The sequence below is a fragment of the Neofelis nebulosa genome, chromosome 7 (genome assembly GCF_028018385.1).
Source record: "Neofelis nebulosa isolate mNeoNeb1 chromosome 7, mNeoNeb1.pri, whole genome shotgun sequence".
Lineage (NCBI taxonomy): Eukaryota > Metazoa > Chordata > Mammalia > Carnivora > Felidae > Neofelis > Neofelis nebulosa.
In genome coordinates this window covers 53303088-53560671 of record NC_080788.1, presented here as the reverse complement: position 1 = coordinate 53560671, position 257584 = coordinate 53303088, and the positions used below count along the sequence as shown (strand labels likewise).

Sequence of the window (257584 nt, the reverse complement as noted above, 5' to 3'; positions counted from 1 at the left end):
GACTGGCATGCAGGGTGGGAAAGAGGAGGATCTAAGTTGTGGACAAAATCAGAAGACCTAAAGACCGTGCTTTTTTTTTTTTTTTTAAATCTGCACAACAACGTGTCCCTCCTGACACTATTCACAGCATCTCTCAGACCCCTTGAAGACTGGGCAACACAATGATAGGCTTGGTGCTATTTTAAAATCAGGCAGCACATGGAATGGGGCTATCCTTACATACTCCTCTCAGTGAGAGGACAGTCCACCAGCCCCTAACAGAGTGGATACTCTCCTTTATTTAAATGTAGACGTTTCTCATTTCCAAAGATTAATATTTATAAAGTCATAACTTGTTGGGAATTATTCTGGCTATTCCTAATTACCATTAGGCTCATATGATAACAATGTATTCCCAAGTAAGTTTGGGAATTGGTCAAAATATGCTAACATAGAAATAAGTGAGTAAAAACAATGTTTATTAAGACCTAGTACGATCAAATCAAGTAATACATGCTGGAAGACAAGGTCACACACTGATCAGAGCTGGGTTAGAACACAGTTCTTTTTTTTTATTTGAGAGAGAGAGAGCCCAAGCTCTCTCTCAAGCTGACTCCACACTCACCTCAGAGCCCGATGTGGGGCTTGATCCCACAATTATGAGATAATGACCCAAGCCAAAATCAAGAGTTGGTCACTCAGCAGACTGAGCCACTCAGGCACCCCTAGAGCACAGTTCTAATCCAGTTCATGGATGGTTGAGAAACAGGAAAATAATATAAACTAAAAGATAATTATGAGCCAAAAAATAAAAATAAAAAGACAAATTCAAAGCTGGTTCAAAACCAAACACCAATCTAAATTCAACTAACAAATAGATGTAAATTAAATGAAAAAAAGCATAAATAGTAATGCAAATTTCAGACAGGCAGAGTAAATGTTAACAGGAAATCCATTTAAGTGGTCCACTGATCTGGAGTTGTTACTGTCAACAGTAGGGATCCTAGTGGGTCATAATTCTGAAGAGAAAGTGGTTACATATTGGGAAAATAGAGTTAGAGACAAAACAATAACAGAATGCTGCAGCTTGTGTTTGACACAAATTGAAGTCAGAAGTAGAGCTATAACCATTTTTTTATGAAAATCAAGAAGAGTAAACAGAAAAGAGTTCTTGATCCCCTTTCCACAAAAAAAGTAATAAAATGCCAGTAACAAGAAAAATGAAGTAATTAAGAGAATTCCTGAGCCCAGATAAACTCTCAGTTTGATTGGGGTGAGTGCCCAAACCAGGTTGTTCTAGGACAAGGCCCTTATAGTGGCTGTGGAAAGCAGTTGAGGACAGATACCCCGTGGTGCCTATTGTTGGGAGGGCAAGAAGTTGTGAAGACTCAGAAGACTGTGAAGAAAGGTTTCATTGTAAGGACTTTCAGCCTGAAGATATTCATCTCCTCCACCATCAGCCTTCTCTGTTCTCTCCTCTTGGGCTAGCAGTATGACACTAAACCTTGGGGCTTGTGCCTCATACTTACCTGGCAAATAATGAAGAGACTTCCTAAGAACCCCCCCCAAATTTCCCAGTTCCATTACTGTAGGTGCCTAAATCAGGTTGCTACACAGTAAAGACCTGTTTTACTGAACACTGTCAGCTCAATTCATGGTTTCCCCAGCACCTCCCAGCCATGGCTTCCAAGAGGCCAAAACTCCTCTAGGAAAACGAAGGAAGTGCCTCTGCAATATTTAAGTCAAATGTTGGGACTCTGGAACAACAAGAAATGGAACCTGAGCAAAACTAATTGGAACATGACATGGACCTTACAGTAAAAGAATTTTTCTGGTAGAATTCTCAGCTACAAGAAAACATAGAATGTGGCTCAAGTTTAAACATTGTACTGGTAAATCTCACAGATCTAGACTTTCACTTAGTTTTTTTCTTTATCAGAATGGTCCAAAATTGTACTAAGTATCTAGGAGCAATGTACCTAGACACAGCATTGGCCTTGAAAATTCAAAAACAGTAAGTTATAAAACTGGGTAAGTCGTATAGTAGAAAATGCCCCTCTTCAAGGCCATTCGCCAGAAACAGAATTTTGAACCTGGAAGGAACCTTAACAGGAGACCCAGGTTTAGGGTAATAATACCATCTGATAAAAGGAGGCACAGGGCCTTGGAAAGAGGCCAGTGCAATGAAGGGCCTTAAATTTTGAGGTTCTTTAGCTTCATGGTACATCACAGTGTTATTCATTTAAATAGTTGTTTACTGCATTGTGTTGATTCAGAGACTTTTCTACCTGGAAATATCAACTGGCTTGTGCATTGCCATACAGCTAATTGGTGGAAAATGTCAGGAATCAAGCCCAGTGTTTTGAACTGTGTTACCTATACCTGCTATATCGGCAACTATTTTGTATATACCCCTAATCATCCAAAGGACCTCATGCTTTTGGTTTCAGACAGCCAATAAAAAGGTCTTAATCATCTGGAACCTAGAAAGAAAATAAGCACTTCTAACATTTAGAAGTAGAGTTACCTAGGACTTAGTCCAGACCTAAATGAAAGCCAGTGGATGATACATGGCACCATATGTCAGGCTGGTAACAATCTAGTTCTCTCCTACTTGTGCTCATTGTTGTTCTCCATTTCTTCCAGAATCAAGTGCCAGGGCTAATTAAATTCCTGATTAAAGCCCAAGGCATCACTAGGAGTTCAGCTAGTGAGCTGGCTGGGTATAAAGCACAAAATAGTCCCCCCTATTTGATTTCCAAAGATATTGGTATTAAATTGGTAGCACCATCTCTTATACTCCCCCAAATTACGCATTCATTTATTCATTCATCATTTACTTATTTGTTCATTCAACATTTTTAAAAATTTTTTAAATGTTTATTTTTGACAGAGACAGAGCATGAGTGTGGGAGGGACAGAGAGAGAGGGAAACACAGAATCTGAAGCAGGCTCCAGGCTCTGAGCTAGGCTCTGAGCTGTCAGCACAGAGCCCTATGCGGGGCTCAAATTCATGGACCATGAGATCATGACCTGAGCCAAAGTTGGACACCCAACCGAGCCATCCAGGTGCCCCCATTCATTCAACATTCTTAATGAGCGCCTTGGGAGGTGGGACATCAATTTCTCTTCTCAAGGAATTTATAATCCATTTGAGGAGATAAGAAATGATTTCATTAAAAAGAATTTAAGGTGGAGCAAGTATAGGCAGAGCAGAGAAGGGGAGAGAGAGCTTTCTCAAGGTACACTTGATCCAGGCAGCTTTCATGGAGGAGGCAGAATCTGTAAGTCCTTAGAAGGAAATAGACACAAATCCCTCTTGATCTTGCCAGCCTGTGATTGAACAAAGAAATATCTCAGTGACACTGATGAGTAGGCATATTAGCCAGTTACTTAGAGACTTGTTAATTTTTTTAAAGATTTTTTAAACTAATCTCTACACCCAAGGTGGGGTTCGAACTCACAACCCTGACATCAAGAGTCACATGCTCCACTGACTGAGACAGCCAAGTGCCCTGGGACTTGTGAATTTCTGAAGTTTCCCAAAATGGAAGATAAATTATTGGGGACCTACCTAGCCTCCTCACAGCATGAGACCTGTTGGAGCCAGGCTTGGGCATGACAGATAGATGAGCATTTCTTCGGAGGCAATGGTTCACTTAGAATAGTGGCTCTCAGCCACATTAGACCCAAATGCCTCTTTTTATAACAAATAATTTATAACTCTCCCTTTGTTATGCTCAAATGAAAACCATAAATAATGTAATCTGCCTACATACAGAATTTCCCCTTCAAAATCCATAATTTCAAAAAAAAATTATAAATAAGTACTCACTGTGTTATAATCAAAGAGCAAGAAAAGCAATTTTATAGTAAAATATTAAGTATTTAAATACCTGGAAAATTGTGTACATAGCTACAGTGGAAGACCTAATGAGTAGTTAGATGTCTGCACCTATGTGTAGACTCAAATACTGTGATTGGCATTGCTAGGAACAATTCTCAGTAAAGTCCTGAACAAAATGTACCACCTTCATTCAATTTTGCATTCCTAGAGAAATTCAGTTTATGTTAAAACTGAAAAAAAAATCCTTCATGTTTATATGTAAGATGGAGTTGCATGCTAGACCCAGATAATTACGAACAGGGTTTTCATGGACATAAATATCTAGTGGGACATTTGAATGTCATGTTGACAGTACCTTGCGGTATAGAGTATCCCGACCATGGCAGAACATCTGACACCCCCATCCAATGGCACTCCCACTCCCATCATTGTGACAAATTGTGATAGTGACAAATGCCTCCATAAATTCCCAAAATTACCTATTAGGAAGTCAAACTACCCTTTTTGGGAAGCCTAGTTACAGGGCAGGTGTGTGTGTGTGCATGCGCGTGTGTGCACGCATGTGTTTGGGTGTGTGTAGGTTATATGTTTCTTCCAACAGCTCGAGGTAGGGACCACCTTCTCACTCTATTGCCTTCTGAAATGGTTAATTTTATGTGCCAGCTTGTGTGCCATGGGGTGCCCAGATATTTGGTCAAACATTCTGAGTATTTCTGTGAGTGTGTTTTGGGATGGGATTAGCATTTAAATTCATAGACTGAGTAAGGCAAATTGCCCCTTCCAATGTGGGTGGTTCTCATCCAATTAGCTGAAGGCCTGAGTAGAACAAAAAGGCTAACTCTCCCTAGAGTAAGAGAGAATTCCTCCTGCCTGATTGCCTTAGACTGGGACATCAACTTTTTCCTGCCTTAGGACGCAGACTGAAACACTGGCTCTTTCTGAGTCTCAAGACTACTAGCTACTTCACTGGAACCACATCATCAGATCTCCTGAGTCTCCACCTTGCCAACTCATGCTGCACATCTTGTCAGCCTCCATAATCACCTTAACCCAATTCCTTATAGTATATATATAAACTATATATATATATATATATATATATATATATATATATATATATACACACACATATGTATAATATAAATAGCATATATATTATGTAGTATATATAATTCTTTATAATATATACAATATTTATATATATAATATATAATTTACATATATAAGTGCATATAAAACCTGTCTATATATACATCATATATATATATATATATATATATATATATATATATATATATGTATATGTATACATACATATGTATGTATGTATACAGCCAATAGTATGGGATACTTCTGTTTCTCTGAAGAGTTCTGACTAATAAATTCCTGTTCAAGTCTGACCAATGTCCTTGCCTTGTACTGCCTTCTGCCCTCTGGTCCCCCACTCCAGGAGGGTCCACCATAAAACAGTCTAAAGCACTATATCAGGAGGCCCCAGCTGCAGCTCATAGGACCCCACCTGAAACTCAGCATGAATCAAGCAATGGCAAACAGAAAGGGGAGAGGACTCCAACAAGGCACCCTTTAGAGCTGACTGTCCAGTGTCTGCTTGGACATTCAGGCTTGGGTCCTTTTATGAAACAGGGAGGGAGGGCTTTTAGGGGAAGACATGGTATTAACAGTGCTCCCAAAGAAGTGTAACAGGAAGGTCAACAAGGCCAGGGCCCAAAGATGGAAATTTTACAAAGTAAGCAGATATAGGGAACCTTCTTCAAACACTACCCGGGGTGGAGAAAGTTTCTCAAGGAGGCACCCTCTCTCACTGAGCAGAGGGGATGGAGGTATTTCGATTACTTTGATTACTCCCCCTTCTAAATAAATGAATGAATTCTATGGTCAGGAAAGGAGTCTCAGAAAGAAAGTATAGCAAGAGTGCTTCATTTTATCACAACTTCAATCATTCAAAAATATATTGAATGTTTACTGTATGTTAGGTTTGCTTTAAGTTCTGAGACTATAATGATGAGGAAGATGTAGACCTATACTCAAGGAGCTCACAGACTGGCAAGAAGACAGACAGATGAAAAGGCAATTATAAAACAATGGGCTGTACCACCAGGATGTGTAAACACAATTGCAGTGGGGGCTCCTAGTTGGGGCAGCTAACCCTTCCAGAGAGGTGGGGTCAGGAGTGAGGAAGGCTCACCAGAGGGAACACCAGAGGTAGGTTTTGAAGAATGAATGAAAGTTAACCAGAGGGAGAAGGGGGAAAGGGCACAAAAGGCAGAGATGAGTACTGTAATAGCATGAAACAGAGGAGAGGCGCCTCCCAGAAGCTAGAAGAAAGGATATAAGGTAGAAGTGTGGAGTGGCAAGAACTAGGCTAGAAAGAGAAGGCAGGAGTTGGATCATGGAGGCGCTGTGTGGGCCATGCTAGCATGCCTGGTTTTCATTCCAAAGGCAACAGGAAGCCATTGAAATATTTTAAGCAGGAGAGTGGCACAGTCAGAGTTGTCTAATAAATATATCACTCAGACTGAAGAATTTAGTCTGGTTGCATAAACTAGCAGACTAGGAGCAGGAGGAACACTCAGGAAAGTGTTGCAGTAATTTGATTGAGGTGTTTATCAGGACCCAAGTTAAGGCACAAGTCAGAGAGGAAGGAAGGGGTATAAAGAATATCAAGCAAAGATTTGCGCGCGCGCACACACACACACACACACACACACACAACTGATCGACAAAACATGAAAACATCTTGCTATAGCTAATAAAGCAATAAAAAGTAAATTGATATGGGGTGTCTAGGTGACTCAGATGGTTAAGCATCTGACTTTGGCTCAGGTCATGATCTCATGGTTTGTGGGTTCGAGTCCTGCATTGGGCTCTATGCTGACAGCAGAGTCTGCTTGGGATTCTCTCTCTTCTTCTCTCTCTGCTTCTATTTCTCTCAAAGTAAATATACATTAAAAAAAACTAAGTGATATGGCACTTTCTTCCACTGACTTCATAAAGGTTTTTGTTTTGTTTTGTTTTTAAGGAATACAAGAACAGGAGACTTGGGGAAAGTTTGGATGTGCCAAGTTTGAGGTCCCTGTGGGTCTCCAAATGGAACCACACCACTGGTAGTTGGCCCTGTGGGTCTAGCACTCAGAAGAGAGGCCCTGTCTGCCGAGAAATTTTGGAAGTCATCTATGTTAGGTGATGGTCAGAAGCTTTGGAAGTAGGTTAAGTCACCAAGGGAGAGTCTGTACAGAGGAAGTAGGGCAAAACCCTGGAAACACTAGCAATCAAGGTGAATAGAGATTAAAGAACAGTTGAAGGAGCCTAAGAAGGAATGGTCAAAAAAAATAGGAGAGAACATAGGAGAAAATAATGTCAAGGAAGCCAGGATGGGAAGGAATGGCAAGAAGGAGGGAGTGGTGAAGACCACCAAAGGTTGCAGAGAGGTCAAGTAAGATTAACCTTCACACTGAAAAGTATGCACTGTATTTAGCAAACAAGTCCTCAGTGACTTGTTTCTTCTATTTTGTTTATTACTTATTTCACCCCCCACTCCCTTTGTATTAATTAGTTAGAGTTGCTATTCAATTCTTTTATTTTCCTTGTTAATCTGGGATCTCTACATAGGGTGACAAAATGGATATCTTCCGTTATATGAAGATAAGAGTCCAACTGTTTCCCCCCCAAAATGCTGTTCTTTTTCCTCTGAAGGATGAATCCTTTAGAATGCTTTCACTTCCCACTCTCACACCAAAATGAGACCTGTGGTAAAGTTTTCCTTCCCCTCTTTCTTCTTTAATACTTTTAGTTCCAGGCTATTATTAACATTTCCCTTCAAATATGTCTTTTCTATTTTGAGTGCTTCTATTACACATCCCCATATACTCTATTATTATCCATATGAGTGTAACTAGTTATATATTGTAAGGATTCTTGCTCATCACAGTTTGTTTCCTTTTTATCCTCCCTCCATCTTGAAGCCTTTAAACTGATTCATTTATTATTTGGTTAGATCTTTTATTAAAATCTTTTTTACTGATGGAAGATGTGGGTGACACATCCTTTGAATCTTTGCATATCTTCAAATGTATTTCTTTAACTCTGACAGGGGAACAATGTCTTGCTACAGGATTTTTGGTATGAACTATTTTTTTCCTTAGTAATCTTCACATGATTCACCTCAATCTTCTCTGCTTCAAGTGTTACAAAAGAGAAAGTTGATGCCCCCATGATCCTTCTTCCTCTGTAAGTAACTTGTACTTTCTTTCTGGAAAATTGTAAGATTTTCTTTTTATCCTTAGACTTCAGGCATTTATCAAGCTATGACTCATTTGTCTTGCCCAGAACTTGCCAAAATCTTCCAATCAGCAGACTTGGGTCTTTTTTTAGCTTGGGGAATTTATTTTCTACTACTTAAGTATTATCTCTCTCTTTTCTATCTACTTAATTTGCAGATCTTGTCTTTTGGCTTCAGAAAGTTTTGTGGTTTTTTTTTTTTTTTTTTGGTGTTCTACTGAAATCTTTACATCCTAATGTTATTATTATTTTTTAAAGTTATTGTTCTCTAGTGGCTTGGTTGTATGCAAGCCTCTTTTCTAAGAGTATTGCTGGGCTCCTTAGGTATCATAGTAATGTTTTCTGCTCTCTGGGATCAATGCCAATCACTGGGGTGCTTTAAGAGGGGCAGACCCACAAGTGGTGGGTAGTTTTACCCCAGCCATGGCCCCAGGAGGAAGACTCTCATTTCCCAGTTTTCTTATATTGCCCAGTCTTGGGAATGGAGGTAGAGCACAGGGAACCTGTACAATCCCTCTCCCTCAAAGACATCCAGCTGGGTCTCTTTGCCAGGATACCTACTGGTGCCCAGATACTGGGGTCTTCTTCTGATCACAGAAGAAGGGGAAGTTTGAAGACTATGTGCTTACATGCACAGCTTTAAGAAAGCAACACACATTCCATTCAAGAACATATCCCAGAGTGACATGAGCAAGATGGCAGAGTGGGAAGACCTTCTTTATCCACAAACACATTTGTTCAGCAACAATTCACAGACAAGTTCCTTTTGTGAGAAGTTCAGAAACTAATTGAAAGGTTTTGCACCCCAGGCAAACATGAAGCCAGGGTCACTGTAGCCAGGAGGGAAATTCAGGACATAATTTTTGCCAGAATTCCTACCCCCAGCACAGTACCATATGATCAGCAAGAGACTCCCTAGGTCCTAGGTTTTCACAGGGAGGGAAAGAGTTAGTTCATTCATCCAATGGTCCAACTTTTCCAAAAAGGGCTCCCCAGAGAATTGGCTTCTGTCTTGCCAGTCTTGGGGCTCTTATGAGCCCAACACAGTCTAGCCACTCAGAGGGGAACAGAGACAATGACTTGGACTGGGAAATCCCATGGCATCTCCCCCTCTGCTCAGCACAGAGAAAGCAAGCTAAGCCATAGCTGCCTGCCTCTCCCTGGCAAGGGAAAGAGCTGGTTCAGGCTTCCAACACCACAACTTTTCTGGGAGCTTCCCAAAGGACTGGTTCTAACTTGCCTGTCTTGGAGTTCTGATATGACCTGACATAATCTGACTGCCTGGGGGCTAGTGAGAACAGCTACAGAGATTTGGGTTGACAGTCACCATAGTATACCTTCCTGGTTCAGCACAGAACAAGCAGAGATAGGTAGATAGATAGATAGATAGATAGATAGATAGATAGATAGATAGACAGACAGTTCCAAGATTCTCCCTGAGGAAGGAAAAATTGGACAGATGGTCCCAAGTTTGGCTTTGATGGCTTCAATCTCACTTGTTCCAGTGCACTGATAGGACCCAGCATACTCTAGACATCTAGGAGCTGCAAAGAACATAGAAAGTGGGTTAGATTAGCACAAAAGATTGGGAGGTCCCTAGAATCTCTGGCAAGGCTGATTGGTGTGGGTCTTCTCCTGTACACAGCCAGTCTGGGAGAGGTGGCTATTTTGTCTACTGCAGACCAACCCAGCATCAAGGAAAATGAAGGATCAGGCACAGATGTCACAAAGGAACACAATAAATCTTCACAAAACAATCCTAATGAAATAGAGTTATATGCTATGCCTGACAGAGAATTCAAAATAACTTGTCATAAAAATGCACACTGAGGCCATGAGAATATGAATAAAGTGATAATTTCAATAAAGAAATAGAAAATATAAAAAAGGACAAATAGAAATTATGGAGCTGAAGAACACAATAGCTAAACTTAAAAATTCACTAGAGCTGGTTCAAAAACAGACTAGATCAAATAGAAGAAAGGGTCAGTGAATCTTAAGATAAGTCATAGGAAATAATTCAGTCAGAAGAGAAAAAGGGGGAGGGGGGAAGAATTAAAGAGTGTAGAAAGCTTAAGGGACTTATGAGACATCACCAAACAAGCTGACATACACATTGGGGGAATTCCAGAAGGAGAAAAGAGACAAAGGACCAAGAAGCTTATTCAAAGAAATAACAGCTGAACATTTCTCCCCAGGTCTGGGTAAGGAAATGGATATCCAAGTCCAAGAAGCCCAAAAAAGATCAAAAAAGAAGAAGCAAAAAAAAAAAAAATCACACTGAGACACATTATAGTCAAATTGTCAAAATTCCAAGACTATCATATTCATAAGATAGTCATAAGACTATCAGTGATTTCTTAGCAGAAACCTTGCAGGTTAGAAAGAAGTGGTATGATAAATTTTAAGTACTCAAGGGAAAAAAAAAATACCAACCAAGAATACTGTACCCAACAAAACTATCCTGCAAAATGAAGCTGAGATAAAGACTTTCAGACAAAAGGTAAAGGGAGTTCATCACCATTAGACCTCCTTACAAGAAATACTAAAGGAAATTCTTCAAGTTGAAATGAAAAGGCACCAGACATCAGCACAATAGCATAAGAAAGTATAAAATGTGTTAGTAAAGGTAAATATATATGCAAATACAGAATACTGTGTTACTGTAATGGTAGTAGGTAAATTAGTTCTAATCCTAGTATAAAAAAGACAAACGTATTAACTATAACTAACAATTCATTAAAAAAGAAACAGTATGAATAGATATAATTGTGACAACAACAAAGAATGTGAAAAGATGCTTGAAGATTGGAGAGGTCCAACTCCTGAATTCCAGGGTACTCTCAGACCCCCACAAGGAGATAGAAAATTATGAATAGGACTGAGTTTAAGTTTCCTACTACTTCTGTGGGAAACATGGGTGTTCAAATAAAAATTGAGTTTTATAAAGTAAAAAAAAATAATAAAATTAAAATTAAAATTAAAAAAAAGAATGTGAAGAGAGAAGTTATAGCGTAAAGTTTTTATATGTGATTGAACACCTTAAAATAGACTGTTTTTATGAGCTTAAAATAGATTGTTATAATTATGAGATATTTTACGTAAGCCCAAAGTAACCACCAACACCAAAAATACCTATAGAAATTACACAAAAGAAAAAAAGAATTTTAAAAATATCAATACTATGGGGTGCCTGGGTGGCTCAGTCTGTTAGGCATCCAACTTCAGCTCAGGTCATGATCTTGCAGTGTATGAGTTTGAGCCCGATGTCAGACTCTGTGCTGACAGCTCAGCGCCTGGAGCCTGCTTCAGATTGTGTCTCCTTCTCTCTGCCCCTCCCCTGCTCACACTTCTGTCTCTCTGTCTCTCTTTCAAAAGTAAATAAACGTTAAAAAAAATTTTTTAAATATCAATACCAAAAAATCAACAAAATACAAAATAAGACAGCAAGAGAAGGAAAGACACAAAAAGAATTACAAGACTAACAGAAAACAAAATGGCAATATTAAATCCTTGCCTACAAGTAATTTAAATGTGAATGGATTAAACTCCCCAATCAAAAGACATAAAGTGGCTGGATAGATAAGAAAAAAAGACCCAACAATATGCTATCTATAAGAAACTCAATTTAAATTTAAGTACATACATAGGCTGAAAGTGAAGAGATGGGAAAAGAGAGTCCATACATATGGTAACCAAGAGAGAACAGAGGTGGCTATAGGTATACCACACAAAATAAACTTTGAGTCAAAAACTATTAGAAGAAACAAAGAAGAGCATTATATGAGGATAAAAGGGTCAATTTACTAGGAAGATATGACAATTATAAATATATAATTGCACCCAATATTAGAACACTTCAATATATAAGGCAAACATTGACAGAACTGTAGGGAGAAATAAATAGCAACACAATAATAGCAGGAGACTTCAATACTTCACTTTTAATAATGAATAGAACATTCAGACAGAAGACCAATAAGGAAACACAGGATTTGAACAACACTGTGGACCAAATGAACCTAAGAGGCATATCTAACCAACAGCAGGAGAACATACATTCTTCTCAAGTACACATGGAATTTTCTCCAGGATAGATCACATGTTAGGTTACAAAACCAGGCTTAACAAGTTTAAGAAGACTGAAATCATACCAAGTATCTTTTATGAAATGAATCTAGAAATCAATACCAAAAGGAATCTGTGAAATTCACAGATATGTGGAAATTAAATAACATACTCTTTTGTTAATGTTTATTTATTATTTTTGAGAGAGAGAGCAGAGTGTGAGCAGGGGAGGGGCAGAGAGAGGGAGACACAGGATCTGAAGCAGCCTCCAGGATCTGAGCTGTCAGAAGAGAACCTGATGTGGAGCCCAAACCCGTGAACCAGGAAATCATGATCTGAGCTAAGTTGGATACTCCAAAGTGCTTCAAAGTTGAACACCACTCAGACACCCCTAAGCAACATATTCTTGAACAAAAATTGGTTCAAAGAAGAAATCAAAAGGAAATTAGAAAATACATCAGGTCAAACCAACAACAACAACAACAAAAAACCTATGACTCACCAAGATTTATGATATGTAGCAAAAGCAGTACTAAAAGGGAAATTTGTTGAGAGTAAAAAGAAGAAGGGATAGAGAGAATAAAGATCTCAAATAAACAACCTAACTTTACACCTCAAGGAGCTAGAAAAAGAACAAACTCAGCCAAAAATTAGCAAGGAAATAACAAAGATTGGCGCAAAAATCAATGAAACAGAGAATAAGAAATTAATTTAAAAAACAAAAACAAAACAGGTTCTCCTGGGTGGCTCATTCAGTTAAGCATCTGATTTTTGGTTTTGGCTCATGTCGTGGTCTCACAGTTTCATGAGTCTGAGCCCTGGATCAGGCTCTGTGCTGACAATGCAGAGCCTGCTTGGGATTCTCTCTCTCTCTTGTTCTCTCTCTCTCTCTCTCTCTCTCTCTCTCTCTCTCTCTCCCCTTCTCCCTCTCTCTCTCGCTGTATCCCTCACTCACACTGTCTCTGTCTCTCTCAAATTAAATAGGTTAAAAAATTAAATTATATTAAATTAAAAACAAAAACAAAAACTGGGGTGCCTGGCTGGCTCAGTTGGTTACACTCCAACTCTTGATTTGGACTCACATCATGATCTCACAGTTGTGGGTTCAGTCCCATGTTGGGCTCTGTGCTTGGCATGGAGCCTGCTTGGGGTTCTGTCTTTCCTTATCCCTCTGCCCCCCCACATCAAAACAAAAACAACAACAATAACAACAACAAAATGAAACCAAGAAATGGTTCTTTCAAGAACCAAAGATAAACGAAATTGAATAATCCTTAGATAGACTAAGGAAAAAAGAAGGCTAAAATAAATAAAATCAGTAATGAAAGAGGAGACATTACCTCTGATGCCACAGAAATAAAAGAGGATCATAACAGGCTACTATGAACAATCATGCAACAACAAATTGAATAACCTAAAAGAAATGGATAAATTCCTAGAAACATACAACCTACCAAGACTGAATCATAAAGATATAGAAAATCTAATGCCAATCCTCAAACTTTTAGAAAAGATTGAAAAGAAAGGAACACCTTCACACTCATTTTATGGGCAGCATAACCCTGATACCAAAAGCAAAGACACCATATATGAAAAAATAAAATTGTAGGGCAATATCCCTGATGAATAAAGATGCAAAAATGTTCAGTGAAATACTTACAAATTGAATCCAGCAGCACATTAAAAGGATCATACACCAAAGCCAAGTGGAATTTATCCCTGGGATACAAGGATGTTTCAACATATAAAATTCAATTAATGAGATACCTCATATTAACAGAATAAAGGATAAAAATCACATGATTGTCTCCAGATGAAAAAATGTTTTTGACAGAATTCAACATCATTCCATGATAAAAACTCTCACCAACTAGGAATAGAAGGAAATTACCTCAATATAATAAAGGACATATATGAAAACCCACAGCTAATATCAGACTCAATGGTGAAGAACTAAAAGCTTTTCCTCTATCATCAGGAGCAAGGCAAGGATGCCCACTTTCACCACTTCTGTTCAACATGTTACTGAAAGTACTAGCTAGAGCAAATGGGCAAGAAAAATAAATGTCATCTAAATCAGAAAAGAGGAAGTCCCTATTTGCAGACAACATGATCTTATATGTAGAAAACACTAAAGACTCCATGAAAAACCGTTAGAACTAATAAACTAATTCAGTAAAATTGCCAGATACAAAATCAACATACACCACCAAAAAACTGCTAGAACTGATTCATGAATTCAGCAAAGTTGCAGGATATAAAATCAATGCACAGAAATCGATTGCATTCCAATACACCAACAATGAAGCAATAGAAAGAGAAATCAAGGAATCAATCCCATTTGCAATTGCACCAAAAATCATAAAATACCTAGGAATAAATCTAACCAAAGAGGTGAAACATCTATACACTGAAAACTATAGAAAGCTTATGAAAGAAATTGAAGAAGACACAAAAAAATGGAAAAATATTCCATGCTCCTGGATAGGAAGAACAAATATTGTTAAAATGTCAATACTACCCAAAGCAATCTACATATTCAATGCAATACCTACCAAAATAATACCAGCATTCTTCACAGAGCTAGAACAAACAAAATTCCTAAAATATGGAACCAGAAAAAAACCTGAATAGCCAAAGCAATCTTGAAAGAGAAAACCAAAGCAGGAGGCATCACAATCCCGGACTTCAAGATGTATTACAAAGCTGTAATCATCAAGACAGTATGGTACTGGCACAAAAACAGACACACAGAATAGAGAACCCAGAAATGGACCCAAAACTATATGGCCAACTAATCTTTGACAAAGCAGGAAAGAATATCCAGCGGAATAAAGACAGTCTCTTCAGCATGTGGTGCTGGGAAAACTGGACAGAAACATGCAGAAAAATGAACCTGGACCACTTTCTTACACCATACACAAAAATAAACTCAAAATGGATGAAAGACCTAAATGTAAGACAGGAAGCTATCAAAATCCTCGAGGAGAAAGCAGACAAAAACTTTTTTACTTTTACCACAGCAACTTCTTACTCAACACGTCTCCAGAGGCAAGGGAAACAAAAGCAAACATGAACTATTGGGGACCTCATCAAAATAAAAAGCTTCTGCACAGTGAAGAAAACAATCAACAAAACTAAAAGGCAACCGATGGAATGGGAGAAGGTATTTGCAAACGACATATCAGATAAAGGGTTAGTATCCAAAATCTGTAAAGAACTTACCAAGCCAACACCCAAAAAACAAATCATCCAGTGAAGAAATGGGCAAAAGACATGAATAGACACTTCTCCAAAGAAGACAACCAGATGGCCAACCGACACATGAAAAAATGCTCCACATCACTCATCATCAGGGAAATACAAATCAAAACCACAATGAGATACCACCTCACACCTGTCAGAATGGCTAACATTCACAACTCAGTCAACAACAGATGTTGGTGAGGATGCAGAGAAAGAGGATCTCTTTTGCACTGCTGGTGGGAATGCAGACTGTTGCAGCCACCCTGGAAAACAGTATGGAGGTTCCTTAAAAAATTAAAAATAGAACTACCCTACAACCCAGCAATTGCACTACTAGGTATTTATCCAAGGGATAGAGGTATGCTGTTTTGAAGGGGCACATGCACCCCAATGTTTATAGCAGCACTATCAACAATAGCCAGAGTATGGAAAGAGCCCAAATGTCCACTGATGAATGAATGGATAAGAAGATGTGGTGTGTGTGTGTGTGTGTGTGTGTGTGTGTGTATGTATATATATATATATATATATATATATATATATAGTCACTGGGATTTTAATAGAGGTATATATGATATATATAATATATACATACATATATACACACACACAATGGAGTATTACTCAGCAATCAAAAAGAATGAAATCTTGCCATTTACAACTATGTGGATGGAACTAGAGGGTATTAGGCTAAGAGAAATTAGTCAGAGAAAGACAAATATCATATGACTTCATTCATATGAGGACTTTAAGATAAAAAACAGATGAACATAAGGAAAGGGAAGCAAAAATAATATAAAAACAGGGAGGGGGACAAAACATAAAAGACTCTTAAATATGGAGAACAAACAGAGGGTTACTGGAGGGGTTGTGGGAGGGGGGATGAGCTAAATGGGTAAGGGACTTTAAGGAATCTACTCCTGAAATCATTGTTGCACTATATGCTAACTAACTTGGATGTACACTAAAAAAATAAATTAAATAAAAAATAAGCAAAATAAACATACAAAAAATTAGTTGTATTTCTATACACTAACAACAAACTTTCTGAAAAAGAAACTAGTAAAACAATCCCATTTACAATAGCGCCAAAAAGAATAAAACACTTGGGAATAAATCTAACTAAGGAGGTAAAAGACTTCTTTACTGAAAACTACAAAACACTAATGAAAGAAATAAAATACAACATAGAAACACATTTCAAGGTCATGGATTTGAAGACTTAATATTCTTGAAAATGTCCATACTATCCAAAGTTCTCTACAGATTCAAAGCAATCTCTATTAAAATCCCAATGACATTTTTTACAGAAATAGAAAAAACAATTCTAAAATTCATACAGAACAACAAAAGACTATGAACAGCCAAATCAACCTTGAGAAAGAAGAATAAAGCTGGAGTCATCACACTTTCTGATTTCAACATAGTGTATATAAAGGTACAATAATCAAAACAGCATAGTACTGGCATAAGGAAAGACATATAGACAAATGGAACAAAATAGAGAACACAGAAATAAATCCATACATATGTAATTAACAAGTGTGACAAGAATATGCAATGGGAAAAGAATAATCTCTTCAACAAACAGTGTTGAGAAAACTCGATGTAAATATACAGAGGAATGAAACTGGATTCTTATCTTACACCATACACAAAAATCAACTCAAAATGGATTAAAGACTTAAATTTAAGACCTGAAACTGTAGAACTCCTAGAAGAAATAGTGAAAAAGCTTCATGACAGTGGTCTTGGTAATAATTTCATGATGTGACACAAAAGCAGGCAGCAAAAGCAAAAATAGACATGTGGGACTACATCAAACTAAAAAGCTTCCTCACAGCAAAAACAAACAAACAAACAAAAACAATCAACAGACTGAAAAGGCAACATATGAAATGGGAAAAAATATTTTCAAACCATATATCTGATAAAGGGTTGGCCTCCAAAATATATAAAGAACCCATATAACTCAGTTGCAAAAACAAAAATCCTAATAACCCAATTAAAAATGGGCTAAGTACTTGAGTAGATATTTCCCCCAAAGAAGCCACACAAATGGCCAATAGGCATATAAAAAAATGCTCAACATCACTAATCATCAGGGAAAGGCAAACCAAAACAACGAGATATTACCCTCACACCTATCAGAATGGCTATTACCAAAACAAAACAAAAGACAACAAGTGTCATAGAGAAATTGGACACTGTCGGTGGAACTGTCAGATGGTGCAGCTGCTATGGAAAACAGTATGGAGTTTCCTCAAAAAATTAAAAATAGAACTATCACATGACCCAGCAATCCCACTCTGGGTATTTATGCAAAAGAATTGAAATCAGGATCTTGAAGAGATATCTGCATTCCAGCGTTCATCGCAGCACTATTCACAATAGCCAAGATGTGGAAACAACTTAAATATCCATTGACAGATGGGAAAAGAAAATGTGGCATATACATACCTGAAATATTACTTATCCTTAAAAAAGAAATTCTGCAATATGAGACAACATGGATGAGCCTTGAAGACATTATGCTAAGAAAGCCCATCATAGAAAGACAAATACCACATGATTTTACTAATATGAGGTATCTAAAACATTCAAATTCATAGAATCAAAGACTGGAATTAATAGTTGTTGGGGAGTGGGGTAAGGAGGAAATGGGAAGTCACTAATGAAAGGACATAATGTTTTATTTAAGCAAGATAAGTTTTAGAGATCTGCCATACAACATTGTACCTATATGCAACAATACTGTATCATACAACTAAAAATTTGCTAAGAGGGGCGCCTGGGTGGCGCAGTCGGTTAAGCGTCCGACTTCAGCCAGGTCACGATCTCGTGGTCCGTGAGTTCGAGCCCCGCGTCAGGCTCCGGGCTGATGGCTCGGAGCCTGGAGCCTGTTTCCGATTCTGTGTCTCCCTCTCTCTCTGCCCCTCCCCCGTTCATGCTCTGTCTCTCTCTGTCCCAAAAATAAATAAAAAATGTTGAAAAAAAAAATTTGCTAAGAGAGGAGATCTTGTGTAAGTGTTCTTACCACAATAACATAATTTTTTTTAAAAAGAAACAGGGTAAAATGACATGTGAGAATAATTCATTCCTAATAACTTGGTCAGACTTTAAAACGAAAGAAGGAAGAAGGGAAGGAAAGAAGGAAGGAAGGGAGGGAGGGGTGGGTGAAGGAGAGGGGAAGGGAGGGGAGGAGAGGGGAGGGAGAGAGGAAGTAAAGAGTAGGAGAGATATAGCCTAATATCTCACAGTTATGCACATCTCTTAAAAAAGAAGTCATCTCAGTTCAGAGTCTGTAGTCTGACCTGCGTTCCCCCTGGCTGGGGACAGTCCTCCAGTCCCTGGTTCTGCAGATGGAGTGCCATCTCTCCAGACTTGGCATTGCAGGAATCCCTTTTAGTCTCTTTCACTTAGACTTTGGAGAGGTGAGGCACATCTAATCTTGCTTGTCATTCTGGCTTCTGACCTCAAGGAGGAAAAGCTTTGGTCTCTCAATCCCCAAATTCACCTTTTGTTCAGGTTCCATATTCATCTCTGAGATGTAGGGATGACAGTTCCCCTACCTGGTCTCCAGGAAATTGTTCTGACATCATTGCTCTCCCTGAACCCTCCATAAAATGCTAGGCTGGGGACTGGCTTTCTCTCTCTTGCGTAGTTTACATATTCTAGCAATCAGTGCTTGCCCCGCCTTTGTTTTTAAGTCTTGGAGCCAGGCCGCTCTAAGCCCTTTTCCATTTCATCAGTTTGAATCCTTTCCCTGCCCTGTTTTTCCACTTCCTGTCCATCATCTTGAGCATTCCTGACTGGCCCTAGATTTGGGTCAAGAAGGTTCCCACTTTCAATGAAGAGAGTGTGGATGAATGCTGGTGTGGTTTCAACAGTGTGATCTTGAGCAAGTCACTTAAACTTCGTGAGCCTCACTTTCTCATCTGTGAAATGGTTATAAGATCTCCCCTGCTCACTTCACAAGCTTATTATAGGGCTCAAATGACATGAGATAGTACTTTGAAAACTGAAGTGCCCTACACTGTGTAAAGCTTTATTTTGTCCTTTCAAAAACAGTGGTTCAAGTTTCTTAAGTGGGGCTTTGCAGTATTAAGTTATTTCCATGGATTTAGCCATTTCGAAGCTACCGGTAGAGCTTTTCTTTATAAGTTCATTCTGTCTCTGAAAACAATTGCTTTTTTATTTACTGAAAGGCCATAACTCTGGGTGAAAAAGAAGGCTTCTCTCCACTGTCTGATATGATTACAATTTAAAGTTCACTACTATTAGACTTGCAGACCTGTCTTTGACACTAATCAGGATTCTTACACCATACACATCAGGTGGCTGATGTGGTAGACATGGAGATGTGCCCCACTTCTCCTTTCAAGAAAGGACTTGCTGTCCAGCTGCAGGGAGTGAGGTCAGGATATGCCTCAGCTTTGAGAATCACCTGGCCCAAGGTCACACCCTTCCTGGGGCAGCCAACATCTGCCCTGTGATTGGGTGAGATTGGGGTGAAATCTAAGCCTATTCTGGCCTGACAAGTGACACTGTGTTGGGCAACACTGGATTCAGAGCTCCCCATGCAGTTGGCTGAGGCTTTGCAAGACTGCATTGAGTTGGACTTCATCCTCTACCCAATCCTACTTCCTCTCTTTCCTTCACAGATGCTGATCCCTAATAAACATCTTGCACACCGGATTCCATCTCAGCATCTGTTCCAGAGAACCCAACCTATAATAATCGGCTATGATGTACCAGTAAGGCAGAATGGGTGGGGTGGGGAGGGGCATGTATATTGAAAACCAAGAAAATAAGGAAAATACAGGAAGGGTAGAGGGACAATTTGAAAGAGCCCTGCTGTACAACCTCAGACAGATCCATGTCTGACAATGATTGGGTGACTCAGATACTGTACTTATGATAGGTGGAAATCTGTTGTTATTTGCCTAACTTAGAACAGGATTTCATAAGGGAAGGAATATCTTGTATTCTTATTCCCAGTGCTAGAGATGACCTGATTTGATGATCTCACCTTGAAGTACCAAAGGCTGACTTCTCAAAAAATGCAAATATCTGCTGGGTATCATAAAATAACCCCACCTAGTATCAAGATTAGCCAAATCACCTAAATGTTAGTCATGGTTCTATGTTTCAACTATCTTTAAATGTGCAATGAAAGAGAAAAATAGCATTTTCTAGAACTCATTGTCTTCTTATTTCATTTGGAAAGATGGGTTTGAAGGTTGAGATTTAGCCTGGTAGAGGTCAGAGATAGTTTCTGTAGTGACAGAAGCCACTGCAAATCCTGGCAATAAAAGGTAATCCTTGAAAATGAAAATATGTCATCTGTCAACCCAACCCTCCACCCCTGCACACACTTAAAACCCCTAACTAACTTCCCATTGTTCTTACAATAAAAACCTCAGTCCTACGTGGTCCCACCCAGAGTCTGGCCCCTAACTTAGTCTCCAGCCTTATTTCATTCCCTTTTCCTCCTTGCCCCTTATGTTCTTTATGCTACAGCCACATTGGCCTTCTTGTGGTTCCTCAAATAAACCATGTTGCCTCCTGTCATAGGATCTCACACATGCTATCCCCTCTGCCTATGACTCTCCCACCCACACCAACACCTAGTTAACTAGGTGACCCAACACCCTACATCTAGGATAGGTTCCTCAGTGGTATGATCTCACAGAATCACACTCCTTTCTTTAGGACATCTATCTCTTTATCTCATTTAGAATTATATCCTCATGCAATTACTTGGCTAATTCCATCTCCCCACTTAGACCACAGGCTTCAGGAAGGCAGGACTGATGTCTGGTTTTGCTCTCCATCCTATTCTTATCTCCTAGCACAATTCCTGGCAGATAGGAAGCACCCAATTTGTTGAATAAATGAATAAATGAATGAGTGAATGAACAAAGAAATTTCTGGAGTTTTTTTTTGTTTGTTTGTTTGTTTTTGGTTGGGAGGCTTGAAGTTTCGTGCAGTTAAAATGTAGAAATGGAGAGTTAAAAACCAGACATGGCTGGGTGGAAGATGTGTTTGGTAGCAACTATCATGGAGATTTTCTCCCTAACCCCTGGCCAGAGGGCAGGATGGGGGTGGGGAGGCAGCACAGCACCATCAGGAGTCACAGCATACCTGCCAACCTCATCACAGAGGATCAAAATACCCAACTTCCAGGCCTTAGAGTAAGTGAAAATTATTCACTTTACAGGAGGAAATGCTGTGGAATTAAAGTTGGAGTATATTCTTGAATTGGATATTTTTCTCCAGGGCCCTAAAGTTTACTAGCTGGAATCATTTTTTAAGGACCATTCTATTTAACTTTTGAAAATGAAAGCATCTGCCTTCTAATGGAAAAGGTACTTCTCATTGTAAAGATAGCACACAATGTTCTTGGCCTCTTTGGTCTCCAGAAAAGGAAAGTCAGATATCTCCCTGTGTCCTCACTATATCTTGAACCCCTATGTCAACAAAATAAGCCAGATTAATAGCTAACTCTTTTTTTTAGAATTACTTATTACTAAAACTACCAGCCCATCCTGAGAAACACTAGGTAGGACAGTCTACATAGATGTATCTGCCCCTCAAGGAGCCATAGGAGGCTTAGGAAGCTAGAGATGGAAAAGCCCTAAATAATCTCAAGGCTACTGTGTTCAGAAAAGAAGCCAAGTTTATCATGAATTGAAAAGTTTTATTCCTCAAAAAGCATCAGAAAAACTGTAATTAGCTAATCAAATTATTTATCAAATATTCCTACTTGGCATAAGCCCTATTGTGTCATAGTGAAAAGGTGTCCCTTTCTTAAGGATATTATAACCCAACAAAAGAAGTAAGATTTGGAAGAACTATGATGTTGGTCAACAACACAAGGCACAGCATAAGTGTTAGCAAAGTTCAGACAGCCCACAGCCAACAGCACTAATGACCACTGAGCTAGCTATGAGATAGATATGATTACACTCTCCTTTGAAAAGCTGTGTAACATACCCAAGGCTGTAAATTTAAAAAGCAGTTTCAAGGGGCACTTGGGTGGCTCAGTCAGTTGAGCATCTGACTTTGGCTCAGGTCATGATCTCATGGTCCAAGAGTTCGAGCCCCTCATCAGGCTCTGTGCTGATGGCTCAGAGTCTGGAGCCTGCTTTGGATTCTGTGTGTCCCTCTCTCTCTGCCCCTCCCCTGCTCATGCTCTCTCTCTCTCTCTCAAAAATAAACAAACATTAAGAAAAAATTTTTAAAGAGTTTCAAACTTAGTTCTATCTGATTCCAAAGCCCATGCTCATAGCCTCTGAGTTCCTGGGGCTTGTAGAGTTCAGGGAGAGGGAGAATTGAGGCTGGCATGGAAGGCAAGGCTTGATGAGGAACATGGTTCTGGACTAGGCCTTAACCAGGCACAATGCTCACTGAGATAAGAGAGAGAAAGAGGAAGGTCAATTCATGTTGCTGTCGTGGAATGAGGATGTAGAGAGATGACAGAGAAGAAAGGGGAAGGAGTACAGAGTGAAGCCAGCTGCTTGGATACAGTCATCTTGGGAGGAGTGGTGAATGAGGACACCTGCCCTGTATGCTGTAACGACTTGATGCACCCTTCTTCTTTCTTATAAAATATTATATTCCTACACAGAAAGACCTGGAGAAGACTGGAAGAACAGTTGGGTGGAAGAGGAATCTCCTCTTTCCTTTCCTTTCCTCTCTATCACTCTTTGCTCTGAGTGCATTATCTCAGATACTCCAGCCAGCCGGCCTAAAGTCCATGTCACAAACTTTTGGAGTCCTACATCCCAAGAAGGGTAGCATCTTGGCCTGAGGTTGCCTGATAAAGCCTGGCTGGTCCCAAATGGAACCAGAACTACATTCCTTCTACTGACTATGGTCTCTGAACCAGAGGGTTTGGGGGCATGTGTATCAGACTACAGTCACTCTCCCTACCACTGGACAGACAGCATTCCAAGGAAGGTAGGTCTAATTCAGTGGCACAAGCAGAGTTTTGTGCTTAAGCTCTACCACCACTAGGCATACATCGTTTTACACAGACATGTGATCACTCTACAGCCTTTTATTCATTTGCTCGTTCACTCATTCAACAGGTAATTAATGAATGGCCATTTCAAGCCAAGGACTGTGCTAGGTGTTGGGGGAGATAAGCTCAAACAATATGTGGCCCCTAATCTCAGGAGCTGTATACTGTTATTGATGATGGGCATTGACAACAGATTGTCAGGCAATAGTAACTAACTATAATGAATGTTAGGATAAAGAGAAGCTCAGGAGGCTCCATGGGACTCACTGCAAGCTGCTTGCCTTGTTCATTTCTATACCTCTAATACCCATCACTATGCCTGACACACAGTAGGTGCTCATTAAATTTTTAGTGAATTAAATGAAGATCTTACTGGGGTGCCTGGTGGCTCAGTTGGTTGAGTGTCTGACTTTTGATTTCAGCTCAGGTCATGATCCCAGGGTTGTGGGATCAAGCCCCATATCTGGCTCTGTGCTAAGTATAGAGACTGCTTAAGATTTTTTTTTTCTCTCTCTCTCTCCCTTTGTGCCTTTCCCTGCCTGCACACACTCAGGAAGGGAAGGGAAGGGGAGGGGAGGGGAGGGGAGGGGAGGGGAGGGGAGGGGAGGGGAGGGGAGGGGAAGGGAAGGGAAGGGAAGGGAAGGGAAGGGAAGGGAAGGGAAGGGAAGGGAAGGGAAGGGAAGGGAAGGGAAGGGGAAAAGAAAAAAGGAAAGAAGAAATGAGATGCCTGGAAATGGACCATTTATTTAAATGAAGATCTTACTAGGCCCGACTCTGAGCTCTGTCTCTCTGTGGCTTCTCTCCATTGGTCTTAAGCCTGACAGTTGGCATCCTAAGCCTGGATGAGATAAGGATACGTGACATTCTTCAAATACAGTATGCTAGAGTTGGGAGAAACTGGACAAATTAGTCTGTATCACCTCCATCCCCTCCTGGATATCATGTCCCCATAGTTGAGGTCTTTCATGAACCACTTGGAACTTCATGCTTTCCTAATTCCTCCTCATCCTGGATGCCCTCCTTAGAATATGCAAGTTGGTCAATGTCCCAGTTCAATCCAGAGCTTGACACAGAACCTTGAGCGCTCTAGCTGGCTCAATGGTAGGGGCCACCTCCTCCCCTGAAATAATGGGCTGTGGAAACAGCAATCCTGGCTTTTGATTGGGGTCTTCCAACACCACCAAGGCCTCCAGGAGGCAAATTTGTCCAGGGAAGCAGAGCCATTCTGGGGAAAGCTGAGAAAGGGAGTGAAGAGGTCCTCTGAGGAGACTGAGAAGTGATTCTATTTGGAGGATAGTGATACATCCTCTATCACTTGTACCTTGAGGTACATTGGGCAACTGAGCTGATAGGAAAGGGAGGGTCCTGTGAAGGGGTAACTAGGAGGCATGAGGCAACTGCCCCTTCAAGCAAGGCAGGCTGAGTAAGGTCCAGAAAGGCTCTGGCCAGAGCCCAACTCTTCAGCCAGAAAGCCCCTCAAAATCAATTGCAGAGTGGTCTTGGGGCATGCTCAAAGCCCCTCAGCTGAGCAGTAGCAGAATGGAGTTAGAACCAGGTCTCCTGATGTCCATTCTTGAGTTTTTTTCTCATCACCCTGCTGCCTCCTGGGTATAGGTCTCACAGCAGTTCTTGGCCTGTCATATCCAAGAAGTCTCCCTTCACAGAAGGCTCCTTCATCTCAGGCAGGCAGGGCTTTTCTGGTTCTGATGGGTGGCTTTTTTAATCCTCCAGTACCAACTGTCTCCCTGTTTCTATCCATCCCTTTCCTTGGAAAGATCTCCTGGGGTCTTCAGTGGCCACATGATGGGTAGCCTGGGTTTGCTGCCCAGCAGCAAACCTAGGGACAATGGTCACATGCCTTGGCTTCTGGGCATGCTGATCCTTTTCTCCAGAGAGGTCGGGGGGGGGGGGGGGGGGGGAGGGGGTGGAATCCAGTGACTTCTCCAGCCTTAAGAATTCCTGTCCTCCTCCTCAGTCTGACCCTCGCTCTTCCCGCCTGGGCCACAGCAGTGCCCACGGGCAGGGCAGTGAGAAAAGGAGGGAGACCTGGGTTTGCTGGTTTTCTTGGCCAGGCACCAGGAGCATGAGTCCTGCCCACCCTTTTTCTGCCAGCCTGCAGTCTCCACTAGCTCCTCTCCCTCTCTCACCCGCCTGTCCCTCCGGGCTGCTCAGGCGCCACCACTACTGTCCCCAACCCGCCCCGCCAGCCTGAGCAAAGGGCAGCGTGACTCACGGCGGCGGCGGCGCTGCCACCAGCCCACGGCTTGCCCGAGGCGTATAAAGGCCGCCCGGCGGGCCGCGGCGATTCCTGCCCGGCCCGAGGAGCGCAGAGCATGGCCAGGGGCGCGGAGCGAGGTCGCGGGGACGCCGGCTGGGGCCTGCGGGGCGTTCTGGCGGCGGTGGCGCTGCTCTCGGCGCTCAATGCCGCTGGCACGGTGTTCGCGCTGTGCCAGTGGCGCGGGCTGAGCGCGGCGGTGCGGGCGCTGGAGGCTCAGCAGGGCCCGGAGCAGCGCGAGGACAGCGCCCTGCGCTCCTTCTTGGCCGAGTTGAGTCGCGCGCGGCGCAAGGCGCCGGCTCCTCCCCCGGACCCCGCAAGCGCCGCGCGCAATAAGCGCAGCCACGGCGGGGAGCCCGCGCCGCACATCCGCGCAGAGAGCCACGACATGCTGATGATGATGACCTACTCCATGGTGCCGGTAGGCGGGGGCTTGGCTCCCAGTGGCGCCTCCGCCGGGGTGGGCGGCGGGCAGCGCGGGGAGAGAGGCCCAGAGGTCCTGTGCTCCCTTGGATGGATGGCGAGGAGCCGAGAGAGGGCCCTGGGCTTGAGCACGGCTGGGAATGTCACCTGGGCCAGCACCTTAGCCCTCTGAGGTCAGTTTCCTCATCCTTCTTTGAGTCGGCAGATAAATGAGGGGCGCAGGCAGTGTTTTTAAGAGCCTACTTTCCTTCGTTACTTCGAACAAAACACGAACAGCACGGGGAAGACTTTTCTGAGGGCGCAGGCTTCTTCAATAAAAGGATTCTTTCCCTGGCTTCATCTAGTGGTCTGGCTTTTCACCTGGCCTGGGACCATCGTCAAGAGATCGGTTGAAGCGAACACAGTCCACTCTAATTTTATCAATCACCTGGGACCTTGATGCATAAAAAGTTGCTCTTAGGTAAAGCGATTCCAAATGGGAAGATTGATATAGAGAAATTTACTTAAAATTCACCGTGAATGCTGAGGTTCTAATGTGGGCTCCAGCGGGTCTATGGAACTCCAGAAATTACCAGTGTGCATTCAAGGGGCCGTGCATCTAGGAAGAGTGCATTAGATTATTTTCACTAGCTTTTCATTCGATTTGCACTCCCCCAAAAAGATTTAAGAAACTCTGCTCTTTAAAAAAAAAAAAAAAAAGGACTTAAAGCAAAGCCTCAAAAATCTTTTTTTTCCAGTTTCAAGTTTTTTTGCTTTTGCTGTTTTCAACTCAATAATTATCTAACAATTACATTCAGATCACATTGCAGTTCCCCATTCCATTTCATTATCCTTTACAACCACAGGAGTCTTGTTTCATTTTATAATTACAAAGATTTCAGTTCTGTCGTCCCAAGAGTGAGCCATACTTCGGAATCCTAGGTATTTGAAGATAAACTCACTTAAAGCTTCTGTTATCATAGAAACTTTTAAATATCTTATATGAGCAGACATGCTTTTACAACTACAACATGGAAGTATTACACACTGCAATACATCTTTTGAGAGAGACCAAATTTTTCCATTCCTGACTTCTTTTTCCTCTTCTTCTTTTTTTTAAACCTATGTCATCATTTAACTATCTGCGTCCAAGCAAATTTTTTAAAAGACCTCTCTAAAATGAAGAAAACATAGACACACTTTGGGGAATTTACTCTTTCCCTTGGTTCCCTACCATGTATTTTGAGGGTTTTTTGAAACCCTTCAAGAAGGATGCATCTGAGCATCAACATTTTATATTTTTAATCTAGAAGCTTCTGTATTGCAGCCTGTTCAGTCACTAACCCAACGGGATGGAGAGATCCATTTCTGTGTTAGCCTGAAAGCCAGATTTAGCTACTACCACCTTCTCTGTTATAGGTCAGAGGGCAGAAACATCACATTTGTCAGGCTGAGAAGCATTCATAGATTATCACCAACTCGTCCACCACATGTAATGGGTATGCTTTGACCTTATAGAGTCATTGAGGGAATTTCCATGCAGGTCAGGAGGAAGCAACTGTCATATTGCTGACTTTCTGGTTGGGAGTAGTTCTCAAGCAGTAGTCTAGGGGTCAACCTGGAAGCACACGAAAATGCAGATTCCAGGGTCCCACCCTCATACTTATAAAATGATCATCCCCAGAATTGTCTTCCTTAAGAAGTCCTCTGATTCCCATTCCCCCACCTTCCCACCCCCTTGTGAGTTTGATACAGGGGTCCAGGGGCCACTTTGAGAAAGCTGCTTTAGATCACTGCTTCTCTACTTTACTTATTTATTTTTTTAGTGTTTACTTATTTATTTTGAGAGAGAGAGAGAGAGAGAGAGAGAGAGAGAGAGAGAGAAAATGCTTGTACATGCACAAATAAGTGAGCAGGAGAGGGGCAGAGAAAGAGGGAGAGAGAGAATCATAAGCAGGCTGTGTGCTCTCAGCACTGAGCCCAGGGGCCAGGGCTCCATCTCACTACCAAACCTTGAGATCAAGACCTGAGCTGAAATCAAGAGCCACTCAGATGCCCACACCACTTCTCTACTTTAATATGCACATGAATATCCTGATGATCTTTTTCAAATGCAGATTCTGACTCAGAAGGTCTAATTTCAGGCTTGAGATTCTGCACTTCTCATAAGCTTCCGCTGATATCAAAGCTGCTGGTTTGAGGACCACACTTTGAATAGCATGGTTCTAGAGTGATGGTTGCACATTGAAATCACATAGGGAGCTTTAAGCATGACTGATGCCTGGATCCCATGACCAGAGATTCTGAATTAATTGTTAGAGGTGCAGCCTGGGGTGCCCGGATATTGGCATACCTTCCTGATGACAGTGAGCAGCATTAAGCATCTCACTTCCACCAGGTCTCTTTTGAGGTCTCTGCTTCAAGCAGAGGAACCAATTTTATTGCCGAAAGCCCTTTAGTTTATTCTAGCAATATTCTTATCATTCATCTTTGCAAATTTTTCTCATTTTTACTCTCTGCCTTTCTCAGAGCAGAGAATTATTTACATGAGGAAATGGTGTTTTAAAAAGCACTTTCACAAGCACCTCTAGTAGAAAAGTTGCTAAGAAAGGCACCTGGGTGGCTCAGTTGGTAAGCGTCTGACTTCAGCTCAGGTCACGATCTCACGGTTCATAAGTTCAAGCCCCATGTCAGGCTCTGTACTGACAGCTCAAAGCCCTGGAACCTGCTTAGGAATCTGTGTCTCCTTCTCTCTCTGCCCTTCACCTGCTCGTGCTCTGTCTCTCTCTCTCAAAAATAAACATTAAAAACTATTAAAAAAAAAGTTAAGTTGCTAAGAGAACTGTTTATACGTCATGGAGGTCACTGTGCACAGTGTTATGGTTGAAATCTATACCTTCCCCCACCCTTTTATACAGCACCAGGAGGTTTTGAATGAGGATGAGATCAGAGGTTCCCCTCCGCCCTGCCACCCCACTCCACTGAGGTTCCATGTCCTTAGAGATCTAGGAACAAAAAATAAGTGGTAGGCAGATTAATGTCAGCATTTCAAAAAGGCTCATTTATCCAAGATGAGCCTCCTCAAGCTAACTGGCACTTCAAATTCTGTGCTTTTGGCTGAGAGTATATATCAGCTCAGCATGGTAATCCTGCTTAGCACATTCTGCCCAGAAACTGGTTGTTGGAAGGGCAACATAACTAATCATTACTTAAGAACAGTTAGTTTGGTACAGCCAAACGCATTAAATCCTTAAAAACAACTGGGTACTTTGGAGAAAAGTCATAAGGGCCTGGGTACCACTGAGCTAGACCAGCATTGGGAACCCATCTGCCAGGAACTCATGCAGGAAATGCGGCCTCTGTTTAGTCCCCGCCCCACTTCACACTGCCCCCCATCTCACTTTCCCCATCGGCTGCTCTCTCATCCCATTCTCTAGGTCTTACACTTACTGGTGTTCTGGTAGCTTCATCATCCTGTCCAAAATCTAGGGTCATGCCCCCGGTAGGAAAAGGGTTTTATTTCTCACAATGAACACCCTAAGAAGCTCTAAATGGTTGAAGATTTACATTTTTAAAAAATGAAACTCTAAAACTACTAGAGGAAAAGAAGGGTAAATTCATTTTTAATGTTGGAATGGAGAAAATCTTTCTTTTAAACAACTAGAAAGCCAGAAGCAAATAGTAAACAAATATAACTGCATTTAAAAAGCACACACAACAACAAAAACAAGCAGATGTACCCCGTAAACAAATGTAAAAGATAAATGACAAACTGGAAAAAAAATTGCAGCTCATACCATAGATATAAGGCTAATCTTCTGAATATATATAGCACTCCTATAAGTTAATAAGGAAAAAAAAAACCACAAGAATTTAATAGGAAAATCAGCAAACATAGGAATCCAATAGGAAAATGGAACACAGTTCTCAGAAAAAGAAATACAAATGTTTCTAAGTAAACATGTTAGAAAAGATGTTTAAGCTTAAAAATGCAAATTACACCTGTCCTGAAACATAATTTTCACCTGTCAGAATGACAAAACTACAAACATCTGACCACACATTCTCTTGGGGAAGCTAAAGAGAAATAGACATGCTTTTGCATTGCTGTTTGGACTGCAAATTAGTATGACCCATATGGAAGGCAATTTGGCAATACCTAAAAACATTACAAATACATTTACCCTGTGACCCAGAAATATCACTTGTGGGAATTTATCCTGAATATATAAAAATATATATATTTTTATATATTCAGGATATATTCATATTCTATGAAATGATATATGCACATATGCAGTGTGGAATATTTGTAAAAGCAAAATATTTTTGTTAACAACCTGTGCCCATCAGTACGGCACTAGTTAAATAAACTAACCTATGCACCCACTGGAATAGGTAGCTATAAAACGAGAATGAGGAAATTCTCTATGTGCCATTATTGGAATAGTCCTTGGGATATATTTTAAGTGAAGAAAGCAAGGCAGAAAAAAATATATATTGTATTACCTTGTATAAGGAAGAAGCAGAAAAATAAGTGAAGATACTAACAAAGGTACTTACTTAGGGAGAGTGGGGATAAAATGGGAATGAGACTTTCACTGTATAGCTTTGTGTATTATTTTGACATTTGAACCGTATTATTGTGTTACTCTATTGTGAGTAAAAAGACCATAACCACAAGGCTACATGGCCACTGACCCCGGACTGGGGGACAATAGGGTGTGGCAGAGATTTTGCCAGCCTGAAGTTCATGCATTGTGTCTAAAGGGAGGCTCTCAATGATTGTTGCTGTACAAGAGCAAGATTGTTGATTTTTTTTTGAAGAGAAGTTTAAAAATCTGACTCTTTATTTGAAATCTCTTGGCTTTGAAATATTGACAAAAATTCCAAAAAAATATTTTTAACTGGCTGAGTGCGTTGGCCAAACAACACTCACATTGTTAAGGGCCGTGCTGGGACTACCGAGCTTAGTTCTGAGCAGTCTCTTCTTATAATCATGAGTGGTTTTAAACAAAAATGGCTTTATTTCGCTCCACCACATCCCCTCCCCCACTCATTTCCTACCCTGGTTCTGCAAGGATAGCGGTAACTCTGCCACTGTTATTGTTGGTTGAGTGGAGATGGGTTTCTTTGTGTGTTTGGTTTGGTTTGGGTTTTGTTTTGTTTTTTGGCTGTTTTCTAAAAATCAACTCCACCTTCAGTGGATGGAGATTTCCCGTCACTGTGGCTTTTCAAAAGCATGTGCTCCAGTTTGGAGGATAGTTCTCAAGGAGGAGATGCCAGCGGTGTTAAGCTATGTAATGCATTATTATGACAATCAGAGCTTTTTGTGATGACTGTAATGAGGTACGCTTTTATGGGTCTATACATTATCTTGTTTATAGGGGGACATCACATTACCTACAGTCAGAGCTCCTGTTTGATTGGATGCTATATTTCCTTGAAGGCCCTAACTTGGCTGTGCCAGGGTTTACCTCCCTTTCCTATTTCTTGGAGAGAATCACTTCCAGGTGATATAAAAGCTGAGGATTTAGGGGCGCCTGGGTGGCTCAGTCGGTTAAGCTTCTAACTCTTGACTTGGGCTCAGGTCATGATCTCACAGTTCATGAGTTCACAAGTCCCCTCATGGAGCTCTGTGCTGACAGTGCAGACCCTGCTTCAGATTCTCTCTCTCTCTCCCTCTTTGCCCCTCCTCTACTCGTACTCTCTCTCTCTCTGAAAATAAATAAATAAACTTCAAAACAAAAACAAACTGAGGATTTAGACTAGGGATCAACAAACTATGCCCTGTAACCAAATCAAGTTTGTCACTTGATTTTGTACAGCCCACAAAGTAAGATTTTTACATGTATAAATGGTTGGGGAAAAAATCAAAAGAATAATGATATTACATGACACAAACACTATGTAAAATTCAAATTTCATTAATCATAAATAATGTTTTGTTGGAATACAACTATGCTCATAGTTGATACTGCAAACACACCCGTAAACTTGACTCATGATGCCATGTTGAGGAAGACAAGTGAGAGCTAGCTCCTTAGTTACATCCTTCAGACACTTTCTTTGTCAAAACACATTTTGCACACATGCAAATAAAACACTCAATGCAGATACATAATTGTCGCGATTCTCTAAGGACATATGTAAAAACCAAGTGGGCCAAGACTGAGCATCTAGACCCACCGAGAACAGGGCAGTTGTGTTGACCATGTGAATGGCATTAAGCCATTTGGAACCACTCCCAGATCCTGGAGCTATTCAAAAGCTCTTAGTCTCTTACTAGCCAACGTGTTAGAGGGGAGGGCAGCAGTTACAAGCCTGCTAAGCTATAGCAGGCTATAGCCTGAACAGGATGGAACTTCTGGGGCCTAATATATTGCCCACTCTCTCTGTTTCCTGCCTTTCCTTCAACCTTTATTGCCTCTATGCCAGAGATAAAATGAATTGTTTTCCTTTGGAACTCAAAGGCACATGCCCCCCTGGAACAGTACCACTCCACTCTGGAGAGACAGCAGAGCCCCCAAACCAGCCCATCATTTAGTGACCCAATAGACCACAGGCTGAGAGATCCTTGAGAAGAAGGACCTTTCTGGGTAAGTTCCAGAACAACTTCTTAGAGTAGGAGTCTTCCATTGCTAAGAGATTATTTATCTTTGCCATTGCTCTCGTCCCAGGATCTCTCTATGGCTAGTCCAGGCTCACCATCACATGGTAGTCCTTACACCTTTGGCCACTGTGTGCCCACCCTAACTTGAGTAACCTAGGATTCTTTCCTCACTTTCAGGTTCCCAGCCAAATTCTCTCTCCCTCATGCTTCCCTGAGTATGTTGTAGTGGTGAGCAGTGTGGCCCCGGGAGTCAGACAGATTCACATTCTGGGCCCACAGCCTTGTAGCTGGGCCGCCTTGGGCAAGTCTTTTAATGTGAGAAGTAAAGGAGATGATTCATTTTCGGAAATACCAAATAAAAGCTGTGCTGTCTAGTTAACAGTAGGTTTACAACCTATTGGAAAAAATGTATGAACCCTCTTTCCCCCCCATTACCCCACCCCCACCCCCGGCCGATGCTGCAACAATGGCGTCCCAAACCTTTAGACACCTTACTTCCTGGTTCTTCTTCCCCTCTCTGTTTTGTGGGCTTATTTTTATGGGCTTATTTGCAGGGACTTTGCAATGAGCATGAGCCAAAGAACAAAGGGAGGAGAGAATGAAAGTGTCACCTGAGGGAATGTACATTTGTTCCAATCAGACTACTTTTTGCCTTACATGGGCATAGGTGACTTCTAGGTAAGGCTCTAACCTCTGTAGTACTCAGCCAATGAGGAACCAGGGGAGGGACTTGCATGCTAGGAGATAAATTGTCTGCTGTAACTGCCCCAAGTGTGCCTGTCCATCAGGCACCTGCTCTTACAAGAACGTTGATTAAAGCCTCACTTCACTGTGCTCCGAGTCTCTGTGTCCCTCCTTTGATCAGGTCAGTGGGCCTATTCCTCACATTAACTTCTCCAAACTTCAGTTTGCTCATCTGTAAGACTGCGATAATAGCATGCACCTTATCTTGTTCTTAGGAGATTTAAGGGAAATGATGTAGATAAAGTGTAGCGCCTGGTATAGCCAGGTTCCCAATAGCTATTCATTGTTACTGTTATGAAGATTTTTCATTATTACTTTATCATTAGCCCTTCTTGCCCCATGCTCTCAGCATCTTATTTCTGGGTTTATTCTTTATCACCAATTCCTTCAGAATGCCAAGTTGCCTATCCGTAGGTACTTCTGTCAGCTGCTGCTTTGGGATAATATTTGGCCTCTTGACACCTAGATTGACATCATACCAACCTAAATCATCTTGTAAAAATAAAACAGAGTGAGCTTAATACGCTGACAGGGCTTCTTGAGCAGGTCAGGATTTACTGGGCCCTCACCCCTTCTGCATGGCCACTGATGACAAGGTTTGACAACCATGAAGAGGAAGTCATCTTGACCCCCTTTCTAATTGGCTTAGCTGATTTTAACTTCTACTGGTTACTGTTGGTCACAGTCCTAAAAAGTGCTTTGGATGCTTTCATTTGGAAAATTGAGAAAATGACAGTAAAAGGTAGAGCAAAACAACTTCTAAGAAAGAAGAACAGTTTACTTCTTAGGGGTCTCATGTTCTCCAGGATATGACTAACTATGTAGGAACTATCAGAACAGGTTTTATATCTGATAAAACATACTTATCTGAGAAAAAAAATTTTTTTTCTCTGCATTCCTCAAACTTACCCCCTTGCCCCTGAAAAAGAAATCCTTGGCCAAATCTAGTTGACATTCAAGCTTAATTTACATGCATTTTATCTACAGACTAAAGGTCACGTTGTGTGAAATAAGCTGAAGCTTTTAGGTTGTGATTCTGCTACAAAGGGAGCATTTTTCAGCCCATCAGTTGCTTTTATGTAGCTCTTTGGGTTTTAACAGCTCTATATTTTAAGTAGATATAATTTACTTCTAGTTTAACTGAAGTTCAAGACACAATTTTCTTCACTTAAGGGTAGAGTTAAAACAACAAGGCCAACTAAATATCATTCAAGATGCAATTTGTGGAGTTTGTTCTGAGTGCAATAGAGTAACCCTTTCATCTGCCATTCAGAAAGTTTCCTGTACTTAGCAAAGTGCTGGAAACTTTGGAGACCCTGCCTGAGCTGTATGTATAAAAACTGTGAAGTACTTGGGAAAAAATTGTGGACAACTATATCCAAGTTAAATGATGAACTCCTACTCCAAATTATTCCCTGGTTTTTCAGTAACCTAATGTGTGAGTATTGGAGTCTGGAATCATTTTTACTTGAGGGTGGAATATGCCTCTAGGCAAAACTTGAGGACCTTAGAATTAATCCCTCTGAACAGGGAGACCTTTAGACAAAAATCCTTTACAGTGAGCTAGCTGTGTGATTAGCATTGGGGCAGTCAAGAAGAGAGAAATCAATTCTCACTAAGGTGATGAAGGAAGTTATCATGGAGGAAACAGAATGTGAAGTGAGCAATATAGGGCTGGTAAGATTTGGGCAGGCAAGGAGGTCAAATCACTCCAAGGGCAGATAATAACTTAAGCCAAGCTCAAGGGACTGGAATGAAAATGGTACCAGGCTGGAAGAGCAAGGAACCAAGGAGGTCTTGCTGCACTGGGGAGTTTGGGCTGGGGGGATGGGGTGGAATTGCTTGAATTTACACTTTTGAGAAGTTGAGTCTGAATCTGATGGGCAATTGGGAGCATTGTAGACCCTTTATCAGGAAGGAGTCATGAAGAAAGTCATTCTGTAGCACTGGTCTGGTAGTGCAATGCAGGAAAGGCAGGAAAGAGACCAGAGGCAAGAAGAAAATTAGGAAGTTATTGCCTTAGTCCAGGCAAGAAATGATTCATGTCTGGCTAAGGTGGTGGCATCAGAAATGGAGAAGAAGATATATGTCCTACAAATACCAAGACAGAAGAATGAATTGAACTGGTAACTAATTGGATATAATAAAGAGAAAGGAACCATTTAGTCTAGATCCATCCAATACTGAGAAGGATGGTGTCATCACTGGCAGGATTGAGGAAACACTGAAGCAGGTTAATTTAGAAGTGAGGATGCTGAATGTGTTTTGAGACTGAATATGAGATGAAAAGGTTGGGGTGGGGGGAAGGGAAGGAAAACTGAGGAAGAAAAGAGTATTCAGAGAAAGGAGAACATCCTGCTTCGAAGAACTCTTGTCTTCTCTGTGAGAGAGAGGTCTTCACAAGTCTGAAAAGTAATAGGCAGACCCAAAACCTTTAGATTGAGTGCTAGAATCATACTGTGTTTACTCCTGACTCCCTTTGAGGTGTGTGACCTTTGACAGCTCACTCAACCTCTCTGTGCCTCAGTTCTCTCATCCTTAAGAAGGCAATGATAGCAGTGTGTATCTTAGGTGTCACATTCAATTCAATAATTCATGTAAACTCTTTAGCATGGTGTATACAAGTTAATAAACCTGTTAGCTTATTATTACTGATATTTCAGTATTTCTCAAATACTTCCTTTCCGTGCTTCAGGGAATTTTGACACCTTGTAATAAAAACAATACAGATTGAATCAACAGAATTTGCCAGAGAAAGGGCAGATTCTAGGATGACTCTAAAGTTTGGAATCTCAGGTGATTAGGGGAACACACAGATCTCTAGAAAGAATGCTGTTTCCCAGATAGTTGTTTTGCTGGTTACTGGATCCAAAAGGAAAATATATATGTGTGTGTGTGTGTGTGTGTGTGTGTGTGTGTGTGTGTGTGTGTGTGTATTTAGGGAATTTCATTATATGAAGCATAATTTACAAATATCTTTATTCATGTCCAATGTGAACTCATTCATTCCTTCATTGACCAAATCTTTTTGAACCCCATAAGAACAGCATGTTTTTCAAGAAAAATTTTTTTAATGTTTTATTTATTATTGAGAGAGTATGAACTGGAGGAGGCAGAGAGAGAGGGGGACATGGAATCCAAAGCAGGCTCCAGGCTCTGAGCTGTCAGCACAGCCCAATGCAGGGCTCAAACTTGTGAAATGCAAGATCATGACCTGAGCCGAAGTCAGACGCTCACTCGACTGAGCCACCCAGGTGCCCCAGAACAGCATGTTTTTCAGACCAGTGGTCCCAATCAGCAAGTGTTCTTATGCTAAATGCATCAATAATTATTTTTTGGGTGAGCATCTCACCCTTAAGGACCTTCTCCAAATGTTTTCTGGAGTAACCACTTACAGCTATTCCCTGAAACAAGGAGGAGGGAGGAGGGGGCTGAGCAAAGAGCTGGTTGACAAAACATCTTCACAAATGTTTTTGCTATGTACAAAGAATGCCACAGGGCAGAGTTTTGAGATAATGGTTTAATTCTTTGTCCATTTCCCAACACTGGACAAGTTACTTGCTATGGTTTATGTATACTTTTCTGACTATAAGGTAAGGATAAGAATGCTTAGATAAAAATCAGAAATTACCTGAAGATGCTTGTTGAAGGGAACAATGTGAGCACAAAATATTGTTATTAACAGTTGGTGAAAGATTATTCTAGCAACATTCATGCTTCAGAAAACTCCATTAGAGACCAGGAGGAGACAAGTGATTCTCAGCTCACTTCAAAACACTCATCTCTTTCTTTCCTAACTCCTTCTGCACTTATTTGTCTGTATCACACAAACTAAAACTCTGTGTACAGTTTTGGTCTCCAATTTGTCACCTTTGGGCACCTTGTCTCCTTAAATACATCTCACCATTCTTCGCTGTGCCTCTAGTGAGGTAGTTGATGAATACCTCTTTACTGAAGAATTCATCCACAACTCAACAAGTACAAATCTAAAGTGAAGTATCTGTCAGTTTCTGAATCTGGTTTCTTGTCCTGCTAAGAGTTTTGAAGGTGGGTCCTAGAGCATTTTTTAAATTCTTTCCTCAGAATTCATGCTAGCCACCAAATAGGAGATGGTATTGGTAAGACTTAGAGGCCTGCTCCACCTGTCAGAGATTCATTCATTCGATATGTGGTTACTGAGCAACTACTATGTCCCAGGCACTATTGTGGGTGCATGAGAGACAGTATGAATGAAGCATACAAATCCCTGTCCTCTTGGACTTTATGTTCTGGAAGGGAAGGGCAGGCAAAAACCAAAGTACAAAATACATACAGTATTAGAAGGTGATAAGTGCTATGGAAAATGATAAAGTAGGGGTGGGGATTAAAGAGGGGGAACAGGAAGATTCAATTACCAGTCATGTGAGTAGGGAAGGCCTCACTGGGAAGGTGATGTTTGAGCAAACACTTGAAGACGGGGGAAATGAGCCATGTAAATATCTGGGGAAGGGCCATTCAGGCAGAGGGAACAGCAAGTGCAAAGGCCACAAAAAAGGAAACTGGAGCGGAGTGAGTGGGAGGGAGAAGCCGGTCAGAAAGGAGGTCAGAAAGATAATTGAGGGGGCCAGATAACAGTTCGCATATTGCTTTGCAAGCTGATGTAAGGACACTGACGTTTATCGGGAGTCTTTGGAGGTTTTCAGGCAGAGGAGTGACATGATCTGACCTGCCTTTTCAGTGAATCCCTGTGATGACACTAGATTCTGTATGGGGCAGGGTTGGCAGTGGAAGCAGGAAGGCCTTTTAGATACCTATTGTGATAATCTAGATGAAATAAGATAGTGGCTTAGACCAGGGTGCTGGCAGCAGAAATGATAAGAAGTGGACAGTACCTAGATAAATCTGATGGTCGAGTTGATGGCATTTGCTCACAATCTGAATATAGGTATGAGGAGGAAAATAGATATTAAATGACTTCAAGGTTAGTGGCCAAGCCAATGGAATTGCCTTTAACTGAGATGGCAGAACTGTAACTGTTTAAGAGGAATATCAGGAGTTCAGTATGGGGCATGTTAACACTGAGATTTCCTTGAGATGTTCAAGTGAAGAGGTCCAAGAGGGAGATGCATACCAGAGTCTGGGAAGGGGTCCCAGTTGGAAGTGTCCCCAGAAAATAGCAGAAGTGCTGAGTATGATCATATTTATTACCTGGACACTGGCAGGCTCTAACCAAGAATCTATCCACTCCTTATTAAACTCAGACTGTTGGGAAAAAAAATAACAACTCGGGGCGCCTGGGTGGCTCAGTTGGTTGAGTGTCCTACTTCGGCTCAGGTCATGATCTCACAATTAATGAGTTTAAGCCCCATACCGGGCTCTGTGCTGACAGCTCAGAGCCTGGAGCCTCTTTCAGATTCTCTGTCCTCCTCTCACTCTGCTCCTACACCACTTATGCTCTGTCTCTCAAAAATAAATAAAAACATTAAAAAAAAAAACTCTTTTACAAATAACTAGATTAAACCAATTAACTGTATTGCGAGCCTTTTGTGCCCAAAGATTTTGTCTTACTTTTATAAGCACAGAGCCCAGCTTATCAAGTGTTTGCTGATAAATAAATAGGTACTTCTAATCATTCAGAAATATTTTAGAAATAAATTCAAAAGAAATCTTTTAGCAACTAAGTAATATGTAAGTCAATATAACAAATGCTAACTGCCTGTTCTGGGCAGTGTGGGTGCACACTGTGGATGATGAGGAAGAATAGGAAAGGAATCCCCAACAAATTTATTGGCTAGTGGGAAGAAAAAGACAAATCCTCAAAAACTTGTGACACAAAGCAAAGGATAATAGGATTCTGAGAGAAATAAGATGAAAATCCAGTGGGCGATCAAAAAAGGTGTCAAGAAAGAGGCAGCATTTGAGCCAAGTCTAGAAGGATGGACAGGACTTCACAAGGCAAGTACTGGGTGGAGGCAAGAAGGGACTTGAACAGCAGGTGCTTTGTTTTAGCTCAAGCATGATATGGGTTGACATAAAAATATCTGAAAGTCTTTGCCTTTGTTGTTGAAAATTATTTTGAATACAGAAACTGTGAATACAGAATTTAAAGATGTTATCCCACCATCTTCTTACTTGCTTTGTTTCCAAGAAGAAGACTGTTGTTATCCTTGTCTTTGTTCCCCTGTATGGATTGTGTCTCCCCCCACCCCCGGCTACCCCTAAGATTTTCCCTTTAATACATGTTTAAGCAGTTTTATTATGATATGCCCTAGTGTCATTTTCTTCATGGTTCCTGTGCTTGGGTTTTGTTGAGCTTGTTGGAGATACAGATTTATAGTTTTCTTGAAATCTTGGAAAGTTTTCTGCTATTATTTCTTCAACTATTTTTCTGACCCCTTCTCTAGGCCTGCCAGTCAGGGACTCTAATTACATATGTGTTGGGCTACTTGGAGCTGTCCCACAGCTCACTGATGATCTCTTCACTTTTTATGTCTTTTGTCTCTGTGTGTTCCATTTTGGCTAGTTGCTATTGCTGTGTCTTCACATTCACTAATCTTTCTTCAGCAATGTCTAATCTGATTTTAGTCCCATTCAGTGTACTTTCCATCTAGACATTGTAATTTTCATTGCTAAAAGTTTGAATTAGGTGTTTTTTTATATTTTTTATGTTTCTATTTAACATGTTCAATCTTGCTTTAGTTTCTTGAACATTTGGAATACAGTTAAAATAAATGTTTCATTGTCTTTGCCTACTAATGTGTTCATTTGTATCATTTCTGCGTGAGTTTCACTTGATTGATTTTTTTCCTCATTATGGGTTGTGTTTTCCTGCTTCTTTGCAGGTCTGGTAATTTGCTATTGGATGCTAGACATTGTGATTTTACCTTATTTGGGGGGCTTATAGCTCAATTAGGCACTCTTTATATCAAGGAGTAGAAAACACACAGCCTTGGGTAACTTCCACATGGCTGACAGGTCACTGAGGTTTACAGAGGTTAAACATCGTGCTTAAGATCACAAAGCTGGTGAGTGAAAAAAATGGAATTCAGATCAGATGGAGTTGGATCTGACTCTAAAGCCTGTGTTCTTTACACCACACCTTTTGGGAGTTGAACATTTTTCATTTCAGGTAGTAAAATCTGTAAAGCCTTTCATTTATGGGTTCTTCTTTTTCTTTTATGCTTAGAATGTTCTTCCCTATCTTAAGATCTTAAGATCAAATCATCACCTCTATTTACTCATAGTTACATATAATTTCATTTGAAAGCTGTTCCAACACATTTGCATGTGTTTTAACTATACAGAGATAAAAGGAACCTTTCTTTCCCCTTTAAGAAACAATTGGCCAGAATTAGTTAATAGATTGCTGGATTTGAAAATAGGCAATTCACTACAAAACAACTTCTTAAAGTAAGGGCAAGGATTTGAGATTAGTAACTTGACTTAAAATGCTACTTTTTCTTTCTTTCTTTTGAATTTTGGGGTTGGGGGGAGAATTGTCTCAGATAGATTCAATGTCACATTGACTGCGTTTGCACCTGATGGAAGAAAGATGTGAGCACAGGAGATACTGGCAGAATGTGTTTCTGAGAGAGTGGCCCAAGTTTCTGGTTCTGCAGTTGGGTAAGCCCATTCATGAGAGGAGGGCTCCTTACTGCCAAAAACTCTGACCCAGCCTATCAACATAAGGAAAACCAAAAGGTCTGGCCATTCCTGAGATGCAGCTGCTTGAACTGCCCACAGGACAAGACTGAGAACCTGGGGCTTGTTGGTGCCTGAGAGGCACCTGGTGGGAGAAGGGAAAGGCTTAAGAAGGGGGTCATAATGACCAATAGCAACTTCTGTTTAATGGGTTAGGGAGCTTATCAATTTATGTCTGGCTATTTCTATAAATCCTACTCTGTTTTCCATTTTAAAGATAGCAATTAGACTTTAGTCAAATACTTTTATTAAATAGTATGAATTAATGATTTTTCAGAAATCAGAACCAGCTCATTTATGTTCAAATCATGAAATGATATCTTTATAAAACACCAATACAAACATATAAAGTTGTTTTTATCATGACTTTATTACTCTTCCCAGATGCTTCCTAGGGTAAGTATTGTCATGAGTCCTATTTTGTCAAGGGTCTGGGGCACTTGTACTAAGTCCTGTGCAGTCAACAAGAAACAACAGATATCTGCCACCACTGTTTGACCTGAGGTCAGAGCCTTGAAGAAGGCCTTGAAGCACACTTGGGGGAGGAATTGCTCCTTCAGGGACTTGCACTGCACATTTTCATATGTTCTCAGTGTTAATAAATGTCCTGAGGCCCTGATCCCAGCTGAAAGCAATTTTGCTGGAGACACTGGGTGAAGATGTTTGCTGGAACCACCTCTTCCAACTGGGACTGTCAATGAATCCTGAGCCCAACCCCAGCTGCTTCTGTGACTGCGTGCCAGAGGGCTGGCCAAGGCTTGTGGGTGGACTCTGAACCAACACTCTTTAATTATTTGTTTAGCATTTTGTTAGAATCCGGGCAGTGACTAAGGCAGGGTAAGAAGGAAAGTGGCAGGAGGCTGTACTGTCTCCAGCAGTTCTATAGCTCTGCAAAATAAATGCCTGAGGGAGAAGTAGTCCAACCACTGCTCCTTGGAGGGCAGACTGGCCTCCATACCCATCCTAATCCACTTGGTAAAGCAAGAGTTGTTGGTGAATGGCATGGTTCCCCATGACATTGGATTTTCATTGATGCTTGAGACTCCTTTTCACGTCAGCATCCCCATCTTGGCCTAGCTGACCCAGCCCTAACCAGCTGGGTGCAGAGCTCATGCAGGTGCCTCTACTCAAGACAGCATTAAAGGTCTAGGTTATTCCCCTGCATACCAGGGGGAATATCTATTATTTCTGGTTTTGTAGTGATGTTGATCCGGACAGGAAGGGGATAGTGATGTCTCAGGGATTATGTCTAGGATAATCCTGGCAGCTCCATGCTCCTGTTTCTAGGCATTAGTGGCATGTCTTCCAAAATAAAGTTATCTTAAACAAGCAGTCACAAAGAGAGATAGGTAACCACATGCTAGATGTTCATTTCTCATAAAACAATGTTACTGCTGGTTGGAAAGGAATAATATAATTGTTTGAGGAGTATATTCTCCTCCTAATTGAGTAACCAATTATGAAGTGTTTATTGAGTACTTACTTTGTGCCTAATGCCATTCTAATGCTGGGAAAGAGAACTAAGGAGTGAATGGGGCATACAGAAAAAGGATGAAACAGTCCCTACCAATAAGAACCATCTGGTTGAGAAGCCAGAGCAACACATGAAAAAGTGTGCCAACAACCACCCATATGGTAATGCTGCTGGGCTCAAACCGGGAACAGTCAGTGGGAACAGAGGTCTTTGGGGTAAGACCTGGGCAGGGTTTAGTTGGACCCTCAGGATTCCAGTCAGGATAAACTGACAGGATCACTCATCTGAGTGATCATCTGAGCTGACAAATGCCTGGACCTTTGGCTGATCCTCCTGCGGGCCTGCAGGAACAAGGTCATACTCAAGAATTTCACCCCCATAAAAGGCAAAGTCCATCTTCCCATTGGGAATTGCAAGATTGTCATACCATGTCTTGGCCCCAGTGTGAATTCTCGTCTTTCACAGGGCTGAGTCCAGGGTGACTTACCCCAGCTTTGGCCTGCATGAGGGATTCCTCCAACACCTGTGGTCTAACTCTCCAGCAGCTGGACCACTACATTTACAGCCCTATCTCTACAGTCAATGGTAGGCTGATTATCAGCTCTCAGGAGCTGTTTCTGAAGGATCATTTGTATGTGCATAATAACAGCAATTTGCATAATTGCAGAGAGTCATAACGAGTATTCATTTGTCTAAGAAAAATGGAATTTAAGTTACAGAATAGGTCAGATCTGAAAGGTAACTTGGAATTTAAACAGTGTTTTAGCTAGCAAACTAGAGCCTGTACTGGGGGAGCTACAGAGAAGCCTCAGCAGCACACATTGTTTAAGCAGTGCTCAAACCAGAACAAACTGGTGTGGATGGGCAGGTTTGCTCTCTTTTTCATGAATCAGTCCTGAGAGTAGAAGGTGTGAGGAAGGTAGGTCAAGAGGGTAGCCAGGCAACCACCACACAGTTTTGTGTTCAGATGAACAGTGGGGACTTGCTGCATTTAGCAATCCTTGTGCTGACAAGACATACTTTTCATTAAACCTTTCACTTTTGCACAGAAAAGATTTCTTAAGATTGATGTATCTTCAACTAGTGAAAATCTAATGCCCTATTCATATTAAAACTAAACAAAAGCAAAAATTTGCATTTTGAGTGGAATTGAGACAGTTCCTTTTGCAAAGGCTCAGCAGTATGAAAAGGTAGTTGTGGGAGAAAATAGCACTCAGCTCTGGAAGCCAGCTGAGTGAAACTGGGCCAGATACTCCACTTGTTCTCTCTGGTCCTCAGCTTTCTCTTCCCTCTCTTCCCGCTGACTCTAGGTCTCTGGGTGTCCCTCCCTACCTCCTCTCCCCCATCCTCTGGTTGGAGCAGAGTTTAAAATCATGTCTAGTCCAAACCTCTCATTTTACAGATAAATAAGGCCAACATCACCCTAGTTCACCCAGAGTAGCTCCATTTTTGTTTGTTTTATATTTTGGGGTTTGGCAATTTATGTGGGAAAAAGAAAAATCTTATGACTAATGAACACTCTGAAAATCACTGGACTAGACAACTGTTCTAGTTCATTCTATGGTCATTTGTCTAGAAGCAACAGGGGTCTGTCTGAGTTATTCCAAGTGATGGGAGTAATTGTGAAGGCATGATATTTGGGTTCCAGGGAAAGCTGGGCCATTAGATCCATCTTTTGAGTTCACATAATGTTTGCATGCTCACATCTCTCCCTCTAAATTACTAAAAACCTAACAAAGTGACAATCTTTTAAAGAAATATCTTTTAAAACTGTATATACTATGAAGTGAAAATCTTTCTTATTGCCTTGATCTCAGTCACCAGGGGAAAAAAGAATCTCATGACACTCCCAACTTTTTTTTGTGCTTATCCAGACATGTCTAAGATATCCTTTTTAAAAAAATGTTTATTTATTTACTTTGAGAGAGGGAGAAAGCATGAGCAGGGAAGAAGCAGAGAGAGAAGGGGAACAGACGATCTGAAGCAGGCTCCACGCTGATGGCAGTAAGCCTGGTGTGGGGCTTGAACTCTTACAAACCATGAGATCCTGACCTGAGCCAAAGTCAAATGCTTAACCAGCTGAGCCATCCAGGTACCCCTAAATATCCCTTTTTAACCAGAAAGTTGTATTGTCTGTTGTGGCTGCAAATGCACCTTGCTTAGCAGTACGCTAAGGCCCTCTATCAGATGAGTGTATATCATTTTACCTCATTTGTTTTCATCTGTTTAACAACTGCCTTACTGATGAACATTTAGATTGTTCCAATGCTTTTGCCATCACAATGTTGCCATGAACATTCTTGTCCAGGATACCCTTCTGTTAAAAAGAAAACTGCAGGCCCCAAAATGGCATCACTTAGGCCACGTCAGCAAACCGAGACTGAACACTTAACCTAACAGCACTTTCAACCCACCACCCCCTCCAAGGAATGTAACCTTTAGCCAGTCAACATGGAATTTCTTGGCCAATACTAGGAAATTTACTGATAGACCCCTTCTGCTCCCCTTAGGAGGGCAACCTTGCCTACACATTGCATTCCATGCTAATAAATTCTTCTTTTTTTAAATGCCCTCTCTCTGAATTTATTTCTTTTGTTTAGCTCAAATGAGCTCCCCTCTGCTTGCTAGATGGGATGCTCCTGATTCATGAATCATTTACTAAAGCCAATTAGATCTTCAAATTTACTCAGTTGAATTTTGTTTTTTAACAGATTTGGTGGCAGCAGTAGGATATAAAGCTGACTTCTGATGGCATTTTGGGGACAACCAGAAACACAGTCCTGGTACCCTGCAAGCCCTTTGAGTTCACTTTCTTTCTTGCCATTTCTGAGGGCCGCTGGTGAGTCCCTCCTGGTTTGAGCTCTGCTTTTTTTTGCGTTAGAGCTCCTGATCTATTGGCTTTATAGTCTAGGGTTATCCGGTCAGGGTAGATCTAACAGATCTAACAGATCACCAGTCCTTAGGTCTTGGTTCAGTCCACAGTGCCAATTTGGAGTCCCTTCCCAGTTCTGGTCCAGTCCACAGTCCCCATTTACTGGAGTTTGCTGGTTTAGTCCACAATGGGAATTGCTGGTGGCATACACGGTCTTCTCTTGGCCAATCGATGGAGAAATGTTTTGGTTCCTGCTGCTGCATTCAGGTGCTCATGTTTGTTTTGTCCTGTTTTGTGTAAATAAAGACTTAGTAATGGGATCCTTAAATTCTAAAGAGTTAAGTATTCTACCTTCTAGCATAGTTGCTTATTTTGTATCTTACAATTTGGTCCTGGAAGTCATAAAAGTATGCAAGCTTATTTTATGTCCTAAAGAACTTGGTTTGGTCACCATCAGGTGGCAGACCCCAAAATAAGGCCAAACAGAAATGTGAGTTGTACCCCAATTGTGACTACACATGGCCAGACAGAAATGTAGGTTAACTCCACTTGATAGGGTCCTACGAAACTGCTACCAGCTCTCAGAGGAATTGCAGCCTAGAAATATAATGGCCATGGTAGGGAATGTTCCAATTAGATAAGATCATTTAAGAGGTACACTTGAAAGTGAGGTCTCCCAAATTAAACAGAATGGGATACCAGTTTTAATTATCAAGTGGAAGTCTTAGTTATTGATGGAGACTCTGACTGCTCCCATTTCCTCTAAGTACTCATTCTACTAATCCTGTCTGAATTGTTTTTCCACCGTGAAAAAACTATGCAACTGTAAACAAAAGGCTGCCAAATTAATGGCCTTAGAGACACCCTCATATCTACCTTCAAAGGAGGGCCCCCAAATCGACCCCTTCCAAAGATGACAAAACTGAGGAGTTTTCTTGCAAACTGCTCATTATTCCTTTAAACAGCCAAGGGCAGACACCTGGGTGGCTTAGTCCATTAAGCGTCTGACTCTTGATTTTGGCTCAGATCATGATCCCAGTGTTGTGACATCAAGCCCTGCATCAGGCTCCGCACTGAGCATGGAGCCTGCTTAAGATTCTCTCTCTCTCTCTCTCTCTCTCTCTCTCTCTCTCTCTCTCTCTCTCTCTCTCTCTTTGCCCCTCTCCCCTACTTGAGTGCTCTCTTTCTAAAAACAAACAAACAAAAAAAACAGCAACAGCCAAGGGGATACTCTGGTAGATACCAGAGCCTGCAGAGGGAACCTGAGAAGCATTGGCATAAGTCAGTGAGAGGTGAAAATTCTTACCAGAAACAGCTCTTCTGAATCTCTGTCTGTAGTACCCTCCTCAAGAGAGGAAAATAAAATATGCCGTGCCTTCCTTTCCAAATCCAAAACCATTGTTTGTTGATTCCTTCTTTCCCAAGGATATTTATTGCCTCCTGGCTTGTCTTGTTTTACATAAATGGGTTTTGGTTTCTTCCTGACTGGGACAAGCAGATTGCTGGTTCTTTCTTTGGGCTGTGTTTGAGAGAGGCTCTGGATTTGGGGAAGACAATACTCTTTGCACCCCCTTGTCTTATACCCAGGAGAGTTATGCAGTACTGCCAGAGATATTCAAAATTGGAACTATGTCCCCAAAAGGAAAGAAACCAATTAAGAATAATGTAGTTGCATAGGTGAATCAATCTGTGATGTCATTTAAGTTATAGCTTAACTCGGAGGAATTGAGAGCCATTATCCAAATGTTATATATTTTTTACAAAACCAAAGTTAGCTCTAGAGGCAATTAAAAATTCACCTATTCCTTTACCAAATCCAAAACTTTTCTTGTTTGTCTTGTAGATTATTGGCTTTAGGAAATCCAAGCCCTTCCTGGAGAACTTATATTCTTTCTCTGTTCCTTGATGTATACATTTTATCGTGTCTTTGAAATATAAACAAAGTCCACAATTACCTGAGACTGAAGGATACTTAATCTCATCCCAGAAAAGGGATTTAAAATCCAGTGGTCTTTGAAATTTTCAAGAAGCAAAATTTTTTTTCATGTTTATTCTTATTTTTGAGAGAGAGAGTGAGGGAGCACTCTCTCTCCCCCACCCTCCACATGAGCAGGGGAGGGGCAGAGAGAGGGAGACAGAGGATCCAGAGCAGGCTCTGTGCTGACAGCAGTGAGCCTGATTCAAGGCTCAAACTCATGAACCATGATGAGATCATGACCTGAGCTGAAATCAGATGCTTAACTGTCTGAGCCACCCAGGTGCCCCGAGCAAAGCCTTTTTAAAATACAAATGGTTAAAATACAAATGGTTAAATGCACAAACTCTAGCACAGCCTATTTAATTCCAGGGACAAATATGAATCTGAAAAATCTTCTCCACAAATATTTATAACTATAAGCCCTTTACATCTGTCTGCATGTGCATCCAATATATATGTTGTAAATGTGGGATATTTTTCTATCTTTAGTTGGAATTGCTAAAGTTAATTTGTAAAAGAGCTCTATTTAGTTATCTCAGAAAGATAGAAACTAACCAAAATGTTTTTATTTATTTTTTTAATGTTTATTTATTATGAGAGAGAGAGAGAGAGAGAGAGAGAGAGAGAGAGCATGACTGGTGGAAGGGCAAAGAGAGAGGGAGAGAGAGAGAATCCTAAGCAGGCTCTGCACTGAGAGCGCAGAAATCAAGAGTCAGATGATTAACTGACTGAGCCACCCAGGCTCCCCCAAATGTTTTTTAAGTTCACATGATCTGGGAAAATATTCTCTTTAAAAGCTAGCTTAAGGTTGATGATTTAATTAAAACAAACATGTCTATAGAGTTATCAACATTAAATATAAATATAAAACTTTTACTCTATCTGACTTCACTGGACAAGTTAAGTTCATATTATCTCTTGCAGGATCTGTCAACAAAAAAAACAATAGCTTAGTAGGAGAGTGGCTGACTTTGATGTCTCCTAAAGTTTTCGTAGGTAATCTAAATGTAATTATTGGGAGCAAATAATTTAGATGTAAGTGAAATAAGAGTTTATAGATACATATTTTTTAATTTTTTAAATTAAAGAAAAATTTTAATGTTTATTTCTTTTTGAGAGAAAGAGAGACAGAGCATGAGTGGGGGAGGGTTACAGAGAGAAGGAGACATAGAATCTGAGGCAGGCTCCAGGCTCTGAGCTGGAGAGCCTGACATGGGGCTCAAACCCATGAACCATGAGATCATGAACTGAGCTGAAGTTGGATACTTAACCGACTGAGCCACCCAGGTGCCCCATAGATACATATTTTTTTTACAACAATTATATTTTATGGTGTGTGTGCTTAAAAATAGTTTCCCCAAATCTTTTTGGTAACCTGAAGGCTTTGGTAACCTGAAACTAAGTAATGAGTTAAGTTAAATCCATTGAATATCTAGATCATTTCCAAATAAGATAAAACAATGAAACATTAAATACTGAACATAGGTTTATCTACTTTTGTTTTATTACAGAGAAACTAAAGATAAGTTTGGGTCTGTTAGTAAACACGTTTGGTGCTTTATTGAAAAACTGCACCATAAAGGGGCACCTTTATGTAACAAAAAATACATTTTTTTGTTGAGGGAAAGGAATTTCCTAAAGCAGGGCTGATTATTTAAAGAGAAAAACTGTAAGACAAAATCTAAATGTAAAAAATAAACTTGTAGAGAGTTTGTGGGGAAGGAGATCTTTAGAAAGAAATGTTAATATATGATCAGGGTGGCTTTCATGCAAAGGCACTGGCAACAGGCTATAAAGATCATAGTACATGTGGATAAAGTCTCTTCTGCTTCGGCAAAAATGTCCCCTCATTGCCAGACTTTTGCCATCTTGATGTCCTTATAATATGGCAACAGTCTGCTCCTAAATCAGAGAAACTAAGATGGGTAAGCAATGGCTGTAAATGAAATGAACAGTTGGGGCTATGGGAAACCCCAGATGGCTTGGTTCCTCTCAGCAACTTAAAAAAATTAAAATTTTTTTTTCATTCCTTCCCCCACCAAGTGCATTTAAGATGACTCAAATTATGAATAGACATTGATAGGGAGACTTATATCAAATTGCACAGTCTAGCCCTCTCTGACTTGTCAGGTCCATAATCCTGAAAAAAAACTGTTTTTATTCCCAGAGACCTCAGACCTCCCTCTGAACCCTTTTAATACCTGCAGCTGGACTTCATTCAACTACCACTTACTATGGGTTATAATATGTTCTTGTGACTATATGTGTGTTTTCCAGAGGAGCTAAAGCTTTCCCCTGTTGCAAGACTGATGCCCTCACTATAGCGAAGAAACAGTTAAAAAGTACATTTCCCACTTGGGTTATACCTTCCGTGATCTCCAGTGATTGAGGCACCCACTTCACTGGAAAAATCATATGAGCCTTAGCAAAAACTTTACAGACTTCTTAAAATTTGATCAGTAACAAACCTTCTGCTTTCCCCTGTCATCCCATGCTAGTATGACCAGCTACTGTAAGTCTACTGTCTAAACTCAAGAAGCCTTCCCAGGGGTGCCTGGGTGGCTCAGTTGGTTAAATGTCTGACTCTTGGTTTTGGCTTAGGTCTTGATCTCACCGTCCAGTTCCTAGGATTGAGCCACGCTCTCCGTGTAGAGCCTGCTTAGGATTCTCTCTCTCCCTCTCTCTCTGCCCCTCCCCAACTTGTGCTGTTTTCCTCTCTCTCAAAATAAATAAATAAACTTAAAAAAAAAATTCTTCTGACATCCAGTTCAGAGAATCTAAACTGGCCGCAAGTTAGAGCTTGGTGATTGGGTGTTCTGAAAACATCATCAGAAAAAGACAGCCCTCAAGCCCCACTGGAAAGGGGATCTCACCTAGCGCTCCTGACCACTGACACTGCTACAAAACTAGAAGCAATACACATCATGGGCACACACCACACAGCTCACGAAGGCTTCACTTGTACAGAATCTTGAGACTTTTAAATCAAATTGACAAGGAAGAGAAGTATCTGAAATCCAGATAGACTGCTTCTACCCAAGAGAACAGATCAAGACTTCTTACTTTAACTAAACATGAAACCCTTTCTCCTTATTTTCCCTTCCTTTATTCTGGTATTGGCCTGAAAGATAATGGCCTCATCTTCATTTCCAAGGCTGTTGTTAAGGGGGGCAACCTCTGGAATTTAGAATAGGCTAGGAGATCTTCTGACTGCCCTACTCCCTTGGTTAGGGATAAATGTAAAGGCTAACTTCTGAATTCTAGAAATTATTGCAGAATCTGCTGCTAAAGCAATACTGCCCAGCAAAGATCCTTAGATTCTCTGGCCAAAGTTGTTTTTGATAATGGGATATCCCTTGGCTCTCTTTTAGCTGAGCAGGGAGGTGTCTGTGCTATGGCCAATACCATGTGCTGTACATTTGAGGCAGGAGGAAAGGGAGATGCAGGCGACAAGTTGACTAAAGTAAAGCCATTTTGGTTTTAGGCTGAACGTTAACTTAAAAGACAGCAAGTCTTAAAAAAAAGTCACAAGATCTGATTCATGGAAGACCACAAGACCCTCCTCCCTCCAGCAGTAAAAGCCACAAAGTCTAGACATTCTTAAAATTGCTCCCTGTAGGTAATTTCACAACCCTAGGACAATGGAAAAACTAACTTCCCCATGTAAATGATAAGCCCAAAGTTAAAGAGTAAGCCCCTCCCTATACGGTTAGTTAATTTTAAAAACTTACAAAGTTCTTCATTACAGGAAAAGGAGGATCCTCTTCCCCCTCTGGGAGGAGAGACTGCTACTTTGTGACGTAGTTCCTTTCTTACTTCTCTACTTAATAAATCTTTGTCTCCTCTTCCAAATGGCTTGCTGTTGAATTCTTTCTTGAGCAAAACTAAGAAACCTCATGATGAGGGACCCAAGGACTTGGCCCAAGGTCCCTCTTGGGGCCTCAGCCCATTCTGAAACAACTTAGCTTACTAGGGTACTCCTTCAGTGGGGTCTTTTTTTTTTCTTTTATTTGATTCTGATTGGTTTGGGTATTGGGGACCATGGCTTCAAAATGCACTCCAAAAATTAGGAATTATCCTGCTTCTAGTAATCATAATAATCTCCCTGGTATTCTTTCAAAAACTCTAAATGTATGTTCACAGCCACTAGCCATCAAGTAAATGATCTCCTTAAGACTGGATTGTCAAAAAAGGAGCCAAAAGTTTGACCAAGTTAAAGAATGTAAGCCTTAAGCTATCACCTGTGAATGTGACAGAGATAAAGCCAAAACATCATGACCTATGGGGACCATAGAAAGGAACAACAGAAACTGCAAGAATTTCAGAGCAGTAGCTGAGAGTGATGCTAATGCCTTAACTTTTGATCACATCTCTCAGTTGAGCTGAGAGTCCAAGCAAAGGGGGGGGATTTGTTAAAAAGACAACTGCAGGCCCCCAAATAGCATCACTTAGGCCAAGTCAGCAAACCAAGGTTAATACCTAACCTAACAGCAGTTTCACCTCCCACCCCAGAACTCCACCCCCCCCACCCCAAAAATGTAACCTTTAGCCAGTCAACATGGAATTCCCTGATCAGTACTAGGACATTTACTGATAGACCCCTTCTGCTCCCCTTAGGAGGGCAACCTTGCCTACACAATGCATTCTGTGCTGATAAATTCCTTTCTTCTTTTTTCTAATGCCCTTCCTCTGCCTTTAAAATCCTTTGTTTGTTTGTTTATTTGTTTGTTTGTTTAGCAAAGCTTCCCTCTACTTGCTTGAAGAGATGCTGCCCAATTCATGAATTGTTTAATAAAGCCAATCAGATCTTCAAATTTACTTGGTAGAGTTTTGTTTTTTTAACACTTGTATACTCTTCCTACAAGTGAGATTCCCAATTCACAGCATTTTCTTTCTAATGGATACTGCCAAATTATGTCCCATCTCTTTTCAGTTGAATTTAAAGCCAGCATTTGCTGTCTGATGCCAAGTTAGCAGGAAATTCATTATTTTTCTCCTGGGGCCTCTTCTTTGCCTATAGATTGTTCAAGATCCCATGAGATCTTTTAATCCAGCAACACCAGTTCTGTGTCCAGAGAGAAAACTGGAAGGTCTAGTTAAGCCAGTAGTAGGATCCATTTTGACTGTCTTTTCTCTCATCAGTACCACATGTTGTCACCGCTAAGAATAAGTCCCCATACAATGTGATATGTCCCTGTCCATTACTGTATTGATCTTCTCACTGGGGAGATGACCTGACGAGCCATGGTGTTTCTTCTGGGGAGATGATTCCACCTCGGTGACCTGTTGACCAAGGGTGCACTAAGCCTGAGCTCTCAGAGGTACCATTCTTTGTGACTCAGGGTGACAGCCATTTTTTCCCATACAGTGTGTCCCCCAAATGGCATCTGTGGGTTGGGAGGAACTTCCCACCACTGCTGTGGATCTGTTTCTGCACCTCACCCACCCTCTTCCTAACACCATCAGATTCTCACATCATAAACCCAGGTTAACAATTTATTGTCACCTTCTGTCAAGGTAAGCTCTCCCTTGGAGACCACAGACATACTTTCCTTCTTGAACTCTATCTCCCCAGAGGAGAAGTTCTAGGTCTGGGAACAGACACTGTTTTGTGCATAGGGGATAGAAACAAAACAGCAAATTCTCTCAAAATGCTTCCACTCAGGAGCAAGTAGTAAATAAATGCAGATATAGGTAAGATAATATTAGATAACAATGAGCATTACAGAGACAAAGAGCCAGGTGAGGTGATGGAGAGTGGCCACTGGGGCTATTTTCAGCTGGGGAGTCAGAGAAAGTGTTCCTGAAGGGGTGACATTTGAGCTGAGGTTTCAGTGAAGATGTGAGCACAGCCTAGAGGCACAGACAAGACGAGTGATGATGGCCAATGTGACTGGAGCAGAGTGACAGGGGGAAATTGGTAGAAGATGGACTTGGGGAGGGAGCAGGGCCACCTCATAGATGGATTGTGCCTGACACCCCTCAGGACAATGAGCTGTAAGGCCTCTTCCAGCTTTGCCATTGTCAAGTCCTAAATTAAGATTTAGAAAGCTCTCTATGCCAAATGTGATTCCTTAATTTGACAATCTAGATTATGTGACAACCAATTTTGAATTCTCTTATTTTGTTCCAAATTCTTAATCATTATCATCAGGAAAAAATGTTTTTGACTTTCTTATGGCCATACCTTTTCATACCATATGTTTCACCATGATACAATCTTAAATAGCCCAAGTCTGTTAAAAGAATATTCTTGTGTGAAGATTAACACAATTTACTGGTAAATATCTAAATTGACATTTAGCATATAAATGGAGCCAAAAGGTCAGGAAATGAAAACTCTTTCTTCACTGTCTTTGACTGACAGTGAGTATATGAAAGATAAAGGCTAATTTTCCCTATTGATGCTTCTGTTGTTTCAAATGACTCCTTCAGCCGTGATCCCCCAGGCAACAAATGAAACATTTTGTTCTCTCAATGGGCAATTATACATTTTTTAAGATAATAAATTTTGTCCATAGTGCAGCTGATTACATTCATTTATGAAAATGACTAAAATGGTAAGTCAAAATTTCTTCTGTCTGGTTGGGTTGAGATAGTCATCAGAGCCATAATAGAAAGCACAGCAGACCTGGAAACAGGAAGGCTGGAGTTGAGTCCAGCTCTTCCACTACAAGTGATGGAACCTTGAGTAAATGATGTCACCTCTCTAAGCTTCTATGTTCTTACTTGTATAAGAGGGAGAGGCATATTGCACAATATACCTTGTGTCAGAGAGTTGGTGGGGCTGGAGCATTATGGGGAGAAGCACCTCCAATTCTTTACCTGGGGGGTCAGATATATATGTTTGTTTTATTATTCATCTTGAAATTGTACACATTGGTGTATTTGTGATATGTACATTTCACAATAAATTTCTAAAGCTGTCAGTAGATACCTGTTGACATACTTGACAAGAAGTAAATACAGCATGAGTTTTAGTCTGGATCTCCTAGCAAATGGAATAAACCTAGGTAGAAGTCAAAACAGTTTTTCCCCTCCAATCAAAACATGTTTTTCTAGACACATCTGGCTGGCTCAGTCAGTAGAACATGCAACTCTTGATCTTGGGGTTGTAGGTTCAAGCCCCACATTGGGTGTAAAGATTACTTAAAAATAAAAATCTTTAAAAATAGTTCTTTTTAACAAGAGTTTAATTGAAAGCATAATCAGTGAAAATTTCCAGTGAAGCAAAAGGGCGTATCATGCTTAGTACAGCTTCCTCCTGCCCTAGCCCTCCATTCATCTTCACTTGAGGCTTTTTAGGTTTCTTTCCATAAATATTCAAGAAAGCCAAAAACAGAGAGTCTTGAAAGCAGCAAGAGAGAAGCATATGGAAACATTTGCATGCACAAAAATTTTTTACATAAATTAAAGTATGTTACACATGCTGCTCTATACTTTGCATTTTTTCATTTATCTTGGAGATGTTTCAATATCATTCTTACAGATTTAAATTCATTCTTTTTCACAGTATTTCATTTTGTGGGTATGCTACACTTTATTTAACCAGACCCCTCTGATAAATATTTGGGTTGTTTTTGTTCTTGCTCACATTTCTGCAGCAACCATATTTGTACTTCTATCTCCTTGTGTGTATATATCTGAAGAATAAATCCCAAAGTGCAGAAGGTAGACCCATTTAAATTTTAGTAGTTACTGTCAAAATGCCCTCCAAAGAGATACCATGCCTTTACACTTGATCAACAGAGTAAGAGAGTGCTGCTTTCATGCATATCAACAATAGCCAAACTATAGAAAGAGCCCAAATGTCCATCGACTGATGAATGGATAAAGAAGATGTGGTGTATGTGTATATATACTCAGCCATCAAAAAGGATGAAATATTTCCACTTACAATGATGTGGACAGAACTAGAATGTATTATGCTAAGCAAAATAAGTCAGTCAGAGGAAGACAAATACCATATGATTTCACTCATATGTGGAATTTAAGAAACAAAACAGATGAACGTATGGGAAGGAGGGCAAAAAGAGAAGAGATGGAAACAAACCGAGACTCAGTGATAGAGAACAAACTGAGGGTTGATGGAAGGAGGTGGGTGAGTGATGGGCTACATGGGTGATGTGTAGTAAGGAGGTCACTTGTTGTGATGAGCATTAGGTGTTGTATGTAAGTGATGAATCACTGAATTCTATTCCTGAAGCCAATATTGCAATGTATGTTAACAAACTAGAATTTAAATAAAATTTTGGGGAAAAAAGGGAGTTCTGCTTTCCTGACACTCCCATGATAATGTGCTCTGCTAGTCTTTTTATTAACAAATTTAAGAGGTGGAAAATAGCATTTCATCGTTTGAATTTATTTCTTTAACTATAAATGAAAATGCGCACTGTTGGTTTTTTTCTCTGAACTTCCTGTTTGGGTCCATTGCCCATTTTCCTTTTAGTTTCTTGTTCTGTATTGCTTTGTAACAGCTCTTTATATACTAGCCCTTCGTAATTATTGTTCAAGGTCTATGTTTCTCATTTGTTATCACTTGTAGTATTTTACCTCTTGCAGAAATTTTAAATTACTAGACAGTCCAATTTATATATCCTTCCTATATATATAGTATGGGGGTCATTTCTTTCTTGGAAAAATCTTTCCTACTCCAATGCCATTATAAATTTTTCTCCCAAGTTTTCTTCCAGTACTTTTATGAATTTGTTTTTCACTTCTAAATGTTTTATCAATATCGTTTAATGAACTTATTTAGTGTAATGAGTGAAGTAAGGATTAAACTTTTTGTTTATCCCCCATATATCTATCCCAGATGTCTATCCAGCTGTCTCAAATTCACTTCTTAAGTAATAAGTTTTCTCTCCACGGTTTTGAAATGTCACATTAATTTGGGTCTAAAAATTACTGAGTCTGTAAATTGAAAACAATTGGATGGTAAATTAATAAACTATGTCATTCTTGGCATATTTAAGGAACCATTAAAACAGTAGCATAAGTAGAGTGTGATTACCATGTGTCAGGCCCTGTTCTAAATGTGTTGCATGTATTTGCTTATTTAATCCATATAACCATGCTATAAGGTAGGTGCTATTAGCTCCATTTACAGATAAGAACACTGAAGCACGGAGAGGTTAAATAACTTCCTCAAGATCACAATGCTTGTGAGTGGCAAAGCCATGATTCAAATATAGGCAGGGTGACTTCAGAATCCTTGCTCCTATCTATAGTCTATGCTGCCTCCACCAAATGGAAAACATGTTTGTGTGTGCTTCCTACATGCTAGGCATTGCTCCAAGAACTTCACATATAATGATTTCACTTACTCTTCACAACAGTCCTAAGAAATAAGCACTATTTCTATCTCCATGTTATAGATGAGCAAACTGAGGCAAAGTATAGCTGGGAGACAGACAGGGAAAGGGGAGTGGTATGAGATGAATTCAGAGAAGGGGGAGCTTTTTTCTATCTTTAGAGCAGCAAAGAATCACAACAGTATGTGAATCAGGGCTGACCCAGTCAGATTTGTTTTTTTGTGACACTCACTGGGCACAGCATGGAGAGTCGATTGGGGAAGGGACCGCAAAGCTGGTGTGGGGAAATCAGATACCAGGCTAATACCACGCTGCAGTGACCACCTATCACAGATGGGCCATCCAGTGACGAGTGGACAGTATCCATGTGACATGAAAATTACTATCATCTGGGCAGCATCCATGTGCCAGGGGCAGAACTCAAGACAAGTGCTCAGAGTAGTTACATTTCCAGAGAAAACCCAAGTGTCCAGAGGTTAAGTACCATGTCTGTGCTCACCCAGCTAGTAAGTGCACACTCCCAACCACAAAGCCTGCCCTCTTTACTCAACCCACACACAGATTGGGCCCTTCAGATGCTGGAGGGCTGGCTCAATACAACCTTGAAAATTGGATTGAGCAATTCCTTCGCCATCCTTTGTCTTCTCAGAGGATAGAAGTCAAAGAGATCAGTTGACAATATTGACAGATGAGCTTCTGTCATCACATATCTTGAGATCATTTAAGAGTTTCCTTTTCAGTTCTACATTAACTTTTCCTCAGACTTTTGAATATCCTCCTGAGGTTACTTTGTGAATCTTTCTCATTGCTTGCTTCTTGCCTGGATAAAGGGCAAGTTTGGGGTCCACTGTCTTCTGTGCTGCTATTAATCATCCTCTCTCTTTGCAGATCCGAGTGATGGTGGATCTATGTAACAGCACCAAGGGCATCTGCCTGACAGGTAGGCCAGCCTCGAACTGAGCAGGAGTGGCTCACACCACAAACACGTGTGGTAGCCAAAGGGCCAGAGCAGAATGAACACCTGGGAAAACTGCGGGTGATAAAAACACATGTTGGTTTACTTTTACCAGATGTTTTTAATGAACTGAAAATCAATTGTAATATAATTATGAAAAAGAACATTTTTTAGTACTGCCATAGAAATATAGCCATGGAAAATAACTGGGTCTTGGGTAATTAGAAACGTGTGGTACCTTGAACTGGGGCCATAGATGTTTTCCTTATTCACATTAATTTTTAAAAGAGAAAAGAAAGGAAGGAAAGAGACCTTAGCAGAAGTAATTCTTTCCTTACATCATATGTATGGCATAATACATACATAATACCATACATAATACATAATACATACATAATACATATACATACATAATACATAATACATACATAATACATATACATACATAATACATAATACATACATAATACCATATGTATGGTATAAATGTATGGTTCTAGAAGCAAACTACTGATAAATCAGAACACTTTTGATGAAGAGTGCTCTGTGTGTGGGGCCTACTGTGTGCTACGTGAGATGGGAAGTTATATCATGCACAGCTCCCCTCCACTTGATGAATCAAGGACAAAGAAACAGGAGGGAGGGAAATCAACCCTGAGGCACATCAAGCCAAGGGACACAGAGTGGCTGATGGGTTGGGCAGGGGAGGAGGAGAGTGCTATGGATATGTTCGTGTACACCTGAGTCTAACAGAGTCCTGCCTCTTGCCTGAGGGGAGGGGTGCCTGCCTTCTGTGTTTAGAAGCTTGGGAAAAGGAAGAACACAGACCCCAGAACATTCACCCAATGTGTTGCACCCCAGGCAGAGGGAGGCTCTGTCCAGGCCCAAGAATGGGCCTACAGAGCCTGATTTCAGACACAGCATTGACTACCTCTCCTCCATTCTGAGGAAATGGGGAGATTATTTTTGCATTAAAAATCTAATATGAAGTAAATGCAGAGCTCTCGTGAGCCATATACATTTTTTCTTTTTTTTTTAATTCAAGTTAGTTGACATACCGTGTAGTCTTGGCTTCAGGAGTAGAACCCAGTGATTTATCTCTTACATATGACACCCATGTCATATCTCTTACATATGACGTCCTCCTTAATGCCCATCACCCCTTTAATGCCTGTCACTCCCCTCCAGCAACCCTCAGTTTGTTCTCTGTATTTAAGAGTATTTTATGGTCATGAACTTTGAAACATAACCACAAGACTTTGAGGCCACGTGAAGCTTTTGTTGAGCCTTTGCCTATGGCCTCAGGCTCTGGGGAGGTCCCTGTTGACCAGGCAGCACTGCTGGAGGTTAAGAAACCCTGCAGTTTCCTTGTGCCTGGGTGGCTAAGTGGGTTAAGCATCTGACTCTTGATTTCAGCTCAGGTCATGATCCCACAGTTTGTGAGATTGAGCCCACCTACCCCTCCCCCCACCCCTGTCGCTATCCTGTGCACTCTCTCTCTTTCTAAATAAATAAATAAACTTTAAAAAAAAAAAAAAGAACCCCTGCAGTGTGCATCCAGTTCTAAGAAACCTTGTCCAGTACTGTAGTATTCTCCCCAGAACTGCTTGGTACCTACCATGCATTAGGAGCGCAATGGGAGTTTGTTGAATGACTAAACCTATCATTTCTGTAAATGACTAAATCAGGGTTGGTGGGCTGGTAAGAAAGACACTTACCCTGCATTCAAATCTGACTCTTGTTTGCTTAGTTTGATGTTAAAGAGAAAAGCTGTAATCCTGTGGCTTCTTGGGAAATGCTAATTGAATTACTCAAGTCACATTTCAGCCCTCACAGAAAATTAAATATCTTCAGAACAGCTTGGTCCTTCATTCTGAAACTCTTGTGTCTTAAGCACCTTTCTCCCATCTTTGGAAGTCCTTTTCAGAGTTCCCCCGTGTGACAGTAATGAGCGCTAGAAAAATGCTCAGATGGATGGAATTACAGGCACAAAAGCCCTGTTGAGAGGTACAGGAAAAGCCTCTTCCTTTTTGTTATTTATTATAGACGTGATAGAAGGAGAGCCAGGCTGTTCAGTGAATGCAGGTGGAGCTGTTGAGACCACTTAGAGAAGACTGGGGGAGGGGATCAAATATGTGCTGGAAATGGGTGGAGGAGGTTATTCTTCGGTACCTCAAAATCTTTTCAGAAGCCAGCACCTTCTCCTATCATGCCAGCTGGAAATTGGGTCCCCCTTTACATAGAAAGCTCTTCAATTAAAACTTAGGTGTGAAAAGTACAAGTTGCAGAGTGAGGTGGTACCTTGGGAGAGACCAAGCTTTCTGGACTCGAGGCAGGAAGGTGACAGGACCCAGAACCGAATTGGCAACTACAGGGGGAAGGGCAGAGAGCCTTGGTCCAGAGCCCCAAGAAGATGCTGGCAGGAGGGGCTCCCAGAGCAGACTCCAGGCTTGGGGCCTGAGGCCTGAGAACAAGGTCTAGCTTTACACTGGACTCATCTTTGAAAAAGCAGGAGCTATGACTTGAGGCTATTCCAGTTGTGACTGTGAAACCCCATCCCTGCTCCTTTTTCTGGATGCAGCTGCCGTTGCTATGGGGACAAGGACAGATGTGTACCATCTGTAACCTCTCAGGCAAAGTGAGGGCAATTCACTAGGTAAAGTAGCTAGGCATTTTTACTAGTGCCAAGTTTGTGCTTTTTGAGTAAATAGCATGCTTTTCTTGGTGCATCCTGACCATAAGCCCAGAGTTCCTTAGGACCTCAGAAGCATATCTGCTGGAATAGCAGGTGTCCTGAAGAAGGCAGATTCTTGGGTTATTCTTCACTTCCAGTGGACTCTGCATATGGGCTTGCTGGAAAATCTCTGAACTATCACATTACTGAACTGCTTATTAGGGCTGAGGTGCTTCACATCCACAGTGCCTGTTCTCCTTATAGCCAAGTGACTCCAAACCCAGTGATAGCACTAGTCACTACTAATCCTGCACCCAGGCAGACATTAATAATGGATCACAGTCGCCACTGAGCATGGCCTCATGTAATTCTTTCCTGGTGTTCCAGAGAGCTGTACTAATTGATTAGAATTAGCACTTGAAATCAAACCCATTTTCCATCCCTACTCTAATTTTTTAAGGTTGCCATGCCATAGTTCAAAGTTGAAATGCACCAAATAAATGGGACTAGACCAAGCTGCTGTTTAGTGGGAACACGTGAAGAAAGATGCCTTTCCAAGTTAAGTATCCTGGGACTGGCCCAATAATCGGTGGCAGGGGCAGCTGCAGAGGCTGTACACATAGGGAGGGTACTGAGGCCTCAAAGCTGTGGCCAGTGCAACATTTGGTAAACTGATCGACAGGCTGTTCTCAGAAACAGCTAGTGTAGCTGGTCAGGTTCTCACTCAGCTGGCCTCACTGAGCAACTAGCTTATTGTCTATTATAGTTGGTAGATCCCAGCTCCACATGTGAGAGCTTAGGCCCTCTCAGGCCATTGCTAAAGGATAGCCAAGTATTCCTAGCTCCCAAGGAAAAGGGGAGTCACACTCCCTCTGGCCAGAGCTCCTGTCTGGCCCTGAAGCTGTGGCTGGCATGAATCCCAAGCCCTGGGAAGTCCCTGATGGGAACAAGAGAGGGAAAGAATCAGGACCACAGACCTCACAGGCACCAGGCCTGACTGTATCAGGCTTATGAAGCTGTTTCTTTTACTAGCTCTTTCTAAAGCAGCAGAGCCAGACCTCATTTTCTGAAATATTCCTATCTGGATTTTTTATTTGAGGGCTTCTTTGTTTTCCTCAATTGGCAAGACTTTGGGAAATGTGTAGCTACGTCCCCTGTGGTCATTGCTGTGCTAAGCAGGTGCCTTGGGTCTGGCAACCATCTCAGTGTGAAGGGGGAAGCTAGTAAAACCTTTCCCTGTGATTTGGAATGGCCATGGTGAGAGGAGCCCCATGGGCAGGCCTTCCAGAGGCCTGTAGTGTGAACCACAGCAGGCCAGTGTCCACCCTTAAAGATAGGAAGTGCTTCTTTATTACTCATTCCTCATAACTGTTGTATCTGTATTTCCTGTCTGAGATTCTTCTGTTCGCTAGTACCAGAAACCCACCAGAGCTTATTTGAGAAAAGAAAAAAGGCAAGGGGTTGCCAGTGTAAAGATAGAGAGATGTATTTATCAAGATAGGCTAAGCCACGCTCTGGTAACAATTAAATCATAAAATCTCAGTGGCATAACACAGCTAAAGAGGCTTTTTTCTGCCGCAAAGTCCAGGGTGCTCCAAGTTGGTTCTGGTGACTCCAGAATCCCAGTGCTGCCATCTTGTGGTTCTGTCATGTCAACATCAGTCACCACCTCATTTCTCAGATTATCTCTCTGCAGACAGGCATTGTTTTACTTTGCTTGGCCATCCACAGACCTCTCATTTACATAACTAGGGGCATCATGGGTCAATCTCAGATGTCCAGGAGGCAAAAACTCTAAGTGGCTCAGCTATAGCATCCACCCACTTCTGATCGATTCTGGCTAGGAATGTCGGTTGGGGCAGTCAGAGCCCGCTGTATCATTGGCAGGGCCCAGTGCAAAGTGAAAATGCAGGCCCCCTTGTTCAAAAAAGCAGGAAAAGGGCTTCCTTCTTTTTTCTATGGTTTCCCTCTCCACCTGCTATGGGGGGCTTTTTATTTGCTATTTAGTGTTATACTCTTCAGGGTGGGAGGCTCACAGCACAAGAATAGGCCCTCAGAAGCACAGGAGACCCCGCTCTGTGACCAAGGTATGCAGGGCACATGTCCAACCCTAGCCTTCACACTCACCCTTGGGCCCCCACCAGTGTGGAAGGTGGCAGCCATCACTGACTGGGGCGGGGGGGGGAGCGGGGCAGACACATCAGAAGCAAGAATAGAAACAGAAAAACAGGAGAAGGCAACAGAGAAATATAGTCCTAGGGAGGCCAGAGGCAGTGGGCAACAGGAAGATGGTGGGAGACAGGACCACATATGAACCAAGGCTCCAAGTCCCCAGACATGCTCCATTATCTCATGGGACCAGCCCTGCATACTGTGCTAACATGAACTTGGCTGTCCACGTGTATTTCCACGGGTTCTGTTACTCAAGAAGAGAAGAGTCAAGAGGTGAGAAAACGTCCTGCAAAATAGTTTTCTAAAGGCCCAGTTGGCACATATTTGATGTTTGACATCATTATAATAACACATATTTAGAGCTTCCTCCAGGTACCAGGGGCCCTTGGGCAGCTCTGTTGACATCCTGAGAAGGGATTGGGATAGAGGCTTACCATCGCTATAGCTATGCTTCTGAGCTCTTTGGAAGTATTTGTCATCCTCTCTCTTCTGAAATTCTCTTCTCCATTAGTTTCAGGGCTCAGGACTTCCTGGATTCCCTCCACATCTTCAGTTTCACTCTCTTTCCTGATACCTCGTCTCTCACCTGCCTTCCTCCAGATGTGGTGTGCTTTCCCCTCTCTTTCCATCCCCAAATGTGGCTTGGACATTTTAATCTTGCCTCCATACTAATAACTCTCAACCTTTCTGAGGTCAGGGACCCCTTTAAGGGTTCATTGATAGTGACTGATTGTTTTCCCAGAAAAGTTTCCCCTCAGGTCTGGAGTACCCCGGACCATCTGCTTCCCGATCACCTGCATGTAGTGCTTGGGAAAACTGTGTGCTCCTGGGCCTCACTCTAAATCCAAACTGAAATAGAATCTCCAGCTGGGGTCTGGGTATCTGCATTGTAACACGCATTTTAGGCGATTCTATGGACTCAAATGACTAAGAACTGTAGCCATAGGTGTCAAGGAACTTCAGGTCAATATCAGGAAACCCTAATCTAAACATTTCACCACACTGACACTCTTAGTCATGACAGAAGTGTCCTAAACATACAGCTCTAGGCAGGACCTCTCTCCACTACTACTGCTACATAGAAATGGTTATTGGACTGTCCTGAGAACTCTTGAAACCTACAATATACAGTCAATTATTGATTGTTTACCTTTTTTCTACCAATCTGCACCTCTGAATTTGGCTCCATCTATAGTCAGGAATGATGACTGGTTTCTTCTGACATCTGTCAACTGTTCACATCACCCCCCCCCCCTTATGTGTGTATACATGATGTGCCAGCTGGTGGTAAAGTCATGTAGCCACAGGCTACACTGACCCTAGAAAATATGGTGCCATTTTCAGCAAATCATTTTTGCCCCAAGTAGGACAGTGTGTATTGAAAGCATGCATTCAACACTTACCCTTCCAAGAGCCCTTGTGTCTATCAAATATCCTCTTTCCATCAATATCCTAGGCTTCCAGTCATCTGAGAGTCCTTCTCATTTGCTTCCTACCTAATCAGACATGGAGCCCTGCTCATTATTCTGAAAAACCTCTTGAATTTTTAGTTTTCTATACAGCTCTACAGTTACCAACTGCGTTTGTCCACAACCTTGCCCCTAATTTTAACTACAAAGGTCCTCTGGGTATTTTCTCCCCACCCCACCTCTCTTTCTCTCTCATCTTGTTCCCTAGTTGTACTCAACTTCCATCTACAGAGAGGAGCTCAAAAACACACTGATTTCACGGCATCATTCGCCACTTAAGATCTACCATAGCTCCCCATTGCCTTGCAGATAGCACCTATACCTTTCTGCTTGGCATTCAAATGCTGCTGCCCTACATCCACCCCACCAAGTACTTACTCAGCCTCATCTCTACACATGGCGGGTTGGCCTATCTTCCTCCTTTCTCTCACCCTGCATCATTCAAGTTCCCACCCCTGTGCCTTTGCTCTTGCTGGCCCCCTACATGGGATGCCCAGCCCTCACCCCCACGGCCATGTCATGCCCATTGTTTCTTCAGTGTCACAGCTCAAGGCTCACTGTCTCTGGAGGCCTCAGATCACCACGTGTCCAGGCTGCTCAGTACTCCTTTGAGGGGTTGCTTCTCTGAAACTCCCTCACTCATATTTCATTGTGATTTCAAAGTGTCTGCCTTTCCCAGCTGGATTGTAAACACAGCAGACATAGGGACCAAGGTTTCTGCTTCTTGGTTGATTTTAGCGCACACAGTAAGTGCTTAGTAAATGGTGGTCTTCTGCAAAGTCACGGACTTTGATTTATAGAAAGACCTTTCCACTTCAATAAGGGTATTCACTGTATGTGTTCTAGAGAAAAAAAGGACCTCAACTGCTCATGGCATAAGCTCACCAGCTTGTCTGAGTGATTAAATAAAATAATTGACAATAAGACTCTCCTATTTGTTTGGTTAGATTATGTGTAAATGGTTCATCTGAGCCCCTTAGGTCCTAGGGTAATTACACGTTAAACAAGGTGTTTATTACCTGATCTGGGCACTCAGTTGTTCTCAGGCTATTTCCTGTAACAGAAAGATACCTGAGAACCAGCTTCTGCTCTCAATCACCCTTGGGGGGCCTGGAGGAGACAAGCTGGCTGGGTGAGAGCTCTTGGAACTGCTTTCTTGTAACAGCCAGATCTCAGCCCTGCAATGACAACATGACCATTTGCTGACACTTACCTGTGCCAGGCTGCACTAGTGCCCTTCTGTGTTGCTACCAAACCTCATTTAATTAAGTTGGTTGCTTGCGAGATGACTGATTTATGAATCTGTGGTGAGGCCCACTCAGAAATTATTCTTGGTCCATTGAAACTTAAGCAGAAGTGGTTTTTATCGGCAAATGCTGAATTGCTTTTAAGGATCTTTTGGGCAAATATGCTGGGTTCTAAGTTTATTTGTTTTGAGAGAAACAGAGACAGGGTGAGTTGGGGAGGGGCAGAGAGAGGGAGAGAGAGAAATCCCAAGCAGGTTCCGTACCATCAGCACAGAGCCCAGTGCAGGGCTCGAACTCACGAAACCATGAGATCATGACCAGAGCCAAAACCAAGTTGGATGCTTAACCGATGGAGCCACCTAGGCACCCCTATACCAGGTTCTAAATAAAAGGCTTGGAGTGGTTGCTTAGGGCCAGTAGATGATTAGTACTTGTTAAGAGAGGGAAGGTGCTCTTTGATTTTGGGGTTGTGGTGCTGACTGCACTTTCTTCCACCCATGCTTTATCATCTAAATTTCTTTTTCTGTTGTAGGACCACCTGGCCCACCAGGTAAGAACCCATGGATTTTCCTACATCATGGGGAGGATGTGGGGGGACTAGTTCCCCAGGATCCCTCAGAAGGGACTGAGGTGGGAAGGGGGGTAGAATCTGGAGTCGGCCTTGACTGTGAATGTGTCCCCCTCCTTCTTTCTACCCAAATTACCAGCTCTCCTGTCTCCTCCCACTTGAGAACCTGCCATTACCATTCCCCATCTGTCACTGCATCAGGTGGGGGCAGCACAAGTGGAAAATGAAGGGAAGAGGCAGGAGAAGATCTGGAAGAGGCGTCACCTGTCCAGTTTCACTGGCTCAAGGAAACCACGTTAACCCCAGTGAAGACTTTTTTTAAATGTTCTTGTTTCCCATGTTTTGACACAGGACCTCCGGGAGTTGGTGGGTTACCAGGACACAATGGATCAGATGGACAGCCTGGTCCCCAGGGCCCAAAAGGAGAAAAAGGAGCAACTGGAAAAAGAGGAAAAATGGGTATTTTGGCAACTTTCCTAGTTAATTTTTCCTTGTTACTTGTCTCAATTATTGCTTTTTGGATGGGCCAAAGCCCATCCACGCTGGATGTAGTGGGAGGAAACTGTTACATCTTTGCATGCAGAGCTGGTTTAATTCTCGCCTGGAAACTATGAGCTGAGGTGCCAAGAGCATTCTTTTTAGTGCATCCCTAACAAAGGTTTATATCCAACTGGAGAGCAGCCTCCCTGGGAACTGACTCCCGCTCTTCTGCCTGCTCTGATGCAGACTGACAGATGCCAGGGGCAGGGGCAGCCCAGGGATACTCCCTGGGCTGTGTGATGGCTGATGGCCCACACGGTCCAAGGCAGCTCAGTCCGCAGAAGGCCAGCCATTACAGCTTTAATTGCGGAACAGAATTGATCCTTACGTGTTGATAATAATCATAATTATAAATGAGCATCAGTGTTGAATAACGATGGCTATCAGTGTGCAGACATTTTGTTTATCCCAGAAAGGCCCCAGAAATGTAATCCAATCCTGAGGATTCAGCCCTGAGCATTCTGAGGGCCAACTATGAGGGGGAGGAGACCACCCATGGAGACCACCATTGGGTACAGAGCAGGTGGCAAAAGAGTGATGTTCAAAAAGGTTTACAGATCCCTGGCTTTGAAGAGGCATGCTTGATATGCAGCCCACAACCCAGTGAAACCATGAAAAAAAACAAGTTCATTCATTTACATAACACCTATTTATATGGCAGGTAGTATTCTAGGTGCTGGAAATCCAGAAATGAAAAAGCTGACAAGATCCCTACCTTCATGAAACTTACATTCTAGTCTGGGAAGATTGATAATAAACAAGATAAATAAGTAGACAGTGTCATCTTACATGGTGCTAAGTGGTACAGAGAAAACACAGTGGCAAGGAAATTGACCGACAAGTGTGTGTATGTGGTGGGGAAGGAGGGGGGGGCTGTAGATGGAGAGGCCAGGTAAGGCCTCCTTAGATGGGACCTTTAAGCAAACACCTGGAGGAAGGGAGAGAGGGAGCCATGGGGTGTCTGGGGGGGAGAGGATTCCAGCAGAGTGTGTGAGTCCGGTGTGCCCACAGGGTCTGAGGAGCAGCAAGATGACCAGGGTGGCCGGACAGAGGGATACAAAGCGAATGCGGTGGAGTTGATGCCAGAGAGGTAGCGGCCAAATCAGGTTGACCCTGGGCATCTCAAGGACTGTGGTTCGTACTCAGACTGCACTGGGAGGATTTGCAGCAGTGCAGAGACCTTCCCGGATTCACTGGGAGAGGATCGCCCTGGCAGCTATGCTGATGGAGGCTATGGGAGGGGAGGGAGGAGGCACCAGTGGAGTACTGAGAGGTGCCAGAGTCTGTGTATCAGTGGACATTGGGCAAATCCTTGGTTTCCCAGAGATTCCGTGGACTCTAAACAAAGACGCAGATCCTCTCTGCAGCTGTCTCGCAGCAAGAGAGGCCTCTGGGGGTCAGCAGTGTTAAAATGAGAACACTAAGGTTGAGCAGAGAACTTGAGTCATTAAGGGCCCAGGCAGTTGTTCTCGCCCAGGGTCAGGGGAAGGGGAGACTAGCACCAGCCTAGATGTACAAACACAAGGATTATTTGATGAGCCTGGTTCTATGGAGAGGTTGTTGGAAGTACCGCTCAGCTGTGGGCCAACTCAGATTCTGACCTGGACCACCGAACTCCAGTGCAAGGGCCCAGTCACCCTGCCGGAGCCCTGAAGCTGATCTTTAGCCTGGGATGGGTTGGCATTCCTACCTGGCACTCAGTGCTCTTGCAAGGAGGAGAGACCAGCTAGCCAGGGGGCCTGCACTTTGTTCTGAGGGCATCAAGAAGCCACTGAGGGGTTGCAAGGAGGAGAGAGTGACAAGACCAGGCCTGCTTTTCTAAAACAACACCGTGGCTGCTGCATGGAGAGCACATGAGAGGAACAAGGACAGAAGTAGAGACAGACAGTTCAGAAGTTACTCAGTGTGTAGGTAGAGGGGACGGCAGCTCGGAGTGTGGGGAAACCAGTGCAGGTGAGTGATATCCTGCGGTGAAATCAGCAGTACCTGGTGGTGGGTGGATGTAAGGAGAAAGGGGGAGGGAGACCACCAAACTGACTCCGAGATCTCTGTCCCTGATGACTGCTCTTTCCTGAGGAGGGGAGCCCGTATCAACTCAGGTTCAAGCATAACTCAGCATGGGAGGTGCTGAGATGCCTTGAAATGCCCAGGCAGAGATGTCAGGGGGCCTTGGAGATGCAGGCAGGTCTATAGTCAGAGGAGACCCTGGGCTAGAGGTATACATAAGGGGGTCACCTGAAGTAGTGGGCATGTACGCACAGGTGCCCTCACTTTTGGAGGGAGCTAACAGGAGAGGAGGGCTTGGGTTGAGCCCTGAGAAGGAACAACATCTGAAGACCAAGCAGGAGGGGAGGAGCCAGCAAAGGAGGCCAAGGACAGAACTGAGTAGCAAGAGGAATAGCAAGAGAGGGTGGGGACATCTGTCAGCAAGTATTTATTGAGCATGTTCCCAGTTCTAGAGGGGAAACACAACAGATGCAGCCCCTATTCTGGAACTTCCCATCTTTGGTGGGAAGGCAAAAAATTAACAGTCAATAATCAAATACATCTGCAGTCACAATGTGAGATGCCCATCTGAAGGAAAGAACAGAGTGTGAAGAGATAGAATACAAAGAGGGAGGGTCAGGGAAGTAAAGTCTGAGGTCAGACTTGAAGGAAGAAAGCACACAGAGGGTGGTGCACACCTACAACACGCAGCCCAACAGGTGTGGCTGAGGGAAGGGACGTGTGCAGTGAGGTAAGACTGGAGGCAGGGATCAGGCCCTTCCAGAGCCTTCAGGTCAGTAGTCTGGGTCTCCCAGTCAGCTCCCAGGAAGGCACCACAGGGTCTCATACAGGATGTGACCCACTGGGCCAGGGTCATGACTATGGAGAAGGAAGGATTGTGATTCCAGCTGAGAGTGTGATTCCAGGATCAATAGTGGTTTGCCAGGCAGGGGTGGGAGAGAGGAGGAGTGGGTGCACATTCCAGAAAGAGGGAACAACAAGTGCTATTTCTAAAAACAGGAAAAAGAGCCTGTGTTCCACAGAGACAGAACTCAGGCTGGACCACACCCTCTAGCAGTGGTCCTCTGAACAATAGCATGCAAATAGGTAGTATTTACTGTCAGGCATGCTACCAAGTACTCTCTTCACTTACCTTAATGTGGTCTTCAAAACAACCCTAAGGAGGTGAATATTTTGGTTGGCCATAATTTTTCTGGATGAAAAAGCCTTATTTTCTGTTTCTACAACAGGCCAAACCCACCCATGCCCCAGGACCTTTGCACTGCTGTGCCCACTGACTGGAATACCCTTTCCCTGCCGTTCCTGCATCTCGTTCTGGTTCAGGTGTCAGCTCATGTGTCATCCTTCTTCCAGTTCATCCCTGACCTCTGTGTCTAGCCCCTGCCTCACAAACATGGTCTCATTCCCTGTTCTTTCAAAACACATATCCCTCCCCCAAAATTCCTTGCATTTGCTTGTCAGTGCACCGATGATCTGATTCCCTAGGGAGAAGTGAGGTCCATGACGGTCAAGCCATGTCTGTCTGCTTAGTCCTAACCTCCAGGGCCTGGGACACCCGGAGAAGTGGGGCAATAATGTCATTGTTGAAACGAATAGGCATAACTTGTCCAATGTCAAAAAGGTAAGAAGCGGAGGAGGCAGCACCTGAAACCAGGTCTCTCTGACTCCTGGACCCTGCCTCTTAAACAGGACCACACTGAACTTCCAGGATGGAGGGGCTGGCCCCGAGTTGTGAGAGCAGCGTCACCAGAGGTACCACAGAGTGGGAGCTGTGCCATTAATTACTGAAGGACACAGGGCTGCTCACCCCCTTGGGCCAGAGCCTAATGCCGAGTCTTACTGTGAGGGCCAGGAGGTGGCCAGTCCTTCAAAGAAGTCTGCAGGACACGTGCAAGAACATGCAGTTCAGTGCGTAATAACCTGGCAGGGAGACAGAGTTGGCTTTGTGCCTCTTATTTCCTGCCCTGCTTTCAGGCAGAGGAGTGCAGTGGAATGAGTCCCAGGAGCATCTGCCTCTGTCCCCGACTGGCTCTGAGGCCTTGGACAGGTCACTGTACCATAGGGCCTTGCCTTGGTCTCACCTGTACACTGAGGAGGGTGGGTTCCCACAAGTCCTACATGGTTTCCAGTTTTTAAGTAGTGTTCTTTCGTGCTTGTCTCTGAAGGAGAGACCATGTCTTATGTATTCTATTATTTGGCACAGCTCTCTGCCAGGCCCAGTTGAGGCTCAATAAAGAATTGATGAATGAAGTATACAGGCGTGCATGCATACGTGTGTGCATGAATGAGAAGAATAGAGCATAGCTTCCTTCATAATAGCTTCCCATCCAGTTGAAAGAGAGGATGTATCTTACACACGGCAGATACTCAAAAGCTCGTTGTTCGGATTTGAAGACTGCTTTCTACTGCACAGCAGGTAATACTGCCAGAAGAGAAAGCTGAACTTTCCTGCGCAATGGACAAATAGGGCCCTGTGTAGAAGATGGGTTGTGTAGTAGGGCTAAGTGTACGGAACAAGAGAGAGAAGTGTGATCAATATCTCAGAAGTAATTAGAGGAGAGCTGGGGAGGGCGTTGCATGGGGAGAACAGGAAGACTGAGCCCAGAGAGACTATTAGTGAGACTGCCCCTGGATGCTAGAGGGGACCCAGGCAGGATCATGTCTGCAGGAGGCAGCGGGGGGCCCCTGTGGGCTCTTGAGAAGATGAAAAACCTGATGAAACCAGAGGAAAGGGATCTAGAACCACTGTTTCCAGGAGACTGAAGTAGCAGAGATAACCCTCAGATTCCGCCCTTGGCTGAACAACGATGGAATAGCATGGAGCTGATGGCATGGGCCAGGTTTGGGCCCTGGCTCTTCTACTTACTAGCTGTGTGTCCTTGGGCAAGTTGCTTAATCACTCTGTGCCAGTGTCCTCATCTGTAAAATGGGGACAATAGCAGTATCAACTTCATAATGTCATTTATAAGATTAAATGAGATATATATATGTAGTGCTTAGAACAGGGCCTGACACATACTAAGTGCTATATTAGTATTAGCTGTTGTTTCCAAAACTTGATTTTAATCCAAAAGGAAATCTAAGTTGAAATGCCAGTATTCATTTGAAAAGCACTGACTGAGGTTTGGAGAGAGAGACCTAAATAAATGTTGTCAATTTTGCAACTAACATCTTTGATGAAGTCTGACATTCTCTTGCCTCAAAACCAAGCATTTTCTTTTTTTCCATCTGCCTCTCACTTTCTCATTAAGAGTTAATACTGCATTGTCATCTCGAAAAATGGAATCCTCATAAAACAGAAGTAAATGCTCTCTACTTAATCTTGGGACTGGGTTTCCTGTGACACCCTCTGGCCCCCTTGTGCCTCCCCACCTCAGTCAGTGACAGATGGTTCTGCCAGAAATAAGCCGTCCTCCCTCACCCCCTGCCATGAAGATGCTGGCGTTGACCCCAGGGACATCACACAACCCCAAACTCTAAAGCTGGTAAGACAGTTTGTTTTGCGTGGGCACCACTGGAGAAGGAAAATAGCAGAGAGACACTTGCAGCATGTGAGTCAGGCAAGAAGCTGGCCTCTCTTCTCTGCAGAATGTGCTGACTCAAGCCCGCCAGAAATCACGGGACACACCATGTCAGGAGCCAGGCTACACTGTGGAACAGCATTGCTGTGCACTGCTGAGGCTGGCCAGGCTGGAAAGTGCCGCTCACGGCGCCTCTGATGGTGAATGCGGTTAGGTGGTGCTGTACTTCTGACGTGGCATGGCCAGGGCACGGCCAAGGTGGGACGAGAGGAAACTTTGTCAGAGGCATTGGTTGTAAGAGAAATGCTGTGTAGAGACAAAGCATCCCTCACCCTTTCAGAAGGAAAAGTTAAAAATGATCATGCACACCCAGCTAAGAATCAAAATATATTCTTTTTTTAATTTTTTAAAATAAGTTTTCTTTATTTTTGAGAGGCAGAGAGAGACAGGGTGTGTGTGGGGGGGGGGGGGGCAGAGAGAGAGAAAGAAACAGAATCTGAACAGGCTCCAGGCTCCAAGCTGTCAGCACAGAGCCTGATGTGGGGCCCGAACTCACCAACCGTGAGATCATGACCTGAGCCGAAGTCAGACGCTCAACCAACTGAGCTACCCAGGCGCCCCAAATCAAAATATATTCTTAAGCAGAGGTCTTTAAGATCTTTGGTTTTGTGTACTCACCCCTGTGGGGGCAGCATTACAACAGCTGCCTTATGGTATGAACGTTTTCTTTTTTTTTTTTTTTAATTTTTTTTTAATGTTTATTTATTTTTGAGACAGAGAGAGACAGAGCATGAACGGGGGAGGGTCGGAGAGAGAGGGAGACACAGAATCTGAAGCAGGCTCCAGGCTCTGAGCACCGGCTCTCAGCCTCAGCACAGAGCCCAACGCGGGGCTCGAACACACAGACCATGAGATCATGACCTGAGCCGAAGTCGGACACTCAACCGACTGAGCCACCCAGGCACCCCCAGTATGAACGTTTTCCTGATTCATATGTGGCCTTTTAGAGAAGGAAAAGAAAAGACATACAAGGAAGGAATAAAGGCAAAGGAAGGGAAACTGGATGCTGATGCAGTAAGGCTCTTTGTGACTAGAATAAATGCCTGAAAAAAAAAACCTGAAATAACTAGAAAATACCATTTCCCTGAGCATTGCTGAATCGGGGTCATGTGAAACCTTTATAAGGTTATCAGTTACGCTTGGTGCAATGTGCTGGCCAGACTCTATGGCAACGTTCTAGTCTTTTGTGTCCTTCAGATAATGTGCCAAATTGCCTATTTAAAGTACTGACAAAAGGACATCTTTGTGTGCAGAGGTCACTGATTAAGGGCTCTTCTTAAGTGAGTGAACCACTTTCCAGCAAGATGTCCTAATGACTGTGGGCAGGGATGACCCAGAACCATGGGTTTTCAGAGCTGTTGTGAGAGATGCATGATGAGCCATGCCCTCCTCCCCACCCCCCAGTGGGCTTGGTTTGCCATCTGTGTGACTGAATCCATAGCAGAGCAAGTGCCCACAACGGAAGGGCTGCCCCTACTCTTGTTCACATCCTCTTCCACTGTGTTCCCAGCTCTTCACTGGGAATTGGGCGTCCCAGTGCATGACACCCACCCGACATCACCACTGGCAGAGGCAGGCAAGCCGGCGCCTCCTACTCCCTCTGCCACAGCTGAATTTCATGGCTTTCGTGCAGGTGTGGTTTTTATGGTTGGTTGAAGTCCAGCAGACGTTTCTCTGCTCACTGTGTTGTCTAACAGTGATCAGTACTTTAAGGTTCTTGAGCACACTGCTGTCTTCCTTGGGGCGGTCCGTAGCTAGAAGAGCAAAAACCACATTGAACATTTATCACTTCCCAGAATAAAGAAAAGGTGCCAAGAACTGCAGCTGTAGGTTTTGGGGGGATACTGCCTTTGATGGCAATGCAGAGTATTCCAGTACGATCTGTGATATGATGTGATGTAATAACTTCCCCATTGCTGACAGGACTTGAGAAGGGCCTATCAGATAGTTCAGAGGGGCTTTTAGGGTAGGATGGGAGGTTACTCCGAGTCACCTCTGAGGTGCCTTCCAATCCCTAATCCTCTGATTCTCTTGAGACAGTTCTGTTGGGATCCTATGGGGTTGGTAGGAAGTGGGTCCAGATTTTAAAATCTGGAGGGAGGATCAATGCAAATAATGGTGCTGCTGTCTGGAAACTACCTGCCAGCAGTGCATAGTAATCATATTATGCACCGAGTTCGCTTCCTTTCTCTCAGGGATCAGAATGCTGTACTCTCCATAGTCCGTGCTGAGATGGGCCATTGCATAGATTCTTACCTATTTTGAGCTGTGAGTGACAGGTCTACAATTCCCATAGTCAGGACTCCCCGGGAACAGAGGCAGACATTTCACACACAGCATCGTGTTCACACTATCATCATCCCTCTTCATGCTTGTGCTAGAGCAACTCTATCTGTTTTGCTATTTTGATTAAAAGCATTTTGCATTGAAATGTCACAGAAAAGGAACCGGAGATGGAATCAGAAGATCTCTGCCTGCTCACTTAGTGGCATCAGTGATAACCACTGTAAGCCTGAGTTCCAGCTTCTATGAAATGACAGTAAGGATACGTTACTAGCTCACCACTCCAGTATGTGGTGAGGAATAAACCAAGCAATGCACGTACCCCTCTAGCACCGAACAGTCCCATCTGAGTGCTCCACTCTTCCTGCGTGGCAAACTTCTGATCAGGCCTTACCTTCCTTCTGCCCTTGCTGTGATTGTCCCTTTCTGGTCCACTCCTCTCTCTTCAACCTGTTGGCTCAGGCAAATGTCTTTAAAATATTCAGAAGAGCCACCTGGAAATACTATTTGTCAATGAATCTATAATCATGCTGCTGTCCTAAAATGGTTACAGAGTCTTCTGCATTTGGCTACTGAAGCCACTTCATCTTAAACGTACAAAGTACAATATCACAAAGTTGTGTACCAGAGATTCTTGCGCTGTAGGCTAATAAATTATTTTTCCCCTCAGGGCCACCTGGAGCCACAGGAACTCCAGGGGAAAAGGGAGACCCTGGTGAGCTGGGTTTGACTGGAAATGAGGGCCCACCGGGGCCAAAGGGGGACAAAGGAGACAAAGGGGATGTGTCCAATGATGTGCTCCCCACAGGTAAGTGGCTGGCACTTGGGCTGTCTCCCAGGGTGATCAGGCCCACAAACCAGCCTGGTTTTTAGTACAGAGGCAGCACAGGTTTTCTCTCCTTTTCTATTTTGCGTGCCCATCTGCTTTGCAGCATGTTTTAGAGTACTGTGCTTCCAAGAAGGAAAAAACTGTGCATGTTACCCCAAGGTTGGCGAGATCAAATCTGAGATCTCAGCATAAACAGTTTAGATAATTCAGGTCTAAACATCATGATTAGATTGAATTAGGATGACAGGAGCTTCCTTTTTCCAAATATCTATTAAGCCTAGCACAATGTAGAATAAGACAAGTAAGCAAGCAATTTAAGATACCTCAGAGGACAAACTGACAGCAAACTCAGGCATTTTCTTCACAATCCAGGTAGAATCATCTTCAGACCTTAATCCTCAGCTTTTGGATGTAGAATTGGGCAGACACGGTTGCCGATCTTCTTTTTCTGGCTTCCAGCCCCCGTTCAAAGCAGATGGATGGCCTCTGGGGTGGGGTGGGGAGGTAGAGACACAACAAACCAGAAGGACAATCACATGGTGGAAAGATAGGTGACAGCTGATGGGCATGGAGGAGGAAGGGGCAGAAGAATTTTAAAAGCACAGCACTTCAGAGACATAACTATCCTATTAATGTAGTCAATAAACCTTTTTGAATATCAAAGAACACCATTTATGAATTAGAGACTTTGGTAGTAGCTGAGAATATGAATATGAAAATGAGTAAGACAGGACATCTGTCCTCAAGAAGCTAAGATGATAGATGTTCAAGAATAATGACCCTGAATCAGTCACCCATCTAGCCACTCAATATTTGTTGAGCACTTACTCTTTGCCAGGCACTATGCTAGGACCAAAGCATCAAGGAAAGCTCAAGTTATGTTTAGAATGCTTTGTTTCATACACAGGGAAGTTGCTATGCAAAATATATATAATTTAAGAAGTATTTTGACAGGATCATAGATTCGTGAATAAACTTTGAAAATATGAGATCGTGTTATACTTCACTTACATGGGAATCTACACATCCAGAACACCGCACTCCGCTATACTACTGAACAAGTGAGGGGTGATGACAAACCATTCAGCAAAGCAACATCACTGAGTGTACCCCAATTCCAGAGATCAGGCAGAGCTGAGTATTCCCTGGTCAGAGAGCAGACAAGGCCTATGAGGGCAGATCATGTCTGCTCTGCCTACAGATCTGCCCCTTTCTGAGTGGGCTTGGACCTGCCTCTAGCCTCTGTGGCCCTGGCTTGCCCACTCACGCCAGTGACCTCAGTGGGTTATCACAGGGCAGGACAGGGAGGATGAGACTCAGTCTGGAAGTAAAGAAACAGGCTCAGAGGGTTAAGCTGCCTGACCAAGGTCACAGGCTGGACAAGATCTCCTGATTTCTCCTACCACACAGAGCAGTGCTTCTCATACCTGGCAGCATATTAGGAGGTTTTAAAAAATACAGATGACCAATCTCCTCACCATTTTGATCTAACTGTTCTGGATGGGGTCCAAGCAGTAGAATTGTGTTAGACTGACTCTAGGTGACTCTAATAAGCAGTCAGGGTTGAGATCCTTCAACGTGGCCAGTGACATGAGCATGAGCTTTGGTGTGAGACATACCTGAGGTTAAGTTGCAGGCCTGTTCCCAGTTGTGACCGTGGGCAAAGCACTGAACTTCCCCGAGACTGAGGTCACTGAGGGGCTACTAATACTGTCTTACAGAATGGTTGGGAAGAACAATGGAGGAGGAGATGTGTAAACTTCTTAGTGCAGTTCCTGGCACATAGTTGGAACTCAACATCTGCCATGGGTACTTTCTCGACTTTGGACGGCCAGGGCTAGAATACAGTTATGCCTGGGAATGGGGGCTCATCAGTCCTCCCCAGGGCTGTTCATTCTCTTTTCCCCTGGGAGAAACCCATCTCTGTTTATGGCTCTTGAATCAATCTCTCTCCCTGCACCCCTTTCTCTCTCTCCAGGTGCCAAAGGTGACCAAGGCCCACCTGGCCCGCCTGGCCCACCTGGGCCCCCAGGCCCTCCAGGTCCCCCAGGACCCCCCGGAAGCAGAAGATCTAAAGGCCTACGGCAGCCAAACATGTTCAATGGCCAGTGCCCAGGTTACCAGCCCCTGCCCCAGAGAACCTGCCCCTTCAGCTAATGATCCCAAACTCTCAGGCTTTACCCAGGCTTTGCAACCAGATTTTTTAAACAGAGGGAGATTCTGCCAAAAGCTAGAGATTCCCCCTTGCAACATGCAAATGGCTTGGGCAGTCTGTCCCAGGGGAGAACTGGTAGCAGGTTTAGAATTGGCCTCCCACACCCTTCCCTCATCACTCTCCCCTCATCTGTCACCAGTCTATTCCTCTTCTTTGCCAAATTCACCATCCCTTTCCCCTGAAAGGGTCTCAAAGGCTAAGCTATTTACTCTGGGAACGTGAAGGGCTTGACTGATGCTGGGGAGTTGAGGGGGAGGTTCAGATTGGTTAACTCCCCACAGTACTACAGTTCTGTCCTCACCACCGCAAAGCTTTGTGTGCTAACCACGTGCAGGGCACAGTGCTAAGTACTTGGTTCACAAAATGATACAGGAATCGGTATTGCCACCAAATTATAGATACAAAACTGAAATGCTAAGGAGCTATTGTAGCTTACCCAAGGTCACTCAATTAGTAAGTGACAGAGCTTGGATTCAAACCCATGTCTGCCTGCCTCTAAAGTCCTTCTCTTAGAGCATCTTCCTTTCAGAGATGGAAATCCACACATTGAGACTAAGCCAACCCAGGGCAAGGGACGCCTGATCTCTGGCAGGCCAAGAGGACTTGTCTCTCGGCCAATCTGTGACAGAGGTGGCCATAGGATTGAAAGCTAATTAGAAATCAAGGGCCATATAAATAGAAAATACTTCTAACGTGATGCTAGAACTTCTTCCCAGAGTGGTGACCCGGGACCGACTCCTGGTCAGGCCACGAGAAGGCACCACTTGATGGCATCATGTCAGTGGCAAACAGAGAGGAGGATACCAACTGGAGTTTCTTTCACACTTGCTGTGGGCTTCCCTGCTGCTTTCCTACATGGTCTTTAGTTCTGTTTAGTGCCCTGGTCTTTTAGGAAGGCTTTTGGGGCACACATCAGCTGTCAAAGTGGGCAAATCAGTGCTTTCAAAGATGTTACCCCCACCCCGCCCCCCAGTCAGTGCAGCCTGATTATGATTCTGCCCAGCAGTTAGTTAGAAATCACAGCCTCAGGGCCGAGCTGCCCCCCTCAGCCCGGGGCTCAGCACCACCCCCTCTGTTAGTTTCAGCCCTTTGTTCAGCTGCCCTTGGAGAATGAGCTGAACAGGAACCTTCGCCTGGAAGAAGGGGGAATCTGACTTGAGCTTTTGCAGAGTCCCAATTTGCCAAAGACTATGTCAGCCAGGGCATGGGTGCTGGAGCAACACCTGCCTCTGCCTGGCCTGCCTACTGAGCAGGGGCTGGGCCTCAGAGTTGTGAAAACTGCTTTAAAGGAGAGGCCATAATCTTCCACTCGGCCTCCTAGAAATGAGTCCTCTGTTGCCAGGCATCTTGCATCTGAACTTGGCCTTCTCTCCTGCTCCAATTCCATTTCTTTAAGCTCCCTCCCGCCCCCACAGCTTTAGAAGCAGGCTGGTACAACATGAATTAATGAGAGCCTTTTCTTTAGATGAAGAACAGGAGGGTCTCTCTGTCCCTTTCCTGTACGAAACCCAAGTTCCTTAGTAGAAAGTCCAGATGAAACTCAGAGGCAGCAGAATTGCATGGGGAGTGGGGAATCATAACACATTCCCCAAAACTGCTTTCATCAGGGGACAGGAGGACTCGGGGCAAATATAGGCTCATCCTGCTAGAAAGAAGCTTAGACTGCAGAGGGTCCTGCCCTTTATTTTACTAATAAAAAAATCTCTCCAGATTATTCCATGAGCTGGTCTTGGGACAATGGAGGTAATCCTTTCTATCTAGCAACTACAGGTGACTTGAACCTCTTAGAATTTGTCTAGGCAAGTGGACCTGAACTTCTCTGGAAAGCCTGATTTGCCTCAACCTGCCCCAGACCAGGTCCTTCTCCCCAGCTGACCCACTCCCTGTCTTCACACGGGTATATTCCTCCCCTCCTTCTCTGTCCTACTTCTGCTGCCCCAAGACACCTCTTCACCAAGGTCTGAATTAAGCCCATCTGTTAAAGGTAACAATTACAACCCAGGCCTGATGGCTTCTCGCTTAGGTATAGCTTCAAAACAACTATAACTTGGGCGCCTGTCAAGGACCTACATCTCATAGACCTTCAAGCAGACACAGGTGGGAAGTGGTGGGGGGGAGTTCAAACATCTCTGGGCTCCTTCTTCTGTGATGCCTCCCTCTGGCATCCAGAAAGACAGGGTAAAGGGGGCCACCCTCTCATGAGGACCCATCATCTTCCCTGAAAGTGAAAATCCTTCCTGGAAAATGCAGTCCATGATAGTGATACCTACCACCTGCCCAGAGGGGCCAGGAAATTATCAGTAAGTCTCTTCTCCCCCCACCCCCCACCCCCAGAATTCTGAGGGCTTGGACAGACCACTTTTTCCCTTTTACTGACAGCCTCTTGAGATTGTATTACTTTAGCAACTGTGCTCCTAGAACGCGTATTAGGAACTCACCAAGTGGTGGAGGTGAGGGGCGAGGGTGTGGAATTGGGAGTATATGACTTGTTGCTTAAAAGCAAGCAACCAAAAAACTTGGTAGACCTATTATAAAGAAAGCTTATAGGACTAGAGTCTGGAATGAGGTGGGGGAGAGCACCAATAATAAAGTTACATGAGTCTCACTGTGCTGCCTGCACTGGCTCTGATCGTTGCAATTGTCGTTGTTTTAGGGGAGACATGCGCCATACCAAATGATGATACCTTGGTTGGAAAAGCTGATGAGAAAGGCGGGGAACACCATTCTCCACAAGCAGGTGCAGAGGCAAAGCATCTTGTTTTGAAATTCAGAAATTGGGTGTCTTAAATTCATAATTGGTAGGTGAATGACTTTCCTTTCTCTTCTTTTGACAGAATCCATGATCGCTTCCATTGGAAATCCAACACAAGTACTGAAAGTTAAAGAGACATTTGGGACTTGGATAAGAGAGTCTGCTAACAAGAGTGATGAGCGGATCTGGGTGACTGAACATTTCTCAGGTACCTTCACTTGACAATGACCCACATCATTGTGGTAGTTGTGCCTTTAATCTGTTGCCTGCCTTCAGGCTTCTTCTATCTCTGTGTGTCTGAAATCCCTGCTGACTGGTGTCACAGAACTGCCCTTTATTTCAGACAGCACAAATGCGTGGGCAGAACACTTTTCTCAATTGAGCACACTGGTGACAAGCCTTGCAGTTCAGGTCACAAGGATATGACCGGGGTATTCCCAACTTATCTTATCCAGAAGGAAGCAAATATCATTATGACTCCAGTCTTAAAAAGCCCCAAACCATAATGTGGAAGAAATATCAGACAAATTCTTGTGCACTGTCCATCTTTCTTTAAGGAGAGTACTTTTGGCCATCTTTCTCAGATATCTGTTGGACAGAGAGCCCAGGGGAGAAGGTGAAGCGCCATCTTGCAGACACACTGCATCTAAGCATGACCCTAGTTATACTGCCCCAGAGGGACGTGGTCAGGGATTGCCAGTGAGGGTAGCAGTAGCCTCATTCCAGAAGGGGTCTGACCATATTCACTGGTCAGAGCGATAGCTGAGACACTCTGCTCCATTTCATCAGGGCCAAGTGATCAGCGGGTAGTGACTGTGTGGGTTGCCAGCTAAGAAGGACGCTGACTCAGAAGGAAAGAGGAACACTGTGAATTAGCAGTGGCAGGAGGAGGCAGGAGGTGACTGCCCAAGTGCCAAGTGTTTGCTGTTCCCAGTACAGGCCTATATCGGTCTGATAGATTTTATAAACAATCTAGGGTATGCTGGGAGGGAGTGATACAGTTTTCCTAGGAGGAGTAAAGCCAAACTCTGTGGCTCCTACCTTTGAAGGATGGTTCTGGAATCCAGAGAAGAGAACTGGACTTTGAGTTTGGGAGTCTGAGACTCTAACCTGGACATGAACCCTTGCAGGACACCTCACTCTCAAGTTCCCTCTTTCTAACTCTCTCCCCTGACTCACTCCCAAGCTGTGATTGCCTCTCCCTGGCTTTCCCCCTGCAGGCATCAGGGTGAAGGAATTCAAAGACCAACCCTCCCTGTTGAATGGTAGTTACACTCTCGTGCATCTCCCATATTATTTCCATGGCTGCGGGCATGCCGTTCACAACAACTGTCTCTACTACCACAAAGGAGGCTCCAACACCATAGTGAGGTGAGTCATTTGGGTCACAGCTGTCTTTCCGCATCCCAGACAGCACCTGTGTGGTGCTTTAGTAATCTGAGAGCTACTTAGGGTCTGGGACTATGGTGCCATCATCTTCCTGTCCCCAGAGCCTGGCACACAGAGGTCAGTCAGGGTTTTCTGACTGAATGAACCACAGGAAACAGTGAGTGAGCCCCATGACCCAGCCCTGACCTGGGATCTGCAACATTGCTGCTTGGGACACCAAGACTAAGGTCAGAGCCAGAGGGAAGTAGACCTGGTGTGATTAGGGCTGCAGCTTTGTCATCCTTTGAGAAAAGAAGCAGCCAGAACCTAGCTCTCCCTAGGCAGGAAGGTTCATACACACTCAAAGTTTCTGAAAAACTTTGGGTGTGAAGAATTTCATGTCCCAGCTGAGATCATTGAAGACTAAGGATGACAGTGCAAAGCCAGGGAACTTTGTGTTCAGATTGATCTGTCATCTTGATGGAGCCCTTGCCAGGCCACCTGTCTTCCTCTCTGCTTACCAAGGGGAAGGAAAGTGGTCACCTGGGTAAGCTGTGCTCGGGGTGGCAGCCATATCTTCCTGGCTCCCCAAAAGAATTGCTAAAATTTTGTCTTTGTGGCTCAAGAAGAAATCAGGTTTTGGGCCGAGGCAGGGCATCTTGGGAAAAGAAGAGAGTAGGGAGCTCAAGTCAGGTTCCAACTTTGCCTACTCACTCCATGGCCTCGGACAAGACACCACCTCCTGTGGTCTGCAGCCCTCCAGCTGTACCCTTATCTGAGATAATTCCAGTATTATGAAAGCCATGGTCCTAGTCATCCAAAATAAGAGATAAGGACCTGAGAGAGGGCTGGGTCCCTCTTCCCTTGCCCTCATGGCCCTCCTCCACTTGGTGAGGTCCAATCGCAACAACCTTGCTGGCAGTGAGTGTGGGTGAGGATGGGGGTGGGACACATGTCAGCTGTGGCTGGAAGCATCTCCTCCTCCCCCTCTCATCTCCCTCTCCCAGGCCTCCCCATCATTTCCATATCTCCCTGGCTACCTCATTGGGCACAGTCTTGTGTTAACAGCAAACACAACCAACCCACCTCCTGTTAAGAAGCCAGTACTCCCCAGACACATTCCTTCCCATGACATTTCTCCTCATTTAATTCTGCAGCTCCCTACTGCCACAGCACTGTTTTTACATAGGGATGAGGGTGGTAAGGGAGTTCCAGGATGAGTGAGCCCCAGAAAGAGGATTGGCCTCTCCAAGAGTATCTTCTAATGAAGCTACGTGTGTCTGACACACTGCTTGGGCCTGCTCTATGCCAGGCCACAGGCGGGGCCCGGGGGGCAGGCAGGCTGGAATAAGACCCTGTTTTTCCTGTGAGGGGACAGGCCTCCTCAAGAAATGCAGCTGCTAGGTACCAGACCAACGGTACTGATGGACTGATTGGCAGTTCTGAGCTCCAGACATTCAGAGGAAGAAGCAGAGGTGGGCAGGCAGGCTGTTCTCAAGGCCTTATTTTCTCTGGTGTCTCTCACACTTACCTCAGGGTCTCTTGATGGACTCCAAGTCTGTTAGTTTAGGCTCCACCGCATATCTGCAGATTCATGCTTCCCCTATTTCTTCTCCTGCTCAATGGCACCCTCTTGTGTTTTTCTTCTCATTTAGCCTAATGTTCGTGAATTTTCATTCCTGGAGTTAGGTAACTTTTGAATCATAATCAACTTTTAGATATGGTCTGGATTTGGAGTCTGCCTGGTCAGACAGCCTCCAGGAGCTGAGGGCATGGGATTCCATGCTGTAGCTGAATTTATCCAGTCACTTTCCTGACAAGAAAACTGCATGGCCTTGACTTGGCTACGTTTCTTCTCAGCTGACAACTTTCTTCTTCATTTAGACCACTGTGACATTTTTGTCGTAAAAATTCCAGCATGGGGTAGAGGAAGAACCCCCAAAATTGCAGTTAGAAAACCTAAATTCTAACTCTGGCTACTTACTCATATTCCTGGGCTAGTCACTTTCTCATGTGTAAAATGAAAAGACTGGACTAGATCATTTTTTAAGGCCCCTTGCAGATCTAAGAATCTTAGGGCATTTCAGGAGGTTGGCAAACAACTGAGGAGTCATGAGGGTAAGGAATTTTCCTGGGGCACATGGCACGAAGGTGGACACTTTAGATGTAGTCGGCATCCTTTACATCCTTGGTATGCAGAGCATTGTGGGTAAACCAGTAGACCTAGAATTTAGAAATGCAGAATCCCAAGCCCCACCCCAGTTTAATAGAGGAGGCAAAACAAAAACAAAAAGCAAAAAACAAAAAACCTACCATTGTCCACAAAAATGCTGACTCATATCTACCTTTTTCACATTTCAGATTTGAATTTGGCAAAGAAACATCCCAAACTCTGAAACTTGAAAATGCCCTGTATTTTGATCGAAAATACCTCTTTGCAAATTCCAAGACTTACTTCAATTTAGCTGTGGATGAAAAGGGTCTTTGGATTATCTATGCTTCAAGTGTGGATGGCTCAAGCATTCTTGTCGCCCAGTTGGATGAGAGAACATTCTCTGTGGTGCAACACATTAATACCACATACCCCAAGACCAAGGCCGGTAACGCCTTCATTGCCCAAGGGATCCTTTATGTCACGGACACCAAAGATCTGAGGATAACATTTGCCTTTGATTTGTTAGGAGGGAAACAGATCAATGCAAACTTTAATTTAAGAACTTCCCAGTCTGTTCTTGCCATGTTATCCTACAATATGAGAGACCAGCATTTATATTCATGGGAAGATGGTCATTTAATGCTTTATCCTGTGCGGTTTTTGTCAGCTACAATAAACCAGTGATGAGATGCATTCTGTTCCCCCTTGACAAGTTTCAGATGTTCTCTGGTACCATTAATATTCCAACATAAAACTTGTCTTTAGGGTAACCAGGTCCTTAGCTGTCATAATCTCATGACATGAGTTGAGTGTTTATATGGTCAGGGAACCCCCTTTAAATTCAGATTCCTTAGAGGAAAATAGCAACAGACTGGAGGTCAAGATGGCTATGATTTGGTGATTTCTCCACAGACTATCTGGGCAAGTTACCCTTCTCTCTGTGAGCCTTGTTTTCCTGACTGGTAATATGAAAGGGCTGCCAAAGATGACTGGCAAGACTCCCTCCACCTGTAGGGATTTCTGTGCTTCTCGGCTGTTGCTGCCTTCACAGCTGTTACATATTTGGTTTGGTTTTTTGGTTTTTAGCCACATGCTGAGCAAATTTACCTCCAAGTTGATAAGCCCAAACACTTGAGCAATGAATTCCTTAGTAGTGACTTGTATTCAGTGCCTTGGGAAGCTGCATGGACCCTTTAAGGCTGTGGAGGGACCACATTACCCATAATTTATTACCATTCTCTGCGTCCGCACCAGCCACCACAGCACTGGAATGAGCATCATCCTGGGCTCGCGATTGCCGCTCCAAAGTTAAAAAAGCCAGGCACAGCTACACGCTCAGGCTTGCTAATGAAACAGAAACAGGCACTTCCAGGTTCCTACCAGTCTCTGATCCTGCTGTAGATCACAAACACTGAATCCTCACGTCACCCTGGCTGCTGCTTTCACTGCTACGCATCTGCTATCAACTACTAAATATTATGTGAGTAGGCATTAATCTGGCTAGAACCATGGGAAGCCCTTTGCAGTTTTTGGAAGAGGCACCATTTGTGATTATTATCTAGAACAGAGACGGGCAAACCATGGCCCTTAGGCCAAAGCTAGACCATTGCAAGTTTTTGTGAAGTTGTATTGGAACAGGGTCACTCGCCTTTGCTTGTGTATCAGAGTTTGTGACTACTTTTGCTCTACAGTGGCAGAATTGAGTTGTTGCGAAAAAGTTGAGTAGGGGCCCTGCAAAGCCTAGAACATTTACCCTTTGGACCTTTACACCAAAAGTTTGCCAACTTCTGGGCTATAAAGTGAGGCTGATTGTTGGCAGGGCTTATTCGCCAGAGGCTGTTTGTTATGTTTTGTTTTATTCCAGACAAAGAAAGAGTAATAATACGGTTTGAGTGTTTGGTCGAGGGGAAGGGTGAGAACAGCATAAACTTAAGTGGCCCTCCCCCAAAGCGGTTAGTAAACCGCTCTTTCCCTAATGTAGTTTCAAAGGATGTCATCTGATCCCATTGGAAGCTAGGAGAAAAATCCAGTTTAACTTGCACCTGAATGCCCTTAAGTATGTATTTTCTGCCGATTCAGTTCTTCAGACATCCTGCAGCCTGGCGTATGGGCAAGGCTGCTGAGAGGAGAGAGGAATCTGGAAAGTTACTGGGGTCCCACAGCCAGGAAGGAAGGGGACCCAGAGAAATCTTATGTAAAGATTTTTTTATCTGTTTGCCTTCACTGAATTCATGTGTGTGTTGGAGGAGAGCCACACACTCAGGGTTTTTCATACTTGGGGGCCCCGAGTGTGGCCTGATCACTTATTTAATGGAAGCATTTTGAAACTTATGGGCTATGCATATTTGGGTATTTAAATCTCCCCACCCCCTGAAAACACTTAGGCAGCTACTGGGGACTTCTTTGTTGTTGTATTCTCAAAATAATGGATATTTGAAAGCTTTTCTCCATTTCTCTGTTAGATTGGTTGTGTCCTGTCAGCATAGCTTTAAAAAAAATACTCTTCAGATTCATGTTTTGTAACAAAGTAAAATAGTTTCATACTTAAGATCAATGCATGTAGAGAATACTAGTCTTTTAAAGTATTTGAATATATGTGTTTCTGTTTCTGGACATAGGGGACCTGGATATGAATACAGTTTCATAGTACTAGTGGTATTAGTAATATATACATCCAATACTAATTATATATATGGTAGCAACCAAAGAATCTTGTTGAATTAGCACATATTCCTTTCAGAAAAAAATTTTTAGAAACCTCAGTCTTGATATCTGAACTATCCTGACTCCCTTAATTGTGGGTATGGGATTATATACTCACTGCTAGGGAAGTTCATACTGGGATTTTTTTTTTTTTTTCCCCATGGAGGACTAATATCGGGATAACTGAGTCCGAGCAAGGTGTAAGTAACAATATAACAGGGTTGAAGGTTTGTCTTTACACAAGGCAAAGAACCCAGATTTTACTCCTTCTTGCCTGCAAATACTACTTTATTAAAAAAAAAAAAAAGGCTTGGGCTCACTGCTAAAGTAGAATGTACAACCTAATGTTTTTAAGTCAAGATATCATTTTAGAAGTTTACATTGTCACTTATAATCAAAGTTGCTTTAAAGCACTTTTCAAATATCTGCACTTCTGATGTCAGAATCAAAGCAGATAATTTCCTAATTCTTCTTTAATCTAAAATAGATAGCTTTCCCCTGGAAAGTAAATAAAACTGTCCTCCCAACCTCAAATGTAGGCCAGACACTATTTCAAAGCATTTTCTCTCAAAGTGATAATGTGTCGTATCAAAGCCGTGCAGGCGGTCATGGTCTCAAGTGGATCACTAAGCACAGATGTTATGACAGAGAAAGAGTTCTGGGGTGAAAACTTTAAAATGAGGAGTTCAGGGGCACCTGGGCAGCTCGGTCAGTTAAGCGTCTGACCTCAGCCCAAGTCATGATCTCGTTTTCAGGAGTTTGAGCCCCGCCTTGGACTCTGTATTGACAGCTGAGAGCCTGGAGCCTGCTTCGGATTCTGTGTCTCCCTCTCTCTCTGCCCTTCCCCTGCGCATGTTCTGTGTCTTTCTCTGTCTCAAAAATAAATAAATGTTAATAAAAAATTAAAATGAGGAGTTCCGGGCTTAGGTCCCTTCGCAGTCATTCCCTTCAAGGTTGCTAAGTGAGGGGCCAATGAGACGCTATGATCCTTGAAGAGCCAGGAGTCACTTTCCAACTTCAAGGTACATTTTGTATGTGACTGATATCAAACCACATGAAGAGGTATGTGATAGGGCTTTTCAGTTTTTCCGCTGCTGCTGGGACTGGTGTAGCAAGCGCACTATTAAAAGATGGGATGTCCAATCTGTAACCACAGATCTGAACAATTCTGAACAACAAATGAATCATGGTGAATGTCTCTCTTTTGGTTGCCGTTTGTTTAACGTTAGTCAATAAAATAAGTCATACGCTGAAACAAGTGTATTCTTATTTTTACCTCCTGTTGATTTACATGTAACATTTACAAGAAAAAATAACAACCCAAAGCAATATTGTGGAAGAATTACATTGGTTGCTCCTCTGTTGAAACTCTTGGAATTTGCTGACTCCTGAATACTGAAAAGTCGTTGATACGGACTATGTGTTCTCTATAGGAAAACCCGAAAAATGTGGAAACCAGTAACTAGAACTAGAGACAGACGTAAACTCAGTGAAGATCTGCTAATTTATTGACATGGCAAAGCAACTGGAAAGAACATAACATTTTGATCTAAAAATAAAATAAGATTTTAAAAAACTGAATTGGTGTGAATTTGGGCAGGTATCTTAATCCCTCAGCCTCTGTTTCATCTGTAGAAGGTATAATAGTATTACTTACCTCCTTTGATTTTTCTGTGTCAAATGACAAATGCTATGAAAATGATATAATTCTTGATAAATTATTGTTACTTTTACAGTTCATTCTTATGGAGAATCAGATTCTTGCAGCCTTATTCGAGGGTTGAGGGACTGCATCAGGGACACCACACCACAGTTTCTGTCTGCTGGCCTGTTTGATTAGGCGGTTAACACTTCACATCCCCAAAAATGGTTCTTAGCAATGTAACGAATTTACAATAAAACTGACTCTAATAATGAAAAAAATGGACTTTTCCCTCTGCCCTTCCATCCTCCCTTCCACAGGTGCTGAATCAAGGGCACTTCTCAATGACATCCTCCTGGCTGAACTCCATCCCAGAGCTTGCTTCCTGGGAAACCCAACCTATTGTAGAGTTGCCAGATAAACTCCAGGATGCCCAGTTAAAACTTAAATTGAGATAAAGAACAACCACAACATTTTTAGTGTAAGTATGTCCCAGGTATGGTACAGAATATATTTACAATTAAAACTTGTTTGTCTGAAATTCTAATTTGAGTGGGAGTCCTGCAACCCTAAACAGATGTGGTCCTAAAAAGAAGCCACTGAGATCAGGTTTTGGAGCTGGATCATTCACCACCTGTTTACAATGAGGACCCCATTGCTGGTAGTAGATTGAGGACAATTAGCCTTTGGGACAATGCGATGGTCCATTTGTTAAGACTTTGGTGATGAATGGTATACCAGTGGAAAGGAATACCTTAGCTAATGTTATGTATCAGATGTTTGAGAATTAGGGAAAAATAGGGACTAAAAAGGAAACAAAATCAGGAGGGAGGCTGTTGCTAAGCTTGACTGGCCCTCTGGAAAAAGATAAAACGCTGAAACCAATTAATTGCCAACTGAAAGCTACATGAGAAAGCCCAGGTAGGGCCTCCTTCGCAGCATACAAAGAGGCTCTGATCTCTTGCAGTAGAGAGCAGGAAAAAATGAGGACCTGACCTTGGACTTGATCAGAGTTGCCAAGCTCCCAAGAAGGTGAAACTCACAGTAAGAGAAGTTCGCTGTACCAAGGTGAGGACCCAGACAGGGAAAGATTCGGAACCTGCTGTATGGGATGGGGATATCTAGGTTGGCTGCTTCCAAATTTCATTGTGTGTAGTATTTGTGGTCATTTGGAAACAGAGGAAATTCAGGGCTGGGTTACACTAAGTAAGCTTGTTGGCAATTTTTTTTCTGCAAAAGGTCTGATAATCATTTAGGCTTTGTAAGCCACACTGTCTCTGCTTAACTGTTTAACTCTGCTGTTGTAGCTAAAAACAATCCTAGACCACACATAAGTGAGGAAGCATGGCTATATTTCAAAAAAACTTTCCAGACATTGAAATTTGAATTTTATAATTTTCAAGTGTCATAAAATGTTTTTCTTTTGACTCTCAACTGTTTAAAAATGTAGAAAACCATTCTTAGCTTACAGATTGTACAAAAACAGGTGATAGGCTTTATTTGACCTACAGTGCGGTTTGCTGACCCTTGGTGTGATACTGTGATTTAGAATTAGACATACATATTTGTTCTTTGTCCCCTTTTCTTACACAGAGCTCCTAAAACTATTGGAATTTCCTGTGATTAGAGCCATAAAAAATGTCTTTTATTGTTAATGAGGTGACTTTTGAAAAGCCCCTAAACAACCTAAGGATGGAGGCTGGTTGCCAGGGCACCCAAATATGTCATTAGAAGGTTGGGACTTTGAGTCCCACCCTGACCTCCAGGGAGAGGAGATGGGCTGGAGGTTAAATCAGTTGCCAGCGGCCAGTGATTTAATCAATCATGGCTGTGTAATGAAGCCTCCATTAAAAACCCAAAGGACTTAATGTATTTTCCGTATTTATGAGTCTGTTCCTCTTGTTATTGTTTTATTGAAGTTTAGTTGACACATAATGTTACGTTATTTTCAGATGTACAACATAGTGGTTCGACAACTCTATTAAACTCACCACAAGTATAACTACCATCTGTCATCATAGAATGCTATTACAATATCATTGACTATATTCCCTATATTGTATTTTTTATCCCTGTGACTTACTCATTCCATAACTAGAAGCTTGTGTCTCCCACTCCCTTCACCTCCTCCCCTCTGGCAACCACCAGTTTCTTCTCTGTACTTACATTCTATTTATGCTTTTTGTGTGTATTTCTTTTTTTGTGTGCATTTTGTTTTTTCAATTCTACATATAAGTGAAATCATATTGTATTTGTCTTTGTCTGGCTTATTTTACTTATCATAATATCCTCTAGGTCCATCTATGTTGTCTCAAATAGCAAGAACTCATTCTTTCTTATGGCTGAGTAATAGTCCATTGTGTATATACACATCTTTCTTTACCCATTCATCTATCATTGGACACTTAGGTTGCTTCCATATCTTGGCTATTGTAAATAACACCACAGTAAGCATAGGGATGTGTATATCTTTACAAATTAGTGTTTGTTTCTTTCAGGTAGATACCAAGAAGTTGAGTTTCTGCATCATATGGTACTTCTGTTTTTAATTTTTTTAGGAACCTTCATACTGTTTTCCACAGTGGCTGCACCAATTTACCTTCCCACTAACAGTACACGAGGGTTCCCTTGTCTCTACATCCTTGCCAACACGTGTTGTTTCTGGTCTCTTTGATACTAGCCATTATATTCAACACCTGATGATGATGATGATGATGATTTAAAAAATGGACAAAAGACCTGAATAGACATTTTTCCAAAGAAGACATACAAATGGCCAACACATGAAAAGATGGTCAACATCACTAATTATCAGAGAAATACAAATCAAAACCACAATGAGATATTCCCTTGCAACAATCATTCTGCCTTTTAATGGAGGTATTTAAACAAGGAATTAGTGAACTACAGTCTGCTAGGCTACCTATTTTTGTAAATAATATTTTATTAGAATGCAGCCACACTCATTTCTTTATGTATTGACTGACACTATTTTTGTTTGTGCTACAACAGCAGAGTTATGTAATTGCTACAGAAACCTGCTGCAAACATAAAATAATTACTATTTAGCCCTTTAAGAAAAGGTTTGCTGACCCTTGGCTAGACCATTTACATTTAATGTAATTATTGTTATGGTTGACTTAAATCTATAATCTTGATATTGTCTCATCTGTTTTTCTTTTTTCGCTGTTTTTTGAACTGATTGAATTTTTTAATAACTCCACCTTTCTTTCTGGGCTTTTGGTTATAATAAGTATAAGTTGTTACAAACAACTTACTGTTTTATTTTCCTTTAGAGTTTATGGTGTGTATTTTTATCAGTGTACCTGTACTTTTTTAGCATGAGAAACCTAGAACAATATATTTCCATTCTCTTCTCCTGGCCTTTGTGCTATTGTTCTTATGCATTTTACTTGTACATAGGGTATGCAACCAGCAAGTATTAGTATTTTTGATTCAAGTAGACAGTCATCTTTTAAATATATTTTAATAATGAAGAAAGAAGTCTATTCCTTGCCTATGTAGTTACCAGTGTTGGTGATTTGTGTTTCTTTGTGGAGATAGATCTCCATCTAGTATCATTCCTCTTTGGATTGAGGGACTGACTTCCTATACACGACTTTCACATTTCTTAGTGCAGATCTGCTGGTGATAAATTCATTTACCTTTTCTTTGTTGAAGTCTTTATTTCACATTCTTTTTGTGCTTCTTTTTTGGCAAGGCAATTAGGTCTTTCTTGCTTTTATCCCCAGTTTGAGCGATAATTGACCTATAAGGTTCCTTAGTTTTAGGTGTACAACATATTATAGGATATATGTAAAGTGAAAAAATTATCACAGTAAGTTTAGCTAACATCTATCACCTTACATAAATTCTTTTCTTGTGATGGCAACTGTGTGTGTGTGTGTGTGTGTGTGTGTGTGTGATGAGAACTTTAAAAAGTCTACTCTTCTAGCAATCATCAATTATGCAATATGGTATTGTTAAATATAGACGTTATACATTATATCCTCAGAACATATATATTCTATAACTGGAAGCTGTTACCTTTACCTCGCATTCATGTATTTCCCACTGACAAGCGCCCCCCCCCCAACAAATAATCTATTCTCTATCTCCTTAAATTGGATTTTCTTAGATTCCACATGTAAGTGAGATCATAAGAATATCTTTCTCTGCCAGACTTAATTTCACTGAGCATAATGCCCTCAAGCATGAACCTCAGGGTGAATGATCAAATAGGTTGTTTCCGAATTAGGCTGTCATTGTAATTATAGCTATGGCTACAATGAACATTTGGATGCAAACAGCTTTTTCAGATAGAGATTTCATTCCCTTTGGGTATATACCCAGACTGGAATATGGAATCATATGAAAGTTCAATTTTTAATAATTTGAACCTCCATAATATTCTCTATATCACCTTAGCATAATATTCTATACATCATTGTTTCACTGCCAACAACAGTGAAAAGGAAATGCCTTTTTCTCATCCTTACTGATATTTGTTATCCCTTTGTTACATTTCTATTTGATGTTATCTCTTTGTTGTTTTAACAGGTGTGAAGTGCTGTCATTGTGGTTTAGATTTGCATCGCTCTAATTCATGATGTTGAGCCCCTTTTCACCTTCCTCCTGGCTACTCTGTCTTGTTTGGGGGAAATGTCTATCTACTTGGTGCCCTTGGGCATTTTCTAATTGGATGGTTTCATTTCTTTCTACTGAGTCATATGCATTTGTTAGATGTTATGGATATCAACCCCAATCAGATATGATGTGTTAATGTTTGTTCTCCCATCCTGCAGCTTGCCTTTTCATTTCCTAATGGATTCCTTGGCTGGGTGGGAGCTTTTTAGTTTGGTGTAATCTCTCTTGTTTGTTTTTGCTTTGGTTGCCTTTGCTTTGGGGGACAAATCAAAAAAATCATTGCCAAGATTTACATCAAAGAACTTACCTACTGTGTTTTCACCTAGGAGTTTTAGGATTTCAGGTCTCATGTTCATGTCTTTAACCCAATTCGAGTTGATTCTTTCGTATATGGTGTAAGAGAGGAGTCCACTCTCATCCTGTTGCCTGTGGCTATTTTTCCCAGCAGTTTATTGCAGAGACTACCTTCTTTCCATTGTTTACTCTTGACTACTGGTCATAAGGTGGTCACAGATGAGTGGGTTTATTTCTAGGTTCCCTATTCTGTTCGTGTCCATTTTTATGCCAATACCATACTATTTTGATTTTTTTTAATGTTTATTTATTTTTGAGAAAGAGAGCATGGGCAGGGGAGGGGCAGAGAGAGAAAGAGACACAGAATGTGAAGCAGGCTCCAGGCTCTGAGCTGTCAGCACAGAACCCAACGCGGCGCTCAAACCCATGAACTGTTAGACCATGACCTGAGAAGAAGTCGGACACTTAACCGACTGAGCCACCCAGGTGCCCCTTAATTGAGGTATAATGAAGAGCTAACATTATACTAGCTTCAGGTGCCCAACATAATGGTTCAGTATTTGTATATATTGTGAAATGACCACCACACTAAGTCTAGTTAACATATATTGCCACAAATTGTTACTAACCTGTTTTCTTGTGATGAGAACTTTTAAGATGTATTCTCTTAACTTTCAAATACACAGTATAGTATTAGTAATGGTAATTACTGTGCTGTATGTACATCACATCCCTGGACTTTTTGTTTTTCCTAAAGCTGGGAGTTGGTGCTTTTTAACCTTAGTCACCCACTCATCTACCTCCCACCTTTCCCTGCCTCTGGAAACCACCAAATTTTTCTCTAGATCTATGAACTCAGTTTGGTTTTTGAGTTTGTTTCTTGGTTTTTTTTTTTTTTTTTTTTTCTTGTTAAGATTCCACCAGTGAGATCAGTCTGATTCATTCCACTGGGCACAATATTCCCAAGGTCCATCTGTGTTGTTGCAAATAAGCCTTCTTGTTTATGTACACATGATCCCATTGTGTACATATATACCCCATTTTCTCTATCCATTCATCCACCTGTGGACACTTCTGTTGTTTCCATACCTTGCCTATTGTAAGTATGCTGCAGTAAGCATGGGGGTGCATGTGTCTTCTCAAGTTAGTGTTTTTATTTTCTTTGGATACTCAGAAGCAGAGTTGCAGGATCACATGGTAGTTCTATTTTTAATGTTTTGAGGAATCTCCATTCTGTCTTCCATAGTGGCTGTGTCAATTTACATTGCCACCAAGGGCATCCAAGTGCTCACCCATCTCTACATCCTCACCAACACTAATGTCTTGGCTTCTTGATAATAGCCAGGTAGCAGTTGTGAGATGATATGTCATTGTGGTTTTGATTTGCATTTTGCTGATGAGGAGTGATACTGAGCATTTAACTCTTGGCCATCCATGTGACTTCTTTGGCAAATGTCTGTTGAGATCCTCTGCCCATATTTAATCAGACTTTTGTTGCTATCTTTATATATTGTGGATATTCACCTCATCAGATACATGCTTTACAAATAGTTTCTCCCCTTGTATATCTGGCCTTTTCATCTTGTTGATAAATGTCCTTAGCTTTACAGAAGCTTTTCAATTTGATGGAGTCCCACTTGTTTAGTTTTGCCTTTGCTGCCCTTGCTTTTGGTGTCACAACCAAAACCCATTGCCATAACCAGTGACTAGAACCTTAACCCCTGTGTTTTCATCTATGAGTTTTATGGTTTCTGGTCTCACTTTCAAGTCTTTAATGTACTCTCAGTAAAGTTTTTTTTTTTAACATACTGTAATTTTTTATTATCAACCATCTAAAGTCATAATGTCTCTAGATTAACACCAAGTGACCGAGTACTTTATTCCTGAAAAAGGTTTTGGAAAAGCTTCCCTCTGTGCAGTTGATTTGGTTGAATTTTTTCTTTAAAAATTTTAATTCCAGTATAATGAACATAGTGTTATATTTCAGGTATATAATATAGTGATTCAAAATTGTATACATTACTCAGTGCTCATCAAGATAAGTGTACTTTTAATCCCCTTCATCTATTTTACCTATCCTCTCCCCCACCTCCCCTCTGGTGACTACCAACTCTATATATTTAAGAACCTAGGTGGGGGAGGATCTTGTCCTTCTTTTTTGGATCATTTGTTTTGTTAAATTCCACATACAAATAAAATCTTAGGGTATTTACTGTCTTTCTGTGACTTATTTCACTTAGCATAATACCCTCTAGATTCATCCATGTTATTGGAAATGGAAAGATTTCTTTTTTGTGTGTGACTAATATTCCAGTGTGTGTGTGTGTGTGTGTGTGTACCAATCTTCTTTGCCCATTCAGCTCTTGATGGACACCTGTGTTGCTTTCTGTAATTTGGTTATTATAAATAATGCTACAATAACATAGGGGTGCATATACCCTTTTGAATTAGCATTTTTGTATTCTTTGGGTAAATACCCAGGAGTGGAATTACTGGGTCTTATGGTCATTCTGTTTTTAATTTTCATGGAACATCCATTGTGTTTTCCACAGAAGCTGTACCAGTTTGCATTCCTAACAATGGTGTATGAGGGTTCCTTTTTTTCCAAATCCTTGTCAACATTTGTTTCTTGTGTTTTCAATTTTATCCATTCTGATAGGTGTGAGGTGATATCTCATTGCACTTTTGATTTGTATTTCCTTGACAATTAGTGATGTTGAGCATCTTTTCATGTGTCTGTTGGCCATCTAGATATCTGGAGAAATGTCTGTTCTTGTCTCTGCCCATTTTTTAATTATTTGTTTTTTGGGTGTTGAATTGTAAGAGGTCTTCGTATATTTGGATACAAACCCTTTATTAGATATGTCATTTGCAAATATCTTCTCATTCAGTAGGTTCCCTTTTTTTGTTGATCATTTCCTTTGCTGTACAGCAGCTTTTTATTTTGACGAGGTCCCAGTTTATTTTTGCTTTTGTTTCCCAACACATTTGTTGAAGAGACTATCTATCTTTGCGTTGCATATTGTTATCGCCTTTGTCATAGGTTACTTAACCAAATACTCATGGATTTATTTCTGTGCTCTCTATTCTGTTCCATCAGTCTATGCATCTTTTTTTTGTGTCAGTACCACACTGGTTTGCTACAGCTCTCTGGTATATCTTGAAATGTGGAATTATGATACCTCCAGCTTTGCTCTTCTTTTTCAAGACTTCTTTAGCTATTTGGGTGTGCATGCGTGTGTGTGTGTGTGGTTCCAAACAAATTTTATAATTATTTCTTCTAGTTCTATGAAAAATACTGTTGGTATTTTGATAAGAATTGCACTGAATCTGTAGATTGCTTTGAGCAGTATGAGCAGTTTAATATTTGTCCTTCTAATCCATGAGCACAGACTAGCTTTCCATTTGTTTATCTTTACTCTCTTTATATGCGTTCTGTATCCAGAAACGCATATAAAGAATTAGAAACCATGACTGAGATTAACTCTAGTTTTGTAAAACCGGTTCAATATTCAAAAATCAATTAATGTAATCTACCCTATCAATAGGCTAAAGAAGAAAAATCACAGATAAATCAGTAGGTGCAGAAAATGCTTCAAAATTTACTATAAAGTTAATCAAGACAGTATGGTACTGGCAAAAGAAGAGACAAATAGATCAGTAGGACAGAGTCCAGAAGTGGGTCTACAAAATGCAGTCAACTAACCTTTGACAATTCAGTAGAGAAAGGTTAGTCTTTCCAGCAAATAGTGGCAGCCACTGAGAAGTCTGAATCTCAGTTCAGACTGACTGAATCAGCTGGTCCTATGTTAGAACAGACAAAAATGGAGGGGATGCAACATGCTCAGGTTACTGGGTACTAAATTGTGGGAAGCGTATGTATAGATGTGCGGTTTCTGCCCAATTTGCGTTTCTGTGTACTCAAACGTCCATCTTCTCCACACAGCACTGCTCCTGACTTGGCTCCTTCACCAGTGTCCTCACCAAACTCCGCATGTAATTCAATAAATGAGAGAAGGTACAGTGAAGTTAGTTCTTACCCCGCTAAATGTCATTGCTGAGTGCCATCTGTCTGGCTCATCGGTGTGTCCCATTTCCAAGAATGGCTTCTGATCTAGAAAGTACTCAGTAAATATCTGTGCATAAATGAACTGCCTAGTAGCTTACAAACTCTATTGAAATATTTGATCAAATTTAAAATGATCTCAAGTAGTTAAAAATATTAAAGAATTCCAGACCAAACTAAGGTAAAACTCTAACAAATAACATTTATTTTTCTTTTACATATGTATTTCACAGCCTGAACATCACATCGCCTTCAGAGAAAGGTGCTTTTATGCCATTAAATTTTACTATTTACCACACAGGCATTTAACATTCTCATTAACATGATGAGACAATTTGCTGGTAAACATTTAAACACACAGACATTGGTTTCAGTATCTCAAGAACATTTTTTGGTCATAACCAAGGAGGTACATCAAAATAGGACACTGGCTAATAATTTATAAGCAAATAATATTTAACTCTGCATAGTTTATACAATAGGCTGTGGTAATAAATAATATCACCAATCTCATCAACTATTAACTGGCCACAAAAAGCCTAACATTCATTCAAATTATGATATGAAATGCTCTATTGGTGTAGTTTCAACATAGCCTTAAATGTTGTGGGGGTTTAACCCTGAAAGAAAAAGTACTAAACTGGTATGTTAGGTCAACTACAAATATGTCATGGTCACAAGTATTACATTCCTAACATGAAGGCAAATATTTAAATAGAAAAACGAGCAGTCCAAAAAATGTGAGTGTGCAAATTGTGAGGAAAACATTGCATTTAAATTTGCACTCATTTGCAAGTTACAGTACTAGCTCAGTATAAACACTAACAGGAAAAATAATCAGCAGTAAAGTATGGAAATGACCTCTCCCAGCAGAGAACTAATCACTGCACACTGCTCCACAGCTCAGAAAGTGTTTCTGGTGATCTAGACTTTCTAACACCTTTTGACTATCCTTCATTCAACGCAGGAGCTGCAGGCATGCTTCCATCAGTGGGAAGACAAGAAAGGAAAACCTGAATCAGCAACATTTCTTTCCTCAATTTGGTATGAAGGTCCTTCCTGTTGTTATAAATTACTAATATGCTAACTTCTAACCTCAGATGTTTTCTGAATCAGGTTTGCTAAATGCTGTAAAGAATAGCTACCCCTCATACAACACTAGGTTTTGTTTTTTTTTTTTAAGTATGTCGGCATGATGACAAGGTACATGCACAGTCATTCTACCAACCTGTATGGGCAACACTCAGCTTGATCAGTTCCCAATTCTACAGAGATTCTCTGTATTGTTTTCAAGGTGTTAACAGCTGCTTGGAAAGCAGAAATGCCTATTAATTACTAGAGTATTTTTTAACTGAAGTGTTTATAAAAATAAAGCCCCAATCTTTAAGTCTATAGAATGTCAAGAATTCTGTTAGGGATGTTAAAAGCATTGGGCAAAACCCTCGTTTTGAGCGTGCCATCTGCCCCACAGGAGAAGATCCGGTTGCCAGGGATGATGTCAATCTGCATGACCCCAGCCCCAAGGTTTCTGAATATGGACTGCTTCGCATGCTCATTTTTGAATGAATGAATCAGGCCATGGCCTGTCAATCTCCAAACCTAGTTGAGAAGAAAGTGAAAACACAAAGTGTAAGTCTTTAAAAAACAGAAACCAAAAGCAGAAACATGGCCTTCATTTCTGTTGCCCTGAACTGGCCCAACTTCCTAGTACCCACCCCCCACCCCACCTTCCTAAAGGCTTACCTGATTGATGCCATTCGCGTTATTCATTTACTATTCTTACATTTCACTGTCTCTTCTTCACATTCTCTTATAGTTTCATATTAACCACATATACCTCCATCTCTAATTCAATTAAATATTTAAGCGAATTAGACACATTGCTAATATCAAGGGAAGCCCTGGGGCATTATAAGTAGAACCTTACCATCTCCCTTTTCCAGAAACCTCACCTCAACTATACACAACAGAGTAAAGTACTAGGAGGCAGAAGAGGGGAGACAGGAGGTCCTGAGGAGCCAAAATAATGTTACAAAAGATTCTATGTACTAACAACTCTTACTTAATTCAAAACAGAGTTCTCTAAAGCTTCTTAAGCTAGAAAGAACCACATAGTACTAAGGAAGGAAGGGTGTCAAGAGGCCTTCACTATCTCACAAAGCCTTACTTTACACCCACATTTCAAAGAGTGCAGTGGGGTCATTTTTTCCCCAGTCTTCACAGCAGATACAGATAACACTTAGCATGTTCCAACTCTTTATACTGACTCACCTTTATGTTCCCTTCTGCTGAGCCTGTAGTGAAATACTCCTCACAGGGAGCCAGGGCCAGAGCCTTAATAGCGGAGTCATGCGCCTGGAACGTGTGAAGTAGCTGTCTTTGCCTGATGTCAAAAATGCAGACATAGCCTTTCCGACCACCGGAGATGAGGAGCTGCTGTTTTGGCGCATACTGAAGTACAGTCGCACCGTGATCATGGCACGTGAAACCTGAAGAAGAAAAATACCGAGTCTTTCCCAAATAATCTTGCAATTCTGGTAATGTTTGAATGCACATTTAAATAATACAGAAATTACCAATTTTTAATTTCAATTTGTGTAATCATAATCCAAGTATTAAAAAAAAAAGATTCCAAGCAATGACAGAAAAAACATCCTTACCCATAATCTCAATATGAAAACACCTGCAGGAAGCTTAAACCTTAAGCCCACACTAAGTTATGCTGCCTTGTAAGAAGCCTATAGCAGCCAAAGTGCAGAGACCAAGCTTCCCAATGACACACTCAGCCACCACATTAATCCCCACCACAATGAGTATTTACACTATCCTAGTTCCTGCCCATACAGCTTGTATGGTAACAGACTCAACTACAGCAGTGTGGAAATGACCAGCTATAGGGAAAGAGTTACCTTTCCCAGCATTCTCTGCATTTTAATATAACTAAAGCCTTCTACCAGTATGGGGGAAATCTTTAAGAGCTATTAATTATTCACAGAAAAAAACTGCAATCAAAACTGAGAAATTACTATATTTTCAGAATGTGTATCAGTATGTATAATACAAGACTGAGAAATCTTTCTGTAAAAGAATCCATCTAGCTCTGTTTAACCCAAATGTATTGGAACATGGAGCCTTCTTTCAACAGAAAGAAAAGGGTACCTTTTCCAATTGGAAAAAGTGCCTTAAAAGAAAGAGTATTAAAAAAACTTTTTAAATGCTTATTTATCTTGAAAGAGAGTGAGGAAAGGGCACAGAGAAAGAGGGACAGACAGAGTCCCAAGCAGGCTCCACACTCAGCATGAAGCCCAATGCAGGGCTCCATCTTATGACCCTGAGGTCATGACCTGAGCTGAAATCAAGAGTTGGATGCTTAATTGACTGAACCACCTAGGCACCCCAAAGGAATATTTAAATAGCACTGTTCATATTTCTTGTTCTTACTTTATTATTAGGTAATTCTTTAGCATATCTCCTTTCTATTGAGCTCAAATACTTTGCAACTAATTCTTAAAAAGGCTCGTTAGCAGAACCAATCTTCATATTTTGAAATGTAAAAAAAAAATGAACGCTATTCTATGCTAGTTGGATCTTTACCTCAGCAAGATAGCCACTCATTTACATCCTTGAATAAACACTCACTGGCTAGAATAAAACCAGGAAAGCATTCCTTCATAGGGTATTAAAAATCATAGATCTTAACTCACTTACCATGAATGAGGCTGTTTCCAGGTGATACCAATGTGTCCCAGAGGCATACATTTCTTATAGAGAGAAAACAATAATAATTTTTGAGGTGTTTTTTGTTATTGTCTTCAAGTCAAATATTTTTACGTATTGTATCTTACTATCTTTTTTGTTCACTCGGATTTATAAAGCAATGATTCTCAAGTAGGATCAGGATAAAAGCTGGGGATGTAGCTCTTGTAAGAGTTTATCCTGTTCAAACCACACAGTTGTGTCTCACAAGGCCCCACCTGTCTCTGCCATCTCATCCCTCAAGCCCATCTCTTTTCCATTACCACTCCAGGGAAATGGAGACATGATTTCCTAAGGAGAGGGGATGCTGCTGTACCCCCAGGGGTAACCACCACAGGGAAATGAGGTGTTTACTCATGGAAGTATCACCAATGAACATGATGTCAGGTCAAAAAAAGTACAGAGTATGGTGGCTACAGTGTCTCAAGAAGCTGACAATTAATAGCGCAAAAAAAAAAAAAAAAAAAAAAAAAAACCTTTAACATAATTACATATACTTGTTGATAACCTACATTGTTTTTCTCTTTTTGGTCAGGAAAACTACTAAGAATTATGTAACCAAGTTTTTTATCCAGAGGTGCAAAAACTCCTAAGTAAAAAAATCCATACTTGGCAGCAAGAATACCTTTCTGCTTAAAAATGTGATTATTTATGCTTCTGTCAACCTACCTGTTATCATTGGACTGTCCAGATGTGGCAACTAGACTTGAAGAGGTAATAAATGCAAAGTCGCTTGTGGCTTTACTGTGGCACTGCCAATTCTATGAAAAATAAAGTGCAAATGATGTTACCTAAAAATCCAGTAAAATCTGGTACAGCACAAACACATAGTTCTGCTACCAGTATACGCATGCGCAAAGAACAGGATAAAGTGATAAGCAGATTAGCTATTATTGGCGTATTCTTAACTAATACCCAGTGATACTTTAAAACTGGAAGAGTTGGTAATAATATGCAAGTAAAGGTTGTTTTTATAGATTATCTAACAAAGTAATAGGATGAACTTAACCAAGCCATTTAACAATTTTTGCTAATGATCTCAAATACATTTAATAAACTTTACATAATAATATAAATCATAATAAACAACAATAGCCCAAAGAGGGACACTCCCACCTGCCCATCTAGTCTTACACTACACTGTGAGGAACTCAAGTCAAATTAACTTCATAACTTAAATGCAACCATCCATCTTCCTTACCACCTCTGTGCTCCCTGCCCTCATCTTCCCTTCCCTGTGAAGATTTTAGCAGTAATAACAACAAGGTCAAATGTCCTGCAAATAATCTATAGCCTTAAGGCTGCCCAAAACCGCTCTTAAGGATGTTCCAGTATGTGGGAAACCATTTACTGAGCCAAGGCATGACTTTTCTTGTTGGATCAGGTGAATGAATAGAAATCTGGAGGTGAAGACTCAGGAGGGTGTCCAGGTATTTTAAAAAACATTCTTCTGTTTGGAATGATCATGATATAGATGTGAGTGAAGGTAAGAGGACAGATTCAAGAACACTTTCATTTCTGTAAGAACTTTATGACAGTCTACAGGGCACTAATTTAAGAGAAATATCTTGTCTCATATACATAATTAAGAACACACATATATAGTCTAGAAAAGAAAATTCACATATATGAAGTTGTGCAGAAGAAGTTCTGTGCAGGATAGCATTACCCTCCAGCCTTCCTACCCCAACTGAGCCCCCACCAAGTGAAGACAGGCTTATCTACATCATCAAATGTTTTAATATGATTTGGATTAATGAGTGAAGTGGCCCATTGGGATTGGTTAATTTATAATGTAGTAAGAAAAATTCTGGAGCAAATTAGAATACATGAAACCTGTCAGAATTGGGTAGTGATTCACTTTAGGTACTATATTAAAAATATATCAAGAAAGGGGGTGCCTGGGTGGCTCAGTCGGTGGGGTGTCCAACTTCGGCTCAGGTCATGATCTCACGGTTCGTGGGTTCGAGCCCTGCGTTGGGCTCTGTGCTGACAGCCCAGAGCCTGGATCCTGCTTCGGATTCTGCGTCTCCCTCTCTCTGCCCCTTTTCCATTTGTGCTCTCTCTCTCTCTCTCTCAAAAATAAACACTTAAAATTTTTTTAAAAAAATCTATCAAGAAGTTAAGAGTTTTCAAAAAAGTAGAAACACTTCTAGGGAAGCCTCTCAACATTTTCAAATACAGTGGTCATCCTTCAAGTTCTGAAAAGGAAGCTTTTTTGCTTTTTAGTCATTTCGGTCTAAAACTAGGGCAAATAATGGGTGCTGTGCTGCTGGGCAGAGGTGTCCCTTTTTCAACAGATCCAATGAGTGAATCTCCAATGAGATTTAGTGTCTTAAACAGACACTTGATAAATAAGCAGCTTCTGGACGTGCTCTGGGAATGCTGAGTGATACTTACCATGTAAGGTTTAGGATTTGATGCAGTTTGGTTTACTTGCCAGATACTCAGAAAGCCCTCTCCATCTGCAACACCACACTGTAAGAATGGCACAAATATTAAACACAGCTTCTTATAACCATATCGAAGGCAAAATCATTGATTGAGAGTCACTGAAATCTCACTTAACATTCTGCCTGCCCTATTTCTATAGTGTAGGTCCCAGGAAAGCTAAGCACTAAAAATACCCTGAAACCTTTTAAGTGCTCTTCCATACCTATTTTTTTGTTTTCCTTTAGTAAGAAACAGGAAGATTTCAGGTGCTTTTATTAGGTACCACCAACACACTCAACAGAAATAGAGTTCTTTACCTTCACAGAGTATTTAATATCTTTAGGTAGATGATTGATCCATAAAAAAAACTAAAGATCTGTGCTTTACTGGGAGCCAAGGGGGCATATAAACAGACAACAATAAACCATCTGCCTAGCTTAAATCCAAGGTCACTGAATTGGTTTTTAGATGTAGTTTTACTAAACATCTCCTCATAAATATCTTTTTCAGATGAAGTGAGCAGTAACCCCCACCCCACCCCCAAACCAACCTTGTTGCCTTGTGAATTAAAATATAATCTGGTAACTCTTGCATTGCCAGCTTGGCGGAAACAGACAAGTTGCTGAGGTCGTGTCCATTCAAACATTCGTACACTGCCATCCTGAGCACCTGTAAGATCTAAAACACAAAAGGAAAGGCAGAAAATAAAAAATGAAAAAGCTAAAGAGTTCCAATATTTTCCATTCTATAAATGAACTTCAAAATGACAGAGGCCATTTATAATCCTTTGGATCATAAATAAAATACTTACAGTACTGATGGACTGGGTGGGATGTCATTCTCTTAACGTTATGGAGATTCCTTTTCATAAGCTTTAAAAGAAGATAAAAAACCAAATTCATTTAGTGCATTGCAGAAGAGAGGGGAAGGCCAACTCTAATTCTCATAGCCTTTATTCTCTTACAACTGGAATATTACTAACATATTCCCTGTTGTGGGTGTTCTGAACCACTGAACACATGATACCTGTCTGAAGGCTGCAGCAGCAGTCACGTACTGGCACAGCCCTGGCCCATATGGACCATGTGGGTACCAAGCAGCTTCATCTAGAATAAAGGGAACTCTCCTCCAAGTGCTCTCCCTGAGGACAATCAGGAGTCTCTCCAGACTCGTCAGAATAGAACATGAGAATGGGATCCCTTCAACCACAGTGACTAACAACAATGTTATAGATGCATTTTTCAAATAGAGTAGACACAACTCCTCTTTGTCTCTGCTTTACCACTTTGCACCTCTCAGTTTGCCCATCTATACAATGGGAGATAATACTGTCACCTACCACCTAGGGTTGTTGTGAGGAAGAGCATGCTCCTGACAGAAAGTCACAGTATGTTAGCTAACTAACATTATTAGTTATGGGGTGCTAACTAGTCATTGCCCTCATCTTGAGGATCATTCCTGAGTCAGAGTGACTTTCACTTATTCTGGAGTGAGTCCACACCCAGAAACCACACTGAATCGTAAGTAACATACCACACTAGCTCCCGTGCTCGTCTGCCCACTGCCCAGCCACGGCAGAGAGGAAGGTGGGTGCACCTGACTTGCTGAATAGGACGTGGCACTGGGCTGGTAAAGAGTTGTAGTGGAACCACGGTAATCAATATCATCTGAACTGTGAACAACATGTGTGTGTTACTACGAAGTGTTCTCTTAACACACATTCCAATTACACAGCTTCTTATGTATCCACAGGACAGTCTTTACTTTTAAAAAAATGAATAAATATCCATAAGGAAAACTTAGATATAATTCCTAATCAGAGGCAATTTTAGTATCCGTTAACTTCTCCCCTTGAGACAAAATATTTTACTGCACACAAGATGGAACAAATGTTTGCTTTGAAGAATTTAACACAAATATTCTTTTTATCATGTATAGAAAAAGATTATAAGGTCTCTTCAAATATAGATATCCCATGTATCAAACTCATACATTTTAAAGAAATCTGAGTTTAAAGATTTCTTCAAGTTCTGGTAATCATCACATAAAAATGTTACAGTAATTTTTACGATGGACTATATCATATTACATGGTTACATCAACTCTGACAGTATGATACTGAGACCTAGTAATATTATATCCTAAGAAAACAGAAAACCCTACAGAACAAGGAGAGAGGTGATGATGGCACCATTCCCAAGCACATAAAATGTCCAAGAGTGTGGAGAAAAGCAAGAGGGAGGGTGAATGTGGAGGAGAAACCCCAAATAGGAAAGTGTTGCAAAACACTCTTGGTGCAGTATCCACAGCGTTACTGAAAAATGAACTTGTCTACATCTTCATCTGTAAAAAAGGTATGCCTGTAAGGTGATAATCAAGAAGGAATGATGGAATTTACCACTAAATGTGACCTATCAATCAGTCTTATTAACATATTGGTATATTCTGCTTTTTGTTTTAATTATCCAAACCAACTGAATTCGCTGAATACTGACATTCCTGACATTTCTTTGTTAGGGTTAAATGTCAATGTTGTAGTTATTGGCATTAGGCTTTGGTGTTGGGGATTATTCTGAGTCAAACACTATGAATAGTTCCGTGCGGAATGGCAGAAGTATGAGTAATTTGTTCACTGATTTAAGAAGAGCCTTTCATTGGCACCTAAACCAATTATATTGGTTTCCTACCCAAATAAAGAGATATATATACTTTTCAAGATAATTCAAATCTGCATAACCATTTAATGGGTTCTTTTTTAAGAATACTACATTTAAAATGGACTACACAAGGCAGACTAACCTTTTGGATTCTCTGTCATATTCTTCTCCAATCCATATATACGACTGACAGGCCAGCAGAGAAGTAACATCAAGTTCCTGTACATCGTGTGTTGAAGCCAAGACAATTTCGTTACAGTTTGCCTATAAAGCAAAGGCAGAGTCAATAATTGAAGCGACTTCACTAAAATAATGGCACAATCTTTACAATGACTAAAGCTTTTACCTTATTAATGGAAAATGCCATGATCATATCTGATTCCTTATGAATGATTTTCGCCTTTCCACCTGGATAGCCCAGATCAGCTTCAACCTACAAAACGTTACCGGCAGTTAGTTGTTGTGTAGCTCCATGAGAGACACACACACATTCCACAGAATTAAAAGAAGAATAAGAAGAAAGTGTAGCAGCAGCAGAAGCAAGAAAAAAAGTACCAGTAATTTTAGTATGTTGAGAATTAACTTTGGAATTAGCTTAAATTCTGATGCCCTATAATCATCCTGACTATAAAGATTTCCATTATGATGACAGGATACTGACTAACTGTCATGAAAGGTAACTAGTAAGTTTTTATTAGTATTTGTAACAGCAACGTGCCGCGTGCATCTCTTCCAAAAGTGTGCGGACACTGCAGTAAAAATGTGTATGCAGTAAGAGGCACAGGGTGGAAGAAAAAGACAGTAAGACAAGTCATGTAAGAAATTAAACATTTTAAAAGAGAGTAATAAGACAGGAAGAAGGAAAAGTTGGGAAGAACAGTTAGAAAGGGATGAAGGAGACTGATGAGAGGAAGGTGCACTGGCTTAGGGTCAAAGGTGACAGAAGGAAAGAAGATGCAGGATCAAGGAGGAAAGATAAGATAACCACGTGTTTAAGAACAGGCTGGAAAAGGGGACAGAAGTGAAGATGGAACAGGAAGAAGGAAAGAGAAGAACCAATGTTTAGGAAGAGCAAGTCAGACATGGTGGAATGTTTCCTAACCTACACCACTGAGGTGTATGGGAGCAATGAGTATTTCGATTAGCTGGCTAGCCAACGGGTTAGTATTAGAGATGAAGGTTAGCTCCTCGAACTTTAAGAATGAGCTAAAAATACAAGAGCGTGGAACACTACCTTGCTGTGGCAATCCTCTGCTACGCAGTTTTGTCTGACCTGTTCCACACGTTCTTCTACAGACTAAGTAACACCACACCGTCACAAACACAAAACACGTGCATGAAATGAAATTATAAAGAGAATGAAAAATTTCAAACTGAAATGGTCACTCCATAATTTAAAGATGGTAATTTGTAAACTTCCCTTTTAAAAGCACAGAATCTAGAAAGAAAAACTAAGTAAAATGTGATGTCATCAGATGAACACAATACAAAGCAAAACAGGCAAAATTAATGTGCCTATTACATACATAAAAGCTGTCTCAAAATAAAAATTAGTTATTTGTATGCCAGTTATATAACTTAAAGCTCTAATTTAAACTGCAGTGTCTAAAAAATAAAACCTGCTTGTATGAGAAAATGCACTGCACAGATTCCTAGCCTACAGAGGTTTATTTCAAATACAAATTAACACTATTTCTGAACACAGATTCAAAGTACTGATAATTATTTCACTCTTACTCATAAGAAATATATCCATGAAGGGGTAGTTAGGGACTGAAATTCACATCAACTGTTCACTATAAACGATATTTTCTCCTTATAAGTAAATAGATGTTTGATAAAATGGCGCACAGGAAAGAAATCACACAAAGAGCTTACTCCTGGTTGATGACAGGGTCATCAAGGATGGCTACAGTCAGAATAATAGTTCTGCTCTTCTGTGGAAACCTCTGAAGGTTTGATCATAGCAATACACCCCTCCTAATATCTCTTGAAGTGATTGCTTCACTTTCAACCAAAAGGGCCAAATTCTCTGTGCACGCCTTCAGCGACTGCCTAGGGATGCTACAGAGGAACAATGACAGAAAGGTAACTGTGTGCAAGGCCCACTCAACAAAAGCCAAACTGCTGAACAACCTGTTTGCCTTTAATCATAAATAGCGGACTTTGCAACATTTACTGATTTCACAAAAACTGTCTTGTAGAATATTCTTCTTTAACATATTCAATGAGTAAAAATATCTTCTTATGAATATACCTAAAATTTCAGCATTTCTCAGGAGAATTTTCTAAGTAATTTTTAAAAATAAGCCAACATTTTAGAATTTTTAGGATGTTTTTCAATTTGACTAATTAATCAATTCACTGAATTTACCAAATTTATGAGTACTACAATCCTACTTAATAATTTAAAAAGATAATCTACTCTTACTGAATGGATAATTTTGACAAATATTCCATATTTCTGAGCTTAGTGACCAGTTTTTATTTTGTCTTAACAGCTTTAACACTTTTTTAAATTTTTTTCTTACTGAAAACAAATTTTCAGTACATCTGTGCTATTCAAAACAGTAGCCATTAACCATATGTGACCATTTAAACAAAATTAAGTCACACTAGCTACTTTTTTTTTTTAAGTATATTTACCTCTTTTGAGAGAGAAAGAGAGAGAGAGCACGCACGGAGAGGAGAGCGAGACAGAGAGGGAGAGAGAGAGAGAATCCCAAGAAGGCTCTATGCTGTCAGTGTAGACCCCAACACAGGGCTCGAATGCACAAACTGTGAGATCATGACCTGAGCCAAAATCAAGAGTTGGATGCCTAACCAACTGAGCCACCCAGGCGCCCGTACTAGGTACATTTCAAGTGTTCAGTAACTGTATGTGCCTAATAACTATTGTATTGTATACAAAAGATATAGATTTCCATTATCACAGAAAGTTCTATTGGACAGCACTGAACAAGATAGTAATTCCACTCAATAATTTGAAATCCAAAAGGTACAAGAGGGTACATGATAAAAATTCTTCCTCCCAACCAAACTCCTACCATGTACTTCCCATCCTTGGAGCCAACCAATGCTTACAGAGCATTTTAAGAAATTTCACCTCGCTGTTCATAGAGACCCTCTGCTTGTAGAAAATCTGAAGAGAACACACAGTATATGGGGCTGCTGATACCAACCACACAGAGACTGAGGGATATAAAGGAGAGACTAAGGGGCAGAAGGAGGGAGAGGCTTAGTTACAGAAGAAGGAAACCTAAGAGAACAGATCCTGAAGACAAGACTAAGGGTTCAAGCAACCTAGACACCTCATTTCCCACAACTCTTGAGGCTCTGACAATCCAACCAAACCATGCTACAAACCTTCTGAATAATTAAACATATTCCATTTTCAAGGAATCATTACATTTAATAATTAGAAGAACTAAACATTCAAAAAACTGATCCCTTAATATACTGGCTTTCTGTGAATAACAGAGTCCTAATTGAGCAGGTATCTTTTATGTTAAATCTATTTCTTAGTTTATGAAATTTGGGTGAAGCATCACTACAGGAAATACTGTCAACAGTCAACTAAATGAAAGAGAATGAAATCTGTGATTTCCCTAACAAACCCTAACAAATGGAGATGTGGTTCTCTATTTTACCTTGGAAAACAGAGCCATATGAACTGTCCCTCTCAGTTTTCAGTTTTCTAAGTGAAATATAATTCATTGTTTTTTTCTCATAGATTTTGTTTGCCAAATCTTTAATCTAATCTGACACTCTACTCTGTACACTCTCTACGCTGCCCATTATCTCATGAAGTAGCCACAAGGACTGATATGCTCGTGTAACAGATCTGTACCCTCCTCTTTTATAAGAGGTATTTTTAAGTTCTAAAGTACCAGTCTCCCAAATTCCTGATTCTTCTTGAACCCTGTATGACATTAAATTACTAATTCACAATCAGCTTAAAAATCACTGTGCAGTGCCAAACTTCTGCATCACTTTGTAAAAGCAAACTTCCTTCATCACATATTCATATTTCTGTAGTTTATACTCTTTCACAAAAATTATCTTGAATTTGTTTCCAAAGTTTATCCTGTTCATTTCTAAATGCTAAATAAACAAAATACTTTTAAAGGGCTATGTTAGATTTCCTGTTAAATGATATTCAAAGAATCATAACAGAGAGTACACTCATTTATATATTAAATCACCCAAATAATCCATCACAATATTTATTATTTGTAAAAGCCCAACAGAAAGCCTTGCAAAGAAGTACCAACTTTCACTTGGTTATGCGTGATTTACCAAGGGACCTATGTTGTCTCACTGTTATAAAATGAAATTCTAAGATTTTATCTTATAGAAGAAATTCACTGTAGTCAGGTAAACTATTACCCATAATGTATGAAAGATAATTAGGTTGAAACCAAAAAGTAAATCATTAAAAAAGTTAAAACTAAACAAAAATTACAAAACAAAGTGTTTTTTTTCCCAAAATACCTCACTCTGTTTTCTTTTCTTAGTGAAGATATATCTAATAAATGTCTCTTGAAGGACTTCTTGTTTCACAAGGAAATGCCAGAGTCTTTTGACTGGAAGTGCAGAAGAATCCCGGGACCTATTAAAAAAAAAGGAATACATCTTATTTAGCTCTGTAGAAAATGTGCTTCATATCTGCAGAAACTTTAAAAAAAAAAAACCTCCATTATCTATTGCAAAGAAGATACATCATTAAGTTCAGCAAAGTTTTATAATTTTTTTTCTTTTAATTTTTAGTTCTTCTAAAAATACTGCTTTATCTGGCAATTAATTCTCTAATTACATGGTTCTCTGAATGAACAGGTTGAGCTGAGAGTCAAAAGAAGCTATTATTCTCTTTTTAAATTATATTGTAGGTTGGGTCTGTTGGTTACATAACATCACCAATGAATATAAAGTCACAGAGTTCATTTTTAACAACCCCCCCAAAGCTAAAAAGCCTGTTTTTTCAAGTTTATCAGTGATACTCTTAATCACAGGACAGGTGCCTCACAAAAAGTATGCTGCTTATCCAAAGGACAGACAGGAGGGCAGGTAGAAGACCAAAACATCAATAAAAAACCTTAATATATTTACTATTAAATTATTGCCAAAATGTAAGTAGCACCTTGTTTGTATATGTAGATTATTATCCCAAAATATTTCTGTATGAATTCTTAAAATGGCAAAAATATAATAAATGCTTTTTCTTGATTACAAAAGTAATACATCTATTCAATTATTGGTCATCCTGGGAAAAATGTTTTCTATCCAGATTATTCTAATGTTTTCCTTCACATATACTGCTAGAAATAGAACTGTAGGTTCAAAGTTATGAATGTTTTTACAAAAACATAATATAAGCATATTTTGCCAAACTACCTTCCAGAAAAGTTAAACCAGGCTACGTTTTCATGGGCATTATAAGCATCCTTACTTGAATGGAGTATTTTCAGGTTCTAGCATTGCTTTATTTCGAAGAATAGCTGGTCCGGCTCCTACTGAAAGGTCAGTTGGGTAAGTGTTGATATAGTTAGGTGGTGGACCTTCAAACTGATCCATTTTCTCTTGCAATATCTGTTCCCAGTTCTCCAAGTTTTTAATGACAGCAATACCTAATGGTGATGTTACAGGCAATTCTAAAAGAGGACAGAAATGCCAACTTGTTTTCATAAAAATGTTGATCATCATCCACATATTTTAAAAATCTGAAATTTTTGGAGCCAAAACCTCTGAAAATACAAATAAACCTGAAAATGTTGATCTAATACTATTTGGATTCTTAGTGCTTTAACAAAACAGAAGGCCAGCTCTCTAAATTGAGCAAGAAAATGTCTAGCTTCTCCAGTCTGATTTCCTGCTTTTTCTTTCAACCCTCTGGGTAAACAGTGGTTCTTGTTATGAATTAAAACCATAGACTGGAGCCTAAAGTACACAAGATCTCATCAAATCTCCAATTTTTAGTACCAAACACTCTTTTATGTAGATTTCTATGAAGAGAAACTTGATGCTAATATATTTAAGAACATTAATTACTTACCAGAGAATTCCAATCCAGCAATGGGAAAGAAATTCTTGACGTTGTGAAGTACTAGCTTAACCATTGTCAAATGCAGAAGAGCCCAGCTGTTCAAGGGAAACAAACAAAAAGTTCTCCTTCACTGAAAATAACATCATGAGAGAAGCATAGTAATGATTCCTGTCAACTGTTTAGCCCAATCTCCAATCCAGAAAAAAAGTTGTTCTTTTCTAACAACTTAAACCTGTCATCCCTGATAATAGAAAATATGTTAACAATGTACAATATTATACACTTATAATATCTGAAAACCACCTAATGGAAAAAGATTTATAGTCACACGCAGTCTAATAGCATATCAATGAACATATACAAAGTTCTAATGTCACATCAATAAATTACATATTTTTTCTAACTGAAAATGTTTGTGTTTCCACTCTACATGTAAGCTATTCTTAGACACTATATGTGAAAGAAATACTCTACTCTCTAGAAATTTAACCTCAAAGATACAGAATTACTAACCTGAAAATGTAAGTCAGCTCTTGTATAATAAATTCATGATAGTATTACTTAAAATTCCTAACGTCAGGATTTTTTTTCTTACACGAGAGAGAGAGAGAGACAGAGAGAGAGAGAGAGAGAGAGAGAGAGAGAGAGAGAGAGAGAGGAAGTTACCTATAGGAATTTGGATCTTGGTGCTCCTGTATTTGTGTATCTGAAAAAAAAGCATCATCTTCTTCTTCATCACTATGAATGCTTTCATCAGAATCATATATAACACCACTATCAGACAAAGGGAGAAATGGCTGCAATAAAAGATAAAGTTATTTTTTAAATATATAATCAGGTTGTTTTTGTCCTAACTTAATAATGAACATTTTTAAGTGGTGTCTAAATAAAAACTTCCTTTCACAAATGATACGAGGCCTACAAAAGTCAAGAAAACTAGTCAAAACTCTCAGATTCAATAAAAAAACTCAATACCTAGATACAATATAAATACTTCTAGAGCATTAATTATAATAGCCAAGTTATGGAAGCAAACTAAGTGTCCATTGATAATCTATAAAGATGTGGCACATGCACAGAGAAGTATTACTCAGCCATTAAAAAGAATGAGATCTCGCCATCCATGACAACATGGATGACCTAGAGGGTATTATGCTGAGTGAAGTGAGTCAGAGAAAACAAATACCATATGATTCACTTATATGTAGAATCTAAAAAACAAAACAAATAAACAAAAAAACAGGAACAAAATCATACAGAGAACTAGTGGTTTCCAGACCAGAGGGAGATAGGCAAAAGAGGCAAAAAGGAGTAAGAGGTACAAAGTTCCAGTTATAAAATAAATAGTTCACAGGGATGATAAATACAGCATAGGGAATAGGGTCAATAATACTGCAATAATGGTGCATGGTGACAGCTGAGAGATACACTTATTGTGGTTAGTACAGAGTAATGTATAGAATTGCTGAATCACTGTTTGTACACCTGAAACACTGTATGTCAACTATACTTCAACAAAAAGTAAATTAAAAGAAATAGTACAACATATGTCACAGAAGGGTGCTTGGGTGGCTCAGCTGGTTGAGCATCTGACTCCTGACTTTGGCTCAGGTCATTTCATGTTTGTGACACTGAGCCCAGTGTGGGGCTCTGCTGACAGCGTGGAGCCTTCTTGCGATTCTCCCTCTCTCTCCCCCTTCCCCTCTGGCTCTCTCTCTCTCTCAAATAAATACTTAAGAAAAAGTATATCACAGAAATATTAGAAAACAAGCCTTTTCTTATATATCAAGAGAACTAGTTAGACAAGTTGAAAGAAAAAAGACACACTGAAAAACATAAAAAATCAAAGGAAAAACCTTATGAAAACAGACAGCTATAGTGAAGGAAAGCACAAATCCTTCTAAAAGCTATATAAGGAGGCTCAGACATGTAAAAACTATAATTCTTTAAAATTAATTTATAAGTTTTAAGTTAATTGCCATAAAAATTCCCCTGGGTATTTCTTTTCCTTTTTTGAGGCTTTATGATGATTCCAAAGTTCATAGGGAAGAAAAAATAGACAAGATGAGGTGAGAAATCTTTTTAAGGTGAAAGATATCATTTGTAGTGGATATTAAAACAAGTGATTAAAAGAAGTGCAGCCTAGATATTGATCAATGGAAATACACAGTCCAAAAGTAGTATAAGAAATTAATCTATGACAAAGATAACAAAAGTGGGAGGAAAGGAAAAATAACTGGTTACGATAACAAAAGCAAATCTTCAGAACTCACCTTGAAAGACTTTTTAAAAGTGGGATCAATACCTCAAGAACTCTGAGATCTAATAAAATTTTTAAATGGAAGGTGGCATGACGAAAGATATATTTCCTATGTGGACATACAGCAAGGTGACCACAGCATTAGCATGTGTAAAGAGGGCAACATTAATAGAAGGAAGGTGATTAGTCTGAAAAAGCAAAGCGCTGAAAGAAAGTACTAGTAGCATGTACTGAACATGGTATGAAATGCAACTACAATGAATCTAGTCTCTAGGAGTATTCTGATACCCAGAGTTCTATCTGCTTTGGAGAAAGAGAGACATGTCATGGGGCTGAACTCTGGCCTGATGAAACCCCCAAATATCCGTCTATCTCCTCTTGCTCTAATTCCATGGTGACCAAGGGAAATACTGATAATTAGACAAAGGGAACTAGATGGCAGACACAAGTATTCCAGTCACTAGAAAACAAGGATGCTGATTATATGTTCATAAAACTGACTTCTGGTTTAGACCCAAATCCCATACAATTTCATTTGTCCCATCCATATCAAGTATCTGACCACCATCATCTTATCATCCCTGAATGAATATTCAGTTTCTGGACTTGAGAAATTAAATATCTAAACTATACTTGTTCCACCCAGAGGCTGCCTTACCATTCCTATGTGATGCACACATAAGAATAAAAAAATAAAAAAAAAACCACATAAAAGCTTATATTCCTTAAACCCCTTACCTTGGCAACAAAATAATCCCACATACTAAGTTCAGGAGGAATAAATTTTTCTTTGTAAGATGGTCTCTCTGCAGGCACTGGTGGGGGGGTAGCATCTTTTACAGGTCGTCCAGGGACGAGCATTCGCATGTTAAATCTTCTACGATGTTTATCTATGTCTTCAGAAGGAACAGGAGGTGCTGAATAAAGATAGAGGGAAAAAAACAGCATTTATCATAGAGTTAACTTTCCTTTCAACATACTCCTGCCACGTTTTAGTTTAGACTAAATTACTTGTATCTGCATTAGTTTTCCATGAACCATGGCAGAGACACACATGAGGATAGAGCATAAAAGAATATCTTGCCATGAAGCAGACTGTGTGCTATTCAGAACAAAGATTAAAGTAATTCTATTTACAATGCATTAAATACATGACATGTTCATTAGTGCTTGAGTAATTATTTCTGGCCATGCTGTTTAAGAAAGATTCACTGAAGCTGTAGGATGTAAAGCATGCCTTTAAAAAAGAAGGGAGAAACTCCACGTGAAAAAAAGGAAGGGACAAGAGAAACCAGTAACTAGAGGTTTAGGTGAATGACGATGATAACAGAGGAATATAATGGAGTAAACACTGCTAAGAGGGTTATTTATTTATTTATTTTTTTTTTTTTTCAACATTTTTTAAATTTATTTTTGGGACAGAGAGAGACAGAGCATGAACGGGGGAGGGGCAGAGAGAGAGGGAGACACAGAATCGGAAACAGGCTCCAGGCTCCGAGCCATCAGCCCAGAGCCTGACGCGGGGCTCGAACTCACGGACCGCGAGATCGTGACCTGGCTGAAGTCGGACGCTTAACCGACTGCGCCACCCAGGCGCCCCAAGAGGGTTATTTAAAATGAACCCAAGAGGACATTGAGGAAGTGGGGCTTATGCACGTCTCCTGTCTCACATTCTCTGTAATTGTTGCTGAACTCCACTAAAAGCCAAGGCATCTGCTGCCTTTAGAATGGGCATGAATGGACTTTCCACCTAACACCAGCCCTAGCAACCAATCACATATAGATGAATGTAACTGTAGCTATACCAGCACCAATCACATTTCCTTCAAAACAACTTCTGTAAATTCCCTCTTTCCTCCTTAAAAACTCTAGCCTCCTTTGTCTCTCCAGAGCATGCTTTTGATTTTGGTTGACTCGGTGTCTCCCAGATTGCAATCCCTAAGATCCCAAATAAACACATACATTTTATTTGGCAGCTTGCAATCTTGCTTTCTTTTTCCCCCCGGATGACAAGGAGTCAACTTCAGTTGACTGAGGAGGGGAATAACAAGAAGAGTGCAGAGCTGGGCTGGGACTAGGCCGTGGATGTGAAGCTGGGAGCTTATCCTATGGTGATCCTCACAAACACTTAGTCACAGGGTGAGGTACTGTTTGCTCGGTCAATGACAGAGAAGATGGAAGATGATGATGTAAGAAGAGCGAACGAGTACGGTGGGTAGTAAAGACTGAGAAGAGTTAGATATGAGGAACACATAAAAGTAACACCAAAAGGATTCAGGAACTAACTAGAGGAAGGCCAGAAAGTAGAAGTCAACAGCTCCTCTCTTAAAACTCATCACAGGAAATGATAATTCTATCTTGTTCCCTCTTCCATCATATCCCACACACAATTCATCAACAAATCCATCAGCAATATCATATTATACCCAGAATATAACCACTTTTCGCCCTACAACTACCACTCTCAGCTAAACCACATTTATCTTTTTTTTTAGTAAAATTTACATAAAAATAAAGATTTTTAAGTATACAATTCAGTGTCATTTAGTACATTCACAATGTTATGCCACCACCATCTCTATCTAGTTCCAGAGCATTCTCATCCCATTTCATTCCCAAATGTAAACTCTAGAGTCATTAAATAGTTACTCCATACTCTTCCCTCCCTCTAGCCCTTGGACAACCAATCTGCTTTCTGTCTCTATGGGTTTACCTATTCTGGATATTTCATATAATGGAATAATAAAATACATGACCTTGTGTGTCTGGCTTCTTTCACTTAGCATAGTTTTGAGCTTTATGCTGGTATGGCATGTATCAGTACTTTGTTCCTTTTTAATGATTGAGTAACACTCCACTGTATGTATGTATATGTGTGTGTGTATGTATGTGTATATATATATATGTACGTATGTGTATATATATATATATATATATATATATATATATATATATATACCACATTTTGTTTATCCATTCATTCTTGATGGTAACCCACAATTATCTTTTAAGTGGACCATTACAATAGCCCCCTTCTTTTATTCTTGTTCTATAGTCTATTCTCCACATAGCAGCTAGAGCTGAAAAACCTAAATCAGATTAGGCTACTCCTGCCAATAGTTTCCTATCTTTCTTTATAATAACTACTGAAGTTTTCACCATCCTAAATGACCTTGCTCCCAGCTGGTTGTCTTACCCTATCTCCATCCAAACTTCCCCAGCTAAAACAGCCATTCTGGCCTCCTCTGTAGTTCCTGGAAAAAGCCAAACTCAGTCCTACCTCATGCCTCATGACCTTGGTACTCCCTTCACCATCTGTAATTGCCTGAAATTACAGAGCCTGAAAAACTCTGACCCCAGATATCTGTGTGGTATGGTCCCTGACTTCTCTAGGACTCTGCTCACATGCTCTCATCAGAAATGTGTTTTCTGACCATTCTAACTAAACTGTTCCCAAACCCTTTCCTTCATGACTCTCCATTTAACTCTGCTTTATTTTTATCATAGTTCTTATCATAACTGAAATACTATTATTTGTTAATTTGTTTACTGTGTGCTAACCTCCACTACATGTAAGCTTCATGAAGGTAAGGGGTTGTCTGTGTTATTCATCCCAAAGCCGACAACGCTGCTTGTCACGTAGTAGGTGTTAAATGAATGCAAATATGAATCTGCACTCAGAAGTTTTAAGCATGGATGACTTGATAAATGGATTACCATGAAAAAAAAAATAATAAAAAATTCAGAAAGAGAAAGAAGTGATTTGAGGGGAAAACTTTCAAATTTAAGGTTGGCTACAACAAGGTACGAACAAGATAAAGATGAAGAGTCACCCACTCACATACGGGGGAGTGAAAGCAATGAAAGAGGCTAAGACATCCTCCCCTGCTTTGACTTATACAGAAACTTATTCATTTAATTCAACCTTGGGCAGTAAGGACACAGATTAGAACCAGTGCCATTTAAACTCTTTGTGCCATTGATTCCCCATCTTTAGTTCATTTCCAAGGATGAATTAACATGATTTCTGTTTCAGCACCGAGATGGAAACTCTTCCTATATCATCAGTCTACACCTTACATATCCTTCTATCTTTAAAAGTGGGATAAAAAATACCAAAAAAAAAAAAAAAAAAAAGGCAGAAAATGGAATTTTAAAAACCATATGCATGACTGGAAAAGCTATCTTGCACATGACCATGAACCTAATATGAAGCCAACTGTTCTCATGCTCTGGAAAGATTATGATGATCTATTTAAATCTTTTTTCTCTAAAAACTATCCTTTTCCCTTTCCATTCTTTAACACTCTCCTCACTTACCTTCACCTGTCCTCTATTTCTTTTTTATCCTCCTCAAATTTGTCCTGGTTTATCAAAAAATGTTCAACTGAAACTTTATTTTTATTTGAACATGAGTTTAGTTATTTACTATTCTAACCAAAGTCATGAGATTTTAAACATCACTGATTTTCAAAATAAAAATTCTTGTAACATTAGAAAATCTTTTACTTTTGCACTGGAAATTATTTACATTTACATATATTAATTGGTATCAAATTTATCTTACCTGCAATATTTTCTGCTTGTCTTTGAGGTTTCACAACAAGCTTCACACCCCCTCCAAAAACAGCAGCCCACATCCGATTATTTAATGGGTGGGCTGCAAGTCGAAACAATTCATTGGAGGAATTTGTAGCAAGAGCATGTATCAATAAACTTAAGTAAACAGCAACAACAGCTTCACACAACAAAATGTTCAATTTTGGCTGGTCTTCATCTTGAGCTGAACTCAAGAGATTAATGAGTGAGCTCACACCTGTATGGGTATATAATATCATAAGGAGTGTATCAGCAAAAAGCTCCAGAAGAAAAAATCCAAATCTGTAACTTAACCAAAATTATGCATCCATATTATGTAATATATCCATAATTTGAGCAACAAGATAAATGACAGAAATGGATTATAATCTATGGAATAAAATAAGCCCACAGTTTATACTGCTATAATAAATGAGTGAATAAATAAATAAAAAGGGGAGAAATGAAAGCTCTTCCTCATAGTACAATTTCAACTAAAAGTAAAAGGAATGATAAAATCAGAAAAATCACCATCTAGTAATCCCCACAGTAATATCTGATTCAGGCAAGAATGGCTGCTAAAATTAGTGGGTGAAAGCATAATATTTTACACAGTCTCAAACTATCTCTTCAAAAGAAACTTATTGATTACAAAGAAAAAATATTAGCTTAACAAATGTGAAATTTGGCAGAAACTACCTTAACAGGTGATCAGAGTTAATAGCACCAATTATGGAACTAACTGACGTCATATGCCTCTTGACAGTCTGAACTAAGGGCACACAGTATCTTTTTTGTGGTATCCATGCCAAACATATACAACCTGAATCTAATACTAAGGTTAGGAAAACCCAAATTGAGGGACATTCTAAAAAATAATTGTCTACTACTCTGCAAAAGTATCAATCATGAAAGACAAAAAAAAAAAAAAAAAAAAAAAAAAGAATTAAGAACTACTCTAAGACAGAGGAGATTCATGAGACATTACAACTAAATGTCACATGGAAGACATGAGTGAGGCAGCTGGAGAAATTTCTGAAAGATCTACAGATGAGAAGAACAATATTGTACAAGGTTAAGATGCTGAATTTGAATACTGTGTTACAGTTATGTAAGAGAATGTTTTTAGGAAAGACTCATGACACATTTAGATGTAAAAGGGTATCATGTATACAACTTGCTCTCAAATACTTCAAAAAATACGTAAATACACACACGCAGTGAGAGAAAGAGAAGGATGAATGCTAAAGCAGGTATGGCAAAATGTTAACATGTGGAGAATCTGGGTGGGGGCTATACAAAAATTCTTTGTACTGTTTTTTCAATTTCTTGTAAGTCTCATTTATTCCAAGAAAAATGAAAATGGAAACAATGTTTCTAGAAACTTACACACAAATCAATTTTAAATATCCAGTTTGAGTTTGTCACCTCTTTCTACTGCCAATCTTCACAACAATCACTAATGTGTGAACTCAGAGTTATAAAGCAAGTAGAGTAAAACCTGAATGACACAGCAAACCAGGAAAAGGTATGAAGAGAGTGGAGAAGTCTGAAATAACTGATGTGGATGATGAGAAAAAGAGCTAACCAGAGAAAGAGAAGGACTGGCAGACAGCACAGAATGGTCACTCTTATCCCAACATACAAATTTACACTTGAGAGTAATCGTATTCTCTCTGATACATCTGTGAAAATGTCTCTGTGATACTGCTCTCTAATTTGGAATTTCTAAGGATAAGGAAGAGGATGTGCTCACCCTTGTGGAAGATGTTAAACCTTGCTTTTTTATGCTGGTCAACACAGCTGGGTTTTGAAGCCTTAACTTCCTGAGTCTTCAGACAACATTACAGTACTTAATAATTCCTAACCCATGGCAGAAAACATCATCAAAAACAAACAAATAAAAAAACCATTCACCAATTCCACAAAGAACAACAATCAGGAAACCAGTTAGTAAGTTTTTAAAATGGAATTGCCAAATAAGGTTTAAAAACCGAAACACTTAAATGCTCACCCGGCCACTGAGCAGGAGAAGAATTCGGTGTTGCATGTTCTTCAATACTTTCGGTCCTGAGTCTTCGACGATCACTTAAAAGAAGTCCTTGATAAGCCATTCCTGTAAACTGGTTTCCTTCTGTCTGACTGCTAAAACAAATAAGGTTTGGTTATTTATCACCCTAACAGAGGTAATTAGCAATTGTGCTTTATACATATTTATTTTAGATGATTAGAATGATATTTACTCCTTTTAAAAACTTTTCAAGATGGTTGAAAATCTTTTCTATATTCACCCATTTTTATTAAAAAAAAGAGTCTGAAAGTAAGAAGAGTACTATTAGCACTAGACTATATTAGAAAGTTTCAGGGTGCTATTTTCTTGCATTTCTTAGCTCTGCAAAGTTGTGCAACCTTAACTTTGAACTAAAATATGAACTACAATCTGGAGAATCATATTTTAGAAATATCAAATCCTAAAGCCAAATGTGACTAAATATTTATTTCTCTCCTCTTTGTGGAGCTGCGGAAAATACAAAAGCAGAAAGTAAAGCTAACTCCCTTGAGGGTCAATCATAGCCTAATGATGAGAAAATACACATTTAAAAAATATGTATTTGAATTCTCATTTAGTGCCATTTTAACCAGTGACTGATATCAAACAAGTTGGCTTTGATCACTATGATGATCATAGTAAATTAAATAAACTATTTTTCCCTTATTTACATTTCCGACGCATCTTATTGAACTGAAAGCAGAGTACAGGCCATTTTGAGGCCTGTATCAAATCTTCTCACAAGAGGCTCCTCAATTTACAAGAAAAAAAATCTAGACATATGTTTAATATAAATTTAATATGATTCTATTTATATTACAAGGTTTTTCATTTATTAATTCATTTAAATCTGGGTCATCTTTCCTAGTGATTCAATTTCTTACTACTTACACTGTCCTCATCATTAAAATGTACAGTATACACTAATAAAGGTAATAGGACATTTAGAAAAATTTAAACCATTACTTCTCATCAGTATCATTTTCAAAGACTTCTATGTTATATGTAAATGGGTAAGAAAAAATGATTTTAATAATTATTTGTTAAGAAATGTCCTTTTTGATTTTTTAAAAAGTATTTCCTTTTCCAACTGAAAAGCAGTTAAGCAATATAGGAGCTAATCCAATGCTAAAAGAAATGGTTCCTAAAGAAAAATAGTAAATAGTGAAAAATTCTTTTCTTAAAATCAAAAAAGACAGTGATGATGATAATTTCCATTTACTATTTATCATTTTCTGTATGCCTCTGTTGTTACTAGGTGACAGCTAAATTAAAGTTATTTTATTTCTCATTCTCTCTTATCTATTAGAGTATACATGGCAGTCATATTTGAGGATATTTCCATCCCTAGGAAATAGAACTTTGATATAAACTCCAGCACATTTTAATGTTTTTGCTGTATTAATAATTTAGCATGATTTCTTTTTTTTTTTTTTTTTTTTTTTTTTTACCTGTAGCTATGACTGTCACATAATGCTTGGTAAATTGATGCAGAAAGTGATGCTGCTAGTGAATGAAGTGTGTGCACCTAAAACCAAAACAGCCACAATTACATTTTATACTAACATTTCTATACAACAGTAATATCTTAAATATTAAAAAATACCCAGCAGAGTGGCAATATCATAAATAACACTAAATCCTAAGACTACTAACTCTACTTTAAAACTTATAAAATAACACTCACCCAACTTAACATGAATGCCCACAACAAAGCTAACTGATTCAGAACACATTTATCAAATATTTACTAACTGTGAGTCTGCCATTTACCAGACCCTGAGCAAAATGCCAATGTTCATCTATTACTGGGACTGTTCTACCTGCTAATGATTAGCTTAAAGATTAGTATTCAAAAAAAAAAAAAAGAATAAAAATAAGTATACAATTTTCAGAGCTTTTATTTTAAACTGCCTTACAAAATTTCCCTTGATGAAAATACTTGATCTTAGTAAAAATGAATTAAATGTTTAGATATATCAATCACTGTATGAAATGGCTGAGTTTTCAGAAAACAAGTAACTTATTTAGTACTTATGAGTAGTGCATACTCTTAGAATTTTAAATTTAGAAAGTTTAAAAATTATCATTATCAAAAGTACATCCTAAAATGCCACACTGAATCAACATTTTCAGACCCATAAAAATCTTAAAATTTGAAGGGAACTTAGAAATAGTTTCACACTCTTTGAATGTCTTATACAAATTTCTAGGAATGGAAATGTTTACTTAGAATTTAGTGCCTTTTCTAAGTGTCCATATTCACCTAACAAATAATTTAAGTAATCTCTGCTTAAATACTAATACAGATTAATTCATGCTATGGGTTGGAAGTCTCTAATAGGTTGATGTAACTCATGGGTCCTTCAGAAGAATGTACTCCTAGAGGTCAAACATGCCTTTGAAATAAAATAAATAAAAAACAAAGATGTTGGGGACATCAACCACTGGAACTGGAAAAAGCATAGCACAAATATACATAGGCTAGCACAGAGGTTGTCTGATGAATTCCAAATCCTGCCAAGCTTCCTACTGTTTTTTTTTTTAATCTATCTGTTCTTAAGTTTTCAGCACAGGGTATGGGTTTCATCTGGAGGTAGTAACTCTTTGAAACCTGATGGCCCCTCACTACTGCACAGCCTCCAGCAAACACAATCATCAGGGAAATAGTAACAAGGATACTTTCTCTGGGATATTTCCGATCAGTCGTAGTTTTCTCAAAGATACTCCCTGAGCTTATACTTTCACAAGATCCTGGCACATAGTCATAAACATTTCTAAATTAATGATTCATTTAATGGAAATGGAAGATTGAAAGGAATATTAAGAGATAAGAATAGTGTCTAGAAAAATTATTTTATAATCAAGAAAGTATTTGTCTTAAACTACTTTTCCATAATTAAGAGGAATGCTTCCTTTTAAATTACGTTCATTGGACAAAGAGTCTTCAACTGATTAGGATTGGGGAAGTAGCACATTAAGAGCACTTTACAATATTTCCTCTAAGTTCAACAGGAAGACAAGTATAACATATTTACCTTCTCAATGTGTACAATATCAACTGATATAAACTTTACATTACCTTCACATCTCCAACACTGGGATGAGGTGGTGTTTTCATCTGAACAATAGTGTAAAGTATATCATGGATGTGATTATTTAAGTATAATACAGGATTAGCTATGACTGTTTTTGTTGAAGCAATACTTGCTGAAAGCAGAGGTAGGGTGGTAGGCAATGGTAGTGGAGACTGGAGCTGCTTCACTGTAGTTTCCTGTGGGTTACAGTGGATTTTTTTTCAAGACAGTTAAAATGAAGGACAAAAAAAAAAATCAATTAATACTGGCTCAGTTAAGCATCCAACTCATGATTTTGTTTAAGTTTGAGCCCCATGTCAGGCTCTGCACTGGCTGCCAGAAGCCTGCTTGGGATTTTCCTCTGTCTGTCTGTCTCTGTCTCTCTGTCTCTCTCTCTCTGCCCCTCCCCTGCTCATGTTCTGTCTCTCTCAAAATAAATAAATAAACTTAAAAAAATAGTTATATGATAAAAATACTAGTGATAAGGGGCGCCTGGGTGGCTCAATTGGTTAAGCATCCAATTCGTGATTTCAGCTCAGGTCATGATCTCATGAGACTGAGATCAAGCCCCAAATCGGGCTCTGCACTGTCAGCTTAGGATTCTCTTTCTCCCTCTCTCTCTGCCCCTCCCCAACTCATGCTCTCGCTCTCTCAAAATAAATAAATATTTTTTAAAAAAAAACACTGGTGATGAACATCTGAATAAAAGCAGTATTTATTCACTCATTCTACAAAACTTTATTGAGCACCCAATCTGTACCAGCTGCTATGTAAGATGCAGAAGATATGAAGGTGAGTATGACAACAGCTGTGCTCTCAAGCTGTTAAGCCTACTCATAATCACTATAACTTTGATCTAAAAAGACACACGCAGAGCATAAATATCTGCCTCCTATGAATAGAGGAAATGGGCATATCTACATTAACTAGTAAAAAAGAATGACTAAAATTATTAAAATGACCAAGAATGAAAACAAAAGTGAAGTTCATACCTGCTGTGATTCTTGTAGCAAAAATTTGAGTTCCATCCTTACTGAGGCCAGACCACCACCCTGGGCCCCGTGAAGGCTACAGTAACTAAGAAACACTCTGAGGAGATCTTGGTTTTTCTGTAACCACAACTTTCGTCTTTCTGCATGTTCTCGTTTAGCCTGCAATCTCCGTCTTTCTATTTGGTGGCGCTCATAGGAACCTATATCTGGTTTGTCCATCATTTCTTCCTGGTCCAAAAGATCACTCTCTACCTTAGAATACGTTTTACTGGCATATTCTTTAATAACTGATTCATGGTTACATATCTCATGCAAGGCAGCAATTTCCTTTTCAAGCCAGTTATAGAGTTGAAATCTGAGTTTTCCACCATCTACTTCATAACCTGTAGCCAATGTTCTTAGTTCAGTCATGAGGATCTTTAAACAAGCTCTGAATTTTAGTTGTTCAGCAATCACATCAACTTCAGTATCACCTTCAAGACAATCCTCTTCCTGAGGAGTCAGTAACATACTAGGGTCTGAGGCCTTCTGATCTTGTCTATCTGTTTCCCTGGCATCTGTACTTTTCATTATTAAGCCAACAGCATCTTCTTCTTCTTCTTCTTCTAAGGCACTATCATGCTCTTCACCCCAATCAAGATTAAGAGGTTCCTCATCAACTTTTACTATTGGCTGACTCCAGTCAAACTGTGATGAAGTTACATTTGACCAATCAATGCCAGAACTTCTACTGACATCACTCAGAGTCTTTGATTCTGAAGGTACATCATCTGTCTTTTTAGAAATATAGTCAGGCTGACCTTTTTCTGAAGGTAAGCCAGATATTTTGGTAACTTTTGGAATTTTGGAGAGTACCTCCAAGGCTAGAACAGGACATCCAACTTTAAAATGAGCATTTGCAGTGGTAAAGAACAATTTTCTTTCTATAAGGTTAATTTTATCAACAAAGTTTTTTTCAGTTTTGAGACCTAAGGTTGCCAAAGTTCCTTCAGGGGAGGCAAGGTTTCTTCGAATAAGCAAAGGATGAGTTCGAAGGTAGTTGTAGAAACTAAACACCACTGGGTTACAAGATTTGATGATAACTATAGAAATGAAACAGATACAATTACAAGTTACTATGTCAATTTGCGCTTACATTACAAAAGAATAAAATGTCAGCACTTTCTCAAAATAAAGGATATTTAAAAATTATATATTTTAATATTGCTTATATATATATTTTTAGAATTTTTTAATGTTTATATTTGAGAGAGAGAGAGGGAGAGGGGGGGAGAGAGAGAGAGAGAGAGAGACAGAACAAGTGGGGAAGGAGCAGAGAGATAGGGAGACACAGTTCCAGGCTCTGAGCTGTCAGCACAGAGCACAAAGCAGGGCTTGAACCCATGAACCGTGAGATCATGAACTGAGCTGAAGTCAGATGCCCAACCAACTGAGCCACCCAGGAGCCCCAATATTGCTTATATATTTTAAATGGAAAGAAAACACATACACAAAAATTAATTGGTTCCTTTGCAAAAAAGGGAGGGAAGAACAGGATAGAGAAGTCAGGAAAGAAGCTAGATTTCTCTGAAAATACCTTGGTTTTATATATTTTATTTAAAAACCATGTCAACATTGTATGTAATTTTAAAAGAAAAATTAAATTTAAAAAATCACAAAAAAAGCAAAAGCAAAATTAAACAAGTGATTCTGTATATCAAGCTGGTAGCACAACCACACAGAGAAGAACTATAAAGTGACTTTAAAATAAGTAATTTGACTGTACATCCTGACTGGGATATACCACAAAAACAAAAATAACTACTAAAAACAAACAAACAAGTAAAAAAGCTTAAACTGTTGCTATGAAAACATGTTGCTATGAAGAATTTTTGTATCATTATTCTGAAGCAATCATATACATATAAAATAACAAATATGTTAATGCTATGAGAATTCAAGCTTTTAATTATATACAGATTTGAAATCTAAAAAGAAAAAATCTATAATTTATATTGAATTAAAAATTTCAGTGTGAACTCCTGAATTCTCATGTTTAAAAAAATGGATATATATATATGCATATATATGTGTGTAATATATACATATACACACGTATATATATATATCCTAGCTCCATTCATTAAAACAGCCTAGAAACAATGACCAAACCAACAGCAAATGAGGATCCCTATGTCCAGGCTGTAGTCTCTATTATTCCCCACCTAAAAGGATCCTTCTTCTAAAGGATGTCCATTTCCAGGTCTGGGGCATGAAATGTGTAAGATGAGCCTGAAACATCTTGCCAGAACAAAAAACAAAGACACTATCAACAAATAATGTCAAAAGGATTCAAGAACTTGTAGAGGCTCCAACTGGTTAAAAATGAGATAATCTGAGCAACCATAATAAAGTACAATGGATTAAAACACAAATCTATCTAAATCTGTGAGTTCAGATAAATAAAAATAAAAACTCATTAGTTACCTTTGTAGTATGCTAGTGAACCAAACTTATTTTGAAAACTGGTAAAGAGAAACAATCAAACACTTATGTTCCCTTCACTGTGCATACCACTGGATTTAGAGTAATCAAACAGCTGCTTAGGGAGACTATACTCTCGGCAAGTATTCCAATTCATAAGAGAAGAACAGAATGACACAATTAGAGTATCATCACTTGACGAACACTAATGAAATAACGGATCTATGCAGTGATCACTGATGTTTGTTAGCACAACAAAAAGCTCAACAAGCAGACATTATGAGTTCCCTAATAGAAGTACTCCACACCACCAGGAAATATTTCTGCCAAAAATCTCATAAATTACCAATATATATGAAATACAGACAACATGGGGGGAAAAACATGAAATGACACAAAATCTAAAAAGTAAGAAACTACAAAATAAACAATCTGACTTCTTTAACAAATATATTACAAGGGACAAGAAAAAGGAAGGAGGAAAAACTACGAATTAAAGTAGACAGGGCACCTTGGTGGCTCAGTCAGTTAAGTGTCTGACTCTGGATTTCAGCTCAGGTCATGATTTCACAGTTTGTGAGTTTGAGCCTCACATAGGATTTGGCACGGACTGCTTGAAGCCTGCTTGGGATTCTCTCTGCCTTTCTTCCCACCCCATGTACACACATACTCTCTCTCAAAATAAACATTGAAAAATAATAATAAAGTAGACAAAAGAGACATCTCAGCAATCTTGAGGATCTTATACAAATCAATTGTATAAGATTTTATGAGACAACCAGGAAAATGTGAACATTGCCTACTTTGATTACTAATCAAATTTTGTTATGGTGACATGTGTTATGTTTAAGAGTCATTTTTTGGAGATTCATGTTGAAATATTTACAAAAGAAATGATATGCTGGAAATTGCTTCAAAATAAATCTATGTTTAGAATGGGAGGGGGTAAAAATGGTGGGTGTATATATGACATAAAGTTGGTTTAAATTGATAACTACTGAAGCGGGGTGATAGATTCATAGACTTTAGATCTATTATTCACTTTTTTTATATATATTTGCAGTTTTCCACAATAACAAGCTTTTAAAAAATAACCTATAAAACATTAAGAAATAAAAATAATCTTCCTTCTATAAAAACGTATACATTTTAATAAAATTACCTGGGAAACTCAGATACTTATTTTTTCTTCTAACGGCTTTATTACCTTTCCTTTAAAATTGTTAATATTATTTATTAAAATATTTCTTCTTTATGAAGAAGAATGTAAAAATGGGTACCCTAGTCCCTTTACCCATGCAAGCTTTTTTAGCATTTAAAAATAATATGTAATAAAAATTTTTTCAAGTTGTTATTTAAATTCTAGTTAGTTAACATACAGGGTAATACTCATTTCAGGAGCAGAGTTTAGTGATTTATCACTTACATATAACACCCAGTGCTCATCACAACCAAGTGCCCTCCTTAATACCCATCATTCAATTGTAACTAGAAAACACAGAATGAAAAGTAAAAGCTTTTTATCTCCCCACACCTATTCCCCAAAGTTAAGCAGTAACCAGTATTCAGTTACTTTTGATTTGTTCCAGAAAACAACAAAGGAGAGGAAGAGGGAGACTAGATGCAGTACGTATATGCACACACGTGCATGTGTTTGCAACATGCATATGTAAATAAAATGCAACAAGAATCACACTGTTCTGCATCTAGCTTTTTTCACTTAATAATACAGCAAATATTAATACGTTGATCTACTTCATTTTCTAATGGCACACTATTTCTGTAGTATGGATATACTATAAATCATTTAATTATTCTACTAACAAACACTTAAAATGTTCTATTTTTAAAAAATTATTGCAAACAGTGCTAATAAATACCTTCCAGATACTTTAAAAAATCTAAACTATTCGGGATAATTAGAAGTAAAGAATGTTTATCACATAAGAATGAAGGCCCATGCACTAAACCAGTATGTGTAAAAACTAAATTTCTACTTAAAAAAAAAAAAATGGCTGTATGATAATATGAAGAACTATATAATGGATAAAGGTTATGCATGTTTCAGTTTAATAAAATTGTTTTTTGTTTTGTATTTTTTTCTAAATAAACTTAAGTTCAGAAATAGTCTTCTTTTAAAAAAGAAAAAGAGGGGCACCTGGCTGGCTCAGTCAGTGGAGCATGTGACTCTTGATCTCGGGGTTTAAGTTCAAGCCCCACACTGGGTGTGGAGATTACTTAAAAATAAAATCTTAAAAACAAAAAAGAAAGAAAGAAAAAGAGAAACCCACAAATGTCCTACCTTGATATTCATCATCCTCCTTTGGTGTTTGTTCCAATAATGTGTCTAAAGCTCGGGTATAATCTTTCATTACCCAATAGGCAAGGCTACGCAGGAAAGGATCAGGATGTAACCTTTTGCAATCAAATCCTGAGCCATCCTTTTGGCAACCCAAAATCTTCTGATTTAGGATGGATATATAAGTGGATGAAGTCTCAAATTCAGATTCATACAAACGGGCGATAACCATGGCTAGCTGAATATCTTCCATTTTTTCAAGACATACCTACAAATTAAGATATTAAGAAATGCCTATTTGATGAAAATTATTTAGAGATATGAAATATTCCACTGATACCCTGAAAACTACCATTTATATTATCATAGTGGAGGGAGGGGTCCAGAGGTTGGGATAGTAAAAGGCAATTAAATGACTGTTTGATAGGAGATTAAGGAATAGCAAGAAGAGTAAGAAACTAGAACTTAGTAGCTAGAAAGATGAGACATAAAACAAAATAAGCCTAAGACAAATATCAACATCGCATCAGATTTAGGCCAATTTAAATTAATAACATTCATTTTAAATTAAATATACTTATGACATTTGAATTTATATGTACCAATTCCTCTTAATTTCCAAATACATTTCCACATAAGCATAATTATTACTATTTTAAAAGAACCTTTTAATTACATAACAAAAAAACATGAAATAAAGCCACATATTCTATTTTTACTGTTAAATTTATATTCTAATGTAATTACTCATATTGAGAATCTGAGGTCATTTGGGCAATAAAAGCATCTCTCAGTCAATCAACATTTCTCTTCTTCACCTAAATGTCTTCTAAGTTAAACTTCCCATTCAAAATTATAAATATTTATTTAAAAAAAATCATACATCAGAGATAATTTTGAAAATATGACCAATTCTAAATGTAAAGAATTTCTCTTTATTGGATATTTCCTATTTATTCTATCATGTAGTACATTCCAGTTATATCTAGTATTTTTCCTTCACCTTTTAGGATTGTTCAGAATGATATTAAGTATCCTAAGAGAAAGAGCTCATAAATAATCAGAAACATTCATAATTTCTCTCTTAATCAGCTGCCAGGATTATATATCAAAAAATGCAGTGTTTTACCTCTTCATTCATTTTCTACCATCTAAGATGACTGCATTACAAAACAGTATAAATTGGAATTTCAGTTCCTTATCTATGAATTTCAGTTAGAAGAAAAAGAACTTAAAGTACCTGCCTGTCTACACCAGAGAAGGAGATTGTGACCTATACACACTTCAAATAGTTCAGAATCATAAGATGGCTAGGAAGAAAATAATCATAAACGATTTTTACCATTTTTTCATACATATATATTTGAAATGCATATACTTATCTTGAAATGCAATATTCCCTGTATAAAATTTTTCATTTAGGTTTCACACTTGAATTTATTTATAATTTTTTTTTATCGCCATGCCACTATTTACGTTCAGTAACCTCTGTAGTTATTTGTTGTCCTTACAAACATAAGATAAAAAATTACATTCTCGTCTATGACCTTTCCAGATTTGCAATCTCTTAGAAGTATTTCATGTCATATTTTCTTATTTATACCTCTATGGCATCTTTCAATGAACCAGCTAACAAGAAAAAAGCAGCAGATTGTTCAAAGCGTTGTTTTCCAAGTAAAGAGAAAGCATTTTTCAAAGCGGCTTTACGCCATCTATCTTCATTAAAGTTGTGGCTGAAAAATGTTGTCATTTTTTCATCATGCTGTGACCTGGGAACCAGAACACAAATATCAGCAGATAAGGAAATTTAAAATATTTTGAATCCTTTGTAGATTAAGTGAAAATAACCTCAAACATCCATCTAAAAAATAGTAACTTCAGTGATAGATATCTGTTATCAAACTTCACTTCTAATAAGGAAAGTTCAAAATATCTTGTATACATGTAAATAGAAAGCAAAAGCATTTTTTACTTTTCAAAATGCTTTTGTCAATTTTTTTAACAACATCCCATCCTTTAGGTTAAGTTAAACTTAAGTTTAACTTAACCTAAATATTATGCCCATTTTTTTGCAGATAAAGAAACCAAGATACAAAAAAGTAAGCTGATTTGATCAAGTTCAAAGCTCATACATCTAAGTACTTTCAAAGCATTAGCATCAGAAGACTCACAGCACAGAAAAACTCCATTAAATCATGTTAACAACTAAGGAAATTTACCTAAAAAGACCCCACACTACTGCTTTCTTCTTCATTGAAAGGTAGAATAATGCAGCATCCAAGGCATCATTGTTCCTTTGAAAAGAAGCTTTGGCAACCTAAATGATAAATAAAATATTCTATTAAATTAACTATTTGATAAAAGAATTACAACCGATTAACCAACAATTGACAGTAACCATGGAAATGAGAAAAGTTGGCTCTACTCCGCAATCTCCAGGAGCTTACAATATATACTCCTAGAGACAACCATTTGTATGCCAGTAATTATAATAAAAACAATAACAGCAACTAGCATGTACTGATTACTTCCCATGTACCAGGCACCATCTAAGTGCCTTTCACTTATCTCAATCACCACAATCCATGAGACACTATTATTACCCCCATTTTACTTCCTAGAAGCAAATGAGACACAGACAGGTTAAGTGAATTTTCTAAGGTCACAGTGTAAGGGGCAGAAAAGGGATTAGAAGCCAGGCAGTAATAACTGTCTATCATAGAAAACTAGAGAAAGAAGGCAGAATATTCAATAGATATGACCTTTACTTGAAAATTAAACGTTACCTTTCATAACATTTGGTAAAAGCGAAAATGCTAAATGCTACAGTATATGTGATTTCACAATTTAAAGTTCTCTCAACTCATTGAATAAATATTTATTATATACTGTGACTTGGGAACTAGACACACACATTTAAAAACTACAAACAAAATTAAGTGTTCCAGTTTTTTTTTAACATACTTTTTAAAAAACATTCTTTTCTAGTATTTTTCCAATCAAATTTCGACAATTCTAAAGGAATGACACCTTCTTTCTCGTATGTAATTAAAATACAGAATGTTGAAGCTCCATTATGTTAAAGTGCTGACAAATTTCAGTTCTTAGAAATTCCATGGGAGTCTTGAGCACATAACTGATAATCTCCATGGAGCCATATAACCAAAGTTGCTGAATTCATACAGAACTGATCAAGTCAATGTTAAAAAGTTTAAAAATTAAGCCAGTAACATTATTGTAATGTAATTATATTGTTCTGAACATGGTACCATACTGACCGTATCTTATTTCTCAAAGGTACTTAGATAACTTCTGCAAATCACTAAGTTGAGAAATATAACAGTAAAAAACAACAGATGTTTTATTAGCTCACATTGACTGATGGTGAAACAGGAAACTACCAAGGCATGGAAGAGTGGGAAACCACATCATGGAAACTGATTTACTCTCAATACTTGCTTATTTCTCTTCTCCTTTTTTAGTATGTTCTTGCCTTCAATCATTTAACTTAGTATTTTGATGTGTCGTAATTTTTAGAGAAATTTTTATTCATTTTTTGCTAATTATTTATAATACATCTCAAGGCAACAAATTCACATATCCCTTTGATTCAATTTTAATATATCTTATGGAAATAAATTATATGTACATATCAGAGATACTTAATTATAATGACAAAACACACTGCTGACAAGAAATTAAAGAGATCTTTGTAGACAACATCTGAAACATTTCAGATAAATTGGGCCCTCTTTTTCCCACTGCTTTGGAATATAAAAAATTTAATGTAGGTACTGTTGTTATTTACATGCCGTAACAATTAACTTTCCCTATATACATTTCCCTAAACTACATTATTTGGTTGGTGTGAGAATAAATTCCTTCTTACATATGTGCCTATTTTGAGGGAGAAACACTGGTATCAGCTACCTTACATGTAACAGGAAAAATGACACCTCTGTGCTCACATTTCAAAGGGATCTGAGGGGCATGATAAACACCAGCAACACAGGATTTTAAGGGAGATGAATATGGCACATCCCTAACCACCTTCAACCTACCAAATGAAAATGGGACTGGGGGATATGCATTTTAAATAAGTTTGACAGGTGATTCTTCTGACACTAAAATTTGAAGACACCCATTGTAGAGGAATGAATTCCTCTTGGGAGAAATAAATTTATACTTCACAAATGTAGTACCATTAACTGTATTTCCGAGAATGTCAATGAACTCCTAAAAGTAAACAATAAATGAGAATTCCACTTTCCTAAACCCTATAGAATAGAAAGGGCACAGACTAAATCTAACACTTATAAATGTTGGCAGTTTGGGCTGGTTATCTAACCTCTCTAGTCCTAGTTCCATCAGGTGGAAATGGAGATGGTAATACAGGACTGATGAAATGATTAATGAAATAATTTATGAAAAGCAACTAGCACAAACCTGGTATGCAGAGGGTGCCCAATAATGGTTAGTTTCTGCAACACTGAAAGAACCTGCAGCTTCCACTAACAACTTACTTAATGAATTTTTTTTCTAAAGGGAATCTACCAGAAAACAGATTCCAAAACCTGCTTTAAAAAATTTTGTAGTGGGCGCCTGGGTGGCTCAGTCGGTCAAACATCCAACTATTGATTTCGGCTCAGGTCGTGACCTGAGAGTCATGAGACTGAGCCCCTTGTCGGACTTTGTGCTGGGCATGGAGCCTGCCTGGGATTCTCTCTCGCTCTCCCTCTCTACCCCTCCCCCCACTCATGTGCACATTCATACTCTCTCTCAAAAAAAATGTTTTTAATAGCATGTTTAATTTGCTGCCACAGATATGTTCTTCAAGTGCACATAAATCAAAATCTTTTATGGAATGGTATTTTAAGTGTGCAAAGGAAGTTTGCTATTTACTAACCTAGTCATACAGAGAATCCTTTATATAAAAAGAATTCTCATATATAATTAACATGATCTGATAAGAACCAAAGTTTGTTTCTAAATTTAGATTTGTTTTCTTTTTTTAATATCGTTATTAAAGTACAGCTGACACACAATGTTATATTAATTTCAGGTGTACAACAGTGATTTGACAATACTACACATTATGCAATGTTCACCACAGAAAGTACAGTCACCATCTGTCACAGTACAGTATTATTATAATTTTATTGGCTATATTCTCTATGCTGTACTTTTCATAACTGTGACAAACTTTCAGTTCTCAAAAAAAAAGATTTTTGCATTTTCCCAAACTAGGAACCACCTCAACTGATAGCAGAACATAAGTAATTCTACAAATATTATAAACTCAGCATATATGGTAAAAGGCAACTGATACACTACATATTTTATAAAGTTCAAGTTTTTGGAATCTCCAAAAGTTTTTATTTAAGAAATTTTTAAGATCTCAAGATGTACAAACTAATTCCCCACTACAGATTTTCTGGAACACGGTATCTTTTATCCTTTAAGATTTTTTTTAACTTCAACATCCAATGAAGTAAAGTTACCTTTTCAATGCATCTTCGAAGAGTGTTAATATTCCTGACCCACCAACCTATTCCCATAGCTCTTAGCTCAGACCACTGAGGGTCCCCTCTCTGAATTGCCGGAATCATATTAATTAGTTCTTCCTCAGCCTCAGAATGAAAAGCCCAGGCAAAATGGCAGGTAGACACACCTAAATTAGAAATGCAAAATAATAACCTTCAGAACTATATCCAAAAATAACAAAAACAATTTTTCACATACTCCTGTATTCACTCATCCTGGAGAAGAATTTCAAGCAAAAAAAATGGGTGAAAGGAAGTCTTTTATCATTCAGGACTTTACACTCTAAACTTCTAAATACAAGATCAATGGCAGGATACACAAAACTAAAATATCCATCTTTTTTCCAAAGTATTTGCTTTTTTTCTCTGCAAAACTAGAGACACCAAAACGTGATCACTGGAAAGATATTTGAACATTGAGTCATTTATACACACACACACACACACACACACACACACACACACCCCAAATTTATCAACAGTGAAAGCTTTGGTCAAAATAAAATATCTTGGCCCTGTGTCTCTGGGTGTTTTTTCACAGTGCCACTTGCTTGTAGACCATAATATGAATTTTAGTATTGAATACTGAAAACTGCCCCATTCATCCCTCTGGCCAAGGAACTAAGTATCGTTTTATAGTAAACTCTAACCTTCAAGAGAGTTCAAGGGAACAACAGTCAGGAGACACATTCCTCTGCCTTCAGCACCTCAGTTAAAAGTAGTTAAAGCTGCCAAATACTGATGGTATATGGCAAATTTGTTCTGCCCTGGTAGAAGAATGACAGGGCTCTAGGCTGTACTTAGAGGCAACAAAATGGGTTTAGTGACACCGTCACACTTGGAAGTACAAGGAAGTTTATCAATAGTTTAACTATTGATAACAGTTTATTCCACTTAGAGCAGGTGAAGAGGAAGCATGAGGGAAATGACACATACAGAGTGGTGACAGGTAAGTGAGAAAGCCCAGAAGAACCCACAGGAGCCTAGGAGCAAGCCTAAACTGGTCCAAGTAGCCATCTATATGGACCAGTTTTTGAAACAAAGACATGTCTGAGGTCAATGACAGTCACAACACAGGCTTCTCCATGCTATAAGACCATAGACATTACTACATATAATTTTTTCGTTAACAACTACTATATAGACTTACAATATAGTTTTTCTAATCCTTACGGTTTCACAACAGTTCCTTTAGAAAGTATAAAGGGAAAAACTGGGGTACCTGGGTAGTTCAGTCGGTTAAGCATCTGACTCTTGACTTCAGCTCAGGTCATGGTCCCAGGGTCATGGGATGGAGCCTCATGTAAGGCTCCACGCTAAGCATGAAGCCTGCTTAAGATTCTCCTCTCCCTCTCCCTCTGCCTCTCTCCCCCACGCGCGCGCGCACACACACACACACACACACACACACACACACTCGCTCACTCTCTCAAAAAAAAGAAAAAACTATTATGACCATTTTTAATAATAATCTTAACTCTTAAATTTCCCATTACTAACATTTATATACAACTGTGTTTGAAATCACATCACAAAAATCAATGCAACAAACTTTGTCACCATAAATTTAGGGGAAAATTGTCAAAATTTAAGAAACACCAATTTGTAGTTTTTCAGAACCTAAAAGGAAGATTAATTTTCTCATTTAAATCTTTGCCTGATTTAAGAAATAATCACTACATCAAATAACTCAAACTTTGCTTTAAAAGTTATTATTACATAGCAATGCATACAGTATACTTTTGATAACAGCAAATTTATAATATAAAGAATAATATAAAATATGTTACATTCTATACCCTTAAATGAAATTTAATTAGTTCAATTTTTGGTATGATTAAGAGAAAACAACAAAAAAACATATGTATGTCAGGGGAAATTAGGTTTGGAAAGCAAGATTAAAAGAGCAGTGAATATATTTGGAAGCCTAACTATTTATGTTTGTTTTAATATAAGCACTGTGTTATAAGTCATATACTCACAAGTAAAGCTGATGTTTCAGGAATATGTGCCATACAGTAATCCAGAAGATTTGCATACTTGTAACACACAGCCACACCCCCTGATTTGAGATACAAGGATTTATATCAGCCCCCTAATTTATAGATTAAAAAATCGTAACTACAGAGATTAAAGTGACCTGCCACATATCTTAATACTAAAAAAAAAAAAAAAAAAAAAAGATATTAAGAAGAAAAAAAACAGAGGAACAAACAGGCAGTTTTTTTGGTTTTGGTTTAAATAGCAGGCTATTCTTTGCAGTTTTTCCTTGTTCTTCTTAGCCTTTCTATCTATAGACTGGCTACTTAACTTTTCCCCTGAGACCTATTCCCAAAGATCATCACCTGTAACACCAGTCACTTATCTCCAATATTCTAACTGTGTCAAAGAGAAAATGGAATTTAGCAAAGCTTTAGAAATTAGAGGTGTGTTAGATCTCCCTAGGAAAGTACATAATTGTTATTAAGTGATTCAGTACTATTTGACTATCATTTAAAATGAAAATTTAAAAGACCTTTGAGTTAACATTTTTTAAACCTATCCAAATGGCACAGATTGTTTAAAATGATAATATCAAGTGTTAAAAATGTGTTATTGAAATCATCAAACATCGCCTCTTGGAATGTAAATGAGTACAGTTTCTGTCTGTGGCAATACTTATCAAGAGTTATGAAATTTTACTCTTCAGTACAGAGAACAAACTGGTGGCTGCCAGAGGGGAGGTGGGTGGGGGAACAGGTGAAACACTTATCTTGATGAGCACTGAAAATTGTACAGAATTGATGAATCATTATATTGTACACCTGAAATTAAGATGGTATATTAATTATATTTGAATAAAAGATACTAAGATATAGTTATGTTCAGAGTTTAGAAAACTAGCCTGGCAATACTGTAAACTGTCAACCCAAACATTAAAAATAAAAACAACTACCTTTAAAAAAAAAAAAAAAAGAGTTAAGAATTTTGAAGCCCTCTAATACTGTAACTCCATGATGGAAAAGTAACATGAGGAAATAATCAGATATACACATAAATATTTATATGCAAGGTTTTAAGGTCATTCATTACAGCGATAATTCAAATAGAAAAGAAAATCAGCAATATTTGTTTCAAAAATAAAGGACTGGATAGATGAAACACAGTTTAGAGACATGACAGAATATTAGACAGCTATTTAAAATCAAATTTTCAAAGAACATTTATGAGGGTAAAGGGTAAGTGTTATGGCCAAGAACAACAAACTATAAAGTCTGATATTCTAATTCCTTCAATACTAAAGCATTAATTATGAGACTGTGTCCAGGATGTTGGTTTAAAAAGAAACATAGTCTAATGAAAAATGCACTGGGCTGGGATTCTAATTCCAACTCTATTCACAAATAGCCTTCTATCCTAGGCGGGTCACTTTATAAAAAGTTTCATTTTTCAATCTGTAAATTAGGCAGCTGGTAGAAATCCTTACATCTCAAATCAGGGGGTGTGGCAATGTGCTACAAGTATGCAAAGCTACTGCATCTCTAGATGGCAGATATTCTTGGAACATCAGCTTTACTTGTGAGTACAGGACTTAAAATGCTTATACTAAGATAAACATAAAAAACACAGGGAAAAATTTACATATTTTTTAAAGAAAAGACATCAGACGTCACAGAAATTCAGGGCGACTTTGGGTTATGGCCTCAAGCTTATCAGGTTTACTCCTAGGCTACTATGACTTCAGCAAGTAAAAGCTGAGAAACTGAAATAGAAAAGTAAAAGTCATGGAACAGAGCTAAAAGATGCACAGTAAAGTGGTTAAGTGGGTACTATGTGACAAGAAGATCTTAAGATTAATGATAAATATGCATATAATGATTTAGCTAATTCTTATACACAAATATAAATCCAAGTATTTCATTTCAATATGAAATAAAAGTTCCACAAAGGTTCAGACAATGAGTTAAATACCTTGATGAAGTAGCTGTACTCGGTATAAAGGAGGCAGTGATGTCAAAAGGCATGTGTGCAAACGCATAGCTAATAAGTATCTCAAACCACACTCATCTAATGTGTCTCTTCCTATAAAGTAAGCAGAAAATATATTTAAGGAAATAGGTAACAAACCAATAAAAAAATTAGGAAATAAACATTAAATTCAGTAATAATATATACAAAATGTATGTTTGAGTGTATCCCTTTGTGAACACTTAAGTGTGTATATATATATATATATATATATATATATATATATATATATATAGTATATATAGAACATGTATCTTTACCAAAAAAAATGTGTAAAGGCTAAAACTCCCAAATGAAAAATGACTGGAGAAAACATAATTGTCTATTAGTACAGGTAATAATAGTCATTATAGCTATTCATAATAAATGAAATCTTGAAATCCAATAAAGAATACATTAACTATAGTAAGCTAAGTATAATTTTAAAAAGCATTTCCTAGGTGAGATTTAAAAAATAGGAATTACATATCTAAAATGATATCATTATTATCATTATCATTAATTAGGCAGTATCTTCTAGTTTGGTTAGCTCAACTGAAATATAGTACCATGAAAGATTTGAAATTTGATTCCCTAGGCTAGTTTTCCAGAGTTAAGGCTGAATCTTAACCTAATTCCACAAACTTACTCTTATTTACAAGTTGCATGAAGGTATGAAAGTATGGTGAGCTTAATCAAACTATAGCCACTGTTGGGAAAAAGCAATGCAAAACTATTAACAGCACCCAGCCCAGTAACTGCCACTTAGAAAGTGCTAAGAATGTTGAATCAAATAATATTTTCTAGAAGAAAATAAAATGTTTTAAATTCTCAAAGTTCAAGTTCCAGCTCTACTTCCCATTAGTTATATTCGTTCACTCACTCATTCATTCATTCATTCATTCATTCATTCATTCATTCAACAAATCAAGCATCTGCTACAGGTGAGTCATAGTTTAGGTGCTGGGGATTTGGCAGTGAGTAAGAGGAAATCCTTCCTCTTATAGTGCTTATATTTTAGGACACAGAAACAACAAACAAAAAGTATCTGGTGGAAAGTTAATGCTATAGAGAGAAATAAAAAGTAGGTTTGACAGAGAGTACTGGAGTAAGAAGGTTCTATTTTATCAAGTATAGCCAGGGAAGAACTTTCCAAGAAGATGATGTTTCAGCAGAAATCTGATGAGGTAAGGGAATGAGCCAGGCATAAATTTGGAAAAAGAGCATTCTACACAGAGGAAACAATATGTGCAAAGACCTTGAGACAGGAATGTGCGTAGTGTACTTTGTACATTGGCAAGGAGGCCAATGTAGTAGAATGAAAATGAACACAGGTCACACAGGGATCTCTGGCTTTTAGTCTAAAGTGAGATAGCAAGCCACTCAAGTATGTTGAGCACCAGAGAGATTAAATGTGATTAATCACTGGATCCTATGTGAGAAGAGACTGAGGTGACAAGACTGAGGCAGTTTAGGAGACCGTCAATAACCAGGCAAGAGGTGACAGTGACCTGGACCAGAGTGTTAACAGGAGAGGTGGTGAGAAATGACTGAATTCTGGATATGAAAGAACCAGTAGCATTTGTCAGGAGACTGGATATGGGGTGTGAAAGAAAAGAAAAGAGTCAGGAATGCCTCTAATTCCATTTAAAAGAATCCATTTACTTAGAATCTATTCACTGAGATGTGCAACATATTTAAACTCTGAGCTTCACTTCCCCACCTGTGAAATGGAGACATTAATTCCTGCCTTATCTACCTCATGAAAGTCCACTGTAACCAGGAAGAGCCATTTTTACAATGCCTAGACAATCATATTGTTTTGTATCCAAAAGTTTAAACTGTTTTTCATGGATTGTGGTATATTTATCTTCTTAATATCCCAGAGTAAAAATTCTGATGTATATTAAATTTTCAAAAAAGGCTTAAGGCTATTCTGGGGAGAAGCTTGCTCTATTGCACACAATTTATCATAATAATCAGAATTTTTAAAATTAACACATTTAGAAAATAGGTCATAGAAAAACCTAAGGTCTCTAGTTATTTTAATCTACGAAGAGAAAATTTTGGAGATTTAAGTATATAAACCTATATGAAGACAGATATTCCAGGTAGCTCTGAGGAACAGTCTTTTACCGTCAAATTTAGAAATCTTGTGAAATAGTAAGGGTACAGGCTGGGAGGCAACGATTTATCCACATATGAACCCCAGTTCTGCCACTTACTACCTGTGCGATCTCATATGTCACTTCATCTCCCTAAGGATCAGTGTTTTCATCTACAAAATTTAGTATAATAATAGCTACCTACCAGAAGATTGTTGTGATAATTAAGTATGATAAAGTACATAAAGTGCCTGGCACATAGCCATTGTTCACTCCTCCACAATATTTACTGAATGAATGAATGATCAATAATTTTCGGTTTCCTTTGCTAATGCCATCATTTATAATCAACACAAATGCCATCATTTATAATTCAACTATCTGCATAAAAGAGAATGGAATCTAGTTTCAGGAGACAGCCAAAAATGTTCTGGTTTAGAGCAAATTAATCAAGACACACATTATAGTAAAATGTATAAAACCTCCTTCTCAAGAGACTTTTTGGAGAAATTAGGTAATTGTAAAAAAATATTTATACCTAGAAACGGTTGAGTTCATGGTCCCTATAAGTCTCATGGTTCAATAGTAAAACTAACAAATGGTCCATTATTATTATTAAAAGTAAATAAAAATTAAAATAAGTCACAGGAGTCAATATGTTTGAAAAAACAAAAGACTACATATATCTAAAATCACACAAAACTTTCAGAGTAAAAACTCATACATGAACACACACAAAGACATCAAAATTCATGAAATCATGTGCAAGTCACAGCCTACCCCAACTGTCTTTTCTTTTACAACTAATCATATTATTTAACAGTAACTGTTAGCTAGAGAAGTCTTTTCACTGCAAGGTTATAAAAAGACTGCAATTTAATACGTGAGTCACTATATAAATTATATAAATGGTTCTATTCATAACTTAATAAATTTTAGTGGGAATTTTTACCTGAATAACTCTTATCTCTGTTTTCATCAAGCTCGGTACTGGTGGTAGCCACTGTATCAGCCAAAGCTACAAGGAACATCTGCTCCAAACGGGTAAGGCCTGGTAGACTTGAGTGCATAAGGTGACTTGAAAGTACCCTAGCATGTTCTTGGCCAAAGTAAGCAGGTCCATATTGAGAAAGATTTATTACTTTTGATTTGTTTTCTCTCTTTTCTGGCTCTAAATCTATATCATCTGTTGTTATATCCTGGATTTGGAACAGCTCTGAATACTGATCTTCTGGTTCGCTTTTGGTAGGATCTTCATAGCCCTGTGGTATTTTTGTACTTTCTTCTGAAATTCTGTAGGTTGTATCTTGATCTGCAGCAAGCAGTGCATATAATGGTAGTGGAGGAATAGAATCTATCTCAGTATAATCTCGAGTACCATCCTTTCCTATGGTGACTGTATCCTTTGCTGTACTGCCACTAACGCTAATGGTTCGGGAAAGATGTCGCTTAGTTCCTTCTCCAGCATCAGCATCTCTAACTATTGCAACTTCACCTGCAATACATTTTACTAAATGAGAGAGAATAGCTTTAGCCCTTCTAACTTTCCCTAAATCCATCAATTCTAACAGCTGAGTTGGATGATACTGTGGGAGAGTAGGTGAAAGTACATGTGCAGCCTCAAATAAGCCACCATCTTGAACTACAGTTGGTGAACAAAAAACATCATCAGCAACAGCTGTTCCTTCAACGATGCTTTTTCTTGACAACATATTAGATTTAAAGGCAGAATGATCTTGTATTACTGTCTCTTCTGCATAGGGACTATCAGCTTCAATGTCTCCAAACTTGACAGCATGCTTCCACTGTGCATATACGTGCATTTCACAATCCATTCCTACCACCAATATCCCATCTCTCACCCAGGAGAGAGAAACAGGCAGTGAAGGTGTACCATCCACAGAAGACACTAAGTCTATAGATCTAAGAAGAACCCACCTTGACCTAACTCCTTGCTTGATACTACCACCTAGTGGTAAAGTAATGACAGCTACTCCATCCTTACTATTGGTCTGCTCAGTCACAATTCCTGAAAGCCGCCCATACATGAAGATATTAGCGCCAACACCCACTGTGAGAATGTGGGAGCCATCTTCTTTTGATACCCAATCCAAATGTACTAAATGTTTGATATTCGGAATAAGGTATCTATCCTTGCTCAAAAGTGCATCTGATTTGCTGTACACAAATAGGTTACTGTCAACACTGACCCTTGAATCAAGTACACTCCCAACCTTGACCAAATCATCAAGATGAATTGTTTGTTCTAAAACCCATTCTGATCCTCCTGTAGATTCACATTCAAAGATGCAAACATGCATGGAAAATTCTTTAGAAACAAAACCATTGTGGTGCATAGGCTGTTTGTAAGCCACAGCAAGGCGACCTGTGTATGAACAGCTAACAGCAACTGGTCTTCCCACAATGCTCACTGTACTGCTATTATCTTCTCCTTCATCATTCATCAAGGGCCATCTCCTCCAATGGTAAGCTTCCTTCTCATCAATTTTACATTGCAGGCTGGTTTCCATACTACACTTCCAGAAGCGTACTTTATTGTCAGAACAAGTTGTAACCACTAAATAAGGTGCGAGGCATACTGGATAAATTGAAGAAGAACTCAGATGGCCTTAAAAAAGAAAAATCAGATAGTCATGACAATAGAACCATAAAATAAAATGCTAACAATCAAGTTCTAGAATGTGATAAATCCAAAGCCACTATAAGCTTCTTCATAATTCTGCAAACTCCCCTTAACTAGGAATTTACACTAAATGTCCACTGGCTAAAGTATCTATATGAAGCTTAAAGAGTCCAGTGGTGAAACAAAAATATGCAATAATCATCAATTAGTTTTTAGGTAATTATGTTTAAATAAGGTGAATATTCCATTAAAATAAAATTCAAACAATAAAACAAGTCAATCCTTAATCACTAAATCTGTTATCTGCTATAATTTATATATGCCTTCACTGGAATTCAGTCTCCATTTTTAATCATTTTCATCATAGATTTTTTTTTTCAATTTTTTTAATGTTTATTTTATTCTCGAGAGAGAGAGAGAGAGCAGGGGAGGGGCAGAGAGCGAGAGAGAGACAGACAGACAGAATCCAAAGCAGGCTCCAGGCTCTAAGCTGTGATCACAGAGCCCGACGCAGGGCTTGAACTCACGAACCATGAGATCATGATCTGAGCTGAAGTCAGAAGCTTAACCAACTGAGCCACCCAGCTTCCCCTTTCATCATAGATTTTTTTTTAAATATGAAATTTATTGTCAAATTGGTTTCCATACAACACCCAGTGCTCATCCCAACAGGTGCCCTCCTCAATACCCATCACTCACCCTCTCTTCCCTCCCCCCGACCATCAACCCTCAGTTTGTTCTCAGTTTTTAAGACTCTCTTATGGTTTGGCTTCCTCCCTCTCTAGCTTTTTTTTTCCTTCCCCTCCCCCATGGTCTTCTGTTAAGTTTCCGAGGATCCACATAAGAGTGAAAACATATGGTATCTGTCTTTCTCCACGTGGATTCTTAAGTAGTCATTACAATTTCCCATTCAAATGTCCCTAATCTGCCCTCGAATAAAACAGACCCTCAGTCTACCCCTACCATCAAAATGTTTTCAGACAGCTAAACAGACTGCTAGATCTCACCATTTTTACCAGGGTTAATTCATATTCTCTTAACAGTGAACCAGAATCCTCATATTTATTCCTGACTGCTGAAGGCTAACACCACACATCCACTGTCAACTATAACCTAAGGAGTAACAGTGATAAGGACTGGGTTCAGAAGACCTGGATTCAAGTTCTGGTCTATCAATACCTTTGCACAGTGAGAAAGCCACTTAAACATCTGAGCCTGTTCCATCTAAACAGTAGGAGTCATGTTACTACTTCCCTTGGAGTGTTACTGCCAATTAACACATTTAAAAGCATTTTATAAAGCCCCTACAAAACAGAATTTATTTTTATCAATTCCAATAAACTTATTCTGAGTACATCCCAAACTTTCCAAATACTGTGAAAAATTCAAAAACTGGCCCATATCTGCACCAGCCACAAAAGCCCAGAGTAAACCATTAATGTCATCTTTCTAACTCTGAATTCAAACCTATCTTATGAATAAAAGAACCCTCATATTCAAAATCATTCACCAGTAACTGGAATAGGCTTGACCCTCCAATTTTAGTTCCCAAAAAATACTATTCTAGGAACTCTTCAATTATGGTTCTACAAGTGACAGATCATTTTAAATATACCTGCCCTCCAAATTGTGTTATCCACCTTGTTAAATTCAGTATCATTCTAGGCTAGCCAAACTATAATCTCATATCCTACATTTTTTCCCCAAAGTATCTGCCAATTCCTCTCCAAACTTATTTAATAAAAGTGACACATGATTAGCACAACATGAATGAAAAGGCTTAATTAAAAAAAAAGTTTTGATTATCTGCAAATGAATACATATGTTCTTTACAATTGTACTATCATACCATTCCTATTTATAGGAAATCATAGTGCAGGCAAGAAACTTCACATTAAAATATTTACATCATTTTCTGTCAGGCCGATTATCTTCATCACAGAAAACTTTCTAATAAAGACATATTTCTAAACATATTTGTCATTACCAGAAAATTACAATTGTCACCATAGCACATATTTCAGAAGGGTTTGTGCATTTCACGACTGAAGACCACTCTGAGCTGTGAATACCCAGTCTTAAAGTTACCTTACCTGCTGAAGGTGTTGCTCTTATTACTTCAACCCCTTCTGGGAGATCAAGAGGTTGGCTATATACCAGTCTAGAACTCAGAATAAGTTTACTAGCAGTTTGAAGATTGGCAATTGATGCAGAATGTGGCATGGGGCTCACACTAGGAGATGTTTCTGGAGAAGAGTCTACATTCTTCTGTCCAGGGACTGAAAGTAGACTCTCTGATGAAATACCTTCTGAAGCTTTAGCTTTGAAAATAAATTATGAAATATATTACTATCATCACTATATACATTAGCTAGAATAATACGTTGTTATCATTTAAGAAACATGGTTTTTTTTTAAAGTGCTTTGGAGACAAGGCCAATTTTTAGACTTTTGCTCAGTTACCCTGACAGATTTTTAACTATTTTACTATCACCAACTCCATCACACAGACAGACTTAATCACATGTAAAAGCTAGAAAAAAACCTCAAGTTATCTAGTCCAATGTTTTCAACCTTTAAAAAATATCAAAAGTTTGAGGTGGAACTTATTAACTTGCAGATTCCTGGGCCTCACCACACAAAGAATGATTCAGTTGTTTTGGGGTAGACCACAAAAATCTGTATTAATAAGCATCCCAGGTGTTTCTGAAACATAGCATCATGAATCAAACTTTGAGAAATAACAAGGTATTACCTCACATAGTAGATGAAAGAACTTAGGTTTGGAGAGCATAATGACTTTCCTAAAGCCATATAATTAGCTAGGAGCAAAGAAGACACTAAAACACCAGCCTCTTGACTACCAAGTGTTGCAACAAGATGATTTCAGAAACAAACACAAAAAATAAAGTTCTAAGCAATTTTAAGACATTATTAGTTGACTAGCTTTGTAAGATATATTGACCTTGATCTTCTTCCCAAGAGTTTCCAGCTTTTACATTAGAATGGAATATAAATCTCTAAGCAGATTCAGTTATCTGTGCTTCTGATACATGGGAGGGACACTCTGAATTGCATTTATTTATTTGTGTGCCTGTCTACTCCAATTAGACTATGACTTTATCAAGGGCAAGGATGATGCTTGCTTTGTATATTAATTGTAGATTAATAAGAGATGGTAAGTAATCCCCTTTTGCTTCTGGTGGATGGCAAATGTATCCATCTACTTTAGAATGGCAGACCACTAGATGAGAAATATAAAAACATTGTCCATAAAAGAGAATGAGACTACAAACTTGCATCAGTATTCAGCAGAAAAAAAGCACTACTCCTAGCTCTACCACTAACTAGATATGTTTCCTCACACAAGGCACCTGACCATCTCTGGTTATTTTCTCATCTGCAAAATAAGGTTGAACTATATTATTCCTCTTCCTGTAAACCAGGCAATTTTCTAATGTATATCTCATGCTAAGAAAGAAAATAAGAGCAAGAAAAAAAACAAAGGCTGTAGAGCCAGAAAACCTGATTTTGAAACTTGGTCCTATGATAAACTAGACATGGGACTTGGTCATGTTACTTAATATTATTCCATTAGTACACTGGAGATAATATCTATCTCACACATATAAAGTATTTATCTATCTCAGTGCCTGGCACTTGAAAGGTAGTCAACCTGTTCCTTCCCCATCTAAATTTAAAGCCCATAATTTCATTCTCTGCCAGGATTTTCAACACACTGATATATTCAAGCATAAGCCGTGAATGACAATATATACTATATTAAATCTCTTGTGAACGTTAGAACCAAAAGATAGAAGATGCTTCCTGTCATAGTTGAAGGGAGCATATTATTTGTTTGCCTCTACTGTAATCTTATTTGTGACCTTCTACTACTATTAGAAACAGAGTAAGCAAGCAACTCTATACTAGCCCTGGCTTTAGGGGAATAGCAGTGGGAACACTTCCCTCATAAGCAGTGGGGACAGAAGGTATCACATTCTTACCGTCCTATCACAAGGATCGGTTACTACCTCTATTAATCTCTTCAGAACTATTCCTGGTTCTGTGTCCAACTCCATTGTGTTAAAAATTCTCTTCCTGACAAGTTTGTTTAAGATCACTCTATTCTTCCATTTTTGCGAAACAATATGTAACACCAAGAATTAACTTCAGAACTTTCTTTTGAAAGAACTTTTGGATTCCTGCTGCCTCAAAATGATTAGGCTCAACTGGGCACAAGTAAAGTTTCTATCAAATCATTTGGCTTTTCTAACACTAGTTCATGGCCCAGTTAGAACAGCTATTTACAGTTATATGATAATGTGAATTACAAAGGGAATGAAAAAATATATGTTAGTTGACTTGTATTTTAAATGTTTAATGTGTATAAAATCAGCTGAATAATATAACCACCAGAAAAAATAAAGTCTTTTGAAAACTCTTAAGTATTCTGAGTTAACCAGTTTAAAGCAGCTACAGTTTGGTATGGCTATCTGTGCAGTTCATTTTAACAATGATCTCTCAAAAAGTAAAAGTTTGTTGTAAAAGAAAGATCCATGATCAATTTCTTTGCTTCATACTACAGATTTTCTAATATGCTATGAAATTAACATGAATGTGTACAGCAAAACCATGGCTAAAATAATGTATTGTTGGATTTCTTAACATTCTACACAGTTCTACTTATGAGCTTCAGATGTTCCATCATGTTTTTATAAACGGAAAATCTGCTTCTCAGAGTGATGCTAAAGCTAATGTATACTGTGTGTGCAGTGTGTATTAATCCACAGAAAAGCACAATATTAATTCTTTGGTAAAAACAGATTTATAGAAACAGTATCTAGAACAGTACCTAGAACAATTCAATAAATATTAACTGAAAAAAACAAATTGATCAAACTTTTTTAATAGATGTCTAACACACCCATGACTGGTTTGTTTTTATATTAACCTGTTTCATCAATTATGTATGATCTTGTAATTAAAATCTTGGCATATCCATACTTCAATCCAGCAACTCAATTTATAGCTCATTGGATCTTCATTTTAAAGGATTAATCAACCTAAAACATTCAGTAAAATGAATTCACTTCATATCATCTCTGCATACAAATATAATACAATTACTTACCTAAACATGCCTGTACAGATTTAAGATGAAGGTGCCACATATGGAGAATAGAGTAATTATTGCTGTCCTTTTCAATTACTACTAGAAAGAACTTTTCTGAAAACGGTGGTGGACGATACCCTATTGTTCAAAGGAAAAGTTTATTTAAGTTGTTTTTCTATTGGGTTAAAAGAAAGATACTTTTAAAAAACATCTCTTGATATATACACAAGTTAGGAAGAAGATGGCAGAATGGATATTTAGGAGCAATTATATTTCATTTTTATGTCAAAAGTTAGGTAGCTGTCAAAGACTAATGAGGCTATGTCAAAAGTACACAAAAGCCAATATGAAGGTATACCTATTGGTCAAAGATGGACAATTTGAGCATCAAAGAATAAGTGAATGCAATTTATTAGAACATATTGACTATAGAGAAAACCATGAGTTTATAAAAATACCAAAAGAGAAAGAAAGGGCACATAAGAGAAAAAGGAAAGGAAGGGCAAGAAAAAACAAAAGGAATGGAAGGAAGAGAAATGGGGGGAGAGAGGGAGGCAGAGAGAGGGAGGGAAGGAGAGAGAGAAAAGAAGAAAGACATAGAGCAAAAGGGGAAGAGAGTATGCAAGAGCATAGTCCGCTTCACTCGATGCCCCTCACAGTAACTGGGGCATTAACTCCTTATTTGGAAAATTGAAGTAACATTTATCTTGATTTTCCTATATGAAAATAGCATTAAAAAAATTAAAAGTCATGGGGAGGGGCAGTAGTGGTGATATAGAAAAGACTGTTTAGAAATTTCATGCATTTTTTTATGATAAGGCATTGTGGAAGTAATTTTCCCTGTTGACAATTTTATTTTTCATATACGAAAATGAGATCTACACAGAACAAAAACTTTTTATATTTTTTCTTCTAATGTAGTTAACATATAATATTAATATTACATTAGTTTCAGGCATACAATATACTGATTCAACAACGCTATATATACTCCATGCTCATCAAAATAAGCATACTCTTAATCCTTTTACCTATTTCACCAATCCTCCCACCTACCTCCTCTCTAGTAACCATCTATTTTCTATAGATAAGACTTTGTTTTTTGGTTTGTCTCTTTTTTTCCCTTTGTTAGTTTGTTTCTTAAATTCCAGTTATGAGTGAAATCACATGTTATTTGTCTTTCTCTCACTGGCTTATTTCACTTAGCACCATACTCCCTAGTGCCAACCATATTGCTGGAAATAGCAAGATTTCATTCTTTTTCATGATTGAAAAATATTCTATTGTGTGTGTGTATGTATGTGTGTATATACATACATACATATACCACATCCTCTTTATCCACTCATCTATCAATGGACATCTGGGCTGCTTCCATATTTTGGCTATTATAAATGCTGCGATAAACATAGGGGTGCATATATCCTTTTGAATCAGTGTTTTCATATTCTTTCTGTAAATACTCAGTAGTATGATTATTGCATCATAGGCTAGCTCTGTTTTTAATTTTTTGAGGAACTTTCATACTTTTCCACAGTGGCTGTGCCAGTTTACATTCCTACTAACAATGCATGAGGGTTCCTTTTTCTCCACAACCTTGCCAACACTTGTTATTTCTTGTATTTTAGATTTTAGCATTTTGACAGGTGTGAGGTGATATTATGGTTTTGATTTGCATTTCCTTGCTTATGAGTGATATTGAGCAAAAACTGTCTTTAAAAATGAAAACCCAGGGCGCGTGGGTGGCTCAGTCAGTTGAGCATCTGACTCTTGATTTTAGCTCAGGTCATGATCCCAGGGTTGTGGGACAGAGCCCTGTGTCAGGCTTCACACTAAGCACAGAGCCTGGCTAAGATTCTCTCCCTTTCTCTCTCTCTCTCTCTCTCTAAAATAAAATAAAATAAAATAAAATAAAATAAAATAAAATAAAATAAAAAGGAAAGAAAATCCATAATGACAACTCACTGACATTCAATGACAACTCAATGAGCACTGCTAGAGGTCTAATTGTGGTCTCTAAATACCACACCTCATTAAAAAGAACAGTTTGGAGGGATGACTCCATTTTTTCAAAGGATATCTGTAACCTGAGCTTAGGATGACTTATGGTGCCTGAAAGAAAGTAAACTAGCAAGAACAATGAGATTGTGTCAAAAGGACTCAGGACAAACTTGGACCAACTTGAACCAAACAACATCATATTCATCAGTAATACCTGCTGATAACTTGGGCACAAACTCCTTCCTCTGAAATTGCCAATTAAAGGGAAGGAGCTAAATACTTACCCTACATTTCCTAAAAATAACTCTGTATTTCAAAGTAACCAAATAGCTTCAGTTGATAAGGGAAAGCTTTTCTTTACAAATACTTTCCAGATAATAAATGAAAACTGGTAAGATTAGGAAAACATAACTTTTCAATCCTTAATGAAATAATGGAGTAAAAAACATTAATGGAAGAAACCATGATATAGTAGACAGGGTGTCTGGGTGGCTCAGTTGTCTGAATGTCCCACTTTTGCTTTTGGCTCAGGACATGATCTCACAATTCATGGGACTGAGCCCTGCACTGGGCTCTGCATTGAGAGCACAGTGCATGCTTGGGAGACTTCTCCTTCTCTCGCTGCCTGCCCCTCTCCTGCTCGTTCAGGCACTCTCTCTCAAAATAAATAAATAAACATTTTTTAAAAAGAAAAAGAGGGACACCTGGGTGGCTCAGTCGGTTGGGTGACCGACTTCGACTCAGGTCATGATCTCGCAGTTCGTGGGTTCGAGCCCCATGTCAGGCTCTGTGCTGAATGCTTGCTCAGAGCCTGGAGCCTGCTTAGGATTCTGTGTCTCCTTCTGTCTCTACCCCTCCCCCACTTGTGCTCTGTCTCACTTTGTCTCTCAAAAATAAATAAATGTAAAAAGAAATTAAAAAAAAAAGAAAAAGAAACCATGATACAGCAGATTGCTGGCAAATATTACACTGGAATCACCTATTATATGAATCTTCTGCATCTTAGCATCACTAAAAATGAGACTTCCTAAGTGATGTTCTTTCTTATGTCCTTCTATAAAGGACACAGCTTCACCTAGGAAGTTGAACCTGGATCTAATCAAATCTACAGAGGTAATTTGTACTTTACAGGAGAAAGTTTGAATGACACCACAAGTAACTACTTAGAGAAATTGCTATAAAATAACTTTCTCTACATCAAGTGGCATAATGAGAGTATAAATGGGGGCGGGGTCACGTTAGTTTAAAATACTCTCAAAAATGAAATACAATATGTGAACTTTGTTTGGATACAGATCCAAACAAATTAAAAAATAAATTTTGACATTTTTGAGACAACTGAATCAAGTTAACATGGGCTAGGTATTACACAATTCTGAGGAATTTTGTTATCAATGTGATAAAAGCACTCATGTAAGAAGGTCATTTTTAGAAATGCATATGGAAGTACACAGGAGTGAAACAATATGATGACTAGGTTTGTTTTAAAATGTTTCAAGGGGCACCTGGGTGGCTCAGTCCAAGTATCCAACTCTTGATTTCAGCTCAGGTCATGATGTCACGGTTTCTGAGTTCAAGCCCCATGTTGGGCTCTGCACTGACAGCAGGGAGCCTGCTAGGGATCCTCTCTCTCCATCTCTCCCTACCCCTCCTCTCCTTGTGTGCTCTCTCGCTCTCTCTCAAAACAAATAAATAAAACTTATAAAAATACAATAAAATAAAATATTCAGGAAAAAAGGAAAAGAAAATAGGATAGGTAAAGCAAGTGCAACAAAATCTTAAAATCTTTAGACTATGCACTCTACTTTTGTCTGTAATAGGCATTTTTCTTAATTAAAAGAAATTAAATTTTAATTAAAAGTTAGAAAGTACAAAATAAGGTAGGGGCAGGAAAAAAAAGAAAGTCTACCTAATTAAGTCTTTTAAGAAAATAGCTTCAAAATCAAGAAGAATGTCAAAGAAATTTTATACAACATCTAAAGGAAAACCAAGAAAGGCATTGGGAAATCCTTTGGCATAATTTTTCAATGACATAAAGAAATGTCAAAAGAGGGAAATAAAATATTTTTAAATTTAAGTCTTTCAATTAAAAATATTATAATAAAATACTTCCTATAAGCATTTTCTAGTAGACTGGCATGAATTTCTTGTTAGAAGTAGAATGATAAACAGTACCTAGGTCTGTTGGAAAGCATATAAAAGAGTTTAAATCTTCGTAAAGGTGAAATACTATGGAAAAGCACGTTTTAAATCTATAAAGCAGTAATTTTACACCCTAGTGAGAGTGAAATAAAACAATGTGACAACTAATAACTTTATCAAGAAGAAAAGTATTCAAATAAAAAGCAAAATACATAAAAGGAAAAAAATTACTAGTAAGCAGTGAAGATATGTTTAAGGTAAGCCTCATAGAAGATAAAAATTCATTCTTTCTTATTTTTCACTAAAGAAAAGGCACTTAACTGTATAAATTTGGTAGAAATACTGTACTGAAATATCTATATATACTTCTGTGATACAAGCTATACCAAGAAAATTAAATATGTCCATTTAGATACTTACAATCTATAACCAAATGAGATAAAACATCTGGAAACCTTTTGTAAACCAGAAGAATGTTCATCATATAAAATGCATTCTTAAAGTAGAATATGTCTTTCCTTCTTTCAAAAAGAAAGCATTCTATTTGTTCTATGTTCAAATACGTTCTACATTCAAAGAGAACATGACTGTTTTATAATTACAAAGTTCTGACTTTTAAAAGAAACATTTTAAGCTAAATAATAAAGTCTCAACTAAACATCATATGGGGTCTATTCCTGAAAGCTCTTATGGAAAACTACTTTCTTCTGAAACACAAAAACAAATACAACACATCAGAGGGGGAAATTATGAGGTGGTACCTTTAATTCCCAGTGTATGTGAGGTTCCTGATACAGCATACAAAACAATGTCTTACATTCTATATTCATCAATGGTCTCTAGCAATTTATTGGGGACTTTTAAAAACTTACACTAAGGGGCTCCTGGGTGGCTCAGTCGGTTAAGGGTCCAAATTTGGCTCAGGTCGTGATCTCACCATTTGTGAGTTTGAGCCCTGCATCAGCCTGTATGCTGACAGATGAGAGCCTGGAGTCTGCTTCAGATTCTGTGTCTCCCTCTCTCTCTGCCCCTCCCCTGCTCATACTCTGTGTCTTTCTCTCTCTCAAAAATAAATAAACATTAAAAAATTAAAAAAAAAATACACTAAAATTAAATGGTTTGCTTAAGACACCACAGGGAACTTACTACCAATCAAAACAATTTACTTGTAGAATTGAACAATTAAAATTACTTTTTAAAACAGTTAAACTAGGTTTCATAACTAACATTTTCTTGGCAAAATCTAGGTCATGAATGAAACTATCTTTAAAAATGTAATTTTCGGGGCGCCTGAGCGGCTTGGTCGGTTAAGCATCTGACTTTGGCTCAGGTCATGATCTCACGGTCTGTGGGTTCAAGCCCCGCGTCGGGCTCTGTGCTGACAGCTCAGAGCCTGGAGCCTGTTTCAGACTCTGTGTCTCCCTCTCTCCGACCCTCCCCTGTTCATGCTCTGTCTCTGTCTCAAAAATAAATAAACGTTAAAAAAAAAAAATTTTTTTTAAATGTAATTTTCACTCACATGCCTTCTTCACAAACAAGCAATTTTTACAGAATCACAAGGTATTATTTACTAAAAATTATGAGTGATGACTTTTGATATAAAGATCCACCCTCAATATAAATTTGGAGATTTTTTTTAGTATCAAAGTCAAGACTATTTTTTAAAAGTACCTTGTGATGGCTGAAAAAATATTTCTGTTTCCTTTTTCTCCATATCTTCCTTATGTGGTTTGTATCCTATAATGAAGTCTTCTTGAAACACATGAAGCAACTGTGTATTTGAGCCACACTACAAATATGAAAAAAAAATGAAGTTTTATCATTGAAATTCCCTATCTTCCACCCCTCATCTCCTAAGAACACTAGTATAAGAAATAAATCTAACAATTTCTATTCTTTATTAACTGATGAATTAGAAAGGAAAAAGCAACAGGAAAAAAATCATTAAATCACCTGAGCAGAGAAAATTGCTTTAAAAGATGCTACAGCCCGTAGCAGAATTGAATAATAATAAAAAGAAATGAGCAGATCTGCTTCTGAATACACACATACACACACACACACAACCATAAGTGATCTATACAATTGGGAACTCAAAAATATCAGGTCTTCGTGACTGGCTGGAGAAGGCTATGCTGACTATGTAATAAGGTAACTGGTACAGGATTTACTTGGTTTTCCTAATTCCACTTGAGAACCCAAATAAATCCTCAAAGCATTCCCAGTCTGTCTAGAGGGAATTATGAGGGGCCCTATAACAGGCAGCTGAGTGACACATCTCTGGATTAATGTAGCTACATGTAGGTAACTAGGATTTCTAAAAGGAGGGATGACACATCACTGTGAGCTGCTACTGCTATGCTAAACGTGGTTTTGAACAATACAGAAAAAAAGATAAAAATAATCACAAATGGCTCCTTATAATCACAAAAGTGAGCTGAAATTCAAGGAAAGACTAAATACAAACAAAATCTTATTATGGAAGTGTGTCAAGATAATTGGATGGCTACCCCACAGATTTCAAGGAAGGAATGAATCTTCCTTGTGGGCTAAATCTTACAGAATAAAGGAAATCAACCTCTTTGCAAAGTACACAGAAATAAAAGAACTGTAAGGTTAGGCTGACCCACAGAATTTTTAGGAAAGTTATATAGTATTTTTATCTCTCTCCAGATAGAAACCAAAAATTCCTTCACATTTATAATAAAAACAAAAGGTAACCTCCCCAAAGGAAAAAAAAATAAATGAAGGGAAGGGTGACGTCTTCATGGATATAAAAATCATACAGCACATTGGGCCCACACCTAGAATGAGTTTTAAACTTTGTAATTTGTAAGCCTAAGCCATTTATCAGTGCTTGCTGTTTACCAGCCATTGTGTTAAAGATAACCACAACTAGAGGAGAAAAAATCTTGAACAGGTATGAAGTAAAAACCATAATGCTAAGTGAGAGTGGCCCCCGAAGAGAAGGAGCTAAAGTGGGAGATGACTTTAACACCCAGTCCTTTAAAAATTAAGACCTTTATGGGAATGAAGACAATCCACTCTTCTCCTATACCTCTATGGAGGAGAGAAAAAGGAAATCACAGGTTAAGGACCTCCTTGAAAGCATTAGTAATTTGAGTCTGGCAGCCACATTTCTGTTGCCAAGAGCTGACATGATAGTTTCTCTTCATTGCTGGAAATTATTACATTTTCCCCAACAGAATACGCAAGGCATCATGGAAAAAATAACAACATAACTATATTTATTTTTAAATATGATTAGCTCATTCCTCATTTCCTTGTTTGAAAATATTGCTAACTTCCTCACCAAAAAAATCTTTTTTTTTTCCTATTTAGAATGAATACATTAGTTCTATCCCTTAGTCCATCAACATGATCCTGAAGAAACAAATATCCTAAGGGCTAGAAAGGAATTTACAAAGTGGCTGTAGGGAGAAGGGTTCTCCCTCTTTCCTAGATAGTAGCTGGGAAGAACAGTGACTACACAAAAGACTGTGATTAGAAAGTACATGTATACTTTCATCTGCATTCTACTGGATACAAAATATCTAACATTCAGCCTAACAAGGCAAACACTCTAAAGCTGAAACTATCAACTGAGCTGAAATGAGTAATAATATAAAAAGAAACCACTAACCAAGCTCCTATGCAGCTGTACTGTATTTTCCTTCATGGTTTCCCTCACTCAATCAAATGACCTTTAAATAGGAAACAGGGCTACAGGTACAATTCAAGTGGAGAGTAATTCCTAAATCATTAGATTTTCATTATGGAAATCAAGAGAAGCTGGCTACATTTAGTACTAAACAAGAAAATTATTCTGAGAATGAAATAGATGCAAATAAAGCATTCTGGGATGAAGTATATTAATATCCCCAATTCACAAGCATGTTTTTACTTGGTTGGTTATTGCATCGAGTTCAATAATACAGCCAGGTCGAGCAGTAGACTGTTGGCTCACAATATTAAACACTTCTCCAATAAGTTTCTGTAAACAAAAACACAAAATGTTAATGATCAACAATGCATGAATCTGTCAACATGATATAGCATCTCAGACATTGAGGGATCCTCTAAATATTCACTTACTGGCAATGGCAATTCATACATTCAAAGAAATATTTCAAACTTCTATATTCAATCTTATTCTCATGTTTAACATTAACAAACCAATTAGAAAAATCTATAGTGTTTACCTAAATAGTGCTTAACTTCAAGGCATCTAGTTCTTTCAACATGTCTCATTTTGCTATCTTAAAGCTTCAAGACGGACATGGCTGAGTGTCTGGCCCAATGCCCATGTGTATGGTTTGCAGATCTGTAATACCATTTAAAGTCTGGGGGCACCTGGGTGGCTCAGTAGGTTGAGCATCTGACTCTCGATTTTGACTCAGGTCATGATCCCAGGGTCATTGAATCAAGCCCCATGTCTGGCCCCACACTAGGCATGGAGACTGCATGGGATACTCTCCCTCTCCCTTTCTGTCTCTCTGCTCCTCCCCTGCTCTCTCTCAGTCTCTCTCTCTCTCTCTCTCTCTCGAAATAAATAAATAAATAAATAAATAATAAATATTTTTAAAAATTAGGAGCGCCTGAATGGCTCAGTCGGTTCAGTGTCCAACTTTGGCTCAGATCATGATCTCAGTTTGTGAGTTCAAGCCCCACAACAGGCTCTCTGCTATCAGCACGGAACCTGCTTCTGATCCTCCATCCCTCTCCTTTCTGCCCCCCCCCCCCGCTTGTTCTCTTAAAATAAATACATTTTTTAAAACTTAAAAAAATAAAAGTACAATTCTGCCAGTTAGAAGGTAAGGGCAATGGCTGAGAAGTGAGACTCTGCCTTGAGATGAGGATGTTCGAACTAACACAGGAAGCCTAACTTTGGACCCCCAACTCCAAAACCCTTGTGCTGAAAAAAAACATTCCCTTTTCCCTTCTTCCAATCAGGCTTCTCTTGCATAAAAACCTTTCAGTAACTTCACCTGAAGCAGTTACCTCACAAGGAACTGCCCAATCTCCTTAGTATCAATCACCTCTATTACTTCTTACCACCTCCAGGCCACTAAGAGGTGTTAGATCCCAGCTTAGCCTAGGGGCATTTATACAAGATTGGCTCTGGGAAAACAGCACATACTCTGGAGCTGTAGGATCTTTCTTGTCAGCAGGATTCCAGAAACCATGTATGGGAACAGATTCTAGGGTTATTAGACCAAGGAGGACAAGATACGTGGTGGTTGGGTAGGGCTGAATTTATTGTTACAAGTACCTTCACCCAAGATTCAGTATTTAAAAGTGTTAGCTCAGACACCTGCAAGTTGTGTTAACAGTTGGCTGGGTTTGTTCATTGAAATCTGGATGCCTACAGGTGGTGAGGTTAAAACACGGGAATATCTCTAATACACCATGAATCTTTGCTACTCAAGTGTGGTCAATGGACCAGCAACGATAGCAGCATCCAGAAGCTTTTTATAAATGCAACTCTCAGGCTCTGAAGTGAATATATCTGCATTTTAATCTCATGTACAATCTCTAGATGATTTGTGTACATGCTGAAGTTTAATAAATACTGATGTAAACCAACAGTTCTCAGCCTTGGCTGCACACTGAATCACCTGAGGAACTTCAACAACCATTGATACTTAGGTCCCACGCACAGAGATTGATGTATTGGTCTAGGGTACAATCTGAGCATCAGGCATTTTATAAGCTCCTCAGGTGCTTCTGACATGCAGCCAAGGCTGTAATCCCCTGGTAGGGATACCCATTCCAGCTAAGGATTTGCCTTGCCTGCAAACAACTCTTCTCCTGGCACTATAACTAATGGCCTTAACAAATACCTTATTTAACACTACAGGATCCTACCCCACCTCCAACAAAGGAACCCATTTTACGCAGAAGATAGGACCAGAATTAGGATAAAGTGAGTGAAAATACTCACCCTGGATACAAAATTTAAGAGGGGGTGCCAAAAACTCAATAATCAAGATAAAAAATATCTTAAATGATTTTTAAATCAAAATCAATGCAAAAAAATTCAAAATGAATCAAATATCAGAATTTTAAATACAGCATTCAATAGTGTCATGAGGTGTCTGACTGGCTCAGTCAGAAAAGCGTGCAACCATCTCTTGATCTTGGGGTCATGAGTTCATGCCCCACATTAGGTGTAGAGATTACTTAAAAAAAAAAAAAAAAAAAAGTGTCTTGATGAGCCATATTAGAGCCTGAGATAAAAGCAAAACTTCACACACGTTTTTATGTATTTTTTAAATGGTTAATTTTTTTCTAGAACATTAAGGTGGTTGAAAACTACTGAAAAGTAGGTACATTAAAATTCACATTATTTTAAATTTAAATTTATTTATCCCAAAAGAATATTATTTTATTTTCCTGGCTTTAATGGCAGCAAACTTATCAATTTTTTTTAAATCTACTTTTCACTTATCTTGTTTTCAAAACAGACAATTTATTTGATAGTCTCTTGACCAAGAGACAATCTTCAATAATTTTTAATTAACTTCAACTTACTGAAACTTCTTTTGCAGGACAACTTTGTGACCAGTATTATTTTCTTTAAGTTCTCAAGTACATTTCCAAATATGAGTAAGACTGCACTAAGCAAAATTTGTGAGTCAGTTTTAGAAGATCCAATCAACAATGTTGATTTTATATTATAAATTATGGACACTGCATGACACTTAAAACTATTTCAGACAAAATTTCCCTAAGTCTTAAACTATCAAAACATATATGAGCCAAGCATTTTGTAAACAAGATTATCTATATAATGTAACTTTTCTCCAGTTAACACTTCAAGATCTAAAGCACTTCAGTTAATTTTCATACCTCCATTTTGAACGTGAAATTAGTATTTGCACTAATTTGTACTGTGGTAGTCAAAATAATGGCCCCCCAAAATGTCCACATCCTAATTCTCAGAACGTATGAATATGTTACTTTACATGACAAAAGAGATTTTGTAGGTGTCATTAAATTGAGGATCTGGAGATGAGGACATGATCTTGGATTAGACGTAGAAGGGCCCACTATAACCATAATGGTCCTTATGAGAGGGAGGAAGTGTGGTCAGATTCAGAGAAAGATGTGACAGATGCAGCAAAGGCCAGAGAAAGAGAGTTTTGAAGATGCTATGCTCCTAACTTTAAAAAGGAGGAAGGAGCCATGAGCCAGGAGATGCAGGGGCCTCTAGAAGCTGGAAAGAGCAAGAAAAAGGATTCTCCCCTAGAACCTCCAGAGGGAATATGGCCCTGCCAACACCTGGGTTTTAGGACGTCTGACCTCCAAAACTGTAAGATAATAAAAGTATTGTTTTAAAATCACCGATATGATGGTAGTTATTTGTTGTATCAGCAGTCAGAAACTAAGAAAGAATCCCACAATCTCCTTAATTTTTACTTGATAGGCTCTTTTTCCAATAATAATAACACATCTGTTAACTCATACATTTTTTTTAAAGTTTATTTTGAAAGAGAGAGACAGACAGAACGAGCGTGGGAGGGAAAGAGAGAATCCTAAGTAGGTTCCCCACTCAGAATGGAGCTGTATGTGGGGATCAAATTCACAAACCACAAGATCATGACCTGAGTTGAAATCAAGAGTCAGACACTTAACTGACTGAGCCATCTAGGTGCTCCTCATACATTTCTAGTTTGTCCCTTTTTTAAAATTCATTTTCAGGTTCAGGAACTATATTCATACCTCTCATTTACACTCATCAAGCATACTTTCAAAGTTACTTTCTCTTGTTATATCTGACAAATCTCAGTTGAAAACTGGATTAGCAAAGAAGTAAATTTTGATCAGATTATTGAAGTGTTTGCTTTGTTAAAGCCAGAAAGGTAAGAGTATAATAAATTGTTTGGGGCATAAATAAAATATTTAAACTTAAAATAATATTGTGAATTTCACTATACTTACTTCCAACTTTCAATACTTTTCAACTACTTTAATGTTCTGGGAAAAAATTAACCATTGAAAAATTAGAGAAACGTTTATAGAGTGCACATTCTTCCTTTTGCCCCAGGCTCCAACGAGACTCATCATGGTACCGTAGGATTTGTCTTTATTTAAAAATTTTGGCATTCTGTTCATCATTGATTTTTTTCGCATTAAAATACAGCACTAAAACCACATGATCTAGTAATTCCACTATGGGTATCTACTCAATGAAAATGAGAACGCTAACATTTGGGCCACTCCACCAGGTTTAAAAAGAAAAAAAAAAAGGCAAACACCCAAGGTGCTGACAAAAGTGTAAGGGAACATGGAATTTGGTGGTGTGAGGAGACTGCGATTCTCAAATTTAGGCTCTGTGACTATCTATGGAAACAGGGGTTATGACAGCTTTCCTTCATGTTGTTTCTTTTTCCCCTGATTTCCCTGCTGTGATGAGGACTGATAGTAGGACAACATCAATTCAGGTCCCAAGTAGGACTGCAAGTACATTACATCATTACACAATGATACAACGCCAAACCAGAATTTGTGTTTCCCTGGTGCTGGAGATAAAAGTTTCTTCATCTAAATAAAGAATAGCAATAGATGCTAAAGGGCAAAAAGGGTGTACTTTGCTGGCTATTCTTTATCTGCATCTAAACCGTGGTGTATTCTCCACCCTTGTCTGCCTTATTCTGTGCTCCAAGAGGTCGACTTCAGGACCGTATCACCTAGTTCCCAACCCCGCTGCAGCTTCAGGCTGAATTCGGTCAATGGGAGGGACCGGTCAGAGACTGCAGAGAAAAGAGAAAGAGAAGTTGGGGCATTTATCCTCCTTTCTCTCCCACAGTTCTGGCAGTAGCTGTGTTCCTGTGTGGCCACCTCTCCCAACAGGCAGCTCCTTTTCCACGGCGTTAGCTCTCACCAGGCTTTGGTACACTGTTATTGCTCTTCTTATCCCTTCAGGCATAGAGATACATTTTCTATTGCCACTGCAAAAAATTACCACACACTTCATAGCTTAAAGCAAAACAACTGTAATATCTTACAGTTCTGTAGGCCAGAAGTCTGACAGGGGTCTCGTTGAACATCAACTTGCCAGCAGGGCTGCATTCCTTTCTGGAAGCTCTAGGGGAGAGTTCGATTTCCTTGCCTTTTCCAACTTCTAGAGGTTATCCCTATTCTTTGGCCCATGGCCCCCTCTCTCCTTCCCCAAAACCAGTAATATCATCTCTCCGACCATTCTTCTTTTGTCACATCTCTCTTTGACCACAGCCAAGAAAGGTTCTCTTGCTTTCAAGGACTCATGTGATGAGACTGGGCCTACCAAAATAATCCAGGATAATTTCCACATTTCAAGGTCCTTAATTTATTTACATCTGCAAAGTCTCTTTGGCCATGTGAGGTAACATATTTGCAGGTTCTGGGGATTAGCATGTGAACATCTTTGGGAACATCTTTACTACCACAGGGTAATAATGGCTTCATCCTGTTACCAGACTCTGAGTGCTTTATTATTACCATGTGCTCAGCTCTGTAAGGAGTTCTTTCATTAAACTCTCCTCAGTTAAACCCTTGTGTGTCATCTGTTTCCCACCTAGGCTCTGAGTGAGTGACATAGAGACTAAATCAAAGTGGTACTGATTGTCTCTCCCTGAAAAAGTGCAACCCTTACCAATGTGTTCTTCTCCATAAAATGCAAAAGAAAGATCTTTGTGTAGCTTCTCCGACTTAGTATGGTCTTCCTTCTCAATTTAAATACTATGATCCCACAAAGAACATAAACAAGCAATTCAAAACACAACAGCCAATAAAAATATGAAAACCATTCAATTTCTGCAATAATAAAAAGTGCACAAATCAAAATAACTAGATACCAGTTCAAAATAGTGAAGATTTTGATAGAAGAAAGAAAAAGAGGATGGAGAAAACCTGTATCATATACTGCACTGATGAAGTACACATTGGTAGAACAGCTTCCCATTGTCTTCACAAGGTAATAAAACTCTTCAGTGTGATATTCATTAACTCATTCATCAACTCAACAAGTATCTAAAGAGTGCTTATCAGATATCAGGCACTGGGAATACAGCACTGCCTTATCTTACATTCAAAAGAAGACAAACAGCACACAAATACGAAAGTACACAAACTGTGAAATAGTACTAAGTGCCAAGGGGAAAATAAAGTGGTAAAGTGGACAGGAAGTAGTGGACAGGGGTGGTCAGGAAGGCCTCCCTTGACTGAAGACCTAAAGCAGGCAAGAACACAACCATGTGTTATCTGAGTGAAGAATATTCCAGGCAAGGAGAACAGTAAGTAAAAGACACTTAGATGAGAGAGTGTTGGCCATGTTCCAGGACCAGTAAAGAGACTGGTGTGGCTGAAGCCAACATGAAGTAGAGGAAAAGTAGAAAAACACAGTATCAGAGAAATGAAGGAAGGCAGGATAAGAGGTAAGAGGCAGACACTGTACAGTATTACAGATCACTGTAGACACTGGCTTAAAAGAGTGACATGATCCAAATTACACTTTAAAAATACCATTCTGACTTCTCTGTTGAGAACAGACTGTAAGAAAGCAGGGCATAATGGGAAGGTAACATCAGCAAATAGTGGAATAGGAAGTCTTAGACCACCTTCCCCCCACAGAGACACAGACTTAACAGTGAAAAAATTCAACATGCTTTCATGAAAAAAACATTCAACAAACTATGAACAGAAAGAAACTACCTCCATATAATAAAAGACATATATGAAAAGCCCAAAGATAAGGTCATACTCAATGGGAAGAGACTGAGAGTTTTTTCTCTAAAATCAGGAACAAGGCAAGAATGCCTACTTTCACCACTATTACTCAACACAGACTGGAAGTTCTGGCCAGAACAATTAGACAAAAAATAAAAAATAAAAAGCAGAAAAATTAGAAAAGACATAAAATTATCTGTTTGCAGATGACATGATCTGCAGAAAACCTTAAAAATTCTACAAAAGAACTGTTAGAACTGATTCAGCAAAGTTTTTTTATTCAAAAAATCAAGTCTGTTTCTATACATTAACAATGACAAATCCAAAAAGGGAATTAACAATCTCATTTAGTAGAGCATCAAAAAGGATAAAAAGGATAAAAAAAATTAAGAAGAAACTGAAAAAAAGAGATGAAAGACTTATACACTGAAGGAGCACCTGGGTGGCTCAGTCAGTTGAATGTCTGACTCTCAATTTCAGCTCAGGTCATGATCTCATGGTTCAGGAGTTCAAGCCCCACATTGAGCTCTGCACTGATAGCACACAGCCTGCTTGGGATTCTCTCTCCCTTTCTCTCTCTCTGCCCCGCCCCCACTCATGCTCTCTCAAAATAAATAAGCTTAAGAAAAACTTATACACTGAAAACTACAGACCATTCCTAAGAAAAATAATAAAAGATATAAATAAATGGAAAGATATCTCATGCTGTGGATTATAAGACTTAATATTGCTGAAATGTCCATACTACCAGTCAACATATTCAATGAAATTCCTGACATATTTTGTAGAAATTGAAAAAAAAAATCCTAAAATTCATGATAACATGGGGAAAGGATATTGGTTCTGTCAATGATTTCTTGGATATGACATCAAAAGCACAGGGAACAAAATAAAAAACACACTTAAAAACTTCTGCCTGTCCAGGGAAACAATCAACAGAGTAAAAAGGCAACCTACAGAATCAAAGAATTAAGTAGAAATCATACATCTGATAAAGGGTTAACATCCAGGATACATAAGAACTTCTACAACTCAACAAAAAAGCCAAAATAGGCAAAAGACCTGAACAGACCTTATCCAAAGAAGATATACAAGTGGCCAATAAGCGCAAGAAAAGGTACTCAACATCATTAATCATCAGGGAAATGCAAATCAAAACCACAATGAGATATCACCTCACACCCATCAGAACAGCCACTATCAAAAGAAGAGAAAATAAGTGTGGGAGTGGATGCAGAGAAGTTGGAACCCTCGTGCACTGCTTATGGGAATGTAAAATGGTGTACCACTATGTAAAACAGTAGGGAGGTTCTCATAAAATTAAAAACAGAATTACTGACTGATCCAGCAATCCTACTTCTGGGTATATACCCCCCAAAATTCAAAGCAGAATCACGAAGAGATATTTGCATATCTATGTTCATCACAGTGTTATTCACAAGAGTCAAGAGACAGAAGCAATCCAGATGTCCATGACAGGTGAAAGAATAAAGAAACTGTGGTATATACATACAATGGAATATTATACAGCCTTTAAAAAGATCTTGTCACTTGCTACAATGTGGATAAACCTAGGGGACATTATACCAAGCAAAATAAGCCAATCACAAAAGGACAAATACTGTATTATACCATTCATATGAAGTGCCTAAAGTAGTGAACATCACAGAAACAGAGAGTAGAAAGGTGGTTACCAAAGGCTGGTGGGAGAAGAGGGAAAAAGAATTAAAGTTTAATGAATACTGAGTATCAGTACTGTAAGACAAAGTTCTATCAAATCATCACAATGTACACTTTAAATATTTTACAATTTTATTTGTCAATTATACCTCAATAAAGCTGAAGAAAAACCACTTCAAAGTTCTAGAGTTGTAGAACAGTTCTAGTATCTGTTGAACAACAATGAATATACTTAACACTATGGAACTATACACTTAAAAATGGTAAATATGGTAAATTAAATGGGAGGGAGGAAAAAGAAAGCAGGGTGTAATCATAAATAAATATATTTTTTCCACAATCTAGCCTGTACCTTCCTATCCAATCTCATCTACTTCCGACAGCCATTTACATTCAATGCTATGGCTGTAATAGGCATGGCATAATAAAATACTTATAGTTTATCATGCACTTTCTTATACTTCTTCTATTTTCTTATACTTATTATACCTGTTTCTTCTTAATGGCTGTTCCTTCCACCTAGAATATTCTTTTCCTCCTTGACTTTTTTTTTTAATATGAAATTTATTGTCAAACTGGTTTCCATACAACACCCAGTGCTCATCCCAACAGGTGCCCTCCTCAATGCCCATCACCCACTTTCTCCTCCCTCCCACTCCCCATCAACCCTCAGACTGTTCTCAGTTTTTAAGAGTCTCTTATGGTTTGCCTTCCTCCCTTTTTTTTCCCCTTCCCCTCCCCCATGGTCTTCTGTTAAGTTTCTCAGGATCCACATAAGAGTGAAAACATATGGTATCTGTCTTTCTCTGTATGACTTATTTCACTTAGTATAACACTCTCCAGTTCCATCCACGTTGCTACAAAAGACCATTTTTCATTCTTTCTCACTGCCAAGTAGTATTCCATTGTATATATAAACCACAATTTCTTTATCCATTCATCAGTTGATGGACATTTAGGCTCTTTTCATAATTTGGTTATTGTTGAGAGTGCTGCTATAAACATTGGGGTACATGTGCCCCTATGCATCAGCACTCCTGTATCCCTTGGGTAAATTCCTAGCAGTGCTATTGCTGGGTCATTCCTCCTTCACTTTCAATTCATACCTTCAGTAAGTCTCATGTCAGGTGTCATCTCCACTAGAAACTCTTTCCTAACCACCACCATCTGAATTAAGTGTTCCTTCCATGCACTGGATAAGCCTTCTTATCCCATACAATTGAGAGAGAGATGACTAATTACTCAACAAGGTTGCTTAACCCAGAGAATCATTTTAAAATGATACATATATACCTTCAATATTTTATTTTATTTAAAACATCAATGCACATGAACTAACTGGTATTTTGGTGTAGAGTGAGGGCCTTTAAATATATGGGTCTGCTAATAGGAATTAAATGTCTTTCGTCTTTCTTGCATAACCCCTCCTGTAAGGCCGTGGCTATGTTTTTTCAGTTCTTTATAAACTGAAGTAACAACTGAAAGATACCTACAAAGAAATGAGTGCAGTTTTTTGGTTTTACAATTCCCCCTAGATTCTTTTATAGTTGTCTCACCATACCTAATTAATAGCAGTTATTTTTCAATATACTTCTAAAACATAAAAAAAATCAAAATTTTTATACTCACGTATCATCAATTTATATATTTAAATTACAGAATTAAAACAATGGGTACAACTTGACAAACATGTAGAAACAAATGGCTTTTTAGAGGCAGCACAGCATAGTGGTTAAGAGCTTGGTCTCTAGGGGTGCCTGAGTGGCTCAGTCAGTTAAGCATCCAACTTCAGCTCAGATCATGATCTCGCCATTCAAAGTTCGAGCCCCATTTCAGGCTCTGTGCTGACAGCTCAGAGCCTGGACCAGCTTCAGATTCTGTGTCTCCTTCTGTCTCTCTGCCTCTCCCTGCCCGTTTTCTTTCTCTCTCTCTCTCTCTCAAAAATAAATAAACCTTAAAAATAATAATAAATAATAAAAAAGAGGTTGGTCTCTAGAGCCCAGCTGCCTGGGCTCAAATCCTGGCTCTACAACTACTAGCTAATTGAACTGGCACAAGTCATTACATTTCTCTGTACACCAGTGTCCTCCTCTCTAAAGTAGAGATGACGGGGTGCCTGCGTGGCTCAATCGGTTAAGCATCTTGAGTCTTGATTTTGGCTCAGGTCATGATCTCAAGGTTTCCAGTTGAAGCCCCATGACAGCGCAGAACCTGCTTACAATTTTCTCTCTCCCACTCTTTGCCCCTCCCTGCACATGTGCACGCATGCATGTGCGTGCACACACACACACACACACACACACACACACACACACACTCTCTCTAAGTAAGTAAACAAAAGGCTTGTTTTTAGTAACAGCAACAGCTACCTTTCAACACCACACTTCTCTCTTCCCATTACTGAGTCACAGAATAATATATAGAATACTTTAACAAGTACTCATGAAATACTTGTGGAATGAATGAATGAACGAACCTCCCTTGACCAAGCATCACTTGGCAAGAAAGTTCAAAAGTTTATGCTTTCAGGCACCAGAACAACTTTATCTTCAGTATTTTGGTTGGAAAATTCTTTTTAGCTTTAATTAAATCACTGCCTTCCGGGCACCTGGCTAGCTCAGTCAGTGGAGGGTGGGACTCCTGATCTCAGGGTTGGAAGTTCGAGCTCCACGTTGGGTGTGGAGTTTACTCAAAAATAAAATCTTTAAATCTCTGCCTTCATAAATAGTTTTCTCAATATAAATGCCTTCTTGATGACTCAGGGTCACTTTTATGGACATTAATTGTTACTAATGCCTTTAGAGCTCTCAAGATTTCAAGTATTGTTTTTGTAATAATAAATACCAAATATACACTGGTATCTGACATGTAACACTAGGAATTTATTTCCAAATACCTGCAAAACGATTATCTTAACTACATTTTGCTACCTAAAACCTCAATCACTTCACACTCAATGTATCTCAAACTTAAGTCATCATCAACACCTCACAAGTGTCTTACCAAAGCTAGTGGATCCACTATCACAAATTTGAAACCTTAGAGTCACTTCCTTTAGTATCCATAGTCAAGCAACTACTAAGCCCTACTTTACCTTTTCTCAATATCTGCCAAATACCACTCTAGCTCAAGTTTATTTTACCACAGGCTTTGATGACCTCAATAGACTTCCAATACCTTATCAACTATACTCGATCCTGCAAACTAACCCCTTTAATTCCCTGCCCAAAAAATTTTGGTGTCCCCTAAATCCATCTTCAATCCCAGAATAAAATTCAAATCTTTTCAGATGACTCTTAAAGTGAAAAAAAAAATAAACTAGCCTCTACTCACCATCTACTAAAAATCTCATTTGAGGAAGAGGACAGCATGTGACAACTTCTTTCTGTATTTCAACTCACAATTAGTAGAGGAAGTAACTGAGAAAACTGCTGCTCTGACTTACAAAAAAACAAAAAAGATCAGCAGAAATAATGGGAACTCGACAGGAAGCAACGATGTTAAGAATTTAAGATCAACAATAAAGGCAAGCCCTGTAGTCTATCATTCAGAAAGGCAAACATATCACAATTCCTCATAATATATGGCTCTGAAAGTCAGAATGACTCAAGAGACTTTGGAGGTTCCTGCCTATGCAACTGTAAATATAACTTATGAGGGAAAAAATGTTGGTTAGTATAATGGGCTGGATAGTATCCCATCAAAATCCATGTTTACACAGAATCTCAGAATGCCATCTTATTTAGAGAAAGGATGTTTGCAGATCTAATCTGTTTAAGATAAGGTCATACTAGACTAAGGAGAGCACATACAAAACACCCAGAGAGAAGAAGGGCATGTGAAGACAGAGACAGAGACTAGAGTATTGTAGCTTCAAGTCTAAGAACACCAAAGATCAGTAGAAGCAACCAGAAGTTAGGAAGAAACAAGAAAGGATCTTCCCCTAGAGCCTTCATAAAGAGCATGGCCCTGCCAACACCCTGATTTCAGACTAAATGTATACGCAAAACAGAGTTGCAAAACATGTGAAACACAAAACTAACAGAACTAAAAGGAGAAATGGACAAATTCACCATTACGGTTGGAAATTTCAACACCCTTCTCATAAGAATTGATAGAACTAGACCGAAAATTAGCAAAGATCTAGAAGAACTCAACACCAACATTAATGAGAATAAAATCTAACTGACATATGTAGAACACCCCATCTAACAATAGTGGAATATGTTCAAGTGCCATGGAATACATACTAAGACAGACAATGTCCTGGCCATAAAACAAACTTTACAATAAATGTATAAGGACTGAAATTATAGTGTGTTCTCCTACCATGATGGAGTCAAACTAGAAGGCAGTAACAGGATGATAAAAGGAAAATCTCTTCCCAGTATTTATTGGGCAGCTAAACCACACTCTTTTAAATAACCCATGGGTCAAATAAGAATTCTCAAGGAGGGGCACCTCAGTGGCTCAGTTGGTTAAGTGACCTGATTTTGCCTCAGCTCATGATCTCATGGTTCATGGATTCAAGCCCCATATCAGGCTTCATACTGACAGAGTGGAACATGCTTGGGATTCTCTCTCTCTCTCTCTCTCTCTGCCCCTCCCCAACTTGGTCTCTCTCTCTCTCAAAGTAAATAAATAAACTTTAAAAAAAAGAATTCTCAAGGAAAATTTAAAAATATAGTGAAATGAACAAAAACAAAAATACTACTTATCAGAATGCCAAAGCAGTGCTGAGAGGAAAATTTAAAGCACTAAATGCGTATGTTAGAAAATAAGAAAAGTTACAAAACTCTAAGCTCCTATTTAATGAAACCCAGAAAAAGAACACCCCCCAAAAAAGGCAATAAGGAAGGAAAATGATAAAAATAAGGGCAGAAATAAATGAAAATGAAAACAAAACAAAGAGATCAATGAAACAAAGAGCTCATTCTTTGACAATATCAATGAAATTAACAAACTTCTAGCAAGAATGAAAAGAAAAAAAGAAGAAAGGCACTAATTACCATTTTGATAGCATGTACCCTCTTAAAATGTGTTGAGAAGGATACTTTATATCTGGGGTACTCTTCCCAAAAACCCGTAACTCTGGTCTAACCATGAGAAAAGTAGCAGACAAATAAATCCCAATCGAGGGAAAATTCTACAAATTGTCTGACCAGTAGTACTCAAAGCTGTCAAAGTCATGAGAAATACTGAGGAAGATGAAGAAAACTGAGAAACTATTCCAGACCAGAAAAGTCTAAGGATTCATGATGACTAAATATAATGTGGTTTTCTGGGTGAGATCTCAAATTAAAAAAAAAAAATTTTTTTTGGAATGTTTTATTTATTTTTTTTCAGAGTGAGAGAGAAACAGAATGCAAGCAGGGGAGGGGCAGAGAGAGAGGGAGACACAGAATCTGAAGCAGGCTCCAGGCTCTGAGCTGTCAGCACAGAGCCCAGTGCAGGGCTTGAACCCACTAACAGCGAGATCATGACCTGAGCTGAAGTTAGAAGCTCAATTGGCTGAGCCACCCAAGTGCCCCTCTGGGTGAGATCTTAGAACACAAATGGGACATTAGCAGAAAAATCAGTTAAATCTTAAAAAATCTAGAGTTTAACCGATCATATCATATCAATGATGGTTTCTTAGTTGTGACAAATATATTCTGGTAATACAAGATGTTAACAATAGGGGAAACTGGTTGTGATGTATATGAGAACTTTGTACTACATGTAAAACTTTTCTGTAAATCTAGGACTATTCCAAAATTAAAAACGTATTCAAAAAAGTAAGTAATTGAATAAATTACTGTTTTTAGAGTACAAAAAACAGGAAAAGATGAGCTCATTAACAGAGGCTGATACTTTAATGTTAACAAAAATTCAGAGAATAAAGAACTCCTAATTCCTTCTTTGTCTCTGGTCTTCTATTTCAAGAATTTATCTTGCACAAAATTGAAAATAAAGCAAAAATTTTCTACAATGAGTGTTACTTTTTAACATTAAAAAATTAATAAGAATAGAAGGCTTAAGAAAAAAATGTACATTGGTGCAGGGAGAGTAGAAGACCAGGATAAGTTAAGAAATTTCAAGAATGTATCTAAATGCTCTAAATAAAATTGTATTTTCTGGAAAAGTAATGTCCAGGTTAGTGGGAAATTTTTCAAATGAGACCAATGAACTACTGAAGATATTCTCTGAAAAATCAGAGGAAATGACACAGCCAAAATACTAGAAAGAGGTAAATATTCCAATTTTCAAAAAGGAAAAAAAGGCAGACTTAAAGAGCTGGATGTCTATTTAGTACAATGGTTTAGTCACCAACAGACATCAGGGTACATACATTAACCTATTTATACATTAAAACAAACATCTCACACAAATTTGACTTCCTTTTTGACTGCAGAATATTAGGCAGACAGGGTGTAATTTATTTCAGCCAAGTACATGACAAGCTGCCTCATGGAAATCCCAGGGACAAGCTAAAGAAACATTTAAGACAATAAAAATGGAAAAAGATTTCACATGTACACTACTAGCCTCTTTTTCAGTCCTATCCTGTTCAACATTTTTTTCTATAACTGCCTCAGATAAAGATGTGGAAACAACATTCATCAAACAGATTGGTGACGTAAGTCATAAAGCAGTAACACAAAAAAACAGATCTGGATTCGAAGCGATACTGAAAGACTGACTCTAGAAGGTGAAAATGTAAAGTGAAAATAGGCCTACATTTGGGCCGTAACTCAAATGCACAAATATAGGACGGCTTACTGGCAAGAAGAGACTTTTGGATATTTAATTCAGAGTCAGCTCAGTATGAGTCCATTACATACAAAGAGCATGGCATGCCTGCCCAAAACAAAATAGAATCTAATGAGATGGGTCATAATACTGCTGCACAATGCCCAGCATATAGACAAACTGAAAACTGCTAAGAAGAGTAACCAGGGTCAAATATAAAACAGAGTTAGTTTATTGGTGGAGGGGGAGCAGGTTTGGCCTGAAGAAAAAAGTTTCATAGGTTATAAGACAGTTGTCTTCAAATATCTGAAGTGATCTCATATGTAAAGAATATTAGACTTATTCTAAATGGAACCAGGGCTAACAAGCAGAATTTAAGGAATACAAATTTAATTTCAGTATAGTAGTAAGGGTGTCATGAGCTGCATTTAGAGTTGAGACTCCCCCCTACCTAGGATGCCAGATGACAAATTGGCAGGAATGTGCTCAAGGATAAGAATGAAGCATCAGGTTAGACCAGTGACCTATAAAGTATCTCCCAATTCCATGATTTGAAGATGCTACTTCCTCGATGCCAAACCCCTGGCTCCAGTCCAAGAGGTTTTTTCATCGCTCCTGGAAGAAGTCTTACTTACACATGTACTTTCCTGTATGCATACTTTCAGGCAAGTCTCTCACTCAGGAAAAGGCAAAGGATTTGTCTTTCTAAACTTTATCCACCTACTAAAAACAAACCTAAATACTGTAATAAAGACTTCTATGCCTACCCTAATCTGATCTCTCTCTCTTCCGGATTATGAAATATTTCTAGTGCCATCTGTTCGGCAATAAATTACATACCACCCTTAGACACCGCTTCTGTCTTAAACTGTTATTTAATCTTTTTATTAATAATTTCTCTCCTCAGCTAAATTAAAAGCTTCTTAAAGCCACACACTGAAAGTTATACTTTATATTCTCCATACTTTGAAGGACACATAGCAGATACTCAAAAATACTTTGGTTTTCAATACTGGAAACATTTTTATTAGAAAAGTGTTTTATAAAAGGCATGTTTTCATAGGTAGATGGAAAATTCACTATTCAAATCTGAACAGTAACTAATATACATGACTTCTGGTTCAGAATTACCAGTATAAGATACTGCCACTCACTGATAACATATTCTAACCAAAGAATTTTTCAAAATGGTCAATAATGCTCAGAAAAGTTCAAATTTTCCAGCCTAAACAAAGAGCTTGCTAAAGCTGCCTTAGAGCAAGAAAAGATTAATAGAACCAAACTAGAGAGTGAAAAATGTCAAGCAGAAATCATGATAACTCAGGAAAAAAGTCATTTATTTATTTAAATATAAAAATGTATTGATGTGTGATACTGAGGCATATACCCTAGAATACAAATTAAGAACATGTTAATTTGTGGGGCACCTGGGTGGCTCAGTCAGTTAAGTGTCAGACTCGGTTTTTGGCTCAGGTCACGATCTCGTGGTTCATGAGTTCAAGCCCTGCGTGAGGATCCATGCTGATGGTGCAGAGCCTGCTGGGATCCTCTTTCTCTCCCTCTCTCTCTGTCCCTCCCCTGCTCATGCTCTCTCCCTCCAAAATAAAGTTCAAAAATTAAAAAAAAAACAAAAAACACATAAATCTGTCACATAGAGCCTAAAACATGTGCTCACCGCCCAAACTAACAAATAAAAGTCCTAGACAAAGTAAAAAGAGAATTCCTTATCAGCCTAGGTATTTTAACGAAGATTAGGAAATACTCACTGAAGATTCAGGATCTGATAATTCATCCAATAATTTCCTTGCATCCACCACTGCTTGATAGAGTCTCAAATTTTTGCCATCAGAAGCAACAAAGCAAGCACTTGCAGAATTGCAATACGTGCCTAAAGAAAGTAAATGCTCTGCATTATATTATGTGGTTTATTTTTATTTTTGGCTGAAGTAGGAGAAACTTATATTCACACTTTTCTTTTTAGGCAGAACCATAGTCAGAATCATAATTAAACAGATAAAATTAATGGATATAAAATTATTAACAAAAGAATTCAATAGAAAATAGGTGATGAGAGGGGAAAAAATTAAAAACAAATTTTTGAACAAACTTCTGGAAATTCTAAACATAAGTTCTAAAAATCCTTCTACTAATGACAAATGTAAATCATTTTATGTATTAAAAATAAGTTTAAAAGCTCTTATTAATTTCACAATTAAAATGAACACTTACCAAGACAATAGCTGGGAATAAGAGTCGGAAGCCAAGCAACATTAGAGAAGGCTGATGTATGTAAAGAGTTAATTCGAGCCAATTCTGATACTCCTCCAGTGTAGGACAAAGGTCCTATTGGGTCTACACGCCACAGAATAAGTTCACTATATATTGCATTTGGGTCATGAAATGTACGCGTCGCTGCATTTCTAAGAGGTTGTTTTGAGGAACCTTTTATATGTCTTATGGGATCCATTAGTCTACTTAACTTATTGTCTGAGTCCCACTGACAGTCCAACTCAGGAGTCAGCAGAGCATTATGATGTGAAGATGTCAGTAACAACGGCAAAACTGAATGACATGCCAAGTCATTGAGGTGAAATCGATGGCCACAGTATCTAAATTTGTGAGATACAGTCAGAACAGTGGTAAAGGCAGACTTATCTGCAAAAGTGACTGCCCATTGATTTAAAGAACCATCTATGTGTTTAGAGACCATCATTACTGTGGGAGCTAAAATGTTCATATTTGTACTGTGTGATCTAGAGTATGGTTGTGATCCATGAGGACTGCCTACAGCCATCATCTCGTGGTGTAACAGGGTGTGGGGAGGATCTTTTGTAGCATTTATACAGGCATACATCATGATATTTTTACTAAGAGAGCTTGCATCACCAGACGGAAATGCTACAGGAATCCGAGAAGAGAAAGAAACCTGAAAAACACAATAATATGATTCAATGTAAGTAGTTTTACGCCTCTCAAAAAGTCTTCCAAAAATACTTCCATTTTCAAAATGTCAAATCTCAGTTTCCTAGCAAAAACTATCATTTTCAACCTCTTTATGGTCTAATGCCTTGCCTCTATTTATGTAATATCATATCTCTATTCACAGCCTAAGAGAAGCCTGAAGAAAAAAAGTTCAAGTGCCTTGCTTGTACAGCTGAATGACCACAACCACAACTCTAAATAGAAATGAAGTTCAGGAAGATAACAGAAAAAGGTAGCTAGATTTAGTTAATAAAACTGGGGGGGAGGGGCGCTCATCCTGAGTCACATTTTTAGGGTAGTTTCTTAAGTTTATTCAAAACATTGTGAAATCCTAGGGGGAAAAAAAACCCCAACACATATATATTCAAATAGTCCATATGACATTTCAAAGCCCAATTCGCTTTACTTTGAATTAACCAGGTTTATTAAATTTGTGGTCATTGATGCCCCCTTGGTGACAAGAACAAGTATTCTCTTCTCAGTTGCTTCTCAAAACAAATCTTTTGAGTATTTCTGAAAAGATGGTTCATCTGAATAGTATCTTTATTTTTAAGAAATGTAATAATTGCTTCATCAGTAAAATATACCTGGACTTGTCTAAATATTCCAGGATTATATTCATCCAAATACTTTACATGCCACACTAGGAAGGTACCATCTACAGGGTGTATAGTAAAAAGCATGTCAGGATTCTTATTCCATTCAGTTAGCAGCATTTCAATCTTCCGATCAAGCAGGACCGTGGGCAGTGGCATTGGTACACTGGGTCGTGAAAAGGTTCTAGGACTTCCCTCTCTTTCTCCATCTTCATGTTCTGATGATCCTGTACCTGCCTCAGATTCTCTATCCAGGGATAATTCTGAATCAGAAAATAAATTTATCAGAAAACACTAATTTATCAGCATATACTAATAATACTATAAAAATTCATCTACATACTCGACTATGTATGCTGTGTATAACATAGCAAACTATCTTTAGAAACTATAAATTCTTTTTCCAGTTTATGGCTGGGGGAGGCAGGGGTAGAAAAAAACAAAGAAGGAAAACATTTTCTAGTCTTAACTGAAATTTACTATTATTTCTTACTTTTAAAGAAATCAAATTTTCATTCATACCATCATTATTACCATTAGCAAAACATGTTCCCCAAAAAAGAAAATGGCTTCCAACGGTTTACATAACTCAAAGCAATATATGCATAGCAAAGCATACAGAGCTAGATAGCAGATAGTCAGTAAATATTAATGGAATGAACAGAAAAGTAAAAAAAGAAGAGCAGGAAGGAAGGATTATAAGCTAAAAGTGGTATCACACAAAGCTGTTAACTTGCCAAAAAGAAAAATCTGAAGATGGAATACTAACCATGGTCTAGTTTCATATGCAAACCCCTCTCTCTTTCCTCCTGTGAACGTTCCTCATCTTCTCTATCTCCTTCGTCACTTTCATGATCTACCTGCTTCTCAGAAAGTTTTCGTAATTGCTGCATAAATACTTCAGTAGATGAAGTAAAATGAAACTCCTTGTTGTTTAACCAATGAACCACAAAGCCCCCATTTCCATCATCAATGTTAAATACAGTGCCAACCAAGACATTTGGAATATCTGTGGGGAAAAAAGGTAGGATTTCATCATGAATTTTTAATGTCTGTAAAAAGATTACCAAGTACTAATAAAGACTATTCTATACTTATACTGAAAAGGTGCTAAACAAGTCAACTCTAGTAGGATTTGTAAAAACTTTAATTGAATTTAATGGTAAATGTAAATGCTAAGAATTAATGGGATAGACTTAAATTACTAATGGAATTAAATTACTAACTTAAAAATCAAATATACCAAATGCATGAACCTTTATTAAATCCTGGTTTCAGGATGGAGGAACAATAAAATAAAACAGCCATAAAAGACATTTCTGAAATAACTGAGAATTTAAATTTATTTATTTAATGTTTATTTATTTATTTTGAGAGAAAAATAGAGCTCACATGTGAGTGGGATAACAGCAGAGAGAGAGAGAGAGAGAGAGAGAGAGAGAGAGAGAATCCCAAGCAGGCTCCACACTGTCAGCATAGAGCCCGATGTGGGACTCAAACTAACAAACCATGAGATCATGACATGGGCCAAAATCAAGGGTAGGACGCTTAACCAACTGAGCCACCCAGAAAACCCTAAAGAAATTTAAATTTATTTTATTTTATTTTTTTTTTTTTAATTTTTTTCAACATTTTTTATTTATTTTTGGGACAGAGAGAGACAGAGCATGAACGGGGGAGGGGCAGAGAGAGAGGGAGACACAGAATCAGAAACAGGCTCCAGGCTCCGAGCCATCAGCCCAGAGCCCGACGCGGGGCTCGAACTCACGGGCCGCGAGATCGTGACCTGGCTGAAGTCGGACGCTTAACCAACTGCGCCACCCAGGCGCCCCAAGAAATTTAAATTTAAATATGAACTGGGTATTAAAAATTATGGAATTACTTCTAATTTTCTTAGGCATAGTAATGACACTGTAATCATGTGAGAGAATTTCCTTATTATTAGGAGATACTTTCTGAAGTATGTAAGAGTGATGTGCCATAATTCACTTCGAAAAGATTAAGGAAAAATTTCACTCAACATGTCACCCCCTCTGACATATATATACTGAGAGAATAAAGCAACTGGGGCAAAATATTAGCTGTTATTGTTCTATGTAGAATACATGAGTATTCACTGTACTATTCTTCCAACTTTTCTAAATGTTTGAAACTAAAAAGTTGGAAGAATATAATGCTGAAGAAAAAAGGAAGACAAGCAAATTTCTAAGTACAGCAGGCTTCCTCTATTTGGAGTAACTGAAGTTCACAATATAGATTAGTTCATGTAAAATAGTATAACTTAAAAAATTAATCTCCTTAATCCCAATTCATATTGCAAATAATTGATTCTATAAAAAGCAAAACAAACAAAAACGACAAAAAAAAAAAACCCACAAAACACTGTCCCCTATAAAGACATGAAAGTCTAACAATCCACAGGGTGGGGCACCTGGGTGGCTCAGTGTGTTGAGCGTTGAACTCTTGATTTCAGCTAAGGTCATTATCCCAGGGTCATGATCCCCAGGGTGGTGGGATCGAGCCCCACGTCAGGCTCCATGCTGAACATGGAGCCCGCTTAAGATTTATTCTCTCTCAGGACGCCTGAGTGGCTCAGTCAGTTAAGCATCCGACTTGAGTTCAGACCATGATCTCTCAGTTCCTGAGTTTGAGCCTTCCATCAGGCTCTGTGCTGACAGCTCAGAGCCTGGATCCTGCTTCAGATTCTGTGTCTGTGTCTCTCTGTGCCCCTCTCCTGCTCTCTCTCTCTCTCTCTCTCTCTCTGTCAAAAATAAATAAACGTTAAAAAAAATTTTTTTTTAAAGATTCACTCTCTTCCTCTGCCCTTCTCCCCCACCATGCTCTAAGAAAATTAAATTAAATTTAAATTTAAAAACAAAAATAAAAGTAAAAATGCACAGGATATTCTGGTAGAGTCCTGTTAATAAATACCAATGTTAAATAAAGTTTCGGGTTGTTCTATTTTTCTAATTCCTGGATGACAGTCCTGGTCTTCTGATAAAAATGAAATAAATCATATAAAACAGGACTTTTACATTTAGAATACTATAAAACAACACATCCCCTATGTACCTATGTAGTTTTCTTGCTAAAAATGTTTCACCTAAACCTTAACATAAATATTCAGACTGCAAGATGCTATGAAAGATAACAGAGATAACTTCTTTGTGACAGAAGAGATGTTTTTTGACAACTGAGAGAAACTATAGAATAGTTTAAAAGAAATGACAATCAAATGCATAAAATAATAATCTATACCTTAATATGAACTATATATTAAATATAATCTTATCCATGTTCCTTACATGTAATAACAGTATTGCAGTAATGGAGAAAAATCTATTAAAACCAAAAAACACTGCCACCTATTGCAAGCTATTGTGCTCTATTAGAAGACACATTTGAAACATTTAGGTAATGTCATAAAATATTTAGGGCATAAAGAATAACGACAGTGACAACTTTACTTTCAAATGGCTCAGCCAAAAATTAGGGAAGAGGAAGCAAAGATATACATCCACAGCAGAAGGGGAGAGTAAAAGCATACAAGATATTAATGGGGTATATGGGTATTCACTGAACTATGCTTTCAGCCTTAACATAAATTCAAAGTTTCCCGAAGGGCGCCTGGGTGGCTCAGTCAGTTAGTTGAGCATCTGACCTTGATTTCAGCTTAGGTCATGATCTGAAGGTCTGTGGGATCGAGCCCCAGGTTGGGCTTTGCACTGAAAGCGTGGAGCTGGCTTGGGATTCTCTCTCTCCCCATCTCTCTCTGTCCCTCACATGCTCCCACTAGCGCTCTCTCTCTCTCTCAAAATAAACACACTTAAATTTAAAAAAAAAAAAGTATCATGAAGAAAGGTGAAGAAGGGGAAGAGTCCTACAATACAAAATTATTTGCATTTAGTAATCAATTTGGTGAAACTAAGTGTTATACTTACATACAGTACCTGTAAATGCATGGTGTTAAATACTTTAACAAAATGATTTTTATGTACTAAGTAAAAATGGATAAAACTAGATAAAAGGTGAAGAGTATTTAATAAAGATGCTGAAAGACAAGGTCCAAGGGCTACAAGAACATATCCAGTACCTACACTCAAACAATGTGAGAGAATACCTATTCACAGGGAACAATTCTGTGATCCTATTCCATTTGATTAGGGTAGTATATACAGTTAAAAAGTCATCCTTTCTAATGGGTGTTGAATTTACTGCATACCATCACTAATTGCATTCTATTTGAAGTCAGATCTTCATCACAGTCAATGATTCAAAAAAATTTTTTTTAATGTTTATTTTTGAGAGAGAGAGAGACACAGAGTGCGAATGGGGGACAGTCAGACAGAGAGGGAGACGCAGAATCCAAAGTGGGCTCCAGGCTCCAAGCTGTCAGCACAGAGCCCAACGCAGGGCTTGAACTCACAAACAGTGAGATCAGACCTGAGCTGAAGTTGGCCGCTTAACCAACTGAGCCACCCAGGTGCCCCTACAGTCAATAATTCAAGATAAGTTTCCTTTAAAAAGGTTAAAAATTTACAAATATCTAAAACCAGTAACATTCTGAAAATAAGTTAATATTATAAAGATGATCTTAGAATACAATTAAGATGTGAGATCAGTAAGCAAAATAATGTTTAACCAGCTAGCAAAACACTATCCAAGAGAAATAATGCAAACCACAAATGCAAGGCACATAGGTAATTTTTATTTTAGTAACTGTATTATAAAAGGTAAAAGAAATAAACAATTTTAATATTTTATTTCACCCAATATACATAAAATATTATCATTTCAACAGGTAATCAATATGAAATAAAGATTTTACATTCTTTTATTGTACTAAGTCTTAGAAATCCAGTATGTATTTTACAGCATAACTCTAAATATGGGCTAGCCATAATTCAAGTGCTTAAAGAGCTACACATGGCTAGTGGCTACTGTACTGGACAACACATATGCAGAGCCACTGTTAAAATGTGGGGGGGAGGGTCCTAAAGATCACCTTTTTTGGAACTGTGTTTACTAAATATCATGTCTATATAACCAGACATTTAAACTCCTCTAGGGCGCCTGGGTGGTTCAGGCAGTTAAACGTTAAGTGTCTGACTTCCATGATCTTACTGTCCATGGGTTTGAGGCCCGTGTCGTGCTCTGTGCTGAGAGCTCAGAGCCTGGAGCCTCAGATTCTGTGTATTCCTCTCTCTCTCTGCCCCTCCCCTGTTCACGCTCTGTCTCTCTCTCTCAAAAATAAACATTAAAAAAAAACTTTTAAAAAATAAATTCTGCACTCTGAAGCAATATATCCATTTCCATTCCAATAAAATATGTAACTTTATACAAATGTAGTTAGTTCTACCAGCAACGTAATATGAAATTATCTATGGGCCTTCTCATATGATTTTCATGCACAAAGAAAATAATGCCCTTAAATAGAAGTTTTCAAACATGCTTTGGCCAACACAACTTGCCTCAAAAACACTTCTCAACCTCATAGCACGAAATGGGCAAAAAGAAAATACCGAGGTTAGAAGAAAAAATATCTTTCCTTAGTGTAGGAGAAGAAAGTCTATGGGAGCAGAAAACAAGATACGCTGAAATATAAAGAAAACTATGTAAAAAATATATTTAGATTAAGTTACAAAGAAGAGAAGATTAATAGTGAAAATATAAAAAGCAGGGAAATCACTCCAATTACACTGCTACCACTTGTGCTCCCAGGTTCAACTAAAGCTCGAATTTATGTAGAACCCTTGCTATATACTAGACAAACAGAGGTGTCCCAAAAATACTTATTTGAAGTTGTTTCCTAAGAATCACTTAGTCTCAATTTAAGAAATGGCACTTTATATTATCTTCCTAATGAATTAAGAAGTATTTTTAAAGGAAACACGGAGTATTAACATAAAATATGGGAGTTCTAAAAGTAGTCTCACTTTTCTATTTATTTATCTCATTTCAGCATATTTATAGGAAATAAAGCTTTACTATTACTTACCTGTGGCAGGATTGATGCTTGCTGCAATGTGGAAATGACACAGTGCATTTGCGTGGTGGGAAATGTGTCTCTGAACTTCATGTGTTGCCATCTGGTCAGGCATTAATTCTGTGTGAGTTACAAGGACAGAAGACCTCCTCTGTCCTTTTCTTAAATTTTTCAAATGGTGTATTGTCTAAAATAGAAAAATAATTGCTAAATCCAACTCTGAAAAGTCTAATAAATGCTGATCAAAGTATTTTTGATTATTAAGGATTTTATAATTTTCCTCTCTGTAAAATCTGAACACTTTAAAGGAAACTTTCTTAACTTCAACTGAAAAATTCTAAAATATTCACCCCAGTTTTTGCAAATATTATAGTACAAGGCAGAATACAAGAGTACAAGGCAAAAATACTCATTATCTATAGAAATTTCTTTTTTTTTAATTTTTTTTAGTGTTTATTTATTTTTGAGAAAGACAGAGACAGAATGAAAGTGGGTTAGGGGCAGAGAGAGAGGGAGACACAGAATCAGAAGCAGGCTCCAGGTTCTGAGCTGTCAGCACAGAGCCCGATGTGGGGCTCAAACTCACGAACCATGAGATCATGACCTGAGCCAAAGTTGGTCGCTCAACCGACTGAGCCACCCAGGCACCCCTATCTATAGAAATTTCTATTAAGATCAGGAGTCCCAGGGTGCATGGGTGGCTCAGTTAAGCAGCCGACTAGTGATTTCGGCTAATGTCATGATCTCATGGTTCATGGGATCAAGCCCTGCACCGGGCTCCACAATGACAGCACACAGCCTACTTGGGATTCTCTGTTTCCCTCTCCCTCTTTCCCTCCCTCTGCTAGCACACATGCTCTCTTCTCTCAAAATAAATAAGTAAACATTTTTTAAAGAGAAAAGATTAGGAGTCCCAATTCTAGGGTTTTCAGGATATCCCACTACTGAGATAAAATTTACTAGTCAAAACAAACAAAAAAAAAAAAATTCTGAATCTTCCTATCAGGAAGAAAAGTTATTTCTCCCTAAAATTCTCACTTACAACTACATGGTTACAGGCAAATCATATACAATCCTATTATAAAGAAAAAAAAATAGAGTACAAAAATACAGAATAAGGAGAATTTACTTAGGTAGGTGTAGCCAGGAAATATCTCACAAAAAGTGTTGACCTATGGGATTTGTTTAAATTGAGGTGTATCTATACGATAAAAATTCTCCACTAGCATCCTCAATCATCTGAACTATTTTATTTTACTTTATTTTTTAAAGTTTATTTTTAGGGGCACCTAAGTGGCTCAGTAGGTTAAGCATCAGACTTTGGCTCAGGTGATGATCTCACAGTTATTGAGTTCAAACCCCACGTCAGGCTCTGTGCTGACAGCTCAGAGCCTGAAGCCTGCTTCAGATTCTGTCTCCCTCTCTCTGCCCCTCCCCCACTCGCACTCTCTCTTTTAAAAATAAATAAAACATTTTTAAAAAATAAAATTTATTTTTATTTATTTTGAGAGAGAGAGTGCAAACAGGGGAGGGGCAGAGAGAGAGACAGACAGACAGAATCCCAAGCAGGCTCCTCCCTGTGCAGAGCCCCATATGGGGCTCAAACCCATGAACCACAGTATCATGACCTGAACGGAAATCAAGAGTCAGACGCTTAACTGAATAAGCCTCCCAGGTGCCCCTGAACTTTTTTAAAAAGAAAAGATCTCTACACCATAACCCCAATTCACAGTACTTCCTTATCCTATCACTTACCCAAACCCCAATACCATGATTTACAATAATTTCCAATTCTATTCCTTTGTTCTACACAGTTAAACAAAATGTGGTGTCCTCTCAATTCTTTCTGAATTAAAGTAATATATCTGGTCCTTCCTTTCAATTTCTACAACCTTTACCCCTTTTCATATGAAAAACAGTATCAGGTCTATGGTGTGTCCTCTATCTTATTATTTTAAATTATATTGGCAAGGCTGGTTGATTATTTTCTCCTAGGAACAAAATGTATAATTTAAGTATATAAAGAATTATATAGACCTTGCAATTAGGAGTTTCATATGAAAGGAGGTCAGAAAGCAAGGTAAGCTTATGGATCAGACAATTAAGCTTTTTCTGTTAAAAACAATTTTTAACTATTAATAACATTACTAAAAGGTTGCAAAAATTTGTCAAATTACTCATTACATATGTTTATATTTTTGCTTTTATTTTATGTAGCAATTAGTAATTCAATTTAACACCTGAAAAGCAATATATAAGGTAACATGGAGGTAGATACAAAGATGTCTCAAAGCACTTAGGCTCCAAAAATTCATCTGTAATTTAAAGATAAAATGTTAAATAGGTATATATAAATGACCACAAACATGCAGTAAATTAAGTACTTTGTCTTGTTAAATTTCAATAAATATTAAAACAAAATATAACTTTAAGTGTTCTGACCTTTTAATTTCATTTATGTTTTGAATTGTGGAAGAAAAAAATGTATAAATACTGCCCAATCACAGATAGTATCAGAAGAAGCCTACTTTATATTAAACTTTTAAGAAGCACATCCTCAGTCTATCAAACCCCAGAAAATATTTCTGCTTGCTAAAACAGCAAAGCATTTTGGCTACACAACCATGAAACTGTTCATGTAAATACAAAATGTAAAAACATAATTAGTAATGTAGAGAGATGCTTATAACACATTAACTATAAAAAAGCAAGTTATAAAACCTTAGTGTATAATATTATCTCAATCTTGTAAATACAAAAAAAAAATACACATACACACATAACTGGATTATAAATTCCACATTTTCTCTAATTTTAAAATAACACATATTCTTTCTATAGTAAAAAGTCACATGGAAAAAGTAAGAAAATGTTAATAATCGAGGTTTGTTTTAATAAATTTCTGGTAATTTTCAAAAATGTGTTTATCTCATTTTTTTTCCTAGTCATAATGGACACAAAGTTTATATTACAAATAATCTAATTTTATAGGAAGCACTTTTATTTCATATATGTTGCATTTAAAAATTAGAAAAATTATTTCACTTTCCTAATATTAAGCCATAAAAATTATAAAGCAATTATACAAAAGTTGACTTGTGTTTAATATCTCACCGTCTTTATTCTTAAGAATCAAAATAGGCATTTTTAATTATAACACAAAAGTAAATTTTAATCCTCATAAACAAAAGCAAAACATTTTTTAATTACAACTAATTTCAGAGATCTTTATGCATTTTACTAATCAAAACTGCTTATCCCAATAGATTTTCATATGTGACATGCAAAATGAAAAAATTAAAATTATACTATTCACCTGGACTACATGTTTAAGATCATTACTATTGTATTGGGCTTTTAAGTGGCATAAAATGAGCAGTCTTACAAGCGTAAAACAAATTAGTGAGAATTACTTATTATTAATTTCATCATTACATGTACCATGTGCACTATCTTCATTTTAGCTTATAAATTCCCATTAAACTCACATAACGTCAAAATTTATTTACCATTTTAAATAATACAGTACCTCAAGAGCATGCTGAATTCTGTCTTTGTGTCTTCCAGCATGAGTGAGGTTGCTGGCAACACTAGAAGTGGTAGTCTCACAAATCTGCTCACCCAAAAGACAATCTTCTGGTAATAAGGTTTCTGCCCAGAGTCGGCAGACACCATCATGGCATGAAGTTAATAACACATTACAGACAGAACCTCTAATGACAAAGAGAAAGAAACAAAATCAGCGCCACTGATTAAATGCTATTAATATTTGGTTCTTCACAAATAAAAATAGCATCAGTGCACCAAGAGTAGTTATTTTTCCAGTAATGGTACTGGATTTACACAGGCTATTTCACAGTCTTACCCAATCCCATTTATTACCTGTTCATACCTGCAAGGTGGAAGGCTGAATATAGGGCTGCAATCAGTTACCATAAAATACAAAGAACCTAGCTATCCCTGACACCGTAACTCAATAAAATCATGTCTTGAACAGCTAAGCTAAATGACAGTATAGTATGCTTCCAATTGCTTAGAAATTACAGTGTATGGAGCAAGAGTGGTCAAAGATCTTGAAATCATACACAGTACACTGTGAATGTGAACACCATAAAAACTAGGAAACAGTCTTGACAAAGGAAACAGATGTTGATGCCCAATTATACACATGCTGCTTGACAACTGAGCTCTGCAGAAATATTAATATCTTCTAAACAAACAAACAGCAAGAGAAAACCTAATCATTGAAAATTACAGAATGACCATATTAAAACATCATTAACTGTAATTAAACTGTATGGCTTATGGGAGTACTTATATCATCTTGTATCATCCTTACCATCTGAAAGATTATAAACAGGTAACAAATGAGCATCTTCAAAATAAAACTTCAAGGATAATACAATTTCAAACTATAAATCAACTTCCATTAAGTTAAAATAACCAAAAATGTTACAGCATCAAGCAGCTAAAGTGACTTAACTGTTCATTATAAAATAACAAAAAAATCACTCTCCCTTTAAAAAAACATGCTTACACAGAATCTGACTCAAAGGAAGTATTTTGCAAATGTTTTCAATAGATGCAAATAAGCAGAATAAACTTTTTATTTAGATTTCAAAAATGTACGAATTCTCTTGAGGCACTTGGGTGACTCAGTCAGTTAAGCATCCAACTTCAAATCAGGTCATGATCTCACAGTTTCAGTTCAAGCCTCGCAATGGGCTCTGTGCTGACTGCTCAGAGCCTGGAGCCTGCTTCAGATTCTGTGTCTCCTGCTATCTCTGACTTGCCCCTGTTCATGCTCGCTCTTCTCTCTCTCTCAAAAATAAACATTTTTTAAAAAATGTATGAATTCTCCATTCACTGAACACCTCTATAATGTGTGCTATATTTCCCATCAGGTGTAAACAGTTCACAGATGAAATAACCTTCCTTCAAATATAAATACAGATTTCTAAGCAAGTTGTTTTATAACTATATATATGATACAGGAATCATTTGTATGAGCTGTTCTACAGTTTGTTTAATTTTCTAAATACCTTTCAGAGATGCTGAATAGTGACAAAAATTTATAATATTAAATTCTTTGAGAAGGCTCTGTACATGGCCCTAAGAAAAACCTAGATACTTTATTCACTGTGTATGATATGCTTTCCTACCATGTGTATTACTGACTGCTTACTACCATGTTTTATTTTTCTTCAAAGTGTGCTTTTCTGTTACCTGCAAACATTTCCTTCCTGGAATCTTTTACTACTGCTGCTACCACTAACCATATCAGCTAACACTGCCTACGCACATACTACGTGCAAACACTTTCAATCAATATTTACATACACTAACACATTGAGTCTCACTACCACTCTCTGAGTTAGGTACTATTACCTACAGAGAAGAAAACTGAGGTATAGAGAGCTTAAGAAATTTAGGCAAAAGCTCACAAAGCAAATAACAACAACAGGATTTGAATCAGGCAGTTAACACCCAGAGCCTATGCTCTTCAATTTCATCAGTCAGTGCAGTAAAAAGACCTTTGTTTTCATTATTTTTACAAATACATAAGCAAACAAACCAAAGTTATAGGTAACGCATTTGTCTAACCTGGGCATATACTTGCTAGTTTTACGCCATGAAAAACCTGACACAGCTCGAGGATGTGCCAAATAAACAAAGGAAAACTGGGTAGACGCCTGTCTCCTTTTCACCTCATGATGATCCTGAGGTATAATTGAGGATTTCCAGCCAGTCATAGGATACCACACTTTCAAAAGACAATCATCCTGCAAAAATATATACGTCAATATAAAATTAATCTGAGTATATAAAACTCAAAACATAAGTGATCTGAAGAAACTTTAAGAATTAAGCTACGTATAAAAATTAACATGTAAACTTTATATAGTACAAACTCAAATGTAAAATGATTAAAGAATACTTCTCTTGAAAAATAAATGGGCAGTTTGCTCATTATCAATCTCCTCTGCATAAGGGTGGTTTTCAAATAGAGACTGAAGCCAAATTCCCTCATTTAAATATTCAGGAGTCACAGTAGAGAAGATTCTGAAACCAGATGCCCTTGGATAAGATAAGAAAGGATAAGAACGATGCCATGTCATCAGTCACTGTTATCATCCTTTCCTTTTTGAAGAGATCTGTAAGGGCAAAACCAATCCTTTTTAAATATGAACTGCTTTGGGGTGCCTGGGTGGCTCAGTCGGTTGAGCGTCTGACTTCAGCTCAGGTCATGATCTCACAGTCTGTGGGTTCGAGCCCCACATCTGGCTCTGTGCTGACAGCTTGGAGCCTGCTTCAGATTCTGTGTCTCCCTCTCTCTCTGCCCCTCCCCTGCTCATGCTGTCTCTCTCTGTCTCAAAAATAAATTAAAAACATTTTAAATAAATAAATAAATAAATAAGAACTGCTTCTTAGACTCTAAGTTAGGAATCAGCAACCTTCCCTTGGGCCAGACAGTAAGCTTTGCAGACTACACAACCTCTAATACAGATTCTTTTTTTTTTCCTTACAACTCTTTAAAAATGTAAATACCACAATTTTCTGATCCCCACTCTAAACGAAGTGAAGGCATTTAGGAATCACCTCTATGCCCACTTAATAATATATTTACAAGCGTAACAATAGGCACTAACTTTACCATTCTACTTAGCTCTAAGAATTTTGTTAAAGGCCCAAATAATTTTCTTATTTAACAGAAACTATTTGCTTTATACTGCTTTATCCTCAATAGTGAATAGAGCCTTAAGGGAAATAATAAAATGATATATAATTCATGCAAAAATCTCACCCTAAGAAACAATGAAATTATGTATTCCTGGAACGTGTGTACAGGTCTAAATACTATCACCTGGACTAGACAAACATTTCTGGTTTTTTACCATCTTGGTACTCATTTTCAATTTATACTGCATAATGTAGATTTCTTTTTTTTATTTTATTTTTTATTTTTATTTATTTTTGAGAGAGAGAGAGAGAGACAGAGTGTGAGGAGGGGAGGGGCAGAGAAAGAGGGAGACACAGAATCTGAAACAGGCTCCAGGCTCCGAGCTGTCAGCACAGAGCACAACATGGGGCTCAAAGTCACAAACTGCGAGATCACGACCTGAGCTGAAGTCGGACACTTAACTGACTGAGCCACCCAGGCACCCCTGTATATTTCCACTGAGGTATCATTTATTTGAGTATTTGAATGATACAGCAAATCTCATTAAGTGCTTAGTCTGAGACAAGCACTTAACAATGTACTCGTTCGTTGCTTTCCTCCAAGTACTTTTGTCAACTTAGCATCATTTTCACCTGATCAAATGTACTACATAATCTATAGCAGTGGTTTTAGGCCACATACCATAACAAACACAGAGACACCTCAGAGCCCCCTCAGGATTCATAAAAGGCAGAGCGCCTCCATGAGTAGGTGGCCCCTTTCTCCCATCCCACCAGCATGCCCTCACTCAAATTGAGCAGCCCCACTGTCATCTATTACTGCCTAAAACTAAAACCACACAAAAGTGAATCAGAAATCATTAACAGAAAGATAGCCAGAAAATTTCCAAATATCTGAAAACTAAACAAAACACTTTTAAATTACAAAGAAATTTTTTATTATTTTTTTTAATTTTTTTTTCAACTTTTTTTTTTTTATTTATTTATTTTTGGGACAGAGAGAGACAGAGCATGAACGGGGGAGGGGCAGAGAGAGAGGGAGACACAGAATCGGAAACAGGCTCCAGGCTCCGAGCCATCAGCCCAGAGCCTGACGCGGGGCTCGAACTCACGGACCGCGAGATCGTGACCTGGCTGACGTCGGACGCTTAACCGACTGCGCCACCCAGGCGCCCCCAAAGAAATTTTTTAAATATGTTGAACTGAATGAAAAGGATAGCAAAATATCAAAATTTGGGGGATGCAGCTACATTAGTGCTTAAAAGGAAATGTACTGCTTTAAATGCTTATATCAGAAAAGGAGAAAAGTCCCAAATCAATGGTCTAAGCTTCTACTTGAAGCATCATGTAAAGAAGAACAAAGTGGACCCCGAGTAAATAAATGTAATTGTAAGAAAGAATGGAAATCAATGAAATTAAATACAAAGAAAAGCTAGTGAAATCAATGAACCCAAAGCTACTTTTTGAAAATATCAATAAAACTGATAATAATCTATTTAGAGTAATCAAAAATGTTTAGAGAAAAACACAAATTACCATTATCAATCATGAAAGGAGGGACATGATTACAGATCTTATAAAAATTAAAAGAATAATGAGCGAATACTATGAACAATTTTTCCAAATAAATCCAACAATTTAGTCTAAATGGACAAATTTTTTGAATGACAATTTCAAAAATGAACAAAGAAACATAAAACCTGAATAGCTCTACAGCTCTGGATCAATTAAAATTGTTTAATTCAAAATTTGGAAACTTTCACCAAAACAAAAACAGAAACAAAAGAAAAACCCTAAAACTACAACCAAAACTCTAGGCCCATTGATGAATTTTACCAAATTTAGAGAATAAATAGCACCAGTTCTACATAAATTGATGCATAAAATTGAGAAAAAGGTCTCACTGTATAAAACCAGTATTATTACCCAGATACCAAAACCAAAGACATAAGACAACTTTAAGGAACTATCTTTCATGAATATAGCAAGCCCAATCCAGCAATATATTAAAAACAAAAATCATTATCAAGTGTTTATCTGAGCAAAGTGAATTTAACATTTAAAAATCAATCTTGGAAGATGGCGGCGTAGGAGGACACTGGGCTCACTGGCGTCCTGCTGATCACTTAGATTCCACCTACACCTGCCTAACTAACCCAGAAAACCACCAGAAGACTAGCAGAATGGAGTCTCCAGAGCCAAGTGCAGACGAGAAGCCCACGGAAGAGGGTAGGAAGGGCAGCGAGGCGGTGCGCGCTCCACGGACTGGCGGGAGGGAGTCAGGGCGGAGGGGCAGCCTGCCGGGCAAGCAGAGCCCCCGAGTCTGACTGGCAAAAGCGGAGGGGCCGGACAGAGTGTGTTCCCACAGCAAGCGGGACTTAGCATCTGGGAGGTCATAAGTTAACAGCTCTGCTCAGAAAGTGGGAAGGCTGGAGGATAAAGGGAGGGAGGGTTGCTGAGCCCCGGGACGACAGAGCTCAGTTTGGCGGGTAACAAAGGTGCTCACCAGCGCCATCTCCCTCGCCCATCCCCTAGCCAAAATCCCAAAGGGAACCAGTTCCTGCCAGGGAACTTCCTTGCTCCACGCAAACACCCAACTCTGTGCTTCTGCAGAGCCACCCCTCTGGCAGCGGGTCTGACTCCCTCCCACTGCCACAGGGCCCCTCCTGAAGTGGATCACCAAAGGAGAAGCGAGCTAAGCCTGCCCCTCCTGCCCCCGTGCACCTTGCCTACCCACCCCAGCTAATACGCCAGATCCCCAGCACCACAAGCCTGGCAGTGTGCAAGTAGCCCAGACGGGCCACACCACCCCACAGTGAATCCCGCCCCTAGGAGAGGGGAAGAGAAGGCACACACCAGTCTGACTGTGACCCCAGCGGTGGGCTGGGGGCAGACATCAGGTCGGACTGCGGCCCGGCCCACCAACTCCAGTTATACACCACAGCACAGGGGAAGTGCCCTGCAGGTCCTCACCACTCCAGGGACTATCCAAAATGACCAAACGGAAGAATTCCCCTCAGAAGAATCTCCAGGAAATAACAACAGCCAATGAACTGATCAAAAGGATTTAAATAATATAAGAGAAAGTGAATTTAGAATAATAGTCATAAAATTAATCGCTGGGCTTGAAAACAGTATAGAGGACAGCAAAGAATCTCTTGCTACAGAGATCAAGGGACTCAGGAACAGCCAGAAGGAGCTGAAAAACACTTTAAACGAAATGCAAAATAAAATCGAAACGATGACGGCTCGGATTGAAGACACAGAGGAGAGAATAGGTGAACTAGAAGATAAAGTTATTGAAAAAGAGGAAGCTGAGAAAATGAGAGATTAAAAAAAAATCCAGGAGATGAGGGGAAAATTAGAGAACTAAGTGATAACACTAAAAAGAAATAATATACGCATAATTGGTATCCCAGAGGAGGAAGAGAGAGGGAAAGGTGCTGAAGGTACACTTGAAGAAATAATAGCTGAGAACTTCCCTGAACTGGGGAAGGAAAAAGGCATTGAAATCCAAGAGGCACAGAGAACTCCCTTCAGACTTAACTTGAATCGATCTTCTGCATGACATCTCATAGTGAAACTGGCAAAATACAAGGATAAAGAGAAAATTCTGAAAGCAGCAAGGGATAAACGTGCCCTAACATATAAAGGGAGACCTATAAGACTCGTGACTGATCTCTCTTTTGAAACTTGGCAGGCCAGAAAGGATTGCCACGAGATCTTCAATGTGCTGAACAGAAAAAATATGCAGCCGAGAATCCTTTATCCAGCAAGTCTGTCATTTAGAATAAAAGGAGAGATAAAGGTCTTCCCATATAAACAAAAACTGAAGGAATTTGTCACCACTAAACCAGCCCTACAAGAGATCCTAGGGGGGATCCTGTGAGACAAAGTACCAGAGACATCGCTACAAGAATAAAACATACAGACATCACAATGACTCTAAACCCGTATCTTTCTATAATAACACTGAATGTAAATGGATTAAATGCGCCAACCAAAAGACATAGGGTATCAGAATGGATAAAAAAACAAGACCCATCTATTTGCTGTCTACAAGAGACTCATTTTATATCTGAGGACACCTTTAGATTGAGAGTGAGGGGATGGAGAACTATTTATCATGCTACTGGAAGCCAAAAGAAAGCCGGAGTAGCCATACTTATATCAGACAAACTAGACTTTAAATTAAAGGCTGTAACAAGAGATGAAGAAGGGCATTATATAATAATTACAGGGTCTATCCATCAGGAAGAGCTAACAATTATAAATGTCTATGCGCCGAATACCGGAGCCCCCAAATATATAAAACAATTACTCATAAACATAAGCAACCTTATTGATAAGAATGTGGTAATTGCAGGGGACTTTAACACTCCACTTACAGAAATGGATAGATCATCTAGACACACAGTCAATAAAGAAACAAGGGCCCTGAATGACACATTGGATCAGATGGACTTGACAGATAGATTTAGAACTCTGCATCCCAAAGCAACAGAATATACTTTCTTCTCAAGTGCACATGGAACATTCTCCAAGATAGATCATATACTGGGTCACAAAACAGCCCTTCATAAGTATACAAGAATTGAAATTATACCATGCATACTTTCAGACCACAATGCTATGAAGCTTGAAATCAACCACAGGAAAAAGTCTGGAAAACCTCCAAAAGCATGGAGGTTAAAGAACACCCTACTAAAGAATGAGTGGGTCAACCAGGCAATTAGAGAAGAAATTTAAAAACATATGGAAACAAACGAAAATGAAAATACAACAATCCAAACGCTTTGGGACGCAGTGAAGGCAGTCCTGAGAGGAAAATACATTGCAATCCAGGCCTATCTCAAGAAACAAGAAAAATCCCAAATACAAAATCTAATAGCACACCTAAAGGAAATAGAAGCAGAACAGCAAAGGCAGCCTAAGCCCAGCAGAAGAAGAGAAATAATAAAGATCAGAGCAGAAAAAAACAATATAGAATCTAAAAAAACTGTAGAGCAGATCAATGAAACCAAGAGTTGGGTTTTTGAAAAAATAAACAAAATTGACAAACCTCTAGCCAGGATTCTCAAAAAGAAAAGGGAGATGACCCAAATAGATAAAATCATGAATGAAAATGGAATTATTACAACCGATCCCTCAGAGATACAAGCAGTTATCAGGGAATACTATGAAAAATTATATGCCAACAAATTGGACAACCTGGAAGAAATGGACAAATTCCTAAACACCCACACTCTTCCAAAACTCAATCAGGAGGAAATAGAAAGCTTGAACAGACCCATAACCAGCGAAGAAATTGAATCGGTTATCAAAAATCTCCCAACAAATAAGAGTCCAGGACCAGATGGCTTCCCTGGGGAATTCTACCAGACATTTAAAGCAGAGATAATACCTATCCTTCTCAAGCTATTCCAAGAAATAGAAAGGGAAGGAAAACTTCCAGACTCATTCTATGAAGCCAGTATTACTTTGATTCCTAAACCAGACAGAGACCCAGTAAAAAAAGAGAACTATAGGCCAATATCCCTGATGAATATGGATGCAGAAATTCTCAATAAGATACTAGCAAATCGAATTCAACAGCGTATAAAAAGAATTATTCACCATGATCAAGTGGGATTCATTCCTGGGCTGCAGGGCTGGTTCAACATTCGCAAATCAATCCACGTGATACATCACATTAATAAAAGAAAAGATAAGAACCATATGATCCTGTCAATCGATGCAGAAAAGGCCTTTGACAAAATCCAGCACTCTTTCTTAATAAAAACCCTTGAGAAAGTTGGGATAGAAGGAACATACTTAAACATCATAAAAGCCATTTATGAAAAGCCCACAGCTAACATCATCCTCAATGGGGAAAAACTGAGAGCTTTTTCCCTGAGATCAGGAACACGACAGGGATGCCCACTCTCACCGCTGTTGTTTAACATAGTGTTGGAAGTTCTAGCATCAGTAATCAGACAACAAAAGGAAATCAAAGGCATCAAAATTGGCAAAGATGAAGTCAAGCTTTCACTTTTTGCAGATGACATGATATTATACATGGAAAATCCGATAGACTCCACCAAAAGTCTGCTAGAACTGATACATGAATTCAGCAAAGTTGCAGGACACAAAATCAATGTACAGAAATCAGTTGCATTCTTATACACTAACAATGAAGCAACAGAAAGACAAATAAAGAAACTGATCCCATTCACAATTGCACCAAGAAGCATAAAATACCTAGGAATAAATCTAACCAAAGATGTAAAAGATCTGTATGCTGAAAACTATAGAAAGCTTATGAAGGATATTGAAGAAGATATAAAGAAATGGAAAGACATTCCCTGCTCATGGATTGGAAGAATAAATATTGTCAAAATGTCAATGCTACCCAAAGCTATCTACACATTCAATGCAATCCCAATCAAAATCGCACCAGCATTCTTCTCAAAGCTAGAACAAGCAATCCTAAAATTCATATGGAACCACAAAAGGCCCCGAATAGCCAAAGTAATTTTGAAGAAGAAGACCAAAGCAGGAGGCATCACAATCCCAGACTTTAGCCTCTACTACAAAGCTGTCATCATCAAGACAGCATGGTATTGGCACAAAAACAGACACATAGACCAATGGAATAGAATAGAAACCCCAGAACTAGACCCACAAACGTATGGCCAACTCATCTTTGACAAAGCAGGAAAGAACATCCAATGGAAAAAAGTCTCTTTAACAAATGGTGCTGGGAGAACTGGACAGCAACATGCAGAAGGTTGAAGCTAGACCACTTTCTCACACCATTCACAAAAATAAACTCAAAATGGATAAAGGACCTGAATGTGAGACAGGAAACCATCAAAACCCTAGAGGAGAAAGCAGGAAAAGACCTCTCTGACTTCAGCCATAGCAATCTCTTACTCGACACATCCCCAAAGGCAAGGGAATTAAAGGCAAAAATGAATTACTGGGACCTTATGAAGATAAAAAGCTTCTGCACAGCAAAGGAAACAACAAAACTAAAAGGCAACCAACGGAATGGGAAAAGATATTTGCAAATGACATATCGGACAAAGGGCTAGTATCCAAAATCTATAAAGAGCTCACCGAACTCCACACCCGAAAAACAAATAATCCAGTGAAGAAATGGGCAGAAAACATGAATAGACACTTCTCTAAAGAAGACATCCGGATGGCCAACAGGCACATGAAAAGATGCTCAACGTCGCTCCTTATCAGGGAAATACAAATCAAAACCACACTCAGATATAACCTCACGCCAGTCAGAGTGGCCAAAATGAAGAAATCAGGAGACTATAGATGCTAGAGAGGATGTGGAGAAACGGGAACCCTCTTACACTGTTGGTGGGAATGCAAACTGGTGCAGCCACTCTGGAAAACAGTGTGGAGGTTCCTCAAAAAATTAAAAATAGACCTACCCTATGACCCAGCAATAGCACTGCTAGGAATTTACCCAAAGGATGCAGGAATACTGATGCATAGGGGCACTTGTACCCCAATGTTTATAGCAGCGCTCTCAACAATAGCCAAATTATGGAAAGAGCCTAAATGTCCATCAACTGATGAATGGATAAAGAAATTGTGGTTTATATACACAATGGAGTACTACATGGCAATGAGAAAGAACGAAATATGGCCCTTTGTAGCAACGTGGATGGAACTGGAGAGTGTGATGCTAAGTGAAATAAGCCATACAGAGAAAGACAGATACCATATGGTTTCACTCTTATGTGGATCCTGAGAAACTTAACAGAAACCCATGGGGGAGGGGAAAGAAAAAAAAAAAAAAAAAGAGGTTAGAGTGGGAGAGAGCCAAAGCATAAGAGACTCTTAAAAACTGAGAACAAACTGAGGGTTGATGGGGGGTGAGAGGGAGGGGAGGGTGGGTGATGGGTATTGAGGAGGGCACCTTTTGGGATGAGCACTGGGTGTTGTATGGAAACCAATTTGACAATAAATTTCATATATTGAAAAAAAATAATAAAAATAAAAAAATAAAAATAAATAAAAAATAAAAAATAAAAATCAATCTCTGGGGTGCCTGGGTGGCTCAGTCAGATGAGCATCTGACTTCAGCTCAGGTCATGATCTCACAGTTCGTGGGTTTAAGCTCCACATCAGGTTCTGTGCTGACAGCTCAGAGCCTGGAATCTGCTTGGGATTCTGTGCCTCCCTCTCTCTCTGTCCCTCCCTGGCTCGCACTCAATCTCACTCTCTGTCAAAAATAAATAAACATTAAAAAAATATTTAAAAAAATCAATCACTGTAATTTACCATCTTAAAAAAAGAAAACACAACTCCTATAATTATCTTAATATATACAGAAGAAGAAACTGACAAAAATAAACATTAATTCATGAGGGAAATAAAAGCTGTTCTGCAAACTAGGAATAGAAGGAACAGAAGGGAATATCCTCAACCTAATTAAGTACATCTACAGTAAACCTACAATTGATGACATATATAATGGGGAAAGACTGAATGCTTTTCCTAGAAGTTGGTCCTAGTACTCTCAATAAGTTGAGCAAGGGAAAAAATAAATAGAAATAGAATAAAAATAGAAAATATTCACAGAAAAATAGAAAAAAACATACAGATTAGAAAGGAAGAAGTGAAATGGTCTTTTTTCACAAAACCCTAAGGAATCTACAAAAAAAAAAAAAAAAAAAAAAAAGAAAGAAAAAGACTTAGACCTAATATCAAGGTCTTAAGACTAAAGATCAAAAGTCAAACAGCAATTTTCTTTCTACATGTTAGCAATCATTGGAAATATAATTTGTTTAAATGCCTTTTACATTAGGAAAATAAACTTAAATTATGTATAAGACATGTATGCTAAAAACTTTACAAAATACAAAATAAGACAAAGAAGACCTAAATAAAAAGAGAAACATACCATCTTCATGGATCTGGAAAACAAATGTTACTGATCCGATTCTTCCCAAACTGATCAATAAAGATACAATGTGAACATAACCAAAATCACAGCAGACTTTTTGGTAGAAACTGACTGCCTTCTAAAATTTGTATGACATCAAAGAAATAATACCACCAAAAATATAATGTTTATTTATATTTGAGAGTGTAAGCAGGGGAGGGGCAGAGAAAGAGAGAGAGAGAGAGAGAAAGACACAGAATCGGAAGAGGCTCACCAAAAATATTTTTAAAGAAAAATAAAGTTAGAGGACTTACACTACCCAATTTCAAAACTTACTATAAAGCTATGTAAAGTAGGAAAGATAGTAGAGTACAAGGATCCTGACCCTTACCTCCTCTAACAGAAACAACAAGGTCAACAATATGCACTGCAATTCACTCTGAAAACAACGTGAAGACTGGCAGAACAGATCTTCCACAGCTAACCATAGAGATGATCACACTGAAAAGGGTAGGAAGGGCAGAGACTTGACTGGGAACCAAACCCTTGGCCTGGCTACACACAAACAGGAGGAGCAAGGGGATCAGACCCCACACTAGACACCCCCAGCCCTGGAGACCTGCACTGAGAAAGTGAGTCCCCATAATATATGGCTTTAAAAATCAGCTGGGCTTCACTCTAAGATAGCCAGAGGCTATAGAAAAGTGAGTTTCTGCCCTTACAGAGCCAGTATGCCAAATAACTCAGCTCAAGACACAGCATAAAAGAAGCAGAATGAAAACAGCCTAAGATATATGTGAAGAAGATACACTAATTTTAGAATGTGTGCCAGAGAGGCAGGGATTTGCAGGAGCATTTTCTGTCAACAAAAGTGCTGGCCAGCACCATTTTTTCTTGCTTTCCCCTATCTTAGATAGCCAGAAGCTTTCCACAGCCAGTCCTGACACTCCATCTGCCAGCATGCTCTGCCTAGAGTACTCCTACAACCTGCCCCAACCAACCAGCCAGCCCTAGCAGGCACACTTCCAAAGCAGCACCCAGCCCACCACACCTAGCTCAATGCATACACCCAGGATGAGTACACCCCCTAGCACAGCCACACAGGTCATAGCTCAACCACAAAGGAGGGTACACACAGCCCACACCGGGAAGCCCCTGGAAACCCCAGGGCACCTGGTTCTAGTGACCAGAGGGGACTGCACTGCAAAGTACCACAGGACCCGTTCTATATACAAGGCCACCACTTTCAAGACCAAGAGATACAGCTGACCTACCTAATACAAAGAAACAAACACAAGAGAATGAGAGAAAATGAGAAGACAGAAGAATACATCCCAAATGAAAGAATAAGACAAAATTACACAGCAAAAGAGCTAAACAAAACAGAGACAAGCAATACGCCCAATTAAGAGTTCAAAGTAATGCTCACAAAGATGCTTACCAGAAACTGAGAGAAGAGTGAATGAACTCATTGAGAACTTCAACAAAGAGATAGAAAGTATAAAAAATAACCAATCAGAGGTGAATAACACAATAACTGAAAAGAAAAATACATTAGAGAGACTCAACAGTAGATTAGAGGATAAAGAACGAATCAGCTAGTTGGAAGACACAATAATGGAAAGCATCCAAGCTGAACAGCATAAAGGAAAAAAGTCATAAAAAATGAAGCTAGGTTAAGGGATCTCTGTGATATCATCAAGCATAGTAACATTCACATAAGGATCCTAGAAGAAGAAGAGAGAGAAGAGAATAGAAAATTTATTTGAAGAAATATTACCTAAAAACCTCCCTAACGTGGGGAAGGAAAACAGATATCCAGGCCCAGGAAGCAAAGAAAGCCCCAAACAAGATGAACCCAAGGAGGTCCACACCAAGATGCACAACAATGAAAATGGCAAAAATTAAAGATAAAGAGAGAATCATAAAAGCAGCCAAAGAAAATGGTTACATACAAGAGAAACTCCGTAAGGTTATCAGCTGCTTCTTTCAGCAGAAACTTTTGCAGACCAATAGAGAATGGCAGGATATATTCAAAGCGCTGAAAGGAAGAAAAACTAAGAACACTCTACAATGAAGAATACTACAACCAAGAATACTCTACCAGGCAAGGTGATCATTCAGAACTAAAGGAAAGATAAGGAGTTTCCCAGACAAATAAAAGTTAATTAAAAAAGAGTTCATCACCTCTGAACCGGCCTTGTAAGAAATATTAAGGGAACTCTTTTAAGTAGACAGAAAAGGCCATAACTAGAAGAAAACTATAAAAGAAAAACTTTTACTAGCAAAAATAAACATATAGTCAAGAGAGTAAATCAATCATTTTCAAAGCTGGTGGAAGGTTAAAACACAAAAGTAGTGAAATCAATTATACATACAAAAGTTGGTCAAGGTATATACAAAATTAAGAGATGTAAAATATGATACAATATGCATAAAACTTGAGTAAAAATGTATGTGCTTTTTTAATTTTTTTTTTACATTTTTTATTTATTTTTGATAGAGAGAGCACAAGTGGGGAAGGGGCAGAGAGAGACGGAGACACAAAATCTGAAGCAGGCTCCAGGCTCTGAGCTGTCAGCACAGAGCCCGACGCACGGCTCAAACTCACAAACCACGAGATCATGACCTGAGACGAGGTCGGACGCTTAACCGACTGAGCCACCCAGGCGCCCCTGTTGTGCTTTTATAATGTGTTTGAACTTAAACAAACATTAACTCAATACAGACTTATATAGAGTATTATATATAAACTCCATGGCAACAACAAACCAAAGATGCACAATAGATACACTAAAAATAAAGAAAGAATCCCAAATTTAACACTAAAGAAAACCATAAAATCACAGGGGAGAGAGCAAGAAAGAAACAGAGATGAACTATAAAGAAACTAGAATACAATTAACAAAATGGCAAGAAGTACATACCTATCAATAATTACTTTAACTGTAAATAATGCTATAATAAACACAGGAATACATGTATCTTTTTAAATTATTGTTTTGTTTTCTTTGGGTAAGTACCCATCAATGGAATTACTGGATCATACAGTAATTCTTTTAATTTCTGAGAAACGTCCATACTCTTTTCCATAGTGGCTGTACTAGCTTGCATTCCCATTAACAGTGCACAAGGTTGCTTTCTCTCCACATCCTCGTCAACATTTGTTATTTCTTGTGTTTTTTATTTAAGCCATTCTGACAATTGTGAGGTGATCTCATTGTGGTTTTGATTTGCACATCCTGATGACTAGTGATGTTGAGCACTTTTCATTTGTCTGTTGGCCATCTGTATGTCTTCTTTAGAAAAATATCTATTCAGGGGCACCTGGGTGGCTCAGTCGGTTGAGTGTCCGACTACGGCTCAGGTCATGATCTCGCGGTCTGTGGGTTTGAACCCCGGGTTGGGCTCTGTGCTGACAGCTCAGATCCTGGAGCCTGTTTTGGATTCTGTGTCTCCCTGTCTCTCTGACCCTCTACCATTCATGATCTCTCTCTGTCTCAAAAATAAACAAACGTTAAAAAAAAAAAAAAAAAGAAAAATGTCTCTTCAGGTCCTCTGCCCATTTTTAATTGTATTATGGGGGGGGGGGGGGTTGGTGCGGAGTTGTACTAGTTTTTTATATATTTCATATACTAACCTTTTATCAAATATATAATTTGCGAATATCTTCTCCCATTTAGTAGATTGTGTTTTGTTTTGTTGATGATTGATGATTTCCTTCACTGTGCAAAAGCTTTTTATTCAGTACAGCTGATGTCATATGTGGAATTTAAGAAACAAAATAAATGTACAAAGGAAAAAAATGAAAAACCAGACTCTTAAATATAGAGAACTGGTGGTTTCCAGAGGGGAGGTGGGAGGGGTGGATGGGTAAAGTAGGTGATGGGAATTAAGAGTACAGTTACTGTGATGAGCACAGAGTAATGTACAGAATTATTAAATCATTATATTGTACACATGAAAACTAATATTATACTGTATGTTATACTTGAATTTTAAAAATAAATTAAAATTTTAAAAACAAAAAAACAATACTCATCTATATGCTGCCTACAAGACTCATTTCAGACCTAAAGACAATACAGACAAAGTGAAGGGATTATGAAAGATATTCGATGCAAATGGAGGAGAAAAAAAAAGCTGAGGTAGCACTCATATCAGATAACACAGACTTAAAAACAAAAACTGTAAAAAGACAAAAAAGGGCTTTACATAATAATAAAGAGATCACTCCAACAAGAGGCTATAACAGTTGTAAATATCTATGCACCCAATACAGGAGCACCTAAAGATATAAGGCAAATATTAACAGACATAAATGGAGGAATTTATAGCAACCCAAAAATAGTACAGAACTTAAATATCCCAATACCCCACTTGCATTAATGGATAGGTCATCCAGAAAGAAAATCAATAAGGAAACAGTGTCTTTGAACAACACATTAGACCAGATGGACTTAACAGAACATTCCACCCCAAAACAGCAGAATACATTCTTTTCAAGTACACACAGAACATTCTCCAGGATAGGTCACATTAGGCCAAAATAAGTCTTTAAATAAATTTGAGAAGACTGAAATCATATCAACCATCTTTTCTAACTACAACAGTATGAACTAGAAATCAATTATAATAAAAAAAAAAACTGAAAGAAAAAAACAAATACATGAAGTTTGCAAAACAAGATGCTACTAAACAACCAATGAGTCAATGAAAAAATCAAAGAAGAAATAACAAAAACATGGAGACAAATGAAAATGAAAAACAATGGTCCAAAATCTGTGGAATGCAACAAAAGTAGTTCTAAGAGGGAAGTTTAGAGAGATACAAGTGTACCTCAAGAAACAAACAAATCTCAATCTAACCTCACAGCTAAAGAAACTAGAAAAAGGACAAAGCCCAAAATGAGTAGAAGAAAGGAAATAATAAAAATTAGAGTATAAATAAATGAAATAGAGAATAAAAATGAATAGAAAAGATCAATGTGACTAAGAGCTAATGCTTTGAAAAGATAAATTTATTAAGCCTTTAGCCAGACTAATAAAGAAAAAACACAGAGGACATAAAATCAGAAATGAAAGAGAAATTACAACCAATACCACAGAAATACATAAAAATTACAGATTGTGACAAAGAAAACTATATGCCAACAAACTGAACTTAGAAAAAAATGGATAAATTCCTACAAACATCAATCTCCCAAAACTGAATCATAAAGAAATAGAAAATCTGAACAGACCAATTACTAGCAATCAAGTTGAACTGGTAATCAAAAACTGCCAATAAACAAAAGTCCAGTACCTGATGGCTTCACAAGTGAATTCTACCAAATATTTAAAGAAGAGTTAATACCTATCTTTCTAAAGTATTCCAAAAAATAGAAGAGGGAGAAATCCTTCTAAATTCATTCTATGAGGCCAGCATTACCCTGATACCACAACCAGACACAAAGACACACACACACACACACACACACACACACACACACACACACGAAAGGGAAGGGAAGGGAAGGGAAGGGAAGGGAAGGGAAGGGAAGGAAAATAAACATAAAAATAAAAACCAAAACAAAAATAAAATAGTTATACAATTCTGGCCAAAAAATTATAGGTTACATCATAATCCTTATGAACGTAGATGCAAAACTCCTCAACAAAATCTTAGCAAACCAATTCAAAAATAAATTAAAATTTATAAAAAATTAAAATTCACCACAATTAAGTAGGATTTATTCCAGGATGCAAGGATGGTTCAATTTATGCAAATAAATCAGCATGACATATTACATTAACAAAATTAAGGATAAAGTTCCTAAGATCATCTTAACTGATGCAGAGAAAGCATTTGACAAACATCCATTCTTGATAAAAACTAAACAAAGTAGTATAGAGTGAACATACCTCAACATTATAAAAGCCATATATAACAAACCCACAGCTAACATCAAACTCAATGGTAAAAAGCTAAAACCTTTCTCCTAAGATCAGAAACAAAACAAAAATGTCCACTCTCACCATTATCATTCACCACAGTACTGGAAGTCCTAGCCATAGTAATCAGACAAGAGAAAGGAAAGAAAAGGCATTTTGAAGTATAACTGTTAGTATTTGCAAATGACACACTACATATAAAAAACCCTAAAAATTCCACCAAAAAACTATCATACCTACTAAATGAAATCCATAAAGTTGGAGGATACAAAATCAATATAGAGAAATCTGATGCATTTCTATACACTAATAACAAAATAGTAAAAAAGAAATTAAGAAAACAATCCCATTTACTATTGAATCAAAAATAATAAAATTCCTAGGAATGTATTTAACCAAAGAGGTGAAAGAACCATACATTGAAAACTAGAAGACCCTGATGAAAGAAATTAAAGAAGATATAAACAAATGGAAAGATAACACTGTATTCATAGACTGGAAGAATTAATATTGTAAAAATGTCTACACTACTCAAAGCAATCTATAGATTCAGTGCAATCCTTATCAAAATGCCAACAGTATTTTTCACAGAACTAGAACAAGAAATCCTAAAATATATATGGAACTACAAAAGACCCTGAATAGCAAAAGCAATCTTGACAAAGTACATAAATCTGTCAATATGCACTGAACTGTACACATAAAATATACATTTTATCTTATCTTAACTATATTTCAGTAAAGTTAATTGTAAAAAGGAAACAACAGGACAAGATTTATATACAAGGATGCTCATATTTAACAGCAATAGAAAAAACAGAACTATTTAATGTTCATTAATAGTTATCTGGTTAAGTTAAAACACATATTCATTAATATAATGGGAAATAATGTCACCTTTAAAAAGAATTGCTGTGCATTGACACAGCAATCTTATACGTTAAGTGAAAAAGACAATTTAAAGAATATGACCTAATTTGAGTATGTGTGTATATGCACACATACTTCCATGTGGCTTACAAAGAAACAAAAAGTCTGAAAGAATATATACTGAATAGAAAACAGTGAACTTTTTTATTTAAGGTAGGACTATTTGGCAGAGGATTTTCATTTTCTCTGCATGTTTTTTACAATACATTATCACATTTAAAAAGTAAAGATAATTCCATTTTAAAGAAGGAAAAAAGGTCAAGAAGCCAATCCTTAAATAACCAAAACATTGAATCTAAGAACACGGAAGTGATTTCAAGAGGAAGAAAACCTTCTGGAAACATTCTGTAGCCTACTGCTTTCCTTCCTGCCAAAATCACCCTCATCAAAAATTCTTATCCAAGCCCTTAAAAAGCCCAGTATTTTACTCAAAAGCATTAATCCTCTATTAAAAAAAAAAAAAGTTTCCAAAGAAAATAGAATTTTAAACCACTTTCAAATTTTACAAAATAACCAACTCTTATAGAAAGTGTTCAAATATAAACTTTATAAACCTAAAAAATTTAAATAAATACATATCAAGCAAAGCAAACAATTCTTTAACTGAAGATTTGACCAGGTACACATTGTGGGGGGAAAAAACAGCTCTTTAACAAGTAAGACTTTAAAGTTCAGATAAAAAGTTAAATTACTATTAAGCCCCCCAAAAATAGAAAGTACTCAATGAACTGAAATACTAAAAATATTAAAAATTCTCAAGGTACCTGATTTTGAGTCCCACAACACCTGAACTGAAACCCTGTCATATGTAGCAGAGGCGGTGGAAAATGCCTTCTAGTGGTAGATCACACAGTTACCATCTGTTTCATCAAGTCAGACAAACTTGGCTTTGTTAACAGAAGCAGAACAGATGGGGGGGGGGGGGGGGGAGGGAAGTGCCAACATTACAAAGTTAGTTTCTGTTCTTTTTTCATGAAGATCTTAAATAGATGTAGTATCTTCTCAAAAATGTGAGGAAATAAGCTTTTTAAACCCACGACACATTTTATTAACCTCTAAAGGATCCTTACCAGTAAGGCATTCTTATCTTTCCATTAGAATTACAGAATGCTTATCTCTTAGGAGAATTAGGAGAATTTAATGCAAAGAAAGCATGACTAATACTTGGGGAAAAATGATAATCAACTGCTAAGGCTATTGTAATAAAAATTCAAAGAAAAAAAACCTAAGTATTATGGAACATGCAAACAGAACCACCTTTGAGGAGCATGAAATCTAGATGTCCCATTTGAGAGGATGTGCTTTTTTAGTCTTATTAGTGTGTCTGAAGTACAAAGGAATCTTTTGGATTCATTAGAGATGAGAGTTCAAATTCAGTAGATGTTCAAACAATGAATACTGATCATCTTACACAGGTCATTAATAGTTTTTAATGTACCACATGACCCTCTCGTCAAAAGATCATATATCCTAAAATAGTCTCAAAATTGTGACACACAGCTGAGGCAAACATAACACAATGAGTAAGCAAAGAGAGACAATCAGAAACATTAAGATTACATGAGGGACTATTCCAAAAAATAAAAGAGGAAGGAAAATTCATTCTATGAAGCCAACATTACCCTGATACCAAAACCAGATAAAGACACTACAAAGAAAACTACAGGCCAATATCTCTGATGAATATAGATGCAAAAATCCTAAACAAAATATTACCAAACTGAATCCAAGAATCCTTTTAAAAACTCATTCACTCCAACCAAGTGAGATGTATTCCAGGGATGCAAGGGTGGTTCAGTATTCACAAATCAATCAACATGATACATCACATTAACAAGAAAAAGGATAAAAACCATATAATCTCAATAGATGTACAAAAAGCATTTGACAGAGTACAACATGCAATCATGATGAAACCCCTCAACAAAGTAGGCTTAGAGGGAACATACCTCAACAAAATAAAGGCTACCTATGAAAAAACCCACAGCTAACATCATACTCAATGTTGAAAAACTGAGAGACCTTCCTCTAAGAGGACAAGACAAGAATATCCACTCTCACTTTTATTCAACATAATACTGTAAGTCCTAGCCAAAACAATAAGAGAAAAAGAAATAAAAGGTATCCAAATTGGTAAGAAATAAATGAAATTTTCACCATTTGCATATGATATGATACTGTCTACAGAAAACCCTAAAGATTCTACCAAAAACTACTAGAACTGATGAATGGATTCAGTAAAATCACAGTATACAAAATGAATACACAGAATCCTGTTGCATTTCCATACACTAATAATGAGGTAGCAGAAAAAGAAATTAAGAAAACAATCCCATTTACAACAGTACCAAAAAGAATAAAATTAAACTTAACCAGGGAGGTGAAATACCTGTACTCTAAAAATTATAAAAATTTGAAGGTGACACAAACAAATGGAAAGATATTCCATGCTCATGGGCTGGAAGAATTAATGTTGTTAAAATGTCCATAGTATCCAAAGCAATCTACAGATTCAATACAATCCCTATCAAAATATTACCAACATTTTCATAGAACAAGAACAAATAATTCTCAAATTTGTATGGAACCACAAAGACTCCAAATAGCCAGAGCAATCTTGAAAACAAATGAGAAAGGTGAAAGTATCAGAATCCCAGATTTCAAGATATATTACAAAGCTGTAGTAATCAAAACAGTATGGTGCTGTCACAAAAAGAGACACATAGATCAATGGAACAGAATAGAGAGCCCAGAAATAAATCCACGATTATATGGTCAATTAATCTATGACAAAAGTGGCAAAAATATACAATGCAAAGAAGACCATCTCTTCAACAAACAGGGCTAGAAAAGCTGGACAACTACATGCAAAAGAATGAAACTGGACCACTTTCTTGCACCATATACAAAAATAAACTCAAAATGGATTAAAGACCTAAATGTGAGACCTGAAACTGTAAAACTCCTAGAAGAAAACAGGCAGTAATTTCTTTGACATAAGCCATTGAAACATTTTCTAGATTTGTCTCCTGAAGCAAGGGAAACAAAAGCTAAATGAAACTATTGGGGCTATACCAAAATAAAAAGATTTTATACAGTGAAGAAAACCATCAACAAAACAAAAAGGCAACCTACTGAATGATATATGCAAATTATTTATCTGGTAAGGGTTTAATATCCAAAACATATAAAGAACTTATACAACACACACACACAAAAACCACACAAATAATCCAATTTAAAAAATGGGCAGAGGACATGTATAGACATCTTTGCAAAGAAGACATACAGATGGCCAACAGACACATGAAAAAAATGCTTAACACTAGTCATCACGAAATGCATGTCAAAACCACAATATCACTTCACACTTGTCAGAATGGCTAAAATCAAAAACACAAGAAATAACAAGTGTTGGTGAGGATGTGCAGAAAAAGGAACCCTCGTGCACTTTTGGTGGAAATGCAAATTGGTGCAGCCACTTTGGAAAACATTACGGATGTTCCTCAAAATATTAAATATAGAATTACCATATAATCCAGTAATTTCACTGATGGGCATTTAACCAAAGAAAACAAAAGCACTAATTTGAAGGATATATGCAATGCTGTATTTACCGCAGCATTATTTACAATCACCAAGATATAGAAGCAACCTAAATGTCCATCAAAAGATGAATGGATAAAGAAGATATGGTGTGTACACACACACAGACCGAAATACTACTCAGCCATAAAAAAGAATGAAATCTTGACATCTGCAACAACACAGATGGACCTAGAGGGTAGAAGGTAGACTTAGAGAAGATAGACATCTTGTAATTTACATTAATATACTATTCTTACTTGAATCCAATTACATGCATTTTAATATATTTTATAAGACTTCTATTTCATGTGATCATGTCCAGATACAGATCTGCTAAAGAGCTAAATTTTACTCTGAGAAAACTCAATAGCTTTCAGACTGTTTCAGCCTTAAAAACAAAATTAGTCTGTAACATATAAATGGATAATGATGTGCTATTAACTGCTTATATACTACAAAATGGTCACTTGATTCACTCAAACAATAAATCTTTACTCAATGCGGGCACTGTATAAACTGATGGGGATAAAAAAATAATAAAAAAAAATAAACTGATGGGAATATAGTTAGGAGAAGGGAAGGAAGAGATAGAAGACAACAAAATATAATTGCTAGTTGTACAGAGCTTATACTCAAGAAGGGAAGACAACAGTAAATAAAGATACAAATTATTGTTGGGGCGCTTGGATGGCTCAGTCAATTAAGGGTCAGACTCTTGATCTCAGCTCAGCTCAGGTCTTGATCTCAGGGTTGTTGAGTTCAAGCCTCACACTAGGCATGGAGAGACTTATTTAAAAAAAACAACAGATACAAATTATGGTTTTAATAAAATTATAAGTGCTACAAATTAAAAGCATACTGTGAGAGTATATACTTGAGAGACTTGACCTGGTCTGGGAGGTTTCCTTAAAAAAGTGATATTTAAACAGAGCACTGGAGTGCCTGGGTGGCTCAGTTGGTTAACCATCCAACTTTGGCTCAGGTAGCGATCTCGCGGTGAGTTTGAGCCCTGCAGTGCAGAGCCTGCTTGAGATTCCCTTTCTCTCTCTTTCTCTCTCTCTCTCTCTCTGTCTCCCTCTCTCTCAAAATAAATAAATAAACTCTAAAAAAAAAAAAAAAGTACATCATGGGGCATCTGACTCTTGATTTTGGCTCAGGTCATGATCTCAGGGTCATGGGATTGAGTCCCTCATCGGGCTCTGGGCTGAGTGTGGAGCCTGCTTGGGATTCTCTTTTTCTCTCCTTCTGCCCCTCTCCCCCATTCTCTCTCTCTCTCACACTCACACACACACACACACACACACACACACACACACACTCTAAAATAAAAAACAACAACAAACACTGAAAAACTTGACAAGCCAATTCAATCACCTACAAATTAAAAAAAAAAACTAATATTTAATATTTCTGTGTAGAATGTAGAGATGCAAGAAGAGTTTTCCATAATGTCTGAAAAACAAGGTTAATAAAAGGAAAACATCAGAATCACTGGAAAAATAGTTTGAAAAAGAATAGGGGCGCCTAGGTGGCTCCATTGGTTGTGTCTAACTCTTAATCTCAGCTCAGGTCTTGATCTCAGGGTAATGAGTTCAGGCCCCATATTGGGCTCTGCACTGGGCATGAAGCCTACTTTAAAAAAAAAGAATATAATTTTTGCTTTTGATCTCTAAAACTAGGCAGTCACCTTTAAAGCTTTCATCTTTAAAAACTAGCATTCCACTACTCCTAAAACTTGACCATGAAAAAATGGCCATACCTACAGATTTGTTCTTTTTGTTACTCATATTTCTTAGGGTTACAATATACTCACAAATGATTAGTAAGGCTAGTCATTCCTTTGATTTAACAAGTCTGTTGTAGATGAAGCCATCATGATGATTTAATGGAGGACAAATTCAGTGTGATCAGAGAGCTACTCTAGATTTACACTGAAAAGCAGCTTTATAATGTTCCCAGATAGTCACTGCCCTGACATCAGCTTGGGTAGTGTTGTGCACGCTATGCTGCATTTGAAGCATGTTTTCCTATCACCCTCTTTCAAATACAATTAATGGCACTATTGTATCCACTTAGGTTTTCCTTAAAACATGTATTTTGGCATGTATATCATCTGATGTATTTTTTTAAATTAAAACTTAAAAAATTTAGTTTTATGTATGTGTGTAGTGTGTGTGTATGTGTACATGTGTGTATAGTGTGTGTATACATGTGTGTAGTGTGTGCACATACATACACACATACATGCACATACAATTAGCCTGGAGCTCAGGGGAGAGTTACAGGCAAAAGATACAAATCTAAATGCACTTAAAGCCATGAGATAAAAGGAGATCACCAAGGGAGTGAGTATGGTCAGAGGAGAGGTCTAAGAAATAAGCCCTAGGGTACTTCAAAATTTTAAAGTAGGGAAGAAAAGGTGATCCCAACAAACTAATGAGGGACAGTCAGAGAGTTAAAAAGCAAATCAAGAGAGTGTATGGTGTCCTGAAAGTAAACTGAAGAAAGTGTTCAAGGGTGAGGAAGTAACCAACTGTGTTAATTCATGCCATTAGGGTAAGTAAGCACTAACCACAGGATTTGGTAACAGGAATTCACTAATGACTCTTTCAGAAGAGAGAATGAAGAGAAAAACTTGGAGACAGCAACTATAAGCAACTCTCTGAAGGTGCTATAAGGAGGACAAAGAAATGTGGCAAAAGGTGAGAGAAGGTCAAGAGAAAATTTTGGTACTGTTGTTTACTTGTTTCAGAATGGGCAAGATTATAGCATGTCTGGCATGCTATGCTGTATTGGTGAGCTTGGACTGACATAACAAAATACCATAGACTGAGTGGCTTAAACAAATGTATTTTCTCACAGTTCTGAGGGCTGGAGGCTGAGATGTGGCTGCCAGAATGATCAAGTTGGTGGACCTCTCTTTCTGGCTTGCAGACAACTACTTTCTTGCTATGTATTCATGTCACAGAAGGAGAACAAGCTCTCTGGTGTCTCTTCTTATAAAAGTACTCACTATTCCTATATGAGGGTGATATGCTCATCACACCTCATCTAACAGTAAGTACCTTTCAAAAGCCTCATAGCCAAATCCCATCACATTGAGGGGTAGGGTTTAACATATGAATGGGGGTTGGGGGGCCATGTTCAGTCCATAACATATACCAACGTGATCTTACTCTAACACACAGATAGATCTCATAAATCTTGAAGAAAATATTAGCAAACCAAATCCAGCAAGAATAATACATTATAATCAACTTAGGGTTATTCTAGAAACACAAGGCTTATTTAATACTTGAAAATAAGCCCACCTATTTATCTTATTAAAAGAGTAAAAAAAGATGGGGCGCCTGGGTGGCTCAGTAAGTTGAGCATCAGGTCATGATCTCACAGTTTGTGGGTTTGAGCCCCGCATCAGGCCCTGTGCTGACAGCCCAGAGCCTGCTTCAGATTCTGTGTCTTCCTCTTTCTCTGCCCCTCCCCAACTTCGCGCGCGCGTGTGCGCGCGCTCTCTCTCTCTCTCTCTCTCTCTCTCAAAAATAAATAAACATTAAAACCATTTTTAAAAAAAAAAAAAAGAGTAAAAAGAAAAAAATTATAATCTCAATAGATTCAGGGAAAATATTTCCTAAGATTCAACATCATTTGTGATTTAAAAAAAAAAAAAAATTCTAACAAACTATAAATAAGGAAATGTCCTTTAGCCAAGAACGAACACCTACAGTAAACATCATAATCAAAGGTAACACAGTGAAAGGTATCCTCTTGAAATTGGGAGTAAGAAAAAGATATCTACTCTCACTAATTATTCAACATTATACTAGAGGTCCTACATACTGTAGTAAAAAAAAGGAAAAGATACAAAACATTTGAGATTTAGAAAGGATGAAATAAAACTCTCAATATTCACAGATAATTATGTACAGAGAAAAACGAAAGATCTACAGAGGATTTAATAGAATCAGTGACTTTATCAGTAACATTTGCTAGGTTTAAAACCAATATAAAAAATTAATTTCATTTCTATCTACCATTCACAATTATAAAATTAAATTTATATTATGATGCCATTTATAGCAATATCAAAAAATATCAAATATTTAGGAATGAATATAATAAATGTTTAGGGCCTCTACATAAAATATAAAAGAATATTAAGAAAAATTAAAAATTCTAAAATAAATGAAGGGATATGTTGCATTCATGATGGACACTCAATTGTAAAGATAACAATTCTCCCCAAACTGACCTATAGAGTCAATGCAATACCAATCGAAATCACAAGAAGTTTTTTTGTTTGTTTTTTAAAATTTTTCAGGCTCATCCTAAAATTTACATGAAAATACCAAGGGCCTTGGCAAGGATGTGGGAAAAAAGGAAGCCTCATGCACTGGTGGTGGGAATGTAAACTGATGGAGCCACTGTGGAAAACAGTATGGAGGTGCCTCAAAAACTTAAAAACAGAAGTATCATATGATCCAGTAACTTCACTATTGGGTATTTACCCAAACACTAATTTGAACATACAAAGGACCAAGAAAACATAAGACCATCTTTAAGAAGAACAAGATAGGAGGACTTGTTCTACCAGATATCAAAACAATTCAAAAGCTATAGCAATTAAGACAAGTGACGCTGGTGCAACAAAAGACCAATGGACTAGAGAAAATAACCCAGACACAGACCCACACAAATATGGACACTGAAATCTATGACAAAAGTGGTATTACAGAGCAATGGAGAGAGAAGAGGCTTTTCAATAGTGTGCTGGACAACTGGGTAACAATATAGAAAAAAATCAACCTCTTCCTTAAATCGTATCTAAAAATGATTCCACATAGATTTTAGACATAAATGTGGAAAACAAAAACACAAAATGTCCAGATTTTAGGGCACAGGTTCTTTGAGGTCCTCTAACCCCAGGAGCCTGTTGATAGAATTCTAAGATATAAAGATATTTTTGATACACCCTGTATGCTCTCATGCCTTACCATTTTAGTGTGCAACTTCTAACTTATGGCATCTACGTATCTCTGCCTGAAGTTTCCTAGGACTTGTTTTTGAGTGCTGAGAACTACTGCTATACCATAACCAGCGCCCAACCAACAACTGATACATATGAAGAACATGTGTGAGGAACACAATGTTGTGAGGAACACCAGCTCCCAGAGTTACCCAGAGATCCCAACTTGTTAGTCACTTGCATGATAGCATACCCTTTATTCAGCCCCTTCACTTCCCTGCCTTAAATCCAGTATATTTCTTGGTGATCATTCCCCACATGAATTACTTATATTTGAATCCTTGTCTCAGAATCTGCTTCTTGAGAAACCAAGACAACTAAGACTCAGAGTTACCATGAACTAGAGTGGTGAAAAACAATTACTTCTCTATTTTCATAACTGCTAACTGAAGGAAATGCTAAAGTTCAGTTACAAATAAAAGCGACAGACCAAAGTGGTATTAGTGGTACCTATGACTCTGTCTCTAACAGAAATCACAGATGTTTTAAGATTACACGACATTTGCTGTAAATATCTCAAAATAGTTTTTACACTCCTTACTACTTTGAAATTGTTATTAGGTAACTACTGAACTGCACATGATTGCAGTCTCTCTGTCAATAATATTGTGCAGTCTTCCTGTCTATATTGTCACCTGTTGAGCAACTATCTCTGGATCAACTAATTATTCAGCCACAAAACAGTTGAGAGTGTTCTACAACTAGAGATGAACTAAAAAGGATAAACTCTGGTGTTCTTGGAAAACCTATTCTTGTGTTTTAGTGTAATATAAAAGTTATACAAATAAAAAAAGTTATACATATATATAAATATATATATATGTATATATGTATATATATATGTATATATGTATATATATATACACACATATACGTGTATATATGTATATATATAAAAAAGTTATATACATATAAAAAGTTATATATATAAAAGTTGTATATAATACAACAATTAAATACAATTAAACTTTATCCTGTGGGTTTTTTTCAATGTGTATTTACTTATTTTTGAGAAAGAGAGATGGAGAGCAAGGAGAGGAGGGGCAGAGAGAGGAGGGGAGAGAATCCCAAGCAGGATACATGCTGTCAGTTCAGAGTCTAGTGTGGGGCTCGAACTCACAAACCGTGAGATCATGCCCTGAGCCAAAGTCAGATGCTTAACCGACTGAGCCACTCAGGCACCCGAAAACACCAGAAGATTCTTAAAACCTCTATAAGGTGGAGATGGGCAGGGAGGGCAGTCCTAATGGCACTGTACTTCTCAAATAGCAACACTGGTAGCTAGAAAGCAACAGAACCAGGACATAACCCTGAGAGAAAATTTTCAACACAATTCTAGTCCTAGCCAAATCAAGCATAAAAGAACTCTTTAGGCTTGCAATACCTTCAAATTTTTTTTTTCCCATTCACCCTTTTCAGGAATCTACTAAAGAGTATCCCTATCAGGCAAGGGAAGAAGATAAATGATGCTAAGAAACAGGGCAAACAGAATCTCCTAAGGTTCATAAAATTCAAAAATGACAGCTCTGCTATTTTAGGCTTGGAGAGCAACTAAGCCAGAGTGGGGGCAAAAAAGTTTCCAGGGTAACTCTTATGTGGGATTATAGCAAGAGGAGATCCAAAGACTGCCAGAGGTTTGGGGGTGAATTAGGTATATACAAAATGAAGCAAATAGTAAAACAAAGTTACTAGTAACTCCAAAGTAATTATTCTGTGAAGAGCATTTTACACAATCTTAGCAATGTGAATATTTACCCAAATGTTATGAGATATCTACATCAGCAAGACAGGAGGAAGGGAAGTCAATGTGTATATGTGGCAAAAGTAGAGATAGGGATGGGGGACATCAGCCAGTGGACTGAAGTCTCAGATTCCACAGGAAGAAGACAAGAGAGGATACATAAAACTAAAAGGAAAAAAAAATCAAGAAATGGGAACATTAGCAAGTTACTTAGAAACATGAAAGGAAATACCAAAACGCGCAATTTGACAAGTAACTCCCTCAGGACACAGGAATAAGAATGGGATGAAAGGAGTACTTCTTTCCATTGTGAATCTAGTAGTACTATTTCACTTCTTAAATTACATACATATGCTATTCTTTAAACATAAAAATTAATTTTGTAAAATGTAAATTTTAAACAAAGTCAAATAACATTTATTTTCCAAGTGCCTACTACCTATAGGGAGCATACCAGATCTCCCATTAATACTATCACTATTTTGGGGCGCCTGGGTGGCTCGGTCGGTTAAGCGTCCGACTTCGGCTCAGGTCATGATCTCACAGTCCGTGAGTTCGAGCCCCGCGTCAGGCTCTGTGCTGACAGCTCAGAGCCTGGAGCCTGTTTCAGATTCTGTGTCTCCCTCTCTCTCTGCCCCTCCCCTGTTCATGCTCTGTCTCTCTCTGTCTCAAAAATAAATAAACGTTAAAAAAAAAAATTTTTAAATACTATCACTTTTTCTGAGGCCAGCTTTGCAGAGTATGATTACCCCAATTTTTCTCAGATGAGAAAACTGAAAATGACAATGAAAAAGGAACATTTTTTGTTTTTTTATTTCTTTTGTTTATGTTTTATTTGGTCCTTTACCTTTCCAGCAGTAGCAAAATATTCACCATCAGGGGACCATTCCATCAAATGTACAGACACTGAGGTTCTAAAAAAAAAAAAAAAAAAAAAAAAAAAGTTAACCAGTCTGCATTTTTAAAATCTGGAACACTGTATATATAAATGGTCAAAACAAGATTTTCATAACATATCAGAACAAGAGTGTTTTCATCTCCCTTAAAATACAAATTAATTATGAAAACCAATCCAAAGTTGACTTTGGAGATCCAAAGAAGAATGCAATCAACATGCATAAAAGAGATCTCCACCTACCTGCCCCATGAATGTCCAAAATATAACAAGTTAAAAACTGAGTTCACCCATCTCCCCTGGCTAAGTGGGTCCCTGCACATAATCCATACTGTCAGTGGTATAGCCATTCTTCCACTTAAGAGTAGCTGGCAACTTGTATCACATCTTCCTCTTCCCCATCCCTATCTACATCTCATCTCATCCATTAAGGAGTAATTCCCAAGTCTTGAGGTTGTAACTCGAAAAATATTTTTGTCCTTTTTTCAACCAATCAACTGTAACACAGAGGAAAGGTTAATATGGGTTTGGGTTAGAAGAAGTCCACTTTCGGGGCGCCTGGGTGGCTTGGTCGGTTAAGCGTCCGACTTCAGCTCAGGTCATGATCTCACTGTCCGTGAGTTCGAGCCCCGCGTTGGGCTCTGTGCTGACAGCTCAGAGCCTGGAGCCTGTTTCAGATTCTGTGTCTCCCTCTCTCTCTGCTCCTCCCCTGTTCATGCTCTGTCTCTCTCTGTCTCAAAAATAAATAAACATTAAAAAAAAAATTTAAAAAAAGAAGAAGTCCACTTTCTAGGCTTCTAAATGTAATGGTACTATCAAAAAACAGAGATCACTGTGCAAGGGAACATATTTTAGGATGACTGGTTTTTTTAATTAATGAGAACAACAGAGTTAGACACTAACTTGCACTGCCAGATGCACTTCCAATCATTTAAAACTGGAGGAATTTTATTATCAATTTCTTCCTCCTCTTCCAGAATGTCACCTCCTGGAGGAGCCCACAACTGAATAGAATCGGTTGCTGTCAACAATCTGTTATCTGAAAATTAAAGAAAGTTCTAATGAATACGCATGGCTTATCTGGAGAAAGAATTGCACATGTGGGCTTATATTTAGGTTTATAAACTATTCTGTGAAAACCAAGACATATCCATTTCAAAGTTCTAAGAATCCACTACACAAGAAAGGGTAAGTCTCGGGTGAAAGTTGACAACAAAAAAGAAAAGCTTACTGGCAAAGAGCTACTGTGTATCAGGTAAATCTTAAAAACAAAACAAAACAAAAAAAGCAAAAGTACAATAACAAAACAAACGCAAAACACTCTTATGTAAACATAGAATGTTCTCAGGATATAAAACAGAACTAAAGATTAATGAAATTTGTTTTTCTACAAAATTAACCTTATTAATCATGAATGTAAAGAGGGGCAATGGCCATTATCATTAGGGGTTTCTAATCTTTCAAATTTAAAGACAAAATTTCCTAAAACACAAAAAATAAATGAGATAGGGGGGTTTTCTGGCCCTGTTTTATTTCTGAGTTTATTTCTTATTAAACACAGTGTAAGTGTTAACTAAGGAAACAAATCATCACTGTTTCCTAGAATAAAACATTCAAAGGCAGGGAATAAAAGCACAGAACTCAAAGTAAATTAAGCACTGTACAAAGCAGTGTATACCAAGAAGAAAAAAAAATACACTCATTCACTAACAAAAAGAAAATATTCTACACTGACCATTTTATTATGAGAAACTATATTACATTGTAATCAGACATTTCTAAATGAACATTTACTCTTTATAATTTCTAAATATAATCACTAAATACCTTGAGGGTCCCATGCTAAATTGTATGTCACAGAACTCAAAAAAAACTGCCCCGTTTTAAGCCACTGACACTTGAGTTGCTGAAACATATAGAAAGAAAAAAGAAACATATATGTTTTTAAAGTAATATCCACAAATATTACCATTTTATCATTTTATTCACCTTAAGACTTTATGATCTAAAACAAAGATGTAAATATTTCACTATTATTTTGAAAATATTGCTCCTAAACTAACTTCCAATAGTTACTTATTATTTACTCTACCACATCAAGCTGCTTGCCATGCCCAAAGCATGTTCTCTCAGGCTTCCTTCCATGTCTATAAACACATTCTTAGATGCAGGACATGCTTTTTCTCTCTTCTCCACCTGCAAGCTCCCATGCTTACATCTATATCCAGCTAAATCACCACCTCTGCTGACATCCGGGCAGCAGCCATGGTACCCTTTACATCCCATTTTAACAGTGGCCACATGCATGTGTCTGAATCTCCTAGTAAACTCCAGCTCTTCAAGGTAGGAATTATGCCATAATAAGCTTTGTGTCTTGAGTGCTGTAATGGCTGGAACATATGCAGACACTCAATACATGTTTGTGAAAACAAATGCACATTAGAAAGAAGTGAAAATTATCATAATCCTATGGACTCAACATCTAAAATAAAACTAGATGTATCTCCCAAAGTCAACAAATTTGAACCACACAATATATACAATCCACAAATCTATATTATGTGAATTATATTTGACTAATTTCCAGTCTTTTTTCTATTTTCATTCTAAAAGATAGAAAGATTTAAAGTGCAAAAGTCAAAGGCCTTTGCCATGAAATACAGTAAGTGAAAAAAGTTGAGATATTTCTTTGTAGTACATAAATACAAAATGTCCTTTTGTAAAGTATAGTGCATGTAAAGCCACATCACCTTAGGCAAGTTATACATCAACTGCTCGGCAAGTAGTAATAATTTAATAAACAGAAATTCTCTCTCTCTGTATGATACTTTTTAAATACTTAACAAATACTTCATTCAAGGTATCATGACCATCCAGAGCCAGAATTTTAAAATAACTGCAAAACCTGAATTTCATTATCTAAAAATAATTATATATATTTATAAATATATACATATATATTTATTTATATTTATATTTAAGTTTATTTATTTATTGGTGGGGGGAGAGGGGAAGAGAGGGAGAGAGAGAATCTTGAGCAGACTCCACACCATCAATGCAGATTTGGATGCAAGGCTCAAACTCACAAACCCATGAGATCATGACCTGAGCCGAAATCAAGAGTCAGATGCTTAACTGACCCAGCCACCCAGGCGCCCCTGTGAATTTTAAGTAAAATAAAATATAGCACCTAGAATGAATTTGAATGGTTGGTTCTCAATGTGATATGCTAGACCATTTAGCTGATTAGTGAGTTTACCTAAGCTCCTAACTCCTTCACTCAAGTATTTAGAAGCACCTATTGTGTTCCAGGTCTTGTTCTAAGTACTTCAGATGCACCAGTGAACAAAAGAAACAAAGCTCCATACCCTCATGGAGCTTACATTCTAAACAGTAAATAACAAATAAGATAAATGCTGTGGGGAAAAAGTTTAAAATAGAAGGATGAGGGGTTAAAATAAAAGTGGTTTTGTTTTAAAATGGGCAATTTTAAAAATGGGCGGATCCCCATTGGGAAGGTATTATTGAGAAAATACTTACAGGATCTGCAGGAGCTGACCTTGGAGTTACCCAGAGAAAGAAAAACATTCCAGACAAGAGAAAAAACAATGCAAAGACCTAAGATGGGAAAGTAACTGTTCAAAGAATAAAAATGCCAGTGTGGCTGGAGTAACATTAGAGAACAAAAATCGTAGGAGTCGAGCTCTGAGAGGTATTAAGTGAGTACTAGAGGGAAAAAAGACTATAGAGTCTATTGTAAAGCTTTTTGGCTTTGTGTCTGAGAGAAATAGGGAGTTTTAGGTGGAGAAGTGTGTCATGACCTGCTGTGTTGAGAAAAGAGAAGAGAAGGATATAAAACATATCAGAGACTACTCCAGCAATCTAGACAAGAAAAAATAGTAGTTCAACTAAGGTAGATTACAATTAACAAGGTAAATCTCAATTAGCAATATTATAGAAAACTAGGTTTCTAAAAGGTCTAGGGGTATATCTCTAGCGAATGTAGAAGATCTTACCATCAAAAGCACCAGACCAACTTCAGATGGGTATTCCAGACCACATTCAGCACTAGCTCTTGTAAGGCACTCTTTACTGCTATCAACTGGATTCTAAACTTAACTCTAAAAAACTTCTACTACCACTGAATACTTACACAATTTCTCTTATGAGAATTTATGCCCAAGGGCTCAAAAATACAAACAGCATTACCATACGAAGCTGCAATCTAAAAAGAAATGAACAAAGCATTAACATTTAGGAAAAGAAAATAAAGACAACATCCTTTTCACAATAATGTATAAGCTAATTACATATAATACAATCCCAATACAGTATTCATGATTTATTCCATCCCATAAATATAACTGGAAAAGAATTGGATTTAAGAATCCCTTCCCTGTTGTCAAAAATTCATCAGGCTTTACTTTATGTATCAAATACAAGGTTGAACTATTCAAAGAAATCATCCTTTTCTGTAAGAATTTTTTTAACATAGGAATAACTTTATTAACAAAGATAGCATTTCAATGGCACATTTGCCAGAAATTTTATAATCCAGTGAAAAATAATATAAAAACCATGAGAAGCAGAAAAAGATATCAAAGAGTATTAAACAGGTATTCAAAAGACATCAAATAAAATGACATTAATTATACTATGAAACAAAAAAAAATTCAATGGGGAAAATCATCTAGAAAAAGGAATAGAGAAAATGGACTAAGGAGAGACCAGAGACTCCACTGCAAGTGGAAGAGAAAGAGCTGACGTAGACGTCCCCATCGGACTTAAGATAGAGATCTGGGTTCCAGGTCACATACCTGATAAAAAGGGACATAAATCCTCTGTTCCTGGAAGCTACCAGAGCCTGGTAGAGATGATTTTTTTTAATATGAACTTTATTGTCAAATTGGTTTCCATACAACATCCAGTGCTCATCCCAAAAGGTGCTCTCCTCAATACCCATCACCCACCCTCCCCTCCCTCTCCCCCCATCAACCCTCAGCTTGTTCTCAGTTTTTAAGAGTCTCTTATGCTTTGGCTCCCTCCCTCTCTAAACTCTTTTTTTTTTCTTCCCCTCCCCCATGGTCTTCTGTTAAGTTTCTCAGGATCCACATAAGAGTGAAAACATATGGTATCTGTCTTTCTCTCTAAGACTTACTTCACTTAGCATAACACTCTCCGGTTCCATCCATGTTGCTACAAAAGGCCATATTTCATTTTTCTCATTTCCACATAGTATTCCATTGTGTATATAAACCACAATTTCTTTATTCATTCATCAGTTGATGGACATTTAGGCTCTTTCCATAATTTGGCTATTGTTGAGAGTGCTGCTATAAACATTGGGGGTACAAGTACCCCTATGCATCAGCACTCTTGTATCCCTTGGGTCAATTCCTAGCAGTGCTATTGCTGGGTCATAGGGTAGATCTATTTTTAATTTTTTGAGGAACCTCCACACTGTTTTCCAGAGTGGCTGCCTCAGTTTGCATTCCCACCAACAGTGAGAGAGGGTTCCCATTTCTCCACATCCTCTCTAGCATCTATAGTCTCCTGATTTGTTCATTTTTCTAATAATTCCTTGAGAGCCAATTCCCAGTTCACCCTCCTCTTGGCAAGAGGGAATCAACTACAGGGAACAGACCAAAAACCATTCTTGCTGACACCTAGAACACTAAATTAGGTATATATATTTTTTAAAGGCCAGTCAAAAAATGTCTACTGTCATCTCAGGGCACTCTCATACCAAAAAGTGATTTTAACTGTCACTTAATATCTAACACTCTTTCCACGAAAAAGCTCTTAACCTACAATGGTAGGGAGGAAGCTACTTCAAATGCCCACCCGAGGTAAACACCAAGGCAAAAACTGTTAGGAATGATCACATTCAACTTGTCAGCTGATGAATGAATGATTATAATTGGCTAACATAGTCATAAATGACAAAGGTATCACCAAAAGGTCTGGCAATAAAGGAAATAAAAGAAGATGGCAATAAAAAAACAATAAATCGAAGGTGTCATTTTTGCCTTCTTTATCTTCAACCAGGTAAGGAAAAGTGGAAACAGGGTTATGAACACTAAGGTCCTATATATGAAAGGAAACTTTGCTCCCAGATAATTTATTGTGATCATTACCAGCCCATAAATAATTTACTAAAATTCATCTGGGAGAACTATCATACAACTCCAAGCAGGTTTAAAGATACCCTACTTGGTTTAAGGAAATGAACAATGAAAAATTAATGAAAGAAATCTGGCACTCTCAGTGTTTTCTAAGAGTAAGCAACGCTTAGTGGGGGAAAAAAACAGGATAAAAATCAGAAAAGCAGGAAACAAGTGTCAAAAAACACCAGGAAATTCAGTGTTTCGATACTAGGTCAGTTACATCACTGGATTGCCAGATTGTGCCACATTTACACAAATACTAAAGCTTGATACAAGCAGCAAGGTGGGACGCTAGAAATAGTGTAATAATAATTTGTTACTTGGCATAAATTTGCATCATTACTATTTATCACCATGAAAATTCTGATTTAACATATCCTTGTTAAAATGTGTTATTTCTCAGTAAAAAACAATTGCTAGAACACTAAGACTATTTAAATCATTATAATTATTACAGGAAAAGTCTCATTTTTATACTGTGGAGATACTGAACTCTTCTACGCAACACTGGCCTTACTGAGCGGTTAGAATATAGACTGAATATGCTACATTTACTTCACATACAACCAAAATTTGATGTATATCATGTTTGATGTGTATTTTGGGGGAGAGGTATATGTGAGATACAAACTACTTTAAAATAAACCCTCTGTTTTAGAGTCTGAATGAATGAACCTTAAGATTCTTCAATTAATGAATAAACTTTAATTAAATTAACAGAAGCTCTACAAAGCTGCTGTTACATGACAAATATTATATTAGACACTAACAACTAGCCAGATTTTTTTATAAAAATTTAATGTTGCTGTGATTTGGGCAAGATAAGGGATGCTATGCAGACAAGAGAAAAGTTTACTTACTTCCCTACTACTGGCTTAACAGTTGCTAGAATTATCAACTAGCAGAACATCAGTATGCACAGGACCGTAAGGCCTACAGAACTTTCAAGACAGTGTACACCTGCAGAATAATCATCTCATTATCAGCTTAATGGCCCCTTACCATTTGTATACATCCTATCATTTTATCCACTCCTATCAACAACCATCTAAGCAAGGTATATTAATAAGAAATTGTAAACAAGCCTTGTATAAAAGGAGAAGAATGCATTAAAAGATGGCATTTAATAAGGTAATTAAATCCCTTACTCTTCCATGTTGGTTAGAACACTCCACACAGCTGACTTGGATGTTTCCATGCTTAGCACCAGGAATGATCTGCACACATTCAAAGTCACTCGCCAAAATAACAATATCACAGCCTGATCCATACGCCTAAAAGAGAAAAGTTTTACAGTATATAAGATATGTAACTTACGAATTATACCTTAGATTTTGTTGCCACCATAGACTCTGACACATTTTTACAAAGATAGATCATGTGAGAATATTTAGTTATCAATTTCCAAATAAGACATTAAAAGTCACATCATAAATAAATGCCACATAATAAAACAGGATGATGACACCCCATGAATTATCTTTCAACAACTAGTACTAACAAAGAAAGGATTTTTCTAGTTCTTCAACCCTACAGCCTAAGTCCCTGCAGGTCATAAATCTTCCTGTTCAGAGCTTCTCTCCAAAGCTCATCTTAGTGAGCCCTAAAGAATAAAACCTCCATCTGAAAATAATAAGGCATCAAAGGCTGCAACTGTGTTCCCAGGGTTCAAACCAGGCTTGACAAAGATCAAGAAAGAAATCAGATGAATTTTCCAACACAAATCCACATGGCTTAAAGAGCTAGTTAAATAGACATGAGCCCCCAAGGCAGAATTACATGCACTAAGGCAAAGACTAAACTTAAACTCATCAACTGCCTAAGAGTGAATCCATGATGCTGTCTGCCTCTCTCCTCCCCTTCAACCTTACAAGGTGTGAGGGAGAGAGGAAACCAGCCCAAAGTGGCTTCACACACACACACACACACACACACACATACACACACACACACACAAATTAATTAACTTAATTTAATTTAAAAATAAACTGATTTATATAAAATGTTGACAAGTATAACTATATAGCCTGCAAAATAAAATAGAACACAAAATTAAGTTCCTGGAAAATTCCTTGTTCAACAAAACTATAACGAGTAAAACCAAATGTTTCTTCCTATTGCCACACTTCTTGATGTATGCTATTCCTGTTTTGCAACTTTGTGAATTTTATGAAGACATAAGGGGCAGAGGCAGAGCGTGAGGACACTTTTCCTTTTTCTCCCAAACTCAACTTGTGAGTAAATATTCAAAACAACCTAACAATCTAATTTTGAAGTGAAAAAGCCCCTTATATATACATGTGTGTATATACACCAAAAAAATGATTTATGAGGTGGTATTTTATCCCACAATTTCTACACCTTTAAGCAATATAGTCCTGTCCTACAAAACATAGATATCCAATAAATAAATAAACAAACAAACAAACAAAACATAGATATCCAACAGCCAGGACTGAATGTGATGACATCGAACTCCATGACCTGTGTCCTGATGAGATCCACACATGGCTGCTAATGAAAGAGAAAATGAAGATAAAGACCAGATAGGAAGACAAATACTACTTCTACTGGTTACTAAAACTTCCAACACTGCCAAAATCCTGCTGCAACTACTATAAACCATCTTCAACTCATGTATTAATAAATACCAAAAAGTTCACCAAAAAAAAAAAAAAATGATTGGCAGGGGAAATATGGAAAAAAATCACTTCTGGGAGGAAGTAACTACTTATATTCTTATAGACAAGGCAGATTTACTACACCAAGCACTCAAGAAAGCAAAACTGAAAGGGAATATTGAGCATAGGAGAAAGGAATGTTTGTATCACTCTAATGATCTTTAAAATTACATTAATCCTTACAAAAAAAAAAAGAAAAAAATTTATAACTATGAATGGTGATGGATGTTGACTAGACTTACTGTGGTGATCATTTCACAATGCATACAGACAGTGAATCATGCTTCACACCTGAAACTAATATAATGTTATATGTCAATTATACCTCAAAAGAAAAAATTTTATTAAAATTACAAAAATAATCCTACCTTTGAACAATATTTAGAATTTTCCAAAGTGCTTTATAGTATTATCTCAACAAAGTGAATTGATGAAAAGAGCATCAACTGACGAATGGATAAAGATGTGGTTTATGTATACAATGGAATACTACTTGGCAATGAGAAAGAATGAAATCTAGCATCTGCAGCAATGTGGATGGAACTGGAGGGTATTATGCTAAGTGAAGTAAGTCAGGCAGAGAAAGACACCATATGTTTTCACTCATATGTGGATCTTGAGAAACTTAACAGAAGACCATGGGGAAAGGGAAGGGGGGGAAAAAAGTTACAGAGGGAGAGAGGCAAACCATAAGAGACTCTTAAGGACTAAGAACAAACTAAGGGTTGATGGGGAAGGGGGAGAGGGGAAAGTGGGTGATGGGCATGGTGAGGGCACTTGTTGGGATGAGCACTGGGTGTTGTATGGAAACCAATTTGACAATAAATTATATTTTTAAAAAGTTATTTGTATTAAAAAATAAAGTAAAGTGGTTACTAGAATCTGAAAAAAAAGAAAAGAGCATAAACTTTAGTTTGAAATCATATATGCAGGGTTTTCAATTTGGGTTCGGCCATTCTAAGTGATCTTAAGTTAGAAGTAACAGTTACCTCTTGGGACAACTGTGAAAATTAAAGTACAAAATCTATTTGCAGAATGCTTAGCACACATCATTCATTTAAGAAGAAAAAACAAACAAACAACAACAACAAAAAACAATGCATGAAGTCCCAAGCCTGTGCTAGGGACTGGGAATATACAACCACAAGACGTGGGAAGTCTAACGGGAAGATAACCAAGTGAATCACCAGTCACAACTAAATGACAAACTTCCATGACAGAGATACCCACAAAATATCAGAAGACAAAAGGTACTCAATAAATGTTATGTTACTCCCCCTTTAATCTTTGCAACAAACCTGAAAGGAAGATATCGTTATCATTGTATAAAGATTAAAATTCATCAATTTGCCCAAGATTATATGGTTATTAATAAGGGGAAGATGTTCCAACTCAAGTCCTTACAATTTTTAGGCTATTTTCTCCTACATTACATGTCAACGATACTTAAATTATTCCAGATAAATATTAGTATCCCTGCTTCTCTAAAAATGGGCCATTTCTAGCAACTGCTACTAGAGACAGATAGGCTTTTACTGATCAATCACCAAAAAGGATGTTTACTCTTCCCTAGATATTCAAAATGCCAGATCTTTTCCAGAGTACATGGACTATACTCCTTAGCTGTAGGGAATCTTGACATCTTTCTGATCCTGCAATATATGCTCTCAAACTTGGCTGCATCAAAATCAAAATTACCTAAGGAACCTATTAAACATACAGATTGTTTGGTCCCACCCCAGACTTACTAAATCAAAATCTTCATGGATAAAAGAATTTCACAATATCTACCAAAATTTTAAATATACTTTTTGATCAAACAACTCTTTAATTTACCCTACAAGCATACTTTAAAAAGTTTGCCAAAATATATGTAGAAGGATAGTCACTGCCTTACTATTTGTAACAGCAAAAACTGAAGATAATCATACTGTCCATCAGTAGAGGAGGTTAAATAAATTACTGACTATCCATATACTGGAACACTATGTAGCTACTAAAAGTTTAGACACCACAAGTCTAAAAGGATCTCAAATTCCTCATCAAACTAATAATTCACATCAAAAGGGAGCAACCTGTGTCTAGTACTGGCTTCCTGGAACCCACAAGTAGGCATTACCTACGATTTTATATAATATCTATGATCATGGCGGGAGCAGAACCCCCCAAACTACTGCACACTAACAGTTTGCCAAAGTACAGAGGAAGCATATTCTTACTCTTTAGCTAAAGAGTCTAAAGCAGGGAAAAACAAGGGCCCCCAAATCAGTCAATACTGAATCACATACATTCTATAACTGAAATCTCACAAGATTTTAATGATTTACATAAGCATGTGTTTAGTATCTGTCAGGTTCCCACTACAATGGAATGTCCATCAGAGCAAACATCCATGTCCTGTTTTACCATGTACTCCCAGCACTTTGCATTAGCAGCCCTCAATACATATACATATAGTGAATAAATGATTCAAATCTTCCCAATTTCTGGCTCTAGAAGTCTCAGCACCTTAAAACCTAGTCAAAGAACATGAAGTTCAGACAGAACTGACCAACTTTATAATAGTACCTACACAAGGAAAGAAAGATTTTGATTTTCCAGCCTAACAGTATATGGATTTAGAAGACCTACAAGAAGGGAATCTACCAAAGCCCTCCTCAGTAATTTATCATTTACTGAATACTTTACTATGATATAAGGCCATCTGCTAGGTCTTTAGGAACAATGTATCTTCACAGACCACCTTTAAAGATGGAGAAATCCAAGCCCAGAAAGGTAAGTAGTTTGCCCAAGGTCACAGAGTGAGGATTCGTTTGCTTTATAATAAAGCTCCTGCTCTTTCCCACTACTTCACCCCACCTCTACTCTATTAAGATGTCTTCCTAGTGATAGAAGGCCTATGTTCATCCTTGTAATCCCAAGTAATTTACCACAGCCCCTAGCACAAAGTACTTGGTAAAAACCAACAGCTAATAAGGTTTATACAAAACCTAGAATTACTTAAGAGATTCCCATTCTCTCAATTTTAGGGCAAAAGCAATTTTGTTTCCATTCTTCTTTTTCAGAATTCGGTCTTTAAGAGGAAGAATTTACAGTGCAGGAGGAAAAGAGGGTGCTCACTGGAACTACACACAATTACTAAAATGAACCCATGGAGTAAGGAGTGGGCTCTTTCACTAGGTAAAAGAAATATCATGGACTTGGCGGAGCATACACTATTGCATATTGGGACGTAAGCCACAGGATCGTTGCTGGAAAGCAGGAAAGGGGGCAGTAAGCCTTTTCTGCAGCAAACGGAATCCCTTAGCCAGGTTCTTCTTCCCTCGGGTTCTTGGCAGAGCCACTGCTGTGCCATAGCACTGTACACCAGTTATAACAGTACCAACCTATAAAATATTTTGTCTCAAAGTCAAGGATATGATTTGGCCCCAACACAGAGACAAATCCCAAGAAAAGAGAAAACATCTTAGAAAAACACACTTTCCCTCCATTCATGTGGGAGGATTTCTTTTATGGAAGAACTGAACTGCCCTGATGAGGATAAAGAATAACCAGCTGACAATCATGTCATATTAAGAGAGAATTCTGTAGCACAAGCCCTAACATCAAAGATATGCTTCAAATATATTAATCTTCACTTGCTTTAACCTTATCATTGGAAAACAAATCCATCCTTTTAGGAAAAAGAAAACTAGTCTGTGCTTTGAGCGCTAAAACCAAGAGTTTTCAACCTGGATGTAAGTCATAGATGGTGTCAGGAGGTCTCTGAACTCCTGGAAATTATATTTAAAGTCATGTGAATGTGCTTTTTTTCTTGTACCCACAAGACAAACCCATTAGTTTGTCTAAAAGAATCTCTTCCTGGAGAGCCCAGGTGGCTTGGTCAGTTGGGCGTCTGACTCTTGATTTCAGCTCAGGTCACGATCTCACAATTCGTGGGCTCCCTGCTATCAGCGTGGACCCTGCTTGGGATTCTCACTCTCTCTCTCTCTCTCTGTCCCTCCCCCACTCCTGCTAGCTTACTCCCTCTCTCCAAATAAATAAAACTTTAAAAATGTTTTTAAAAAGAATCTCTTCCTTAACAAAGTGCAGAGTGTGTCATATAACCCCATAATAATTCTATGGAAGCTAAAACTTGAATATTTGTTATTACCAACATTTTTTTCTGTTTTTAGTCGTGATATCCAAAATTTCATTAGACAGGCACTGCCAATTAGTTGAGGCTGAAAAACAAAGTCACCTTCTTCTTTTACCTTATCTAATTTTCACTTGATGAAAAAAATTTAAATATCATCTTCTGAAGTAATTAGGTACTCTGAATTAATGTATTATTATTATCATAATAAAGATATTGCTGCCTTCTCTAGAGGGTTAATGTCACTGTGAACAATTAAGTGTATCTGAATATACACAACACAATCATTGTCCTAACTTCAGTTTTATATATAATTGCCTTAACCACATTATTTTCAGAAAAGCAAACAAATACTTGTATCCCATACTGTTCTGATTTTTCAGATTTCCTTTAAGTCTTAGATAAAGTATAAAGAAATAAAAAGTTGTTTGTTTTTTTTTAAATCCTACACAGGGGCACCTGAGTGGCTCAGTTGAGCATCTGACTTCAGGTCATGATCTCACAGTTCGTGGGTTTGGGCCCCACGTCAGGCTCTGTGCTGACAGCTCGGAGCCTGGAGCCTGCTTCAGAGTCTGCATCTCCCTCTCTCTGCCCTTCCCCTGTTCACGCTCTGTCTCTCTCTCTCAAAAATAAATAAACATTAAAAAAAAAATTTAAAGGAGTGCCTGGGTGGCTGAGTCAGTTGAGCATCCGACTTCGGCTCAGGTCATGATCTCACAGCTTATGAGTTCAAGCCCCACGTCAGGCTCTGTGCTGACAGCTCAGAGCCTGGAGCCTGCTTCTGCTTCTGTGTCTCCCTCTCTCTCTGCCCCTAACCCACTCGCATTCTGTCTCTGTCTTTCTCAAAAATAAACAAACATTAAAAAAAATTTTTTTTAAATCCTACACAAACATGTCTTTTCCTATGAGAACATAAAATACAAATAAATGAATTACACAGGTATTTTCTATGGAATACCTGGATGCTCTATCATCCTGGTAGTTACAGGGTCAAAGTTTAAGGTCGCTGAAAACTGTTGACATGTATCTAAATTTAAAAGAAGAAAAGCACTGGTGAACTAAGAGGTATTAAGCATGCTGAAAGGTTTATCTAATTTAACAAGGTATTGCGGTCTTACCAAGAGTATTACTGTTAAATTCCCACCTCTCCCTGAGAGTGAATTTTGACTCATGTTAAGTATGCTCACTCTTCTACAAATGAGGGTACTTGTTATTAAGAGCTAAAAAAAATAATTACAAGAATTATAAGAGGTACCATTTACTGAAAGCCTACTGGGTAACATACTATGTAATCTACATTCCTAGTCTCTTTTTCAAGACTGCAGTAATCCTAGAAGTTAGCTATTATTGACCCCACTTTAATATAAGGAAATGGAAGTTCATAGGATTTAATCAAATTCTTAAGTAGCAAGGTAAATATAAGGCTGAGAGGCAAATTCAGGTCTCTTTACATTGTTATATCCACTTCACTTATGACCATCATTTTGTTTTCTATTGCTCAAATTTTTGTTCTTCTTACTGGTTTGTTAATTACATAAATTCATTTAAATTCTTCATTTCAGCTGTTCTAAAACAAAAAGCTAACAAGAAGACAGGGTTGTCTGACTTTGATCATTACTTGGTTGGGTCAAGTTATCTATAGACAAAGTCTTAAAAGGCCAGCCTTGACCTATGAAAAAATCTTATCAAGAAAACAAAGCACATATTAACCAAAATTTCCCAAGAAAATATCCTTTCCCTCTTCCTTTTAGTCACATAATTAAATAGCTAACTGCTTACGCTTCTCAGAATTAAAAATTAACTTCTAGGGGCACCTGGCTGGTTCAGTCAGTGGAGCATGCAACTCTTGATCTTGGGGTCATGAATTTGAGCCCCATGTTGGGCTCAGAGATTACTTTAAAAAAATTAACCTCTAAAACAAATAGATTTCCTTTTTGAATAGGATCATTATTAAGCTAGAGTTTTCATGTATCACTTACCCATAAAAGCCACCTGTAAGTTAAATAAACCATTTTAAATGTCTGATTTTAATGTTTTCAGCAACAAGATTTTCTTTTTTATAGAAAATGCAACACATGCTAATTTAAAAACTAAATCGGTGGGGAGCCTGGGTGGCTCAGATGGTTAAGTGTCTGACTTTTGGTTTTGGTTCAGGTCATGATCTTAGAGTTTGTAGGATGGAGCCCCACATCAGGCTCCACCCATGCTGACAGCACAGAGTCTGCTTGGGATTCTCTCTCTCCCTCTCCCGCATTGGACACACTCTCTACCTATTTCTTTCAAAATAAATAAACTAAAAATTAAAAACTGAATACAAAAATTAGTTCACCTTACCCTTGACCACTTAAGGAGTGATTACCTGACAGTTACCCGTGAACCCTTCCTGAAATGTTTAGTGTATATATATGTATAAACATTTTTTATATAAAGAGATTATGCTATACACAATTCTGCAACTTCTTTTCCACTTAATTAACAATTTGTCTTGAAGAACTTTCCTTATCACAGAAGGAATTATTTTATTCTTCTTAATAGTTGCATACTCTTCCATTTTGTGGCTTTGCCATAATTAATTTAGGTTGTTTCCAGTCTTTCACTACCATAAAACGTGCTTCAGTATAACACCTATGTATTTATGGTATTACACATATGTGTGCAAGTATACCCAAAGGATAAATTCTAAGACATAATTTACTGGGTAAGTGATTAAAATCAGTAAGTACTGCAAAATGCCCTCCAAAAACACTGTATTTCCCATAGGTATAAAAGTACCTGTTTCTCCACTTCCTCACTAACCCTGATAATCCAATCCAACAAAACCTAGCTTCTCCCTGTTGTCTTAATTTCTATTTTTATTAGGAGGAAAGTTGAGCATCTTTTCATATATTTATCAATCATTTATATTTCTTTCTCTGAAAACTGACTATTCCTGTCATTGGTCAATTTTTTAACTGGGTCTGTTCTGAATGACTTATAAGAGCTCTTTACAGATTAAGGAAATTCACCCTTTGTCTATATAGCTAATAAGATTTTTTTTAATGCCTGAACTAAAGATAGAGTAAGCAAAGGACAAATCATTATTTTTTAATTGAAATAGTGTATTTATATAATACACAATTTCAATTTGAAAAGTTATATATATAGATCACAGTAGGCCACGGACTAGTTTAAAGGCCCAATTTATGAAGTATCAGGAAAGTTTATAAATTTATGTATAAAAATATAGAGTTTTCAAAATGAAATTTAAGTCTACAAATAAGAGTACTTATCAGCAATACATTCAATCAGCCTCATATGCCTTTCTACAGGTTTCTACACCTAAAATCAAACCCTTAACCTTTATCAACTACTGCCTACCATCAGCACCCCCAAAATAGATAAGCTTCTTGCCAGTCAGATGTTAAGTCCATCATACAGTTAGAAAAGGGGGAAAGGGTAGTATTTGAACAAACAGCTCTTCTCTCCACATGACTAAGAACAGACTTTACTAATATGATTCAATCATTCTAACAGCCTAAAGTCCACTCAAGAATGCTGAATGAACAGAATAAATAAATGAGAAAGAAACTAAATAGTATGCAAAAAGCTAAGAGCACAAAAATTACCCCAAGTCAACGACAAGTGAAGCAACATCAGAAATAATATAATAATGACTGTATGTGTGGTAACCAAAGGTTTGTTACTTTTAGAAACAACACAGCTCACATCAGGATATGCAAAATTAACAGACTACTTATAAAAGTAGGAAAAAGCTAAGCTGCAAGTGGTATACTGAGTGAAACGTAAGACAAAACTTAATAATATATAAAAACAGGGTTGCCTGGGTGGCTCAGTTGGTTAAGCGTCCAACTTTGGCTCAGGTCATTCTCTCATGGCTTGTGAGTTCTAGCCTGCATCGGGCTCTATGCGGACAGCTCAGAGCCTGGAGCCTGCTTCGGATTCTGTGTCTCCCTCTCTCTGCCCTCCCTCCCTTGCTCACGCGCTCGCTCTCTCTCAAAAATAAATAAATATTAAAACAAATTTTTAATAATATATAAAAACAAAAATCTATGGCTGAAAAAAATAAAAACGCAAGAAATACTACAAGTGGGAAAAAAAAGAAATATTACAGTGTTTGTGATTAAATAGTAAGAGACAAAATGATTTTTGTTTTAATTTCTTTGTAACAACCCCAAACAAGCAACAGATCTGAAAGAACTTCCTTCAATTAAAATTAAAACTTTAAATTAAAAAAAGAACAATCTTTAGTATTAGTCAAAAAGCAGCCAATTTTGATAATTCACTGACAAAATAGATGGAGCTGCAACAAACTTCTAAATACTAAGCTAAAGAGAAACACAGATACCCACAGTACAAACTAAACTTATTTCTATAACCCTGAACACAGAACAAAACATGGGTTTTTTAAAATTTACTGATGCTCAATAATATCTGATAAGCAAAGGAGACCTTGAAAAGAGAAATATGCAATAATTAATTAATTTGTCCTAATTAAATATTACAAATACTGCTCTATCTCCGGCTTGCATGCATTCTCACTAAAAAGTAAGTGTGGAAGTAGAAATCAAAAATCATCTCTCCTAAATAACTATTTTATGTCAGTGCTGAGAATAAATCACTCAAAGTATTACTTACCAAAAATTTCTAAGGGAAATCACAGCAGTATTGGTAAAAGTAAGTCTCATGGACTGGCCAACATGCATAAAAACCTACCCACCTTTCAGCTTCAGATCTGTTCTCTAAAGCTTGAGATATATAACAATTTTGCCTCACAAAGAATAATGTAGTAAAATACTACTTTTTTAAATGGTTACTTCTAAAGAAACACAGTATTTTTTTATATTTAATTATTACAAATACAGACAATAAGTGACTCAATATTTTGTTCCTTAATTTGTTAATAAATTTTACATTTCAAAGAACCTTAACAGTACATTATCTAATATGTACCAATATTAATACGTAATGTTTGACAACTTCCAATTTTGCAACTACTGGAAATTTCCAGATATTCGGTTAACCTAAATACTGATATTTTGAGGGAGATGGTCCTGACAGTGTTCCAAAAATCATTTCCCAAATAATTGATTAAAATATTAAATTATAATTAAACTCTCGATACAATACCATCAATATGATGGAAAGAACATATTCCTGAGAATCCAGAGGTATTAATACTAACTATAACAATCTCTCTGTAATATTTCCTTTATCAGTCAAATGAAAGATTGTGACTAGATCACTTCTGAGACTCCTTTCAATTTTTAAGCTGTAATTCTATGAGTGCACAAATTTGCTTCAAAAAGTCCTGATAAAAAGATTAAATAATCCAGTGTGCACTATTTTACACAGAAACCCAGCTAAATGGTCTTTGTGTTGTAACTCTTTCCCCTACTCACAGCTGACAGGATGTGAGGATGGTCCAGACTAATGACCAGTAGCTATCAGCCAGATGAAAGAGATGGGCTAAGCCAGGCAAAGTCCACTCAGGAATTCAAACCATAAGACCCAGAGTTAGAAGGAAGAGCTAAGCAGACAAGTCATACATGTTCAGGGATAAGTCAGCAATTTGAAACTGAAACCACCAGTTTAAAAAGTAAATGGATCGGGTATCTAAAAACAAAAAACTCATGAAAAAAACAAGTACATAAAATCCCTAAGAGAAGGCAGTCTTGATTCTACCAGCTTTTTAGTTCCAATAACCCTGAAGCCCAATTGCACCTCCTAAGTTCTTTGTGTATCCTGAAATAAACCTAGCTTTTACTTCAGTTCCTCTGTCCCTTGTGCTAAAACCAATACTGATACAAAGATTGGGACTGCATAGAACAGGGCTTCAAAGAAAATGTGGAATTGGCTATGATTAGATTATAGAATTAGAGTAGAGAATGCAATGAGGAGGACAGACTGGAAAGCTAGCAAAACAGGATGTATACAAGAGATACAGTTACTAAAATAGTCATATGTGATTCTTTGGGACCTAGAATATGTCAGGCATACCTCCCTTTTTTATGCTTTGCTTACTGTACTTCATAGACACTGTGTTTTTACAAATTGAAGGCTGTGGCAACCCTGCATCAAGCAGTCTATCAGTGCCATTTTTCCAAGAGCATTTGCTCACTTGTAGCTGTGTCACATTTGGCAATTCTCACAATATTTCAAACTTTTTCATGATTATATTTGGTATGGTGACCTTTTATCAGTGATCTTTAATGTTATTATTGTAATTGTTTGGGAGTACCACAAACCATACCCATAGAAGACGGCACACTTAATAAACGTTGTATGTGTTCTGAATGCTCCACTGACCAGCCATTCCCCCCACCCCACTCCTTGAGCCTCCCTATTCCCTGAGACACAATATTTAAAAATAGGCCAATGAATAACCCTATGATGACCTCTAAGTGTTCAAATGAAAGAGTTGCATGTGTCTCCTTTTTTTTTTTTTAACGTATTTATTTATTTATTCAGACAGAGCGAGTGAGTATGCAGCCAGGTGCACATGCACACAAGCAGGGGAGAGACAGAGAGAGAGGTGGGGAGAGAGAATCCAAGCAGGCTCCATGCTGTCAGCACAAAAGCTTGAGGCAGGGCTCAATCTCAGGAATGGTAAGATCACAACCTGAGCCAAAATCAAGAGTCAGATGCTTAACTGACTGAGCCACCCAGGGAGCCCTGCATGTCTCTCACTTAAAATCAAAAACTAGAAAAGATTAAGCTTAGTTTAAAAAAAAAAAAAAAAGTCATGTCTAGAGTTAAGATAGTCCAAAATCTAGGCCTCTTGTGTCAAACAGCTGGCCAAGTTGTGAATGCAAAGGAAGAGTTCTTGAAGGAAACTACAAGCGCTTCTCCAGTGAACACACGAAATGATAAGGAAGTGAAACAGCCTTACTGCTGACATAGAGAAAGTTTTAGTGGTCTAGACAGAAGATCAAACCAGCCATAACCTTCCCTTGAGCCAAAGCCTAATCGAAGGAAAGGTCCCTACTTTAATTCTATGAAAGTTGAGAAGCTTCAGAAGAAAAGTTTGAAGCTAGCAGAGGTTGAGTCATGAGGTTTAAGGAAAGAAGCCACCTCCATGACATAAAAGGCAAAGCATGCAAGTAATGATGTAGAAGTTGCAGCAAATCATCCATAAGATCTAGCTAAAATAATTAATGAAGATGGCTATACCAAGCAACAAATTTTCAAAGTAGATAAAAGAGCCTTATGTTGGAAGAAGATGCCATCTAGGACTTTCAGAGCTACAGAGGAGAAGTCAATGCCTGGCTTCAAGGGTTCAAAGGATAGGCTGACTCTCTTGTTAGGGGCTGATGTAGCTGGTGACTTAAGCTGAAGCCAATACTCAACTATTCTGAAAATCCTAGGGCCCTTAAAAATGATGCTCAATCTATGGGCATTGTATGTAAGCCAATTTGACAATAAATTATATTTCTCAAAAAATGATGTTCAATATACTTTGCCTCTGCTTTACCAATGGAACAACACAGTTTGGATGACAGCACATCTGCTTACAACATGGTTCACTGTACATTTTAAGCTCACTGTTGAGTCTTACTGCTCAGAAAAAAAAAGATTCCTTTCAAAATATTACTGCTCACTGTCAACACACCTGGTCATCCTGGAGCTGTGACAAAGAAGTACAATGAGATTGGTGTTATTTTCATGCCTTCTCCCACAACATCTATTCTGCAGCCCATGGGTCAAGGAGTAATTTCAACTTTCAAGTCCCATTATTTAAGAAATACATTTCAGTTCGGATGACCACTGGGTATTATATGTAAGTGATGAATCACTAAATTATATTCCTGTAATAAACATATTTTGATTTAAAAAAAAAAGAAAAATGCATTTCATAAGGCTACAACTACCATGGATAGTGACTCCTTTGACAGATCTGGGTCAAGTAAATTTAAAGCTTTCTAGGAAAGATTTTGTAAAATGTCTCAAAAGTTAGTTTGTCTGATGTTTCCTCATGATTAGATTCTGAGAAGGATTATCACAGAAACATCACAGTGTTCTTCTCATTGCATTTTTTCAAGAGGCACAATTGTCAATTTACCCCATTCCTGGCAGTTAACTTTGATCAGTTGATAAAGGTGGTGTCTGCCACGTTTCTCCTCTATAAAATTATTTTTTCCTTTATAATTAATAAGTACCTTGTAGAAAGATATTTTGAGGCTATGTAAATAACTTGTGACTTATCAAAATTTACCCACTAGTTTTAGTATCTACCGGACATTTCTTGCCTAAAGTTACTACTAAGATGGTTGCCAAATGGCAATTATCTAATTCTGTCATTTCATTATTTGTTAGTTGGCTTTATGGGGCACCTGGGTGACTCAGTCAGTTGAATGTCCGACTTCGGCTCAGGTCATAACCTCGCCTTTGTGGGTTCAAGCCCCGCATCAGGCTCTGTACTGACAGCTCAGAGCCTGGAGCCTGCTTTAGATTCTGTGTATCCCTCTCTCCCTGCCCCTTCCCTGCTCATGCTCTGTCTCGAAAGAAAGAAAGAAAGAAAGAAATAGAGAAAGAAAGAAATAGAGAAAGAAAGAAAGAAAGAAAGAAAGAAAGAAAGAAAGAGAGAGAGAGAGAGAGAGAGAGAGAGAGAAGAAAGAAAGAAAGAAAGAAAGAAAGAAAGAAAGAAAGAAAGTTATTAGCTGGCTTTCTTCTGTAAGGAAGAGTTTTCTTTATTTATTTCTGTACTTATTTATATTAGTAAGGGTCATGGATTCTTACCTCATACAAAGGGTTATAATCTATTATTGTCACTTATCTCTATGCTCTAATTGTCCCTGATTGGGCGAATAGGAACTCTTTAGGTTATTAGAAATGGTAAATAAATTCAGTAAAATTACAGAACATAAAATTAATACCCAGAATTATCATAGTTCTGTTTCTATACACTAGGTAGTAGAAAGGGAAATTAAGGAAACAACCCCATTTACAAGTGTACCAAAGACAATAAAATACCTAGGAATAATCTAACCAAGTTAAAAGACCTGTACTCTGAAAACTATAAAACACTGTTGAAAAAAATTGGAGATGACACAAATAAATATATACTCCATGCTCACGGATTAGAAGAATTAATATTGTTAAAATGTCTATACCACCCAAAGCAATCTACAGATTCAATGTAATCCCTATCAAAATATCAACAACATATTTCACAGAACTAGAATAATTCTAAAATGTATATGGAAAGACACCAAATAGCCAAAACAATCTTGAAGAAGAAAAAATCTGGAAGTATCACAATCCCAGATTTCAAGATATACTACAAAGGTATAGTAATCAAAACAGTATGGTACTGGCACAAAAACAGGCACATAGATCAATGAAACAGAATAGGAAGCCCAAAAATAAACCCACACTTATATGCTCAATTAATCTACGACAAAGAAGGCAAGAATATACAATGGGGAAGACAGTCTCTTCAACAAATGGTATTTAGAAAATGGGACAACTAGATGCAAAAGAAGGAAACCAAGACCACTTTTTCACACAATACACAAAAATAAACTCAAAAGGGTTAAAGACCTAAATGTGATACCTGATACCATCAAAGCCTAGAAAAGAACATTAAGCAGTAATTTCTTTGACATCAGCCTTAGCAACTTTTTTTTAAGTTTATTTATTTATTTTGAGAGAGACAGAGAGACAGTGTGAGTGGCAGAGGGGTAGACAGAGGGGGAAAAATGGAGAGAATCCCAAGCAGGCTCCACACTGTCAGCACAGAGCCCAATGTGAGGCTTGAGCTCACAAAATTGTGAGATCATGTCCTGAGCAAAAATCAAGAGTTGGACACATAACCAACTGAGCCACCCAGGTGCCCCTGCCTTAGCAACATTTTAAAAAATCTCTGTCCTAAGGTAAGGGAAACAAAAACAAAAATAAACTATTGAACTACATCAAAATAAAAGGCTTATGCACAGCAAAGGAAACCGTCAACAAAACAAAAGGACAACCTGCTAAGTAAAAGATTTGCAAATGATATATCTGACAAGGTATTAATATCCAAAATATATAGAGAACTTATACAACTCAAAAGCAATAAATTTTCTATATTCCTTCTAAAATCTTTATCATTCCGTATTTCATACCTACATCTGTAATCTGCCTGGAGTTCTTTTTTTTTTTTTTTTTGTAAATGGGATGACACAGGGGCCAAGTTTTATTTCTTTCCTATATAGATAAGATGTCCCACAAAAAGATCAATCATTCTGTACTGCTCTACCATGTCATCCTTAACATAAATCAAACATGAATAAATGTGTGAGTCTGTTTCTGGTGTTCTGTTTTATTACTTTGATGTATTTGTTCTGAGGAGGCTACCACACCATCTTGATGTTCACGACTTTCAAGTCTTGAGCTGGACAAAGCAGTCCTCTCATTTGACTGTTCTTTAAGACTGCCTTATCTATTCCTGGCCCCAACTATTCCTGTAAAATTTAGAATCATTCTGTCAAATTCAACAGAATCCTCGTAAGATTTTGACTGGCAATATATCAAAGCTATGAATACATTTGGAAAGAATTGATAAATTTACAGTAATGAATCTTCCAGTCCATAAATATGGAATTTATCTCTCTAAAGTTTTACAAATTTTGACCATAGAAGTGTTCTACATGCATCATTAGACTTACTGCTAGGTCCCTGATATTTTTTAATGGCATGAAAAATAGTATCATAGTTCCCGTTCTAAATAGAACCACAATAAATTATGTCTCTCCCACTGAATGTAGCCATAAAACATGAACAGAATGCATGAAGCTGCTATTTGAGGACTCTGAAAAGTAAATGGTAGCAGGTGAACTACGAAAAAAGATCAAAATTTCAAGTCTACCATACCAGCACTGAGTTTAACTAAAGTTAGTACAAAACCAAGAAGCAAAAACAGAGAGCTCCAAGAGAAACCATTTATTTTTGGCTGAAGAAGTGGGAAAAATAGTCTTAGTTTTCAAAGAAAGGAATGGAGAATTCTCCATTTATCCTTTCCTTTCTCCATTTTCTCACATTCCAGCCCCCAAGCAATCCCACAGCTCCCATAAAAGGAGCTATGATTCCAAGAAAGTGAGGTGAACCCCCACTGCTTTTTTTCTTTCCCTATCGTACTGCTACTTGGCACTGAACACAGGTACACACCCAGGGAGTATAGTGCAGAGTAACTAAAGTCTCAACTCTGCAGCTAGGGAACCACAAAGGGGAGCCCTAGAAACCAGAAAGTGCTAGGGAAACCACAGAAAAGGAAGAGCTCAGAACAACGATCCAATAAACTTTGTTTATAAACTCCTGGGCTCCATCCCAGGCTACACATGCATAGATCACACCTTAAAAAGAAGAGCAAAAACCTCTGAGAACTGAACTACAGGAAAGGCCACTGACCAGGTCCTTTACTGGCCACTAGGAGGAACATACACAGGATATATCTTACTGGGACTCAAAGGCTTTAAAAATGGAACTGACATTGAAACAACGACCCATAGAAGGCTGGTGTGAGAACTTCCAGCCTAAATCCAAACAAGTAGACTGTCTGCTAAAACAAAAATATCAGCATTCTCTGTAGGATTTACACAAGATCCAGAGTTTCATAATTTAATGTTTTTAAAAGTCCAGTTTACAGGGGTGCCTGGGTGGCTCAGTCAGTTGAGTGCCCCACTCTTGATTTCAGCTCAGGTCATGATCTCACAGTTTCATGGGTTTGAGCCCTGCATTGAGTTCTGCGCTGACCACGTGTGCAGAGCCTACTTGGGAGTTCTCCTCTCCCTCTGCCCCCTCCAGCTCGCTGTCTCTGTCAAAATAAATAAATAAACTTTAAAATAAGTAAAAGTCCAGGTTACAATCCAAAATTACTCAGCAATACAAAGAACTAAGAGAATCTCAACTCACAAGGTAAAGGAAAAAAACAATCAACACACCTAGATGTTAAAATTATCAAAAAAAAAAAAAAAACATTAAAGTGGCTACAATAAAATGCTTGAAGAGGTACAGGTGAACACTCTCAAATCAGTAATCTAAGCTTCCATCTTAATCAATTAGAAAAGGAAAGCAAAACAAATTCAAAGCATGCTGAAGAAAGGAAATAATAAAGAGCAGAAATCAATGAAAATGACAAGAGAAAAATAATAGAAAACATGAATGAAATAAAAATCTGGTTCTTTGAGGGGCGCCTGACTGGCTCAGTCAGAAGAGCATGTGACTCTTGATCTTAGGGTTGTGAGCTCAAGCCCCACATGGGTGTAGAGATTACTAAATAAATAAACTTTTAAAAAATCTGGTTCTTTGAAAAAGAACAATAAAATGCATAAACCTCCAGGAAGACAAAGAAAAAGCGAGAAGAAACAAATTATGAATATGAGAAATAAAGGAAGGAATACCAGCACTAATCTTGCACACATTAAAGAGGTAATACTAAAACACTATAAACAATTCTATACACATAAATATGACAAAGAAATGGATCAAAAACGCTAATTCCTCTAAAACAAGAAACTACAAAAACTCACCCAAGATGAAATATATTACCTGAATAGTCCTTTAACTGTTAAAGAAATTTTAGTAGATTTAAAGAATAAATGACAACAACTCTACATGACCCCTGACAGAAAATAGAAAATGAATACCTCCAAACTCATCTTATGAAATCAGCAGTACAATGATACCAAACCAAACAAAAACAATACAAGGGGGTGGGGGTGGGGGAACTATAGATCAATATCTTTAATGAACAAAGATGCAAAAAGCCTCAATAAAATACTAGCAAACTGAATCTAGCCATAAAGAAAAAGGATAATATACAAGTAATACAAAGCTAATTCAATTCACAAAAATCAATGTAATCTACCATATGAACAGTCTAACGAAGAAAAATCACATGATCATATTAATCAGTGAAGGAAAAACATATGACAATATTCAAGATCCCTTCATGATAAAAATTTCCAGCAAAAATGGAATAGAAGGAAATTTGCTCCATCTTATAGGACATTACAAAAACAAATAAAACCTAGTACTAGTCAGTGCAGTAACTGCAATAAAGCAAATCAGACATGACTGAAACAGGATTAGCAAATGGATTAGAAGAAACCATCCAGAATGCCGCAAAAGAAGGATAAAAAAGAAAACAGAAGAGAAAGGATATTAGATATAGAAATAAAGTGATTAGGTCCAATATATGTTTGATATATTACTCTCATAAGGTCAATGGGGAAGAGGCAATTTTTAAACAGATATTACCTGAAATTTTTCCAGATTTAATAAAATACATCAATTCACGATTCAAAAATCTCAAAAGTCGCAAACAGGATTGACACATTCACAAGATTTTACTATGACACAACATAGTAAAACTTCAGAAAGACAAAAAAATCTAAAAGAAGCTAGAGGAAAAATACAACTTTTAAAGAAGCAGTAGGCTGGTAGCCGACTTCTCATCAGAAACATCAGAGGCCAGAAGACAAAGGACTGACATCTTTACGGTGCTGAAAAGAAAATACTGTCATTCTCTACCTAGCAAAAATACCTTCCAAGAATGAAACAAAATGAAGACATGTTCATGCAAACAAAAGATGACATTACAACACCAACAGATCCACACCAAAGGAAATTCTATAGAAGCCTCTCCAGGAAGAAAGAAAATGATCCCAAATGGAATGTGAAAGACACAGGAGGGAATAAAGAATAAAGTAATAATAAATACACAGGTAAATGTAAATAAGCACCAACTATGTCAAATAATAATAAGATCTTACAGGATTTATAAACATGAAGACTTATCACTGAAGGAGAGATCATAAGCAGGAAAAGAGTAAAAACGTTATAAAGGGTCCCTGTATTGCCTGAAGGACTGTCATGCCTGAGCAGACTTTGGCAAGTTAAATGGCAATTTAAGAATACAAGTTGTAATTTCTAGGATAGAAGCAGAGTATACAACTTTAGGACTACTACAGGGAAAAAAGGGAATGAAAACAAAGTCATTTCAAAAGAGGGAAGGAAGGAGAAAAAGGGGTGCTAAGAGCAAAGGGGACAAATATGAGATGGTAAAGTTAAACATGAATATGTCAGTAATAACGTTAAATATAAGTGAATTAAAAGTTCGGGGGTGCCTGGGTGGCTCAGTCAGTTAAACGTCTGACTTTGGCTCAGGTCATGATCTCATGGTTCATGGGCTCGAGTCCCTTGTCAGGCTCTGTGCTAACAGCTCAGAAGCTGGAGCCTGCTTCAGATTCTGTGTCTCTCTCTGTCTCTCTGTCCCTCCCCTGAGCATGCTCTTTCTCTCTTTCAAAAATAAATAAGCATTAGAAAAATTTTAAGTTCTAGTTAACACAAAAAATTAAATCCAAGTATAGGATATTTAGAAGACACAATTCTGAAATGCAACTACACAGAAAAATTCAAAGTAAACCAACTGAGCCACCCAGGTGCCCTTTCCTGGTTTTTCTTAAAGTCACAGGATGAAGACATCATGACTTAGTACAAATTAAATTAAATCCTGAGAAGCCTGACTTTCTAGAGAAAGTGGCCCTAAAGGAATGTCTTCACTGATAATCTAAGAAGGTATTATTTATAGTTTTCAAATCATTCCACCAACTTATCATGTACTTAGTGTTTAAAGGAGTCTCCCTCTATGCACTGGCCCTTTTATACCTACTGACTTCTCTATCAGAGGGATAGGAGATAAACATCTTATTTTGCAGGCACTTAGAATGGGAGGAGAGGAGAGCATTAAACAAGCCCTTAGCAATCATGAAATGAGAAGTTTTGAGAAGAAAAAGCACAGGCAATTGGGTTCACATATATGCATCAAGTCCCAGGGTAACAATGAGCTATATCTAAGAGAAAGAAAATACAGTCATACCACCTGTGTAAGTTGCACCTGCTTCCTCAATAACAGGTTCTATATCCTGTTACATAATGAATTAGGGTTTCAGAGCAAAAATGTAATACAAAAGGATCCTACAAAGTCAAAAAGACTGAAAACACTAACATTTCTATTAAAATATTTGACTTCCAAACTTTCTTTAAAAAATAACCCACAAGCTTGAAAAGCCTTATTAAATGTGAATTACAGATATTTTCTATCATTATCCCCTTTTAAATACTGCTTTGCTTTCTGTCATAGAAGGAAATTAAATTGGTCAGGCATGACTTGTTTTTCCACTGTGCCACTGCGGTTGTAACCCAACACCCTGTGCTCTTTTTGATAATTAAATACTGAGACTTTGATTTGTTCTAAAAACTTCCCAAGACCCAAGGTAAGGTACTGATTGTAATTTCAAAAGTCATCTTTTAAATACCTCAAATCCTAAGAACATAAAGTAGAGAAGTAAGTATATCTACAGGGTCGAAAACCCGAATACAATCACATTGGCCCCATCTCCCACTTCATATTGCACTGTGACAGTCCGGGGCAACTATTATCTACCATCCACTGAGGGTACAATCATAAACAAGAGCCATCTTCTCCACTGTGAGCCCAAAGAAGACACACGATTTCATAAACACTCTGCATAGCTTATTCCTTGAGCCAGAAAGGACGTCCCTAACTGTAAAGTCAGACCAACTGTCTTATAAGTGGAGAGGCAATATACAAGAGACTATAACTTCACCACAACCGCATTACAGTTCTGGTCCATTTTCCCTTTCGCCTCTTACAAATGTCTAAAGAAGTCCATACAATGCTCATTCAAGGTCTGAATACTTAAAAAGAACCTAATTTAAGAACCTCATTTTACAGATGAAAACCCTAAAAAAAAGTTTCAATACTTTATCCAAGGTCACTTAAGTTGTTGGTCTCTGACCACTCATTTCTAAGGGGGCTTTATTTGGGACTTGTACCAGTTTCCGGGTAGCTGCTAAGAGTCTCCCTGCTATAAGCAGGAAGGCTAACTAACAATCTACACAGGGACATAAGTAAGAACTTATATAACCTCCTATCTACCTACAGGTTCACACCAAACACATGCCCACAAAAAACTCTGAAAGGTATCAATGTACATAAACAAGAAGCTACTCTGCAGGAATAAACCAGCTGTCTTTTCTTGGAAAACAACTCCACTCTAAATTCTTGACTGCTGTCTTTCCCTTTACTATCAGCACAGGCTGTCAATAGCTGTAAAAGTTGTTATAGACACTGATAACCCACCAGCTAAAGAAGCACTCTTCTGTCCAACTTCCCCACTCTCCTGGCCAAATGTGATCTCTTATTCTTGAATTCCCACAAGAATGTAAGTGCCTCACAACACCACACAGCCTGCCAGCTGTGGTTAAGTACATGTCTTAACTCTAAGTAGATAGCAGGTTCCCATACTTCTTCAATAAACTCCCCGAAATCACTACTATGCGTTTTTGTTCTCTTGATGTTGCTGTTGCTGTTAATCTCCAGAGAGCCTCATAGACCTATGTGCTCAACAAACATTTGCTAAATGGATATAAACAGGCTGATCATTTTCCAAATTTGGTGTTGACATAATTCTAGGACTGGAATGTTATTATACCACAGTAGAATTAAAATATATCTAAATGCCAGGGGGGGAAAGGTCATATAAAAGTAACTTCTAAAGTTTAAATGAATGTTTTTGCATTCATTACTAACTTTCTGGTGGTACTTGAAAAAAAAAAACAAAAGCTAAAAATCTATAGGTAACATTTGCTAATTATATTTTTCAACATTCTGAGGGTGTTTTCTTATTTACTGAGGTAGTCTTGTGGGGGCTTTAATTGTTTTGTGAAGGAATAGTCACCCAATAATTTACCTGTTATATCACACCATTCCTTGGCTTTTGTTGTTCTTGCCATTCAAAAAGGCCTAATACCTTTCTGTCTTTACAACTGTCAATCTTAACATGAAATCTTTTATCTTCCCAACTATATGTGATCTCTTTCATCTGCCTTACATTATAATTATGTATATCATTTTTAATCTCTACCAGTATATGACCCTGGTAGGGAGTGAAAATGACTAATTTTTTTAAACTTTGATTAGTGTGTTGAATTCATATCAGACTGGAGTAACATCAACTGTCCCTATATAACTGAAAATACAGTCTGTACCCCTTAAGGCCAAAATGTGAAAAAAAAGTTAAACTGTATTAATAATCATGTACCATCATTATTTTAATTGATATCTTAATGCTTACAGAAAAAATTTTAAAAACCTAAAGACTATTTTTCAGGAAAGCAATAAAAACATAATTAAGGAAAATTAACACTATCTGTTACATTAAGCTCTAAAACATTCACTTATAAGAAGGTAGCTGGGAATGTCTCACTGACCAAATACAGACAACAAAGCTCATACATGGCAAAATCATCTCCTTGGACTAGCTGGTACCTGATTTACTACAGGATAACAGTATTTCCAGAACTTAGATCTTAAATGATCAAAAGATAATATATACAAACACACTTATGAAATCATAATTGCTTTTAAAAACCACTAACTGCCCAAACACAAGTGAAAAACCATCCTAGCACATGTTAGCACTACAGATACACACATCACTGGGACTGTCCACTACAAACTGCACCACCATGACAACATAGCACAGATTGGGCCATGGTGACATGAGCAGTCATTCACAACCCAGTTGATCACACCACACACTACCCACCACGCACAGTGCAATATATATAACACACTGTTTTTCAACTACAATGTTCCGAACACTTCAAAATTCTTTTAGAACAATTCTTTTTTAAAAACCTGTAGTTTGTAAACTCTGAAATAAATGATCTACTCTACTTTGAAAAGATCCTCAGGTTATCATCAAAGATATCATTAGTTAAAACCCACTGTCTACTTGCAAGACAGTCTTTCTTTCCACATTGGCCACGTTTGTGCCTTTCAAACATACACATACCCTTCAAAGCAAGTACTCTGATAGGAAAGAAACATACTACAGAGAAAATCCTTCCAGATGAGAAGTCACAGGACCTCCATTCCAGTCCTGGCCAGTCCCCTTTTTAGTCATCTGACCCAGAACTAAAGTTTTTCATCTGACTGCTATACAAAGCAAATGGCACACTCTATGTAAAAGAGCTTTACTTTTGTTTTTTTATTATTTATTTTTACTATACTAATGTAGGCATTCAGTTGATTGTTAGTTGATTCTAGAGTACGTGAAAACAGCTTGTTCTCAATTCTTTTTAAGCAAATCTGTTCTTCTTAGAGTCCAAAAGGTCATTTCTACTTCATGATGAAATTATAACCGGATCAGTTCATTCAAAACTAAGATATTAAAATGATATGGTGTGCAGCATGTGTCTGTAAATGCCAAAGTGCCAAAATAATCAGACTCCTAGGCAGGCATCCTAAACGAAGTAAATTTTGAGTTATATTTAGGACAATAAAAAGGGTTCTTGTATTGCAACATAAAAACGCAGGGCAGAGTAAGAAGATTAGTAGGTCTACAGCAGAGGGGCCAAGGTGAGGAGTACATATAATCAAAAATAAAGTCAAAGATGACAAAAGAATATCTGACAAGTTGAAATCTCATAACACATCTAACAGGAACTCTTAATATTCTTGAGCCAAAAATGATATGGTGAAATGGTATTTGAAGAAAATTATCCCAGCAGCTGTGTGGAAGATGAACTTATCAGAGAGGAGTGTCAGGAAAACCAGTTTACAAGTGTTTATTTTAAGTAATACAATTTAAGTACTACAATAAGATGGTAACTAAGAAGATGAAAAGGGATAAATCTGATAGACACTGTAAGGAGTCAGCCACCCTTGGTGACAGGTTGAATTAGGGAGGTGGTAAAAGACTTGAAAATGATCTCAAGGTCCTGGTCATGGGTGGCCTACATCATAACCACACCTGTGCAATGCTGACAGTTCTTGCACTGGCTTTTCCAGACTGCATCTGAACCTCTTTAGCTCTTTTCACTGTTCCCACAGAGACACTGCTCCCCTTTAGATGGAAACAGAAAACTACCACCACCATGATAGTGTGGAAATACCCTATAATCCAAGGCTCCAGATTTCTTGATGAAGGAAGCCTACTCTTCTAAGGCTAGGGAACTTTCTCCCCACCTACAGAACTGGGGAGAGGGGAATTTCCTCTCTCGATGCCCCAAACTGTCTCTATACACTTGAAGTCCAGCTGAATTCTACACAGATTTTTAGATACAAAACACAGATGACACCACTGATAGGTCATGTGTAACAAAATAAGTCAGCCAAATTATATCCATAAAGGTTCATTCTAAACTGAAACAAAGCGAAGTTGATTACATTTAAAAATTAAAATGGCCAAAAGGCAATCTTATGGGGTTATTTTTAATATATCGTAACGATAGATAAATTCTGTTCCAGAATGCACTGTGCTACATAATGATTCTGCAGTTTTGCTGGAGCTTTTCTTATTTCTGCAGCTTTAAACACATGCTATTGGAAAGCAGACATCAAAGTGTTTTCCTTGTGTAAAAAACATACCATTAAGCTATTTCCAATTTTATCAAGCACAAGTTATCAATAACAATGTGTATTTGATCAAGATCTTATGACTACAGTGTCTTCAAAGAAGGATCCTGAATAAATTTAATAAAGAAAAGGAACTTATTTTGATCCCTGGGAGTCTGTCTATGGGTAAAAAGAGGTTCTAGGGCTTAGTCGGAATTAGCTGTAATAACAACATCCATTCTCCAAAAGGACTGATGGTCCAAGCTCATTGAGAAAACATGTCTTTTCCATCGAGATATTAAAGATGTTCGAATACATTATTGTTTACACACACTTTACCCGCACAAACAAAAAAACAGTTATAAAATTTTCGCATTGCCTTAGTTTAAAAACAAATAAACCAGCCTACCTTGCAAACGGATTATATATTACCTAGGAAGGTTACCAAACTGATCTCGTGATAAAAAGCTCTCCAAGCCACTGTCACTCTAACCCTTCCATTTAGATTTGTTTCGGGGGCAAAGAATGAAATGCCCTATTTCCTTGTTCGAATTAAGATTCTGCATATCAGGAGATACAGAAGATCAGGTCGTATCAGGTTTAAAGCCACAGGCGGGCAAGGGGAGCCAGGTGCAGCATCGCCTTCATGCTCCGAGACAAGACCAAGTCTTCGCCTCCACGCCGAGAGCAGGTGCGAAAAGGACACTCTGGGGTTTCAGCTACTGCAACCATCTTCCTCCACCGCAGACCCGGGGCCGCCCTAGGAGAGGAACCTTCTAGTCCAGTCACCCCTGGGGGCCCGTCTGCTGAGGGCAGACGGCGCGGTGGATTCCTAATCCTTTCCCCTGACGGGTAATTTCCTACACCAGCCCAGGGATTCACAGTCCCACGCCCGCCCCCCGAAATTGGGCTGCAAAGGGGGCGCAACTGGGGCCCACCACCACCTCACAGCCTCCCCTGGGAGGCGTGGGCCGGGACAGGGGCTCTCAACCCCCGGTCTCTCCCTCTCGAGTACCCGGACGCCGCTCACCGTGAAGGGGACATCCCCGACGCTGCCCACAGAGTAGCAGTTGTCTCCAGGGTTGACAGCCCCGGTGAGGACCTGATGCAGATGCATCTCCGAAGCCTGGGCTGCCAAGGGATTGCGCGAGAGGAGCGACGAGCCACGCGCCCGGCTGCGAGAGCGCTTCCCCCTCCGCCTCCCTGGGGACCCACCCGGCGGCGGCTCCGGCTTAACGCCTCGCCCCCCTCTTGCCTTCCCCCTTCCTCGTCCCTGTCATGGGAGCTCCTCGACCGCTGCCGCCGCCCGGATCGCCGCTCGGCTGCGGAAATGCCCGGATGCTCCCACTGCCTGCTGCACCGGCGCACAAATGCGGGAGGAGCGCAAGGGTGCGTGTACGGCGGGGGCGGGGGCGGGAGTGGGGGGGGTGGTGCCGAGGTAGCGCGTGAGCCGGGAGCGTGCCGGAAAGGACGCTCCGCCCGAGAGAGAAGGGCGGTGCGCGCGCCCACCCCCAAGGGAGCCACAGTAGAGTGGGAGGGCAAACCCCTCCTCCCGCTGCTAGGCTTTTAGCTCAGTCCCGCTCCCCGCCGCGCATTTGCGCGTGCGCGCGCAGTAGTTTCCAGGGCAATTGCGCGCGCTGCGTGGACCCTTGTCCCGGGATTGCGCGCGCAGACCTGCGGGAGTTCCCTCGGAGCCTCCTGGCTGCGGCCAATGGGGGCGGGGCGGAGCAGAGGCCGCTCAGGGCCACGCAGCAGTTCTCTGGGGACACGCCTCTGTGTTTAATCCACTCCCTGGTACACTGTGTGATGGTCTGGGCAATTGACCTCAGGAGGACGCCTGTCACCGGGAAATTCCACCTCGGAAAATCTTAGATCCTGTAGGGCTTTTTTACACTTAAGTACGTAAGGTATTTAATTTTACATAAACAATAAAGGCATCTTGCAACTTATTGGAGAAGCCGTACTCTCCTGACAGCAAATTATTTTGCTCCCACCTTTTGTCACGGATGTTCTAGATAGCGAAAGGGCCCCCTAGAGACAGGTGAATCCTCTAGACTCTTTTTCGTGCGTGATGTCATGGATTCACAGAATCACCTGATTTTTCCACTGTATGCTAAACTTTGGGTGGTTGATACAGGAATCAGATCCCTGCTCCAGGTAAATTCATCACCAATTTTTGAACCTATACTGTGTAAAGGTATGGGCAAGGGAATAGAAGGGATTCCAAGACACAACTATCTAAAAAGGCAGAATGCCCAAAGTGTTGGGATTGAGACACAATAGTTTATGCACCACTGAAAAGAATACTTCTGACTAAGGGGATGAATGAGTAAAGTGTTACAGAGACAGTGACGTAAACTCTGGGTAGAATTTTGGCAGGTTGGAATGGACGAGAAACTGCATTCAAATAGAGAAAATAGCGTGATCTAGAGGTATAAAATGACAGGATGTATTAGAGAACAAAGATTAATGTTTGGGGCAGATGATATATAGAGTGGGGAAAGGAAATGATACTTAGCAACATAAGGGTATCCAAGAGGTAGCTTGTGGCCTGCCTGAACAAGGACGTCTTGAATGCTCCCTTAAGAAGTTTAGATTTCATTCTGAATGCAGTGGGGACTCCATCAAATGTTTCTGTGCAGAAATGTCTACAGTCAGAGCTGCTTTAGGAAGATGACTTTGTAGCACTGTGAAAAATAATTAGAAGTGGGGTGGGGGAGAGGAGAGGGGTGTGAAGATAGGAGGCAAAGGCCTGGCAGAGATTGGTAGTGTGTTTCCTGGAAAAGAGAAGGAGGAGTCAAAGATAGTTCCCAGCAACCTAGGGCATTTCCCTTTTATTTTTCATTTAGTGGCATAACTTCCTCCAGTCACCCAGACTAGAAACCACAGAGCCACTTTGGGCTCCTCCTGCTCCTGCCCATACCTAAGGGTCCCATGCCGAGGTCCCTAATTCATGACCCTGGGCATTCCCCACTGCTATTTACTTTCATTTCTGACCTCATCTTTTCTCATTCAATTGCCATAATGGCTTCCTAACTAGTTTGACTGCCTTCCATTTCTTTGCTCTCCAACACAATGCAGCCAGAGAAACCTTTTTAAAGGAAAAAATTCCTCCACTTAAAATTTCCACCCCTTGCTGGTTAAAGTCTAACCTCCTTAGTTTGGCTGACAAAGCCATTCATTCTGGCTTCTGTGGAATCTTCCTGTTTTATCTCAGGATATTCCTTCACATCCACTATTCTCCAGCTCCACTGAGCTATTTGCTGTTTTCAGAGCATACTATGTTCTTTTATGCTTGTCTTGGTTCATGCTCTTTGCTTTGTCTGGAATGCCCTTCCTCTTATTGACCCTATAAACCACAGTTTAGTTTAAAAGTCACCTATTAGGGGCACCTGGGTGGCTCACTCAGTCTGTTAAGCACCCGACTTTAGCTCAGGTCATGATCTTGTGGTTCACGCCCCACAAGTTCAAGCCCCGAGTCGTTGGGTTCTGGGCTGAACGCTCAGAGCCTGGAGCCTGCTTCAGATTCTGCGTCTCCCTCTCTTTCTCTGCCCCTCCCTCGCTCATACCCTGTCTCTCTCTCAAAAATAAATAAAACATTTTTAAAAATTTTTAAAAAGTCACCTATTCAGTAAAGCCTTCCTTATCCCCCCCCCCAATACTTTAGGCTTCCTCCTCTTGAAGAACACATATATATCACTTATTGTTTGGTGTCCGTTTCTTCAACTAGAGTCTTAGATATTTTATGTCAGGATCAATTGATCTTATTTTCTCTGTTTCCCAGCACCTGAATCATAGCACAGCTGATCCTTGAGCAATGCAGGGGTTAGGGGAGTCAACCCCCAGTGCAGTAAAAAATCCACATATTACTTTTGACTCTCCCCAAACTTTACTAATAGACTACTATTGACAGGAAGCCTTACAGATAACAAAAAAAAGTTTATTAACACATATTTTGTATGTTATATGCATTACAATAAAGTAAGCTAGAGAAAAAAAGGTTTTTTAAGAAAATCGTAAGGAGAAATACATCTACTATACTGAACTGTATCAAAAAAATTCTGTGTATAAGTGGACCTGCACATTTCAAACCCATTGTTTAAGGGTCAACTCTACTTTATTTGCTGAAAGTCAAGATTTGAATAAGAGCACCTAGTCTTGCAAGAAAAATTTATGGGGTAGATAAGTACCTTTCATTCTACACATATTTATTTGTGTTTATGAAAGTGTTTAAAATATTTTACAGTAGTTTTGTGGAGGAAAGTACTACATATATAGTGTAGTGTAGTATACTAAGTTCTAGGGAATCACAGATTTTGTATATTTAATTATATACCACAAACATGAATAAAGGAACTAAGTCACATAGCTAAAAAAAAATGGTGAAAATATAGTAGACAACAAAACACACACAAAAATATTCATTTAATGAAGACCAACGTTATACTTGAAGTATCATGAAGGCAAAAACTGGTGCTATGTCTTAGTACTAGCAACTGAAAAGTATGCCACAGTATCAAATAAATTTGAGAGAATTCTTATATATATATGTGTGTGTGCATATATGTGTATATATGTCTTATATGTGTGTGTGTGTGTGTATATATATATATACATATATATATATGTAGCACATATCAGTATATATTGGTATAAAGCAAGCAGGGTTAAATAAAACAAATTTAAATAAATTTTTATAAGAAGGTTTAATACATATAGACAAACATTTCAGTAAAAACCAGAACAAAACATACAGTAAAATAATAAATTTGAAGAAATTTCAACATCATGCTCATACTTAGGGTTAAGGCAAGTATTTTATTAAATAATAATGCACTTTGACTAGCAGGGAAAAATTGAATATGTGTTACAGAGGCTAGTATTTTAGTGAATAATACCTGCATAACAAGAAATGAACATTGTGAAGATTTTGATCTTCACCCTCAGAGAATCAGAGAAATATTTTCAAAGCTTTAAAGCCATTGCTATTACGAGATTCTAGAAGAATCTCTTAATCTTCAACTTTCACTGCATAGAAACTGAGTCAAAACCATCATCAAACAATAAACTATGCTGATATTGTCAAGAACATTACTAACTCCATATTATTTAAACCATTTCACAATTGGCTCTTGTTTTACAGCATTCCGTGAAGTTTTGACCCATTGCACAGTTGTAAAACTGTAAACCTCTTCCTTCTTCCTTTTGGTATCAACTCAAAATCTGAAGCCTGCGTCTACTTGTTCCTCTCTACCCTCTTGAATCCTTTAAATGACTTCTTGATAGCAACATTTCAGGGATGCAACTGACTAAGTCTCCTGGAATTACACCCAAACCTTTTGTTGTCCAATCCAACCAACCAAAACTCCTTCCAGGCAAGTTTCCTTAGTAGCCCACCCACCACATTTTAATTGCCCACAATTCATTTCTTCTTCATTCATCTAACCTTTTGCATAGACCTAAAAATAAAGTGGGGATACTTTCTTCTGATCTGGAAATGGCTTTCTTTTAAAAATTAGAAAAAGTATCAGTTTAAAAGTATCAATTTTGTGTCATTAACAGAACCTGCCAAAACAACTGTAAGGTATAATTTCTCATGTCCGCAAGTTTTAATGATAAGAAATGTTGTACCTCTGGGACTGGGTTTAATGGAACACCGGATGTCAGAGGGACTTAGTTTCCCAGCAGTAATCACATACTCATGTGTACTAGATATCTATTACTGTGTAATAAATTATCCCCAAAGTTAGTGGCTAATTTCAACAATAGACATACAGTTTCTGCACATCAAGAATTCAGTAGTGGCTTAGTTGGGAGGTTCTAGTACAGAGTCTCTCAAAATGTCAGCTAGACACTTAAAAAGGAGCTAGACACAGGGATGCCTGTGTCTCAGTTGGTTAAATATCTGGCTCTTGGTTCAGGTCACGATCTCATGGTTTTGTGAGTTCAAGCCCTGAATGGGGCTCTGTGCTAACAGTGCAGAGCCTACTTGGGATTCTTGGTCGCCCTCTCTCTCTGCCCCTCCTCTACTCACAGAGAGTCTCTGTCTCTCTCAAAATAAATAAATTAAAAAAAAATTTTAATAAAAAAAAGCTAGACATAAAGACCACATATTTCATGATTCCATTTAGATTGAGTTTTCTGAAAAGACAAATATATAGACACAGAAAATACATTAGTGGATGCCTGGGGCTGGTAGAGGAGAGGGAAGTAACTGCTAATGGGCATGGGGTTTATTTTGGCATGATGGAAATATTCTAAATTTAGATTGTGGTCATAATTGCACAAGTCTATACATTTACTAGAAATCATTGAATATTACACTTAAGATTACTGAATGTTATGGTAAATAATCTATAACCTCAATAAACCTATCTTTAAAAGGAGTGTCAGCCCGAACTACAGTCATCTGGAGGCTTGACTGAGACTAAAAAAAAGACTTTCCAAGATGACACACTGTCGTGGCTGGCAAGATGATACTAGTGGCCTCAGTTCCTCACTGTGTCCTCTCCTCAGGGCTGCATGAGTGTACTCAAGACCTAGCAGTTGGCTTCCCAAGAGCAAGTGATCCAAGGGAGAGATCAAGGTAGAAACTGCAATATCTTTTATAACCTAGCCTCAGAAGTCACATACCACCTCTTCCACCACATTCTACCGGATACACAGGCTAGCCATGATTTATGGAGAATATTTCCCAAGAGAGTGAATACTAGGAAATGGGAATCACTGGGGGCCTTCTTGCAGGGTAACTGCCACATCACACAACTCAGGGATTTTATCTTCAAGTATCAAGAGGCATCATTTTTGTCAATCTTATTCCTATCTACAGAGGTAAATGAATTTCTACTCACAATTATAGGTGCTATAATGTTGATCTTTGATATATCTGTGATTATCTGTTCTTTACTGGTGAACTATCTTTATGTTTTAAATATTGAGTTTTAATATTGAGTTTAGTATTGAGTTTCCCAAGTGAGTAATTTGTTTCAGGGATCTAATACCCATATTTTTATTTATTTATTCATTTGTTTTAATTTTTACATTCTACATATGAGTGAGATCATATTGTATAAGTCTGATTCTGCTTTCCATTTCTTTTTTTTTTTTTTTTTTTAACATTTTTTATTTATTTTTGGGACAGAGAGAGACAGAGCATGAACGGGGGAGGGGCAGAGAGAGAGGGAGACACAGAATCGGAAACAGGCTCCAGGCTCCGAGCCATCAGCCCAGAGCCTGACGCGGGGCTCGAACTCACGGACCGTGAGATCGTGACCTGGCTGAAGTCGGACGCTTAACCGACTGCGCCACCCAGGCGCCCCATCCATTTCTTTTTTTAAATTTTTTTTAACTTTTTTTTTTTTTGAGAGAGACAGAGACAGAGACAGAGCATGAGCTGGGGAGGGGCAGAGAGAGGAAGACACAGAATCTGAAGCAGGTTCCAGGCTCTGAGCTGTCAGCACAGAGCCCAACGTGGGGCTCAAACCCACGAACAGTAAGATCATGACCTGAGCTGAAGTCGGACGCTTAACCAACTGAGTCACCCAGGTGCCCCATCTACTTTCTATTTCTAATACCCATGTTTCTAAATGTTTCTTCTAGTTGTAGAGACCTTATAGTTTTCTTAGAGATGTCTAACACTTTAAGCTGCTATTTTCTTCAGTTGATGATAATGAACACCCTGACTCCCTATTACTAATTCATTTTGCGAAGTCTATTATACAGCCTGAAATTGATGTAATAGCAATGCCTTCATTGTTTTTGAGTCACAAGAAGTAGTGGTAACGTACTTTAATCTAAAATATAGAGGGAGTGATCCTATTTCAGTTATCTATTACTGTGTAACAAACTACTCTGAAACTTACTGGTTTAAAACAACAATGATTTATCATTTCTTACACTCTATGGATCAGGCAAAGAGTTCTGCTGGTTTCACTTGGGCTCACTCATGGATTTGCATTCAGCTGGAGGCATCACCTGGGATAGAAGGTCCAAGATGGCTTCATGGCTGAGAGTTGATGCTAGTTGTTAGCTGGGGTGCCTTGTTTTCCCTCACCACGGTCCCTCCCTAGGCTAGACAGACTTCCATACCAGTCTCAGGCCCAGGCTTGAAGATCATACACAGAGTTCCTTCCATCATGTTCCTTGGTCAAAACAAGTCACAGGGTCACCCCGATTCAAGAGAGAGGGCAATAAATCCCATCTTTTGATGGGAGGAACAGAAAAGTCATGTTACAATGGGATATAGGAGGAATTATTATAGCCATTTTTGCAAACAGTCTTTATTACAGACCCAAATTCTACCTCTGATCATTTCTATGACCACTGATTTATCATTTTTGCTTTGTTTGAATTAAGAATGCCCTTATAGGATGAAAATTTTTATGTATTTGCAATGATCCTTGCAGTTTTGTGATTTATAAGACATATATATTTGGTCATTCAGATGACCAAAATATATTTCTTATATATATTTTGTCTTCATCTGCAGTTCCAGCCTCACAGCCCCCCAAACCTTGGAATTTCGTAAGTGTCGAGAGTGATAAAAAGTGTCTCTTGAGGAGGTGACTTTTGGACCTCACCTAAGAATGGAGGCTCGTTGCCAGAGAAACAAGCCAGTGACTAGAGGATTGGTACTTTCAGTCCCACCCTGCTCCCACCTCACTTCCAGGGAGGAGAGAGGGGCTCAAGTTTGAACTAGCCTAAGGCCAATGACTTAATCAGTCATGACAATTAATGAAGCCTCCATTAAAAACTCAAGAAGGCAAAGTACTGGTCCTTTTTTGAAGAGCTCCCATGTTTGAGAAACCAGAACACTTCTACATGCCACCAAACTGGGCCCCAGGCTCCATGAAGACAGAGGCTCTTTCATTTGTGACCATGCCCTATGTATCTCTTCATCTAACTATTGGTTTGTATCTTTTGTCATATCCTTTAATAAACTGGTAAATGTAAGTAAATGTTTCCCTGAATTCTGTGAGCTCCTCTAACAATGAATCTAACCTAAGGAGGAGGTCACTGGAACCTTTAATCAGTAGCTGGTTGGTTCAGAGGCACAGGTAACAGCCTGGGGCTTGCAACTAGCATCTGAAGTGGGGAGTGAAAGGCTGTCTTTCAGGACAACCCTTAATCTGAGAATCTGATACTATCTCTGCGTAGATAGTATCAGAATTGAGTTGAATTCTTGGAGACCCTGCTGGTCTCTGAGAATTGCTTGATGTTGGCGGGGAGGTGGGGCATTGGAATTGAGTCCAGAACCCTAAAAGAATGTCCTTCTCTGCTAGAGACAGCATCAAATTACTATCTTCTTGGTGACTACACCTCAGAATTTTCACTATTTAACTCACACCTTAAACTTTTTAGCTTTTTGTCTCTAATATGGATACACTGAACCCAGGGCAATTTTCAAACACCTTTTTGAGGAGGCAGAGATGAATCTTATAAGCAAGTGAATAAGGTAAATTGGGTATTTTTTATTTTTTTTTAATTTTTATTTATTTTTGAGAGAGACAGAGACAGAATGTGAGTGGGTTAGGGGCAGAGAGAGAGGGAGACACAGAATCTGAATCAGGCTCCAGGCTCTGAGCTGTCAGCACAGAGCCCGAGGCGGGGCTCGAACTCACAAGCTATGAGATCATGACCTGAGCCGAAGTTGGTCGCTCAACTGACGGAGCCACCCAGGTGCCCCAGGTAAGT

The 257584-nt window shown here is 38.4% G+C and overlaps 2 protein-coding genes across 6 annotated transcripts; one reads left to right on the top strand and one right to left on the bottom strand.

Annotated features, from left to right (window-relative positions):
• The first annotated feature begins 25518 nt into the window (after window positions 1-25518).
• On the top strand, window positions 25519-84335 carry GLDN (gliomedin). Its single transcript, XM_058737738.1, has 10 exons — window positions 25519-26164; window positions 57709-57760; window positions 65870-65887; window positions 66257-66364; window positions 74987-75124; window positions 77124-77261; window positions 80014-80097; window positions 80195-80320; window positions 81333-81483; window positions 83842-84335. Exons 1-10 carry the CDS (start codon window positions 25802-25804, stop codon window positions 84317-84319), a joined length of 1656 nt encoding a protein of 551 aa, XP_058593721.1. The 5' UTR covers window positions 25519-25801; the 3' UTR covers window positions 84320-84335.
• A 12834-nt stretch (window positions 84336-97169) lies between these two features.
• DMXL2 (Dmx like 2) lies at window positions 97170-249030 on the bottom strand. 5 transcript variants are annotated; one of them, XM_058737729.1, is made up of 44 exons: window positions 248922-249030; window positions 222819-222944; window positions 219657-219728; window positions 217331-217409; window positions 216407-216542; window positions 215456-215522; window positions 187424-187602; window positions 185349-185532; window positions 181832-182006; window positions 176603-176842; window positions 175825-176096; window positions 174485-175181; window positions 174022-174143; window positions 157038-157127; window positions 154805-154922; window positions 149009-149128; window positions 145968-146195; window positions 142183-143859; window positions 139090-139200; window positions 135097-135266; window positions 131815-131912; window positions 131199-131364; window positions 129599-129863; window positions 124834-125915; window positions 123847-124038; window positions 122216-122292; window positions 120729-120859; window positions 118704-118952; window positions 114875-115053; window positions 112543-112673; window positions 111886-111971; window positions 111283-111484; window positions 110328-110445; window positions 107068-107130; window positions 106180-106266; window positions 105976-106097; window positions 104710-104848; window positions 103988-104048; window positions 103727-103854; window positions 103144-103221; window positions 101413-101504; window positions 100696-100748; window positions 99259-99476; window positions 97170-98586 (listed from the first exon to the last, which is right to left on the bottom strand). In XM_058737729.1, the coding sequence occupies exons 1-44, from the start codon at window positions 249006-249008 to the stop codon at window positions 98377-98379; spliced, it is 9177 nt and encodes a 3058-aa protein (XP_058593712.1). In that variant the 5' UTR covers window positions 249009-249030; the 3' UTR covers window positions 97170-98376. The 5 variants fall into 5 exon arrangements, with proteins under 5 accessions (XP_058593712.1, XP_058593713.1, XP_058593715.1 ...); XM_058737730.1 differs by having other exon boundaries at window positions 120729-120856; XM_058737732.1 differs by lacking the exon at window positions 107068-107130.
• Between the last annotated feature and the right edge of the window lie 8554 nt (window positions 249031-257584).

Excerpts from the sequence above, each read along its gene's own strand:
- GLDN (XM_058737738.1), top strand. The coding sequence starts at position 25,802 with ATGGCCAGGGGCGCGGAGCGAGGTCGCGGGGACGCCGGCTGGGGCCTG. Across the intron at positions 26,165-57,708 it reads TGACCTACTCCATGGTGCCG|ATCCGAGTGATGGTGGATCT; the intron begins GTAGGCGGGGGC and ends CTCTCTTTGCAG. Across the intron at positions 81,484-83,841 it reads GGCTCCAACACCATAGTGAG|ATTTGAATTTGGCAAAGAAA; the intron begins GTGAGTCATTTG and ends TTCACATTTCAG.
- DMXL2 (XM_058737729.1), bottom strand. The coding sequence starts at position 249,008 with ATGCATCTGCATCAGGTCCTCACCGGGGCTGTCAACCCTGGAGACAAC. Across the intron at positions 154,923-157,037 it reads TCGATGCAATAACCAACCAA|TGTGGCTCAAATACACAGTT; the intron begins GTAAAAACATGC and ends TCATATTTGTAG. Across the intron at positions 98,587-99,258 it reads CAGCAGAAGGGAACATAAAG|GTTTGGAGATTGACAGGCCA; the intron begins GTGAGTCAGTAT and ends CTTCTCAACTAG.